Genomic DNA, 285,899 nt, shown 5'->3' with positions numbered 1-285,899 from the left:
CTTGTTAACTGTCTCCCTCTCATTAAGCTCCACAGGGTATCCTTTCACCACTATATCCCCAGTCTGATGATAGGCTTGGCACACAGCAGTGAAGACAAGAAGTCAATATTTGTGGAATAAGCAGGTGAATGCTGGCAGTTGAGTCCTCATCGGGAACATTAACCCAGTGCAACTGATACAATAAAGAGGAATATAGGTCTCCCGGGACCCCTTCCCCATCCTAGGTGCAGGGGCGCAGACTGCACACCTCTGGGTCCCAAAGCCTCCCATGGTTGAAAAACCAGACTCAGGGGGGCAGGTAGAGTAATGTACTAACATTTTTAATATAGTCTGATCAGATCAATTCACATCACGAGGTCAACCTGGGCTTGTTCACGTGTGACACAACCGAGGTACACAGTGTCCCCACCTACCAGCTCTCCTACCTTCCTGGTTCCCAATAGCACTGAAACCTCTACCTCCCTGACCAGACTGGCATTTTTAAAATTTTGCATAAAACTATTTCTTCCATAGACTTCAAACGATCAACTAGCCAAGTTAATTATGGTACATCTAAACAAAGTTTAATACTAACCCTAACTTGTGACTGCGGTTTACAGAGCTCTGTATCACCTGGGATAGCTTTCAGTAGCAATTCACTACAACTGGTCCTAAAAATAATAACAATAATAATAATAATTAGAGACTTAAAACCCAACAGCAAGTTGAATGGTTAAAATCACATAAGAACTGGAATTTGGGGTGGGCATGTCCTCAATAGCTAATCTTGTCCTAGTAGCAAAATGCTAGCCTCCAAGCAGGGCTCCAAAACATCTGGGGCTCTCTAGGTCAAGGGTTAAACTCAGGCAGCTCTTGGAGGACACTCACCCCATGGTCCATGGGATGCTGGACGCTTCCAGCTTCCTTAAAGACAGTGGGGCATCAGAGTTGTGTGAGTGGGTGGAACCCTCCTGTGGCTTCTTTTGAGGGATATGAGATGGGGAATCACTGAGGTCCCAGAATGCTAACAGGTATGGGTTTTGGTTGGGGGGGTCACTGAGAATTGAGCACCAGGAATTCCAGTTTCCACCCATTAGAGAAACTGGGACTGGTGTAGCCTTGGAGGCCTATGTAGTGTTTCCTGCCCTTGCCCCATACTGGGTCTCACAGATATTTCTGCAGAGTATCAGATGAGGATCTATTTCTAAAGACCATTGGGGGAATGGGTGGTAGAGAGGGATGGGATGATAAGAGGGAGGGGTTAAAAACGAATAAAAATCTCTCAGCTACAGAACCCAAAGACATCATTTTCCTCCGCATTCACAGCATTTCTCAGCAGTCCCCAGATGGCGGTTTCCATGGGGATGCAGCATCTGCCTCACTTCCCCTCAGCCCCCATGGGCTGCTGGTCAACCTCAGGATCTACTAAAGATGATGCAAATGCCGACTGAACAATCTGAAACCCAAAGGACTCTAGGAGAGACATGTTCTGCTGGGGAGAGAAAGGTGAGCCAAGGGCAGGGCCCAGGTCCCCCATGGGGCCCCCAAGGGCCCGGACATGAACCTTCTGGATGTGTTTGTTCAAGTATGACTTGGAGCGGAAAAAGCTCCCGCACTCAGGGCAGGGGTACTTCTTCTCTCCGTCAGACTCCATTTTGTTTTTAGGGACTGCCATGTCACAGGAAAAGGAGCCATTGGTGCTCTGCTTCTCCGGCGTCTTCAGATCGCTGGCATCCGAGAGGTCACCATAGGAGTCGGAGCTCTCAATCGGATCCTGATGTGAGCATTTCTGGCCTTCTAGGAGAAAACAAAACACAGAGGAGAGATGAGGCTAGGCTTTGGAGATGCCCCTCCTGGAGGGGTTGTGAGGGGCCAGCTCACAGGCCTCTGGAGGCAGCCGGTGGCCATCCACTGTCCTGGCAGAACCCACCGAGGTTTGGCTGGTCAGTGGAAGCCTGGCGTACCTATGGGGGTGAGACAGCAGGGCCCTAGGGCTGCCTGCCTCCCTTACTGAGGACTCTTCATGCAGGTGCACATGTATTGCTCACCATTGTCTCAGCCTGCCTCAAGGAAGGGGGTACAGAGAGGGGACCTATACTCCTGCCCAGCACAACTCAAAGACCCCAACTCCTAGGTGCTCTCTTGGATGCTTTTGAAGGTAGAACGGCCGTTCTGATGATGCCAAACATGTATGTCAATGGCCTTGCCTCTGCTCCAGACTAGCTGCACCCCAGCAAGGCAGAACCAGAGCAACAGGGTCCTCAGCAGACCCCACTGATGGCTGAGACAGAAGCTAGTTCTTTTCCCAATGCTGCAAACACAAGCCTTGCCCTTACCACCTTCCATCTGCCAAAACCTTTCCTGGGCCGGGTGGCCAAAGCACAGAGATTAAAAGCAACTTTGCACAACTCAGTTGGCTAACTGTCCCCACGCAGGGCCCAGGACAAGCTGGATCTCGAAACGACCCTCACTGCTCTGTCTTGCTCAGCCCACAATGGAGTCCGCCACCAATCAGAGCTCCTGCCTGGGTTCAAGAGAGCCATGCCGGGAAGGGAGGTCTGTGATGGGAGCATGGAGCATGCCATCTCTGCCATCCGCCAAGCCCCTGGCATCATCCCAAAGGCAACAACAATCTGAAATACCACAGAACAACCTGAATCAACAAGTGAAGGTGGGGCTTAGGGAATGCTATGCAAACCAACTTGGAGTAAGAGGCAGTCTGGTAGCTCATTTATCACCATGCATCTCACAAACACAGCCAGACACCCTCTGAAAAGGTTCACTTACAACAAACAGTCGCACCTATCAAGAAGGAAGCCCACCCTTGGCTCTGCCTGCTCTGCAGGGTCAAAGGAGAAGAAAGCATTTAGCCACAGCTCCACACCACCCTTTAAGGGCCATAGGCAACAGACAAGCCCAAAGTAATTGATCATGCAGGGATCCTCTTCCTGTCCTGGGCCTAGGACATCCCTGCAGGGCTCCAGACTGTGGTGCTGGCCAGGAGCAAGGGAGGAGGGCTGGGGAAGAGGAGGCGGGGGCTGGATCATGGATCATGGCAGTGCCCTAAAGCCTTACTCACTGCCCTGGAGTGAGATACCCGCTGTGACTTTTGTCCTGGAGGCCACTGCCACTCAGATCTCTGAGCCTCCTTGAGGCGGCCAGCAAGCCGGCAGCCTTCCCGCCTCCCCACACCCGGCCCAGCGCCCCCACAACACAGTCTGCGCAGAGAAGCAAAGTGCAGAGCAAGGGGTCGCTTGCCTTTGTTGCCATAGGTCCTGGCGCAGTGGAACGCTGCTCCCCCATTCGGTATGGGCTCCTGGTGCCTGGAGACCTGGGGAAGGGGAACACCGTGGTGGGTTTTAACATGGACCTTTAAGTAGGAGGCAGAGGAGAAACCTAAACAAGACAAAAGGAGATGAGATCCCACGGCCAGCACAGAGACACCTCTCTGCTTCCCCCAAGCCTCTCTGGCCGCTCTGGCTAGCGTTCCCAGGTCAGCTGCACCTAGAAGGGGCCCCTCCGTGGCACAAAAACAGCTGCAACCATGGGAGCCACCTGGCTCAAGATGAAGGGTAGCACTGTCCTCGAATCGGTTTCTCTGCAGAGCCCACTCTCCAAGGTTGTGGTTGAGGGCTCAGGCCGGCTTCCTGGACAGATGGGTGGTCTGAGATCCTGCTCCTGCCTGGGCCAGAGGCCAAATGCCTCTACGCTTGCTTGGCACCTCAGTAAGGAGTGGTTTGAGTGGAGGTCTTATAGTCCCAGGTCAGCTGCAGGGACCACGGCTAGAAATGTAGTTAGAAAAGTTTATGGGACTCCAGGGCAGCCATGGGCTGCCAGCAAGAAGAAGGTTTGCTAACACTCATAAAGGTAAACGGTACAACAAACCAGATGGAGGCAAGATGAAATCCCAAAGGAATGCCTCCAGGAGTACTCCTTCTTCTATTTATTAGAACATGTTTTTATTTTGCTAACTTTTTCACCTTCACAAAGGTGGATTTTCTAACTGTTTAGACCTTCTGAAGAACAAGAAAAATAGGAAGTTAACGTTAAAGGGGTGTAGTCATCTCTTTATTTATGGTGGTCTTTCTGGTTCAGTTTTGGAGTATCCATCAAGTTCACGTAAGGAAGAAATAGAGATAATTTGACTTTATTTTGGGAAAGGGGCAGTCCAGCCATCTTGAGGGTGCTCCAGCTCAACCCAGCTGCTCCAGTCAGTTTGAGCCTAGTGAGATCCCAGGCTGGGAAGAGTAGATGTTGGGCCAACTTCTACACCACCCACAAGTCTGAGGATATGGAACCAGGTAGGCCGGTCAAAGGATTTCGCTTTGGGTTTCACAGGAAGGAGCTGTGTCACCAAACTCCATTTGTGGTCAAGGATCAGAAAGTGCCTTCAGCAGGAAGTGAAGTTTTTTTTAGCATGAGGCCCACTTGGAGTGCCAGTGCCTTGATGACGTCCCTTTAATCCACTCCCAATATGGCTGACATATTCTCAGGTACTTTCATTCCCTTTTAAAATTACACTTACAGGATAATAGTATCCATTACTAACAGGTCAGAGGCTATAGAATACTGTGTAAAAAGAACTTGTCTGAACTGGCAAGGCCTTTGGAATGCTACTAGAACTATAGTAAAAGTTCACCTTCAGCAAATGGTGATGGTGTGCCAGGGCCCAACACATTGCATACATTATTCTGTAGTATTCCCCCAACTGCCCTATGAGCTGGGAATTATTATACTTGTTTTATAGATGAAAAAATAAAGAGACCTGGTGAGGATAAGGAACTTGTAGTCACATGTACATCTACTAAGTCGCAGAGCCTAGACACTCAACTCCAGGACCATGTGCCACATGTTGTCCTTAACCAGTGAGCAAACTCTTTGTAATAGTTCCTGTGTCTTAGCCCTGGCCCTGGAAATACCCCTAGGACTTTGCAATAGATTTCTTTCTCACCATTTACATTCGTGTTATTTCTCTTCTATTAGAATGGAATCCCTTGACAGACAGGGGCTGACCTGTGGGAAGCTTATTAAACAAACACTCCCCTGACAACAGTGTTTGGTGGTTCTGGAGGAAATGGGGGACTGAGTGAATTATCCTTCCTTTCCTGATGTAGCTACTTCACAGTCCCACTTGGGCCAAATGCTGGCATCCTGCCCTGGCTGGTAGAGTGAGTTGTCCTGTGCTGTGCCTGAGTGGTCTCTTTGGAGCTTACCACAGGGGACAGATTGGCTTAAGAGGGTCCCAGCCCTGACTGGATAGCTTGGTTGGTTACAGTATCATCCAATGCATAATGAATGAGGGTTCAATCCCCAGTCAGGGTACATATAAGAACAAACTGAGGTTTCTGTCTCTCTCTCTCTCTAAAAGCAATACACATTTTTTTTTAAGGAAAAAAAGAGAGTTCCCTATAAACATTCCTAAGAGGGAAGATGTAGTCAGGAATGAATAGACGAGACTAATGGGAAAGAAGATCTTAGCACCCTGCTCAGTGTTGTGGCCCTAACAACCAGCATAGATATCAGGACTTTCTGATGGTATAATGATACCACTTTAAAAGGGAATTTTTTTCTCTTTTTTAAAACCCTTGTGAGGCCCCTGCAGTGGTATGGTGTACCCAGTTAGGTCCACTGCAATCAAAGGGGATGGGAAAGAAGGGAAAGATCACCAGGAATTATTATATTTACTCCTTGTGGGAAGATTTCTACTAGGGGAATACAACAGATGCTCAATGAAAACTTCCTTCTTTTTCCTGAAAAACAGTCTGAGAAACACATGGCTGGGTCCTCTTGATTTTACCCAGCTGCAGATTGTACTATCTATAGCAAAACCACATGGCGGGGTGGTAGGAGTGGATCCACAGCTGCCACTTAAAGCCCAGAATTTAAACACAGAGCAACTCAGCTGCCAAGTGTTGGGCTAAACAGAAGCTGAGTTTCTGAGAAGAAAATATTTAGTTGGAATTCTGCATTCACCTGCCCATTTACCACTGATTAACCAAGACCCAAAGAGGCGGCTTGATCCAGGCACCAGAATGATGGAGACACTGAGCACTCATGTGACTCCACTAGAGCCAACAAGCCACTCTGCCTCACACTCTAGAGATGAAGGGTTTATTACCAAAAGGCTCCTGTTCTCCACTGCATTTTCTTGTCTGTTAAGTTACGTTTCACACTCCAGAGAAAATCTTTCTTTTGCAAGTTCCACATCCATACCGGGATCAGGGACTCCTTTCTCCTTGTTTAAACATTGGTGGGCCATGCCCAATTGAGCAGTGCTAGATGGGGACACTAAGTTGGTGTGTGTCAGCTCAGTCCAGGGGAATGGCAGGCTATCTGCGCCCATGACTGGCATTGGTGACTACCTGTACGTCCACCTCTGAGTGGGAAGAAGACTTCCTCTATTTTTTAAGCAGTGATGTTGGACACAAGATATTATCTGTCAAAGGCAGATTCCCAATAAGCTATCTCTTTCTCATACCAGTACATATGCATATATATATATACAAAGATTCTGCTGTAGAAATTTTAAAAGAAAGGAAGGAAATTATGGTGCCTGACCAGGCGCAGTAGATAGAGCATCAGCCTAGGACTCTTGACAACCCAGGTTCAAAATCCCAAGGTCACTGGCTTTAATGTGGGCTTATCTAGCTTGAGCACAGGCTCACCAGCTTGAGCGTAGGGTCACCAGTTTGAGTGTAGGATCATAGCATGGTCACTGGCTTGAAGCCCAAAGGTCAATGGCTTGAAGCCCAAGATCGCTAGCTTAAGCCCAAGGTCGCTGGCTTAGCCTGAGCCCCCCGGTCAAGGCACATATGAGAAAGCAATCAATGAACAACTAAGGTGCTGCAAATTTGAGTTGATGCTTCTCATCTTTCTTCCTTTCTGTCTCTGTCCCTATCTGTCTCTCTTTCTCACTATAAAAAAAAAATTATGGTGATCTATCAGGTCCTTTTCTACTTCTCACTGATCAACTTAACTGATATCCTCAACTTGAAAATGAGGAAACAAGCTTTTTTGATCATCATATTCTTTCCATTGCAAATTATCTTCCTCCACAGAAGGTATGACCCACATCCTGATACATCCCTAGGACAAAGACAAGATAATCTATTTTAGGTGTGGGGCTAAAGTGTCCAGGCTGCTTCTCACCTTTCCCATTCTTCATAGGCAAGAGCCGTTTGTGTGGCAAAGACCAAAAATGGCAGAAATATAGGTAGTTAGGTTGAATGCTTAAGAACTGTTGGGATTGAAGCATCTCAGAGGACCCTTAGAAATTCACTTGATCCAACCTCAACCATCTGACCAGCTGACTGACATCAGCCTTTGCTTAAACCCTTGTAGAGAAAAGAACATTCATTTATTTGTGCAGCTCCTCCTCCTGTATTCACAGCCTTGGTGATTGGCAGGGCAAAGGATGACCCAGAGCTCTCTGCATTCTAATTCCAGTGTCCCAATGTCTTTGATGTCCTTATTTTCTTCCTGGAAGAACTGCCTTCCTTTTTCCTTTTCCCAGGAGAAACCTCTTCCTATTTCTGCCCAAGAAGTGAGTCCAGAGGTAGAATCCTGCTCCTCTTCTGATACAAAATGAAATTGTTGTCCTTCTGAGTACCAAGTGGGTTGGACCAGAGCCGGCTTTTATCTTCTGGGAAGAATGGGGTTTCTTGCTCTGACTCTGAGAACCAAAGCTGTTTAGCCTGTGATCCAGATGTAGTCTCATCTTTTCTGAGATAAGGTGGCCTCTGCTTTTATTCTTCTGGTGTCTCCACCCCAGTCATGTAGCCTGTGGCTGCCCAAGTCCTCTTTACCAGCTCTAGGAGGAAGAAATCCTGACGTACAATAGTTGTTGGCTTTGCCACATCAGCTGTCTGGTAACTGGGTCAACTTGCCCTGCTCCCTGCTGCTCTGAGCTCTTCTTCCCTCCTGAGCTGAGCCCTCAGAGGCTTCCACCAGCTCTTGGCCCACTCACAATCTGGGGTAGGCTTTCTGGGTTTCCTCGTTAGCATCTTTCTCCACTCTCATTAGTTCCTGCTTCTGGGTTCTGACTCCAATTCTCAGACTGAGAACTTTAACCTTATATATTTGACAAAACACCTGAGGATGGCATGTTTGTAGTAGGTTTAGAGGTATTTCAGGGTGCTGTCGGGAAGCCAGGTTAAGATGAAGCAAGACAAGAAACTCTTTCTAAAGCTGGGGCAGCCAGTCAAGATGGTCAGCCACAGCCTGGTAACTCCATGTATGCACAACCCCAGGGCCTGCTACCTGGGTGAAGTTCCTACCAGAAAGGATTCTATGGACATGTCAGAAAATAGGACTGACGCTTAAGTACCTTTTATTACCACCTTCCTGCTTTCACAGCAGTTTTCTTGGTGATGCAAACAGCAACATCCAAGGCCTTCAAGGCAAACCCTCAGGTATGCAGTTGCAGGGAGGGGCACCAAGAACAGCCAGCTACTCAGCAGTCTCCCTCTACCAGCGACCTCAGGGCACATGGAGATGGCACAGGACCCCAAGATTCCAGCCAAGGACTGCAGGGATGTTTTGCCTGGGCTAAACCAGAGTGTCAGTGAGCAGTGTCTTTCCTAACACTGTTACGAAGTGTAAGAATGGGGCTTCCAAGTATAGCATTTTGTGGGGTTCAGTTAACTTCCATCTACCTATATGCCAGAATCCTCACAACAACCCTGTGAGGTGGGCAAGGGGAGGTGTTCTTAACCCCACTTAAGAGATGAAGAAACTGATGTTTAGAGAGGAGAAGGGAAAGCTCAAGGTCACATAATAGGATAAGGTGGGAGGGGCTGGGATTAAACCTTAGGCCCCTTGACTCCTGGTTTAGTACTCATCCATTAAGCCACATCCAAGATTTCCAAAAGCATTGGAACAAGCATGTCCCAAGAGACAAGACTTCTCAGCAATGTCCACACCTGGCCAAGCAAGCGCACCGTGCAGAAGCATCCTCATACCCTCTATAGACAGCTGCCACAACCTCCTTCAGCAGAGAGTGCAAGCTTCCTCCACTGACACTGCTTGCAAAACACAAACCTCAGCCCAACAGCCAACAAGCCCTGGCAGAAGCTCAGTTTCAGGACAAGCCTGATGTCATCCAACAGAACACCAGGGCCAAAGAGCCAGACACCACCTAGGCATACCTCGGCAGCAAGCACACTACCCTGCTCAGAATACCTTCCATTTTTCCTTCTTGTCAAGGCCACAATCTACCTGGGATTGGGCTCTTTTTTTATCATTTGTGCTAGAAAGTTTCTGACTCTTATCAATATCCAGACCCAACCTTCTTCCCTCACTGCTGAATTTCACATGCTAGTGAAAGAGCCAGCAAAAGCTCTCAAGCAGGAACCCTTTCCTCCCACCTCTTGGGGGCTAATGACTCTTCCACCAACATCCATAGTTCAGTAGTACCTACAAATGCATCCATCCATCTTGTTGCCTGAGCAGCAGATATTATAGGCCCACACTTAGGAACAATACTCTTCCTGTTCTCACTTGCTAATTGCCTGGGAACTCTCATTCCAAGCACCCTAAGTTTCTTGGGAAAGAAGGAGTGGCAAGCAGCTAGCTGAGCAATGAAGGTGTTTATCATTCAGTCTGAAGGGGAGGCCAGCCGGGCAAAGAATGGAGTCTCAGGCAGGGTGGTCAGGACACCCCCCCGGCCTCCCACACAAGCTCAGGACCATCTCTGGAAGTGAGGAAAGAGCAGGGAGATTACCTCGGTTACAGATGCTGCAGAAGTTGCTGGGCCCCTCACTGTGCTTCTTCAGGTGGTCTGCCATATACGCTGCCCGCAAATACTTCCCACACACCTGGCAGGGTACCTTGTCTTCGTGACAGGCCAGGTGGGAGCGCAGACGGTCTCGGGTGGCGAAAGAAGCATTGCAGGTCTGAGGGCAGAAAGGAAAACAGGATGAAGTGAAAGCTGGCATTCACAATTGACTCCTCACCAAGCACACAGTGAAACAAACCATTTCTGGCCGACACATCTGACTCCCTGTATAAAGAGAGTTTTAGAATGTGACCCATGCTTTCTCCCCAACATGCCAAGTAGCTGCTCTATTTCCCATGATGGCTTCTCATGGGACAGCCTGAGTTGGAATTCTTGGTTCCAGTGACTACCACAACATGGCATATTAAGTTCTATGTTCCTCTACAAAATGAAAATACGGTATTTGTTCATTTGTAAACATCGTACTACAGTATTTGTTCATTTGTAAACATTAAGAATTGACATCAGCCTGACCAGGTAGTGGCGCAGTGGATAGAGCATTGGACTGGGATGCAGAGGACCCAGGTTCGAGACCCCGAGGTTGCCAGCTTGAGTGCAGACTCATCTGGTTTGAGCAAGGCTCGCCAGCTTGAGCCCAAGGTCGCTGGCTTGAGCAAGAGGTCACTCAGTCTGCTGTACCCCCCAGTCAAGGCCCATATGAAAAAGCAATCAACGAACAACTAAGGTGCCGCAACGAAGAATTGATGCTTCTCATCTCTCTACCTTCCTGTCTGTCCCTCTCTCTGACTCTCTCTGTCTCTGTCACAAAATGAATGGACAAATAAATTAAAAAAATAAAAAGGACTGACATCAGTTGCATTGACTATAAGGGAATTGACAGAAGAGTTATTGGCATATAAACAGATCAGTCTTCCTGTTCTCCATCCTGGGTTTCCCTAGTTTCTTTATACAAAGAATTCAATTTATTCACTTTATTCAAAAGTGACGTTAGTCTTGGCCACAGGGGAATGGAAAGGCAGGACAAAGCACAGAGATTACTCTTCATATTTTTGTGAGTTTTTACTTGAAAAGCAGCCCATAAAATGGTTGTGTCAATTCTGCTAACGGGAGAATTAGCAGAGAAAGAGGGCCAGAGGCTTTGGGAGCATTTGTGAAATGTTAAGCCGGGGAAGTGCTGGTAATAACAAGAAGGGTATACTACCATGCATTGATGGAGCACTCGTTCTGTGCCAGGCAGGAACCCACTTAGCCTTTTAGAGGCACTTATCTCATACCGTCCATCCTTATAGCAGCCCTCCAAGGCAGTCTGTTAGCACCTTCCAAGAGTGTAGTCACAGAAAGTTGTGCTATGAGCACCAACTCACAGCCAGGTCCCAGGGGTAGATGACTCAAGCAATGAAGTTCAGCAGCAGCACCCTGGAAGGGCAGGCCCAGGGCCTAGGCCCCAGGCATTTCCTGTGCCTAGAACCTGGCTCGGTGTCAGTCCCTGATCTCCCAACATCCCTTTCTCAGCTGGGCCTTGCACAGGCACCCAGCCTTGAAGGGCACAAAATGTCAGAAAAGCTCTCAGCAGAGTTCAGTCTGGTGACTTTTATGCTATTTTGGTTCTATGAAGGTGTTTCAGGGGTTCTAGTCAAGTTTGACTCATTTCTCTCTGTGCATGTTTATTGTTTTAGAACTGCAAGAAAAAGCAACATTCACCTTTAAGTGCATTACAGATCCAATGTTAACCCACTGAAGACGTGCCACCCTGTTAACTTGCTAGAATGGAGTTGTTCCTACTGTGTCTGTTCAATAGAAGCGTATCCTGAGATCGCAAGACCTCAAGGTCAGTGTCTGGACATTGTCACCACGTACACTAATCTATCTCTTTACTGTACAATCAAAAGAAATAGGCCCTGGCTGGTTGGCTCAGTGGTTGAGCTTTGGCCCGGCATGTGGAAGTCCTAGGTTTGATTACCAGCCAGGGCACACAGGAGAAGGGCCCATCTGCTTCTCCATCCTTCCTCCTCTCCTTTTTCTCTATCTCCCTCTTCCCCTCCTGCAGCCAAGGCTCCATTGAGGCACTGAGGACAGCTCCATGGCCTCCACCTCAGGAGCTAGAATGGCTCCAGTTGCAGCAGAGCAATGCCCCATAGGGGCCTAGCATCGCCCCCTGGTGGGCATGCCAAGTGGATCCCAATCGGGCGCATGCGGGAGTCTGTCTGTCTGCCTCCCCACTTCTCACTTCAGAAAAAAATACAAAAAAAAAAAAAAGAGAAACAAATACATATGATACTGTGGAGGCAGAAGATGCCACTGTTGCTACCCCAATCCCATATGTCTGTGTGCATCAGGATAGGGCTTGCTGTCCTGTCATTATCTTTTAAGTGTTACAAATTTGAACAGAACAATTTAGACTAATAAAATACTGCATTTATTTATTTATTTATTTATTTATTTATTTATTTATTTATTTTGAAAGAGAAAAAGAGAGATGGGGGAAGGGAGAGAGATGCAAAGCATCAACTCATAGTTGCGGCACCTTAGTTGTTCATTGATTGCTTCTCATGTGTGCATTGACTAGGGGGCTCAAGCCAAGCCAGTGACCTTGGGCTTAAGCCAGCGACCGTGGGCTTCAAGCCAACAACCATGGGATCATGTCGATGATCCTATGCTCAACCTGGCAACTCTGTGCTCAAGCTGGCAACCTTGGGGTTTCCAAACTGGGTCCTCAGCATCCCAGGCCAATGGTCTATCCACTGCGCCAAAATCAGGCTGCTTTTATTTGTTTTATATATTGATTTTATTCATTTGACAAATGAGAAAGCTGAGTTTAGAAGTGATTTGCCCAAAGCACATGATTCAACTACTAGAGAAAACAGCAGTCTAAACATCTGCTATGCCATCACAGTACCCTACACATCCTTCCTGCTACCCTGTGGTTCCTGTCCTCCCTGACAGCTAGACAGATGGAGGCCCTGAGAGGATATGGGACAACGGCCTGGGAGCCTGCCCAAGCCTTTGCTCTTACCATCTCTAGGCTCAGCAGAGGTCACTTCTGGTGAAAGGTACTGATACTTTTTAACAGTGTACTTGGTAGCCAGGACTTCCCTGACAAGGAGAGGTGACAGGATTGTGCAGAGAATCTTAAACACTTAGGTGCCTCAGAAAGCATCATGAGTGCTTGGTCTCATGGCCACAGGTGGTGCCCTGCTCAGTCTGGGACCTCATGACTCAATTATAGGCCACAGTTTGGGGGGACCCTGAATTTTCCACTAGCCCTCCACCCTATGAACCAGAGCAAGGGCTGCCATAAACACCCTCAGGAGGGTGCACCTGTTGATTTACTCAGTCAAAAGCCAGCTTTGCCATCTAGTCACCTGACCACAACCCCTCCAATGATGAGAGGCAGTGTGGTCTATGCCTCAGAATTCAAAGGAATCAAACATGGACCAGGTGTGAGAAAATGCAGCTGAAAGCACACATTCAGGATTGTCTCCTGCGTTCCCTGGGAGAGGGTACCACTAGAGGAATATGAAAGAGATGCCTTGTTTCTCTTGCCAGCTTTCTTCTGGGATCTGTTCTTTAAAGCATTGCCTGTCATACTTTGCTACCTAAAGATAATGGACAGCCAAGCCTCAATTATCCACAAGTAGATTATCCATTTGAAGGATTACCTAAGCAAAATTTAAATCACAGACCAAGCCGACTTTCCCTATCCCATCTTCCATTGATATCTCTCAGGGAATGAAAGCTAACTTTAGCCTGAGCAAACATGATTAGGAATACAGTATAAATCTGCTGTTGGGGGGGAAAACAAACACAACAAAAACTTTCACTGTGTTACAAAGCCAAATTAAAGTGAATTAAAGTGACTTGTTGGCTTCTATGTGCCAGAACTGACCCTTCATAGCTGAGTCCCCAGAGTTTTCTGGGGGAATTGTGAAAGTGGATGAGTCTGAGTCTAGACCCACCAGAAGTTCAGAGAATACAGGACATAAAGAGGCTGGTCACACAACCCAGGAGAGAAGGGACATAGAAGAGTGCATGAGGGAGAAAAATGTCTAAGAAGGGGACACCTAGAACCTCCATGGTAGGGCCACGCAGGGGAAAGGTACTTCCCTTCCGGGAGACAGGGAGAAGACAGAGGGACCCTGATGGGACAACAGTGAGCTTGCAGTAGCATGATCTGATTGCTGGTGGTGCTTGGAATGGTGGTCCTGCCCACAGCCCTATGCTATTGTTAAGGACATATGTCAGTCAGGTCCAGCCCAGCCAACCTGAGCTTGGGTCACCTCTGGTCACCACCACTCAACACTGAGCTCCAGTCATGCTCCCTTCCCTCCCCCTGCCAGTTTCTCCCCATCCCAGAATTAAAGCTTTACTTCTCAAGAGCTGAGCAGCTCAGAAATGGGGCCCAAATGGTACCAGAGCCACTACTGCACACCCAACTTTTGGTGACCTCTGAAGTCTGCCAGACTCAGGGAGTGTTCTAAGCAGCCTTTTCCACAGCCCTGGAAAGTCTAAGGGAGGCTTAGCACCAGGGGCTTTGCTGGCACCCTTCTTGAGGCTGTCAGGTCCCTTACCCCCACCCTCCATTCATTCCTTCTCTAAGGAGCTTTCCCTCCAGCCCAATCTACCCCACTAGCCTCTGAGAAGTGGGGTTACTGGAAGCAATGGGAGAGGTCTCAGCTTCTCTAGCCTCTGAGCTCCACATGGGAGAAATGTCCTAGCCCACTGCACTCCTAAATCCAGCAGTACCTGGGCCGTCTGGGTCAGTTGAGGACACTCAATCAGGCCAAGCCCCAAGGAAACTTGTGTATCACTGCCAAGCCTGAGGGTTCATGCCCTGACATTCAGATGGCCTTTTCACTCAAACTGTGACACCAAGCTTGTCCCATTCTGTCCTCTGTGGCATCAGAAGAGGCTGAGAGGTACATGCCCAGCTTTGCCAGAAGCCCAAGAAACCAACTCCCAGAGAGCCATCTCTTTACCTCTGAGGCTTTCAGAATATATACCATGCAAAACAAATGCCCCTGCTGGTTAACCAAGCCCAGGCACACCCAGCTAGCCAGTTCAGCACATGAGATCCAGCATGTCTTTACCTGCTGGGTCATCATCTGAGGAGTCTGGCTATGGGGCTAGAGGGGGGCCCAGTAGGTCTGTGAGAGTGCTTATTGGAAGGGCAGGGCAGGAGTGGGCTCATACACCGAGGGACAATGATGTCAGTGTTATGACACAAACCAAGGACAAAACACACAAAGCCTCAAATGTTAGAATTAAAACTTTTATCATCACTCCTGTTATCCCCGCAGAGCCTGCAGGGACTAAAGGGCACACCACCGGGATCCGAGGGGATGGGGGATCTACATCTGCTTTATCAGCCCCCAAAACCATATACAGGGGTGACCCAATGTAAAGCTACTGGTTAGTCTAGTTCCTGAGCAGACCTGCTAATAAATCCCCAAAACACAAAAGTCTAATTCACTAGCCAGAAATGAAAGCAGGACCTGTCTGAGTGGGAAGAGGAGGGCAGCAGGGGTTGACCCAGTTGGAGTTGCACCAGAGTCTCCTCTGGAGGGGCATTCACTCCCAGGGTGGGGGAAGGGTGGCCAGGCCCCATTCTAGAAACCCTCCACCTTAGGGAAAGCGATGCCAGGAGAGGGGAAGCATAGAATCCAGTGGCATAATTCCCAGGAATGCACCAACTTCCAAAATCGGCCAGATACACAGGGGTACCTGGAGGCTGTGGGGAGACCAAGAAAGGAGCCTCTTGCTATCCCCATCTGGGGTCCCTGAGCTGGGAAAGGTTCCAAGTAACCCTGGAAGGAGCCAGGCATGGTGAGTGGGAACCACTCTACTGGCCTCTCCCGAAAGCTAGAGTCTCAGAGCAACCGCCACTCCCATTCCCTCCACAGAAAACCCTCTTGGGGAGGCCAGGCTAGCCTACAGGCCACTGGGGAAAGGCCCGGCTGCCCTCTGGGGCAGCCCAGCCCTGCCTCAGATATCCCGGAGGGGCCGGGCAGAAGAGAGTGTTGCTGGAATGTGCTGGGCCCAGGTTTTCAAGGGCTGGGAATGATTTTTTTAGAGAAAGGGAAAAGGCGGTGTCAGGAACCGAATGGGACGACCTCCACAAAGCAGGCTGGGCAAAGTCCCATGATGGCAGGTCGCTAGGAAGAGATTCCAGGGGCGGCAGGCCGCTGCTGCTCCCAACCCACACCTGGAAAAAGGGCAGAGAGTGCAGGTTACCCCCCCAAGCCATTGGGCACGCCCCCACTGCCCTCAGGGCTCCTCCTACTCTGCCAGGCCGCTCAGCACACTACCTAGGAGAGTCAGAATGTGCTCTGTGATGAGAAAATCAGAGACAGAGAGAAGGCAACAAGGCACAGATGGATCCCAGCAGCCCCACCCCCAGGTTATCATCCTCAAGAGACAACCTAGCAGGGCTTATGTGAACACTATCCATACCTGGCCCCTGGGGGCTCCTTGGCCTACCTACAAGAAGTCCATCCCTCCCTCAGGTCTCCCTGAACCCTCCCTCCTTGCCACCAAAGATAAAGAGAAGCAGGCTACCCTACCAGAGGTTATAGTAAGCATTCTACAACTCTGGCTCCCTCAGATTGTGGGAACTTGGCACAGAACAGGGGGAGGTAACCAAGAAGAGAGAGGCATGTTTTCCATCTACGCAGGAATGCTCAGTGGCCAGGAAAGGAAACTCAAGTCTCTGGGTGCCACAGGGCTCCCAGACACTGGTCAAGCAGACAAACCAAGGGTGAGAATCTTGCCCAGCCTTCCCTATCTACTGCTATACAAAGAGCTCACAGTGAGGAAAAACCACTTTGCTCTCCAGCCCCCAGAAGGGTTAAACAGGTGCCAGTGCTTGGAGATAAGACCCCTCACTCTCTCCACCCCCTGCTGCCTTGTGCTCTAACCTGAGGGGACCCAGAAAGAGCTCCTACTTCAGTCAGGCTGCCTGGCTAATAAGGGAAGGTGTGAGTTGCTAGACCACTGAGGAGCCCTTTACAAACCCTTCCCTCCCCATGGTGGCCCTTGCAAACTGCTGAGAACCAGAAGCCAGGCTCAGTGGGGTGCCAGTGCCCCCAGGACAACACTTGTGCAATGTGGCCCACCATCCAAGGAGCTGGCTAATACCAGGAGAGGAAAGCTAAGCAACACAGGAAAGATGGAGACAGAGTGGGAACCAGGACCCAAAAACCAAGAAGGAGGGGACATCAGCAGTGGGGGGGAGGAGACCAGGGGGAAGAACAAAGACGAACAGACGGAGGGTGGAGGGACAGAGGAGGAGGTGTGCAAAGCTGTGGTCAGTCAGCCGGCCCAGCACACACATCAGCTGGCTCCTGGCCGAGCTGTGAGAACAGCAGCATTCTCTCTCAGCCCAGCTCTGCCCTGGCCTGACCCCTACCTGACACTTGTGAGGCCGCTCAGAAGTGTGCACCTGCTTGATATGTCCGTTCAAGTGATCGGGCCTGGAAAAGAGAGAACCAAGGCAGACTTTAAGATGTCAAAAAATGGGGCCACTCTTGGACTAACCCCCTAACCCCTACCCCCACTGCTAGAGAGTACTCCCTCTCCCCCACCCCAGCATGACAAAGACAGTCACCACACAGCTCTGGTTCCATAGGCCCAGGCCTCTCTCTGGCCTGGTTTTCTCTAGAGGGAAGGGAAGTGAGCATTTGTCTCTGACCTTGCCTACCCACCTCCCCCCACCAGAAACTCAATGATTTCTAGGACCTGAGGAGGTGGCTTTAGAATGAGACAGGGATGCCTTGCTGCAGCCTTTCCGGGAGGGGATATGTGTGACTCATTGTCCAGACTAAAGCCCCTTAGAAACTCAGTGTTCCCCTCCCCCAGCCTCTCCAGCTATGGCAGCCAATGAATGCCACCCAGATGGAATTCAGTCCCCAGGGTCTAAGGGATGGAGCCTTAAGTCCCCAGCTGGACTGGTAAACCAGATGCCCGCCAGAGCAGGTGGGCAGGGGTTGCCTGACCGGTAAGACTGGTTCCTGATTGGGGCCCCTCTGAGGGAGTTCTCCATCCCTAGGTTCCACACACAAGGTCCTCAGTATCCAGGCAAGTTAAAACCAGCCTTTTATTCTGGATATTCTTAGGAGAAACAAAACAACCCTCCGCTCCCAGGCAAGTCCTCAATTCCCTATCAGGGTCACTAAAAAGTGAATCTAAAGACATCTTGCCTCCCTTCCTCTATATCTTGAGAACATAAAGGGGAACTGTGGGTTTAGTTAGGCTCTGGAGCCACCAGGTTAGAGCTGATCAAATATTTTGGTTAGGAAGAGGCTTGGAGTGCCAAGCTCTGTGCCCCGTGATCCCAAGGGGCTGTGAGTCGCAAAGCTGAAGTTCACTGATCTATGACTGCCAGTGCTGTGTGCTGGGGGATTTGGTGGCATAGGAGCGTAAGGAGTCTGAGATGCACTTGTTTCTGTTTCAGTGTCTCCCTCGGCAGCCATTCAAGCAGGGAAACTCGCTGGAGGAACCCAGCCTCCCGCCCCCAGAGGGGGCCCCACGCCTGGTGCAGGACACACAAAGGGAGCCCAGGGAGAAGAATAGTGAGGCCCGGTGGCTGTGGCCTGAGGAATCCAGGCCCCTTCCCACCAGGCCCCAAGGAAGAGACAGTAGGGCTCGCCTAGTGCCAGAGAACTTCCCTGCAGAAAGAGAAAGCAGCTTCTTGACCACACCAGCTCAAAAACAGGACTATTGAAACACTCCCCAGCCCACACATACCCCTAATATAAGGTCAAGTGACATCCCCACACTCCCAGATTTTGGCAAGGAGTTGTCCCATGAGCCAGGAATAGGACAAGTTGTGAAGAAGGGCACCATTTCTCACCTGGAGAAGCCTTTCCCACAGCTCTGGCAGATGTAGGGCTTGCCCACGGACCCGTCGTGGGACCGCACATGGTAGGACATGCGATCTTTTCTCTTGAACCTCAGCCCACACACGGGACAGGAATAGGGCTTCTCCCCAGAGTGGGAAAGCTTGTGCCGATTGAGATGGTACACATCACGGAAAATCTTGCCACAGATTTCACATGCCACCTGCTTCCTGGTTCGGCTCCTCTTTCTGGGGCCATCGGGGTCCTCAGAGATGGGTAGCCCATTCTCACCCAGCCTGGGAGGAGGAAGGTCGATGTAGCCCAACTGGAGGCTGGTGACACCATGCTGGGCCTCGTGCTGCCGGAGCCGGTTGGCATCAGTGAACACCTTTCCACACAGGCCACAGGGGAGGATGCCTGCCTCTCTCAGGCCCCCTGGGGACCCGAACATTGAGTCCAGCAGGTTGGCTTTCCTTGGGCGGCCCCGGCCTCGTTTACCGGTCAGGGGAGGGGCACTGGATGCCACATTAGGGAATGGGGAAGTCAGCAGTTGGGGGGACAGGGGTCCAGCCACCATGGGCAAGCGGTCCACCCCAGGTAACACAGGCAGGGAGGCTTGGCTGGCAATGGCTGCACCAGCTGCCCGAGCTGCCTCGTCCTCGGGCTGCATGCTGCCTGCGATGCCATTGCTGTTGGCTGCCAAGGCTGCCCCGTTGGTCATGTCCAAAGGGAAGCCTAAGTCCGAGGTCCCAGGGGGACGAAAGAGCATGATGTCAGCCCGGGCAGGAGGCACCAGGATCTGCACATTGGACTGTTTGATGACTTCCTGGCATATCTCAATGACCGACCTCATCAGCAGGAACTTGGCAGCTGTCATGAGCTCAGGGAAGCTCTCAAGGCGAACCACGATGCGAGAAGTGTAGGCGAAGTCCAAGATGTCCCCGAACACCTTAGAACTGATGGTGTGCATCTCCAGTTCACGGCTGCCCCCAACCCCGCCGCCCGGGGCCGCCGCTGCGCCCCCCACGTCAGTGGGACCCCCGTCCGCAGCTCCGCCATCGCCCAACTGGGCGCTGAACACCGACTCAAAGTACTCGCTGCAGGCGGCCAGCACGGCGCGGTGCGCTGGGAAGCTCTCGTCGCCCACCCGCAGGAGCACGTCGCAGAAGCGGCCGCCGTTCTTGCGCTGCTGGTTCAGGTTGTGCAGCATCTCGGTGCTGTGCCTGCTCACCTGGTAGGTGTAGCAGCCCGACGGGCCGCAGGAAGCGTCGTTCACCCGCTCCATGGCTGCCGCCCCCGCCCCACAAACCCGACCGCGACAGTTGCCCGCCCCCCTCCCTTCCCCTAGGCAGCGACAAGAGGGGCGCAGCGGACGTGTCTACACTCCTCACACGTGCGGGTCCCGGGCTCTGTAGTCTTGCAGGTGCGCGGAGCGCACACGCCCCCTGCCCGGATCCGACTGTTTAGACTGAAGGGCGCACTACCCCCCACATAGCGGCCCCTACCCGAGCTGGATTGCGCGCTTCACTCTCTCCGCCCGCCCGCCTTCCCTTCTCAGTCTACCTCCGGGGGTAACAGAGCAAAGAGGTGCGCCCCTCCTGCAAACGCGCCTGCCACCTCCCCTCCCGCCCGCCAGGCGGCGCCGGCGCGCAGCCAACAGTGGCGCGCGCGGGGAGGAGGAGGAGGAGGAGGAGGGGTCTGCCGCGCAGGCGCGTGCGCGCGCCGCGGCTTTTCCCGGGCCCGCTGGGGGCGCGCGCTGCGTCCCCTGCAAAGCGCGAGCCGGGGCGGGGGCGCCGGAGCAGAGGAAACAAAAGGCGAAGGCGGCGAAGGCGGCAGGGCGCGCACTGGGGCGGCAGCACGGGCCGGGTCCGGAAGCCTGGCGGACGGAAGAGGCGGCCAAGGCTGGAGCGGGCGGGCGGCGGCGGCGGCGGCAGGGTGGGCCCTTCCCCGGGCCGGGCGAAGGCGGCGGCGAGCTGCGGCCCCGGGCTCCGTGTGTTCGGAGCGGAGGAAAGATGGCAGCGGCTGCACTTCCTCTTGCACTTTCACCCCTGGGGGGAGGAGAAGGAGGGGGCGATACCAACAACACCCCCCCTTCTCGCTGGCAGGAAAAAAAAAAGAAACGGCGAGCTTGGTGTGGGGGGCCCCCGGCGCCCCCGTCCCTGCACGTGCGCACCCGAATCCCTGGCCCCGGCCGCCCCGCGCTGCAAACTTTCCACTTTCTTTGTGCCGAGCGCCCCCCCCTCGCCCAGCCGAGGATGCACGTCCCCCCTTCCCTATTTATACAACCCCCCCGCAGCTCCGCTCCCCCCGCTTCCTGCCCCCCCTCCCCATTCCCCAGCTCCGCCAATGCAAGCGCAGCTGAGCCCCCGTCCGGCCCCCACCTCCCCACCCCGCCCGCGGGTCCGGGGCTGCAGTCTCAGCCCCCCCGGACCAATGCAAACGAAGCGCCTAGCCAGCAAACCAGCTCCCACTGCCCCTCCCTCCCCGCCAAGAGTGACGGCGTGCGGACGGGGGAGGGGGACCGTGGGGTGCAGATCTGGGCCCCCAGCCCCAGCTTGTGATGTGCACCAGTAGTGGAGCGGGCTTCGGCTAACCCTTCAGAGCCCACCTTTGATGCACGAAATCCCCATAAGTCGCCTGCCGACTGCCTTCCCGCTCCCAACCCTAGAGAGAGCCCGGGGTCCTGGATGAGGGCAGGCCGAACCTCCGGAGCTGCTTCTGCACCCTGCGCGCGGACCGAACCGAAGGGGCTGCGCGTCCAAGAGAGCTGGGGAAAAGAGGCCATCGTCCAGCCTCTCCCCCAAACCACACACCGAGCCATGTACCCCGGGGAGCGGATAGTCAACAGCTCAGTGAGGCAACAACATAAGAGGCAAGGGCGATGGACAGAAGCCGGAATCTTGGCGCACCCCAGCAGCCCCCATTGGAAGTTAGGGTACTGGCGGGTCTGGGGAGCGCCCTTCGGCCTCTTGAGGCCGAGAGCATCCCCAGCGTCTGCTGAGTACTCAGGCCATAGGCCCCGCGGGCAGGCCTGGGCGCTTTGTCCCCGGCTGCCCCAAAGATGCTGCCGCGCGCGGGGTGGACATCGAGGTTCGCCTGCTGGGGAAGCTCTGGCGACCGCCGCTAGGCAGCCGGGCTTAGAGCTTCGGGTTGCAGGCACCGCGTGTGCGGGTAGGAAGTTACCACAGTTGCAAAGAGGGAGCGAAATATGTATTTCAAACTTTCCACGGTTCCAAACTGAGCGCTTCCATTAAGAAAAGCGGTGTGCTTGGGGGAGGTGGGGGGAAGCATTCTGGGTATTAGCATGCAAATGAACGGGTCTGGCTTCCAACTCCTCTCGGGATTCCCACCGCCGCGCGCCTTCCCAGCGCCAAGCCACTTGCTTCTTGGAGGCTTCCGCGCGTGGTGCCGCGGAAGGACCCAAACTCGAATTTCGAAAACTCAGTTCTTTGGTAGTGCGTTATGGTTCTAGTCATTTAGCCTCTCTGAGCCTCCCGGTTAAACAGTTTTCCTCGTATGTACACCGGGGAGAGCAGCACCTGTCTTAAGAAGTGATAAGTATTCGAAGGTCGTGACTGCGTAGCACTTAATTCTGGACTGGGTCTCTCCTTACACACCTCCGCCCTTCCCAGGCGTAGTAGGTTCCAAACGCCTGTTGGGAGAGAACAAATGAAGCTTAGAGACTTGAAAGTTCCTGGATGCGGCGCCAGGCTATTTGTGTTCTAAGCCAAAACTAGCTGTGTCACTTTGGAGCAACCTTCCTGAACTAGAGCTCAGAAATTCTTGAATGGATTCCAGAACCCACAATTTTTTTGTGTTCCAAAGTGGGAGCAGCCACAAAGAAAGATGCAAGGGATCTGATTATTGAGTGCCTGTGGTATGTGCACATTCTCTCTCCAAGGTAGACATAGCTATATTTTTATTCTACCGCTGAAGAAACAAGGAAATGAGTGACTTGCCTACGGCCACACATAGTGGGAGAGCCAGGAATCCAACTTAAAAATCTGAGTGTGCCCCTTCCTTACCAGTGGCTTCTGAACCCTCTTATTGATTCCAACTGAAACAGGAACTTTCATTTTGCTGTGCTTAGAAAACGATGCTGTGATTGCCTTCATCCTAGAGGGTTCATTCTATGAACATAGGTGTACAGAGCTCTCAAGGCCCTCTTCCACAGTGCTCTGTAGAAACCGGAAGATGCATCAGCCCCACTTTGCAGATAGGAAGCCAGAGGCTAAGGAAACGAATGAGTGGCTTCGGATGCCACCGTGGCAATATAGCCAGAAATATCCAGATTCTAGTTCTGACCCCAGCTGCTTGTCACTTTGGCAGTATAATTGTACCAGAAGCCTGTAATGATCTCTCAACTTTATAACTCAAATTTCAGTCTTGCTATCTCTTAGGCTCCCAGGATTCTGTTTTACAACTTCATTATATAAGGCATGCTTATAGGACACACTTTTGTTTTCATGTTTGTAATTGTGGTGAAATTCACATAAAATTTAATAATTTTAGTGTGTAATTCAGTAGCATGTGTTACATTTGCAATATGGTATACTCTAGATATTTAATATGAACGGAATCATATGTTTAACTTTCTTTGCCCTGGCTGGATAGCTTGGTTGGTTAGAATGTTGTCCTGATAGAGCATCATTCTGATATACAGAGGTTGCCAGTCTAATTCCCCCATCAGGGTGTGTACAGGAACAGATTGCTGTTCCTGACTCTCCCTTCTTCTCTCTAAAATCAATCAATAAAATTTAAAAATATGTATTTGAACTTTTGAATCTGGCTTCTTTTTGTGTAATTTTTCAAAGATTCAGTACTTCATTTCTTTTTAGGGTTAAATTCCATTGTATGGCAATACCACTTTTTTTTATTCATCCATTCATGGCCTTTTGGTTATTGTGAATAGTACTGTTATGAATATTTGAGTACAAATATTTGTTTAAGTGCCTGTTTTCAATTCTCATGCGTGTGCACCTACAAGTGGAATTTCTGGGTCATGATGATATGTTTAAGTTTTTTGAAGAGCCACCAAACTGTTGAAAACAGCAGCTGTACTGTTCTACATTCTTACCACACAGGTCTGTCTTTAATTTTATTTATTTACTTATTTTTTACAGAGACAGAGAGTGAGTCAGAGAGAGGGATAGACAGGGACAGACAGACAGGAACAGAAAGAGATGAGAAGTATCAATCATTAGTTTTTCATTGCGCGTTGCAACACCTTAGCTATTCATTGATTGCCCTCTCATATGCGCCTTGACCACGGGCCTTCCCAGCAGCCGCGCTCAAGCTGGTGAGCTCGGGGTCTCGAACCTGGGTCTTCCGCATCCCAGTCCAACGCTCTATCCACTGCGCCACCGCCTGGTCAGGCCAGGTCTGTCTTTTTATAAGTAATTTTACAGCTAGTTAAACTTCCCATTTTATAAATGAACATGTTGAGGCCCAGAGAAGTTAAGTAACTTGTCTAAGGTCACACAGCAGAGTCTAGACTAGAACCAAATTTTCCTGAGTTTCTGGCCTTCCAACCTCTAAGAGCATCTCCTCCTTCAAAGACCTGACTACCTGCCTGAGCATTCATTGATTGATTCGACAAACCTGTCCAGTGAGCAACTGAGTTAACATATTTATGAAGTTCATTTTTTTTCTCTTAGCATCTGCAGAAAGAACCCACTGCCACATTCCCAATTTCCAGGCTGCTCCTTGAAAAGATGCAGAGCTCACAATCCCTGTGTCTGTCCTGCTGCTGGCCTAGCTGGCCCTCTTCTGTTGTCATGGAAACCACACACCTCCATTTTGGCAGTGCACCAGCTGGACAACAAACTGAGAGCATCCTTGTCTCCCAGGCTAAGTGGAGCTGTCAAGGTTATTCAGTCACTAGATCTGTATTTATTGAACATGTACTAGGCAACAGGTTTTTTGTTTTAGATATTAGGAATACAGCAGTGAACATAGACCATGGACCATGCCTTAAAGGATCCCACAGCCTGGGGAAGGAGACAGACCAAAATAACACAGAAATAAAGGCTTCTCCTACCCTGGCAAGGTAGCTCAGTTGGTTAGAGCATCCTCCTGATACATCAGGGTTGCGGTTAGATTCCACACATACAGGAATCAACCAATGAATGCATAGATAAGTGCAACAGCAAATCGATGTTTCTCTCTCTTTCTCTCCCCCCCTTCCTCATGCTAATACTAATTAATGAATTTTTTTTAAAGGTTTCTCCTGGCTATTCTTCAAATTCTCCCATGGTTGACGGCCCTGCTGAAATCCCACTTCCCCTGGCAGTGGTTGGCAAACTCATTCGTCAACAGAGCCAAATATCAACAGTACAACGACTGAAATTTCTTTTGAGAGCCAAATTTTTTAAACTTAAACTATATAGGTAGGTATATTGTTATTAACTTAATTAGGGTACTCCTAGCTAACCAAAGAGCCGCACTCAAGGGGCCAAAGAGCTGCATGTGGCTCGGGAACCACAGTTTGCTGACCACTGCCCTGGGGCATCCTCTCCAGGAACCCAAGTCCAAGTGATACCTCCTCTCAACTCTCAGAGCTTTTATGTATTTACTTTTTTTTTATTGTAAAAGTGCTCTGCATTGCAGAAAATGTAGGAAATACATGAAAACACAAAAATAAAGATCCCTTATAAGTTTACCACCAACGGTTAAGCACTGCCAACATTTCCTTCTGGTCCTCCCTTTCTACATATGTATAATGTTTTTGTTTTTAACATAATTGCATCCTGTTTTCTATACTGCTTTATAATCTTGTCTCATAACAATGTATTTTCCTTCCAACATGATTCGAAGTTCACCGAGAACAGGAACAGGACATTGATAGTAAGCGAACATTTGTTGAACACCAACTGTGCCAGCCATGGTACTAAAAGCATCCTTGGTTTACCCTCTATAAACCTAGGAACATCCACCGTGGGATTCTCATTTTGCATATGAGGAAACTGAGGCATGGCCAGGTGAGGAAGGAAAAAGGATAGCCCAAAGCATGAGAAAGACAGAGTGGCACATGGACCTTGCCCTGTTCCTGCAGCCGCCAGGCACTGTCGAGCGATTGGCCATGAGTCAGGGGCCCAGCTGGAGGCAGTGATGGAGGGAAACATGGGAGAGGGGCACCCTCGTTTCTGCCAGGCAACAAGAAACACCCACTCACCTTTATCAGGCTTACTTAGAAGGCATGTGAAGCCAACCCACCTCCCTTCTGATTCTCAACAGTAGGCTATATTAGGCTTCCTAATAACAATAGTAACAAGCTCATTCATTGAGTAATATTGACACCTCATGCAGAAGCAGAGCTCAGGGTTTGAAGACATACAGACACGAGTTTGGGTTCCAGCTCTGCCCCTTGCTGATGGTGGAGCTGTGGGTGAACTGTGCCAGCAGTTAATTTAGTGCCCCCAACCTTCCTCAGAGGGTAGGATTATTGCCCCCTCCTTTTAATTCATTTTAGAGAGAGAAAAGGGTGGGGGGGAAGAGCATCAACTCCTGTATGTGCCTTGACCAGGCAAGCCCAGGGTTTTGAACCAGCGACCTCAGTGTTCCAGGTTGACACTTTATCCACTGTGCCACTATAGGTCAGGCTGCCCCCTTTTTATAGATCAGGTAACTGGGAAGTTAGCTGATTCATCCAACCCTGCACAGTAGAGGTGGAGGCAGGCATAGTCCTCCCTGACTCCAATAACCAGGCACTTTCCACTGACTCCTGTGCCTCTTTTCTTTCTTGAAATTGAGTGTCCTTTGTGTCTGGGAAGAGTGCAAATTAGTCCAGGCCATGCAGCCCTGTTGGTTAAAGTGTTGTCCTGATGCACCAAGATTGTGGGTTCACTCCCCCGTCAGGGCACATACAAGAATTAACCAGTGAATGCATAAATAAGCAAAACAACAAATCAATGCCCCCCCCCCTCTCTCTTCCACCACCCCTTCCTCTCTAAAAGAATAAAAAAGTGTGTAAATCATCTGCCTGTGCTGGAGGCCCAGCTCTTTGAGCTTCATCAAGGATCCTGCAAGAGGCAGAGGCTCAGGAGTTTCTTCCTTTTAACCGCAACCCCTTTATCTCCGCCAGTCTATGCTGTGGTCTTCAAGAGCTGACAGGGACGCTGTGGGCCATGGTTTATCATAGTCCATGTTTCCTGCTTCTGTGTCACCAGCAGGACCATAACTCTCTTTCAATTAGTCAGGAACAATAACAACAAAAAACTTTCTTGTGTGCAATTGTTTTGTATTTTCTACAAATCTATGAGGCTTTTCTTTTTGGTTCCTGATTAACTGAAGGAGAGTGAAGGTGCCACTGGTGGCATGGGGGCAGGAAACATGGAAAATGATAAACCGTGGCGTGCGTGCCCCCCCTCCACACACACACACAGAGGAAAGGCAAATGGCCAGCTGAGGGAAACTGGCTACATTTGACAGAGAAAAAGTCAACATCCTTAATATAAAAAGAATTCTTTTTTTATATTTTTATTTATTGATTTTGTTTATTTTTAAAATACTTTTTAATTTGTTAATTTGAAAGAGAGAGAGAGAGACAGACAGAGACAGAAGCCTCAATATTCCTGTATGTGCCCTGATGGGATGGAACCTGTAACCTCTGTGTATTGGAACAACACTCTAACCAACTGAGCTATCTTCCCAGGGCTATAAAAGGAATTCTTTTTTTAAATATTTAATTTAATTTATTTTTTTAAATTTATCATTTTAGAGAGAGGAGAGAGAGAAAGAGAAAGAAAGAGGGAGGAGCAGGAAACATCAACTCCTGTATGTGCCTTGACCAGGCAAGCCCAGGGTTTTGAACTGGCAACCCCAGCGTTCCAGGTCCATGCCCTATCTACTGCACTACCACAGGAAAAGGAATTCTTAAAGATTAATTTAAAAATAAACACCTCAAAAATTAGGGTATTGGTTTTACTGCTTTTAAAACATTTTGTGAATTTGAAAATTTTCAAAATAAATCAATTTTAAAAGAGATTCCTTTACTGTACAACATTGTGAATGTACTAAATGCCATGGAATTTTTTTTTTTTTTTTTTTTTTTTTTTGTATTTTTCTGAAGCTGGAAACGGGGAGCTCCCGCATGCGCCCGACCGGGATCCACCCGGCACGCCCACCAGGGGCGACGCTCTGCTGCACCAGAGCCACTCTAGCGCCTGGGGCAGAGGCCAAGGAGCCATCCCCAGCACCTGGGCCATCTTTGCTCCAATGGAGCCTCCGCTGCTGCGGGAGGGGAAGAGAGAGACAGAGAGGAGGGAGGGGGGGGGTGGAGAGGCAAATGGGCGCTTCTCCTATGTGCCCTGGCTGGGAATCGAACCCAGGTCCCCCGCACGCCAGGCCGACGCTCTACCGCTGAGCCAACCGGCCAGGGCCTAAATGCTATGGAATTTTACAGTTTCAAATGGTTAACAAAGTGAATTTTACCTCAATTTTTTTTTTTTTTTTTGGTATTTTTCCGAAGCTGGAAACGGGGAGAGACAGTCAGACAGACTCCCGCATGCGCCCTACCGGGATCCACCCGGCACACCCACCAGGGGGCGATGCACTGCCCCTCCGGGGCGTGGCTCTGTCGCGACCAGAGCCACTCTAGCGCCTGGGGCAGAGGCCAAGGAGCCATCCCCAGCGCTCGGGCCATCTTTGCTCCAATGGAGCCTCGCTGCGGGAGGGGAAGAGAGAGAGACAGAGAGGAAGGAGAGGGGGAGGGGTGGAGAAGCAGATGGGCGCCTCTCCTGTGTGCCCTGGCCGGGAATCGAACCCGGGACTTCTGCACGCCAGGTCGACACTCTTAACACTGAGCCAACCAGCCAGGGCCAATTTTACCTCAATTTTAAAAATACTTTTTTATTTTTCATTTTTGTATTTTTCCGAAGCTGGAAACGGGGAGAGACAGTCAGACAGACTCCCGCATGCGCCCGACCGGGATCCACCCGGCACGCCCACCAGGGGCGATGCTCTGCCCACCAGGGGGCGATGCTCTGCCCCTCCGGGGCGTCGCTCTGCCGAGACCAGAGCCACTCTAGCGCCTGGGGCAGAGGCTAAGGAGCCATCCCCAGCGCCTGGGCCATCTTTGCTCCAATGGAGCCTTGGCTGCGGGAGGGGAAGAGAGAGACAGAGAGGAAGGAGGGGGTTGGGGGTGGAGAAGCAAATGGGCGCCTCTCCTATGTGCCCTGGCCGGGAATCGAACCCGGGTCCCCCGCATGCCAGGCCGACGCTCTACCGCTGAGCCAACCGGCCAGGGCCTAAAAATACTTTTTTAAAGAATACGCTGGCCCTGGCTGGTTGGCTCAGTGGATAGAGCATCGGCCCAGCATATGGACATCCCGGATTCAATCCCTGGTCAGGGCACACAGGAAAAGTGACCATCTGCTTTTCTCACCCTCCCTCTCCCCTTCTCTCCTTCTCCTCCTCCCACAGCCAGTGAGTGGCTCAATTGGTTTGGGCCTGCCCCTGGACTGAGGATAGCTCCTTTGGTCCAAATGTCAGTCTCAGGCGCTAAAAATAGCTTAGTTGATTCCGCCCAAGGAAGGGGTTGCTGGGTAGAGTCCAGTTGGGGTGCAGGCGGCAGTCTGTCTCATTATCTCCCCTCCTCTCACTCCAAAAAAAAAGAAAGAAAGAATACCCTAAAGGAGGTGAGGGTCCTGGCCAGGTAGCTCAGTGGATAGAGCATTGTCCTGGCGTGCCAAGATGTGGGTTTGATTTCCTTGTCAGGGCACATATGAGAAGCAACCAATGATTGCACACTAAATGGAACAACTAAGTGAAATAATGAGTTGATGCTTCTCTCCCCCCCTTCTTTCCTCTCTCTATAAAAATCGATGGAAAAATGAGAAAAATAAAAAAAGAATACCCTAAAGGAAAAATGTGCAAAGGACATAAGCAAGCAACTCACAAAAGAGGATATGCAAAGAGCTGATAAAATCCAAATTCTATTTCCAAAGTACTAACTGGTCTCTGTTTAAACATGGTGTTTTTATTTTATTTTTTTATAATGAAAAGAGATTACTTTTGTAATTTGAAAATGAAGAGTTCTAATATCATGAATACTTTTCAAGTCATTACATAAATATTAAAAATAAAATAAGATAATATCATACTGTTTTTACTTCTGCAGAATTTACTACTAGGTGAATTGTATCTTGAGTCATTTTCTTTTTTTTCCTTTTTTTTAGCTAGAGAGAGGGACAGATAGGGACAGACAGGCAGTAAGGGGGAGAGATGAGAAGCATCAATTCTTCACTGGCACCTTGGTTGTTCATTGATTGCTTTCTCATACGTGCCTTGACCAAGTGGCTGCAGCAGAAGCAGTGGGGAGTTGCCTTAGGAAGGCGCCTCAAGGGGCTTGGACATGTCTTTGTAAATGTGGACTTTGAATTGAAAGCTTTTGCTTGTATCCTCACCTACTCCTCTCCATAAATGGCTCTGGAACACACCCCAACTTCCTGAGCCAGAGTGGAACCCAGGTTCATTTAGCTAATCTCCAGTAAATTATATAGTAACTTGTTTTTTTTGTTGTTTTTTTTTTAGAGAGGAGAGGGAGAGAGAGGAGAGACAGAGAGAGAGAGAAGGGGGGAGGAGCTGGAAGCATCAACTCCCATATGTGCCTTGACCAGGCAAGCCCAGGGTTTCGAACCGGCGACCTCAGCATTTCCAGGTCGACGCTTTATCCACTGCGCCACCACAGGTCAGGCTAGTAACTTGTTTTAAAATCTAAAATTTGTGACAGAGACAGAGAGAAGGACAGATAAGGACAGACAGACAGGAAGGGAAAGAGATGAGAAGCATCAATTCTTTGTTGTGGCACCTTAGTTGTTCACTGATTGCGTTCTCATATGTGCCTTGACCAGGGGGCTACAGCAGAGCGAGTGACCCCTTGCTCAAGCCATCAAACCAGATGAGCCCACGCTCAAGCTGGCAACCTTGGAAATTCGAACCTAGGTCCTCCGCATCCCAGTCTGGCCCTCTATCCACTGCACCACCACCTGGTCAGGCAGGCAATCTCGATTCTTTAATGGGTTTTCTGTGATGGGATTTTAGGTTGTGTTCTTTTACTGTTTGTTTGTTGTTGTTGTTTTCTTTTGGTGGTGGTGGTTGTTGTTTTTTGTAACTGGTTTTAGAGAGAGGAAGGGAAAGAGAGAAAGAGACAGAAACATTGATCTGTTTCTGTATGTGCCCTGACCAGGGGTCAAACTGGCAACCTCTGTGTATCAGGACGATGCTCCAACCAACTGAGCTATCAGCCAGGGCTTCTTTTACTTTTCTCTCAGTATTTTAGATTGCATTATTTTACTGTTACTATAGTCAGCACTGAGATAGGCATCTTTGCACATTAAATGTAACAGAAGTTTTAAGATGGTCAGCTGATTCTATACATGGGGCTAGAAATAGTGGGAGACAGTTAGTGGGGCCAGTGGTGTTTTTCATAAGTTTTCTACTGGGGGTGGTAGATACATGTAAATAGATTTTGGGCACGGGGCTTAAAACAACAGAAATTTATCCAGAAGTCCAAAATTTAGATTTTAAAACAAGTTACTATATAATTTACTGGAGATTAGCTAAGTGAACCTGGGCTCCACTCTGGCTCAGGAAGTTGGGGTGTGTTCCAGAGCCATTTATGGAGAGGAGTAGGTGAGGATACAAGCAAAAGCTTTCAATTCAAAGTCCACATTTACAAAGACATGTCCAAGCCCCTTGAGGTGCCTTCCTAAGGCAACTCCCCAGATTCCATCTGTGCACACCTGACATTACACGATTCATCTGGAGAACCTGACAAGTCCAGATAATGGACAAGGTAAACCCACATCCTCAGGACTTCAAGTCTCACTTGATTCTAAAAATCCATTTCTAGCAACTCAGGTACAGAAAATAGGAAGAGCATCAGCTTCTTGTCGATCAAAGTCTGACCCCACACCCAAACTTTGAGATTTGGGGGTGAATTTTACTTCTTATAGCCTAAGGGGTTCTTGTAGAGATTAGTGAATTTTTTTTAAAGAAATGCAATTCTTTTTTTTTTCTTTTTCTTTCTTTCTTTATTTTATTTTTTTCTTCTTTATTTATTTATTTATTTTCTTCTTTTTTTCTTTTTTCTCTTCTTTTTTTTCTTTTTCTTTTTTTTTTTTTTTACAGAGACAGAGAGTCTATCTCAGAGAGAGGATAGATAGGGACAGACAGGAACGAAGAGAGATGAGAAGCATCAATCATTAGTTTTTTTGGGTTTTTTGTTTGTTTTTGTATTTTTCTGACGTTGGAAACGGGGAGGCAGTCAGACAGACTCCCGCATGTGCCCCACCTGGATCCACCCGGCACGCCCACCAGAGGGCGATGCTCTGCCCATCCGGGTCGCTGCTCTGCTGCAACCAGAGCCACTCCAGCGCCTGAGGCAGAGGCCACAGAGCCATACTCAGCACTCAGGCCAACTTTGCTCCAATGGAGCCTTGGCTGCGGGAGGGGAAGAGAGAGACAGAGAGGAAGGAGAGGGGGAGGGCTGGAGAAGCAGATGGGCACTTCTCCTGTGTGCCCTGGCCGGGAATCGAACCCGGGACTCCTGTACGCCAGGCCAGTGCTCTACCACTGAGCCAACCGGCCAGGGCCAATCATTAGTTTTTTGTTGCAATACCTTAGTTGTTCATTGATTGCTTTTTCATATGTGCCTTGACTGTGGGGCTACAGCAGATCAAGTAATCCCTTGCTTGAGCCTGTGACCTTGGGTCCAAGCTGGTGAGCCTTGCTCAAACCAGATGAGCCCGCGCTCAAGCAGGCAACCTCCAGGGTCTCGAACCTGGGTCCTCTGCATACAGTCTGACGCTCTAGCCACTGCCTGGTCAGGCATAGTGAGAATATTTTTATGCACATTGACATGCTTAAGCAAATGGTAACTATTTTTTTTTTTTTTTTTTTTTTACAAAGGCAGAGATAGACAGGGACAGACAGACAGGAATGGAGAGAGATGAGAAGCATCAATCATCAGTTTCTCGTTGCGCTTTGCGACTTCTTAGTTGTTCATTGATTGCTTTCTCACATGTGCCTTGACCGTGGGCCTTCAGCAGACCGAGTAACCCCCTGCTGGAGCCAGCGACCATGGGTCCAAGCTGGTGAGCTCTTTGCTCAAGCCAGATGAGTCGGCGCTCAAGCTGGCGACCTCGGGGTCTCGAACCTGGGTCCTTCCGCATCCCAGTCTGACGCTCTATCCACTGCGCCACCACCTGGCCAGGCCAAATGGTAACTATTTTGTTGTTGTTTTTAATTCTGTGTTAAATGCTGTGATGAGAGAAGCCATCAGAATTAGATCCTACCATGGATGATGGGGAATTAGGACAGGCTTCCTACAAGAAGCCACAGCCAAATTCTGAGTGGTAAAGAAGAAAAGCCCCAGGGTATTTCTTTTCTAGCAGTTGGACCTTTCTTTGTAAGCATGTAGCATATTGCAGTGCCAGGTGATTCCCATACCCTTCAGGGCTGGGATGAGATAGGGAGGGGGAGGGGAAGAGTAGAATGGGAAGGAGAAGGGGAGGGAAGAAGTGGGTAGGGAGGGAGAGAGGAAGGGAAGGGTTGGGGTGGCAGATTACATGAGATTCTGGAGGCACCAGCCCACGGGGAACCGATGTTCCATTCTGTGAGATTCCTGGCATAAAGGAGGCCATCAACCTTCACCTTGAGTACAGGAGTCTTGGTTTTCTGTCCAGGGCTTGTGCTAATACATACTGGGACTTGGACCTTGGAAAAGAGCTGGAATCTCTAGTCTTTGTGACCCTCGTTAAATCCCTTCCTCTCTCTAAGACAAGGGTCCCCAAACTATGGCCCAGCCCGTGGGCTGCATGCGGCCCCCTGAGGCCATATCCGACCCTGCCGCACTTTCAGAAGGGGCACCTCTTTCATTGGTGGTCAGTGACAGGAGCACAGGATCCTGTGCTCCTGGAGTACTGTATGTGGTGGCGCCACAACGCGCTGGGTCGCTCACATACAGTACTACTTCCGGTGACGTGGGAGGCACGCGTCATGGCTCTGGAAGCGCATCACATCACTTGTTATAGCTAGCAGTGACAAATATGGAACTGGACATTGACCATCTCATTAGCCAAAAGCAGGCCCATAGTTCCCATTGAAATACTGGTCAGTTTGTTGGTTTAAATTTACTTGTTCTTTATTTTAAATATTGTATTTGTTCCCGTTTTGTTTTTTTTACTTTAAAATAAAATATGTGCAGTGTGCATAGGGATTTGTTTATAGTTTTTTTTATAGTCTGGCCCTCCAACGGTCTGAGGGACAGTGAACTGGCCCCCTGTGTAAAAAGTTTGGGGACCCCTACTCTAGGATTCAGTTTCTTCACTTGTGAAATTAGAGAGTTGACCTAGATCAAGGTCTCAAACTCAAGTGCCTCCATGGTCCAGGATAACTTAGTGAGGTGTATGGACCAAATGGGAACTCCAGGGCTGAGGAAGTCACCACAGGAAAGGGACAGCAGATTCCCAACTGTCAGGCCTCCTCATACAGTGTGTCCATAAAGTCATAGTGCACTTTTGACCGGTCACAGGAAAGCAATAAAAGACCACAGAAATGTGAAATCTGCACCAAATAAAAGAATAACTCTTCCAGTTTCATACCTATTCAGTGCAGTTTGATGTGGGCTCCCGCACAGATTTTTTTTTTTTTGTATTTTTCCGAAGTTGGAAATGGGGAGGCAGTCAGACAGACTGTCGAATGAGCCTGACCCGGATCCACCCGCATGCCCACCAGGGGGCGATGCTCTGCCCATCTGGGGCGTTGTCTGCCGCAACCAGAGCCATTTTAGCGCCTGAGGCAGAGGCCATGGAGCCATCCTCAGCGCCCGGGCCAACTTTGCTCCAATGGAGCCTTGGCTGCGGGAAGGGAAGAGAGAGACAGAGCGGAAGGAGAGGGGGAGGGGTGGAGAAGCAGATGGGTGCTTCTCCTGTGTGCCCTGGCCAGGAATTGAACCCGGGACTCTTGCACGCCAGGCCGATGCTCTACAACTGAGCCAACCGGCCAGGGCCTCACACACAGATTTTTTAGGGCTCCTTAGGTAGCTATCCCGTATAGCCTCTACAGACTCATCACTGACTGATAGCCTACCAGGACAGGGTTTCTCCACCAAACTGCCAGTTTCCTTCAACTGCTTATCCCTCCGAGTAATGTTATTTCTATGTGGTGGTGCTTCGTTATAAACACGCCGATATTCACGTTGCACTTTGGTCACAGATTCTAATTTAGCAAGCCACAGAACACACTGAACTTTCCTCTGTACCATCACATCTCGACTGGCACGGCCGTGGGCTGCTCCGCTGTATACACGGTGTTACATCATCATCTGCACATGCGCACATGCTGCCACATCATCCTACAGAAACTGGGAGGGTTCTCCTTTTATTTGGTGCAGATTTCACATTTCTATCGTCTTTTGTTGCTTTCCTTTGACTGGTCAAAAGTGCACCATGACTTTACAGACACACTGTATTTCATGAGCATCTAGAAATCTGGAAAATCTCCCATGATAACTAGTTCAAACTTTTCAATAAATGTTGTGCTGGTCAAATGGAACAAGCCAGTGGGCCCAGTTTATCATCCTTGTTTCTGTCTCTCATGGGGTTCTGAAATGAATGGGGAACAGTTGTAAGAAAGCATCATCCCACCTGACCTGTGGTGGCACAGTGGATAAAGTGTCGACCTGGAAAGCTAAGGTCGTCAGTTCAAAACCCTGGGCTTACCTGGTCAAGGCACATATGGGAGTTGATACTTCCTGCTCCTCCCCCTTTGTGTCTCCCTTCTCTCTCTCTCTCTCTCTCTCTCTCTCTCTCTCTCTCTCTGTCTCTTCTCTCAAATGAATAAATAAAATCTTTAAAAAAATAAAAAAATTAAGAGTTAAAAAAAAAGAGTTTTAAGAAAGCATCATTCTGATACACAAAGGTTATAGGATCATTCCTGTCAGGGCACATACAGGAATAGATTAATGTTTCTGTCTCTCATCCTTGGAATGGCTCCTCTCAGGCGTGCACTGACTCACATTTGCCCTTTTATGTGCCTAGAAATTGCTCCCAAGATTCCGGGGTGGGCCTTTCTCTGCCAATGGGATGTATAATATATGACCTTGGGCAGCAAGATCAAATGCTTTGAGCCTGCAGGCTGTACCTCCACCATGGAAGCACTCTGAGATGGGGCCTTCCCAAAACTCAGAGTTTTCATAGAAATTACTAGAAATCCCTGCAGAATTTCCCTGTTTTGGCAGGCTCATCTGACCTACTGACCTGTGGGTGGCCAACAAACATTTTGTGTTAAATTAGAACTTGGATTTGCAAGTAAGTCTGGATGGAACCTTAGTATCATCTAGTTCAATCCCTCCATAGAGTGGGGAGCAGTCTGCCTCAAACCTAGGGGGACCCAGATCTCTGCTAAATGGATGGTGGCTACTAGTGAGTACTTAAGAATCAGGCGGGCCTGCATTCAAATCCTGACTTTGCACTTGCCAGCTCCTGATGTTAGACCTTTTTCTAGATAAATAAATATGTTCCATAATCCACTCTTTTTTTTTTTTTTTTACAGAGACAGAGAGTGAGTCAGAAAGAGGGATAGACAGGGACAGACAGGAACAGAGAGAGATGAGAAGCATCAATCATTAGTTTTTCCTTGCATGTTGCGACACCTTAGTTGTTCATTGATTGCTTTCTCATATGTGCCTTGACCGCGGGCCTTCAGCAGACCAAGTAAGTCAGCGACCTTGGGTTCAAACTGGCGGGCTTTTTTTTAAAAACACTAATTTTTATTTATTTATTTATTTTTACAGAGGCAGAGATAGACAGGGACAGACAGACAGGAATGGAGAGAGATGAGAAGCATCAATTATTAGTTTTTCGTTGTGACTTCTTAGTTGTTCATTGATTGCTTTCTCATATGTGCCTTGACCACGGGCCTTCAGCAGACAGAGTAACCCCTTGCTGGAGCCAGCGACCTTGGGTCCAAGCTGGTGAGCTTTGGTCAAACCACATGAGCCATCGCTCAAGCTGGCGACCTCGGGGTCTCGAACCTGGGTCCTTCCGCATCCCAGTCCGATGCTCTATCCACTGCACCACCACCTGGTCAGGCGGTGGGCTTTTTTTTTGCTCGAACCAGATGAGCCCACGCTCAAGCTGGCGACCTCAGGGTCTCGAACCTGGGTCCTCTGCATCCCAGTCCAATGCTCTATCCACTGCGCCACTGTCTGGTCAGGCCATAATCCACTCTTGCTTTATGCCTCTATACCTTTGTTTTGTTTTGCTTCCTTTGTTAGGAGTTCCCCTTTCCCTACATTTTCTCTCCTAAAAAAATCTGTTTGTTTTCAGTAGTCAGCTCAGATTTCAACTCCTCTGAAGGTTTTCATCCATCTATTCATTTGAATAGGTAATATTATACATTCATGAACACAGTCAAAGTTCAAGTGGAATGAAATCTTTCTTGATCTCTATCTAGCCTTTATCCCAGTATCTTTGACCTCTCCATTAACTTGCCCCAATGTTCAGCATGGGGTCTTGGAATGAAAGGGGAATAGTTGTAAGAAAGCATCATCCTGATACACAAAGGTTATGGGATCATCCCTGTCAGGGCACATATAGGAATAGATTAATGTTTCTGTCTCTCTCTCACTCTCCTTTCTTCTCTCTCAAGTCAATAATAATAATAATAATAATAATAATAATAAAGTAGAGCTCCTACTTCATATAAAACAGTAGGGTCTCAATTTTGTCGGAAAAAGGAAAGTACATATAGAAAAAAATCTGAGGAAATGCAGTAAAATCTTACCAGTGGCATTTAGCGAGGGGCAAAATTACAGGTGAATTTTTCCTACTTCCCTTTTTTTTTTTTTGTATTTTTCCGAAGTTGGAAATAGGGAGGCAGTCAGACTCCCGCATGCGCCCGACGGAGATCCACCCGGCATGCCCACCAGGGGGCAATGCTCTGCCCATCCGGGGTGTCGCTTCTGTTGTGACTAGAACCACTCTAGCGCCTGAGGCAGAGGCCATGGAGCCATCCTCAGCGCCTGGGCCATCCTTGCTCCAATGGAGCCTCTGCTGTGGGAGGGGAAGAGAGAGACAGAGAGGAAAGAGAGGGGGAGAGGTGGAGAAGCAGATGGGCGCTTCTCCTGTGTGCCCTGGCCGGGAATCGAACCCGGGACTCCTGGGTGCCAAGCTGACGTTCTACCACTGAGCTAACCGGCCAAGGCCCCTACTTCCCTTCTTGTGTTATTCTTTATTTTTCTAATTTTCTATAAACCATCTATTCACTTTGTAGACCTTATAAAATAAGTTCTTTACACTCTTGAATCTCTTATACTCTTTGACTACTTAACAATTCTGGGTGATCAGGAAAATAAGGACTATTCTTCCCATTTCAGAGATGCATAGACTGAGGTTAAAGGAGGGTTTAGGACTTGCCCAGTCTAAAGCTTAAGCATAGAGCCAAGCCTGATAACCCAGATCCTCCCAAGTCCTGTTCTTCTTAGGGTAACTCCTTGTTACTTCCTATATTCTCTTAGCCACGCATGTGTGGCATCTAAAAATTGGCAAGGTGTGGAGAGGCCAGTAAAAACAGGCATGAAGTGATATCTTGAATAGGTAGGTCTGGGGGAGCTTTGTCCAATGTTGTCTTCCACAAAGATACAGGCATCTGTTGTTTTAGTCAAAGCTCTTTGCAAAGGTCTATTCAAACTAGCTTAAGTGAAGAGAATATGAATTTACCAGAAGGGCGCTGTAACATTTCACTGCACCCAAATGTAATGGAAGAGTCAGGAGTCCTGAGAATCAGAGCTTTTCTCTTTTGGATGCAAATAACAAAACCAACTCAAACTCTGTAAATAAAAAAGAACTTTATTTGAAAGACACAAGAGTGTCCTTTGGAAGCCACAAGCAGGAATGTCAGCAGGTCCAGAAGAAGGGAGAAGAGCACTTTGGGGACCAAGGAAATCCTTTCTCTCCACAGCTTGTCTTCGATGTGTTTTTCTCAGGCTGCAGACCAGCTTCTTTGCTTCTCTGGTCTGTATGGAGTGAAGACATTTTATTTCCCAGCTCTCCAATGTCACATGTGTAGTTCCAGCCACACAGAAAGACTGGCCCTCTCACCAAGTTTCTGGAGGAAGGACTAGAACTGGCCCGACTTGGATCCGCTGCTATGGAGGTCCAGTCAGTTATGGTCAAAGATAGGATCACATGGGGCCTGACCTGTGGTGGCGCAGTGGATAAAGCGTCGACCTGGAACTCTGAGGTTGCTGGTCCAAAACCCTGCACTTGTCTGGTCAAGGCACATATGGGAGTTGATGCTTCCTGAGCCTCCCCCCTTTCTCTCTCTCTCTCTCTCTCCCTACCACTCTCTCTCCTCTCTAAAATGAATAAATAAATTTAAAAATTTACTATTTATTTATTTATTTTTGTATTTTTCTGAAGTTGGAAACGGGGAGGCAGTCAGACAGACTCCTGCATCCACCCAGCATGCCCACCAGGGGGCGATGCTCTGCCCATCTGGGGCATCGCTCTGCCGCGACCAGAGCCACTCCAGCGCCTGGGGCAGAGGCCAGGGAGCCATCCCCAGCGCCCGGGCCATCTCCACTCCAGTGGAGCTTCCGCTGCGGGAGGGGAAGAGAGAGACAGAGAGGAAGGGGAGGGGGGTGGAGAAGCAAATGGGCGCTTCTCCCATGTGTCCTGGCCGGGAATCGAACCCAGGTCCCCCGCACGCCAGGCCGACGCTCTACCGCTGAGCCAACCGGCCAGGGCCTCCCCTGAGCAATCTTGCACTCTACAGATCGGCAGTTTCTATCTAACCAGGCACATGGCAGAATATAGATACACCGTGCATCCTAAATTTTGTCATGATCTTCATCCCAGGCACACTAGAACCCAGCTGGAACTGCTGAGCCCCAGTGCTGAATCTTTTGGAGAGAAAATTGGAAGAGCCCAACTCAGGTCCCTTATAAATCCTGATACCATCCCATGTGTCCAGGAGAAAGGGAGGGGTCCTGTCCTACCAAATGGCTGCCCTGGCCCACACTGTGGGGAGAGGGCAGTTTCTCAGAAAATGTGGATTGTTATGAACTGGGCAGATATCTCACAAGATGAGGGCTCTTCTTAATGCAACCGCATCATGTCATGACTGCTCAGCTTAAAACCTTCTTCATAAATGAAGGGCTGGCTTTCCTATCTCCCACTGAAGCCCCAGGAAAACGGGGTGTCTTTGCCTTTTAAGGACATCAGGATTAGAAACCTTTGTGCACAGTGGTTAATTCAATTTGGCCAGCATAATGAGCAATTACATTGAGCTGTGCCAGGCCCTGACTGTCCAGGGATGATCGGATATCATCTCTGCTCAATAGATCCCACCCACCCCTGTCCCCAGTATTGTGTTTCTGTCAGTCAAGTTCATTTAGAAATCTGTTGTTTCCGACACAGCCTGCTTTTGAAATCACATCTGACTGCATTAGGAGGCACTAAATTGCAGAAACTCATCTGAGAGTTGAGATCACAGGAACTAATAATATACTTGATATCTTTACTCCGAATCATCATTTTTTAAAACAAAAATATTATGAAGACCATTGACAGTGGTGAAATTGATATCCGGTTGGGATTTCCAAAGCAGCCTCCAAGGCCTGTCATTATGGGGTGGAATCCGGGCCAGACACACTCGTGATGCTCTCCAGCGTCTGCCTTGGCTTGTCGTGTTATTATTAATGGTTCTGCTGAAGATATGAAGGGAACACTTGGTGAAGTCCAAGTTCTAATTCTTCCATTTGCTAGCTGGGTGATGGTGGATGGTGCACCTCCCCTCTCTGAGCCTCAGTTATTGCCTCCTTAGGAAAGGACACAGAACCTCAAACTAGCTGCTCTTACTTCTGGGAGGAATAGAGGATTTCAGTGAGTAGCAAAAGGAAATTTTCATATATTACTTTATTAGATATGGTTTTTTTTAATTTTATTATTATTATTATTTTGTATTTTTCTGAAGTTGAAAATGGGGAGGCAGTCAGACAGACTCCTGCATGCGCCCGACCGGGATCCAACCGGCATGCCCACCAGGGGACGATGCTCTGCCCATCTGGAGTGTTGCTCTATTGCAACCACAGCCATTCTAGCATCTGAGGCAGAGGCCATAGAGCCATCCTCAGCGCCCGGGCCAACTTTGCTCCAATGGAGCCTTGGCTGCAGGAGGGGAAGAGAGAGACAGAGAGGAAGGAGAGGGGGAGGGGTGGAGAAGCAGATGGGCACCTCTCCTGTGTGCCCTGGCCGGGAATCGAATCTGGGACTCCTGCATGCCAGGCCGACGCTCCACCACTGAGCCAACCGGCCAAGGCCACTTTACTAGATATTTTGAATTAACTACCAAGAGCTTATGTTTCTCTTGATTATTAAAACAAAGTTAAAACACTCAGAGTAGAAAGGAGAAAGGCAAATTGAGAAAGAACATTGGGGGCCCTGGCTGGTTGGCTCAGTGGTAGAACGTCGGCCTGGCATGCAAGAGTCCCGGGTTCGGTTCTGGCCAGGGCACACAGGAGAAGCGCCCATCTGCTTCTCCACCCCTCCCCCTCTCTTTTCTGTCTCTCTCTTCTCCTCCCACAGCCAAGGCTACATTGGAGCAAAGTTGCCCCGGGCACTGAGAATGGCTCTATGGCCTCTGCCTCAGGCGCTAGAATGGCTCTGGTTGCAACAGAGCAACATGCCAGATGGGCAGAGCATCGCCCCCTGGTGGGCATGCCGGGTGGATCCGGGTCGGGCTCATATGGGAATCTGTCTGCCTGCCTCCCCGTTTTCAACTTCAGAGAAATAAAAAAAATTTTAAAAAAAGAAAGAACATTGGGTGTCAGCTTCTAACAGGTCCAGGCACGCGTTGCTGCTAATACCATCCTGTACAAAGCTAAATAAATGGTGCTGCTGTCTCAACTGGGTTTTTTCTCTTCTTTGACCTGGAGTCCCTACTCAGAAGCAAAGATCCTAAGATATTTTTCTCTTGGCTGACCCCAGGGCAAGCTGTATAATTTGTGGGATCCAGTGCAAAATAAAAATGTGGGGCCCCTTAGCCCTGGCCGGTTGGCTCAGCGGTAGAGCGTCGGCCTAGCGTGCGGAGGACCCAGGTTCGATTCCCGGCCAGGGCACACAGGAGAAGCGCCTATTTGCTTCTCCACCCCTCCGCCGCGCTTTCCTCTCTGTCTCTCTCTTCCCCTCCCGCAGCCAAGGCTCCATTGGAGCAAAGATGGCCCGGGCGCTGGGGATGGCTCTGTGGCCTCTGCCCCAGGCGCTAGAGTGGCTCTGGTTGCAACATGGCGACGCCCAGGATGGGCAGATTATCGCCCCCTGGTGGGCAGAGCGTTGCCCCTGGTGGGCGTGCCGGGTGGATCCCGGTCGGGCGCATGCGGGAGTCTGTCTGACTGTCTCTCCCCATTTCCAGCTTCAGAAAAAATGAAAAAAAAAAAAAAATGTGGGGCCCCTTATACAAAAAAGCAGGGAAAAAAGGTTATTAAAAGTAATTATCCAGGTTGATGCTTTATCCACTGTGCCACCACAGGTCAGGCCAGGAGACATTTTTTAAAATGTTTTTTATTTTTATTTTTTCTACTGATTTGAGAGAAAGAGCGAGAGAGAGAAAGAGAGAGAAGCATCAACTTATTTCACTTAGTTGTGCACTCATTGATTGCTTCTTGTTCATGCCCTGACTGGGAGTTGAACCCACCACCTCTGGTTCTCTAGGTGGACATTTTATCTACTGAGCCACCTGACCAGGGCAAGACTTTTGTGTGTGTGTGTGACAGAGACAGAAAGAGTCAGAGAGAGGGACAGTTGGGGACAGACAGATAGGAAGGGCGAGAGATGAGATGCATTATTTCTCTGTTGTGGCACCTCAGTTGTTCATTGATTGCTTTCTCATATATGCCTTGACCGAGGGGCTACAGCAGAGTGAGTGACCCCTTGCTCAAGCCAGAGACCTTGGGCTCAAGCTGGTGAGCCTTGCTCAAACCAGATGAGCCCACGCTCAAGCTGGCGAACTGATGGTCTCGAACCTGGGTCCTCTGCATCCCAGTTCGACACTCTATCTACTGCGCCACCACCTGGTCAGGCAAGACATTTTTAATAATAGCAATCTAAATATAAGTTAAACAACTATAAGTAAAATAAAATATTAAAAAGCAAACAGGCCCTTGCCTGGTAGCTCAGTTGGTTCAAATATCACCTGGAAATACAAAGTTTGCAGTGTTTGATCTCCAGTCAGGGCACATACAAGAATAAACCAATGAATGCATAAACAAGTGGAACAACAAATCGATGTTTCTCTTTCTAAAATCAATAATAAATTTTAAAAAAGCAAACAAAGGACTAAAGAAGTCTATCTTTACCAGAGATGACTTCCCTTTCATGGCTCTTAGCTCAATGAAGTATTGTGTTCAAATTGAGATAGATTTGGGAAAGAGAATGCGGAGTTGACAGTCATGTGATTTCACACTCATCTCAAAAGGGCAAGCTGGAACCATTATAGAGACATCAAGTGAAAGTCTCTCTCATTTTGACTGACTCCTTAAGGCATGCGCGCTTATAAAGAAAGGAGAGAGGGCCCTGGCCGGTTGGCTCAGCGGTAGAGCATCGGCCTGGCGTGCAGGAGTCCCGGGTTCGATTCCTGGCCAGGGCACACAGGAGAGGCACCCATTTGCTTCTCCACCCCTCCCCCTCTCCTTCCTCTCTGTCTCTCTCTTCCCCTCCCGCAGCGAGGCTCCATTGGAGCAAAGATGGCCTGGGCTCTGGGGATGGCTCTGTGGCCTCTGCCTCAGGCGCTAGAATGGCTCTGGACGCAACAGAGCGATGCCCCAGAGGGGCAAAGCATGCCCGGTGGGCATGCCGGGTGGATCCCGGTCAGGCGCATGCGGGAGTCTGTCTGACTGCTTCCCCGTTTCCAGCTTCGGGGGGGAAAAAAAAGAAAGAAAAAAAATAAAAGAAAAAAAGAAAGGAGAGAGAAAAACATTGATCTTTTCCTGTATGTGCCCTGACTGGGGATTGAACCTGCAACCTTACATATCTAGTGGATATTCCAACTAACCCAGCTACCTGGCCAAGGCTGCCATAAGCATTCTTCTACTTATATAGGAATTATATACTGCTCACAAAATTTAGGGGACATTTCAAAATAAATATGAAGTGATAAAAAAAAAGCACTTGATTTTTTTTATTAAATAAGAACATCAGAAAAGCAAATGGCAAGTCAAAAGAAGTTGTTTGATTATGCAAGTGAGATGCAAAACCAAGTTTTATTTCATTGGTGAAAATGCACTATACAAAAGGTTGAAAGTACTGGAGTATCTGCATGTTCCCTGATCCCCTAGTTTTTGTGAGCAGTGTAGAATAGATTCCCCAAAGTGGCATATTTATTTATTTATTTATTTTTTAAAATTATTTTTATTTATTCATTTTATTTATTTATTTATTTATTTTTTGCATTTTTCTGAAGCTGGAAACAGGGAGAGACAGTCAGACAGACTCCCGCATGCGCCCGACCGGGATCCACCCGGCACGCCCACCAGGGGCTACGCTCTGCTCACCAGGGGGCGATGCTCTGCCCGTCCTGGGCGTCGCCATGTTGCGACCCTCCTGGGTGTCGCCATGTTGCAACCAGAGCCACTCTAGCGCCTGGGGCAGAGGCCACAGAGCCATCCCCAGCGCCCGGGCCATCTTTGCTCCAATGGAGCCTTGGCTGCGGGAGGGGAAGAGAGAGACAGAGAGGAAGGCGCGGCGGAGGGGTGGAGAAGCAAATGGGCGCTTCTCCTATGTGCCCTGGCCGGGAATCGAACCCGGGTCCTCCGCACGCTAGGCCGACGCTCTACCGCTGAGCCAACCGGCCAGGGCTTATTTATTCATTTTAGAGGAGAGAGAGAAAGAGAGAGAGAGAGAGAGAAGGGGGAGGAGCAGGAAGCATCAACTCCCGTATGTGCCTTGACCAGGCAAGCCCAGGGTTTCGAAGTGGCGACCTCAGCATTCCAGGTTGATGCTTTATCCACTGCGCCACCACAGGTCAGGCTATGTTTTAAATTTTAGCAGGTATTACCATCTTATTTCCCAAAAGAATTGTCACAATTCACCTTTTCTATTAGCAAGGAATGAGAGTGCCCCCCTTTGCCACATTCTTATTAGCACTGCGTGTCACGTCTCTATTTTTATCAATAAGAATAGGACAAAAAAAAGAGAAAGGAACAAAATGCTATCTTATTGTGTCTCTTATTGGAATTTTCCTGGTCAGTATACTTGATAAGCAGTCTTTGATATGCTTATAGACTTTCTGGGATTCCTTTTCTTGGAATTGCCTGTTCATATTCTTTGCTCACTTCTCTGTTGAATTGTTTATCTTTTTTGCACGTAATTTGTACAGGCTTTTATGCATAGTAGGAATTGTAAACCTTTGTCTTTCATATGCGTTGTAAATATTTTTACCAATTGTTCATTATTCCTTACTTTGTTTTTGGTGTCTTCTTCACTCCAAAACTATGTTGTTTTTTTTTTTAAATGTATTTTTTTTTGTAAGTTAAAATTGCCAGTCATTTCCTTTAAGGCCTGGGTTTGTCTTACTTTGGAAGGCTTCTATCACCCAAGGTTTTATAAATGTTTTTCTAATACTTTTAATTGTGGCCATTTAAAAGGATTATTTATTGCACAATTTCATTTAAAATGTACAACTCTTACAATATAATTCCATTTACATCCCCAATATTTTCCTTTGTGCTGTTATAGGCTTATATTTTATATGTATATCCAAACCTCATAATAAAATATTACTGTTTTTGCTTTAAACAGTTGTCTTTTAAAGAAAATAAGAATATATACAAGACAACTTTTCCAATCATATTAATATATAATTGACATATAATATTGTATTTAAAAGATAACTTAAAAAATATTCTAGCCTGACCAGGAGGTGGTGCAGTGGATAGAGCATTGGACTGGAACATGGAGGACCCAGGTCCGAAATCTCGAGGTTGCCGGCTTGAGTGCGGGCTCACCAGCATGAGCAGGGGTCACTGGCTTGAACGTGGGACCATGGACATGACCCCATGGTCACTGACTTGAGCCCAAAGATCACTAGCTTGAAGCCCAAGGTTGCTGGCTTGAACCCAAGGTCACTAGCTTGAGCAATGGGTCACTAGCTCTGTAGTAGCCCACTGGTCAAGACAGATATGAGAAAACAATCACTGAACAACTAAGGAGCTGCAACAAAGAATTGATGCTTCTCATCTCTCTCCCTTCCTGTCTGTCTGTCCCTACCTGTCTCTCTCTCCGACTCTCTCTCTCTGTCTCTGTAAAAAAAATTATCTACATATTTATCATTTTCAGTGTTCCTCATTTCTTACTTCAGACCTGAGTTCCCTCTGGTATCATTTCCTTTCAGCCAGTAGAATTTCCTTTTAGTGTTTTTTTGTGGCTGGCAATGAATTCTCTTTAACTTTCACTTTTTATGAACATGTCTTTATTTCACTCTCATATTTTAAAGATATTTTTACTGGATAGAATTCTGGATTGACACTGTATTTCAGCACTTTCCAGATCTTGCTCCTGGCATCTGATCCTGAGAAGTGAGTTGTCATTGTATCTTTCCCCCCTCTGTATGTAAATGCCTTATTTTTCTTTGGTTAAAAAATTTTTTTTAGCCTGACCAGGTGGTAGTGCAGTGGATAGAGCATCGAACTGGGATGTGGAGGACCCATGTTCAAGACCTCGAGGTCGTCAGCTTGAGCACGGGCTCATCTGGCTTGAGCAAGGCTCACCAGCATAAGCCCAAGGTCGCTGGCTTGAGCAAGGGGTCACTCACTCTGCTGTAGCCCCACGGTCAAGGCACATATGAGAAAGCAATCAATGAACAACTAAGGTGCCACAACAGAGAAATGATGCATCTCATCTCTCACCCTTCCTGTCTGTCTGTCCCCAACTGTCCATCTCTCTGATTCTCTCTGTCTCTGCCACAAAAAGAAAAAAAAATAATTTTAGAGAGAGAGGAAGGGAAAGAGAGAGAGACAGGAACATTAATCTGTTCTTGTATGTGCCCTGACTGGGGAGCGAACCCATAACCTCTGTGCTTCAGTATGATGCTCTAAACAACTGAGCTATCTGGCCAGGGCAGGTTATTTCTACATTTACCTATTATAAATAATACTGCTTTCTTATTGTTTTCATTTATCTGGCATAATTTGACCATTTCCATTCTTTTATTTTTAACCTTTCTTTTTCGTGTGTGTATGTGACAGAGACAGATAAACAGAGAGAGGGACAGATAGGGAAGACAGACAGGAAGGGAGAGAGATAAGAAGCATCAATTCTTCGTTGCGGCACCTTAGTTGTTCATTGATTGCTTTCTCATATGTGCCTTGACCGTGGAACTACAGCAGAGCGACTGACTCCTTGCTCAAGCCAGTGACCTTGGGCTCAAGCTGGTGAGCTTTGCTCAAACCAGATGAGCCCGAGCTCAAGCCAGCGACCTCGGGGTCTCGAACCTGGGTCCTCTGCTTCCCAGTCCGACGCTCTATTCACCATGCCACTGCCTGGTCAGGCAAATATATATTTCTTAACACAATTAAATTTTAATTAGAGTTATTTATTTATTCATTTTAGAGAGGAGAGAGAAAAAAGGGGGGAGGAGCAGGAAGCATCAACTCCCATATGTGTCTTGACCAGGCAAGCACAAGGTTTTGAACCTGTGACCTCAACGTTCCAGGTTGGAGCTTTATCCACTGCACCAGCACAGGCCAGGCTAATTAGGGTTTTGATTAGACTTCTTTTTGGTTCATTCTTCTGTTTTGAGCATACTTAGAACAAACAATACAAGTTTTTGGACATTTTTACAACTTTCTCAGAAGAATGCTTAGGAAGGAAAGTGAATTATCTTTTAGCAAAGTACTGTTTTGCTTTTTAACCAAAAAAATGACTGGTCATGCCTGACCTGTGGTGGCGCAGTGGATAAAGCGTCCACTTGGAAATGCTGAGGTTGCCGGTTCGAAGCCCTGGGCTTGCCTGGTCAAGGCACATATGGGAGTTGATGCTTCCAGCTCCTCCCCTCATCTCTCTCTGTCTCTCCCTCTCCTCTCTAAAATGAATAAATAAAAAATAAAAAAAAAAAAGACTGGTCATGCTGACCATATTCATAATCTGAGGTGAGCAGGATGTGTGTTGATAATCAAGAATAATTTTCTGGCCCTGGCCGGTTGGCTTAGTGGTAGAGCATCGGCCTGGGGTGCAGGAGTCCCGGGTTTGATTCCCAGCCAGGGCACACAGGAGAAGCACCCATCTGTTTCTCCACCCCTCCCCCTCTCCTTCCTCTCTGTCTCTCTCTTCCCCTCCTGCAGCCAAGGCTCCATTGGAGCAAAGTTGGCCCGGGCGCTGAGGATGGCTCCATGGCCTCTGCCTCAGGCACTAGAATGGCTCTGGTTGCAACAAAGCAACGCCCCAGATGGGCAGAGCATCACCCCTTGGTGGGCATGCCAGGTGGATCCCGGTTGGGCGCATGCTGGAGTCTGTCCGACTGCGTCCCCGTTTCCAACTTCAGAAAAATACAAGGGAAAAAAGGAAAAAAAAAAGAATAATTTTCTGTATTGGGCTGTCCTTAACATATACTGTACACCAGGGGTCTCTCAAACTCAACTCAGCATGTGGGCCGCAGAGCAAGATCACAGTTCGGTGGGCCGCACTAGGTCTACAAAAGGCAACTGTTATGCAACACTTTTCTCACTGCAGTTGAAAACAAAAAAAAGTCAGTACAACAAGCACAATCGTACATGCAGTTTACTCAGTGTCACAAAACAACCAGAAACTGTAGTTCGCATCACAACTGCTGTTAACTAAGCTAATATCTGGCTAGGATGCTAGAGAAATGAAAAATACAAGTAGATCCCTAGGCTTACTTAATTTTATCCAAAATATTTTGAACTTCGTGGATTAGTCTGCGGGCCGCACAAAATTGTTCAGCGGGCCGCATGCGGCCCGCAGGCCGCGAGTTTGAGACCCCTGCTGTACACTCTCACTCCATCCACTGGCATGTATGGAGACTACAGATGTGTGATATGCTTCCCTCTACTCTGCTTTTGCTTACCTGCCTGAACTGGTTTCTCTCTTCCATCTCCATCTTCCAGGCCCAAGGCTTCCAGAAACTTTTTCTGCCCCAAACCAAATGTAAAAACTTCTTCCTTTGAACCCCACAAGCTACCTTGTTTATATCTCTTCAGACACCTCCTTGGACTTTGTATTACTGAGGTTTGGCTCTTTATATATCTTCACCCCTCTCCACTTTTCTTGGGGTGGAGGGAAGTATCTTGTCTTTGTATCCTCAATGCCTTATGCAGTTCCTGATACTTAATACATACCGAGATGAAAGGACTAGAACTATTTAGGTCAAGGAATTACTCACCTGAATGAAAAAAGAAGCAGACTTTGATTTAGTGAAGTTTTGTGCTTTATTTTTTGCATCTATGAGACAAAGTATTCATAGAGAACTGTCTTCATCATACCCTAGATATGCACTTTTTTTGTGTGTGTGACAGAGAAAGAGAGAGAAAGAGAGAGGGACAGATAGGGACAGACAGGAAAGGAAAGAAATGAGAAGCATCAACTCTTTGTTGCAGCACCTTAGTTGTTCATTGATTGCTTTTTCATATGTGCCTTGACGGGGTGGGGTGTGGGGGTGGGCTACAGCAGACCGAGTGATACCTTGCTCAAGCCAGTGACCCTGGGCTAAAGCTGGTAAGCCTTGCTCAAACCAGATGAGCCTGCGCTAAAGTGGGTGACCTCAGGGTTTTGAACCTTTGTCCTCCGTATCCCAGTATCCCAGTCTGATGCTCTATCCACTGTGCCACTGCTTATGTCATGCTGCACATTCTTGAGAATTTAATTTCTTTTTATTTTTTATTAAAAAAAAATTTTTTTTACAGAGACAGAGAGAAAGTCAGAGAGAGGGATAGATAGGGACATTCAGGAACAAAGAGAGATGAGAAGCATCAATCATCAGTTTTTCATTGCAACACTTTAGTTGCTCATTGATTGCTTTCTCATATGTGCCTCGACTGTGGGCCTTCAGCCAACCGAGTAACCCCTTGCTCAAGCCAGCGACCTTGGGTCCAAGCTGGTGAGTTTTGCTCAAACCAGATGAGCCTGTGCTCAAGCTGGCGACCTCGGGGTCTCCACATCCCAATCTGACACTCTATCCACTGCGCCACCGCCTGGTCAGGTGAGAATTTAATTTCTGAAAGCAAAACACTTATCACTCACTGATGGTACTAATAACTGTTTTTTATCTAGGGCTTCCCACTCTCTGCTAATACAGTAGCCTGAGAATTTTGATCTGTTTAGAAGCTAAACTTTAAAAAGTGGTAATGTGCCCTGGCCTGGTAGCTCAGCTGGTTGGCGTATCATCCCGATGTGCCAAGGTTTTGGGCAGTCAAGGCACATAAAAGAATCAATGAATGAATGTATGAAAGAGCGAAATAGCAAATTGATGTTCCCTGTCTTTCTCAAATCAATAAAAAAATTTTAAAGTGGTAGTGCATAAATAAGTGTAACAACAAATCAATTCTCTCTCTTCCTTTCTTTTTCTCTCAATAACATCAACAATTTTAAAACATGCTTTAAAAACATTCCCTAGCCTGACCTGTGGTGGCGCAGTGGATAGAGTGTCAACCTGGAAATGCTGAGGTCGCTGGTTCGAAGCCCTGGGCTTGCCTGGTCAAGGCACATATGGGAGTTGATGCTTCCAGCTCCTCCCCCCTTCTCTCTCTCTGTCTCTCCTCTCTCTCTGTCTCTCCCTCTCCTCTCTAAAATGAATAAATAATAAAAAAAAAATTAAAAAAAAATAAAAACATTCCCTATATCTCTCATCCTGGCCAGTTGGCTCAGTTGGTTAGAGCATCCTCCTGATGCACCAAGGTTTCACCAAGGTCAGGGTACATACAAGAATCAAGCAATGAATATATAAATAAGTGGAACAACTAAGTGATGTTTTTTTCTCTCTCTCCCTTCCTCTCTCTCTTAAAAAAAATGATAACATGGGTTAAAAATTTTTTTCCAGTCTGATGGGAGGTAGCACAGTGGATAGATCATCATACTGGGATGCTGAGGTCCCAGGTTTGAAATTCAGAGGTCGCTGGCTTGAGCACAGGCTCACCAGTTTGAAGATGGAGTTGTAGACTTGAGCATGGGTTCATCTATACCAGTTGCAGTCAACCTGGTCCCTACCGCCCACTAGTGGGCATTCTAGCTTTCATGGTGGGTGATAGCGGAGCAACCAAAGTATAAATAAAAAGATAGATTTAAGTATAGTAAGTTGTTTTATAAAGATTTATTCTGCCAAACTTAGCAAAAATCCAACATAAAGTACTTGGTAAGTAATTATTATTATATGCTTTAACTTGCTGTAACTCTGCTTTATAAATTTTATAAAGTAAAGTTACTTCCCTACTTTATAAATCACCATTACTGTGGAACTGGTGGGTGGTTAGAAAATTTTACTACTTCCTGACCTGTGGTGGAGCAATGGGATAAAGCGTCAACTTGGAATGCTGAGGTTGCTGGTTCGGTACCTTGGGCTTGCCTGTTCAAGGCACACATGGGAGTTGATGCTTCCTGCTCCTCCTCTCTGTCCTCTCTAAAAATGGAATAATAAAGTCTTTTAAAAAATAAAAGAAAATTTTACTACTAAAAGAGATACAAAAGTGGGTGGTAGGTATAAAAAGGTTGACTACCCCTGATCTATACGATCCCATGGTCGTTGGCTTGAAGTCCAAGGTTGTTGGTTTGAGCCCAAGGTTGCTAGCTTGAGCAAGGGGTCATTGGCTTGGCTAGACCCTCTCACCTCCTGTCAAAGCACATATGAGAAGCAATCAACAATGAACAATTACAGTCACGCAATTTTTTCCCATTGGTAAGGAAAGAAACATCAACTCATTGTTCCACTTAGTTGTGCCCTCATTGGTTGCTTCTCATATGTGTCTTGGCTGGGGATGGAAATTGTGAACTTGGTGTGCCAGAGCAACGCTCTATCCACTGAGCAAACTGGCCTGTAATAATGGATTTTTCACGTATCATATTCTGCTACTAGACCAGGTAAACACTCTCAGTTTCTGTAGTGTTTGTAAGAAAGTATAAATGCTCATTTAGGAAAAAAAGATGAAATGTTTTTTCTGCTTCTTTAATTTTTTTCAGTCTCCTTGGTTTTATTTCCATTTGTTTAATAAATATGTTTCAAGAGCTTGCTGTAGCTGCCCTTATACTGGTGCTGGAAATATATCCTGCTCCTCTCTCATGGGCTCAGAGGTCAGTGGTGAGTCAGACAAGTCAACAAGGATCATGATTGCACTCTGGTGGGGGGAGAACCTGTGAGTGGGCAAGCCAGAGGTGGGTCCCTATCCAGAAAAGGAATGCTTCTATATAGATCAGAAAACTATGAAGATGAGGGAGATTTAACCAGAGATGGGTGGTGGAGGAATAGTACTGAGCAGAAAAAACAAGTGCTGGAAAAGAACACACACATTTGAAGAAGTATAATTACCATACTTCAAAGCAGTTGGAGTGTCCCGGCAAGAGATGAAGCTTTTGTCTTTCCTCCCTTTATTTATTAATTTTTTAAAAGAAATTTAATGCCAAGGCACTAGGAGTTAGCCATAATGCAAAATATGCCCTCTGCTGTGGTTAGTACCAAGCAGACCTGTGCTAGTTATAGCTCTTAGGAGCTTCAAGTTTGAAAGCCTGGCCTTAGCATCCCAACCTAGATACTTAATTCAAGGACAGTGTCTGATTCACTCTCTGCTCTGTCCCCAGCCCTGGTACAGTGCCAGACAGAAGCTGGAACGCAGTAAATATTCGTTAAATGAATAAAATGGCCACCCAGGACCCTGAGGGAGATGGTATTACCCTCTGACACACTCTTGACAGTTTGGGGCCCCGAAGGTGGGTCCTGAGATGTCTTTGAGCAATGAAGTAGTTACCTTAGCTGCAGGTCTTCTATGGCAGATTTGGTAAGGAGAACCCAGAGCAGTGTGATGCCCTTGATCTTGTCAGCCAATTAATTCCTTAAGTACTCCAAGTTAGGGAAAGCCCGATGATTTGATTTTATCTGTCTTTTAAGATTGATCTTTGATCATATCCCCTTCCAGCTGGACTTCCTCTCCTCTTCTTCCCTCCTCCATTACTGATAGTGTGGGGATCTAATTACCTCATCAACCTTTAATTTATTTATGAAAGGGCTGAAGTTAAATTATAGAAGAACAAAACTCCTGGACCCTTTGGGAACCTTGTATAAAAGCTTTCCTTTCTTCATACCCTCCTTTATGCCCAATAAAACTTCGTTTCTGCCTCTGGCAAGTTGGAATTGTTCTTACATGCAAATTGAAATAAACTTCCCTCCCAGGGCTGAATGGAAGCCAGCCATGTGGGTTATGCCTTGCCTGCCACTCCCAATGGATCAATCAATCTATCAACAAGAATTCATTGATCTCACAGGAAGCAGATTTCAAAACCAGCACACAGCTCCTGAATATCCTGGCTTCTTCTTCACAAGACACTTGGGGAAGAGGAGTGTTTTGAAAATTTTTATTTTGTTATTCAGAAATATTACATGGATACATTCAGCTTTTAAAATATTCCGGTGACACAAATATGTGGCTATTCCTCTTTCCTTGCATCCCATTCCACTGTAAGAGGTTAAAAGTTTATCCTTTTATTCAGCCCTTTAAACAATGCACTTTCATACATGTATATCTATATAAACTGTAATTTTAAATAGAAATATCACAGATGGGATCAAACATAGATGCAGTTCACTTTTTAAAACACGTCCTGGACATCTGTTCAGTCAGACCACACAAATGTTCATTTTAAAGGCTTAAATAGTATTTCCTAGCACAGAGGGACCATTATTTTGTCTCCCTACTGATGGGCGTTAACAGTTTCAAATTTTGCAGTATTAAAAGCTATGTTGCAAGCACCGATTCTCTGGCAATTACCCATTTAATCATGTATTTATTGTGGGCTCATCATGTGCCCTGCACTCACTTCAGGGTTGGAGGTAAACAAAACAGATACAGGTTGAAGATCCTACTCTGCATCAACCCAGGAGGCCTAGGAGTCCACCGAGGTGTCTCCCTAGCATGAAAAGGGGCTCCAGGACCCGTAAAGTGCTGGTGAGGAGGGCGGATGGAGGGTTTGAGTGCACTTTTTGCCAGCGGCTCAGGGCTTGAGGGGTTGCAGGCCTTGGGGCTTTAGCGAAGAGCGCGGCTTACACACACCATGCGCCAGCTCCGGGCGCAGGTCCGGCGGAGCGGGGCGGGGCCGAGCGGCGCGCGACCCTCAGCGCGCTCGGGAGGTAGGGACTGGGGCGGCCTCTCTGGCCCCAGCTCCCGCGGGCTCTATGACACTGCGCTGGCTCGCGGGACGGGGCGGGGTTGGCTGACGGGGAGTAGGTTACTCAACTGTACATCTCGCGGTGAACCTCGCGCCGGTTTTCTCGCGAAAACAAGGAAGTACCGCGCTTGCGCACTTCAAGTAGTGCTTGGTTCCTGAGGCAGGTCTGCCGTAGGGCGTGGGAAGGGACTTGGAAGACGCCGCTTCTCCCCCGGACTCGCCACCATGAGCAGCACCCTAGCCAAGATTGCGGAGATCGAAGCCGAGGTAATGGACGTAACTGGCGCTTCACTCTTGGTCCGAGCGTTCTTTTTTTGGCGGTGTCTCTCCCGTACGAACTCCCTTCAGCGGCGTCAGGACCGAACCCTCTTTCCCCGACTCCCCTCAGCCGGAACACGCGTTCTCCGACCCCTCAGGCCAGACCCGCGCTCCCCGATTCCCCTCAGGCCGGACCCGCGCTCCCCGACTCCCCTCAGACCGGACCCCCTTCCCCGACTCCCTCAGGCCGGACCCCCTTTCCCCCCGACTCCCCCAGGCCGGCCCCCTTTCCCCCCGACTCCCCCAGGCCGGGCCCTCGCGTTCCGCACTCCTGTACCTTGGTCGGTACCTCCTTCCAGTATCCAGCTCCTCTTCGAACATTGTTTCTCTCAGTTCTTGCTTCCTTTTTTTGGCGAGCAATAGTGAATCCTTTCCCTTTCTCCACCCCTGACTGCTGAAGTACGTCAGTGTCTTTCCTTGTTCCTCGAAATCCCACCTTCCTCGCTCTCTACTTCGTTGACTCGGTTTCCTGGGAATAGGATCTGGAAGTAGATTCACCTCTGTGGTAACTGTTGATTTCTCCTGGATGATTGTGTGATTCTATTGCCTGTAGTGCTCAGAGCTCCTTTTTTTTTTTTTTTTTTTTTCTTTCATTTTTCTGAAGCTGGAAACAGGGAGAGACAGTCAGACAGACTCCCGCATGCGCCCGACTGGGATCCTCCCGGCACGCCCACCAGGGGCTACGCTCTGCCCACCAGGGGGCGATGCTCTGCCCATCCTGGGCGTCGCCATGTTGCGACCAGAGCCACTCTAGCGCCTGGGGCAGAGGCCGAGGAGCCATCCCCAGCGCCCGGGCCATCTTTGCTCCAATGGAGCCTTGGCTGCGGGAGGGGAAGAGAGAGACAGAGAGGGAAAGCGCGGCGGAGGGGTGGAGAAGCAAATGGGCGCTTCTCCTGTGTGCCCTGGCCGGGAATCGAACCCGGGTCCTCCGCCGGGAATCGAACCCGGGTCCTCCGCACGCTAGGCCGACGCTCTACCGCTGAGCCAACCGGCCAGGGCTCAGAGCTCTTTAAACTTGGGAAAGTGATGACCTGTGTTATATGGGGCATGCCAGGTACAAGCAGTTAGAAAAGGAATCAGCAGATGAATTTTAGTCTGATCTGTGGAGCTAATTGTAATGACCTTAGTAACGTCTCTTTTCTGTGGACCTCAGTTGTTTTCTCTCTAATGAGGGGAATGGGCTGGGTAGGTGATGGAGAGAATGCATTTTTACCCTTTTTGACATCTGACTAAAATGGGTATGGATATACTGACTTTAGAGGGACCTAGTAAAAAAAAAAAACACTTCTCAGAGCTGGGGGACCATTCATTCTGGACATTTTACCCTGTAGGAATTACTCCTGATTTATGGCTGTGATTTTTCCCTTATAGATGGCTCGGACTCAGAAGAACAAGGCCACTGCACACCACCTAGGGCTGCTTAAGGCTCGCCTCGCTAAGCTTCGCAGAGAACTCATTACTCCAAAAGGTGGTGGTGGTGGTGGGCCAGGAGAAGGTTTGTGTTTTTCTTAAACACTTTTTTCCTCTGGTGTAATTTCTACCAAAATAATAGAGGCATGTGGTTTAAAAATAATTTAAAATTTTCAAAGATTTGTATTTTTTAGCCTGAATTCTTGAATTGAATTTATGTTATTCTGTTGATTTCAAAGGCAAGTGATTATTATCTAAGTGAACTAGCATTTTTTTCCCCTTTTTTCATTTTTCTGAAGCTGGAAACAGGGAGAGACAGTCAGACAGACTCCCGCATGCGCCCGACGGGGATCCACCCGGCACTCCCACCAGGGGTGATGCTCTGCCCACCAGGGGGCGATGCTCTGCCCATCCTGGGCGTCGCCATGTTGCGACCAGAGCCACTCTAGCGCCTGAGGCAGAGGCCACAGAGCCATCTTTGCTCCAATGGAGCCTTGGCTGCGGGAGGGGAAGAGAGAGACAGAGAGGAAGGGGGAGGTGGAGAAGCAAATGGGCGCTTCTCCTGTGTGCCCTGGCCGGGAATCGAACCCGGGTCCTCCGCACGCTAGGCCGACGCTCTACCGTTGAGCCAACCGGCCAGGGCTAAACTAGCACTTTTTTTTAGAGAAGGGCCACAAATTTGGCTTTGAACCTGTTTGCAACCATTGTAAAACAAACAAACCCCAGTCAGTCATACATACAGTTTACAGGGTTTGTAAGACAAAAAGAAGCCCAATTTTTAGACCAATTATTACATATTTGGGTCTTAAACACTGTGAGTACTAGACAGGTTTATAACAGTTTAAATGGTCGAGGAATAAAGTTTTTATATCAAACAGTCCATCAAACATTGTGAATTGTAGGAGGATTTTGCGTGCTTAAGTTCTGCCAGAGGTAAGCTGTAAAAAATAAATTGTAGAAATAGGTCCTAGAGAGGTAGCCAGAATATGAAAAGAATTGTGTGAGTCTCCACACTCAGGGATAACTTTCTTCCTCTTTTTGATATTTATTGATGTTTTAGGTTTTGATGTGGCCAAGACAGGTGATGCTCGAATTGGGTTTGTGGGTTTTCCATCTGTGGGGAAGTCAACACTGCTCAGTAACCTGGCAGGGGTATATTCTGAGGTGGCAGCCTATGAGTTTACTACTCTGACCACTGTGCCTGGCGTCATCAGATACAAAGGTGCCAAGATCCAGGTGAGTCATTTCTGTAGATCAAAGAAGGGAAGAAATCCTTGCAGTGATATAAAAATAACTTATTGGGAGCACTTTATATACCAGACCTTATCTTTGATCTACCAGGCCCTCACTATCTAGCAGGGGAGATGGAGCAATAAAAACAATACCATACCAGTGGTGGTACAGTGGATAGAGCATCAACCTGGGATGCTGACGTCCCAGATTAGAAAACTCCAAGGTCTCAAGCTTGGGATCATAGATATGATTCCATGGTTGCTGGTTGAGCCCAGGTTTACTGGCTTGAGAAAGGGATCATTACTTGGGCTGAGACCCCTGGTCAAAGCATGTATGAGAAGCAATCCGTGAACAACTGAAATTATGCAACTACGAATTGATGCTTCTTATCTCTTTCTTCCTGCCTGTTTCTCTCTAAACCCCCCCCCCCCCCCAAAACAAAACCAAATATCTATGAAACACAGAGAAAAATTGACAGAATTCCTGCATGCACCCAACCGGGATCCACCTGGCATGCCCACCAGGGGACCATGCTCTGCCTATCTGGGGCTTTGTTCCACTGCAACCAGAGCCACTCCACACCTGAGGTGGAGACCAAGGAGCCATCGTCATCACCTGGGCCAACTTTGCTCTAATGGAGCCTTGGCTGCGCAAGGGGAAGAGAGAGAGAGAAAGAAAGAAAGGAGAGGGTGAAGGGTGGATAAGCAGATGGGTGCTTCTCCTGTGTGCCCTGGCCGGGAATCGATCCGGACTTCCACACGCCAGGCCAATGCTCTGCTGCTGAGCCAACTAGCCAGGGCAGGGCTACTTTTTCATCTGAGAATTGGGGGTATGCACCTTGTCCTGTCCCTCCTTGTCCCCTTCATCTCCAAGCAATCACTTACTTGCTTTTTTTCACTATAGTTTACATGTTAAGAGTTTATCTAAATAAGGACATGTATAAATATAAACAGACTTTTTTGGAGGAGGTTGGCTCCTTTCATTCAACATAATTTTGAGGTTCTCTTCTGTTATCCTGCTACCTCAAATGTTAATATTTTATATAGCTGGAGAGTAATTATCAGGGATGGGTTAACATTGGTATTGGTGTAATAACAGTCTCTAAACTGCAGACCTTGCTCGAATTCTACTAATTTCCCCCATTGTTTATTTTTTCTTTTCCAAGATTCTGTCTAGTATCATCCCATGTTTATTTAGTTATTTGTCCTTATTCTACTGCTATCTGTAATAGTCCCTCAGTCCTGTTCTTTGACCTTTACACCCTTAAAGAGTAGTGATCAACTGTTTTGTAGAATGTTCCTCAATTTGGGTTTGTCTGATATTTTCTCATGATTAGACTGAAATGTTATGTATTTTTGGCAAGAATACCAGAGAAATAGTTGGTGAGTTTACCTTTATCAGTTGGTTAAAATGGTGTCTGCTGGGTTTCCCTTTGTTTTTGTAGTTAATAAATATCTTGGGGGATATACTTTGAGGTCCTGTTTCTCAAACTTGCCCACTAATTTTAGCATCCATTTTTTGATCTTATCTGCAACAGTTATTATTGTGCTTCTTGCCTAATGATGACTCTTTATTTTTCTTTTTCCTAATGTATTTATTAATTGCAGTTCTTCTATCCATATGAAAAAGCTATTCTTTCTCCCCATTTATATATATATATATATATATATATATATATATTCAATAACTTGTATTATTGTGGGCTCATGGATGTTTATTTTATGGGGTATAATCTATTTCTTTTTTTTTAATTTTTTTTTTATTTATTTTTTATTTTTTATAATTTTATTTTTTTAATGGGGTGACATCAATAAATCAGGATACATATATTCAAAGATAACAAGTCCAGGTTATCTTGTCGTTCAATTATGTTGCATACCCACCACCCAAATATGGGGTATAATCTAGTACTCCATTTATTTTATTACAGAAAATTATCCCAGCTTGGATCCTTAGGAAGTACTTGAGATTGGCTTCTGGTTTTTTTTTTTTGTATTTCTCCGAAGCCGGAAACGGGGAGAGACAGTCAGACAGACTCCAGCATGCGCCCGACCCGGATCCACCCGGCATGCCCACCAGGGGGCGACGCTCTGCCCACCAGGGGGCGATGCTCTGCCCCTCTGGGGCGTCGCTTCTGTTGCGACCAGAGCCACTCTAGCGCCTGGGGCAGAGGCCAAGGAGCCATCCCCAGTGCCCAGGCCATCCTTGCTCCAATGGAGCCTCGCTGTGGGAGGGGAAGAGAGAGACAGAGAGGAAGGAGAGGGGTAGGGGTGGAGAAGCAGATGGGTGCTTCTCCTGTGTGCCCTGGCCGGGAATCGAACCTGGAACTTCTGCACTACCCGGGACTTCTGCATGCCAGGCCGACGCTCTACCACTGAGCCAACCGACCAGGGCCGAGATTGGCTTCTGTTTTATTTCTATAAGCCTCCGTTTGTTTTTTTTTAACAGAGACAGAGAGAGAGAGAGAGGGATAGATAGGGACAGACAGACAGGAACGGAGAGAGATGAGAAGCATCAATCATCAGTATTTCATTGCGACACTTTAGTTGTTCATTGATTGCTTTCTCATATGTGCTTTGACCACGGACTTTTAGCAGACCAAGTAACTCCTTGCTCAAATCAGCGACCTTGTGTCCAAGCTGGTGAGCCTTGCTCAAACCAGATGAGCCCGCGCTCAAGCTGGTGACCTTGGGGTCTCAAACCTGGATCCTCCGCATCCTAGTCCGACGCTCTATCCACTGTGCCACCACCTGGTTAGGTCCCCATCTGTTTTTGAGTATTTTTTTATTTTCAGGCACCACATGATGGTCCATGCTAATCTTAGATTTTTCTTTCCCCAGCCCTGGAATCAAACACGTCTAAAAGAGTTCTAGTTTGTTTTATTGGAGAGGATAGAAGTCAAGATCTGGTGTGCTCATTACTTCCCATGTGGCGTTTTAAATCAATATAACTGAAGTTTCCCAGTCAGGGCAGGTGCATTGAATATATTATCCTTTTTGAAAGTGATAGAAAAGGTTGCTCACTTTGACCAGTGTGTTCTATCAGTCTTGAAGAGGTAATGCTACTAATTGGTAGTAAGGAATAGGGAGGAGCTTTGGAGTAGGTTCATGAATGGAAAAGGTGAACTACCTACCTCCTGAATTTTTTTTTTTTTGTATTTTTTTGAAGTTGGAAACGGGGAGGCAGTCAGACAGACTCCTGCATCCACCCAGCATGCCCACCAGGGGGCGATGCTCTGCCCATCTGGGGCGTTGCTCCGCTGCAGCCAGAACCATTCTAGTGCCTGAGGTAGAGGCCATAGAGCCATCCTCAGCGCCCGGGCCAACTTTGCTCCAGTGGAGCTTCGGCTACGGGAGGGGAAGAGAGAGACAGAGAGGAAGGGGGGGGTGGTGGATAAGCAGATTGGCACCTCTCCTGTGTGCCCTGGCTGGGAATCAAACCCGGGACTCCTGCACGCCAGGCCGATGCTCTACCACTGAGCCAACCAGCCAGGGCTTTTTTTTTTGTGTGTGTGTGTGTGTGTGACAGAGAGGGACAGATAAGGACCGACAGACAGGAAGGCAGAGAGATGAGAAGCATTGTTCTTGATTTTGGCACCTTAGTTTTTCATTGATTGCTTTCTCATATGATCCTTGATGGTGGGGCAGGGCTGTAGCAGAACGAGTGACCCCTTGCTCAAGCAAGAGACCTTGGGCTCAAGTCGGCAACCACGGGGTCATGTCTATGATCCCACGCTCAAGCCAGTGTCCCCTGTTCAAGCTGGTGAGCCCATGCTCAAGCTGGTGACCTTGGGGTTTTGACCTTGGGTCCTCTCTGTCCCAGTCCGACACAGTGCTCTATCCACTGCACCACTGCCTGGTCTGAATTACTTTTTTATTGTTTATTTAAACGGCGTATATTCCTATAATGTAAAATATGCTTCTAGCAAAAAGGTTGTTTTTTTTTTTTTTCTTTAGCCAAGTGAGAGTGGCAGAGATAGACTCCTCTATGCACAGTTACTGGGATCTACTTGGCAACCCCTGTCTTGGGCCAATGCTCTGCCCATGCTCACAAACGAGCTATATTTAGCACCTGAGGTAGAGGCTCTACAGAGCCATCCTTAGCACCCGGGGCCAACATGCTTAAACCAGTGGAGCCATGGCTGTGGGAGGAGAAGAGAGATAAAGAGAAAGGGGAAGGAGAGGGGTGGAGAAGCAGATGATCACTTCTCCTGTGTGCCCTGACTGGGAATTGAATTTGGGACATCACACTCTTGGCTGATGCTCTAACAATGAGCCAGTTGGCCAGGGCCAAAAGTTAGTTTTAAACAATATTTTTGTAAGTGCAAATCTGTTCCCAGTTCATTCATGTGGATAATTTAGTATTGGCCATAAAGTAGATAAGTGATATTTTCAGATTTTACAAATGCTATTTTTTTTTTTTTTTAAGTGAGAGGAAGAGAGATAGACACTCCTGCATATACCCCAACTGGATCCACCCAGCAACCCTTGTCTGGGGCTAATGCTTGAATCAACCAAGCTATTTTTAGCACCTGAGGCTGATATACCAACCTATCCTCAGTGCCTGGGCCAGTGCTCAAAGCATTTGAGCCACTGGCTGTGGGAGGGGAAGAGGGAAGGAAGGGGGAGAGAAGCATATGGTTGCTTCTTTTGTGTGCCCTGACTGGGAATCGAACACGGTACATCCATATGCTGGGCCGACACTCTATCCACTGAGCCAACTGGCCAGTGTTTGTTTTTTTAAAATGCTTATTGTATTGATTTTAGAGAGAGAGGAAGAGAGAGAGAGATAGGAACATTGATCTCCTGTATGTGCCCTGACCAGGATTGAACCGGCAACCTCTGTTCTTTGGGACAATGCTCTAGTCAACAGTCATTTTCAATTGGGGACACACATCAGAGTCACTCATGGAGCCTTTTGAATTACAAATCAGTACCTGAACCTTATTTTGGCCCTTCCAAATCAGAATCTGCAGGGATGGGACTCACCTGCTCATTTTTTTTTCACCTGCTCATTTTTAATGGTTCTACAGGTGATTCTTATGTGCTTGCCTCTTTAAGAATTGTTGCAGAATATTTTGTCCATTGGGGAATTAGGGGGATTTGCAGAGGTCTCAGTATTATCTAATATAGCTCTTATCCAGCTGTTAGGACTGTGACTTTGTGTAAACCACAGGTTCTATGAATCTCAACTAATAGCCTTATCTCACAGAGTTGTTAGGCCTTTAAAAAATTCATTCATTTATTTATTTATTTTAAGATTTTATGTATTCATTTTAGAGAGGTGAGAGAGAGAGAAGGGGGGGAGGAGCAGGAAGCATCAACTCCCTTATGTGCCTTGAACAGGCAAGCCCAGGATCTTGAACCGGTGACCTCAGTGTTCCAGGTCAGCGCTTTTATCTGCTGCACCATCACAGGTTAGGCTTAAAGATTTATTTTTGTTTGTTTTTTTAATTGATTCTAGAGAGGGGATGGGGGAGAGGGGAAACATCAACCTGCTGTTCCACCCATCCATGCACTCATTGGTTGATTCCTGTATGGGCCCTGGCTGGGGATTGAACCTGTAAACCCTGGCACAAGGAGATGATGCTCTAACCAGCTGAGCTGCCCAGCCAGGGCAGTTGTTTGGCATTTTAAACTAACGTATATAAAAAGCCCATAGCTGACATTTAAAACATGCTTAGTTAAAGTAATATTCACATACTTTTTTTTTTTTTAAGACTATGTATTGATTTTAGAGAGAAGAAAGAAAGGGGGAGGAGAAGCAGGAAGAATCAACTGGTAATAGTTATTTCTAATACGTGCCTTGACTGGGCAAGACTGGGGTTTAGAACCAGTGACCTCAGCATTCCAGGTTGATGCTTTATCCATTGTGCTACCACAGTTTAGGAAATATTCACATACTCTTAAGGAAGATTGGACTTAGCTCTACTAAATGTTGGATACTTGAGAAATCATTCTGTTTTATCTGCTCAGATTTATAACCAGTTTTTTTCTTTTCTTCTTTCCCCTGTTCTTAATCTTGCAGCTCCTGGATCTCCCAGGTATCATTGAGGGTGCCAAGGATGGGAAAGGTAGAGGCCGTCAAGTCATTGCAGGTGAGTGGTCCTGGGCCACCATCCTGAAGTATTATTTCTTTACCAGGTGTTGTTCCTTAGGATGGGAACTGTGGGCTTGGAGATGATACTGTAGTGAAGGGCCTAGTTTTTCCTAACTTCTTTCTGGAATAGAATGTCATAATGTGAAGGGACCTCAGATCCCCATTTAAGGAGAAACACTAAGGACTAGAGAAGTGAAGTGCTTCAGTTCAGTGTTGCAGTGTTTATGGCACATTTAGAATTAGAGCTCAGGTTTCCCAGCCATGCTTTTAAAAAAAATTTATTTAAAGCAAGATCTTATAAAAGGTTAATCATAAATTACAACAATCTGCTACTTCACCTTCTCACCTCAATGTCACTTCCCATTGCCAACTATACTGTTGTCTTTAACTGTTTCTTTTCCTACTTGCCTTTAAAAATTATGCTTTTATTGCTATTTCATGATTAATTTTAGGTATTATCAATTTTTTTATGGTAAGGAGTAAATTCCTTTTTTTTTTTTTTTACAGGGACAAAGAGTAAGAGAGAGGGATAGATAGGGACAGACAGGAATGGAGAGAGATGAGAAGCATCAATCATCAGTTTCTTGTGGCGAGACCTTAGTTGTTCATTGATTGCTTTCTCATATGTGCCTTGACCGCGGCCCTTCAGCAGACCGAGTGACCCCTTGCTCAAGCCAGTGACCTTGGGTCCAAGCTGGTGAGCTTTTTTTGCTCAACTCAGATGAGCTCGCACTCAAGTTGGCAACCTCGGGATCTCGAACCTGGGTCTTCCGCATCCCAGTCCAACGCTCTATCCACTGTGCCACTGCCTGGTCAGGCAGGAGTGAACCCTTTTACTCCATACCTCTTCCCATTTTTTCAAAAAAGTTGTATCACAATTTTTAGTTAAGTCATTAATCATGGTTTATATGATTATGTATTGTCTATGTAACTTTTGTTTAGTGCTGAGATAGTATATTATGACATTTTTTCTTGTGAAATGTGCTTTTAAAATTTGTTTTCTATGTAATAAATAATTAGTTATGTTTGGTTTTGTGTACTTTTCTGTGTTTGCTAATATTTTCTAAATGTTACAACAGATCAAATGCCAATCAGTCAACATTTTTTTAGATACATAAATACAGTTCCAAAAATAATCTTACTGATTTCATTCTCTCTCCCTAGCCCTGGTACTATCCTTCTCTACCCTTTGTCTTTTTGGTTCAATCTGGATTGGTTGCTTTCTAGATCAGCACTGTCCAGTAATGGAAATGTTCTTCAGTAATGGATATGTTCTGAATCTGTGCTAATTTGGTAGCCCCTAAGCATGTGTGTCCATTGAACACTTTAGATATGCCTAGTGTATGAGGAATTGAATTTACACTTTGATTTTAATGAATTTAAATTTAAATAGCCATAGGTGGCTAGCAGAGTCTGTATTGGGCAGTGCAGTTGTAGACTTTTTGGCTGGCTTTTATCCTGAGATTTCCTTCTGTGTGGGATCCATTTCCTAGAGTCATTGTTTTACTGTTTTTATATTATGTTTTACTGAAGCATATTCTTTTTTTAATTGAATTTATTGGGTGACACTTGTTTTTTTTTTGGTTTTTTTTTTAAGATTTTATTTTTATTTATTCATTATAGAGAGGGCAGAGAGAGAGAGAGAAGGGGAGAGGAGCAGAAAGCATCAACTCCCATATGTGCCTTGACCAGGCAAGCTCAGGGTTTTGAACCGGCAACCTCAGTGTTTCCAGGTTGACACTTTATCCACTGCGCCACCACAGGTCAGGCGGGTGACGCTTGTTAATACATTATACAGGTTTCAGGTGCCCATGAAGCATATTCTTTAGTAACCTTCCAAGGAAGGGTAAATGATAGGTATATACATATATATATTTCCCCCCATGTTTGAAAGTTGTTTTTTTTTCCCACAGAGACAGAGAGAGAATCAGAGAGAGGGACAGACAGACAGGAAGGGAGAGAGATGAGTAGCATCAATTCTTCGTTGCAGGTCCTTAGTTGTTCATTTACTGCTTTCTCATATATACTTTGACTGGAGGGCTATAGCAGAGCTAGTGACCCCTTGCTCAAGCCAGTGACCTTGGGCTCAAGCCAGAGACTATGGGGTCATGTCAATAATCCCGTGCTCAAGCCAGCAACCCCAGCTCATGCTGGCGAGCCCGCACTCAAGCCAGCAACCTCGGGGTTTTGAACCTGGGTCTTCTGCATCCCAGTCTGATGCTCTATCCACTGTACCACTGCCTAGTCAGGCTGTTTGAAAGTATTTTTATTCCACCCTTATATTAAATTATTAATTTAGCTATTTTATAGAATTATAGGTTAGAAGTCATTCATGGATGAATATCAGAAACATTATGCTAAATTAAAAGAGCGAGGTACAAATCACATTTTGCTTGAGTTCATTTATATGAAATTCTGAGACCTTGGCTGGTTGACTCTGGTAGAGCATCAGCCTGGCGTGTGGATGTCCCAGGTTCGATTCCTGATTAAAAGGCACACGGGGCTCCTCCATCCCTCCCTCTCTCCCTTCTCTCTTTCTCTCTCTCTCTCTCTGTTGCCCTCCTCCCTCTTTCTGCAGCCATGGCTCTGTTGGAGCAAGTTGGCCCCGGGCACTGAGGATGGCTCCATGGCCTTGCTTCAGACACTAAAATAGCTTCATTGTTCAGCAATGGAGCAACAGCCCCAGATGGGCAGATCATCACCCCATAGGGGGCTTGCCTGGTGGATCCCAGTTGGGCACATGCCTTCCTGCTTCTCACTTAAGAAAAAAATAAAATTCTGAAAAATGCAAACTAAACCATGGTGACAGAAAGATCAGTGGTTGACGAAGAACTGATTGATTGCATTAGGGGAATATTGATTGCATTAGGGGTACAAGGGAACTTTCAGAGGTGATGGAAATCTTGATTGCAATAGTCATTAGATAAGTATATATATTTTTCATCAAACTGTATGCTTAACTTGGGCATGATTTAGTTTTGGTAAGTTATACCTCAATAAAGTTAACTAAAATATACTAACCAGATAACCTTATTTTTTTAGAATTCTTTTTTTTTTTTTTTTTTTGTATTTTTCTGAAGCTGGAAACGTGGAAATGGGGAGAGACAGACAGACAGACTTCCGCATGCGCCCGACCTGGATCCACCCGGCACGCCCACCAGGGGCGTCGCTCTGTTGTGACCAGAGCCACTCTAGCGCCTGGGGCAGAGGCCAAGGAGCCATCCCCAGCACCCAGGCCATCTTTGCTTCAATGGAGCCTTGGCTGCGGGAGGGGAAGAGAGAAACAGAGAGAAAGGAGAGGGGGAGGGGTGGAGAAGCAGATGGGCGCTTCTCCTGTGTGCCCTGGCCGGGAATCAAACCCGGGACTTCTGCATGCCAGGCCGATGCTCTACCACTGAGCCAACTGGCCAGGGCCTTTATTTTTTGTATTCTGAAGCTTGAAACGGGAGAGACAGTCAGACAGACTCCCGCATTCGCCCGACCTGGATCCACCCAGCACGCCCACTAGGGGCGATGCTCTGCCCTTCCGGGGCGTCTCTCTGTTGCAACCAGAGCCATTCTAGCGCCTGGGACAGAGGCCAAGGAGCCATCCCCAGCTCCTGGGCCATCTCTGCTTCAGTGGAGCGTCGCTGTGGGCGGGGAAGAGAGAGACAGAGAGGAAGGAGAGGGGGAGGGGTGGAGAGGCAGATGGGTGCCTCTCCTGTGTGCCCTGGCCGGGAATTGAACCTGGGACTTCTGCATGCCAGGCCAGTGTTCTACCACTGAGCCAACCGGCCAGGGCCTAGAATTCTTAACTGTTAAATTTTTTAAAGCTCTTTCATGGATTTAGGTTATTGCTTGGTTTGTAGCTTCATTATGACTTTTTAAAAAAATTGATTTTAGTTAGGAACAAAGGGATGGAGGAAGGAAGAGAGAAAGAGAAAGAGAAACATCAATCTGTTTCTATTGTGCTCTGGGATCGAACCAGCAAACTACATGTTTCCAGACGAAGCTCTAATTAGCTGATCTATTCGGCCAGGACATGACTTGTTTTTGTATTAGTGAATATAGAAGTTGACACATCTTCTAGATACACTAGTAGAAAGCAAAGCATACATTACAAATTGACTTCTGGCTTAAATTTTTGTTAACCTTAAGAACTTCATGCGTGTCTGTGTATTTACAAGAACATTCTTTGTCTCCTCTCTCCCCCCCCCCCCAGCCCATTGATTTGAGATAGAGAGGAAGAGGGGAGAGAAAGAGAAGCGTCAACTCGCTTTGCTTAGTTCTTTCATTTAGTTATGTACTCATTGATTGCTTCTCGTATTGCCCTGTCTGGGGTTGAACTCATGACCTCTGGAGCACTGGGTGGATGTTTATTCACTGAGTCACCTGGCCAGGGACAAAAAAACATCCTTTGTCTTTTAAGTGCAGGAACTACCCCTTTGCCTTACTTTTGAGTATTTGGATTAGTTGAATCTTTTTTTTTTTTTTTTTTTTTTTTCAGACACAGAGAGAGAGTCAGAGACAGGGACAGACAGGAAAAGAGATATGAGAAGCATCAATCATTAGTTTTTCGTTGCACATTGTGACACATTAGTTGTTCATTGATCACTTTCTCATATGTGCCTTGACCGTGAGCCTTCAGCAGACCGAGTGACCCCTTGCTCGAGCCAGCGACCTTGGGTCCAAGGTAGTGAGCTTTTGCTCAAACCAGATGAACCTGTGCTCAAGCTGGCGACCTCGAGGTCTCGAACCTGGGTCCTCGGCATCCCAGTCCAACGCTCTATCCACTGCACCACCACCTGGTCTGGCGGATTAGTTGAATCTTTAATGAACTTTACTTGGGTAAAAATTTTTATTCTTTCAATTCTTTAGTGGCCCGAACGTGTAACTTGATCCTGATTGTTCTGGATGTCCTGAAACCCTTGGGACATAAGAAGATAATTGAAAATGAATTGGAAGGCTTTGGCATTCGCTTGAACAGCAAACCTCCCAACATTGGCTTTAAGAAGAAGGATAAGGGAGGCATTAATCTTACAGCCACTGTAAGTGGAGAAGGTGATATGGAGCAGGCTGCTAAAAACACTGGGTGGAATGGGTTGAACTACAGAAACAGTGACATTTGGAAATTACCTCACTTCTAGCACTAAAGTGACATAATGACCTTGCAATGACAGACAAGAATCAAGAGTAGGATAAGAGTCACACTTATGTTTTCAGTGTCATTTCCTCTTTTGGGTGGTATAGGAATATAGACCAATCTGATGCTTGCATTAAGTAGGTTGCTGCCAATGTCATGTTTTTATTCATTCAACACAGATTAATAAGATTGTCTGCTATAGGCCAAGCATTGTTTTAGGAACTGGGTAGTGGATGGAAGAGGGAGCAAACTAGTCAAAAATCCTTGCCCTTACATCCTAATGGGAAAGTAGCAAACAAAATTGAATAAATATGGTATATTAGATGATGATGCATCTGAGGACAAAAGTAATGTAGGGAAAGAGGGTAGAGAGTTATAGTTGGGAGGGTTGCAGTTTTAAGTAGTTTGATCAGAAAAAGTCTTCATTAAGGTGACATGAAGGAGTAAACCAAATGGATATGTTGGTGAAGAGTATTCACAGCTTGGGTAGAGTATGTCTTTGCATGTTCGAGTAACAGCAGAGTGAGCAAGAAGAGTAGTAAGAGATGAAGTCATGAAATAGGGCCATGCCTGACCTGCGGTGGTGCAGTGGGTAAAAGCATCGACCTGGAACACTGAGGTCACCGGTTCGAAACCCAGGGCTTCCCTGGTCAAGGCACATATGGAAGTTGATGCTTTCTGCTCCTCCCTCCCTTCTCTCTCTAAAATGAATAAATTAAAAAAAAAAAAAAAAAAAAAAGAGGGCCAAATATGCTTTTACTTTGCAGGAGTTGGGTAACTACTGGTTGGCTTCCAATCTGTGGAGCAAACATGAATTTAGAGAGAAGAAGGGAGAGAAAGAGAGACATTGATTTCTTGTTCCAATTATTTGTGCATTCATTGGTTGATCCTTATATGTGCCTTGACCAGGGATGGAACCTGCAACCATGCATATTGAGACGATGCTCTAACCAACTGAGCTACGTGGCCAGGACTGATTAAGTTTTAATGGACTTAATTATTATTATTATTTTTAATGGACTCAATTATTATAGTAATCTGGCTGTTTATTGAGAGAAGAAGCTGAGAAACCATTTAAGAGGTTATTGTAAAAATCCAGTGGAAGTGATAGCTTCTTAAACCGGGGTTGTAATAGTGGATGAGATGAAAAGTGGTTGATTGTGGAAAGGTTTTGAAAATAGCTAATAGGAAATAGCCTGGATTGGATATAAGTCATGAGAGAAAGAGATGACTCTGTGTTTTTTGTCCTAAGTTAGAAAAATCTACTCATTACTAAAATGGTAGGACTTTGGATAAGAATAGGTTTGTAAAGGAGGGGAAAGTCAGGATGTTCAGTTCGATATGCTAACTAGACATCTAAGTGTTCCTGTCAATCATGTGAGGAATGATCTAGGCTGGAGGTATGAAGTTGGGGGGTTTTCAATTTAAAGCCTTAGCTGAGATCACTAGGAAGTGAGTATAAAAAAGGTTCAAGGATTAAGCTTTTTGGCCCTCCTCAATGATTAGAGGGAAGAATTAGTGAATAAGACTTCTCAGACAAAAGAGAAGAAAACCTAGTAGAGTTTGGAATCTTAGAAGCCAAGAAAGAATTTCAGATTGGAGGAGTGATCAAATACTGTCAAATGCTGCTTCTAAGTCGTATAATCCAGGACTGAGAATTTCCTAGAACATTTAACATCCTAGAGGTCCAGACAATTTAACTGGCGCAAGTTTAAGATGTCCTGCTCAAAAGAGCCTTCCCATTATCCTTTCACAATGTTTGAATTTGAGCAATAGTATTCTTTTTTATTGAGTTTGCTAAGACTGCCATAATAAACTACCACACACTGGGTAGGCTTAACACAAATTTATTTTCTGTTAATTGTAGAAGCTTGATATCTTAGATCAAGGTGTGAGAAGGATTGGTTTCTTCTGAGCCTTCTCTCCTTGGCTTCTAGATGACCGTCTTCTCTCTGTCTCTTTACGTGGTCTTCCCTTTGTGTGTCTGTTTCCTAATCTCCTTTTCTTAATAGGGACATCAGTCACATTGGATTAGGGCCCACCAATATAACTTTATTTTAACCTAATTAACTTTTTTTTTTTGTGACAGAGAGGGACAGACAGACAGGAAGGGAGAGAGATGAGAAGCATCAATTCTTCGTTGCAGCACCTTAGTTATTCATTGACTGCTTTCTCATATGTGTCTTGACTGGTGGTGGAGGGTTAGGGGGACCACAGCAGAGTGAGTGACCCCTTGCTCAAGTCAGTGACCATGGGCTTCAAGCCAATGACCATGGGGTCATGTCTCTGATCCCATGCTCAAGCCGATGAGCCCACGCAGGAGTCTACGCTCAAGCCGGAGACCCTAGGGATTTGGACCTGGGTCTTCTGTGTCCCAGTCCAACACTATCCACTGTGCCACCTCCGGGTCAGACTACCTCTTTAATCCCTTATCTCTAAACAGTAATATTCTGAGGTTCTAAGACTTCAACGTACACATTTGGGTGGCAGCTATGGGGGCACAGTTTAGCCCATAACACCTTCCTTACAGTTTGGAAAGATTTTCAGTTTTTAAGTATTTTTTAAAAAAACTTTTATATATTCATTTTAGAAAGGAGAGAGAGAGAGAGAAGAGGGAGAAGAAGCAGGAAGCATCAATTTCCATATGTGCATTGACTGGGCAAGCCCAGGGTTTTGAACCAGCGACCTCAGCGTCCCAGGTCGACTCTTTTTTTTATATTTTTAAATTTTTATTTATTCATTTTAGAGGAGAGAGAGAGAGAGAGAAAGAAAGAGAAGGGGGGAGGAGCAGGAAGCATCAACTCCCATATGTGCCTTGGCTGGACATGCCCAGGGTTTTGAATCGGTGACCTCAGCATTTCCAGGTTGATGCTTGATTCTCTGCGCCACCCCAGGTCAGGCAACCGGGTCGACTCTTGATCCTATGCACCACCACAGGTCAGGCAGTTTTTAAGTATTTCCTGCTAAAAGTCAGTTACTTTGATCCAGGATAGCAGTCTTTAGAAATGAGTTTGCAGCTTAGCCAGGTTTTCCAGATTAGATTCATCAGTAGGTACTCTTGGGAGATTTTTTTTTTGGGGGGGAATTAGGACCATTTATTGGGTGGTGTCAACAGAGAACACAGGAGATGGGAACAAGTATTAGGGGCCAGAGAGTGGGCTCAGAGTAGAGGAGCCCATCCAGAATGATCAAGTCTCAGGCCTGTGCAAAAGTTCTCGGGGTAACCAGGGGTATGGTGAAGGAGAGGTAGTCCCCAAAGGTGCCCCAACGGGGCTGGTAGATCTGGAACATGGTGATCCAGGTGGTGAGTATAATCACCCAAAAGAGGAAGCCCACAGTTGAGTGCCACACATCCAGGTAGTACTTACAGCACAGGTTCAACTTCTCCTCATTGGATACCTGTTCCAAGTTCATAGTTGCCTGGGGCCGGGTTGTCCCATGGGTCTGAAGGGCAAGACCCAACCTTTAACACTGTGAGCTACAGGATCACGAAAATCTCCCGATTTTTTTTTTTGGCTTTCTGACTAGTCATTGTCTTCTATGCTCATTCAGTGCCCTCAGAGTGAGCTGGATACTGAAACTGTGAAGAGCATTCTGGCTGAATACAAAATTCATAATGCTGATGTGACTCTGCGTAGTGATGCCACAGCGGACGACCTCATTGATGTGGTAGAAGGAAACAGGTATGGTCTGACGGTGCAGTAAGGTGCCTGAATTTGAATTTGAAGCCTTGTAATGGAAATTGTATCATGAATCCAGAAGACATTGATTCTAAGTCCACTTGTGGACCTTGGTTGTTTTTTTTGTTTTTGTTTTTTGTTTTTAGCAAGAGAGAGAGAGAAAGAAAGGGGCAGACAGGAAGGGAAATGAGAAGCATCAACTTATAGTTGCAGCACTTTAGTTGTTCATTGATTTATTGCTCATACATGCCTTGACTGGGGGGCTCTAGCAGAGCCAGTAACCCCTTGCTCAAGCCAGTGACCTTGGTCTTTAAGCCATGGACCATGGGATCATGTCTATGATCCCATGTTCAAGCAAGTGAGCCCGAGCTCAAGCTGGAGGAGCCCGGCTCAAGCTGGTGACCTCGGGGTTTTGGACCTGGATCCTCAGTGCCCCAGGACAACACTATCCACTGCGACCCTACTTGGTCAGGCAACCTTGGTTTCTTTAGCTGTAAAATCAAGGGTTGGTCTTGATTTCTAACATCTTTCTTTGCTCTGAAATTCGATTATGATGGTCAAATTTCCCACTTCAGTTACTTGCTGCGAACTAGGATGTTTCCTAAGCTCTGTGTCGTATAATGATTGAAGAGAGTAGGTTCTCAGTTTTTGCTCCCAGAATTAATCTATTTTAAAAATCCACCCCTGGCTTTGTGGCTCAGTGGATAAAACTTTGACCTGGTGCTCCAGAGGTCATGGGTTCGATCCCCGGTTAGGGCACATATGAGAAGCAATCTGTGAGTACACAACTAAATGGAACAATTAAGTGAAACAAGAAGTTGATGGTTCTCTCTTTCTCCCCCTCCCTCCTTCCCCTCTTCCTTCCCCCTTGTCCCCTCCCCCTCTTACTCCCCACTTCAAATTAATAGAAAAAAAAAATCCCATAAGCTATCCTACAGGACTCAGAGAAGGCCTGGGTGTATGTACTCTCTCTAACCCAAGGGTACATAGCTGAAACCCTATTTCATGAAACATTGCTATTATTAATTGAGTAATAATTGGAACTACTGTTAAAATTATTCCTGGCATTTGGATGTAATATTTTCTAGTTGCTTTCCTGTTCATTTGTTCCTGTTTGTTTGATGAATTTATTTGATTCTCATTTGAAAACAAAGCCAGTGTTTTGAGTTAGACATTTTATAAGTGAGTCATTAAAAGCCTGAGAATTTGTGGCCTACTTAATTATTATTGACTCTAGCTGCCACACTGATTTGACATTGGGATTGTGACATTGCCAGATATTGTGTTTAAAATTTTTTTCTTTTTTTCTTGTGGCAGAGACAGAGAGTCAGAGAAAGGGACAGATAGGAACAGACAAACAGGAAGGAGAGAGATGAGAAACATCAATTCTTCGTTGTGGCTCTTTAGTTGTTCATTGATTGATTTCTCATATGTGCCTTGACCGTGGGCCTTCAGCAGATCAGTAATCCCTTGCTCGAGCCAGCGACCTTGGGTCTAAGCTGGTGAGCTTTGCTCAAACCAGATGAGCCTGCACTCAAGCTGGTTCAGAGTCTCAAACCCGGGTCCTCCGCATCCCAGTTCAACGCTCTATCCACTGCTCCACCGCCTCGTTAGGCTGTGTTTTTAAATTAAAAAAAAATTATTATGAAATATGTAATTAGAAATATACTTACATTCTTATAAGGTTTTTTTTTTTGTATTTTTTCTGAAGTTGGAAACGGGGAGGCAGTCAGACAGACTCCCGCATGCGCCCGACTGGGATCCATCCAGCATACCCACCAGGGTGCGATGCTCTGCCCATCTGGGGCGTTGCTCTGTTGCAACCTGGGCCATTCTAGTGGCTGAGGCAGAGGCCATGGAGCCATCCTCAGCGCCTGGGCCAACTTTACTCCAGTGGAGCCTTGGCTGCAGGAGGGGAAGAAAGAGACAGAGAGGAAGGAGAGGGGGAGGGGTGGAGAAACAGATGGGCGCTTCTCCTGTGTGCCCTGGCCGGGAATCGAACCTGGGACTCCTGCACGCCAGGCTGACACTCTACCACTGAGCCAACCGGCCAGGGCCTACATTCTTTTTTTTTTTTTTTTGTATTTTTCTGAAGCTGGAAACGGGGAGAGACAGTCAGACAGACTCTCGCATGCGCCCGACCGGGATCCACCCAGCACGCCCACCAGGGGCGCTCTGCCCACCAGGGGGCAATGCTCTGCCCCTCCGGGGCGTCGCTCTGCCACGACCAGAGCCACTCTAGTGCCTGGGGCAGAGGCCAAGGAGCCATCCCCAGTGCCCAGGCCATCTTTGCTCCAATGGAGCCTTGGCTGCAGGAAGGGAAGAGAGAGACAGAGAGGAAGGAGGGGGGTGGGGGTGGAGAAGCAAATGGGCGCTTCTCCTATGTGCCCTGGCCGGGAATCGAACCTGGGTCCCCTGCACGCCAGGCTGACGCTCTACCGCTGAGCCAACCGGCCAGGGCCAGGGCCTACATTCTTGTAAGTTTTAAAACAACCTTCTGGAAATTGACTCTGAGCTTGCCCAGGGCACGTATTTAGAAAGTGACAGAGCTATAAGTAGATTCAGTTTGTGTAACTCCGAAGCTTGTGTTCTTTTCACTGTAGCATGCTCTTTTAGTAGTTGGCTGCATGGCTGGAACTAGGGCCTGGGTTTTGTTACTTCTCAACCCATACTTTACTTTTTCTTTTTTTTTGTATTTTTCTGAAGCTGGAAACGGGGAGAGACAGACAGACTCCCGCATGCGCCTGACCAGGATCCACCCGGCATGCCCACCAGGGGCGATGCTCTGCCCATCTGGGGCGATGCTCTGCCCATCTGGGGCATCGCTCTGCCGCTACCAGAGCCACTATAGCACCGGGGCAGAGGCCAAGGAGCTATCCCCAGCGCCCAGGCCATTTTTGCTCCAATGGAGCCTTGGCTGCGGGAGGGGAAGAGAGAGACAGAGAGGAAGGGGGGGGGTGGAGAAGCAAATGAGCGCTTCTCCTATGTGCCCTGGCTGGGAATCGAACCCGGGTCCCCCGTACGCCAGGCCAACGCTCTAGCGCTGAGCCAACCGGCCAGGGCAACCCATACTTTACTTTTTAGATGTACTTTATTTTGGTAGGAAGTTATTTTTGTGTGGGGTTGAGGGTTGCTATGCCTCTGTTATCCTTTTGAGAGTCTGATTTGGAGTTCTGGGTTAGGGGATGCTGATAATCAAACTGACAGTCTTGTTCACAGCTCCATATTAATGTCTTATTTTTCTTTATAGAGTTTATATCCCCTGTATCTATGTGCTAAACAAGATTGATCAGATCTCCATTGAGGAGTTGGATATCATTTATAAAGTACCTCACTGTGTACCTATCTCTGCCCATCACCGCTGGAATTTTGATGACCTCTTGGAAAAGATCTGGGACTATCTGAAACTTGTGAGGATGTAAGTCTTAGTGGATAGAGTAGTAGTATTGTGAAAATTAAACCAGACTCCTAAAATGATATCCTCTGGGCTCATTAACTATTTCTTTTAGAGATATAAAAACATTTTTTTTTTTTTTTTTTTTTGTATTTTTCTGAAGCTGGAAACGGGGTGGCAGTCAGACAGACTCCCGCATGCGCCCTACCGGGATCCACCCAGCACGCCCACCAGGGGGCGATGCTCTGCCCCTCCGGGGCGTCGCTCTGTCGTGACCAGAGCTACTCTAGCGCCTGGGGCAGAAGCCAAGGAGCCATCCCCAGTGTCCGGGCCATCTTTTGCTCCAATGGAACCTTGGCTGCGGGAGGGGAAGAGAGAGACAGAGAGGAAGGAGAGGGGGAGGGGTGGAGAAGCAGATGGGCGCCTCTCCTATGTGCCCTGGCTGGGAATCGAACCCGGGACTTCTGCATGCCAGGCTGACACTCTACCACTGAGCCAACCTGCCAGGGGAGATATAAATACATTAATTCCTATCTGCTCGACCATTTTGAGGGCACTTTTTCCTCAGGTTGGAAGTTATCTGTACCTGTTCTTCTTGGGTGATGGAGGGTTGAATTGCATGCAGTACATGAAACATTCCATGAATTGGGCAACCTTTGCTCCCTTTCTGTTCTAGTTACACCAAACCCAAAGGCCAGTTGCCAGATTACACATCCCCAGTGGTGCTGCCTTACTCCAGGACCACAGTGGAGGATTTTTGTATGAAGATTCACAAAAATCTTATTAAAGAATTTAAATAGTAAGTATGATGGACATGTATGTGGTACCTTTTACCTGTGAGCTACTGATTCCACTAATAAGAAATTCTTAGGCTAACATTAAAGAAATTGGTTATCAGGGAGGCTGCTAAAATACTTGTTTGGTTAGAACTCTGCTGTCATCTTAAAACCATGTGAGCTGTGGCCAGGTAGTAGTTGGTTAGAATGTCATCCCAATATGCCAAAGTTGCAGGTTTGATCTCTGGTCAGAGCACATACAAGAATCAACCCAAGCCTGACCAGACAGTGGTACAGTGGGTAGAGCGTCGGACTGGGATGTAGAGGACCCAGGTTCAAGATCCTGAGGTCGCAAGCATGAACCCAAGGTCACTGGCTCAAGCAAGGGGTCACTCAGTCTGCTGTAGCCTCCCCAACCCTGGTCAAGGCACGTATGAGAAAGCAATCAATGAACTAAGGTGCCACAATGAAGAATTGATGCTTCTCATCTCTCTCCCTTCCTGGCTGTCTATACCTGTCTGTCCCCCTCTCTGACTCTCTGGATCTGTCACAAAAAAAAAAAAAATCAACCCAGTGAATCCATAAATAAGTGGAGCAACAAGTCAATATTTTCTCCCTCTGTCTCTCTAAAAATCAATAAATAAGAAAAACCCAACCAAACAAAAACAACCATATGAAGTTGGAACAGGAAGAACGGCACTAGAAGCTTCTTATGGTTAGTAATACTGGCAGTACAAAGGGCTCTAACTTTTTCTTGTTAGTTCATCTTTCTCTTGGTAAACACAAGTGTTAATTCTTCCTGCTAGCATCGTGCTGGCTTCCATTGGGTGCAGTCCCCCTCTAAACCTTTTTTTTATTGAGAGAGAAAGGGATAGATAAAGACAGTAAGGGAAAGAGATGAGAAGCATCAATTCTTCATTGCAGCACTTTAGTTATTCATCAACTGATTTCTCAAGTGTGCCTTGACCCAGGGTGGGGGTGCTCCAGCCGAGCCAGTGACCCCTTGCCCAAGTCAGTGACTGTAGGGTCATGTCTATGATCTCATGTGAAAGCCAGCGACCCAGTGCTCAAACTGATGAGTCTATGCTCAAGTCGACAACTTTGGGGTTTCGAACCTGGTTCCTGTGCATCCCAGGCTGACACTCTATACACTGCGCCACCACCTGGTTGGGCCTGTAAACCTTAAATAACGGTAAATCCTCCTCCCCCAATTTCTTTCTCATTCTTTTCACTGCTGAGAGGGCCTACAAGCAATTATAACCCACTAACAATGAGCATCTAATTTTTTATTTGTTATTTTTAACATTTTTTGAACCAATATTAGATTTGCAAAAATATGTTTTCTTATCTCCCTCACCCTACTTCTCTTAACATTATCAATTCCTATAACCATAGTATGGTTACCAAGAACAGAAATTAGCATTGCCTGACCAGGCGGTGGCACAGTGGATAGAGTGTCAGACTGGGATGCGGAGGACCCAGGTTCGAGACCCCGAGGTCACCAGCTTGAGCGTGGGCTCATCTGGTTTGAGCAGAACTCACCAGCTTGAGCCCAAGGTTGCTGGCTTGAGCAAGGGGTTACTTGGTCTGCTGAAAGCCCACAGTCAAGGCACATATGAGAAAGCAATCAATGAACAACTAAGGTGTGGCAACGAAAAACTGATGATTGATGCTTCTCATCTCTCTCCGTTCCTGTCTGTCCCTGTCTATCCCTCTCTCTGACTCTCTCTCCGTTCCTATAAAAAAAAAAAAAAAAAAAAGAAATTAGCATTAATATATTACTTGGAATTTTTTTTTTCTTTTTGAGAGAGGCAGGGAGAAAGAGACAGGAAAATCGAGCTGTTCCTGTATGTGCTCTAATCTGGGAATCGAAGTGGCAACCTCTGCACATTGGGATGACGCTCTAACCAACCAGGGTTTATTTTTTTTAGACAGAGGAAGGGAGAAGCGAGGGGAGAAGGGAAGCATTCATTTGTTGTTCCATTTAGTTGTGCATTAATTGGTTGCTTCCTGTATGTGCCTGACCAGGGATCAAACCCACAACCTTGGTGTACTGGTACAACGCTCTAACCAGCTGAACTATCTGGCCAGGGCAAAACTAGTATTCATTTCTTTGAGAGAGAGAAGAGAAGCATCAACTCATAGTTGCAGCATTTTAGTTGCTCATTGCCTCTCATACGTGCTTTGACCGGGGGGCTCAAGCTGAGCCAGTGACCCCTTGCTGAAGCACTGACCTTGGTCTCAAGCCAGTGACCATGGGATCATGTCGATGATCCTACACTTAAGCCGACAACCTTGGGGTTTTGAACCTGGGACCTCAGTGTCCCAGGTCAATGCTCTATCCATTGTGCCACCATTGTTCAGGCTTTGTTTGGTTTCTTAAACTGGCTCTGGAACAAGAGGAACTATACAACTTCTGTAAGTCTTTGCTACTCTGTGCAGGCTCCAGTGTGCCAGGGTACTGGGGAAGCTAAAGCCTCTCAATTTTGAGTGATTTTTGACTGGCGAGAAGGGACCTTGGCTGTTGCAGGACTGTGGCTGTTAAGAGCTGGAAGGTTAAACAGAAGCAGAAAGGTGGCACCCAGGTAATTAGGGAAGAAGCTTTGTGATTAATTATACTGACTGTTCTTTTTTCTCTTTCATACAGTGCTCTGGTCTGGGGTCTCTCTGTGAAACACAATCCTCAAAAAGTGGGTAAAGACCATACGTTGGAGGACGAGGATGTCATTCAGATCGTGAAGAAGTGAAACCTTCCCCTTTCTCCATCTGCTGGGCCAACCAGTTCAGCTTTCCCCATGACCAAACACCCCACCCCAGCCCCTTCTGGCTTTGGCAGCCACTGGATCAGGATTCAGGGGAGGGAGATGGAGGTACTCAAAAGTGGAACTTCACTTGTCTTAACTTGCTGTATCTCCTTGTATGTTGAGCTGCATAAAGGACCTGGTAGGCCTGCTTGCTATATGCAGTTCAAGTGTCATTGTCAGAATTTGTTTTGGGGACTGAATGAGGATGGGTATGTACAGTGAGTCAGCTGCAGGAGGAGTACTTGGGAGCTTGGTCATGATTGTGAAATGGATAAAAATGACTGCAACATCTTATTTATGTTTTAGTCATGGGAAACCCAAATGGATGTGGACTTCAGTCCTTTCAAGTGGTCTTTCCCAGGTGATGCTGAGAGAGGAAAGATTTGATGTAAGTTAACTGATTATTCCTGCAGGGCTAGCCCATTTGGGAGATGATACAGTGGCAATTGAGTAAAATACTTTGACCAGGCACTTTGGAGTTTGAATTGCAGGTTCACCTCTAATTAGCTGTGGAACCTGCATAAATTACTCAACCTCTGTAAACCTCAGTTTCCACATTTAACATAGAGGTAGTAATAGTACTTACCTTCTAGGGTGGAGATTGTTAGTATTAAGGGATATGGTACTTGTGAAATGCTTAGCACAGTAACTGGCATATTAAGAACTTGGTGAATGTTGGCTCTTATTGTCACTGGCCCCTTTCCTTTACCTGGCCTCCCTGCCTGCCGTAGTCAGAGAATAGCTATCAGTGTTGGGCTGAATGTTGAGCGGAACCATGCTGCCAGGTGGGCCACCAAGTGTCTCCTTTCCTGTTGCCCAGCCTTTTCTCTTGAATTCTCATGGCAGTCCAGACCTCAACCACATAACCTGGGTGAAAGCAAGGATGCAGAACATTGCAAGTGAGGTAACCAGTGTGATCAGAGCATGTTTGTATACACATATGTATGTGTATGTATGGTGTTAGGTTAGGAGGGGTAGGGGTCAGGGACTACTTGAGAGAATACTAAGGGCATAATCAGGTTTTAGGCTAGAAATAAGGGAATTTGAAGGGATTGCTCTGATAATGGGAAATTGGTAAAAATCCTTGGTGGACTGGGCTAGTGAAAATATGGACAGAGTGAGGGTATGGACATATAGGTACAGAGGGTAAATTTAAACACAGTGACTGACTTGTTCTAGAGGAAGCAAAGTCAAAGATGATTTCATAGGGATGATAGAGAAGGGTAATCCCTAAGAAAATCAGTGAGGGAAACAGATTTGCAAACTCTAAGGAAGGTAGAGTTTGAATATAGATGAAGTGAGCTGGAGCTAGCAGGTTGTAAGGGATGGAGGTATGGGATTAAACAACCTTTTTCTTTTTTGGGACAGAGACAGAGCGGGACAGATAGGGACAGACAGGAAGGGAGAGAGATGAGAAACATCAATTCTTCATTACGGCACCTTAGTTGTTCATCGATTGATTTCTCATATGTGCCTTGACCAGGGGGCTACAGCAGAGTGAGTGACCCCTTGCTCAATCCAATGACCCATCAAACAAATAGCCTTTTCTAGTGCTTGGTTCTCATGCTGTCTTTGTGACAGTTGTTTCCCTCTGATAGTCTTCTTGGAACTTGGGTTTAGCACTGTCCTGACCCAGAAGGTAAGCCCCTTTGGCCTGGTGTCCTAGTTACTTTTCAGGATATAGACAGACCCTGATATCACTGGCGCATTCACGATGGAGGCCATAGCTTAGCCGTGGTCAGCAAACTGTGGCTTGCAAGCCACTTGTGGCTCTTTGGCCCCTTGAGTGTGGCTCTTCCACAAAACACCACATGCGGGCGCTACCTCGATAAGGAATGTACCTACCTATATAGTTTTAAGTTTAAAAAATTTGGCTCTCAAAAGAAATTTCAATCGTACAGTTGATATTTGGCTCTGTTGACTAATGAGTTTGTTGACCACTGAGAGCCTAACTCTTCAGAGAAACATTGGTTTTCTGAGCTATGGGATTTTCAGCAAGGTTTGCTCTTTAGCCAGAGCATTTATAGGGTTTTGGGGTATCGTCATGCCCAATTTACTTTCATTGAGCAAGAATTAGTACTGCTAGGATGTTGGGGAGAGGTTGCTGAAATACCATTTATCCAAGGCCTCAGGATGTGTTTTGATTAGGTCTTGCTTCCATCATTCAGTACCATCTCTTCATCCCAGCGGTAGCGCCCTGGTGCTTGAGCCTTATTATTTCCTTTCCCTTTTGGGCTTACAGTTTTGTGTCAGGAATGTTGCCTGGGGTAAGGCTACCAAAGCCATTCCTACAAGTAAAGTCTTTCATAGTGGTTTGGCTGTGACAAACGAATTTCCTGTACTGTTACATATTGTTTTTTTCCTGGTCTTTATTATTTGTTATTTCCTGGTCTTATTGAGCATACTCAATGTCCTGTGCCATTAATTTGTTAGAATGCTTTTAGCTGTATTTTAACAACCATTCAACTGAAATGGAAGGAAACTTGGTCTCTCAAGTAAGTTGTCTGGAGCTCAGATGGGCTCATGGCAGCTGTTGTCATTGAGGATCTCAATTCTTTCCATCAAACTACTCTGTTCACTGCAGTTTGTTTCCTATGCTGGGCAGTTGGCTCCCCTAACAGTCATGGAACATCCCCTGCAGTCCTTGGCTTTCCATGAGCACCCAGAAGGCAATAAGAAGGGCTGAGTCTTATCATTTTGGGAAGCCATTTCCCAGAAGCTGCCCAGCCATGTTGTCCATATGTCTCCCGGCCTAAATTGGGTCACATACTCATTCTTGAATCAGTTGTTGGTAAAGCAAATAGAATTACTAAAGAATCAGTTTACTCCTATATTATCTTTGTTTCTGGATTGCATTTGTACTTGTTTCTTCCATTTACAAGGAAGGGCCAGTGGACCTGACTTCCTTTCTATCTTAATAGAGCCTGGCTTATAAAACATAGCTAACTTCTGAGAGAAGGCTTACCTAGACTCTCCATTTTCTCCCACTTCTTATTACCACCGACTTCCCAAGTACTGGCTGCTCAACTGCTTCCTTTGGGAGGTACTAGTTTTTTCATTTCTTGTCTGACCACCTTCCTTAAAGGCAGGTCTTCCATGAGGTTCTCTGTGGCCCTCTGCTGTTTTACTTTGAAGAGGCCTTCCACATCCTTAAATTCTCTTAAACTGGTTTTTATTTTGCATTCTTCCAGCCCTGATTGCTTCTAAACTTGTTTCATGCCTGCTAACTTTCCAGAGTTGCTCCACGTAAGACACCTCTTATTAGCTGAGACATCACTTCCTGCTGTTCTTACCCTATATCAGGCTTTAGCTCCTGGAAGGCTGCATTAGCTTCTTCCTTCTACTCTCCCATACACCAAGAGTTTTGTTACAATCTGTACATCTGGGTTCTATTGTGCTATTCCTAGCAATACTCTTACTTGCTTCTGGCTCCATCTCACCAATCAGTGGCTAATAGCTTTGTCTTTTACTTTGTGCCGACATGTTCTTTTCTGTCCTACCAGTTTTTAGTCCAAAAAGGAAACCCTTATTGGCAGCTTCAACCAATCCTCCCCAACCCTAACCCTCAGTGTTGATTCAACAGGAAGAGGGAAGAAGCAAAAGGAAAGGTGGAACTGGCATTTGTCCTGTGGTTGTTACGAGACTGCTTTCTAGCTTCTACCTGTGGAAACAAAGTATTTGCAAGACTTCTAAATGTAGGGTCTGTTTTCTGAAGCTGAGGGCTCACATTGAGAGAAAATTTTATTGAGGGTGAGGCAGGATAATAAATACCAGGAAGAGACAGACTTCATGCTAAATCCACAAAGCCAAGTTTTGTTGAAAGGTGACCTGCTTCTGTTCCCAGAAGTTTAGGGCCAGTAGGTAGCTCCAGGTTTATAGGCAGCATCTCTCACACTCAAGACTCGGGTTGTTTTTTCCCCTTTACAGTCAAAATTCAACCACCTTGTCCTTCACCTGTAAATCACAAAATGGCATTATTTGATCTACTAGCATTACATTAAAGTAGCTTTGATAGCCCCAAATGGGCAAGTGTGGAGAACTTGGGAAAATTTATTTGAAGAGCTTGGAAAGTTGAAAACTAAGTATCGTTTCAGGTAAATAGGACTGAAAAAAAGGAAAGGGGACCCAAGACTAGAGCTATATAGTATAGTATTCTGGTAGAATCCTTTTCAGTGCTGTGCATGAAATGATGGTAAATAAAACTGAGCTGACAGATAAGCTACAAAACAATCAGTTAACACGGACATCAGAGTCCCATGGGAAGTTCTGTATAGAAAAAAATTAGACTTTAATGGAATCAATTCTGAGGTGGTTTTCTCCTATAGGGGACTTTGAGCTGAACAAGATGCCAACAAACTCATTTACTTTTGCCTCCAGTAAACATGGATTTATTTGGGAGAAACTATCATATGCATGATTACCTAGTAAACAAATTGTTTTCACTAGGTGGGTTTAATCTTAGAAATTGCTCATATAATCTGGCATCAGCCATAAGGCTACCTACCTGTAGGGTCAAGCCTTGCCTAAACTTAACTCATTGGTGTCGATTCCTCTTCTTAAATGAGGTCAAGTTCATTGCCATAAGTTTTAAAGAAAAAACTTCAGAATCATTTCCCATAAGGAACCAATTTAGCCTAATGGGTCAGCTAGTTGGAAACAAGGAGGGAGGGGGGGATTCAGGAAGAAATAAACACAATAATGCCTTTTACTTCATTCTCACACAGCATATTCAGCTTTAATCAATCAAAAAAAGGTCCCAAATGTACAAGTGAAAAAAATCCAAACTGTTGACACACGCTTAACTAATACCAGCTAGTTTTATGTACAGCTGTATAAGTTCAAAAAAGCTATTCTATATGTATATACAAAAGTTGTTTATACACAGATCTGTACATAAAGGTCTATACATTTATTTCCTCATAACCCTTAGGTGCCACCTTTTGGTGAAGGCACCAACACTTCATTCATATATTTTACAAAAAAGAAAAAACTATTTCCAGGATCGACAACTCTGTGCATCCTGTATTCAGACCATGTAGGTAGGCTCCACTCAAATGGTTAAGTCTTCCATCATGCAGACCACACCAGACACCTAGGCCCCCTAAACAGATTTTCCCAGAGAGCTCCGAAGTAAAAGCCTGTAAACCAAGCAAAGTCCTGACCAGGGTGCCACCATAGGTCCAGAGTTAGGTGAGCCTGTCTGTCCTGCTCACTGTCGATATTCTAATTCATCTACACTGATGACTTTGGCAGGCATGGAGGGCAGGGGCTGCTGTAGCACATCTGAGCCAAACCATTTGGCAAGGCCCACTGGGGAGCTGCTCCTCTGGCTGGGGCGGTGTTCCAGCTGGGAGTGCATGTGGGGCAGGCCCGATCGGTTGGGCACATTCTGTGGGGTTTGAACACTGACAGCTGCTGCCTGGGAACCAGAGCCTGGAGGATGAAGAACTGTGGGGATAAAAGAAAGGATTAGCCAGAGTAGGAGGGGAAAGTAGTGCTATATCAGGCCCTGTTTCACTTAACCTTACTCATAAAACTCCAGACAGAATTCTTTACCAGATTTTAGAAAATTTCTTTGCAGAATTCCAGCAGACAGAAACTCTGGAAAGCTGAACTATTCAGAAGTCACCCACACCGAGAACCCATCCTAGATGACATGTCTACTACTTCCCACAGTAAGCACTAACATTTAACTAGTGAAAAGGCATCTACTCTGGGTAGTCCCTTTGCCGAACCTCTGTTGGATTTTCAGCCTCCTTTCCTAAGAGGCAAAGGATAAAAAATATCACAGCACACTTGACTCTCCTATCATTTTCTAGGAACAGGAATTCCAAATTCCATAGAGATTGCTTTATATCGTGCTTGTCTCTGGTTGTACTCAGTCTTGCAGGATGTTAAAAGAATGAATTGTCAGTGTCAATTCCTCCCCTTTCCTGGAACTTGTCTAAAGCTTGGACCCTATTCATCCCACTCAGCTCACCGGCCCCATTCCTGAACCTACCTGAGCGCTGTAGCTGCTGTTGCATCATTGCCAGATGCAGAGGTGTCCCAGGACGAGGGTTTAAGAGAGGATGACTAGCAGCAGGTAAAGGGTAAAAGGGCTGACCCAGGATTGGGCCAGATATTCCCTGTAAATGAGTCAGATCCATCCCAGGAGGAAGCACACCTGTTAGACAGAAAGAAGAAGCTTGTGGGAAGTAATATTAACCTACCTGGGAATTTTCAAGCTTGACTATGCAGTTTTGCTGAAGTGAAAAGTTTATCAAGAGTGAAAACTGCTCCAGCTAAGTTCCTGATCTTTTAATGGATTAAGGGGTAGACTGCATTGGACCAACTGCCAACCTGTTAGAAAAATCTAGTACTGTCTTTCTAAGGATGAATATCTCCCACAGCACAGCACTTTTATTGGTTCTAGCAACTGTTATGCCAGGTCAAACTCACCAGCTTGGAGCAAACTTGGAAGATGCTGTGGATGTACTCCCTGGGCCAGCATCCTCTGGACCAACCCTGGGTGAAGCTGGTGAGCAGGCCGAACAATTGGGACATGGGGGACAAGGGGAACTTGGTGGACAGGACGGAGAAAAGTTGTTCCTGGAACTGGGGATGCCAAAGTGGGTGTTTTTCTCCCAGCTGCTTTAGGTCGATAATCTTGTTCTTTGGTGTAACGGTTGGTCTGGGAGAGTGGGGTGGAACATGAAGATCGCTGCAATGTTGACAGTTTGGGATTTGTGGTAGGAGAATAGTCTCGATCAGCACTGGGCACAGAGTTGGATGACAAGAGGTTCTCTGTAAAAATCCACAGAATATTTTGGTGTTGGCAAACTTTTCCCAAAACACTGTCTTCCCAATGATCCAGTAAATCTCATTTCTTAGAAAGCCCAGAATCCTTATTTGATTCCCTCAACAAATTTGGAGGACTGCATCATAAGAAATATCAGTTTGCCTTATGAATAGGCCCACTCAAGGTCACAGGGGTAGTCAGGGACAGAGCTGGGACTAGACTCCAAGTTTTACAGTCTTCAACACTTTATGAGAAAAGAATTTATCTTTGCTATACTCTAAAAACCCAAAACCGAGTTAAAAAGCAACCTAACTCTTAAGCCCCAGTATTTATTATAATCCTTCCAATCCAGGAATAACTATGGACAAGTGAGCTGGGTGTATCAGGTGTAACTCAGTTGGGCACCTTGCTTGTCTATGGTGGTGGTCTGGATCTATGTGGGAGCTAGACCTATCCTGGTCAACTGCTTGGGATTAACATGCTTTTTAAAAGCCTTAGTGGAGCCTGACCAGGCAGTGGTGCAGTGGATAGAGCATCGGACTTGGATGCGGAAGACCCAGGTTTGAGACCCCGAGCTCGCCACTTGAGCGTGGGCTCATCTGGTTTGAGCAAAAGCTCACCAGCTTGGACCCAAGGTCGCTGGCTGGAGCAAGGGGTTACTTGGTCTGCTGAAGGCCCGCGGTCAAGGCACATATGAGAAAGCAATCAATGAACTAAGGTGTTACAATGTGCAACGAAAAACTAATGATTGATGCTTCTCATCTCTCCGTTCCTGTCTGTCTGTCTGTCTCTGTTTATCCCTCTCTCTGACTCTGTCTCTGTAAAAAAAAAAAAAAAAGTAAAACTGGTTTAACTATATTTGCCAAGTAAATTACTAATAATTCAACTCTGAAGCCAAAGTAATGATCTGAAACTAAGGCTCATTCCTTCCTGTCCAATACTAGCATTCATACCACTCTTAGATTGGTCAGAATTTCAAGTGTCTCAGTGACAATGAGCTGGTCCACCCTTTGCACTGTCAAACACAGAAATGTGGTCCAGAGCAGCCAGGAGCCTTGCCCAACACTTTGCAGCATATCAGGTCAGGCTGGTCAGCACTCAAGCCCATGTTCCCCCTGTGACATACTTTCTTGGGTAGTAGACCTTCACTTTGTAGTACCTTCACTGGCCTTCTGAGTGTCTTCTTTACTGTCACCAAGAGCTGCTTTTCCAGATGCTGGCTCCTCCTTGCTTTTCTCTTTGCTCTCATACATCTTACGAATCACTGAGGTAGGGGTGAAGGAAGGAGAAAGCTGCAGAGAACAACGATTAGTATAAGCACATTCTCTAAATGCCTTTCCTAATCTGGCCAAGATTAACTGGCCAAACTACTCAGCAAGTTGGAGAGGTCCCTTATTGGCTACATGTAATAGATGCCAACTCCCATGTTCTGATCTCTAGCTACTAGAGACAAAGAAACAGAATGGGCCAATAGGCATTGGCCCTGTGTATCATCCCTTGCTTATAGCTCACTTTCTTGAAAACCTAGACTTAGGCCCTGGCAGGTTGGCTCAGCGCAGTGTTGGCCTGGCATGTGAAAGTCCCAGGTTCAATTCCCAGTCAGGGCACACAGGAGAAGCAACCATCTGCTTCTCCCCCTCCCCCTCCTCTTTCTCGTCTTCTCCTGCAGCCAAATCTCAAATGGTTTGAGCAAGCTGGCCCCAGGCACTGAGGATGGCTCCATGGCCTTACCTAAGGCGCTAAAATAGCTCAGTTGCCCAAGCAACTGAGCATTGGTCCCAGATGAGCAGAGCATTGCCCAGTAGGGGGCTTGCCAGGTGTATGCAGGCATCTGCATCTGCCTCCCTGCCTCTCAGTTATTAAAAAAAAAGTTATGACCCCGCCCAAAAAACCTAGACTTGGTTGAAACATAAAAGTGGTTAAAGCACAAAGCTTCAACCTATCTGTATCTGTGGTGATGGGGACAGCCTAAGCAGCTGCCACTTCCCCAGCCAGGGCATTAGTATGGGCAGAGGAAAAGAACATGGCTAAAAGTACACCCTGGAGCAATAGCACTTCCAACCAGGAAAGGACATTTCAGAGACAACCTCAGGACCTAAAATTCTCTATAGAGAATGTTAAATTCTCACTTAACATTATTGATAGGTTCTATGACTTGAAGCAAAACAACGAATAATGAAACTAATTTTACCACAAGATAACTGATACATACAAGAGTTATATCTGTGGCATCTCATCAATGTTATAACCAAATGACATTGAACGAAATGTTATTTGAGGACTTGCAGTACTCCTGATATTTCCCATCTTCACTTGGCTACCAGAAAATTCAAAATCCTCTCAGTATGTCTTCAGCCACTAGGACTCATCATTTGGGGTCATTTGTTCCCATCTCTTCACTGCTGATTTCTACTTTGATGATTCTATTATGCATGCAACTTCTCTCATTGACTAACCCCAAGTCCTTGATAGCAGAAGAAAGGCCATGAATTATGAACAGAAAAGCTCCTTTGGTAAAGGTGCTTAGTGCAAAGACCTACTTGGGGTTCTGAACACAGTAACAGTTCTCCCCACATGTCTGTCAGCTCTAACTAGGTAATAAAAATCTGTGGGGAAGGAAACAAACAAACAAAAAACAATGCTGGTAAATGAGTCAGTTGTAAAACTAAACAAATAAGCAAACCTCTCAGTCTAGTCTTAATTCATTATCAGAGACCTAAACCTGAATTTGTGGACTTACCATGTTTCACTGGACTCCACATGATCTGACCCTAGTCACACCATTCCACCTCACTACCCTTTCCTCCCTACTAAAATTGTTTACTTGTTTGAACATACTACATATCACCTGTGTGCTCCAGCCCATACTTGTTTCTCTGCTGGAATACACTTTCCCCACTGTAGGGGCTTTAACTAGAATCCTAACAGCATCTTAAAAGGGGAAAACCCAATAAACAGGTATGAAAGACTAATAAATTGGATATTCCTATGGAAGGTGCTCATGGATATTTGGGCTCTAGTGGTGATACAACATAGGCACAACCAACCGGAAAAATCAGAAGTCATTCACAAAGGCAAAGGTCACTGACCATGCTTGTGATGGAGGCAGCAGGGGCAGGGGAAGAAGAATTCCCTCTGTGCACAGGTGCTGGTGACTTGGTCACTCGCTGTTGCCTGTGAATAAAACAAGTATCAGTGTGAGCCCCAAGCTGCTCAAACTCGAAGTCCTAAAACCACAAAATACTCAACAGCAGCCTGGGACTTTAACATTCCATTTCCCTTAGCCACTTCAACTTCCCAAACATTTAATAAGTGTCTAAATATGCAAAACCACATACTAAGTTCTCAAGGAAACCAAAAGCTTAGTGAAACATGGTCCTGGGCCTTGCAAGGACTCATCTATTCGGAAAGACACTTCCTAATCTAGGACAAACCAAGGCATTCAGATATTAGATACTGACAAGGTATAATGGAAAAATGAGGAGTAGAAGGAAAGATAGGACACTTCTAAAGGGTCTCTGGGAAAGCTTCACTGGTAAGGAGCTGTATTAAACTGGGTGTGACCAATGAGAAGCTACAAGATGGAGAACAATGATTTAGGTAGAAGGAACAGTTATAGGAACTTGGGAATGTAGGGTTATCCAGAGCTGGCGTATAATTTATTTGTAGACTATACCAGTAAGGTAGGCTAGGGAAGGCTTTCATTTTGGGGGCCAAACTATGCTCCAGAAGGTAGGGAGCATCACTGATTAGTACAGTGCCTGGCATGGAACTGATGCTCTGTGAGACACTGGTTCAACTCAAATACAGTACCAACAGTTTTAGCTATTTTAAGACCTAGTTACATGTAGCATTCCCCAACACTCCTGGTCTACACATAAGGCTGATCCCAGGCTTCCCATATAAAGTTTAAAAGAACAAACTTGGCCTGACCAGGCGGTGGCACAGTGGATAGAGCGTCAGACTGGGATGTGGAAGACCCAGGTTTGAGACCACAAGGTTGCCAGCTTGAGCGTGGGCTCATCTGGCTTGAGCAAAAAGCTCACCAGCTTGGACCCAAGGTCACTGGCTCGAGCAAAGGGTCTGCTGAAGGCCCGTGGTCAAGGCACATATGAGAAAGAAATCAATGAACTAAGGTGTCACAATGAAAACTGATGATTGATGCTTCTCTCTCCGTTCGTCCCTATCTACCTCTCTCTCTGACTCTGTCCCTGTAAAAAAAAAAAAAGGTGTTTGAAAGTCAACAAATCATGTCAATGAATACTAGATAACTACATTATAATCTACAGAGAAATCTAGTGATGGGGGCTTAGCAGATGAGTCCTTAGCTCTATGTTTAGGCTGAGGGCTACTACAAATAGGATGCATTTATGTAAGGGTACAGGATACTTAATGTCCTCAATGTTTTCTAAGAATGTCAGCATATAAAATCAACTGAAGCAAGACAGACACACAGATATGGCAAATTTTAAGAATCACATCAAGCCTGACTAGACGGTGGTGCAGTGGATAAAGCGTCAGCCTGGGATGCTGAGGACCCAGATTTGAAACCCTGAGGTCGCCAGCTTGAGCCCAAAGGTCACTGGTTGGGACTCTCCCACCAAGGCATGTATGAGGAAACAATGAACAGCTAAGGTGTCACAACTATGAGTTGGTGTCTCTCATTACTCTCCCTTCCTGTCGGTCTGTCCCTCTTGCTAAGAAAAAAAATTTCACGTCAAAACATAAATACTTCTTAATTACTAAGTACTGTATGGGCAGGACTAAGCTTTAAAGACTAGACAGTGGTCACTCTTGGGGGTAAAAAGGGGGTATTACTGGGACAGAGCACATGGAGGGCTTCTAGGTAGCTAACAAAGGAGTTTGCCATATATATATATAATGCAATTTTCTGTTTTATTTTACAATAAAAAAGAACAATATTGCTACTCCCCCACCTTATGATTCATTTAATTTTACTACTTGTTGCAACTAGCAGAAAGGAGAGTAAAGTCAGTAATCATTTGTTAATGGTTTTAATCAACAAACCCATCATCTCTAACAGATTCTTTTTTCTTTTTGGGGTGGGGGACAGGAAGGGAGAGAGATGAGAAGCATCAACTCAAAAGAGTTGTAGCATCTTAGTTGTTCATTGATTGCTTTCTCATACGTGCCTTGACTGGGGGCTACAGCAGAGCCAGTGACCCCTTACTCATGTCTATGATCCCACACTCAAGCTGGTGACCCCGTGTTCAAGCTGGCGAGCCCATGGCTTAAGCCGGAGACCTCAGGGTTTCGAACCTGGGTCTTCAGCATCCCAGGCCAATGCAATAGCCACTGTGCAACTGCCTGGTCAGGCAAGATTAACAGATTCTTTTGTTGTTTTTTTTTTGTATTTTTCTGAGATTGGAAACGGAGAGGCAGTCAGACAGACTCCCGAATGAGCCCGACCGGGATCCATCATCTGGGGGGTCGCTCTGTTGCAACCAGAGCCATTCTAGCGCCTGAGGCAGAGGCCACAGAGCCATCTTCAGCGCCTGGGCCAACTTTGCTCCAATGGAGCCTTGGCTGTGGGAGGGGAAGAGAGAGACAGAGAGGAAGGAGAGGGGGAGGGGTGGAGAAGCAGATGGGTGCTTCTCCTGTGTGCCCTGGCCGGGAATCGAACCCGGGACTCCTGCACGCCAGGCCGACGCTCTACTACTGAACCAACCGGCCAGGGCAAGACTAACAGATTCTTGATCAACAAATTTACATCAAGGGACACTTTGGTAACTTGACAAGGAATCTATGGGGGAGTAATCTAGGTAAAATTTTACTTTTCATCATCTCATAAACATAATTGCAAATAAGGCGCGATGCCAGCTACATTCTTTATATCAAGAATATAAGTGAAATTATACAGGATAAAAAGCCTACGCGTGTTAGAATTCAATCATTTCATTTACTGAACATCTGAAGATGGAATTCTCACATGTTGTACAACATATCAGTGTTTACCACAGAAATACACTGCATAACTAATTTGCTAATCTGAGAAAAATTAACATTCAAATTTCTACAAGGGTAGGATTAGCAACTTACCTGTTTCTGAATCCATCTCTAGTTCTGTCCCCCTGGGGTTTGCCAAAACCAGGCTGATAGAAGTTTGCTGCCTGTACTGCAAGGTCATGTGGCAAGGCAAGCCCTTCTAAAGCTGCCTGTTGCAATTCTAGCTGGCTCATCTGCTGAAGAGAAGTGGCAGAGGAGGATCAGAAGAATGGAAACAGTCAATGAACTTTATACAAAGGTCTCTCTTAACTCTCTTTAAGCAGCAGCTAAGAGAAATTAGATGCTGCAACCTAAGTTGTGCTATCCACTGTACAAGAGGACTTGAACTATTTAAATATGACTTTGTTTACCAATTTTCTAGCCTTCACTTGAATTACAGTTGAGCTTGAATTATAGTTCAAAGCCACTTCCAAGAACTGTAGTAATATAATTCTCCATCCCACAAACAACAATAAAGGTGAAAAGCAAGTGATAGCTTGCATTTGAGAAAGCTCAGCCGGACCTGGGCCGTGACAGGGCTCACGGGCTTGCGCATGCCTTGGAATGGATCCCCAAGTAGCTGCTGTGGTCCTGGTGTGAAACCTGTTGGAAAAGTTTTAGTATCAGTGAATGTCAAGATAGCACATGTCCATCAGAGAGGCATTATCGCCAATGCATGCTGTTCCTGAACACCATTTCTTTTGGGAAGTATTGACTTCCCAGGCTGATGTCCTTTTTCTTGTGTGCCCCCACAGTGAGTTATATGGACCTCAGCATTTACCGACCAGAATTGCTGCTGTATGCATCTTCCCCACTAAGCTGCCAGCTATGACCTGTATCTGTGAGAGAAGAACTATTCTAGCCGTGTTTGGCCCATATCGCTAAGCCAGCTGATACCAAAGCAGACACCAGTGCTGAGGATCATACTCTATTCATTCTATCTCCTTAATTGTGGAGGGAAAGTTACAAAAAAACCCAAAAAAACCTTCCTCTCAAGATATGACTTGGGAGGGGCCAGAGTAGCTTGCAGCCTACTAAGTAGTCAAAGGTGGTAGGAGCACCATGAGATTTTGCACAATACTTTGCTAGGAGGGCATTCTTCCATTCATATTCTGAATTAGCCACAAGACCTCACAGCTGATTGTGTACCAACTTCACTAGGTTGGTAAAGAGCCACTATGATATAGTATTGACAAGAAAATAACCTAGGATCTGACCAGTGGTGGCAGAATGGATGCAGCATCAACCTGGAATGCCAAGGTCCTCCATTCAAAACCCTGAGGTTGCTGGTTTGAGCATGGTCACTAGCTCTGCTTAAGCCCTCCAGTCAAGGCATGTATGAGAAGCAATCAATGAACTAACGTGAGGCAACTATGAGTTGACGCTTCTCACTCTTTCCTCCCTCCCTCTTTCTCCCTTCCTGCCTCTCTAAAAAAACCCTTGGGAAATCAAATGAACTTTTCTGGATTGTATTCCCAAAATAAGATAGAAGACTAAAGAGTGGGATCCAATTTAAATCAATCTCAAGAGAAAAAAGCTATAACATGAAGAGATCTAGGGGGCAGCTAGAAATTAGACTGCGTTCAACATTTGAATCCCCACCCCTGGAAAAAAATGTATAATAAATTTTAAAGTATAATAAATCCACACATTTATTTTAAAAGTCTTCAAGGATGCTCATTAAAAGACTTTGCCAGTTCTAGGGACAAGTATAACCCTTGTCCTGGGAGTTGGGGATGGGAGAAAATGTGCATGGCATGACAGGATTGGAGGGATAGACTGCTACACAAAAGTATTTACCAATTGGCGATGGTATTCTAGGACGAAGGTAGTCTGCTGAAGCTGCTCGTGTTTGAAACACCTGTGACAAGGGAGGGGAGGGTGCTCTTTGGCCCAGTAAAGATGTTGTAGGCTCCAAGCTCCCCATAAGGCCACTCAGAAGATTTGAAGAAGCAGGTCTCTGAACTGGTGGACCCAGAAGTTCCTAAAGGCAAAAAAGTCAAATCCTTGTGAACAAACCTAGTTCTTCCTCGTATTCAGATGCTATGGGTTAGGGATTAACTTTCAGAAATCATGATGAATCAGCCTCATGCTCCACTGACGGACTTGGCACATGTACATGCACTTGGAACATCTTTGAATGTTCAGTAACACTACTATAAGTTAGGGCTATATGTATGTACAGGTTAGACACTTTAAATTTCCAAAGAAATTGCAAATCTTCAAACTGGAAATGAATAGCTTACTTTATGACCATTTTTAGCCATCTTCCCACCCCAAACTGAAATAGTGACACAGGCAGTGACATATCCTCAATTGTGAGGCAACATGGATCATTCTCTAATGCCCAAAGTTGGACTACAAAAAACCAGTTCAGAGGATTACTGCTCAGGACTCCAAGGCCTTGGTATAAGATTGTGAAATACCTGCAGGATGTTCTTAGGGACAGGCTGGCCTGGAATCTCAGCAGGGGACATCAAATGGCTTTCAAGGTTTCGCTAAAAAAAGTCAAAGGAACACTGGTTTTAACCTTATACACTTAAAGATTAATTTGGGACAAGAAAGTATTAAAAATTCTTCAGTGAGTCAATGCGTAACAGCAGAACGATGTCAAAGTCACAAGAAACTAACTTAAATCAACCTGTTCCAATCTCTAACCATATAGGTCCCGAAGATCTGGGAACAGAATCTTGACATGTACATAGAGAGTCCACTGAGAGACCCTCAGACAAGATCTTTTCTCCCTGTGGTAATCCTAGTCCATTTCACTGTTTCTAACACTATAACCAAAAGAAGGAAAAAATGGTGAAATAGGGGAGCACTTATTTAGCAAGAAGCCACACGCAGAAAATTTTGATAATTTATAGAATTTAGTTTTCAAGGCAACCTTTGCTACACTTTAACAAGATTAATAAACCACAGGTGATACTAAAAATCTAGTAAACGAAATGCAGGTTTCGCCAGAATTGTTATCTTTCAGTTTCATATTTCAGAAAATTTACTTTTTTATAAGCCAGTTATTTTATAAATAATGGTTTTCATTTATAGGGTGAAATTCAAATCCTCCATTTTTTGTTCTTTTAAGGTAGCAGAAGTTACGTTTTGTGTTCAACTTACTACCTCCTGCACTTCAGCACATCCTTATGCCCAAGTGCTTTCTCTAGTAGTTTCTATTCCACTAGGTGGAGGAGATACTAAGGTCTACAGCAGTGTCCTCAGGCATGGCAAACAGTCCAAATATATCCAAATGTTTTATTGTTGGTTTTGGAATTGGGACTGACTGCAGATGATTTTATTTATTTAATCATTCTTTTAGAGAGGAGAGGGAGAGAGAGAGAGAAGGGAGGGAGGAGCAGGAAGCATCAACTCCGGTATGTGCCTTGACCAGGCAAGCCCAGGGTTTCGAACCGGCGACCTCAGCATTTCCAGGTCGATGCTTTATCCACTGTGCCACCACAGGTCAGGCCTGCAGATGATTTTAATAAGAGACAGCCTCAAGAGTCATTTAATTCTAACAAAAAACAGGCAACTTTATACTACATGGTTTACTGTATTTAGGAGGATGGGGTCTACAATCCAATTTGAAATGGAGGTGAGATTAAAACAACGTCCTATTTGCGTGATAAGATGTGATTGAACCTAAACAGATGTAGGCAAATCAGAAATCATATACATAACACACACGGCCAGAGTAATTAAAGACGATTTTAGATATAGATGATGACTCAATAACATGCAAATCAAACAGATTTTGGAGATAATGCCTGGTGTGTGCTTATTATATTACTTTTCTTGTTGCTTTCCTTTCTAGGTTATGCAGAGTTTGTGTTACTCTTTGCCTAGCAATTTGAATATCATCCATCCCTTTACATAGGTGTTCGAGGCTCATTCCCTCAGCTAAAATCAGATATATTTCAGAGCACTAAAACACAAACACTGTAATAGTTACCCTCACAACTCAAGGTCAACTGTGTTACTACCAAACTCCAGAATCATATCCATATCTGAAACAAACGTGGTCAAAAGCATCAGATTAACTGTTGAAATTTCTGGCTCCCATTTCTTTACTCACACTAAAAGTACTTACAAGATATGACCCAGTCAGCAAGACGCAAAGGTAACAAGAAAGGAGAACAGAATAGTTTGCAATCTTTTGATGTGGTCCTTGTTTGAAATAATTTGTACCTAGTAATTCTTTGTATAGAAAAAAACTAAAGCAATTTATAAGAAACATTCCTCTAAAGTAGCATGGTGTAGTCAGATACACAGGAATAAATCTATCTACTTGAGATGCCACTTTTCAGAGGTGGATAGTCCTGACAGAAAGGCCAGGAACCATGGCACCTCTGTTGGAATCTCAGTTGCTAGCTGCTGTTCCTGTAAGAAACACCAGAATCAGTTCTTTTCCATAGTACAAGGCACAGTGAATCAAATTAACTATGGCTGCCACAGCTCATTTGTAGTTCCCAGACAAGATGTAAGGAGAAAACAAGTGGTAAATTTTCTGTAACTTAGTAAATGGAATAAGTCTGTTTTTATTACTCACATTTACCCTGCTTCCTTAATCACCTGGTATCATAAAAGGATAGCAATACTGACACATAGGCCATGGCTGAAAACCACCCTCTAATGCAGGGGTCGGGAACCTTTTTGGCTGAGACAGCCATGAACGCCACATATTTTAAAATGTAATTCTGTGAGAGCCATACAATGACCCGTTTACATTATGCATTATCCAATAAAAATTTGGTGTTATCCTGGAGGACAGCTGTGATTGGCTCCAGCCACCTGCAACCATAAACATGAGCAGTAAGAAATGAATGGATTATAATACATGAGAATGTTTTATATTTTTAACATATTTTTTATTAAAGATTTGTTGCCTGACCAGGCGGTGGCACAATGGATAGAGTGTCGGACTGGGATGCAGAGGACCCAGGTTTGAGACCTGAGGTCGCAAGCTTGAGCACGGGCTCATCTGGTTTGAGCAAAAGCTCACCAGCTTGGACCCAAGGTTGCTGGCTCGAGCAAGGGGTTACTTGGTCTGCTGAAGGCCCATGGTCAAGGCATATTTGAGAAAGCAATCAATGAACAACTAAGGGTCGCAATGCGCAACTAAAACTAATGATTGATGATTCTCATCTCCCCGTTCCTGTCTGTCTGTCCCTATCTATCCCTGACTCTGTAAAAAAAAAAAAAAGATTTGTCTGCGAGCCAGATGCAGCCATCAACATAGCCACATCTGGCTCGGGAGCCATAGGTTCCCGACCCCTGCTCTAATGTGTTATAACAAAGACACACCTGCATTTACTGATATGCAGTCATTTTGTAACCCAATATCATGCCTAAAGATGTTTTACAAGTTTGGAATCATAGCTTTTCCTATTACTAAATTAACAGAATACAATTGTCTTGAAAAACCCATGCTACTTTACAAATGATCCATGTAACTGCCAACAGTTGCTTAATCAAGAAAGGTAATCCTAGGTATAATGGACTGATAAGAAAGATCTGAGTATAAAAATAGTTATTTTACCAATAAGCTAAATAAACAAAACTTTGGAGCTCATCCAAAACAAAATTTTTCCTTTTTTCCCCCAACAGTGACTTAAGAAAGTTATATCTCTGAATATTTCAATCTTCATACTGTTATCCACAATACGTATAGATCAACCACAAATCTGCTTTGTCTAGTAACAAATAGCATCGTGATAATTAAAGGACGCACAAAAGTATCAAGGACCAAATGACTACTAAAGAATTTCCAACTTACTCAGAATACCTTTTTTAAAATCCATTTATTGTGGGAAGTGGAACAGAAAGAGGGAAAAGGAAAAAAGGCTGGGGTTTGTGCCAAATACTTACGTTGACTTTGGGCTGAGAAGGCAAAGTCCCACTTGCCTTCATGGTGCTCACAAGCTTGTTGAACGCAGTCATATCTCCATCTTTTTTGAGCTGTCGATTGCTGGTTACAGCACTCAGGGTCTCCTCTAAGTGTTCTGCCATGAAGGGAGTTGAATTCTTCAGTTGCTGGTCCACCTTCAAGCCCTTAAGTCCTGCTTCTACCTCTTCCACTGAAAGCACAACCCCTGAATGCGCTGAAAGGTTTAGAAAGTCTAGGTTAAGCCCTGTAAAGGAATATGTGGTAGGAATTCTCTATAGCTACCATCATGGTTAAGGTGAAAATAAAAAAGGCTGACACCAAAAGTAGACCGAATACACTTTTAAAATCATTGTTGCAGCCCTGGCCGGTTGGCTCAGCGGTAGAGCATCGGCCTGGCGTGCAGGGGACCTGGGTTCGATTCCCGGCCAGGGCACATAGGAGAAGCGCCCATTTGCTTCTCCACCCCCCCACCTCCTTCCTCTCTGTCTCTCTCTTTCCCTCCCGCAGCCAAGGCTCCATTGGAGCAGAGATGGCCCGGGTGCTGGGGATGGCTCCTTGGCCTCTTCCCCAGGCGCTAGAGTGGCTCTGGTCTCGGCAGAGCGACGCTCCAGAGGGGCAGAGCATCACTCCCTGGTGGGAAGAGCGTCGCCGTGCCGGGTGGATCCAGGTTGGGCGCATGCGGGAGTCTGTCTGACTGTCTCTCCCCGTTTCCAGCTTCAGATAAATACAAAAATACAAAAAAAAAAAATAATAAATAAATAAATAAAATCATTGTTGCTCAGTGGAAACCAGGCCATAATTCCGTACCTATTAAGATATGGTGTAAACCAGGGGTAGTCAACCTTTTTATATCTACCGCCCACTTTTGTATCTCTGTTAGTAGTAAAATTTTCTAACCACCCACCGGTTCCACAGTAATGGTGATTTATAAAGTAGAGAAGTAACTTTACTTTATAAAATTTATAAAGCAGAGTTACAGCAAGTTAAAGCATATAATAATAATTACTTACCAAGTACTTTATGTCGGATTTTCCAAAGTTTGGCAGAATAAATCTTTATAAAACAACTTACCATAGTTAAATCTATTTTTTAATTTATACTTTGGCTGCTCTGCTACCACCCACCATGAAAGCTGGAATGCCCACTAGTGGGCAGTAGGACCAGGTTGACTACCACTGGTGTAAACTAACCCTAAAATGCTTTAGTCCTAGAAACGGGGATTACAACCATGAAGTGCTTAAAAGTTGGTAAGATCCTGCTGCGCATCCTGCAGGTAGACCTCTATAATGAGTCTTCTGGAGACTTGTTGCCAGGGATAGGAATCCCAAATAGCCCAACATCAGCAAGACACCCACCAGTACTATGGTTATATATCAATAAGGTTTTATTTTGAAGTCTTATCACCTAAGCAAGAACATGGCAGATTGGGGCACGATATGAGGAGCTGCTAAATTACGTTCAAGAGGACAACATTCACTAGTGTTCTAAGTTGGCTCCAGGGAAGTCAGAGGACTTGGTGAAAAAGGTATTAAAAAGCCCAGGACTGCCCTGGCCGGTTGGCTTAGTGTAGAGCGTCAGCCTGGCGTGCAGGAGTCCTGGGTTCAATTCCCGGCCAGGGCACACAGTAGAAGCGCCCATCTGCTTCTCCACCCCTCCCCCTCTCCTTCCTCTCTGTCTCTCTCTTCCCCTCCCACAGCCAAGGCTCCATTGGAGCAAAGTTGGCTCGGGCGCTGAGGGTGGCTCTGTGGCCTCTGCCTCAGGTGCTAGAATGACCCTGGTTCCAACAGAGCAATGTCCCAGATTGGCAAAGCATCACCCTCTGTTGGGCATGCTGGGTGGATCCTGGTCGGGTGCATGTGGGAGTCTGACTGCCTCCCTGTTTCCAACTTCAGAAAAATACAAAAAAAAAAAAAAAAAAAAGCCCAGGACCCACTGACCACCAGGTTCTCAAAGAGGTGGTATTGTTTGATAACAAGTTTTTTTGAATAGTAAACAGAATTTACTATATATTTGACATTTGATGAAATAGCAGTATGTTAGCATTACTGCCTTAAGACTAAGCATTCAAGCTTTTTCAGATACCTAAAGCAGAATCTAATAAACACTTACAGCTCTCTTTAAGTTTTTCTTTATTTGCAGAAAGGCTGGAAAGAAGAGGTTTTAAATCCACTTTGGCTTTCTGTAGCATTTCTAAAATATCCACTTTATTTTCAGCATGGTCTTCCAATGGGATAGGAGCAAAATAATTCCCTGAGTTCTGTCCAGGAGAGAGGATAGCTTGCTCCAGACCTAATATTGCAGGTAAATATAATCAAAGTTAATTTGTTCCAATAAAGCACAGAAACATACTTTCAATTGTATTAAAAGGACACCAATTAAAGGCTTTTCTTTCAATATCCAGAGACTATTTAACCCTAATGAAACCCTGACTAATGAAGACAATGTCAGAGAAAGCTCTAGTTTTATGCCCAAGACCAGAATCTGAAGCCATTTTACCTGCAAGTCTCTCCAGTTCTTCATGTGGTGTTGACCCAAGACTGCTGGATCTGCTTCCTGATTGGCTCGGGTTAGAAAACCACCTACTAAACCGACTGGCAGAGACTGACCCTTCTCCCAAAACATCTTCTATCATCTAAAGGTAAAGACAAAAGGAGCCAAGATAATAGTTTCTAGGTGAAACAGACAAGAAGTTCAATTTTTTTTTTTTTAAGAAGGTTCAAATTTTAAGGGTCACTTACTTTGAAACTTTCTTTGAAGCCACTGACTTGAAGATAAACCCCCTCAGAACTTAGAATTTTGAACATCTTTCATTTTTCTTCCCTTCCTAGGTCATTTCTGAGTAATCCAAACTTGGGCGTAACCAACCCTGTACTTTCTAAGCATATAAAGCAAAACCTCTGTGCCACAAAAAGTGTTTTGGTTTTCTATCCTTTGCATCATTAGAAAATCCATGAAGTACTGAATGTTCTCAGAGGACATAGTTTCAAAAGCAAAATCAGCACCAGGAGCAAAGCATTCTATTACCAAGCTGATGAGTGGCCTTCAACTAAACATCAGGTATGGAGAGCTGATGAAAAGAAAATCTTTGCTTCAAACATTCTCATGGTTGTAATAAACATCATAAAATTCAATGCCGATAATTTCAGAATCTGAAAGCTAAAATGTAGAGCTCAAAAGATCCTAATTCCAAATCAAAGTTTAGAAAGTATCAGAAAATGAGAGATGAACTTTTAACTGGTCTCTAATATCTGTTTGATCTTAAATGGGGAGTTTTCAGGTGTTTTAAATCCGACTTTGATGGTTTTGGCTTAATAATAAAGCCAACTAAATGATATGCTACGATCACAATTTCTTCAACACTATTTCATAATAGTAATTTCTATTACCGATCCTTCTTAAAAACTAGATTTAGGCCCTGGCCCGTTTGCTCAGTGGTAGAGCGTCGGCCTGGCGTGTGGAAATCCCGGGTTCAATTCCCGGCCGAGCACACAGGAGAAGCGCCTGTCTGCTTCTCCACCCTTCCTCCTCTTCTTTCTAACTCTCTCTTCCCGTCCTACAGCCAAGACTCCACTGGAGCAAAGTTGGCCCGGGCGCTGAAAATGGCTCCATGGCCTCTGCCTCAGGCGCTGGAATGGCTCAGATTGCAGTGGAGCAATGCCCCAGAGGGGCTGAGCATCATCCTCTGGTGGGCATGCCAGGTGGATCCCCGTCAGTCGCATGCGGGAGTCTGTCTGCCTCCCCACCGCTTCTCACTTCAGAAAAATACCAAAAAAACCACAAAAAAAATAGATTTAAACTTTCAAAAAATAAGTTTTCCTTTTCCTTTTTCTTTTTTTTTGTATTTTTCTGAAGCTGGAAACGGGGAGAGACAGACAGACTCCCGCATGCACCCGACTGGGATCCACCCGGCACGCCCACCAGGGGCGACGCTCTGCCCACCAGGGGGCGATGCTCTGCCTCTCCTGGGGGTCGCTCTGCCACGACCAGAGCCACTCTAGCGCCTGGGCAGAGGCCAAGGAGCCATCCCCAGCGCCCGGGCTATCTTTGCTCCAATGGAGCCTCGGCTGCGGGAGGGGAAGAGAGAGACAGAAAGGAAGGGGGGGGGTGGAGAAGCAAATGGGTGCTTCTCCTATGTGCCCTGGCCGAGAATCGAACCTGGGTCCCCCGCATGCCAGGCCGACGCTCTACCGCTGAGCCAACCGGCCAGGGCCTTATGAAGTATTCTTATTGATATTTAGAATAGACAAGCTAAAGCAAATTATCAATCCAAAAGTGAGGCACATCCTTGAAAATAAGTCATAAACTTTTACTCCTATACCAATAATAAACAGAAAATACATTTTCCCCCAAACTGGTACATGGATGACAGAGTGAGTGACTATTTTATCTGAAGTCTGAAACTCAACAGTTTCTAAAGTTCAGCAGTGGAAGGTGAGATTTATTCTTTTATTAAGAAATCTCTCTTAACACATACCCAAACTAAGCCACAAAATATTTCTTTTACACAAGAAAAGTGATTTTAAATTAAGACATAAATTTCCCTGGCCAGTTGGCTCAGTGGTAGAGCATCAGCCCAGTGTGTGGATGTCACAGGTTTGATTCCTATTAGGGGGCACAGGAGAAGTGACCATCTGCTTCTCTACCCCTTCCCCTTCCTCTCTTTCTCTTCTTTTCCCACAGCCATGGCTTGATTGGTTCAAGCAAGCTGGTCTAAGGCGTGAGGATGGCTCCTTGGCCTCCACCTCAGGCGCTAGAAAAATGGCTCAGTTGCTGAGCAATGAAGCAATGGCCCCAGATGGGCAGAGCAGCGCCCTCTAGTGGGCTTGCCAGATGGATCCCAGTAGGATTTTATATATGGTACTTCTATTTTCTGATATTATTCAGATAGTTTCAATCTCATTCCATTTATAGACTCACATACCTTAAATAACACTAAATTTTAAGTGCATTTGCAATAAAGTATAAAAGAAACATTATAAATGATGTGGCCCTGTGAAAAATTAGGAATTGTACCCAAGATGTAATCACCTTAGTGATAAATTGAAATTATTTTTTTTACAGTGACAGAAAGAGTCAGAGAGAGGGATAGATAGGGACAGACAGACAGGAACAGAGGGAGATGAGAAGCATCAATCATTAGTTTTTTGTTGCGATACCTTAGTTGTTCACTGATTGCTTTCTCATATGTGCCTTGACTGTGGAGCTGAAGCAGACTGAGTAACCCCTTGCTCAAGCCAGCGACCTTGGGTCCAAACTGGTGAGCTTTGCTCAAACCAGATGAGCCCACACTCAAGCTGGTGACCTCGGGGTCTCGAACCTGGGTCCTCCACATCCAGTCCGATGCTTTATCCACTGTGCTACCGCCTGGTCAGGCAAATTGAAATTATTTTAAAAGTAGCTATGCCTAGGCCTTGGTCCGTTGGCTCAGTGGTAGAGCGTCGGCCTGGCGTGCAAGGGGTCCCGGCCAGGGCACACAGGAGAAGCGCCCATCTGCTTCTCCACCCCTCCCCCTCTCCTTCCTCTCTGTCTCTCTCTTCCCCTCCCACAGCGAGGCTCCATTGGAGCAAAGATGGCCCTGGCGCTGGGGATGGCTCCTTGGCCTCTGCCCCAAGTGCTAGAGTGGCTCTGGTTGCGACAGAGCGATGCCCCGGAGGGGCAGAGCATTGCCCCCTGGTGGGCAGAGCGTCGCCGCCTGGTGTGCGTGCCGGGTGGATCCCGGTCGGTCGGGCGCATGCGGGAGTCTGTCTGACTGTCTCTCCCCGTTTCCAGCTTCGGAAAAATAAAAAAAAAAAAAAAAAAAAAGTAGCTATGCCTGACCAGGAGGTAGCACAGTGGATAGAGCAGCAGATGGGGATGTGGAGGACCCAGGTTCGAAACCCTGAGGTTGCTGGGTTGATTGTGGGCTCATCCAGCTTGAGCACAGGCTCACCAGCTTGAGCACAGGATCATAGACATGACCCCATAGGTCACTGGCTTGAAGCCCAAGGTCGCTTGCTTGAGCAAGGGGTCTCTCACTCTGCTGTAGCCCTCTGGTCAAGGTGCATATGAGAAAGCAAGTGATGGACAACTAAGGTGCTGCAACAAAGACCTGATGCTTTTCATCTTTCTCCCTTCCTGTCACTATCTGTCCCTCTCTCTGACTCCATTTCTGTAAAAAAATTAAATAAAAATAAAAGCTACAGCATAAAAAGTATTTTAATGTTATGAGTTTGAAATTTTACAAACAGCAAAAATAGCTTTCCATTTTAATCTATGTACTTCTTCTGATCATACAGTATAGGAAAAAAGCCAGAAGATACACAGAAGGAACACAAAAAAGTAAAGGACTTGAATATATAAAGTACCTAGACATTTTCTAAAGATATGACAGTAAGTTCTGAGGTAATCATTTCCATATTTTGATTAGCTAACTACTTTGTTTTGCTTAGAGAAGCTGTTTTATTATGGCTAAAACATAAAAAGAAGGAACAAAGTTACTTTTATACAAATTTACTGGAAATTCTGATTTTAAGAAACTAAAGCATTTTAAACCTGAAAAGAATTGTTAAGAGTTATCTAGTCAAGTCATTTTCACCACAAAGCAAGCTGGGATGCTGTAACAGTAGTATCTCCCCTGCAGCTCCCTGGCACAGGAAATGGGAGACCTGGACCCATAACTCTGACTTCTTGATCAAGATCCACTGCTACAGTTTTATCAGTCATCAGATGGTCGTGAAGTGAAGCCTGTGAATTGTATTCTGATGTTTCCGCTGCTCTTTCTATACTAGGTTTAAAAAATATATATGTGTGTGAATATATATATATTTTTTATTTATTGATTTATTTTAGAGAGACAGAGAGAGGAAGGTGGGGGGGGGAGAAGCATTAATTTGTTGTTCCACTTAGCTATGCATTCACTGGCTGGTTCCCATATGTACCCTAATTAGGAATCAAACCTGCAACCTTGGCATTTCTGGACAATGCTCAGATTGAGCTAACTGGGCAGAGCCTAGACTAGATTTTTAATAGCATTTTTAAGGTAACCTATTAGTCCGGTTTCTCAAACAAAGGTCATCGAGACAAATCATATCCTGAGATTCATATTTTGATCATCAAACATATTATGAAATATTTTTGCTCTTTGACAATTCTTAGGTTTTACTGATTTTCTTTACTTTCCACTTTTATGGAAATTTCCAAATTTATGTATTTGTATCATTGTAGCTTGATTTTTTGGAGATTCTAATAAATGTATTTAAAGCTATAATACATTTTCCTCTAAGCATACTTTTAACTATACCATCAACAGTTTTCTGTCATGTTCCTGTTCATCACTCTAAGCAGTTTAGGATTTTTGTTTGTATTTCCTTTTTTCTTCATTCAATATACTTCAGCACCTAGTATTATGTGTTAGGTACTGTAGTAAGAGTGCATATCTAAAATAAACTTACTTTTAATTATTTAACTGAAATTATTTACATGTGGTCCAAATTTTCAGTTTGTGTTTGTGGCTCTCAACTTATAATGTATTATAATGCCAGCAAATATAAATATAATTCTGTTTATAGCTATCAATACTCAACATCTGTGGAGCTTATTATATCCCAGATACTATTTCAGACACTTTATATAACATTTGTTAAATGCTATTCAATTCCAATGTAGCATTTCTTATGTTTTCCAAATGGTCATTTTCTGAACACTGTATCATAGTCCTACTGGTTATAGAGCAGAATCAGAGCATTAGTTTTTACTGATGCCAGTTTTGCCTTTTCTTTTTAAGGTTCTTTACATTTTAAATATTTATTTATTTTTATGACAGAGAGTGAGAGACAGAGGGACAGACAGACAGGAAGGGAAAGAGAGGAGAAGCATCAATTCTTTGTTGTGGCACCTTAGTTGTTCATTGGTTGCTTTCTCATGTGCCTTGACCGGGGGGGGGGGGGGGGGGGGACTACAACACACCAAGTGACCCCTTGCTCAAGCTAGCAATCTTGGGCTGAAGCCAGATGAGCCCAAGCTCAAGCTGGCGACCTCAGGGTTTCAAACCTGGGTCCCTCCTGTGTCCCAGTCTGACGCTTTATCCACTGCACCACTGCCTGGTCAGGCCCAGTTTTGCTTTTAAATGAATCTGTTATACTAGTATATATATGTTAATGAGCAGTACTTCCACAAAAAGCATGGAGTACCTACTGCTCAGTATTAGCCAAGTCTTGGTTGAGGTTGAGGGCCAAAGATAAGATGGTGTTGAGTTCCTATTCCTCCCTTTTATGATTTAGAGGCAGTATAATTGTGGAAATCAAGAGCAAAGGCTATTAGCTGAAACTGTATAAGCTAGAATTCAGTTTCCTCTACTTATTAGTTGTGTGACTTTGGGCAAAATACCTAAACTTATCTGTGCCTATTTACTCACCTATAAAATGACAACAGTAGTAAGCTACTTTATAATGGTTTTGTGAGGATTAAATGACTTATTGTATGTAAAGCCTGAAATAGCACTATGTATGTTACCTGTTACTAAGTTTAATTTTGAATTCTCCCTATCCCTGTGTACACAGGTTAAGTTTTATAGATGCTCACATTTAGAGCCAAGTATAGGCCTCTAAATCTTGACCTTTTGCTATGAAAACTTTTTACAATAAGATTTTCATGGCCTGACCAGGTGGTGGTGCAGTGGATAGAGCATCGGACTGGGATGCGGAGGACCAGGTTGGAGACCTCGATGTCGACAGCTTGAGTGCAGGCTCATCTGGTTTGAGCAAAGCTCACCAGCTTGGACCCAAGGTCACTGGCTTGAGCAAGGGGTTACTCGGTTTGCTGAAGGCCCATGGTCAAGGCACATATGAGAAAGAAATCAATGAACAACTAAGGTGTCGCAATGAAAAACTGATGATTGATGCTTCTCATCTCTCTCTGTTCCTGTCTGTCTGTCCCTATCTATCCCTCTCTCTGTGTTTAAAAAAAAAAAAAAAAAAAAAAAGAGTAAGATTTTCAATCTAAGAGAATGCAAAAAAAAAAAGTCACTAAACACAACTAATGTAAAATAAAAAATTACTGTCCCCTCAAAAGCTAAGAATTTGAGAGGACCATTTAATTTAGCTTTACATCAAGAAATTAAGCTCACATCTGGATGCAACCCTTCTGCTATAGTGAGCCAAAGGACTGTTGCCTAGCTAGTAAGGTATCTGGTTAGGAAACAGTTAAAATTGCTGCGCCTGACCTGTGGTTGGCACAGTGGATAAAGTATTGACCTGGAATGCTGAGGTTGCTGGTTTGAAGCCCTGGGCTTGCCCAGTCAAGGCACATATGAGAAGCTACTATACTAGTTGAAGCTTCCTGCGCATCCTCCACCCCTTTCTCTCTCTCCTCTCTCTAAAAAAAACAATAAATAAAATCTTTAAAAAAAACAAACAAACTGCTGCTCCAACTTGGTCTTGGTCCATGTTGGTCCACATAGATATAAGTTCATAAATGCTTAGAAAATTTTATAGTAGTTTGTCATTGCTGTGACATTTGTATTTTCTTACTAAAATATTTCCAATGGATTGGAAATAAAACCATAGAGAATTTAAGAAGTACTGACCTAGCCCTGGCTGAATAGCTCAGTTGGTTAGTGTTGTCCTGATATGTAAAGGTTGCTGGTTAGATCCCAGGTCAGGGCACATACGTACAGAAATAGATCGATGTTTCTGTCTCTCTCTCCCACTTCCTCTCTCAAACTTCTTCTCTCTAAAATCAAGCAAGCAATTAAAAAAAAAAAGTTGTGCTGACCTAGAACGAACTCATCTGTAGCCCTAAACTTAAAAGGCTATGTAGTATCTGCTCACCTATTCTGGGTGGCCATCTTTGGGGTTCAGGGATTAGAGTGGGGCAGACAAATGACAAAGGAGATAAGCCCATGTTGGCTGCTATGTTGTGCCCAGTTTTGTCTGCTCACCTACTAATCAAACAAAGAGTAGTTATAATTAAACAGTAGAGTCATTTAAATTAAATTGTATGAAGCACCAATTCTGAAGGACTGGTTAAACTTACTATATTGAGTTGAGGTGGTGAACACATAATGCAATATACAGATAATGTATTGTTAAGTTGTGCATCTGAAACTTGTATAATTTCATTAACCAATGTCTCCCCAATAAATTCAATAAAATTTTAAAAAAGAATAAAATTTAAAAGCAAAACAAACTTACTTGCTGTATTTGGTGTTGCAAATGGGACATCTTGAATGTACAGATGCTTTTGGTTACATGATTTTTAAATTCTATTTCATCAGAGTTCTAGGCATTTTTTAACAACCACAGAAAACCTAATTTCTGTTTATGTAGGCCACAGTTATGTTTTCTCCAAAAATTCGAGGCTATACTCATCCCTAAATAGCTGAAGGGGATAGGAGCAAGGGCAGGTAGCAAATAAAGATTTGGGATGTCTTATTGTTTCTACTTTAAAAGTCAAAAAAGACTAGACTCAATAGTTTAACAGCAACACTGATTGTATCCCATGTTCCTTTTCACTAAAGGTTTTCAGAACCACCACCTAACCAGCCATCCATACCCAAGTAATGCAGATCAGCGTGATATTAAGCACTAGTTATAAAATTCAACTTCAGCAGTAAGTCTTTATAACAAACACTGAAAAGCAGATGATTCTTAGCTCAATGCTATCTGCCTGGAAAAAGTTAACAAGTGTAGAATTCTTAGTCATTTCCACTAAGCTTCTCAAAACAAAGCCAACAAAGACTCAAAGGAGTTACCTGAATTAAAAAATTAAAAGTTTATTCTTAAAAATTAAGACCTGGCCAGTTGGCTCAGTGGTAGAGCATCGGCCTGGTGTGTGAATGTCCTGGGTTTGATTCCCGTTTGGGGCACACAGGAGAAGCAACCCATCTGCTTCTCCACCCCTCCCCCACTCCCTCTTCCTTCCCTCTCTCTCTGTCTCTCTCTTCCCCTCCCAAAGCCATGGCTCAATTGGTTCGAGTGCATGGGCCCTGAGCACTGAGGATGGCTCTATGGAGCCTCCGCCTCATGCGCTAAAAATGGGCAGAACATTAGCCCCAGTCGGGGCACATGCGGGAGTCTGTCTCTCATCCTATCACTTGGAAAGAAGAAAAAAGTGAAGAATAAGGGCACTGGCTGGTCTGCTCAGTGGATAGAGCACCAGCCTGGCATGCAGATGTCCTGGGTTCAATCCATGGTTAGGGCACACATGAGAAGCAACCCTCTGTTTCTCTTCCCAACCCCTCTACCCCTTTTCTCTTTCTCTTCCTCTCTCACAGCCAGTGGCTCAACTGGTTTGAGCATCAGCCCCGGGCACTGAGGATAGCTCAGTTGGTCCAAATGTCAGCCTCAGGCACTGAGGATAGCTCAGGTGATTTGTGCATCGGCCCAGACAGGAGTTACCGGGTGGATGCTGATCAAGGTGCGTTCAGGAATCTATCTCCCCCCCTCACTTAAAAAATAAGACAGGAAAAAAAAATTAATAAAAGCAAAAACACCCCGAAGTATCTAGCAAAAGAATACTTTAAAGAGACGTATTTTCAAGACTCAAGCCAAATTTAAACATATAGTTGCTCCATCCATTTTATAAGTATACTGCTACACTCACCGAGGCCAAGCATGGCACCTTATCAAGGTTAAAGAACTCATTAAAGTCAAATTCTCCTGGAGACTGCTCAGGTAAGATGGCATCTCTTGGCACTTCCTGATCAGCAGCAGGCTCCTGTGCGAGGATGACCTCCACCTCATCCTCTTCGGCCACTCCACCATTGCATTCGACTATGCCTGAAAACAAAACCAGAACAAAAACAGTCTAAGCAAGTCAACTGCTACAGACTTATTCTTTGCTATCTGTCATCACCACACATGCAGAAGAGCCACAGATAACATTAAAAGCAGACTTCTTGTGCTGGTACAGCATTTGCAATAGTAAAACAGTTCTCTTTTTACTGGAGCTAGGTGAGAAAAAAAGCCAACTGAGCTAGCTGGCCAAAGCAAAAGCCTTAATAACAAGCCAGAACACGATCCCGATGAGAGAGGATTAGGGCCCCTCCTCTGCCCATTCTTCAAGTTTTCCAGAGCATACTGCAGTGTGTCACAAGAATTTTTTTTTTCTTTTTCTTTTTTTCTTTTTCTGAAGCTGGAAATGGGGAGAGACAGCCAGAAAGACTCCTGCATGCGCCTGACCGGGATCCACCCGGCACGCCCACCAGGGGCGAAGCTCTGCCCACCAGGGGGCGATGCGCTGCCCCTCTGGGGCGTCGCTCTGCCGCGACCAGAGCCACTCTAGCGCCTGGGGCAGAGGCAAAGGAGCCATCCCCAGCGCCCGGGCCATCTTTGCTCCAATGGAGCCTTGGCTGTGGGAGGGGAAGAGAGAGAGAGGAAGGAGGGGGTGGGGGTGGAGAAGCAAATGGGCGCTTCTCCTATGTGCCCTGGCCGGGAATCGAACCCGGGTCCCCTGCACGCCAGGCCGACGCTCTACCGCTGAGCCAACCGGCCAGGGCCTCACAAGAATTTTTAAAACATACCAAGACACTGACCTCTTTCCTTTTAGAATGTTTAAAAAAAAAATTATAACAGCTAATACAATAGCTGTACAGTATGAGTGCCCTGTCTTGAACTGTAAATATATAGGTCATATAATAGAGTTGCATCTTCTTGGTCATGTTGCATAATAAGGTTGTGTCTGACTAATTCTTGGTAACAGAAATCCTTATATATAAGTATAGGCACCTGATTTTTTTTAAAAAGTCACTTTGACCTGACCAGGCAGTGGCGCAGTGGATAGAGCGTCGGACTAGGATGTGGAAGACCTAGGTTCGAGACCCCGAGGTCACCAGCTTGAGCGCGGGCTCATCTGGTTTGAGCAAAAAGCCCACCAGCTTGAACCCAAGGTTGCTGGCTCCAGCAAGGGGTTACTCGGTCTGCTGAAGGCCCACAGTCAAGGCACATATGAGAAAGCAATCAATGAACAATTAAGGTGTTGCAACATGCAATGAAAAATTAATGATTGATGCTTCTCATCTCTCTCTGTTCCTGTCTGTCTGTCCCTGTCTATCCCTCTCTCTGACTCACTCTCTGTTTCTGTAAAACAAACAAACAAAAAGTCACTTTGGAGTAAAATAGGGTAGGTAGGTAATTACTCTTATCAATCAAAATTATACCTATTTTTCTGTCAGATTGGCAAAAAATATATTTTTTGGTGTGCTGCAGAATTTTATTAATTAGTGTATATGTGCCAAGAAAAAGGCTGAAAACTGCTGGTGTAGTGAATTATTTTCTGAATGCAGCTTTTTTTAAGAGAGAGGAAGGGGGCAGAGAGAGTGAATGGATGAGGATGAGAGAGAGAAATAGCTATATAAAGGGAGTGGGAGGGAGAAGGAGGGAGCAGGAAAAAGAGAAGCATCAACTTGTTCCACTTAGTTGTGCACCCACTGATTGCTTCTAGTATGTGCTCTGACCGAGCCTCAAACTGGCGACCTTGGAGTTAAGCCAGTACCCTCAGGATCGAGCCCTGACCAGGCTCAAACTAGTGCTCTCGGGGTTGAACTGGAGCCCTTGGGATCGAGCTGGCAACCTTGTTGCTATGGGACAATGCTCTATCAACTGAGCCACTTGCCAGGACTTTTTTTTTTTTTTAAAGCAAGAGTCTTTCCAAGTCTTTTACTGCTTAAAAACAGAACCAATTAATTTGGCTCTGTCTTTACACATGCATTTGTACCACCACTTTTAGTTAGGGTTCAGTAACCTAAAGATATTTATGTGAAACCTAGCATGTAGGCATTTTCACTTGCCTACAGTTTGGTTGTAGTTCCTCCTTCAAAGCAAAGCTCAAATGTTACCCCTTCTGGGAAGCCTGCCTGGCCTACCCATTTTTATCTTACCCCCCCAAAATTGATCACTGCCTTCTCTATACTCATTGTATTATTTTTCAAAGTACTTATCACATTGTATTATAGTAACTATCTGGTGAGGCTGAGTTCTCTGAGGGGAAGGTAACTTTCTGTAATCAGCTTTACTCTGATCTCTGTAGCACCTGGCACATTTAAAACTCAGTAATGTTTGGATGTTCGGATGGAAAGATTAGGTCTAAGTGAAGCTACCAAAATGAATGTTTAAGGAATCAAACACCTTAGGTTTAGCCACAGTATGGGCAGAAAGCAAAACCTTTAGGATTTAAAAAAAAATAAATCTTTTTTCCTCTTTAAATAAGTATACTGAGAAATACAAGACCTTCAACTTTTTAATTTGAAGAACAGAATTCCCAAAGCCCCACTCTGCAAAAGCACCTATTTAAGAGCTGCTTTTAGTTTCAAGATCATAACAGACAGGAAGTCCTCCTAGAAATAAAAGTTACAAAGCCTAGACCCATTCCTTCTTAAGAGTCCCTAACAATCACCACAGTCTTGAGATTAATCAGCCAGGATATTATAGACCAAGAAAGAGATGCTATCATCTGTACTGTCATTCCAATAATGCTTCTGAGAGTAAAGCAGAGGACTATAATAACTGAAAGGTTAAGTGGCTTGCTTACCCAAGGTCTCAATACTAGCAAGTGGCAGAAGCTTCTACCCTAGGACATCCACCAATGCTCTTCCACAGCACAGAGGTGCCTGCCACCTACGAACCTTGAGCCTTCTGAGGGCCTAAGGCAAGCAGTAAGAGGTCCTCTGTGTGCCACAGATAAGGTAATGGGCGGTCTCTCCAGTGGTGAGAGCGTTTACTGCCAACCACCAGAGACAAATGCTATTTTTTTTTTTTGTATTTTTCTGAAGCTGGAAACGGGGAGAGACAGACAGACTCCCGCATGCGCCCAACTGGGATCCACCCGGCACGCCCACCAGGGGGCGATGTTCTGCCCCTCTGGGGTGTCACTCTGTTGAGACCAGAGCCACTCTAGCGCCTGGGGCAGTGGCCAAGGAGCTATCCCCAGAGCCCGGGCCATCTTTGCTCCAATGGAGCCTCGGCTGCGGGAGGGGAAGAGAGAGAGACGGAGAGGGGGAGGGGTGGAGAAGCAGATGGGCACTTCTCCTGTGTGCCCTGGCCGGGAATCGAACCCGGGACCTCCACACGCCAGGCCGATGCTCTACCACTGAGCCAACCGGCCAGGGCCAACAAATGGTATTTCTTGAAGACTGACATTTAAACTAAAATGACTGCTTTGGTGGAGGTATTATCCTTACTTTACAAAGAAACTGAGGGCTAGAAAAAGTAAACAATTCAATAGCCTAACAAATGCCAATTTTGTGTCCTTTCCACTAGAGCAGTGCTTCTTCCTGACCCAATTTGTCCACCAGAACCTGCCTGCCCATTTCAGGACTGACAAGCAACATACATTTTGCTGCAGTTGTGTGTCTAAACTTAAGGATAGGAGCCAGGAGAGAGAGTCTATGAATGGCTCATACGTTTACAAAAGAAACTTTAATACCTCTCCTACTCTATTTTAAAGATTTTATTTATTGATTGTAGAGAGAAGAGAAAGAGAGAGCGGCAGGGTGCAGGGGGGAAAAAATGGGAAGCATCAACTCACAGTTGCTTCTCATATGTGCCTTGACCAGGCAAGCCCAGGGTTTCGAACTAGCGAGCTCAGTGTTCCAGGTCGACACTTTATCCACTATGCCACTACAGCCAGGGTCTCTTATTCGCTTTAATTTTGTGTTGAGATGGAGACACTTCTTAACATTAGAATGGCTTCTGCAAATAGCAAGAGTGCCCCACATGCAACTTTAAGCTCTCTGCAGCTTCAGCAGTTTTTTGTGTTTTTTTTTGTATTTTTCTGAAGCTGGAAATGGGGAGACAGTCAGACAGACTCCCGCATGCCCCCGACCGGGATCCACCCGGAACGCCCACCAGGGGCAACGCTCTGCCCACCAGGGGATGATGCTCTGCCCATCCGAGGGGGTCGTCCTGCTGCAAACCAGAGCCACTCTAGCGCCTGGGGCAGAGGCCAAGGAGCCATCCCAAGTGCCCGAGCCATCTTTGCTCCAATGGAGCCTTGGCTGCAGGAGGGGAAGAGAGAGACAGAGAGGAAGGAGGGGAAGGTGGAGAAGCAAATGGGCGCTTCTCCTATGTGCCCTGGCCGGGAATCGAACCCAGGTCCCCCGCATGCCAGGCCGACGCTCTACCACTGAGCCAACCGGCCAGGGCCGCTTTAAGCAGCTTTAAGCTCTCTGGAGAGCAAACTGTGCCTTACACCTGACAGTGGTAAGGGTAGGAATATGCACTTGTAGACAAACACAGCTGGCCACTTTATTAGGTCAGACTCAAAAGCCAGTGACCCAGGAAAGATAACTAAGAACAAGTTTTATCATATTTCAGAATGGGCATATACATACTTTCATTAGAGAGAATGCAAATTAAAATTTTCTTTTCTATCAATGGAAAGTTTTAAAAACTTCCCCCTTCTATGTAACTTTTATTTCTGGTTATAAGTGTCAGACATATTCAAATTGTCTCATTCATTACCATATATACGTCACTTAGCACTGAACCCTGTATACAGTGGGTGCTCAATACATATCTGTTTTACAGTCATACAGGCAAGGGACATATTTGTCTTAACTGTTATACTCCCAGCCTCCCAGCCTGCAGAGTATGTGTCTGCAGAGAACTGTTATGCCAGCTCAGTGGAAAGCTGGAATACAGACAGAAAAACAGACTAAAAGGCAGTCATCTCTTACCCCTTCTTTCATTCTTTTTTTTTTTTTTTCACAGAGAGAGAGAGATAGAAGTCAGAGAGAGGGATAGACAGGGACAGACAGACAGGAACAGAGAGATGAGAAGCATCAATCATTAGTTTTTCGTTGCGCATTGAGACACCTTAGTTGTTCATTGATTGCTTTCTCATATGTGCCTTGACTGCGGGCCTTCAGCAGACTGAATAACCCCTTGCTTGAGCCAGCGACCTTGGGTCCAAGCTGGTGAGCTTTTGCTCAAACTAAATGAACCCGCGCTCAAGCTGGCGACCTCGGGGTCTCGAACCTGGGTCCTCGACATCCCCGTCCGACTCTCTATCCACTGCGCCACCACCTGGTCAGGCCCGTTCTTTCATTCTTGCAGCCAAGATGAAACTACAGGGTGCTCTCTCTCTCTTCTCTTTAAAATCTATCTATCTAGCCTGACCAGGCGGTGGCACAGTGGATAGAGCGTTGGACTGGGATGCAGAGGACCCAGGTTCAAGACCATGAGGTCGCCAACTTGAGCGCGGGCTCATCTGGGTTGAGCAAAAAAAGCTCACCAGCTTGGACTCAAGGTTGCTGGCTTGAGCAAGGGGTTACTCGGTCTGCTGAAGGCCCACGGTCAAGGCACATATGAGAAAGCAATCAATGAACTAAGGTGTCGTAAGAAAAAAGTTCTCATCTCTCTCCGTTCCTGTTTGTCCCTATCAATCCCTCTCTCTGACTCTGTGTCCCTGTAAAAAAAAAAAGAAAGAAAGAAAAAAAACTACAGGGTGCTAGTTTATCTTAAATACAGTAGCTAGGACAGCCTAGAGACCTTTTGCAATTAATTGATGGAGTGAGTGAGCCAGGACCACTGGATTCTACTTGAATCTAATGTGACAGGGTCTTGGGTGTTATCCCCTCTTTCCAAGCTGGTCTCTTTTTGCATGTAAGGTAAGGAGGTGACACTAGATATATCTTGTTCCTTTCAGCTCCTCTACTTGTTGATACAAGAATGGTTGAAATTCAAAGTTCATCTCAGCAAGGAAAATGTGCTTTTCTGACCAGAAGCCTGATCTTTATCATTAGGAAAAAAGACTATACTTGCTGGTGCTGCTTTAATTAAAAATAAGAGAAAGGAATATCTCAAAGGCAATTTAATAGCCAAATCTCCTACCGTACCCATCAATTTTCTGCATCACCCTAAGGAAGAAAATGTAATAGTATAAGATAATGGTAATTTCCACTGTATTCTAAAGATTGGGCCAAAAAAAAAAGTGTTTTCTCCCTTTTCTTTCTTCTGAATAAATTCCATTAGCTCATTTCTGTTTTAGTATGTTTTAGCCTTATAATTTTAAGGTGGCACTGATTAAACACTCATGTATTAAACTAGCTTTCCCCTTTGGCTGCCTAGTATCTGCCAGAAAGTTTTTTCCCAACTATAACTAAAGGCTGGAAGAAACTATAATTTAAATGTTCCTAAGAAGCTGAGCTCTAATGTATGTATTTGATCTTGGATGCTAAAAGTAACCTTGCCTGACCAGGTGGTGGCGCAGTGGATAGAACATCAGACTGGGACGCTGAGGACCCAGGTTAGAAACTCCAAGGTCGCCTGACCAGGTGGTGGCACAGAGGATAGAGCATCGGACTGGGACCTGGAAGACCCAGGTTTGAGACCCCGAGGTCACTGCTTGAGTACAGGCTCATCTGGTTTGAGCAAGGCTCACCAACTTGAGCCCAAGGTCGCTGGCTTGAGCAAGGAGTCACTCGGTCTGCTGTAGCCCTCCCCCTTCAAGGCACAAATGAGAAAACAATCAATGAACAACTAAGGTGCCACAACGAAGAATTGATACTTCTCATCTCTCTCCCTTTCTGTCTGTCTGTTGCTCTCTGTCCCTCTCACTGTCACAAAAAACAAAAAACCCAAACCCCAAGGTCACTGGCCTGAGCGCAGGTTCGTTGGATTTGAGCATGGGGTCGCCAGCTTGAGTGTGGGATCACAGACATGACCCTATGGTCGCTGGCTTGAGGAAGGGGTCACTGGCTCGGCTGGAGCCCCCCAGTCAAGGCACATATAAAAAAGCAATCAATGAACAAGTAAGGTGCCGCTACTATGAGTTGATGCTTCTCATCTTTCTCCTTTCCTGTCTGTCATTCTCTCTTTCTCTCGCTAAAAACAAACAAAAAACACATAACCCTTAAAGTTATGAGGTAGCCATTGTCTTCACCTTATAAAAAACAGGCATACCAGTTAAAGAGTTTTATGAAAGAATATCCTTCTAGGCAGTACCTTCAGAACTCAAAACCCAGGCTAGTCCACCTGGCTCTTTACTTCTTCCCAACCATCAGCCAAGGGCTAGCTATGTAGAGCCAGGTTACTGCCCTAAAAACCACTAATGGGGCCCCCACTCTGCACCTGGAATCTCTAACCCATTAGCTCTGTCATCCTCAGTTTAACAAGGGAAACACCTAACCTTATCTCATAGCTGAGAAACAGTTTGGGAAAAGCCAAGTCACAATCAATAGATCTAGGAAGGTCTCACACCATGTTGAAAAAGGTTGAATAAAGGCATTTTGTTCAACTCCCAGCTTCACTACTTACTTCCTTAATGTCCACAGACAAGTCATTTAAGTCCCCTGTGCCCCTAACTACTCGTCTATAAGATGGGCGAAAAGCACCTATCTCACAGGGTTGTTAGAAGTAGGATTATAAAAACAAAATGCTTACCACTCTGTCTAGTATATAAAGTGTGCTCAATAAACAGGAGAACTCTCATTATTTGTACCATGTTTCTTATCTCTGTGGAACCTATACAGTGCTCTTAACAGGGTAATGTGAGACTTTTCTGTTTAGCATTGCAGGCAGAACAAGTTAAGGAGACAGTATAACACCCCTTGTAAATTCACATTTAGAAAGCAGTTTCAAAATCAGCCTGCAACTTTAAAAAGTTGCTACCACCTAATAACTGGTGCCCATTCCTAAGTGTACAATTAAGTCAATTATAAGCACATCTCATTATAAAACGGTGAGCTTCCCTCCCAAAGTTTTTGCTGACCTTCCTTCACAGAGGCTGTCCGTCGCCTTGTTCTTTTTCTCCCTTTGTGATCTTCTTCCAGTATCTTTTCATCAAAGCCAGTCAGCTCAATGGTTTCAGACTGACTAGTGGGTCCAGCTGAGAACCATTCTGGTTCTTCTTCTGTGTAGGAATCATTTCTTCTACGCTCACCAAAGACACGCTTACTATCCCCAAACTCCCTCTAGAAAAGTACATAATGCAAGATAAAAAATAAGATTCTAGTTAAGGCATTTCTAATCTCAATCAAGGCTTTGATGAATTAAGTAATGCTCAATAGTGCAATGAAGATATTATGCTGCAGACCTGAAGCCCCTCTCTGCCCCCATCCAGCTCTCCTTGTTCCTATCTGGCTTAAGAATGGGCTACGTTCATCCAGGATCTCAAAGTTACCCGGAACAAATGAAGTGACTAATGAGGCCCTGAGTACAGTGTGCCAAAAACCCTAGAAGACCAACCCTGAAACGCTTGTCCTTGTAGTCCCTCTCTCGGTCTCGGTCTCTCAAGTCCCGCAGGTCCTTATCACTAAGACGGTGATCTTTCTCAAAGGTCCTAGCAGAGATGATCCTCCCACTGCCAATTCTTCGTCCTCCAATCAGGCGAAGCCCATCATTGTCTTTCTCCAATGGGCTTCCTGAGCGCCGGGAGCTAACAGCAGCTGTCACGTGGCAGCCCCCTCCAAAGCTTCGTCTCTGTGGGCTGAGAACAACATCTAAGTCATCTTCTTTCACGCGCTCTCGTGGATCTGGAAGGATGCCAGAAATAGAAACTTTAGCAAACTAGCAAGGGCATTTTTTCTCTCTATGGTATGTCCATGACTGGTGGTGGTGGGGTTACTGAAAAAGAGTCACCACTAAAATAGCTACATAATACATGTACATCATATATTTAAATAAGACTGGGACCTTTTGCTTTTTTTCTCTCTGCAGCAGCAATAAATGTACTTTGTAATAAATGATTTTCCATGATTAGTTTCCACAATCCCTTTTAACTATATCTTTATGTAATTATTAGCAATTGCTTATCAACTAATAAACTACAGGTGTCAGGATTTGAAAAAAATAAACACAAAACTCTGGTCATATAGCTTGGTTGGTTAGAGCATTGTCTTGATGTGCAGAAATTGGTTTGATCCCCAGTTAGGCCACACACAGGAACAGATCAATGTTCCCCTCCCCTCTCTCTCACTCTCTCTTTCTCTATCTCTCTCAAGTCAATACATAAACATTAATTTTTAAAAAAAATAATTAAAAGAGGAATATAGATGTAAATGTAAATACAGAAAGAAATCTTTGTGACAATGGGATGAGCAAAGTTTTCTTAGGCGTGATACCAAGAGCACATTCCCTTTTTAAAAATAATCTGATGGCATTAGCGGTTGGCTCAGTGGATAGAGCATCAGCCAGGCATACAGACGTCCTGGGTCCAATCCCCAGTCAGGGCACACATGAGAAGTGACTATATACTTCTTTTCCCTGCCCTGTCCCCTACTTGCAGCCAGTGGCTCAGTTGGTTCTAGCAAGGGCCCCGGGCAATGAGGACAGCTCGAATGACTCAAGCATCAGCCCCAGATGGGGCTTGCAGGTAAATCATGGTTGGGGTGCATGCGGCAGTCTGTGTCCCTATCTCCCCTTCTTTCACATAAAATAAAATAAGCAAGCTGGGTTCAATCAAGCTTTTTTTTTTTTTTTTTTTTTTTTCCATTTTTCTGAAGCTGGAAACAGGGAGAGACAGTCAGACAGACTCCCGCATGCGCCCGACCGGGATCCACCCGGCATGCCCACCAGGGGCAACGCTCTGCCCACCAGGGGGTGATGCTCTGCCCATCCTGGGCGTCGCCATGTTGCGACCAGAGCCACTCTAGCGCCTGAGGCAGAGGCCAAGGAGCCATCCCCAGCGCCCGGGCCATCTTTGCTCCAATGGAGCCTTGGCTGCGAGAGGGGAAGAGAGAGACAGAGAGAAAAGCGCGGCGAAGGGGTGGAGAAGCAAATGGGTGCTTCTCCTGTGTGCCCTGGCCGGGAATCGAACCCGGGTCCTCCGCACGCTAGGCCGACACTTTACCGCTGAGCCAACCGGCCAGGGCCAATCAAGCTTTTAAATTTCTACTTTCTGATAGATCCAGTAAGTCCTTTCTTAATGTCATTCTGCAATTTTAAGTGAAAAATCATACAATGAAACCAATTTACCAGAGGATAATTGTTATAAACAAGAGTTAAGTTCCTATGGCATTTCATCAATGTTATAATGAAACAACAATGAACAAAATGATGTTATTTGAGAACCTGGCGTATTAGTCAAAGAATGTAAAAACAAGCCACAGACTGGGCGACAATATTTCAAGGCATGTAGTTGATAAAAGACCTGTAACCAGTACATATAGACTTAAAAACTCAAAAAAAAAAATTAAAAAATGGACAAATGGTTTGAACAGACACTTCACCAAAGATGATATATGGATGGCAAGTATGAAAAGATATTCAACATTATTAGTCATTAGGGAAGTGCAAATTAAACCATAATGTGATTCCACTACACATGTATTAGAATGGTTAAAATAAAAAATACTGACCATTCCAAGTGCTGACGAGGATGTGGAGCAAGTAGAATTTTCATACAGTGCTGTAAAATGGTATAACCACTTCGAAAAACAGCTTGGCAGTTTCTCAAAATGTTAAACACACATCTACTATAAGACTCAGTCATTCTACTACTTTAAGCTATTTACCCAAGAGACAAGAAAGCAGATATTCACATAGAGACTTGTACATGAAATGTTTATAGCTTTGGTTAATAGTCAAAAACTAGAAACAACCCAAATGTCCATCAATAGATAAATGAACTGTGGCAAATTCATACAATGAAATAATGGACAATAAAAAGAAATTAATTATATACACAACAACATGAATAAATCCTAAGACAACTATCTGAGTAAAGAAGCTACCCAAAGAGAGCACGCTGTGTAATTCCATTTATATTAAATTCTAGGAAATGTAAATGAAATACAGTAACAGAAAAGGGATCAGTGCCTGTCTGGGGGAAACTGTAAAGGAGAGGTCTCATAGAAATATGAGGAAACTTTGGGGGTGATAAAAATGAAATGCTCCCTGGTGGGCAGAGCATTGCCCCTGGTGGGTGTGCCGGGTGGATCCCGGTTGGGCGCATGCGGGTGTCTGTCTGACTGTCTCTCCCCGTTTCCAGCTTCAGAAAGATAAAAAAAAAAAAATTAAAAAAAAATGAAATGCTTATTTCTCTGATTGTGGTAACGGTTTCACAGGTGTATACACATTAAAACGTCAAATGGTACACTTCATGCCCAGTCTATTGTATGTCAATTATATCTCAAAGGTGTAAAAAAACTAACATGTCAACACACACAGAGTAATTCTTTCTAGGAAAAATAGAACCCTGAAGATAAGTCCAAGTGAGGAAAACCTCTTTTGGCCTAACCAGGCATTGGCGCAGTGGATACAGCATCAGCTTGGGATGCAGCGGACCCATGTTTGAGGCCCCAAGGTTGCTGGCTTGAGCATAGGCTCACCAGCTTGAGTGCAAGGTTGCTGGCTTAGCGTGGGATCATAGATATGACCTCATGGTCACTGGCTTGAGCACAAGGTCGCTGCCTTGAGCAAGGGGTCGTAACTGGCTCAGCTGCTGGCCCCCTCCCCCTGTCAGGACACATATAAGAAAGTAATCAATGAACAACTAAGGTGTCACAACAAAGACTGATGCATGCTTCTCATCTCTCTCCCTTCCTGTGTGTCTGTCCCTGTCTGTCTCTCTTGCTAAAAACAGACAAACAAAAAAACTCTTTTAATCCTCTCAGCAAAAACAGTCCTTAAAACATTTTAAAATGTATTCTTCCAGTACTTCCATGAAGTATTTCAGTTTTTTAAACACACGATATAATATGGGCAGTTTTATGTAACTTGGTAACTACATTTCCAACATGTTAACACCTAAACAATGTAATATTCATACATATTCCACCCATTTCTACTGTGGGACATTTGGGTTGCTTCTATGTTTTTATCATTTAAGTAAGTCTGTGGCAAATCTTTAATGATTTTGTTAGAATAAATTCTTTGTTTGAGGAACATTACTGCAGTAGGTGTACTGATAGATTCTGTGTTAGAAGGGTCTTATAGCTCAAACTAGAGTCACCCCTATTATCTTTGCTCAGTTCCAAATTTGTTTTTTTAAAATATTTTATTTATTGATTTTTGAGAGAGAGAGAGAGAAGGAGAGAGAGAGAGAGAGAAGGGGGAGGAGCAGGAAGCATCAACTCCCATATGTGCCTTGACCAGGCAAGCCCAAGGTTTCGAAACGGCAACCTCAGTGTTCCAGGTCGACACTTTATCCCACTGCACCACCACAGGTCAGGCCCAAATTTGTTTTATGATGGGCCTTCTCATCTCAAAATGAGTTCCTCTCGCAACAAGTTCCTTGACCAGTTTTTATATTGCTAGGTCTCCATTTTACTCTTTAATATCTTTCTTAGCTTAAAGAGGTAAAAGTATGGAAGATCAAACTTTAGTCTCGAACCATATCTAAACCCTTTTTTAGATTATGAATCTAAGCAGTGCCAGAATTTATTTATATCTGAGGACTAGTCTCAACTATGAGACTAAGCATAACCAGATTTCTAGCACAGCTTTATGATCCCTACCACACCTAACTCAGTTATCCATGTCAATGAAAGACATCGGTACTTTTCATTCAAAAGCACTTGCCACTGCTCTACAGGAGGCCATGATTTCACTCTGCTAATTAGGAAAAAATCTAACTGGTAAATCAGTTTCCTGATAATGACACTTCCCCTCAGTGCATAAAACTCTTATAGCTAAGAATGAAGCTGGCAGCAAAGAGCATTGTCTCCAAAATTGCTGCCCCCACTTCTGAGTAACGGTGTGCTCACCTACTATCCTGCGCACCAGGGAAGGCCGGTCTGTATCCAACTCTTTCTTCACATTTTCCACTGGTGAGCTCCTCCCTGAAGCTGGGTAAAGAGAGGCATGCCACTTCTCAGGGTCCCAGACGCCATCACTACAAGTCAAAAGGTACCAACAGTTAGCACTTATACTATATATATAGTCTAGTTTCTGAACTTCCTCCAGTAATCAGTTATGAAAATTCTTTTCCAATATAAAGCTTCATGGATGCCATCAGAATGGTTATTTAAGATAAAAACAAAGACAACTATTAATTCAGTAATACTTTGTTGTTGTTCAGGTAACTCTAGTAGTCACTTGAAAACCAGTGGTCTGTGCATAAATGAAACATTCAGATCACAAACTTTGGGGTGCATATGGCTTACAGTAACCATGCCTGTCATACACAAAGAACACGGCTCCATAAATAAGACTAAAGATTACTACAAGAGGAAAACCCTTTAATTCTCTCACTAGAAGTAGCATCTAGAATGCTTGATATTTATTTTTCCAGAATTTCTATGCCTAGTCTCAGTTTTTCCCACAAGCTCTTAAGACTTTGAACCATCTACCTTGATATATTGCTCACAAAAATTAGGAGATATTTCAAAATGAATATGAAGCGATAAAATATCCCCTAATTTTTCTGAGTAGTGTATTTAAGAAGTGACCCTAAAATCTTAAGGTGACCTAAAAGGTGTAAACTAAAGGTTATTATAAGACCATTTTAAGTTAGAGTTGTGTCAAACCAAAGCCGTCTACTTCTTAGGAAAGTGCCCAAGATGCCTATGAATGACTCTTACTTAGCTGAGTTGTTGCTGGTGGCGATGGTAATGATGGTGGCAGTATAAAGGTGGCTGCTGGTGGTGTGTTCAGATGAAAGGCTCAGAGTCCTCCTGATAAGCCTACCTCAGGTAGGCCCTTGAAAGACCGTCAAAGCACAGTGCAAAAGCCACTGGTAAAGAGAAAATACCCTGCTGTGGTAAGTCTTAATTGTGCTTTCTGACCATGTGCCTTTGACTGAGTCATTTTTTAGTTTTAGCTTCATCACCAGTTAGTTGAAAGAGACTGGTGTAGTTGTCCTTAGACTTTCTTGCAGCTCAAATCTTTGAATTATGGTTCAAAGCTTAATTAATAATGAAACTGATGAAGACAATGCAGTGAGATGCTCCTCATGTTCATGGCTTATCTGTAATGTATTTGTACTGAAGCCCGATGTCAAAACTCCTGATATCTCCCCTACTCATAATTCTACCACAGAGCTCTCCAAAACAATATACTTTTTAATTTACCAGCTTTGATATAACAAGTTGACTAGAAGAAGCAATGCCCCCTCCCCACTGCAATACCTGTCATATTTTTCAGAGAGGCATGAAGGCCTTTGTTTGGAATGAGGACGTTCTTTTATATCCAAGAGCTCCTCCTACAAAAAGAAATCAAGTGATGATTTGAATTACATACTTTTGACTTATTTTTTGTCAGTAATTGAGTTTTACCTTAAGCATTTCATACAGGTCCTATTTATTTATACTTTGACTTACAACGGAAAGGACCGGAATCAGTTCAAGGTTCATATAAGAAACTCATGCTAGCCTGACCAGGTGGTGGTGCAGTGGATAAAGCGTCGGACTGGGATGCAGAAGACCCAGGTTCAAAACCACGAGGTCGCCAGCTTGAACACGGGCTCATCTGGTGTGAGCAGAGCTCACCAGCTTGGACTCAAGGTCGCTGGCTTGAGCAAGGGGTTACTCGGTCTGCTTAAGGTCCACGGTCAAGGCACATATGAGAAAGCAATCAATGAACTAAGGTGTTGCAACAAAAAACTGATGATTGATGCTTCTCATCTCTCTCCGTTCCTGTCTGTCTGTCCCTACCTATCCCTCTGACTCTCTCTCTCTGTAAAAAAACAAAACAAAAAAAACTCATGTGTGGCCTGACCAGGTGGAGGCACAGTGGGTAGAGCGTCAGACTGGGAAGCAGAGGACCCAGGTTCAAGACCCTGACGTTGCCAGCTTGAGCGCAGGCTCATCTGGTTTGAGCAAGGCTCACCAGCTTGAGCCCAAGGTCGCTGGCTTGAGCAAGGGGTCATTTGGTCTGCTATAGCCCCCTCGTCAAGGTACATATGAGAAAGTAGTCAATGAACAACTAAGGTGCTGCAACGAAGAATTGATGCTTTTCATCTCTCCCTTCCTGTCTGTCCGTCTGTCCCTATCTGTCCCTCTCTCTGTCTCTCTCACAAAATAAATAAACTTATGTAAAACTGGAAAATAACTTAATAGTGATCAGTTTATTGCTAAGACACATTCTCTCATAAACTGCTGTCCAATAAATACATTCCACAACAATGAATGCTCATCAAGGCATGAAAGCATCAGACTTACATACTCTCCTACTAATGTTAGTTCTCTTAAATGCATTAGATGCCATTTATAAGGAAATTTTAAAGAAAATGTATATTAAAGTTGTAAGGGGGGAAAAGGACCATAAACCATTAATCTGATTTGCATATTAACATTCTTCCCTATTTGCTTTAGCATTTGGACTCTCTCTATATAACTTTTTTTTTGAACCATTTAAGGGAAATTGCATGAAGTCATGTTCCTTTACCTTTTTAAATGCTTCAGTGTCTATTTCCTAATAATGAGGATATTCTTTCACAGCATCTTATCCAGTTCCAATAGAGAAGTAAGCCCTACAGATAATGATTTGAATGACTACTTTTCTACTGTCCCAAAGATTACACTTGGCCAGTATCATTTTAGATGCACAGGAGAGAAAAATTACATATAATGAATGCCTTACGGTATTAGGGCTTATTTCTTCAGAACCTTGTTGAGAAGAGCTATTAGTTTTATTATTTTTAATTGATTATTTTAGAGAGAGAGGAGAGGAGAGCAAGAGAGGAAACACATCAACTTATTGTTTCACTTATTATTTATGCATTTCTTGGTTGATTCTTGTATGTGCCCTGACCAGGGATCAAACCTGCAACCTTGGCATATTGGGATGATGCTCTAACCAACTGAGCTACCTGGCCAGGGCCAAGAAGAGCTGTCAGCTTTATATAATCAGTTATTAATAATATATATATATATATTTTTTTTCTTTCTGAAGTTGGAAACAGGGAGAGACAGTCAGACAGACTCCCGCATGCGCCCGACCGGGGTCTACCCGGCACGCCCACCAGGGGCGAAGCTCTGCCCACCAGGGGGTGATGCTCTGCCCATCCTGGGCGTCGCCATGTTGCGACCAGAGCCACTCTAGCGCCTGAGGCAGAGGCCAAGGAGCCATCCCCAGCACCCGGGCCATCTTTGCTCCAATGGAGCCTTGGCTGCGGGAGGGGAAGAGAGAGACAGAGAGGAAAGCGCGGCGGAGGGGTGGAGAAGCAAATGGGCGCTTCTCCTGTGTGCCCTGGCCGGGAATTGAACCCAGGTCCTCCGCACGCTAGGCCGACGCTCTACCGCTGAGCCAACTGGCCAGGGCTTATTAATAATATTTTTATTAAACACCCCTCCAGATCCCAATTTTGTCAACTGACCCAATAATATTCTTTATATTACTTTTTTTTGGCTTCCAACATAGGATCCAGTCTAGAATCAGATAGATATTGGTTGTTGCATCTCTTCAGTCTTTAATCTGTAATGTTTTTACCATTACTTTTGTCTTTTATGGCAGCTTACCTTTTATTTCTTTAAAGAGAACTTTACTCATTGTAGGTTTGTCTCAGGTTTCCTTGTGATCAGACTGAAACTGAGCATCCCTGGAGCAAAATACTAACCTAAAAGATGTTTTGTCCATGATGTCCATTTGCCCCTCACCAATGATATGGTAATTTTGACCATTTGGTCAGGGTGTTCTCCAGTTTCTCTACTGTTCAGTTACTACTTTCCCCATGCAATTAGTATGCAATCTATGGGGAGACACTTTAAAATCATCCAAATATCTGGTCTTCATCAAAATTTCCCAAGTTTAGCATATATTGACGATTCTTGCCCAAACCAATCTTGATTTACCGACTCTAGGACCCTCTCCACATTTAACAGTCAACACGTGGCATTTTACTCTAAAACACAAACACTCCTCCTTCCCCTCTTTATTTATCTACTTAATGGCACGGGCTCACAGATTCCTAGTTTTTCCAACAGTTTATAATTTGCTAATGTCCTTAATTTTGTGGTTCTCAAATTGGGAGCCTCTTTAATGATTCTTGTGTTCTTCTGACATATGCCATTATTTTTTTAAAAAACATTTCCTTATTTTCTATCTTATCTTTTACCCATTCTGTCCTAGTCCTAGAATCAACCATTTTCTGAGAGATCCTAGTTCCTTTAAGTGTAGTATATGTAAAAAACCAACGTCTGAGAACTGGGTGTCCTTGTTTGCTTCTTGACCCTTTCAGTAGAACTAGGAAATATGTATTATTTACATATGCACATATACACACACTAATGTACACACATCTGCTCATATACATGCATGTACACAAAAACCATTGTCTTTTTATATATGTTTAAACATGTTCATAAAAAGTAAAAAAATCAATTCCCAAATTCTCAGTACCAGTAAAATGTTACAACGGTCTTGCAAAAAAAACCCATATACAACTGTGCTATAACCTCTGCAATACCCCCATCACAAGCCCCACTGCTTTTTTTTATCACTGCTTCTCATATCTGGGGGTAAATATAGAGGGACAGATTTGCTCTCTCCGTCTATAGGAATTACTGCACTTAAAGCATGCCATGAATTCACCAGTGTCTCAAGACACTTGAAGCATCTAAATCAGGGGTCCCCAAACTTTTTACACAGGGGGCCAGTTCACTGTCCCTCAGACCACTGGAGAGCCGGACTATAAAAAAACTATGAACAAATCCCTATGCACACTGCACATATCTTATTTTAAAGTAAAAAAACAAAACGAGAACAAATACAATATTTAAAATAAAGAACAAGTAAATTTAAATCAACAAACTGACCAGTATTTCAATGGGAACTATGCTCCTCTCACTGACCACCAATGAAAGAGGTGCCCCTTCCGGAAGTGCGGTGGGGGCCGGATAAATGGCCTCAGGGGGCCACATGCGGCCCGCAGCCCGTAGTTTGGGGACCCCTGATCTAAATGTTTTCTCTATGACAACAAAATGCACTAGGAACAGGTGCCATTTTAATTATTTTTATTTTTTATTTTTCTAAGTGAGAATGAAGTGAGATAGACAGACTCTGGCATGTGCCCTGGCAACCCATCTAGGGCTGATGCTGGAATCACCTGAGCTATCCTCAACACCTGAGGCCGACGCTTGGACCAACCAAGCCACTGGCTACAAGAGGGGAAGAAAGAGAGAAGTAGGAGAGGGAGGGGAAGAGAAGCAGATGGTTGCTTCTCATCTGTGCCCTGACCAGGGATTGAACCCAGACATCTGCACGCTCTATCCACTGAACCAAGAGGCCAGGGCCCATTTTAATTTTAAATCTGAATATCAGGCATTTGCATTTAAGTATGATTTATTTATGAGTTGTCTTATTCTTTGCATAGAAATAGTATTGAAAAACTGAGAAGTCTGAGGCAAACTGAGTTCCAAATGTAAGAATATGTCTAGATACTGCTCAAAATTCTGAAAAAACAAAAAAACAAAACAAAACAGTCAAAGCACTGACATACCACTTGCAAATCATCAGTAAAGAATGGAGTCTGGCCTGACCAGGCGGTGGCACAGTGGATAGAGCGTCGACAGGGATGCAGAGGACCCAGGCTCGAGATCCCAAGGTCACCAGCTTGAGCGCGGGCTCATCTGGTTTGAGCAAAAACTCACCAGCTTGTACCCAAGGTCGCTGGCTTGAGCAAGGGGTTACTCAGTCTGCTGAAGGCCCGCGGTCAAGGCACATGAGAAAGCAATCAATGAACAACTAAGATGTCACAACAAAAAACTGATGATTGATGTTTCTCATCTCTCTCTGTTCCTGTCTGTCTGTTCCTATCTATCCCTCTCTCTGACTCTCTCTCTGTCTCTGTAAAAATAAAATAAAATAAAATAAAAAAAAAGAATGGAGTCTGGCCTGACTGGTGGTGATACAGTAGATAAAGTGTTGACCTGGGAAGCTGAGGTCCCATGTTCAAGCCCCAAGGTTGTTGGCTTGAGCGCGGGCTCATCGGCATGAGTGTGGGATATAGACATGACCCTATGGTCAATGGCTTGAGCCCAAGGTTGCTGGCTTGAGCAAGGGACCTTGCTCTGCTGGAGCCCTCCATGAAGGCACATATGAGAAAGCAATCAATGAATTAAGGTGCCGCAATGGTGAGCTGAAGCTTCTTATCTCTCTCCCTTCCTGTCTATCTGTCCCCACCCACTCTCTCTCTCAAAAAAAAAGCTAGGCCTGACCTGTGGTGGCGCAGTGGATAAAGCATCGACCTGGAAATGCTGAGGTCGCCGGTTCAAAACCCTGGGCTTGCCTGGTCAAGGCACATATGGGAGTTGATGCTTTCAGCTCCTCCCCCCTTCTCTCTCTCCCCTCTCTGTCTCTCTCTATCTCCCTCTCTCTCTCCTCTCTAAAATGAATAAATAAAATAAAAAAAAAAAAAAAAGCTAAAAAAATTTTTATTGTAGAGGAGATTGGGAGAGAAAGGCGGGGGGGGGGAGAGGGAGGGAGGGACATGGAGAGAAAGAGAAAGAAAAAGAGAGAGAGAGAGAGGTAGATGTGCAGGAAGCATCAACTTGTAGTAGTTGCTTTTTGTTATGTGTATTGACTAGACAAGCCTTCGGTTTCAAACTGGCAACCTCAACATTCCAGGTTGATGCTTTTTCCACTGTCCTACCACAGGTCAGGAATTGGTTGATTCTTGTATGTGTTGTGGGGATCAAACTCGCAACCTTGGCCTAGCAAAATGATGCTCTAACCAAGTGAGCTACCAGTACAAGGCTAAGCACACATTTAAATACTACTAAAACAGCCTGACCTGTGGTGGCGCAGTGGATAAAGCATCGACCTGGAGCCTGACCAGGCGGTGGCGCAGTGGATAGAGCGTCGGACTGTGATGCAGAGGACCTGGGTTCGAGACCCCGAGGTCACCAGCTTGAGTGCGGGCTCATCTGGTTTGAGGAAAAGCCCACCAGCTTGAACCCAAGGTCGCTGGCTCCAGCAAGGGGTTACTCAGTCTGCTGAAGGCCCGCAGTCAAGGCACATATGAGAAAGCAATCAATGAACTACTAAGGTGTTGCAACGTGCAATGAAAAACTAATGATTGATGCTTCTCATCTCTCTCCGTTCCTGTCTGTCTGTCCCTGTCTATCCCTTTCTCTGGCTCACTCTCTGTCTCTATAAAAAAAAAAATAAATAAATAAAAAATTAAAAAAAAAAAAAGCATCGACCTGGAAATGCTGAGGTCGCTGGTTCGAAAACCTGGGCTTGCCTGGTCAAGGCACATATGGAAGTTGATGCTTCCAGCTCCTCCCCCCCTTCTCTGTCTCTCCTTCCTCTCTCTCTCTCTCTCTCTCTCTGTCTCTCCCTCTCCTCTTTAAAATGAATAAAAAAAATTTTTAAATAATAAATACTACCAAAACAGCCTGACCTGTGGTGGCGCAGTGGATAAAGTATCAACCTACAACGCTGAGGTTGCCAGGTCGAAACCCTGGGCTTGCCTGGTCAAGGCACATATGGGAGTTGATGCTTCCTGATTCTTCCCCCTTCTCTCTCTTTCCTCTCTAAAATAAATAAATTAAAAAACAGATAAATACTACCAAAACAGGCCTGGCTGGTTTGCTCAGTGGTAGGAGTGTTGGCCTGACGTGTGGATGTCCTGGGTTCGATTCCCAGTCAGGGCACATAGGAGAAGCTACTACCTACTTCTACACCCCTCCCCCTCACCCACAGCCATGGCTCAAATGGTTTGAGCACATCGACTCCTGGCACTGAGGATGGCTCTGTGGAGCCTCTGCCTCAGGCACTAAAAATAGCTTGGTTGCAAGCATGGCTCTAGATGGGCAGAGCATCAGCCTTAGATAGGGGTTGCTGGCTGGATTCCGGTTGGGGCACATGTGGGAATCTGTCTCTCTCTGTCTCTCTTCCTCTCTCGGCAAAGAAGAAAAACTAATAAATAAGTACTGCCAAAATATATATTTATACAATGGAATACTATGTAGCCATGAAAAAGAAAACCTAGGTGCTCTCCTTCCTGGAAGCATGCCTGCACCTTTCCCTACCGTCCTTCCCCCAGAGGCATGTGTATCTCCTAAATTCTAAGGGTCCCCATGAGACTTGAAGCCGGGGGGAGCAATGGGCAGTGGCAGCTTGTCCCGGGCTAGCCCCCTGAACCTGTCTCCAAGGCCCCCTTGTCTCTGACTTCCCAGTGAGCCAAAGTAGTCCTATCCAGGCTCTCCTGTTGCTTCTTTTCTCCTAAGCTCTTCCTTGTTTCACTGTCCCTAGCTTTATTAAACTTACTCTAAAAAAAAAAAAAAATTTTGTGATAGCATGGATGGACCCAGAGAGCATTATGCTAAGTGAATAAGCCACTCAGAGAAAGACAAGCACCATATAATATCACTCATATATGGAATCTAATGAACAAAATGAGCTAACAAGCAAACTAGAATCATACACAGAGAGCAGAACTGAAAGCTGTCAGGGGGAGATGGGGGTGCTGGGTGAGGAGGGTGCAGGGACTGAGCAAAAAAGAAAAAACCTCATGAACATGTCTACAGTGTGGTGACTGGGGGTGGGGGCACGGCTAGGTGGACCACACAATATGATATATAAAGATGTGCTGTAGAATTGGGCACCTGAAACTTACATGAACAATTATGTTAACCAGTGTCACCCCAATAAATTCACTTAAAAATAATACTACCAACACAGCTTTTTTGACCTTAGGAATCTGACTTGGCAAAATGGACCTCAGTGAAGTTTATAAATTAAGGCCTTAAACTCCTCAGGACAACAGATGCAGTTGATAAATCCACTTATAACTATCCTCATTAGTCATTACTGAGATTTAGGGAGTAGGCCTCAAAATACCCAGTGTGAGTCTAACTTGAGTTCCTGAGATATTGACGGAAGCACAATGGCACCAACAGAAATTGGAGGAGTAACTATGCATCCGAGTTGCCTGAAAACACTGACACCACATTATCAGGTTCTTCAAGGAAAGCCTGGCATCTACCTAAAGTATGGTCGGTGGACCGGCACTATGGGCACCACCTGTGTTAACAAACTGACTTTTCAAGCCCATCCCCGACCTAACAATCAGAATTCACACTTTATTAAGGTTCACAGGTGATGCCCAGACACATTGTTTTAGAAGCAAGCTGGGCTATGGATGTCCTAACATACAGGAAAACTCTGGTATGTTACCCTGAAAAGCATTTAGACAAACATCTGGACTCCTCCACCTTCATGGAAAAAACCTTCAAATTCTGAACAGACTATTAATGTTATCCCATAAAATAACTCAATGATAAACTAAGAAGGTTCAAAGATTAAAAAGCCTCTCACTTAACTAATGTGTGGGGTTTTTTTGACCGTGTAGTATACTTCTCACATTTACAGAAGTTTTCACAAAATGTATCACTTATGAAAATCATTGAGGACAGTTTCCTTCTACTACTTTTAAACTTTCTAGCCCACAAACTTGAAGTGGCAGAAATATTACTGATTGCTTTACCTATTTCAATTGTTTGATCTCAGTATGTAGATTAAGAATAGGCAGGCTCAACCTGACCAGGCGGTGGTGCAGTGGATAAGAGTATTGGACCAGGATGCAAAGGAGCCAGGTTCGAAACCCCAAGGTCGCTGGTTTGAGTGAAGGCTTACCAGCTTGAGTGTGGAGTGTGGGATCATAGACATGACCTCATAGCCACTGGCTTGAAGCCCAAGATCGCTGGCTTGAGCAAGGGGTCACCACTGGCTTGGCTGGAGCCCCCCTCCCCCCGTCAAGGCACATATGAGAAAGTAATCAATGAATAACTAAGGTGCTGCAATGAAGAATTTATGCTTCTCATCTCTCTCTCTTTCCGTTTGTCCCTATCTGTCCCTTTTTCTCTCTGTCTCTGCCCCCTCCCCCCAATAGGTGGGCTCAACCCTGGCTGGTTAGCTCAGTTGGTCAGAGTATCATTCCATGCTCCAAGGTTTTGGGCTCAATCCCTGTCAGGGCACATGCAGGAATCAACTAATAAATGCATAAATGGGTGAAACAACAAACTGATGTTTCTTTCTCTCTCTCTCTCTCTCTCTCTCTCTCTTTCTCCCGAAAATAAATAAAAATATTTTAATTTTAATTTTATTTTTATTAAAGGAGGCAGAGACAGACTCCCACTAGTGCCCCAAACCAGAATCTACCTGTCAAGCCCCATAGGGGACGATGCTCTGCCCATCTGGGGTGTTGCTCCCTTGCTCAGCAACCAAGCTTTTATTAGTTAGTGCCTGAGGCAGAGGCCACAGAGACATCTTCAGAACCCGGGGCCAATTTGCTCCAATTGAACCATGGCTGTGGTAGGAGGAAAAGAGAGAGAGAAGCCAGAGGGGGAAGGGTGGAGAAGCAGATGGCTGCTTCTCCTGTGTGCCCAGACCAGGAATTGAACCCAGGACACCTACACACCAGGCCAACGCTTTACCACTGAGCCAACCGGCCAGGACCAAAATATTTTTTAGATTAAAAAAAATAGATAGGCTCAAATATTATTCCAGTTATAGAACAAACCATTTATTTTATTTTATTTTTAAAAAAATTCATTCTAGAGAAGACAAAGAGAGAGAAAGGGGGAGAAGCAGAAAGTATCAACTCCCATAGGTGCCTTGACTAGGCAAGCCTGGGGTTCTGAACCAGTGACCTCAGCAATCCAGGTCGATGCTTTACCCATTGCGCCACCAAAGGTCAGGCTAGAACTAACAAATCATTTATTATAGTACTCAGGATTGTTTCAAGCTTTCTTAAAAAGAAGACTGCCTGATCTGTGGTGGCACAGTAGATAAAGCATTGACCTGCAACACTGAGGTTACGGGTTCGAAACCTTAGGCTTGCCCAGTCAATGCACATACAGGAAGCAACTACTATGAGTTGATGTACCCTGCTTCTCCCCCCTTTTTCTCTCTCTCTCATCTCTCTAAAAATCAATAAATAATAAAAAGAACTTAGTTTGCCTGAAGTCTCACATAAAATTACTGTTGTTGTGTAGCCCACATATATCAAAACAATACCTAACATCGCCTAAACACAATCCTGTCATTAAATCCTCTTGGCCTGACCCATGGTGGCTCAGTGGATAAAGTGACAACCTGGAACACTGAGGTCACCAGTTCAAAACTCTGGGCTTACCTGGTGAAGGCACATATGAGAGTTGATGTTTCCTGTTCCTCCCCCCCTTCTCTCTCTCTCTCCCCTCTCTAAAATAAAGAAATAAAATAGATTAAAAAAAATCCTTTTGAGCCCTGGCTGGATAGCTTGCCAGTTCAATTTCCAGTCAGGGCATATACAGGAACAGCTTGATGTTCCTCTCTGTCTCTCTCTCTCCCTCTTTCTATCTTGCTGAAACAAACAAACAAAAAATTAGCCTGACTTGTGCAGGCACAGCGGATAAAGGGTCAATCTGGAATGCTGAGGTCACTGGTTTGAAACCCTGGGCTTGCTCAGTCAAAGCACATACAGGAAGCAACTACTACGAGTTGATGCTTCCCGCTTCTCTTCCCCTTTCTCTTTCTCTCTCTCTCTCTCTAAAAATCGGTACATAAATTTTAAAAACTTCTTTTTAATCCTCATGAATGGAGTGGAAATTAAGCCTACTTCCAACTAAATTTGGTAGACTACTAAATCTATGCTCCACTGTCATTAACCTAAAAAAACCCTTTTCTTAACCATTTTATACACAGTTATCCAATTATGACAGAATTCTGAAGTTGGACTAACAAAAATGGGCAATATTGAGTTTCTTAATCTTTACTGTAGATATACATACATTGAGAAACCAACATCTTTCTAAAAGTGACTTAACCCTTAAGATGGTGACCACGCAATATATAGATGATGTTACAGAATTGTACACCTGAAACCTATATGATTTTATTAACAAACATAACCCCAATAAATTCAATAAAAAAAGGAAAAACAAGAATTAAAATTTGGCCCTGGCTCAGTAGCTCTGTTGGTTAGAGCGTTGTCCTGATATGCAAGGGTTCTGTGTTCAATCCCTGGTAAGGGCACATAGAACAATCAATCATAATAAAACAAGATATCAATGTTTGTCTCGAAGATTATTAAAAAAAAATTCAAATTTTATTATGAAAAGCTGAAAGAAATTACTTCACCATAAAGATGGATATTAAGATGAAATATACATGCCACCCTCAGATCAGCCTGTGAAAGTGATTCAAAAGCTTCTCTGCCAGTACTCTAGGTAGAGTCCAGTCAGAACTTTATACAAAAAGTTTTGGCAGAGTTGAAATCACATAAGCTTATAAAAGTAGTTCAAATCAGTTTCTCTTCTTTTAATAAGGCTTTCTCCATTCCAAATTCACCTGTCAACATTTTAGGTAATGAATTTAAGTTGTGAAATAATACTCAGCGCTCTCAGGTATGAGAGGAACTACACTAGGGAAGAAAAAACCTGAATGCAGAAGTAAAATGCTTTCTATCAACTCACAGTTTAATGCCAAAACAGACTGTTAAGACAGAAATTAACCAAGAACCCTTTTACACCTGAAAACAATCTCCTTGCCTCTCTATTTTTTTTACATGCTAAAAATGAATATCACTTTAACAGCACTTGATACTTTATCTAGTAGGTAACAGTAATGGCATCAGTACACAAAAATGGCCTGACTTTAAAATATTAACCAATCAGTATCCTGGGAAGCCAGGGGCAATAACCGTATCAGAATCCCTGACTGGGTCCACACCAAGAAAATATAGATAGGGGCCAAGTAGGACACAATCCTTCCTGTCTACAGTCCCAAACACATTTTATGTACTCCAGCCCAATACATTTCAGAAAACCAGAAATGAATTCACAGCTCACTGAGTCCTGGCAGCCTCTTTAAAAACATTCAATAGCTAACAAGATACTAAAGCAACAGCATCAATAAATAAATAACAGCCTGACCAGGTGGTGGTGGTGCAGTGGATAGAGCGTTGGACTGGGATGCTGAGGACCCAGGTTCGAGACCCCGAGGTGGCCAGCTTGAGCACAGGCTCGTCTGGTTTGAGCAAGGCTCACCAGCTTGGACCCAAGGTCGCTGGCTCGAGCAAGGGGTTACTCAGTCTACTGAAGGCCTGTAGTCAGGGCACATATGAGAAAGCAATCAATGAACAACTAAGGTGTCGCAATGTGCAACGAAAAGCTAATGATTGATGCTTCTCATCTCTCGGTTCCTGTCTGTCTGTCCCTGTCTATCCCTCTGACTCTCTTTCTGTCTCTAAGGAAAAAAAAAAAAAAAAAGAATGTCCTTGATGAAACAGTAAAAATTATTGATTAAAAAAAAATAAAATAAACAACATTGTGATGATTTGCACTTCCCTGGAAAAACCAGATGTCTAGATGAGCAATATAAAATCACAAGTTTTTAGCTAAAAGAAACATAATTGAAGACTTACTTTTGCGAGTCTATTTCCAATTTGTAACAGGAAAAAAAAACAATTGAAAATATGGTTATCCTAGCCAAGCACCTAAAATGCACCAAAGAATGCATTTCTTTGGGGTATTCACTGGTTTTGGGAGGCACCTCAGAGCTAGAATCCTTACTCAATAGCATGTAAGTCAACACGATACCACCTGTTACAGAATCTGTGTGTCAACATATACTGATCCGCAAATTCATCCAGAATTTAGCCAATATTCCTTTCACCTGAAAGCTTAGAAGCAAATTCTAAGCTCTGGGTATTCACACTTTCAGAAAAACAAAAAAAGTTCAAAGCAACGCTTTATGAACTTTAACATTTAATCTACATAGTGAATCAGAACAAGACTACCACTTCAGATAACACTAATGAAGTACCTATACAATGTTACCAATTTCCCCACCTTTATAGAGAAACACTATTTCACTAGTAACAAAGCCTACTTTTGTGTAGCGATGGGGGGATTTGGAGGCCAGCTGCTTCTTCATGTCAAGGAAAGCATCTCCATTTTCTGTTTCACCAACATTTCTATCCATGGCTCCTTGGTCTACAATTCTTTGCACCTGTAAGATAAATCAGAACATAACTGTCACGGAAAACAAGAAATTTTCAGGAGGCTTGGCTGTTCAAGAAACTGAAATTCTTTTTTCTTAAAATGACTACCATTAAAAAACAAACCTTCCCAGTCAGGGAACATACAAAAGTCAACTAATAAATGCATACATAAATGGAATAACAAATCAATGTTTAAAAACAAACAAAACCAACCTCCACTCAACAATTATACATAAACCAGAACCTAGCTGGAAACAGAACCACTAGCACTTAGTTCTCTCTTCCAGTAAGTAAAATGCTCTAAACATCAAAAGGGTAACGAAAGCAGAAATGGAAGGTGCCCAAATCAAGGTACAGCCTTTAAGCAGCTTTACTACAAAAATAAACCAAGATTAGTGGCTGCTACCCATGAGAAGCGTTCAAGCAGTAGCGGGGAAGTTTCCCGGAATGGGGGCAGGTAGGAGGCTGGTTGGGGCCGGAGATCCGTAAAGTAGGGCTGAAGTAAAGTGCCTGTCACTTGCCAATGGACGGCGCCAGCTGCCCCTTGTTATCCGGGGACCAGGGAGTGGGGACGGAGCCCGAGCGCCCCTTGCCCAGCCGGCCGCACCTGTGGCCATGTCAGGGGCGCCTGCGGTAAGAAAGAGGCGGCGCCGGCTTCAGCACCGAAACTCGATTTCCCCCAGCCACGACCCCAACCCCCAGCCTCTCGTGCAGGCCTCGGCCCTGCGGCCTCTTTCGGAGGAAGGGCGGGGACAGCATTCACGAGGGGAGGCGGGCCGGAGGGAGCGGGGAGACCGAATCTCCCGGCCCGGGCGCTCCGAGCTGGAGCCGGCTCGGGCCCGCCGCCCGGGCCCAGCCAGCCCGCCCGCCCGCCACCGCCACCACCGCTGCCGCCGCCGCCCGCCGGCAGCCCCTCGGGCTTCGCGTCCCTGCCCGCCCCCCGCGCGCGCCCCGGCGTTCGCGCCCCCGCCCCTTCTCCGCGGATTCTGGAAAACGGCGCCTGGGACACCTCCGCCTCTGCCACCGGGCCCTTACTCGGTGCCTCCGCCGCTCGGCGGCCCTTCCCCTCGCCGCGGCACCCCTTTCCGCCGCCCGCGCTGGTCCAAGGGCTTCTCCGCGCGGCCTTCTATCTCGTCCCCCCCCCACCCGTTCGAGCTGTCTCTTTTCAGCCGCCGTAACCGCGGCCCAGCCTTCCGTCCCTCCTTCTGCCCCCCTCCCCCTAAATAACTCCCTCCACGCACCCGGGCCCCAGCACCGCCCTCGCCGCCGCGAGCCCGGATGTGAGGTGGCCGCGGCGGTGCCGGGTGGAAAAGAGAAACAACGCGACGCCCTCCCGGGGCCACGGTTCCTGCGAGCGCTTGGTGGCGGGTAGACGGAGACGGGGGAAGATGGCGACGGAGGGGAGGAGGCCGGGCGGGGGTCGTTGTAAACCCTCACAGGTGCGAGCAGGCGGTTGTCGTGGGCAGCCCCTGGGAGAACGCCGCGTTCCCACGCGCGCTCAGGGGCGGGGCGGGCCGGGACAAGCGGTGCTTGGAGCCCGTAACCCTCTCTGGTTTGTTCTCCTTGGAAGGAGGTGGTATCCGCGGAGTGGGCACGGGTCCGCCCTTGCGGGATGTGGAAACGCGTGGTTCGCTGCATTTGCACTGTTCGCGACCGCGGAGAATCATGGGCTTAGGCAGTGAGAATCTGAGGCGAATCCGGACGCTTTTGAGCCTTCCGGGTGTGGACTCGAACGTCAGCTCTTTTATACTAGTATGTAATCTTGGGCTAAATTCTGACTTCTTTCAGTTCCGCTCTTCTTTCTAAAATGGTCTCTGTATAAATCTCTGAGGAATAAACGAGAGTACGCCTTACTGTATTACTAGGCAAACTTGCCACGACTGTTTTCGATTGAGCAAAATGAGACTGACAGATTCATTAAAATGTTCATTCCCGCCCATAATCTGAAGTCTGTCCAGGAAGGGGAAGTGCGAGTGTGTTTGGGTGGAAATAAGACGGCGAACAGCCAAGCGCGTAGTACCCAGTGCTGAGACTGAAGGGAACACAGGAATGCAAATATTATTTCCCTACTGTGTGAACAAAGACTGTAACTGCTGGGCCAGGGAGGAGCGGTCTGGAAAATCAAATCTGAGATCCTCTGTGAGCCTTTTCTCCAGGATTAAAACAAGCGCCTGTTTCTGTCCCAGGGTTTGTGGGAAATGTTACACAGGTGTGGAGGGAATCGTAATTTTTCTCCGAAAGTGTATCGACCAAGTCTTACATTTCTTTTTAAAAAAATTCATTTTAGAGAGGAGAGAGAAAGAGAAAGGGGAGGAGCAGGAAGCATCAACTCTCGTATGGGCCTTGACCAGACAAGTGCATGGTTTCAAACCTGCGACCTCAGAGTTCCAGGTTGACGCTTTATCCAGTGCACCACCACAGGTCAGGCAAGTCTCCCATTTCTTGAAGGGGCCTTTCTTTGAGCTTAACTTTCTTTATTTGTGCTATCGAGATTGGACACTGAATGATCACTAAGTTTCCTTCCTATGAATCTTCACAACAGAGAAAGCAATTTTGAAAACGTTTTTCTTTCCCTCTGTAATGCTGAATAAAATGTTTTTACAAACTGTATTTTCTCTGTGAGAACAGGCAGAGGGGAGTATTTGTAAATGGGCCGAGTTTGCATTCCAGCCCCACCACACCCTACAGGCTGTGGAGAATTAGGCCATTTATTTATTCTTAGCCTTGGTTTTCTTATCTGTAAAATTGGGAGAATGATAACCCACCGTTGTCAAGATTAAATAGGATAAGGTTGGTTAAAGGCCTCATACAACCTCCATAAAGCTGGTGGGTTTTTTTTTAAAGCCTATACAGAGACACATTGTAGGTGATCAAATAATGTTATTCATATTATTATTCTAAAAAACAAACTGCTTTTGGAATCTAGGTTTTTCCTAATGGTGGAGAAATGGTCTAATCCACTGGCCATAATGAAGTAGTGAAGATGGCCTATTTTTTGAAGTTCTTAAATCCTGATTTCTGTTACTAAGTGAGAATCCTGAGCCAGTCATTTCACCTTTCTGGACCTGTTTACTTATTTGTCAAAAAGGGATATCAGTTCCTGACCAGGCAGTGGCGCAGTGGATAGAGCGTCGTACTAGGATTCGGAGGGACCCAGGTTCCAGACCCAGAGGTCGCCAGCTTGAACGCAGGCTCATCTGGCTTGAGCAAAAAAACTCACCAGCTTGGACCCAAGGTCGCTGCATCGAGCAAGGGGTTACTTCGTCTGCTGAAGGCCCGCGGTCAAGGCACATATGAGAAATCAATGAACAATTAAAGTGTCGCAAGGAAAAACTGAAAAACTGATGATTGATGCTTCTCATCTTTCTCTATTCCTGGTTCCTGTCTGTCTGTTCCTATCTATCTCTCTCTCTGTTCCTGTAAAAAAAAAAAAAAAAAAGATAGCAGTATCTACTTCTTAGGCTTGTAGTGGGAATTAGAAATATACACGCACACATATTTCCCATTGATTTGAGATAGAGAGAGAGGAAGGGAGAAAAGCATCTACTAGCTCATTGTTTCACTTAGTTGTGCACTCACTGGTTGCTTTTTTTTTTTTTTTTTTTTTATTGATTTTTTAATTGATTTTTAAAGAGAGGGGAGAGAGAGAGAAGGGGGAGGAGCAGGAAGCATCAACTCCCATATGTGCCTTGACCAGGCAAGCCCAGGGTTTCGAACCGGCAACCTCAGTGTTCCAGGTCGACGCTTTATCCCACTGCGCCACCACAGGTCAGGCTCACTGGTTGCTTTTCATATGTGCCCCTACCAGGGATCTAACCAGTGAAGTGACCTTGTCATGCCTGGAGGGCGCTACAGCCAGGGCTGGAATTAAATATATATTAAAAACAGTGTTTGTGCCTGTGGTGGTGCAGTGGATAAAACATCAACCTGGAATGCTGAGGTTGCCAGTTCAAATCCCTGGGCTTGCCGGGCAAGGCACGCACGAGCAGCAACTACTATGAGCTGATGCTTCCTTCCCTTGCTCTCTCTCTTGCTCTCTCTCAAAATCAATAAATAAAATCTTAAAAAAAATAACACTGTTCGTGTTACACCCTCAAACTCAGTGACTTAACATTTATTTTGCACCCAAATCTACAATTTGAGTTGGTTTTAACTGGGACAGCTGTTCTCTGCTCCCTGCTCCATTCAGAGTCGGCTGAATCTAGGCAAATCTAGAGAGAACAAGAGTCACACAGTTGCTGAAATTTGTTTTCTAACCTAGCTTCGAGATCACTGTCTATTCTGCTACATGCCACATTCTGTTCTTTCGATAAGAGTCACTAAGACTGGTCCATGTTCAAGGTGAGGAGACTTGGAGTCCACCTTTATATGAGAGGAGTATGAAAAGGATTTGGGAGTGCTTGACCAGGTAGTGGCTCAGTGGATAGAGCATTGGCCTGGGATGCTGAGGACTCAAGTTTGAAACCCCAAGGTTGCCAGATTGAGCGTGGGCTCATCCATCTTGAGAACAGGCTTACCAGCTTGAGTGAGGGGTCACCGGCTTGAGTGTGTGATCATAGATATGACCTTGGCTTGATGCCCAAGGTCGCTGGCTTGGCTGGAACCCCCCCTGGTCCCCAGTCAAGGCACATAGGAGAAAGCAATCAGTGAATAACTAAGGTGCTGCACCTATGAGTTGATGCTTCTCGCCTCTCTCCCTTTCTGTCTTTTTTTTTTCTTATTGATTTTTAGAGAGAGGGGAGAGAGAGAGAGAGAAGGGGGAGGAGCAGGAAGCATCAACTCCCATATGTGCCTTGACCAGGCAAGCCCAAGATTTCGAACTGGCAACCTCAGTGTTCCAGGTCGACGCTTTATCCACTGCGCCACCACAGGTCAGGCCTTTGTGTCTCTTAAAAAAAAAATTTGTGGCCTGACCATGCAGTGGCGCTTTGGATAGAGCGTCGGACTGGGATGTGGAAGACCCAGGTTCGAGACCCCAAGGTCGCCAGCTTGAGCGCAGGCTCATCTGGTTTGAGCAAAAATTCACCAGCTTGGACCCAAGGTCGCTGGCTCAAGCAAGGGGTTGCTCGGTCTGCTGAAGGCCCGTGGTCAAGGCACATATGAGAAAGCAATCAATGAACAACTAAAGTGTCGCAATGCACAACGAAAAACTAATGATTGATGCTTCTCATCTCTCCGTTCCTGTCTATCCCTCACTCTGACTCTCTGTCTCTGTAAAAAAAAAAAAAAAATGTGAGCATATTTTAAAATTACCACAAGCCACATGTGAAATCCACTCAAGGAAATTTACTATCGTGATATTGGCCTGGCTTGGAGCTTGTTTCCTAAGTCCTGTGGTATATCCTAGCTAGGATGTACTCTGCCACTAGGCGCTTCTTCTTTTTTTAATTTTTATTTATTGATTTTTAGAGAGAAATGAAGAGAGAAAGAAACATACAGAAACATTCTGTTCCTATATGTGCCCTGCTTGGGGATGGAATCCTCAACCTCTGTTACTGTCTCTCTCCTTTAAAAAGAAACAAAACCACCTGACCTCTGGTGGCTCAGTGGATAAAATATTGACCTGGAACGCTGAGGTTGCTGGTTCAAATCCCTGGGCTTGCCTGGTCAAGGCACATACAGGAAGCAACTACTATAAGTTAATGCTTCCTGTCTTCTCTCTCTCTCTCTCTCTCTCTCTCCCCCCCTTTAAAAAGTTAATAAAATTAAAAAAAAAGTGTATTAAAAAGAAACAAAACCAGTGTGGGGAAATTCCTTGAGAGATAAATGATTTATTTATTCTAGTTGCTTACTAAATATTTGAAAGTAGGGATTATACCTAAGTTGCCCTTGCACCAATCTAAATGCATATGTGTGTTTTTTTTCCAGTCAGGGTTTTTTTTCGTTTTTGTTTCAAGGGTATTCCTCCTCCTCCTCCTCCTCTTCTTCTTCTTCCTTTTTTTCGTGAGGTTTTAAAAAAATTATAGATTTTAGAGAAAGAGGAAAGGAGAGAAACATGGAGTTGTTGTTCCACTTACTTATGTATCCATTGGTTGATTCTTGTGTGTGCCCTTACCAGGGGTTGAACCCTCAGCCTTGGCTATGGTGAGGACACTCTAACCAACTGAGCTACTGGGCCAGGGCTCCAAGGATAATTCCTAGTTCTAAGAAAATAGGATATAAAGCTTCACAGTTGTGCCATCCTGTACTTGGGTTAAGGACTATTAAAAATTGCTAAGGATCTTCCCAAAGACCACACAGCAAATTATTTGTAGAGCCTAGACCCCCTTCTGGCACTTTATATTTTTTATTTTATATACAGGAAGTACTTAAAATAGAACCTAACACCATGTAAATGATGCCCTAGCTATTATTGTATACTGTTATGTTCTAATCTTTCATTATAACTCCAGTGGAAGAGCCTTTCATCCCTTCCTAAATTAGAGCTGATGGTGGTAAATACACATGACATAAAGCACCAGCAAGTCATTTAAAAAGCATGTTTATTGATTGATTATCTGGGATATGTCATAATTTTTAAAAATTGGTTTTAGAGTGATAGGAAGGGAGACAGCAAGCGAGAGATAGAAACTGATCTGTTTCTGTATGTGTCCTGACCAGGAATTGAACCAGCAACCTCTGTGCTTCAAGACAATGCTCTGAGCTATCCAGCCAGGGCAGATATGTCATAATTTATATACAGTACTTCTAAGACTGATTTTTAGAGTAAGTAGATATTACAGTGTTAAGTAGGCCTTTGAAAATCACTATTTTAAAATTGTTTGGCTGCATTGCTTCAGATAAGGATCCTCCCCAAAAGATTGGCTCCTGTGTCCTGCTGGAACTTCTTCTTTTAAACACTTTTTAAATAATAGGCATGCTCTTCTGGAGCACACAGGAGCCTTTCCCTTCCCCTTTTTCCCTCACAGGCATGAATCTCCTAAACTCTAAAGGACCCCATGAGACTTACAACCAGGGAGCAATGGGCAGCAGCAGCTCCTCCAGGATAACCCCCTGAATCCCTTTTCTCTGACTCTCCAGTGAGTTGACAGCAGCCCCTCCTTGGCTCACTTCTTTCCCATAATGCCAAAGCAGCCCTGCCTAGTCCCTCTCCTGTTTCTTCTTCTATGCCCTTCCTTGTTTCACTATCCCCATCTTTAATGAATGTACTCTCACAAGCAAAGAATAGCCTGACCAGGCGGTGGCGCAGTGGATAGAGCGTTGGACTGGGACACAGAGGACCCAGGTTCAAAACCCTATAATTGCCAGTTTGAGCACAGGGTTTCTGGCTTGAGGGTGGGATTATAGCCATGACCCCATGGTCTCTGGCTTGAGTCCAAAGGTTGCTGGCTTAAGAAAGGGGTCACTTTCTCTACTGTTGCCTCTCAGTCAAGGCACATATGAGAAAGCAAATAATGAAAAACTAAGGAGCTGCAACGAAGAATCGATGCTTTTTATTTCTCTCCCTTCCTGCCTGTCTGTCCCTATCTGTCCCTCTCTCTGTTTCTATCACACACAAAAAAAGCAAGGAAAAAGGAAAAAAAAAATTAATGTATGTAGATAATAGATAAAAAATGCAAATACCTATTATTCCAGTAGTTCTCAAAGTGTGCGCCAGGCCCTAGAAGATTTCCAGGTGTGCCCTATGATATTCCAGAGAAATATGTGCCTGTTGGGGACCAAAAAACCAACAGGGTTTTTGGAGTTTAGATCTTTGGGGGATTGAGGTGTGGGGAATTGGCTGTAAACTGACAGTCTGCCCAACCCCCCATCTCACTTGCCTGATTAGGTTGCAAAAGGCTGTTAAGCTGTGGTGCTGGATTGTTTACATTACCCTTCATGTTCCCCAGAAAGACTGGAGGCAAGTTTGTTCTATCCTTTGGTGTAAAGTTAAGATGATATGTATGGTGGGGGTTTTCTGCATTCAACACAATGAAGAGTAAAAAGAGCCTGACCTGTGGTGGCGCAGTGGGGTAAAGCGTCCACCTGGAACACTGAGGTTGCCGGTTCAAAACCTTGGGCTTGCCTGGTCAAGGCACATATGGGAGTTGATGCTTCCTGCTCCTCCCCCTTCTCTCTCTCTCTCCCCTCTCTCTAAAAATCAATAAATAAAATATTTTTTAAAAAAGAGTAAAAAGAGAGGAATTCTTCCATGTATTGATGAGGAAATGAGAGTTTGCCTTTCAAATATATGCCCAAACATTGAAGAAATCGCTAGGACACATCAGGCTCATGTTTCTCATAAACACAAGAATGAAAAACTTAACACATTCTTTTTTATGAATTCTAAAAAGCTTAACTCAAAAAATGTAACGATTTTTTTTTTTTTTTTTTTTTTTTTTTTTTACAGGGACAGAGAGAGAGTCTGAGAAAGGGATAGATAGGGACAGACAGGAATGGAGAGAGGTGAGAAGCATCAATCATCAGTTTTTTGTTGCGAGACCTTAGTTGTTCATTGATTGCTTTCTCATATGTGCCTTGACTGGGGGCCTTCAGTAGACCAAGTAACTCCTTGCTGGAGCCAGCGACCTTGGGTCCAAGCTGGTGAGTTTTTTGCTCAAGTTAGATGAGCCCACACTCAAGCTGGCGACCTCGGGGTCTCGAACCTCGGTCCTCTGCATCCCAGTCCAACACTCTATCCACTGCGCCACCGCCTGGTCAGGCGTAACAATGTTTTTTAATGTCAGAATAAATTTAATTTTGTCGTATTTATTTCGTTTAATTACCATAAAAGCACGCTTGGACTTTATTTTTTTCTTTAATATTTGACTTAATTATTCTAACATATTTCTTAGAAATTTGTATACAGTGCGCCTGCAATTATTTGTAGGATTTTAAATGCGCCCGGACTTCAAAAAGTTTGAGAACCACTGTATTATTCTAATCCTGACACCCAACAAATTATTTTTCCTGATGTTTTTAACGTAAAAATTTTCAGACATTTACATGCACAATACTAGTCTTTCTTCTCTCCATCAGACACAAAACACAGGAAAAACAGCATATAAAAATGCCTCACCTAACCTCATCCCCTGCTATTTTTCAAAGATGACCAGAGTGGCCCCCAAATTTAAAAATAAGTAACTATTTACTAACAACTATTGCTTGTTATTTACATTTGAAAGTAATAAGATATAAACCTGGGATAATTTTAATTAGGAGGCTGCAGAACGACGCGCCCCCACCCCCTAGTCCAGATTGACAGTCTCCTGGTTCACGCAGGCACGCGCCCTATTTCTTGGGGGCCACCTCGCACTCCCTAAAAGTTATAGAGAACCAACAGCCAGAGGATGGAGATGGGGAAACTCAGGCAGGAGTTTGGAGATGGGGGAAAGATCTTTGCCTTGGCCTCCAGACGGAAACCTTATCACTAAGTGCTTTCCGCGCGAAGCGTAACTCTGGGATCCACTCTGAAACAGCTCCCATTCCTTTTTTCCAAGAGCAGCAGTAGGAAGCTGAGCTCAGAAAAATAGCAAGCCAGGGAGGCAGAGAACCCTCCGTGGGGCTGCCCAGACTCAGCGTTTACCCGGCCTCTCCAGGCTAACTCCCTTTGCGGGAGCTCCAGGCCTGCCAGAGTGAGGCGTGTCACCTGCCGGACTGAGGCTGCGCGAACTCGAGTGTGCCTGGCGGGGCGTCCCTCACGCACGCCGCGTCGCCGTGGAGATGTGGGTGGGGCCGGCGCGAGACTTGCGAGCGAAGGCGCGGGAAGCGCTGAGCGGGTGTGTGGGGCACACGGGTTCAGGTCGGTCGGCGTGTGCAGGCTCCCGCTGAGACTTCCCTGAAGCCCGAGTCCGGAGGGCTTAACTTCCCCAGGTATGAAGCCGGGTCTTACTGTCCCCAGACTCTTAAGGCTCAGCTTCTCCGGCCTGGAGCCCAGCAGCGAGCACTTGCACGTTCCTCAGAGCTTGGCTGGATGACCCTCTTGTGGCAACCTTTGCTTCCTCCTCCTTTAGAAGTGCAGGTGATTCCGCCCTCCCCCGGGGTTGGGTGAGGAGTGGGGCCTGTCCTTTGCCGGCGCGGCGCTCTCGTCGTTTCGCCGTGTGCTGCTTCCCGTTAGTGTCTGTCGCCCCGGGGCGTCGCATCCTCCCGCACGTGCGGTGTACTGCAGGGGCTGCCAGTGCCAGCGTCCTTGCAAGGTTCATTAGCGTGCGCGGATCCGATTCGAGGGTTTCTGGGGCCCTGCTGCGTAGCCCGGCGAGAGGCTAGTATAAACAGAGCTTAAGGGCCCTGTCTGAGCCCCCAAGGGACCAACTGGGCAAACGTGATGAAGCTTACCCCTGTGGGAGATTAGTGCTTCCTTTTATTTGCGGGGAGGTCGTTCAGATTTCTTGTTAACCTCTGTGTAGCTGTATAATAAATATTTGTTGATGAATGATGTTAGGGACCTGAGTATCAATCCCAGCTGTGTACCACTTAGCTGGTGACCTTGGGCACTTGGTCTGTAAAAGGTAATGGCCACCCCTTTTGGGGTAGTTATATTAACAAGCAGGTAATTAATGAAAAGTGCTTAGTACTATACCTGGCACAAAGTTCCCACTCTTTCAATGTTATATATATATTTGAAGATAAAGCATTTAATTGCAGCCACTATTATTCTGTCTATAATCCACCAGAAACATTTTTTGTTTTGCTATGTGGACGACCTGCACAAATGAGTTATTCCAGGAGAGAGAACAGCAAAATAAGACATTGATAATGAGGAGAAAAATGTAAAGGAAACATTTGATTCTCCTTACATTTTATATCCAATTGATCCACATAATTTTATTATATAAACATTTTATATTTTACAGTTTCAGTTTATTACTATTAAAACCTTTAAAATTTACTGTGACTAAGAATTGTTTATAACCTTAGGTCCACTGAACTGCTACTAGAATTTCTGCTGATCCAATTGCCAATATAAATTTAAGTTATATATAGGGGTGGGCAAAAGTAGACTTACAGTTTATTCTTGTATTATATATTATTGTATCTTATTTGTATTATAACTGCAAACCTAATTTTGCCCTCCCCTGTATAACCCCAAATAGTTTTAAAAATGAAAAACCAAGAGGAATTCACCACTTCGGCAAGTTAAAAACGTTTCTAGGCTACAGTTGAAAAAGTTGGAACAGATAAGAGTGAAGTTTTTTGAATGAATTCTTCTTGTAAGTATAATTTTAAGATGAACTGGTAATACATGTGGTTTCTCATGATAAATAAACAAGGCTAATGTAATTATATGAAAAGAAAATTTAGAGCTCTTAGGAAATATGAAAAAATTAGGAAGGATGATTTCAAAATTTCTTATGATTGAATATGGGAAAGAAAATAGCATTTGTAAATGAAAACAAACCCAAAAGGTATAAAATTGGCTGCTGTATTCTCTCTCCCTTGTTCCACTTCTCAGTCTTTAGCATCTTCAGGCAGGTTTACTGCTCAAGCATCCAATCTCCTTACTGGCTTCCTGCTGCTGGCTTTCCTTTACAAGTTGTCAGATGATTTCCACGTTACTTTGAATGTAATCTCTACGTTTTAGGTCGCATGGTACTTGCCTAAGTGCTGTGAAAATATGAGGTTTGAAGGTGTCAGGGAAGGCTTTCTGGTAGTAGTTGAAACTTGTTCTGGGGCCTAAGATATAAATTTAGGTACTGGATTTCCTTACCTTTTTTTTTTTTCAGTAGGATCATTCATTTCTCAAACATTGTTAGAAGCTGCAAAATACTGTAGCTTCGGATCTGCACATGCTAATGAGCCTTTTTTCCCAGCTGATTTTAAGTGTGTATATTAAAGCTCTGGACAGTGAAACAAGGTGTCAGGTGATCTCAACATTACTTTGAAGGTAATCTCTACATTTTTAGATTGCATGGTACCTGCCTAAGTGCTATAAAAGTACGAGGTTTGGAGGTGTCAGGGAAGCCTTTCTGGAAGTAGTTGAAACTTATTCTGGGGCCTAAGATATAAATTTAGGTACTGTATTTCCTTGCTTTTTTTCAGTAGGATCATTCATTTCTCAAACATTGTTAGAAGCTGCAAAATACTTTATCTTCGGATCCATGCATGCTAATGAGCCTTCTTTTCCCCAGCTGATTTTAAGTGTGTATATTAAAGTTCTGGACAGTGAAACAAGGAAGGACTTAGGATAGAAGAAGCTGCAGGAGATAGCCTAGATGGGGCTGCTTTGGCTCACTGGAAAATCAGAGAAAAGGAGCCTTGAAGACAGGTTCAAGGGGTTAGTCCCAGACAAGTTGCAGCTGCCTCTTGCTTTCTTGGTTGCAAGTCTCCTGGAGACCCTTAGAGTTTATAAGCTGCATACCTGAGGGGGAAGAAAGGCATGGGCATGATCACAAGGAGAGTTCATTATAGAAACTTTTTTTTTTTTTACTGTGACAGAGAGAGACAGACAGACAAGAACAGAGAGATGAAAAGCATCAATCATCAGTTTTTCATTGCAACACCTTAGTTCATTGATTGTTTTCTCATATGTGCCTTGACTGTGGGTCTGCAGCAGAACAAGTAATACCTTGCTCAAGCCAGCAACCTTGGATCCAAGCTGGTGAGCTTTGCTCAAGCCAGATGAACCCGCGCTCAAGCTGGCGACCTCAGGGTCTCGGACCTGGGTCCTCCGCATCCCAGTCCAAAGCTCTATCTACTGTGCCACCGCCCAGTCAGGCCATTATAGAAACTTTTAAAGATACTTTTCCTTTATATTTTTCAAATTTACATATATAATTTAAAAAGTAATGTTAAAGAGTTATCATAGAAAATAGCCCCCACACCCTAGTTCTAATTTCCATTCTTCATTTTCTCCTGATGTTATTTATAAATTGGAAGTTAGTATCCTTATAGGTGATACTGCTTTCACTTGTATTTCACTTGTGGCATGTTAATTTTACATATTGTATTGACTGTTATTCATTGGGAGATAATCACTTAGCTTTCCTTTCCTCATATCACCAATGGGATTATGTGGTAACTTGTTATTAAACTAATAGTCTGTTAGAGGACTCAAATAAATAAAATTAGAAATGAAAGTGGAGAAGTAACAACTGACACTTTAGAAATACAAAGGATTGTATGAAAATTCTATGAAGATCTGTATGCCAAAAAATTGGACAACATAGGCAAAATGGATAAATTCCTAGAGACATGCAATATTCCAAAACTCAATCTGGAAGAATCAGAAAACCTAAACAAACTGATTACAACAAATGAAATCGAAACAATTATCAAAAAATTCCCAGCAAACAAAAGTCCTGGACAAGATGGCTTCACAGGTGAATTTTATCAAACATTCAAAGAAGAACTAATACCTATCCTTCTCAAGCTATTTCAAAAAATTCAAGAGGAGAGAAGACTTCCAAACTTTTTCTGAGGCAAGCATTATGCTCATTCCAAAACCAAGTAAAGACACTACAAAGAAAGAAAACTATAGGCCAATATCCTTGATGAACTTAGATGCTATAATTCTCAACAAAATATTAGCAAGCTGGATCCAGCAATACATCAAAAAGATCATACAACATGATCAAGTGGGATTCATTCTGGAGAGGTAAGATTGGTACAACATTCGCAAGTCAATAAGTGTGTTCATCGCATAAACAAAATGAAGGATAAAAATTACATGATTATATCAATAGATGCAGAAAAAGCATTTGATAAAATACAGCACCCATTTATGATCAAAACTCTCAGCAAAGTGGGAATATGGGGAATATACTTCAACATAATAAAGGCCATCTATGACAAACCCACAGCCAACATTATACTTAATGAGCAAAAATTAAGAGCAATCCCTTTAAGATCAGGAACAAGGCAGGGGTCCCCCTTTTCACCACTCTTATTCAACATAGTTCTGGAAATCTTAGCCACAGCAATCAGACAAGAAGAAGAAATGAAAGGCATCCAAATTGGAAAAGAAGAAGTAAAACTCATTATTTGCTGATGACATGATACTGTACATAGAAAACCCTAAAGTCTCAGTCAAAAAAACTGCTAGACCTGATAAATGAATTTGGCAAGGTGGCAGGGTATAAAATTAATATTCAGAAATCAGTGGCATTTTTATACACCAACAATAAACTGAAAGAGAAATTAAGGAAACAATCCTCTTCACTATTGCAATAAAAAGAATAAAGTACCTAGGAGTAAATTTAACCAAGGAGGTAAAAGACTTGTACTCAGACATTGAATAAAGAAATCAAGGAAAGTAGAAGCATATACTATGTTCATGGATAGGAAGAATAAACATCATTAAAATGTCTGTACTACCCAAAGTAATCTGTAAATTCAGTGCAATTCCTATTAAAATACCAATGGCATACTTCAAAGATATAGAACATATATTCCAAAAATTTATATGGAACCAAAAAAGAACATGAATAGCCTCAGCAATCTTGAAAATGAAGAATAAAGTGGGAGGTATCACACTTCCTGATATCAAGTTATACTACAAGGCCATTGTACTCAGAACAGCTTGATACTGGCATAAGAACAGGCATACAGATCGATGGAACAGAACAGAGAACCCAGAAATAAACCTACATCTTTATAGACAACTGATATTTGACAAAGATAGTAAGAGCGTACAATGGAGTAAAGACATGCTCTTTAATAAATAGTGTTGGGAAAATTGGACAGGTACATGCAAAAAAATGAAACTAGAACATCAACTTACACCATTCACAAAAATAATTCAAAATGAATAAAAGACTGAAATGTAAGTTGTGAAACCATAAACATCTTGGAAGAAAACATAGGCAGTAACTCTGATATCTCTCGTAGCAATATTTTTGCCAATTTATCGACACGGGCAAGTGAAATAAAGGACAAGATAAACAAATGGGACTATATCAAAATAAAAAGCTTTTGCACAGCAAAAGACAACCCACACAATGAGAGAACATATTTGCCAATATGTCTGATAAGGGGTTAATAACCAAACTTTGTAAAGAACTAAAACTCAACACCAGGAAGGTAAACAACCCAATTAAAAAATGGGCAAAAGAACTGAATAGACACTTCTCCAGAGGACATATAGGTGGCCAATAGGCATATGAAAAAATGTTCAACATCACTAATCATCAGAGAAATGCAAATTGAAACCACAATGAGATCCCACCTCACACCTGTCAGAATGATGCTCATTAACAAATCAACACACAATAAGTGCTGGCAAGGGTGTAGAGAAAAGGGAACCCTCCTGCACTACTGGTGGGAATGCAGACTTGTGTAGCCACTGTGGAAAACAGTATGGCGTTTCCTCAAAAAGTTAAAAATGGAACTGCCTTTTGACTCAGCTATCCCACTTTTAGAAATACAGCCTAAGAATGCCAAATCACTGATTCAAAAGAAGATATGCACTCCCATGTTTATTGCAGTATTATTTACAATAGCCAAGCTCTGGAAACAGCCCAAGTGTTCATCAGTGGACGAGTGGATTAAAAAGCTGTGATATATACACAATGGAATACTACATGGCCATGAAAAGAAGGAAATCTTACCTTTTGCAATGGCACGGATGGACCCGGAGATCATTATGCTAATAAGCAAGGCAGAGAAAGAAAAATATCATATGATCTCACTTATATGTGGAATTTAATAAAGTAAACTGAGGAACAGAATAGAAGCAGAGGTGGGGGTCACAGGGAGCAGAGGGACAGCTGTCAGAGGGAAGGGGGATGAAGGGATGGGATTAGAGAAGGTGAAGGGATTAGTGAAATTATATATACATAACACATAAAGACAGATAACAGGACAGGAAAACCCAGAAGGAAAGGGGTTGAGGAAGTTGGGAGGGGGCAAAAAGGGTGTAATGGGGGACACAGGGGTTTGGGTTGAGGGTGTTACATTGAGTGAGACACTAGAATCTATGTTAACACAATAAATTAAAATTAATAAAAATGAAAGAAATAGTGTTTACATTATATAATAAATATTCACTGCTAAACTGAGCAATGAAACTATTCCTTCCTTTACACCCCATCACTGTTCCTGATAATTAATAATTGTCTTATTTTCTAATTTGTCTGGTATTCCATGCACAGACTATGAAATTATTTCTTCTGAATGCTTCCATGTTTTTCATGTGGCTGTCAGTAATTTTTTGCTTAATCTCAAAACTATCAGATTCATCTTTTTTCAGGAGACCTTCCTCCCCTGCTCTAATCTGGTCTGGTGGCTTTGTGCCTGCTGTACCCAGTTCTAATCCAGGGACTTAATTTCACATTTTATCCTGCAATTTGCTTCTTTTTGCTGTTCTCTTATGTTGAATATGCTGTTGCCCTGAACCCCTTGATTTGCATCCATGGCTTTTTAAGCACATTCTCCTGTAATTGCGACTACTTCAACTTCTGGCTCCACCTTCTCTTCCTCCTCTTTTTCTTCTAACAGTTTTATTGAGATATAAATCACATGCCTATTTAAAATATTCACCCATTTCAAGTGTCCAATGGTTGTTACACATGAATATAGCATATATTTTTTTTATCTACCCATGAATTGGTGGACATTTGGGCTTTCACTTTTTACTATTACAAATAATGCTGCTCTATACATTTGTTGGGTTTTCTTTGTTTTGTTTTGCTTTTTTTACAGAGAGAGAGTCAGAGAGAGGGGTAGATAGGGACAGACAGACAGGAATGGAGAGAGATGAGAAACATCAGTCATCAGTTTTTCATTGCAACACCTTAGTTCATTGATTGCTTTCTCATATATGCCTTGACCGCGGGCCTTTAGCAGACTGAGTAACCCCTTGTTTGAGCCAGCAACCTTGGGTCTAACCTGGTGAGCTTTGCTCAAACCAGATGAGCCCGCGCTCAAGCTGGCGACCTCGGGGTTTCTAACCTGGGTCCTCCGCATCCCAGTCCGACGCTCTATTCACTGCGCCACCGCCTGGTCAGGTTAGACATTTGTTTTTAATTCTCTTGGATGAATGGATTTACTGGATAAAATGGTAACTGTTTCTCTTTTTGAGTAATCTGTCAACCTGTTATTCAAGGTGGCTGCATCATATATATTACCACCAGCTATGTATGAGGGTTTCCATTTCTCTATGTCTTCATCAACACTTATCTGTTTTTTACTATAGCCATCCTAATGGGTATCTCGTTGTGATTTGATTTGCATTTCCCTGATGGATGATGTTGAGCATCTTGTAATGTGCTTATTCACCGTTTACTTATCTTCTTTGGAGAAATTTCTTTGTGTGTGTGTGACAGAGACAGTGAGAGAGACAGAGGAACAAATAGAGACAGAGAGACAGGAAGGGAGAGGGATGAGAAGCATCAATTCTTCGTTGTGGCTAATTAGTTGTTCATTGACTGCTTTCTCATATGTGCCTTGACCAAGAGGCTACAGCAGAGCAAGTGACCCCTTGTTCAAGCCAGTGACCTTGGACTCAAGCCATTGACCTTGGGCTTCAAGCCAGCGACCTCAGGGTTTCGAACCTGGGTCCTCTGCGTCCCAATCTGACGCTCTATCCATGTGCTACCACCTGGTCAGGCTGGCGAAATGATTTTTTATATACCTTGTTAAATTTTAAAATTGGGTTATTTGCCTTTTTATTACTTTGTAGGAATCTTTAAAAATATAATCTAGATATAGGTCCCTTAGCACAGTGGTCCCCAACTCCCGGGCCGCAGACCGGTACCAGTCCGTGGGCCATTTGGTACCGGTCCGCAGAGAAAGAATAAATAACTTACATTATTTCCGTTTTATTTATATTTAAGTCTGAACGATGTTTTATTTTTAAAAAATGACCATGCCTGACCTGTGGTGGTGCAGTGGATAAAGCGTTGACCTGGAAATGCTGAGGTTGCCGGTTTGAAACCCTGGGCTTGCCTGGTCAGGGCACATATGGGAGTTGATGCTTCCAGCTCCTCCCCCCTGTCTCTCTCCTCTCTCTCTCTCTCTCTCTCTCTCTCTCTCTCTCCCCTCTCTAAAATGAATAAGTAAAATAAAAATTAAAAAAAAAAAGATTTGTTTAAAAAAAAATAAAATGACCAGATTCCCTCTGTTACATCTGTCTAAGACTCACTCTTGATGCTTGTCTCGGTCACGTGATACATTTATCTGTCCTACCCTAAAGGCGGGTCTGTGAATATATTTTCTGACATTAAACCGGTCCGGTCCGTGGCCCAAAAAAGGTTGGGGACCACTGCCTTAGCATATTTGCAGGTATTTTCTCCCATTCAGTGAGTTGTCTTTGCACTTTCTTGATAGTGTCTTGGAAGCACAAGTGTTTTTAATTTTGCCAATGTCCAATTATACTTTAACATTTCTTTCTTTATTCTTGGCTTTTTCTTTTAAAAATATTTTTCTTGTCTTTTAAATTATATTTATTTATTTACATTGTTTATTCTACCTTCCCAAGTGATAGATTACACTTTTTTTCTTGCTTGTTGGAAAACATGTTTTATCTACCCTGACATTTGGTCTTGATGCAGAACCTCTCATGTGAGGATTTGCATCCTTTAGTTTTGAGAAACTTTCTTCCTATTTCTCTGATAATTTTTTCTTCTTTCTCTCTTATCTCTTTCCCTGGAATTCCTGCTAGTTGTATATCTATCTGATCCACTTGAGTGAGCCTCTGATTTTCTGATTTTTAAAAAATATTGTTTTTGTTACCTCCAGACATTTCTTCAACTTTATTAGCCACCTTTAAATGTTTCAGATCTCCTTTTCTTGTTCCTCTTTTAAGTAATATTTTCATTTTAGTGTATAGGTAGATACTGTCTTATCTATGTGAAGATATTAGGTATAGGTTTTTTTTCCTGTTCACCACATTATCTTTGTTTCCTCCAGAATTTTTATTATGAAAAATTACAAGCATATAGAATATGTACTTATCACCCTCTTTAAAAAACTAGCATGTCTAAGCATACACTTGAAACTAATACAAAATAGTACTGAAATTAAACTGTAATTGAAAAATAAAAATAAAGAATTTAAAATTAAAAATATTTTTAACAATTTATTGATTTTACCGAAAGAGAGAGAGACAGAGAGAGAAATAGAAACATCAATTTGTTATTCCACTTAGTCATGTATTTACTGGTTGATTCTTGTATGTGCCCTGACTGGGGATTGAGCCTGCTACTTTGTCGAATTGGGAGAATACTCTAACCAACTGAGCTAACTGGTGAGGGCCGAAAATGAAAAAAAAAAACCCAAAAAAACCAACCTACCTTCGAAAACCTATCACCTGACTGGAGGTGGTGCAGTGGATAGAGTGTCAACCTGGGACACTCTGAACTACCTGACAAGGGCGGTCTTTTTTTTGTTAAAGGTCATTTTCAAATGTCTTGTGATTGTTTGTTTTTCTTTTTCTATTGATTGACTTGAGAGAGAAAGAAGCATTAATTTTGTTGTTCCACTTAGTTGTGCATTCATTGGTTGGTTCCCGTATGTGCCCTGACTGAAAATCGAACCTGCAACCTTTGTGTTTTGGAACGATGCTCTAACTGACTGACCTAACTGGCCAGCATCATATCTTGTGATTCTTGACTGTCCATTCATGAAGTGTCAGCAACTGAGATCTAGGAATTGGAAACTCCTAGTGTCTGAGCAGGAGATATTTTTTGTGAACTTCTCTGGGGGCAAGCCTGCCTTTTCATTGATGGAGGTGGGGCACAGATGTTAGAATCTAGAGGTCTGTTCATTCTTAGCTTCTGAAGCTCTTCCAGTCTCCTACTGGGAAGTACCAGTCTAGCAGCCAAAATTCTGCAATCAGGGTAGGAGGAGGGAGCTGGTATACTGCCTAGCCAGGTTGGAAAAAGACCAGGGGCCCCAAATGCTCAACATACAGACTTTTATTTTTATTTTATTTTATTTTTTTTTACAGGGACAGAGAGAGTCAGAGAGAGGGATAGGTAGGGACAGACAGACAGGAACAGAGAGAGATGAGAAGCATCAATCATCAGTTTTTCGTTGCAACACCTTAATTGTTCATTGATTGTTCTCTCATATGTACCTTGACAGCAGGCCTTCAGCAGACCGAGTAACCCCTTGCTTGAGCCAGTGACCTTGGGTCCAAGCTGGTGAGCTTTTTCTGCTCAAGCCAGATAAGCCTGCGCTCAAGTTGGCGACCTCAGGGTCTCGAACCTGGGTCCTCTGCATCCCAGTCCAACACTCTATCCACTGCGCCACCACCTGGTCAGGCAACATACAGACTTTTAATTCTCTCCTCTCATTTTTGGCTGTGGCTTCAATTCTGGGAGCCTTTTTTTGTTCCTTCTAGTTCTGAGCTCTTCTAGGATTCTTTTGGCCTGCTTCTCTTTGGTATCTCATGGTGTCAGTTTTTAATTTCTCAAATCTATTAGGTCAGTTAACTTCCTCTTTCCACTTTCTTGTTGCAAAAATTTGTGGAAGTCTTTCATTTCCTATGATCTCTTCTCCCCTGTCTTGTACCCTTTTGTTCTTTACTGTCATCTTAGGGGGGCAATCTATACATTTAACTGAAAGTCCACACCTAATAATCTTTGTTTTTCTTGGGCTATCTGTTAATTTGGTTATCATTAATGTGTGTTCCAACTTAGAAGGTAGTTTACATTCACATTCTTACTGAGATCAAATTGGTGTCCTGATCTTTCCAGTATTTATCTATCTTACCTATCCAGTACCAGGCATTGTTTTAGATACTGGAGATATGGTGATAAGAAAGTCAGATATATATGGCTTCTGTTTTCATGGAATTTATACTCTTATGGGGGAGGCATGTATGTACAAATAGGATGTTGGCACAGAGTATGTAACAAAAGGGAGTCTTTGACCACAGATAACATTCCGTAGAATCATTATAACAACATAAACCCAAGGCAATGACCCATTTATTACGGAAGTATTTTTACCAAAAATCTCTATTTGAATCATTCTTCAATTTAATTTATTTGCAGAAATAGTCACTAATAGTGACCTTTGTCAGTTAGAATGTGATACCGGAAAGACTAGGATATAGGTTTGATCTCAGTGAGAACTATTGATTTTGTATGGATAAACTTTCTTTTCTGGCTAACTCCTCTCTGGTTGTCATTGAAATATGTGACCTTGATTATAAAGGATGATTTCATTCTTTTAGAATGAATGTCTCATTATGAATACATCACAGTTACTCAGTGCGTCCTCTGTCTACCCTGTTAGCTTTCTTTCACCATGTACTTAAATCTTACTCCTTTGTGCCTGACCAGGCGGTGGCGCAGTGGATAGAGCATTGGACTGGGATGCGGAGGACCCAGGTCCGAGACTCCGAGGTCACCAGCTTGAGAACGGGCTCATCTGGTTTGAGCAATGCTCACCAGCTTGGACCCAAAGTCGCTGGCTCGAGCAAGGGATTACTCGATCTGCTGAAGGCCCGCGGTCAAGGCACATATGAGAAAGCAATCAATGAACAACTAAGGTGTTACAACATGCAACAAAAAACTAATGATTGATGCTTCTCATCTCTTCGTTCCTGTCTGTCTGTCCCTGTCTATCCCTCTCTCTGATTCTCTCTCTGTCTCTGTTAAAAAAAAAAAAAGAAAGAAAATCTTACTCCTTTGACTTACCACTTGTGTTAGTTTCCAAAGGCTGCAGTAACAAGATACCACAAACTAGATGGCTTAAAGCAGCAGAAATTTATGTTATTCTGGAGGCTAGAAGTCTGAAATCAAGATGTTGACAACGTTGTCCTCTTACTAAAAGGATCTGTTGGAAGATCTGTTCCTTGCCTTTCTCTGAGCTCCTGGTGTTGCCAGCAGTCCTTGGTGTGCTTGGCTTGTAGACACATCATCACTCCAGTCTCTCCTTTCATCATCACATGCAGTTCTTCCTCTGTGTCTGTGTCTTCACCTGACACTTTTCTCTCTGTGTGTATCTGTCCCTGTGTCTCTTCTCTTTTTGTGAAGATGACAATCATATTGAATTAAGAGCCCACCTTATTCCAGTATGACCTCATCTAACTTACATCTTAATTACTTTTGCAAAGACTGTATTTTCAGGGATCATTTCTATTGTACGTTAATTAATTTTGCAAAAGACTCTTATTTCCAAATAAGATCACATTTATAGGTACTAGGGGTTAGGACTTAACCGTATCTTTTTAGGAGACACAATTCAGCCTTCATACTCTTTTCACTAAGAAATAAATAAAAACCATGTTATTTGTTCAGTTCATAATGAATATTGGTAGAAAGAATCACCAAATAAAAATAAAAGCTGTACACAGTACTCTACTACTGATCAAGAACTAACTACCTGAAAATGCTTGTAAGTAACATTGACAACCAATTAATCTTTGGGGAAAAAGAAATTCTGGTCTCTACTGGTTGATTTTTTTAAAAGAATTTTATAGAGGAGTGAGGGCGGGAAGGGGGAAGGAACCAGATGTGTCAACTCATAGAAGTACCTTCTCATACGTGGCTTGACAGGGCAAACCCAGGGTTTCGAACTTACAACCACAGCATTCCAGGTTGATGCTTTAACCACTGTCACCAGAGTTCAGGCTCTACTTGGGGGGGGGGAGTTGAAGGTCTTGCAGCAATATCTGGAGAAGAATGAGCCATTCATAACCTTTTTTTTTTTCATTCATAACCTTTTGAGTGTGGCTCACTCTCCTAGTTTTCTTTCTTAGAAAATAATTTTTTTTTTTTTTGGTATGTCTTTATTTTTTTATTTATTTATTTATTTATTTTTTTAGATTTTATTTATTCATTATAGAGAGGAGAGAGAGAGAGAGAGAAGGGGGGAGGAGCAGGAAGCATCAACTCCCATATGCGCCTTGACCAGGCAAGCCCAGGGTTTTGAACCGGCAACCTCAGTGTTTCCAGGTTAACGCTTTATCCACTGCGCCACCACAGGTCAGGCAGAAAATAATTTTTTAAAAATATTGGCTCTGGCCGGTTGACTCAGCGGTAGAGCATCAGCCTGGCGTGGAGTCCCGGGTTCGATTCCCGGCCAGGGCACACAGGAGAAGTGCCCATCTGCTTCTCCACCCCTCCCCCTCTCCTTCCTCTCTGTCTCTCTCTTCCCCTCCCGCAGCCAAGGCTCCATTGGAGCAAAGATGGCCCAGGCGCTGGGGATGGCTCTGTGGCCTCTGCCTCAGGTGCTGGAATGGCTCTGGATGCAACAGAGCGACGCCCCAGAGGGGCAGAACATCGTCCCCTGGTGGGCATGCCGGGTGGATCCCGGTCAGGCGCATGTGGGAGTCTGTCTGACTGCCTCCCCGATTCCAGCTTCGGAAAAATGAAAAAAAAAAGAAAAAATATATATATATAGTTAGTCCTGGCTGGATATCTCAGTTGGGAGCATCGTCCTCATACACCAAAGTTGTGGGTTTGATCCCTGGTCAGAGCACATACAAGAATTAATCAATGCCTGACCAGGCGGTAGTACAGTGATAGAGCATTGGACTGTGACACAGAACACCCAGGTTTGAAACCCCGAGGTCGCCACTTGAGCTCGGGCTCATCCGGCTTGAGTGCGGGCTCACTAGCTTGAGCATGGGGTTGCTGGCTTGAGCAAGGGGTCCCCTGCTTTGCTGTAGCCCCCCTGGTCAAGGCACAAATGAGAAAGCAATCAGTGAACAACTAAGGTGCTGCAACGAAGAATTGATGCTTCTCATCTGTCTCCCTTCCTGTCTGTCTGTCCCCATCTGTCCCTCTCTCTGTCTCTTTCTCTCTGTCACACACACAAAAAATCAACCAATGAATGCATAAATAAGGGAATAACAAATCAATGTTTCTCTCCCTCTCCCTTTCTCACTCTCTAAACCCAATTAATCAGTGTACCAACCAATTAATCAGTCATTAAAAATAGTTAAAAATATTTTTTTTAAAGAAGCAATTTTATTTACTTATTTATTTTTTAAATTTTTTTACAGAGACAGAGAGTCAGAGAGAGGGATAGATAGGGACAGACAGACAGGAATGGAGAGAGATGAGAAGCATCAATCATCAGTTTTTCGTTGTGACATCTTAGTTGTTCATTAATTGCTTTCTCATATGTGCCTTGACCATGGGCCTTCAGTAGACTGAGTAACCCCTTGCTCGAGCCAGAGACCTTGGGTCCAAGCTGGTGAGCTTTGCTCAAACCAGATGAGCCTGTTCTCAAGCTGGCGACCTCGGGGTCTCGAACCTGGGTCCTCCGCATCCCAGTCCAATGCTCTATTCACTGTGCCACCGCCTGGTCAGGCAGTTAAAAATATTTTAAATTAGAGACCTTGCATGTTCATTTAGTGTTGAATTAAGAGGGGTAGGACAGTAGGAGCTGGCATGTAGCTGTTTAGAAATGTGCATCCTCAGAGACTTTAGATAATTTACTCTCTTTTATTCCCCTTTTTCTTATTTTTAGAAGGGAAGATACAAGGCTTTGATTCATGAAGAATCTGCTCACTAAGAAGTGTATATCAAACCATTGGTTGAATTTCCATCAAAAACAGATTAAGCAGAGAATGGAGAGGAAGGTCGACTCCAGGTGAGTAATGGGACTTGACAAAAAAGATAACTGAAATTATGGCTCATTTGAAAGCCTGTAAATATTTTGTGTGTGAAAATAGTACTTAATAAAAACAAGTTTTTTCCTGAATAATGAGTGGTGAGAGAGAAAGCTTGGGCAAGAATTTCTTGTTGTTGATTGTTTGGTTTCTCATCCAAAGTATAAAGTATAATGCACATTTTATACCTTATATTACACTCAACTATTTTGCATGTGTGGAATATTCATCGTTAAAATTTGGATTTTGCCTGACCTGTGGTGGTGCAGTGGATAAAGCGTCGACCTGGAATGCTGAGGTTGCCGGTTCAAAACCCTGGCCTTGCCCGGTCAAGACACATATGGGAGTTGAGGCTTCCTGCTCCTCCCCCCCTTCTCTCTCTCCCCTCTAAAATGAATAAATAAATAAAAATAATTAAAAAAAAATTGGATTTTGATTCATTTATTGAGCCAGGCCCTGCACTAGGTGCTGGGGCTACCCCAGTGAATAAGACTAGACCAGTGGTTGGCAAACTCATTAGTCAACAGAGCCAAATATTAACAGTACAACGATTGAAATTTCTTTCAAGAGCCAAATTTTTTAAACTTAAACTATATAGGTAGGTACATTCCTTATCGAGGTAGCACCCGCACGTGGTATTTGTGAAAGAGCCACACTCAAAGGGCCAAAGAGCTGACCACTGGACTAGACCATCTTCTCTTAGAGCCCACAGTGCACAGGGAGGTGCTGAAGTGTGACGGGTATTTATGCCTTATGGAGAGTCCTGAAGAAACAACCTAACCCCCTGGCAGCAAGGTGGCGGGTTGGTGATGATTACCTTGAATGATTTCTTGTAGGGGATGAATGACATTAGGCCAGTGCCATAAAGGAGGATGCAGTTGATGTTCCAATTGTATCCTTGTCAAACATAACAGGACTGGAATATATCAAACCCAAATTAAAACATGCTGTGGAATGGCCTTTGAAATATCCAGTCTTTTACCTGAAAGGGTGTTCAGCCACTTATAGGAGTTCTTATGGGACACCTCTATGCTCTAAAATAATGATTGCAAAGGCTTTGGCCAATGAGAATTGACTGAATTTTTTAGACATAAAGGGACCTGAATTAATGAATAAATATGTTTGTGAATCTGAAAGAGTAGTTAGATCTTCTAAAAAGCAAGAGTGATGCCTTCTTCTATTATTATTATTATTATTTTAAATGAGAGGAGGGAAAATAGAGAGACAGACTCCTACACACACCCTGACTGGGACGCACCGGCAACCCCTGTCTGGGGCCAATACCTGAATCAACCGAGCTGTCATCAGTGCCTGAGGGTGACACTCTGACTAACAGAGCTATCCTCAGCACCTGGGGCTGCTGCTCAAATCAATCAAGCCACTGGCTGTGAGAGAGAAGGGGAAGAGGGAGGAGAAGAGAAGCAGATGGTCCCTTCTTGTGTGTGCTTTGACCAGGGATGAAATTTAGAATGTCCATATGCCGGGCCACCGCTGTATCCACTGAACCAACTTCTAGCTTTTTCATTTTGGACCTGGTTCCTACATCCCATGAAATACATTTCTTACTCCAAAATCCACTTCTATACATTATTGTCAAAGCTGTGAGCATCAATTTTATACAGGAACAGAGATAATATATGTAGATGAATGCGTGGTAGAAGATATTTACAAACTTTATTTTTGAAGGCCAGAACAATAAAATAGCCAAATAAATGCCAGGCTTTTATGGCCTTGATCCAAATATATATTTGTTCTCATTAAAATTCATACCTGCTTTTTTTGTTTTAGCCTTCTTAACCTTTACTTATGGCAAATAAAAAAACTAAGAGTTATTTCATATGCTCTAATGCCCTTGGAAATTTAAAAAAATTGGAAATATAAGCCAAATCCAGGTGTAAAACAAAAGAATTAGGGTTTTTTTTCCCCTCATAAAATGCTATAAGTAAATCATATAAAGTATTGATATTTTAACTTGTACACGTTTTCAGGTCATTAATACATTTTTCAGTTAAAAGATAAAAATATTTTTGATTTTGAGCAGGAAGGAGGAAAGTTATCCTGAGGTTAGAAGTTATAGCGAGAAGCTGCCAGGCTGTTGTATCTCTCCTCTACTTTTGATCATGGCTGCTTTCGGCTTGCATTAAGGTGCTCAGTGAACGTCCACTAAATGAATAAAAAGTGTGTGTGTGTGTGTGTATATATTAATGTCTGAAGCCTTTGTGGATCTGTTGTTTCTGTTTCTGTAATCATGGGGTCTAACTTCTTTGTGCACTAGGCATTATATATTAAAAATTATGTATAGGAATGTCTTTAAGCTTATGATGTAGGTGCCTTCCTCCAGAAATGATTTACATTTTCCTCTCTTAGTCTCCTTGGTACATTACTGGTCTGGAATGACCTTAAACTAGTCTTAAGGCTCATAATTCCCTAACCCTGGTAAAGCCCAGACTGGAAATTCCCACCAGACTGCAATAGTTTCATTTCATCCACACCCTCAATTTTGTATATGGCACCTGTGTATTTTGGAAATGGATTGGTGTTTACTAAATTGATATAGAAACTAGAACAGTGATTACTTAGATCATTCCAGTGTATCAAGTATGAGTCAGTTTATATTGAGATATGTAATTGCCAGGGAAACCAGCAAGGATGCCACCCTTTTCTCCCAGTAAGGTACTTGATGCAGGAAGCCATGCTATGTTCAGTTTTCTTTTTTGTGTATGTGACAGAGATAGAGAGACAAAGAGAGTGACAGATAAGGACAGACAGAAAGGGACAGAGTTGAGAAGCATTTCTTCATTGTGGCACCTTAGTTCATTGATTGCTTTCTCATATGTGCCTTGACCAGGGGGCTACAGCAGAATGAGTGACCCCTTGCTCAAGCCAGTGACCTTGGGCTCAAGCCAGCGACCTTTGGGCTCAAGCTGGATGAGCCTGCACTCAAGTCGGTGACCTTGGGGTTTCAAATCTGGGTCCTTTGCGTCCCAGTCTAACACTCTATCCGCTGTGCCACCGCCTGGTCAGGCTGACCTAAACAGTTTTGAAGAATTTAAAACACTTCACCGTTTATGAATACTTCTCAACTTGGGTTTGTTCAGTGTTTCTTCATGATTGAATTCAGGTTATACATTTTTAGCAGGAGTATCACAGAAGTGATGCTGGAGACACATTAGATGGACTTGGTCCCATTATCACTGAAGTTAACCTTTATCTTGATTAAGAGGATATCTGCCAGGTTTCTCCACTATAAATTAATGAATAAATATTTTGTGAGGAGATACTTTCTGAAACTATGTTAAATACCACAATCCCCAAATGGGGATTTGAATTTTTTTTTTCACTTACAGTAGGATTATATTAAATAAAATGTGTATTCATTTAAATACACATCTCTTCTAGTTTTCAAAAATATTTTTTGTTTCAATGTTGCCTAACCTGTAAAAGTATTAGACATATAAATTTAAAACCTATGCGGCAAAATGATGTTTCCATTGTTTTGTAGTGAAGTTTTTGTTCGTATTTTTTTGCTTTTTTTGGCAGATTCGTGTGTGAGACTACTAACATCCTTTTAGTTGATAGCACAATAATATGTAAGTTTATATAATACTTATAAAAAATACACTATAAAATATATTGATCCCCACTTGGGGCTCATGAAATGTGCTATGTTAAAGTGGATACTATTTAAATATTTTAGTAACTAGAAAGCCCGGCGGTCATACGAAATGACCGCTGTTCTAGATATTATAAATTGTAATTAAAATGATTTGTGCAAAGGTGTCTGCTAATTCAAACTGAATTACCCAGGGCAGGTGGCGAGGACGCCCCTTTGCTTAGTGCCCCACAGGGTTTCCCCCTTCTACTTGCTTAATTGCTTAAAGTAGAGTGCAATGAAGGAAACCACTGGCGGTACATTTCTTAAGAGCCACCGCTAGCTCAATAAATAAAGGTGATTTAAATAATAAAATGTTAATTCACATGTCAAAGATCTCTTTGTATACAACATTTCTTGTGTAGATCTTTCCATCATTTTTTAAGCTCGCCTTGCAGAGGACCATCAATTATTATTATTATTTTTTTTTTCTTTTTCATTTTTCTGAAGCTGGAAACAGGAAGAGACAGACAGACTCCCGCATGCGCCCGACCGGGATCCACCCGGCACGCCCACCATGGGGTGACGCTCTGCCCACCAGGGGGCGATGCTCTGCCCATCCTGGGCGTCGCCATGTTGCGACCAGAGCCACTCTAGCGTCTGAGGCAAAGGCCACAGAGCCATCCCCAGCGCCCGGGCCATCTTTGCTCCAATGGAGCCTTGGCTGCGGGAGGGGAAGAGAGAGACAGAAAGGAAAGCGCGGCGGAGGGGTGGAGAAGCAAATGGGCGCTTCTCCTGTGTGCCCTGGCCGGAAATTGAACCCGGGTCCTCCACACGCTAGGCCGACGCTCTACCACTGAGACAACCGTCCAGGGCCAATTATTTTTAATTTTATGTCCGTTCTTTCACGAACTCTTGAACAGGCAACATAAAGTTGACCGTGTCCAAATGCAGGCTCAGGTAAAAAAATGCCAACACGCTTAAGCGTTTGGCCCTGAGACTTATTGATGGTCATAGCAAAGGCAAGTTTTACAGGAAATTGTCTACGTCTCAATTGAAACGGCAACCCTGTTTGAGATGGAGCCAAATCAATTCTTGGAATGACATGTATTTCACCTTTAGAGGAGCCAAAGACATAGCTATTATGACATAATTTTTCAATTGGAGAACCTCTAGTCTTGTACCATTGCAAAGACCCCTTCTGGTGTTAAGATTTCTTAACAGCATAATAATTGCTCCAATCTTTAACCTCAATTTGTGAGGTGGCATGCCAGAAGGCGGGATTATTTGAATGCCGTGGCAACTTTACCCCATTGGCTAGTACAGTTACGCAAGCAACCAATAAGCTATCGGCGACAAACAGACACTTAAGCCGCATATAATAAAGATGCATAGTTTTTTTTACTTTTGCAGTTTTCGGGGCAGTATGGCTACTCTGAACCTGGGTATTGTTTTCATATGGATATTTACGAAGAAAAATGTGAAGAAGAACAAGTTGTGAGTGGTATAGGAGCCTCTGTAATAATGAAGATGACTTCTTTTCTGAGATATCCATGAGAATATGAAATATTTTTTGACAACTTCTTTACCCGCTTTGAATTATTATTAAAATTGATAACGTAATATCAAGGTGACTGGAACAACACCGTTATTGTTATGATGAAAGTAATAAAATTTTTGCATTGATTCTTTATGTTAGGCTGTTATATTGCCCTACAATGTCTATCCACTCGACAGTCTTTTCTTTCTTAGAATGTCTTTTCACTTTTCCTAAAGGTTGTAGTCCTAAATAATTTGAGAGACCTTTTTTTTTTTGTATTTTTTTTTTCTGAAGTGAGAAGCAGGGAGGCAGTCAGACAGACTCCCGCATGCGCCCGACCAGGATCCACCTGGCACGCCCACCAGGGGGTGATCCTCTGCCCATCCGGGGCGTTGCTCTGCTGCGACCAGAGCCACTCTAGCGCCCGAGGCAGAGGCCATGGAGCCATCCCCAGTGCCTGGGCCAACTTTGCTCCAGTGGAGCCTTGGCTGCAGGAGGGGAAGAGAGGGACAGAGAGGAAGGAGAGGGGAAGGGGTGGAGAAGCTGATAGCCGCTTCTCCTGTGTGCCCTGGCTGGGAATCGAACCCGGTACTTCCACACACCAGGCCGACGCTCTACCACTGAGCCAACCGGGCAGGGCCAATTTGACAGAACTTTGACACAGTTTTTGTCATTTCATCATAACAATAATGGTATGTTCCACGTCCTTTTTTTTCCATTATATTATCAGATTTCAAGGGACGCTTATTCATTCTACTATACTGTGCTGTTCCAGTCACCTTGATATTATGTTATCAATTTTTTTTTTTTTTGTATTTTTCTGAAGCTGGAAATGGGGAGAGACAGTCAGACAGACTCCCGCATGCGCCCCACCGGGATCCACCCGGCATGCCCACCAGGGGGCGACGCTCTGCCCACCAGGGGGTGATGCTCTGCCCCTCCGGGGCGTCGCTCTGTTGCGACCAGAGCCACTCTAGCGCCTGGGGCAGAGGCCAAGGAGCCATCCCCAGCGCCCGGGCCATCTTTGCTCCAATGGAGCCTCGCTGTGGGAGGGGAAGAGAGAGACAGAGAAGAAGGAGAGGGGGAGGGGTGGAGAAGCAGATGGGCGCTTCTCCTGTGTGCCCTGGCTGGGAATTGAACCCGGGACTTCTGCACGCCAGGCCGACGCTCTACCACTGAGCCAACCGGCCAGGGCCTATGTTATCAATTTCAATAATAATTCAGAGCGGGTAAAGAAGTTGTCAAAAAATATTTCATATTCTCATGGATACTTCAGAAAAGAAGTTATCTTCATTATTACAGAGGCTCCTACACCACTCACAACTTGTTCTTCACATTTTTCTTCATAAATATCCATATGAAAACAATACCCAGATTCGGAGTAGTCATACTGCCCCGAAAACTGCAAAAGTAAAAAACTGTGAATTACTAAAATACTTAAATAGTATCCACTTTAACATAGCACATTCCATGAGCCCCAAGTGGGGATCAGTAAAAAATGTTTAAAAATAACTTTTTTAAAAATACACCAGTAAAGTAACCTAAATTCCATTATCTAATTCTATTTTCAACCCTAATACCCCCAAAATATCAAAAATAAAAATTTGGCATTTTTAATGTCCAGTTCCTCTTCAAACTAGTACCCACTAGTTTTTACATCCATCGATGATATTTTTTTAAAGGTTTTATTGATTTTACAGAGGGGAAGAAGCAAGAAGTATCAACTCATAGTTGCTTCACTTTCGTTGTTCATTGATTGCTTATCCTATGTGCCTTCACCAGGCAAGCCCAAGGTTTCAAACCAGTGACCTCAGCACTCCAGGTCAACACTTTATCTACTGTGCCACCACAGGCCACGCCATCGATGATTCTTATCTGAATGAATTATTACAATGATGGTTTTTAAATGATGCTTTTCTACATTTCTTCTAAGTTTATTAGTTGACATTCTATTGCAAAGTAGAGCTTTCCATTCTCCCACATTTATTTATTATTTATTATATCAGTATGGATTTATGGATTTCTGTTTTTTTATTCAGTGGGTTTTCATGTATTACTGTTCAGATTGTCCCAGATTTGGCCAGTGGGAGCCCTATCAAACTGGCTTCTGTGTCTTTCTGACATGACCCCATCATTCTTTGAACACTTACTTCTTTATTAGCTGATGTAAAAAGATATTTCAGGCTCATGTTGTATTTTCCTTGTCCCAGACCTGAAAAATTGTATCTTGAAGGAGCCCTGACTCCTTTTAGAAGGGGTGGTACTTTATAAACAATATGCAAGCTCTAGGTATGCTCATTGCTAATGGAATGTCATTGCTTCTAGGTATTTTCTGCAGACAGAGCTCTGCCTTACATTTCTTAAAAATCATGAGTTCATCCCAATACTTAATCTTTTAAAAATGGGGTTAAAGGTCAGAAATTTAGTGTTTAGTAAAATTATGTGAGGTCCTGGCTGGTTTGCTCAGTGGTAGAGCGTCTGCTCGCTGTGTAAAAGTCCTGGGTTCGATTCCAGGTCAGGGCACACAGAAGAAGCAACCATCTGCTTCTCCACCTCGCCCTTTCCTCCTCCTCCTCTTTCTCTCTCTTTCTTCTCCTCCCACAGCCATGGATTCAATGGTTTGAGCAAGTTGGCCCCAGGTGCTGAGGATAGCTCCATGGCCTCTCCTCAGGCACTAAAACAACTCTGTTGACAAGCAACAGAGCAGCAGCCCCAGAAATGCAGAGCATAAACCCTGTAGGGGGCTTGCCAAGCGGATCCTGGTCGGGGTACATGCAGGAAAGGAGGCTGTCTCTCAACCCACCTGCCTCTCACTTAATTAGAAAAAAAAGTATGTGTTTTGTTATGGATATAAAAGTCACATTATCTGAAAGTTATTTCGTTCTTTTTTTTTTTTTTTTTTTTTTTTTTTACAGAGACAGAGAGTCAGAGAGAGGGATAGACAGGGACAGACAGGAATGGAGAGATGAGAAGCATCAGTCATTAGTTTTTCATTGCGTGTTGCAACACCTTAGCTGTTCATTGATTGCTTTCTCATATATGCCTTGACCGCAGGCCTTCAGCAGACCGAGTAACCCCTTGCTTGAGCAACCGACCTTGGGCTCAAGCCAGTGAGCTTTTTGCTCCAACCAGATGAGCCTGTGCTCAAATTGGAGACCTCAGGGTCTCGAACTTGGGTCTCCACATCCCAGTCCGACGCTCTATCCACTGCACCACCGCCTGGTCAGGCTGAAAGTTATTTCTAATTGTTTTGTATATAAAAGTGTTTCTGATTTGTAAATTAATACCTTTAAAATGACACATTAAAATGTTAGGACTAATGACTCCAATGTACCCTCTACCTCTGTAGTTTCTGCCTGGAACTGGCTCAGCAGTACCCACCTCCTATGGCTGGCAGGTATTTCTGTCAGAGACTGGGCTGCTTATTTTCCTTGAAGCATAGTTATTATCATCTGTCTCAATGGATTTATTTAATTTCACTTCTATGTTAAAAAGTATTTGCATGCCCTGGCCGGTTGGCTCAGTGGTAGAGCGTCGGCCTGGTGTGCAGAAGTCCCAGGTTCGAATCCCGGCCAGGGCACACAGGAGAAGCGCCCATCTGCTTCTCCACCCCTCCCCCTCTCCTTCCTCTCTGTCTCTCTCTTCCCCTCCAGCAGCAATGCTCCATTGGAGCAAAGATGACCCGGGCGCTGGGGATGGCTCCTTGGCCTCTGCCCCAGGCGCTAAAGTGGCTCTGGTCCCAACAGAGCGACGCCCCGGAAGGGCAGAGCATCGCCCCTTGGTGGGCAGAGCGATGTCCCCTGGTGGGCGTGCTGGGTGGATCCCGGTCGGGCGCATGCGGGAGTCTGTCTGACTGTCTATCCCCGTTTCCAGCTTCAGAAAAATACAAAAAAAAAAAAAAAAAGTATTTGCATCACATACAGAGATAATTTGATTCTGTCCTTTCCCTGTTACTCCTCAAATTTAAGGTCTTTTAAGGATGGTGCAGTTAAGAAAGTTTATTCTCCAAAGATACTGTCCAAGAAGAAGTCTTCTGCCTTCTCTGGGATCCGGAGTGAGATACCTCGTTCCATTCGTCCAGTTCATTGTCACACTCGGACCCAAAGGGGTCAGTTAAAAGAATTGCGCATCAGGTGAGCATGTGAGTGGTCACCTGCCTGCAGTGACTTTTCCACTATTCTCCCTTCTTGGTTAAAAGGAAGGGGTGATTCTTATTCTCCTCTCTCAATTAGCTGGACATGTTGATACCTGCTGTGCATGGCAGAATGGTCAGAAGAGAAGGAAATTCTTAGGACTCTGCAGACCTAAAGTCTGTAATTGAGCATTTTCATTCACATTCTCTAGTTGTACCCCACAATGTGTAAGCTATAGACTCTTCCCGAAGAAATCTAGACATGGATTTAGAAAAATGATCATTTTCTGTTTCTCTTGATTAGGTCCATTAAAGGTATCCATTTATGCATTCAGTAAAATATTTCAGGTGCCTACTTGGCCAGGTGTTGTGCTAGATGCTGAACATACAAGGTGAATAAGACATTTCTGGTCCTTGACTTCATGAAAGCTTAAAATCAGGTATGCTTGACAAACTTTTAAACAGTCATAACAAGTGCGATCAGTGAAATGAAAGGAAAGGATATGATGCCATAAGTTCATGTGGCAAAAGTGACCATGCCAGTGTAGCCAGCAGTGACTTCCTGCAGTCTAAGCCAAGTCCTGAAGGATGATGTAACAATAAACCAGATAAAGGACAGGAGGAAGAAGAGCATTGACTGGCCAAGACACATAAACTTTTGATATGTGTCTGAGGACCTTGCTGGTTACTAGGGATACTGTAAGACACAGTCTCTATTCTCAGGGGCTCACAGCACAGAGGGAACAATGGGGACCCTGCAAGCCAATCCCTGTGATTTTGGTGTCATAATATTACATACTGGAACAGAGTGCCAAGAGTACAAAGCTGTTCTCTCTGTCTGGGTTGAGGAAGGTCCAGGAAGGCTTCGCGTAGGAGCAAGCCTTCAAGATGAGTCTTGATGGGTAAATGGCATTTGCTAGGCATTTAAGGCAGGAAGAATAATACAAATGAAAAGCATTATCCTGTACTTCCTTTTTCTCAACTCTGAAATCTTCATTGACAAAATACTTTATATGGAAAGTATTTTTTAAAAAACGTTTAATTTTAGCTTTATAAATATGCCCCATCCTGCCTGACCAGGTGGTGGCGCAGTGGATAGAGCGTCAGACTGGGATGCGGAAGGACCCAGGTTCGAGACCCCGAGGTCACCAGCTTGAGTGCGGGCTCATCTGGCTTGAGCAAAAAAGCTCACCAGCTTGGACCCAAGGTCTCTGGCTCCAGCAAGGGGTTACTCGGTCTGCTGAAGGCCCACGGTCAAGGCACATATGAGAAAGCAATCAATGAACAACTAAGAAGTCACAACGCACAACGAGAAACTAATGATTGATGCTTCTCATCTCTCTCTCCGTTCCTGTCTGTCTGTCCCTGTCTATCTCTGCCTCTGTAAAAAAAAAAAATAAATAAAAAATAAATAAATAAATAAATATGCCCCATCCTATGCTCTGTATGATGCAAGGTTAGCTATGATTTACCTTTGACTCATACTAGCATCCCTTCCCCCCCAAGACCTTAAAGTTTCCTTTTCCTTTCCAGAAAAGTGGTGAAATAAGGCAAATGGAGTTTTAAAATATGTATATTCTTTCTTTTCTTCTTTCAGATGTGTGGCCAGGAAGTTCTTGTATTTGTGGATTCGAAAAACTTTTGGAAGAGTATTTCCCTCTAAAGCCAGGTAGTATTGGCTCAGAACACCAAAATTCTGCTGAGTCCATTTGGGTTTTTACTTATATTAAAGCCCATATGTAACCATTGTTATGGCATGTGTAACGTTCCTTCTTTGCCCCTCCTCCAGCCTTTACAAGGCATGTAATAAAATGGTGATTTAACACATATTAATTTGACCAAATGAGTATATGAATGAATCATAAAGTAAGCCAGTAGAGCTGATAGCTTCTGGAAAAAAAAGTATTTGCCCAGAAGTTAATGCTCTTAAAGGGCACTGACAAGATAGACAGATTGATTTTAGGGGAAAAGTTAGCACCAATTGGAATGAAATTTTAATTGAGGGAAAGTCCCTCTTCCATAGCTTCACTATATAAGCTACCACTCACTGCTTTGGCTTTCGGTTAAGGCGGTGTTAACTGCAGTGCCAAGAATGGACCACCAGGGGGAGCCACAGTGGTCATGGACACAGAGCAGGGCCTTCCTGTGCTGATTGCCTTTGTGTCCAGTGAAGCCCATCTCAGTTGCAGGTGTACTTAATTCACCTGTGCTTTCCCTTCTAATCCTGCACCTAGTCCTAGTCCTTGTCCTTCACTGTGTTGGCAGCTCTTTAATACCCTCAAATAATTTATTTATTTTTGTCCTGCTTTTCAGAGAATTGATCTGAATTACCTAGTTTGACATTATTAGAAGTCTCTTGTTTTTGTTATTTTTATATTCAGTTGAGTATTATTATGTTTATTTTTTCTCCTGTTAGCTTAGAAGTTATATACTTTTTTTTTTCTTTAGCGAGAGAGGTGGGGGGGACAGACAGACAGAGACAAAGACAGGAAGGGAGAGAGATGAGAAGCATCAACTTGTACTTGCGGCACTTTTAGTTAATTGGTTGCTTCTCAAACGTCCCTTGACCATGGATGGGGCTCTAGCTGAGCCAGTGACCCCTTGTTCAAACCAGCGACCTTGGGCTTTAAGCCAGTGATCTTTGGGCTCAAGCCAGTGACCATGCTGTCACGTCTGTGATCCTGCACTCAAGCTGGCTACCCTACGCTCAAGCTGCTAACCCTGTGCTCAAGCTGGTGAGCCTGCATTCAAGCTGGTAACCTCAGGGTTTTGAACCTGGGTCCTTAATGTCCCAGTTGATGCTGTATCCACTATGCCACTACCTGGTCAGAACTTTTTCATTTTTTTTAAAAAAGTTTATTTATTGATTTTACAGAGAGAGGAGAGGGGGTGGAGTAAAAAGTATCTACTCATAGTTACTTTACTTTAGTTGTTCATTACTTGCTCGTTGCACGTACCTTGATGGGGCAAGCCCAGGGTTTCAAAATGGTGACCTCAGAGTTCTAGGCCAGTGCTCTATCCACTGCGCCACTACAGGCCTGACTCTTTCACTTTTCTTTTAAGGACCTCCCTAAAGAATATAATATATAGTAGCCCCCCTAATCTGTGGTTTCACTTTCTGCAGTTTCAGTTACCTGTAGTCAACCTCAATCCAAAAATATTAAATGGAAAATTCCAGAGATACATAATATATAAATTTTAATTTGCACTCCATTCTGAGTAGCGTGATGAAACCTCTCACTTTCCCACCCTGTCCCCCCAGAAAGTGAATCATCCCTTTTCCTAGAGTATCCATGTGATATACGTTGTCAGTCACTCAGTGACCATCTCAATGATCAGATCAACTGTTGTGGTATCACAGTGCTAGTGTTCAGGTAACCCTTATTTTACTTAAATAATGGCCTCAAAGTGTAAGGGTAGTGATGCTGGCAATTTGGATAAGACAAACAGAAGCCATAAAGTGCTTCCTTTAAGTGAAAAGGTGAATTATCTAGACTTAAAGGGAAAAAAAGTATGCTTAGGTTGCTGAGATGTACAGTAAGAATGAATCTTCTAACCATGAACTTGTGAGAAGAAGAAATTTGCACTGGTTTACTGAGAGTTAGAGACCACATTCCCATAACTTTTGTGACATTCCTTACATGCCACCTTCATTGCTCCTTTTTTTCTGTACAAATGTTAATCCTGTGCAGGTCTTTTGGCCGTGGGTGGTTTGTCCACACCTGCTTGCATTCTGGATTCATGGGGATATCCTGTCACCTAGTTTTGTTATAATTGATACGAGTTTTTGGTTTTGCTACACGGCTGCTCTCTGTGTGTTTCATGGGGATTCGGATATTGAAAAACATTGCCTCCTCCATCATCTTCAAGTCTTTTTCCTACTTAATTTTATTTCACTTGACCCATATTTAACTGAAAATCTCTTTTAGAATAATAGTTATTTATATTCCAAGTGTTTGGGAAATGCAGATTTTATCAGTTGGGAATGCATTTGACTCTTAAGAAAGTCTGGCAGTGGTTTAAACAAATTGGGATTTGCTTTTTTTTCAGAAGCGTTGTGGAGGTTGGTGTTGGTTCAGCAGTTTAGTGATGCCATCAAAGACAGGCTTCTAGTACCTTTCTAGTTCATCATCCTTAGCATATTAGTCTTTGTGCTCAGAGATGACGCTGCATAATTGCAAGATGACTGTTCTAGCTTTACATGGAAAGGAGGGGGAAGAGGATATCAGTCCCATCTGTCTCTTTATCGGGAAAGCGGAACATTCCTAGAAACCGCCAGCTGTATTCTGTTTCTGCCTCTGCCTCATTGGCCAGAGCTACGTCACTGGCCACCTTTTGATACAGAGGAGGCTGGGAAAAACCTTTCCAACCTCTGTATTGGATGCCCATGAGGAAGCAGAGTCTTGGCAGTGGTTGTTGGGTTAGCCATTGACTGATGTTTGCCACACTGCTTTACTTTCTCTTTTTACTTTTTTTATTCTTCAGTGGTGGCCAGGTATAGGAGAAAGAATACTGGACTAGGGTTTAGGAGACTTGTGTTTTGGTTCTAACCCAGAAAGCTAATTCTTTGATTTGGGGATAATTTGTGACTCTGGACCTCAGTTTCTCAAATTATAAAATGTGAGAGTGAGCACTGACTAGGCAGTGGCACAGTGGATAGAGCATCGGACTGGGATGTGGAGGACCCAGGTTCGAAACCTCAAGGTCACCAGCTTGAGCGCAGGTTCATCCAGCTTGAGCGTGAGTTCACCAGCTTGAGTGTGGAGTCGCTGGCTTGAACGTGGGATCATAGACATGACCCCATGATCGCTGGCTTGAGCCCCCCCAAAAAGTCATTGGCTTGAAGCGCAAGGTCACTGGCATGAGCACAAGGTTGCTAGCTTGAGCAGTGGGTCACTTGCTCTGCTGCAGCCCCCCGGTCAAGGCACATATGAGAAAGCAATCAATAAACAACTAAGGTGCTGCAGTAAAGAATTGATGCTTCTCATCTCTCTTCCTTCCTGTCTGCTGTCTGTCCCTATGTGTCCCTCTCTCTATCTCTCTTTCTGTCTCTGTCACAGCACACACAGAAAAATAAAAATGAAATGTGAGAGTGAGCATATTTGTTCTTTAACCATTTACCAGAATTAGAGAGTTCTGATACTGTTTCCATTGATAGAAATTTGTGATGGGATAGTGGTTCTCAACTTGATTTCTTTTTCTTTTTTTAATTAAAAGGGTTGTTTGTTACTTTTCAGGAAAGTTGGACATACTGATTTTACTTTTTAAATTACTTATCTTTTACTTTTAGGATTGTTATAGGAAATAACATCAGAAACTGTAGAATATTGTCTTTATGTGTTTGGAGAATGTTTTAACTTTTATAAATTGGAATTGTTTTATCATTAATAAACTAAACCAAAGTGGCCACTAAGTTAGTAGGGCAAAAATAATACAGTGTATGTCCATGTACAAGGCAGTCTTTTTATGAGGTAGTCACCTATTTTTTCTGAAGAGAAGATCTGAACAAAAATTTTTGGACTTATTTGGGAAATAGATAAAGCAGTCTTGTCTGTTTATTATTAATTCGTCAATATTTCTTCCTCATTCTTAGCAAATGACCATATTTCCTGTTTTAGAAGCAGCAAAACAGACCTTTACAAGCTCCCTCCACTGCCAGCATCTGTTTACTACTTCAAGTCCCAGATTTTGTAAATTACATGTTAACTTACAGGTTTTTGTCCAGTATAGATGCAAGTAATTTCTGCCTAATAAAAAAGATAAGTTCAGGGCCTGACCTTTGGTGGCGCAGTGGGTAAAAGCGTCAACCTGGAATGCTGAGGTCGCCAGTTCGAAACCCCGGGCTTGCCTGGTCAAGGCACATATGGGAGTTGATGCTTTCTACTCCTCCTCCCCTTCTCTCTCTCTGTTTCCTCTCTCTAAAAAATGAATAAATCTAAAAAAAAAGATAAGTTCAAATGGTATAATGGCATATTGTTGTGGTATATTGTCCTATATGACATTAACCAAACAATACTACCAAATTTTTTCTAATATTCCTTTATTAAATTGCCTGTAAATACTTAGTTCCTCAAATGCTCTTTGGACCAGACTTACCACCTTACTGGTTCTCTCATTAATTAATAACTAGAATAAAATATTTGATACATTTTTTTTTCTTTTGTATTTTTCTGAAGCTGGAAACGAGGAGAGACAGACTCCCGCATGCGCCCGACCGGGATCCACCCGGCATGCCCACCAGGGGGCGACGCTCTGCCCACCCGGGGGCGATGCTCTGCCCCTCCAGGGCGTCGCTCTGTTGCGACCAGAGCCACTCTAGCACCTGGGGCAGAGGCCAAGGAGCCATCCCCAGCGCCCAGGCCATCTTTGCTCCAATGGAGCCTCGCTGCAGGAGGGGAAGAGAGAAACAGAGAGGAAGGAGAGGGGGAAGGGTGGAGAGGCAGATGGGCACCTCTCCTGTGTGCCCTGGCCAGGAATCAAACCCAGGACTTCTGCACGCCAGGCCGACGCTCTACCACTGAGCCAACCGGCCAGGGTTTGATACATTTTTATCTTTATACAACAGTGGCATTTTTATTTTTGTAAATAATTTAATAAAGTAAAATTAAAAAAATATGACTACATGGCATTGATTAATCTTACCTGCCTTCTTTTAATGGATATTTGAAGTATTTCTTTTTATTTATGATGGTGACTAATAGTAGGGTGAATTTCCCTATGTAGATCTTTGTGGGCCAGTTTTTTGACACTGTGAGTGGGTGAGGAAGAGGTACATGTTAGTAACCTGTAGAACCATGAAAAGAAATTTAAAGTGATTGATAGGACCAGAGTTCCTGAGCTCTGAATCACTTTGACAGGGTCTTGTTAGCTGCAACACAATGTCGCTGCTCTTCTGTTTTCTGTGTTATTACAATTTTCCCCTTTTCATTTTATCTTACTTAGCTTTGTTGTTGTAACTCCCCTGGCCAGATCCTGTTAAGTACTAGAAATACCATTAGATGTTGAGTTATTTTGTAACTTTCACTCACTTGTGTATATAAATGAGAAGTGAACTACAACTTTTTACTAATCAAAAATATTTTTTAGTCTGGTGAATGAAAAATTGAGAATAATTCTCAACTCACTTATGGTATTTGAAAAGTCAGATTTTTCCATTAACATCTTTAGTTGGTAAGAGCTATAATATAAAAATGTAAGCCTCATATCTAGTTTAAGTAGCTCTTTGGTTTTTATCTGAAAAATTTAAGTATGTCTATTTTTCAGCTATTTTGGCGTTATTAAATAACGAGCCACACTTGACTATGAGGAAGCTATCGCAGTATGAAACTGATTTGGGAATAGATATCAGCTCCAGTATCACCATGTATCTCTAATTTGTTTCCTTGTCCTAGGTTTTACTATAAGCAAAGAATACTGCGGAAGGTCTTTGAGGAATGGAAAGAAAAGTGGTGGGTTTTCCATCGGGAATGGAAACTCTGTATTCGAGCCGACTGTCACTACAGGTCAGATTTCATTTATGGTACTTCTGGTTTACCAAAACACATTATCAAATAATTACTTGGCATGTTTATGGTCAAGGAGAGAAAAGTAATGAATCATTTTCTGTTTTTCTTCCAATTCTTTTAGAAGAAGCAAGATCAAAACCCTAAATTAAACCCAAGCACATGTGCACGTGAGCAAGCACACACATGGAGACATTCCTCTAATTCCAGTCACCATATGTGTTGGTCATGCTAGTGATTAGTATAGGTTTTTCCCCTTGATTTTCTTTCATTTTTTATTTTTTATATTTTTTATTTTTACAGAGACAGAGAGAGGGATAGATAGGGACAGACAGACAGGAATGGAGAGAGATGAGAAGCATCAATCATCAGTTTTTCATTGTGGCACTTTAGTTGTGCATTGATTGCTTTCACATATGTGCCTTGACCGCAGGCCTTCAGCAGACCGAGTAACCCCTTGCTCAAGCCAACGACCTTGGGTCCAAGCTGGTGAGCTTTGCTCAAACCAGATGATCCCGTGCTCAAGCGAGCGACCGTGAGGTCTCGAACCTGGGTCCTCCGCATCCCAGTTCGACGCTCTATCCACTGCGCCACCTCCTGGTCAGGGCTCCTTGATTTTCACTACTATATAATTTATAATTCTGAGACTATTCTGTTTTTTAACATGTTGTTTTAATTTATATTGATTATATGGGAAAACATATGCCCAGTAAATCTAACACATTGTTTGTTTAAAATGGTGTTCACTCTCATTATAATCACTTTTTTTTTTTTTTTTTTCTGAAGCTGGAATCGGGGAGAGACAGACAGACTCCCGCATGCACCCGACTGGGATCCACCAGCACGCCCACCAGGGGCGATGCTCTGCCCACCAGGGGGCGATGCTCTGCCCACCAGGGGGCGATGCTCTGCCCCTCCGGGGGTCGCTCTGCCGCGACCAGAGCCACTCTAGTGCCTGGGGCAGAGGCCAAGGAGCCATCCCCAGCGCCCGGGCCATCTTTGCTCCAATGGAGCCTCGGCTGCAGGAGGGGAAGAGAGAGACAGAGGAAGGAGGGAGGGGGTGAAGAAGCAAATGGGCGCTTCTTCTATGTGCCCTGGCCGGGAATTGAACCCGGGTCCCCCGCATGCCAGGCCGACGCTCTACCGCTGAGCCAACCGGCCAGGGCCAATCTCTTTTTTTATTGATTTTTTTTTGAGATAAAGAGGAAGAGAGGGAGAGAGAAGTAGGGAGAGAACGGGCGAGAGAGAAACACTGATTTGTTGTTCCACTTAATTATGCATTCATTGGTTGGTTCTTGTATGTGCCCTGACTGGGGATCAAACCCACAACCTTGGCATATCGGGGCAATGCTCTAACCAACTAAGCTACCCAGGGAGGGCTATAATCACTTCTTTATTTAGGTTCTTTGGGGTAGGGGTTCTGATTTATATATTTCAGATAAAATAGATATGTTGAATAGTTCTGATAAGCTGGTAGAGTATGAAATCAAATCTTAGGAAATGGAATAGTGAAAATATGGAGGGACCGATGGTCTGAATGTGTCTAGTGTATGTATTGAGAAGAAAAAAGAAAGAAAAATGTCATTGACTATGTTTTAGTGCAAAGGAGAAGTAATGTTTTATATACTATGGATATTAAGATGATTAAGATACGACTGTCATTCCAAACATGGCTTTGTGGATGCTGAAGATGAACTTATTCTCGGGAAACTCAAGCCTGCCTTTCTTCAGTGACACTAGAAGGTGTGGAGAACAACACTCCATCAACAACAGTAGGTTTTACTGTGATTGTAGGAAATGAAATTTTAGCTTAGCATGTAGATAAGGCTTTTTTAAATATCAGAAATATCCATGGAAATTTCTCCTGAGTACAGACCAGGTACCTCAGATTAGGAATTGTTTTGTTTTAAAGAAATGCCATTTGCTATTTTGGCTCCTCAGATACTATTTGTACAACCTGATGTTCCAGACCTGGATGACCTACGTACATCAGCAGCAGGACTTGAGGAACAAGTATGTAAGAGCCAAGGATCATGGTAAGGAACGTACATGCATGTTTAAAGAAAATGCCCAGATTGACTTTTCTTTTTCTTATTAATCAAACCTTCCCTTTTTTCTAAGATAAGTAGTTACTGCTATAAAGTTTCCTATAAGCACTGATTTAACTGCATTTCACAAATTTTAATATTTTGTGATTCTGATTTCATTCAGTAAGAAAATGTTTTCTAATTTACCTTAAGATTTCCTTTTTGACCTAAAGATTTTTTAAAAGTGTGTTTAGTCCTAATATTTTGGATTTTCCAGTATCTTTCTAGTGTTGATTTTCTAGTTTATTTCATTTTGATCAGAGAACAAGACTTAGTATGATTTCAGATCTTTAGATTTGTTAAGGTTTGTTTTATGGGCCAGATAAAACTCTCTTGAGGAATGTGTGTTCTGCTGTCTTCCACTGTTATTTACAGTTATAATAAATACAGTTATGTTACAGAGTATAAGGAAAAGTTGCTCGGATTTTTAAGATAAAGAGTGGTTTCTGACGTCTGACATTATTTCAGGCTGTGTCCACAGACTCCAAGGAACACCCATTCACTTTTTTTTTTTTTTCTTCCCCTGAAGCTGGAAACGGGGAGGCAGTCAGACAGACTCCCGCATGCGCCTGACCGGGATCCACCCAGCACGCCCACCAGAGGGCGATGCTCTGCCCATCCAGAGCGTCGCTCTGTCGTGACCAGAGCCACTCTAGTGCCTGAGGCAGAGGCCAAGGAGCCATCCCCAGCGCCCGGGCCATGGGCCATCCGTTGCTCCAGTGGAGCCTCGGTTGCGGAAGGGGAAGAGAGACAGAGAGGAAGGAGAGGGGGAGGGGTGGAGAAGCAGATGGGCGCCTCTCCTGTGTGCCCTGGCCGGGAATCGAACCTGGGACTTCCGCATGCCAGGCCGATGCTCTACCACCGAGCCAACTGGCCAGGGCCCACCCATTCACTTTCGCACTGTTAAATAAAAAGTCTGCAACTACCTCAAGCCTTAGGGAGGAATGGTTCTCAGCATCTTGGTAGAGATGATTAATGCCGATTTCTGGGTTCCATGCTAAGAGAATAACAGTTTGCATTTATTGGAGACACTTTTTATAGATAATCTTATTTACTCTTTGGAAACATACCTTTAAAGGAGGCACCGTTTTACAGATAAGGAACTTGTACAAGGTTACTTAGCTAATAAATGATGAGATCAGTATTCAAACCTGGCTTGTCTTATTTGGGAGCTCAAACTAAATCATAGCACCATACTAGTCATTGCTGCCTGGGATGTATTGATTCTTGAGGTCAGGATGGGCTCAAGGAAGCTACATGTCACATTTTTCTTCTTTTTTTGGTGATAGAGACAGAGAGAGGGGGACAGATAGGAACAGACGGACAGGAAGGGAGAGAGATGAGAAGCATCAATTCTACGTTGTGACACCTTAGTTGTTCATTGATTGCTTTCTCATACATGCTTTGTCCAAGGGTCTACAGCAGAGTGAGGGACCCCTTGCTCAAGCTAGTGACTTTGGGTTTCAAGCCAGTAACCTTTGGGTTCAAGCCAGTGACCATGGGTTCATGTCTATTATCTCATGCTCAAGCCTAATGAGCCCGTGCTCAAGCTGGTGACCTTGGGGTTTCGAACCTGGGTCCTTTGCATCCCAGTGTGACACTCGATCCACTGTACCACTGCCTGGTCAGGCTATTAAGTTTTTCTTTATATTTTTTTAAGTGAGAGGAGGGGACATAGTGAGACAGACTCCCACATGTGCCCTGACCAGGATCCACCTTGTAGCCCTCGTCTGGGGCCGATGTTCAAATCAACCAAGCTATTTTTAGTGCCTGAGGCTGATGTGCTAACCAATGCAGCCACTGGCAGTGGGAGAGGTAGAGGGAGAATAGGGGGAGGGTGGGACACAAGCAGATGGTTGCTTCTCTTATGTGTTTAACTGGGAATTGAAATCAGGACATCTGTACGCCAGGCTGATGCTTTGTCTGCTGAGCCAACTGGACAGGGTCTTTCTTCATATTTTGAGTTGACTTGTCAACAACTATAAAAAGACAAAGTATAGCTTCAGTCCTACTGACCACAAGTTGGAAAATGTTCTGAAAATGGTTTATTTAATTCTGTTTTCTCCTTTGTATGTTAAAAAGAAAAGAAATTTACTTTACTTTAATAAGTGTCTACGGCTATACCACCCTGAACGCGCCCGATCTCGTCTGATCTCAGAGGCTAAGCAGGGTCGGGCCTGGTTAGTACTTGGATCGGAGAAATTTACTTTATTAATGATGACTTTCATAATGAAAATGGAGTTTACCACAGAGGGAAACCTGTTGACCTTTGCACCTTCATATCAAGTAGATTCTCTTTCCTCTAGGATTATTACTGGTCTTTTTCATTCTATTTCCCAAATAGATATAGATAGTATCCTTATCTTTTGTCTTGCTTATGCTACTTTACAATCTTTTCCCCCTTACTTTCCTTTCTTTCAAGTGAGAGGAGAGGAGGCAGAAACAGACTTATACAGGTACCTCAACTGGGATCCACCCAGCAAGCCCCCTATCAGGCGATGCTCTGCCCATCTGGGCCACTGCTCTGTTGCTTGGCAGCCAAGCTATTTTAGTGCCTGAGGCAAGGCCATGGAACCATCCTCAGCACCCGGGGCCAACTTTGCTCAAACCATTCGAGCCATGGCTGCGGGGGTGGGGGAGAGAGAGAGGGATAGGAAGGGGAAGACGTAGATGGTCCCTTCTCCTGTGTGCCCTGACCAGGAATCAAACCTGGGACAGCTACAAGCCAGGCTGACGCTCTGCCATTAAGCCAACTGGCCAGGGCCACAATTATTGTTTCAAACAACAAACTTTATGACGCTTTTTTATTCTTTAAACTTCATATTATGAAAAATTTTAAATCTCTACAAAATTGAAAGATGGAATAATGAATCTCCATATACAGATAACCACCCAGCTTCAACAATTATCAACTCACATCAGTCTCTCTTCTCTGCTTCCTGTGTTATTCACATCACTTCATCTGTAAATGTTGCATAATAAATCTCTAAAAAATAAAGGATTTCCAAATAGTGCAGCATATTGATTTTCCTTTAAATGTTTTGTAAATGTCCCTGGCCAGATAGCTCGGTTGATTAGAGCATTATCCCGAAGCACAAAGGTTGCCAGTTTGCTCCCTTGTCAGGGCACACACAGGAACAGATTGATGTTCCTGTCTCTCTATCCCTACCTCTACCTCCCCTCCACCCCCCCTAAAATAAATAAACATTTTTAAAACTTAAAATAAAATGTTTTATAAATATTATCATTTATATAACCATTCTTCACATGCACTTGCATCTGTATTCATTTTGTAGAGCTTCACAACTTTTCCATTAGGGGGCACTTGAAGGCTGGAAGAATTTAGAAAGTCAAAGAAGGGATAATACTGATCACAAAAACTAGGGGATATTTTATAGCTTCAAATTCACTTGGAAATATCCTCTAATTTTTGTGAGCAGTGTAAGTACAGAGAGCCCATGAGTTTTTGTCATAACCCATCTCTTTGGTGCTTCTAGATGCAAAGCAAAAGATGCGACAGGTCTGGAAGTCCTGGTTGATCTATGTGGTTTTCCGAAGGACCAAACTTGAGATGCAGACCACCGCCCTGGAGTTTAGGCGGCGGAGTATTTTGTGGTGAGTGCACTCAGATGCCCTGCAGTTCAGCAACTATCATTTTATCTCAGCCTTGGTTTATGTTGCTGGTAAGCAGCATAAAAACCTACCTCAAGACAGTTTTGAACATAATTGGTACCTAATAAATATTTATTGACAACTTGTTCAACTGTAAGATCAGGCTTTTACGTAATCATAGGTAACACAAATTTACTCAACTGTGTTCTAAACATTGTTTGAGTATATGTGTATATCAGTTTTTTAAATATAAAGTGTCTCATTTAATTTTCACCATAAACTGTAAAAATGAGTATCCTTTTTTTTTTGTATTTTTCTGACGTTGGAAACGGGGAGGCAGTCAGACAGACGCCCGCATGCGCCCGATCGGGATCCACTCAGCATACCCACCAGGGGGTGATGCTCTGCCCATCTGGGGCGTTGCTCTACCACAATCAGCCATTCTAGCGCCTGAGGCAGAGGCCACAGAGCCATCCTCAGCGCCTGGGCCAACATTGCTCCAATGGAGCCTTGGCTGCGAGAGGGGAAGAGAGAGACAGAGAGGAAGGAGAGGGGGAGGGGTGGAGAAGCAGATGGGTGCTTCTCCTGTGTGCCCTGGCCGGGAATCGAACCTGGGACTCCCGCACGCCAGGCTGACGCTCTGCCACTGAACTAACCGGCCAGGGCAAAAATGAGTATTCTTATTGTACAGATTAAGAGATACAGCCCTGGGTGGGTGGTTCAGTTGGTTAGAGTGCCATTCTGATACACAAAGGTTGTGAATTTGATCTCCATTCAGGGCACATACAGGAACAGATCGGTGTTTTTGTCTCTCTCTCTTCCTTCCTCTCTCTAAAAATCAATAAATAGGCTCTGGCTGGTTGGCTAAGTGGTAGAGTGTCGGCCTGGCGTGCAGGAGTCCCGGGTTCGACTCCCAGCCAGGGCACACAGGAGAAGCACCCATCTGCTTCTCCACCCCTCCCCCTCTCCTTCCTCTCTGTTTCTCTCTTCCCCTCTCGCAGCCAAGGCTCCATTGGAGCAAAGTTTGCCCGGGCGCTGGGGAAGGCTCTGTGGCCTCTGCCTCAGGCGCTAGAATGGCCCTGGTTATGGCAGAGCGATGCCCCAAGATGGGCAGAGCATCGCCCCCTGGTGGGCATGCCGGGTGGATCCTGGTCGGGCGCATGCAGGAGTCTGACTGCCTCCCTGTTTCCAACTTCGGAAAAAATACCAAAAAAAAAAATAATAATAATAATAAAAATCAATAAATAAAATTTAAAAAAAGAGAGAAAGTTTTAGAAAGGTTGAGTAACTTGCCCAAGGTCATATAAGTTGTAATTGTCAAAGCTAGGGCTCACCTATATATTTTTCTGATGCCAGATCCCATGCTCCTAACTGCATCTCATCAGCATTGTCCACACACTGGAAGGAAATGAAGCCAGATGTGTATAATGACAAGCTGCTTTATGAAGAGACTGATTCCACTGTACATTGTTTCTAGCAGTCGTCTAGTGTTCTGAATGAAAACTTAGTTCATATTAAAAACTTAGTTCCTGCCTAAAAGAGCCCAGCTCTGGGCCTGACCTGTGGTGGTGCAGTGGATAAAAAGCCTTGACCTGGAAATGCTGAGGTCGCCGGTTCAAAACCCTGGGCTTGCCTGGTCAAGGCACATATGGGAGTTGATGCTTCCAGCTCCTCCCCCCTTCTCTCTCTTTGTCTCTCTCTCCTCTCTTCTCCCTCTCTGTCTCTCTTTCCTCTCTAAAAATGAATAAATAAAATAAAATTTAAAAAAGAGCCCAGCTCTGTATATAATATGGATAAGACCACAGGCTTCGCAGCTAGACTGAGTTGGGTTCAAATCCCTTGTTCCAACATGTGTTATTGGGTCATTTCATCTCTCTAAGTCTCACTTTTTTTCATCTGTGAAATGGGTATACCATTAAGTATTTTTCAAGGTTGTCACAGAAAATAAGTAAGATAATATCTGTAAGTATTTAGCATAGTATTCAGAACATCAGTGGACATAAAGAATTTATTTAAAATGTATTCAGCACCCTTTCAGTTTGGGCTTCTGGAGAGATGGCTATGGTGTGGAGCCCTTAGGTGAATATGGATGGCAGTAAGCTGAAACTAAGGCAAAAACGAGCTGAAGAGATGCCTGACAGCTGAGAGGGAAGTAGTGGAGAAGGAGGCAAAGAGAAGGAGCTCAGTGAGAAACCACTACACCCGGCCAGTGCTGCTGCCACCACCCACAGCACCGACAGTGATGTGGCTGCTGAGGAGGAAAGCCTGGACCCAAGCCAGGGCTACACGATCTGCAGCCAACCAGTCCACCAAGTAAAGGTCAGTGGGGAAGGTCATACGCCACTTCCCTTCCATGTAGAAGTCTCGCTCACTCACTTCATCCAAGAGTACAGTCACCCACAGCCTGGGGACCCCTGAGTGACATCACCTTAAGAGTAGTAGGATCCATACCACAAGAGCTTCTAGGGGAAAGCTCATCTATGACCTTTATGGAGAGGGAGTCACATTGCAAGTCATGGCCAATTCCAGGAATTATAAATCAGAAGAAGAATTTACTTATATCAATAACAGACCACGTTGGGGAGACATAATTGTAATTCAGGGGAATCCTGGGAAAACCAAGAAGGGTGAGCTGAACATCATTCCTTGTGAGATCACACTGCCCTGCCTGCATATGTTACCTCATCTTCTTCACTTTGGCCTCAAAGACAAGGAAACATGATATCAGAGATACTTGGACTTAATCCTGAATGACTTTGTAAGACAGAAATTTATCATTCGCTCTAAGATTATATCACATATATAAGAAGTCTCTTGGATGAGTTGAGTTTCCAAGAGATTGAAACATCCATGGGGAACATTATGCTAGGGGAGCTGTGGCCAGCCTTTTATTACCTGCCACAATGAGCTGGACATCAATTTGTATGTGAAAATTGCTCCAGAACTCGACCATCAGATGCTGGTGTTTGGTGACATTGACTGGCTTTATGAAATTGGACAGCAGTTCTGGATGAAGGAATTATTTGACTCACAATCCTGAGTTCACCATCTGTGAGTTCTACATGGCTTAGGCAGACTATCACGATCTCATAGAATTACAGAGAAGGTGATTTCAGGGATAGTAAAGCACATTATGGGTGGTTACATGGTCACCTACTGTCCAGATGGCCCAGAAAGCCAACCCTAGGAGAAAATTTAACCCTACTCTTCTAGAAAATCAGTATGGTAGGAGAGCTTGAGAAAGCCCTCGGGGTGAAGCTGCCAGAAATGAACCTCTTAGAAATGAAAGAAACTCGCAGAATTCTCGATGATATCTGTGTGGAAAAGCTGTTGAATGCCCTCCTTCATGGACCACAGCCAGGCTCCTTGTTTAAAAGCTTGTTGGGGAGTTCCTGGAAGTGACCTTCATCAATCCTAATTCATCTGTGATCATCCACAGATAATGAAACTTTTGGCAACATGGCACTGTTCTAAAGAGGCTCTGTCTGAACACTTTGAGCTTTTTGTCACAAAGAAGGAAATATGCAATGCCTACACCAAGCTGAACGACCCTGTGAAGCAGCGGCAGCTTTTAAAGAAACAGGCCAAGGCCAAGGCTGCTGGTGACGATGAGCCCACGTTCATAGACTAAAACTTATGCACTGCTCTGGAATGCGGGTTGCCCCCCGTAGCTGGCCGGGGCATGGGCATCGACCAAGTCACGGTGTTTCTCACAGACTCCAGTAACATCAAGGAAGTACTTCTGTTCCTGCCATGAAACTTTAAGACAAGGAGGAAAATGTAGCAACTGCTGATAAACTGTAGAGCCCAACAGCAGGCCCTTCTGTCTGTAAAATAATAATTGCAAGTCATGTAACTCACGTATCTTTGCACTTATGCAAAGATCAAGGACTGCACGGGAATTCTTGTATGTTGCTCTCCATTTGACTAGCACAGTTCAGTCACCAGAGAGAGAAAGGAATTAGGAACTCCTCTTTTACTCCTTGTTACCTAATAAACCATTTATCTCTTTAAAAGAGTAATAAAATTTATTCAGAAAATATTTTAAAATTCTTAATAAGTATGCAATTCTACTAGAGACTATTGGGGATAGTTTTATATATTTTTGTTTACTCAATGTGTATTTATTGAAGGCTTAAGAAAATATTCTTGGTAAACTGTTGGGTGCTGGGGCTGCATTCAGGGAACTTATAATTCCCTAAATGCTTAAAAAGATAATGCAAGATAGCTTGGGATTTTGAAGTGAGTGGTGCAGCTAGCGTGGCCTAAGGTAGGAGGAGGAGATTTTGGTGGATTAGAGCGACCAGGCAAATTGAGTGTTTCTGTAAGGCAGAGGTTGTCAACCCTCATATCCTCGTGATTGTTTTCTTACAACAAATTAGAAAATAAGCAGAAAAGCAACTAAGACTGGAGTGGAACCTGGCCAGGACAGTAGGAAAGGAAGGGGTCCATCAGGACTGGAATCTAAAAGCTGCTTCTTTTGCAAGTTATTCTGTGAACCTTCCTGATTTTTTAAATGTTGACAATAATTTATATATTATAAAAATTCGTGTAGGCCATACAGAGCATGTCTGTAGTGACTAGGCTGGATCTGACCTTAGGAACCATCAGTTTCCAACCCTTAATTGGAAGCTTTAGGACTGTTTCTTTCTTTTTTTTTTTTAATTTAATTTTATTTATTCATTTTAGAGAAGAGAGAGAGGGGGGGGAGAGAGAGAGAGGGAGAGAGAGAGAGAGAGAGATGGGGGAGGAGCTGGAAGCATCAGCTCCCATATATGCCTTGACCGTGGAAGCCCAGGGTTTCGAACCGGCGACCTCAGCATTTCCAGGTCGACGCTTTATCCACTGCGCCACCACAGGTCAGGCAGGACTGTTTTTTGATTGAGTTTTTTAGCAGTGGCTCTAACAAGTACCAATCTAGAGATGACACCATGAAGGAGAAGAAGTAGGGCTGAGAGTCTGAGGTCCAGTCCTCACTACCCTTCTCTTTTCTGTGTTTTTTTCTGACTGGTTCCATCTTAAATTTGCTCTTTGACAGGGTGTGGTGGCGTGAGTGGACGCAGAAGCTGGGACAGGTCCGTGTGGGACGTGCTCTCTATGCCTCAGCTGTGAAGCACAGGGCCCTGAGCCTCCAGCTACAGGTGAGTCCAGCAGACTTTAGTTTTGTGTCCTCTGTCCATGTTGTGAGACCCACAGCATAAAGGGTGTGTCATCATGCTGCTGCCTCTCTGATGGGCTCTTCTCACAGCTCAGGGGACTGAGGGAAGGAGGCAGGCAGAAGCAACATGGAGGGCTGAGTTCTCCAACAGACAGAGTTTGCTGTTAGGAATATGCTAGACATGATTACCAGTGGTTTTCAGAAAGTGCCTGCTAATTGTGGAACTGGAAAGGGATTTGTGAATCAGCTATAAATATGTTAAAGAAACAGCGGTATGATTTTATTTCCTAATTACTGTTTTCTTATGTTAAATTAAAAAATAATGAGGGCAGAAAAGAAACTAAGCCTGACCGGGCGGTGGCTCAGTGGATAGAGCGTTGGACTGGGATGCAGAGGACCCAGGTTCGAGACCCGAGGTCTCCAGCTTGAGCACGGGCTCATCTGGTTTGAGCAAAGCTCACCAGCTTGGACTCAAAGTCACTGGCTTGAGCAAGGGGTTACTCAGTCTGCTGAAGGCCCGCGGTCAAGGCACATATGAGAAAGCAATCAATGAACAACTAAACCAGCGGTTCTCAACCTGTGGGTCTAAAGCCATCGGAAAATACATAATGCATATCAGGTAATTACATTCCGAATCATAACTGTAGCAAAATTACCGTTATGAAGTAGCCACCAAAATTATTTTTTTGGTTTGGGGTCACCGCAACATGAGGAACTGTATTGCGGGGTCACGGCATTAGAAAGGTTGAGAACCACTGAACTAAACTAAAGTGTCGCAACGAAAAACTGATTATTGATGCTTCTCATCTCTCTCTGTTCCTGTCTGTCCCTATCTATCCCTCTCTCTGTCTCTGTAAAAAAAAAAAAAAAGAAAAAGAAAAAAAAAGAAAAAGAAAAGAAACTAAGACTGAAACATGGCTTCTTTTTTCATAAACTTTTGCTTATCTTAGAGGTTTCTTCTGGGAACGTCACTAGCTTTTAGTCAGTATAAAGGCCTAACATCTGTATCAAAACTATGCTGTGGTGAAGCTTTCTTATGGCTTTTGATAGACTTTCTGAATTTTGGTCACTTTTTTGTGTCTGTAGGACCACCAAGTCATTTATCGAGAAAGAACAGGGAAGAGAAAAAAAGACATTTCTACTACTACACGTAGAAGTAATATCTTTCTAATCTGACATTTTGCATCGTCCATGCAAATATATGTGGTATATAGAGATCATATGCGAATAGCACATACATTCATATATACCAGGAGTCAGGAAACTGGCCCACAGGTTATATTTGGCCTGCTGCCTATTGTTGTAAATAAAGGTATATTGGGGCACAGTTAACACCTATTCATTCATTCATGTATTGTCTAAGGCTGCTTCAGGCTACAGAGGCCAAGTTGAGTAGTTGTACATGTGGCCTGCAAAACCCAAACTGTTTATTATCTGACCCTTTAAGAAAAAGTTTACTGATCTTTCAACTCACAAGGCCTTTTGAGGTAATAGCAAGGATCCAGGGATCTTGCCAGTAATAATAACAGTACCAACCACAGTAGCTGCAGCAGCAATAACACTCATTGTGGTCGTACTTGTGTTAGATGCTAAGTGCTTTACAAGCATTATCTCAGTTAATTTTCTTTTTTAAAAATATAACTATCACTCTCAGTTGATAGCTCAGTTGGTTAGATATGCAAAGGTTGCCAGTTTGATCTCTGGTCAGGGCACATACAGAAACAGATCATTGTTTCTGTCTCCCTCTTTTTCTAAAATCAGTGTGTGTGTGTGTGTGTGTGTGTGTGTGTGTGTGTGTGTATTTATTTATTTAAATTTTATTATTTTTATTCAGTGAGAGGAGGGGAGGCAGAGACAGACTCCCACATGTGCCCTGACTGGGATCCACCAGGCAAGCCCACTATGGGGCAACGCTCTGCCCATCTGAGGTATTGCTCTGTTGCTCCGTTACTCAGCAACCGAGCACTTCTTAGTGCCTGAGGCGGAGGCCATGGAGCCATCCTCAGTGCCTGGGGCCAACTCGCATTGTAGTTTTTTGTTTGTTTTTTTACAGAGACAGAGAGAGAGAGTCAGAGAGAGGGATAGACAGGGACAGACAGACAGGAACGGAGAGAGATGAGAAGCATCAATCATTAGTTTTTCGTTGCGACACCTTAGTAGTTCATTGACTGCTTTCTCATATGTGCCCTGACCGTAGGCCTTTAGCAGACCGAGTAACCCCTTGCTCGAGCCAGTGACCTTGGGTCCAACCTGGTGAGCTTTTTGCTCAAACCAGATGAGCCTGTGCTCAAGCTGGCGGCCTTGGGGTCTCGGAACCTGGGTCCTCTGCATCCCAGTCTGACGCTGTCAACACTGTGCCACCGCCTGGTCAGGCCGCATTGTAGATATTGACAACTATGTTGGATCTTGCAGTTTAGCCATCTTGGTTCTGAATTAAGTAAAGAAAGAATTCAGAGCAGGAACTCTAGCACAAGAAGTTTATTTAACATGCAAAATAAAGTACATTCAAAGAGAAGATTCAAGTGGGCTGCTCAGGGAACTGCCTTGGCCTTTTAGAGAGAAAGTCTCAAAGGCAGAAGAAGTGAGCTAGCTGGGCTTTGTGGGCTCAGGAAACAAGTTACAGAGGCAACAGAAGGGCTCTTAGAGCTTAGGAGAAAGAGAGCAAAGAGCCATTCCTGAAGAAAGAAGTCGCGGGTATGCGCTGGAGAGAGAGTATGTGTGTCCGGGGTCCTTTGTCTTAAGGGTTTTTATTTTTTTTCAAAAGGCAGGGATTTTAAGGAGACTCGGGATGATCTCAACAGAATATTTAGCGCTTTCCAGATATGTCCTTTAATATGCTGATGCATCAAAATGAATGTATTGGGTCATGGTGGTGGTCTCTTCTGGTGGTCTCTTCTGATTGGTTGGTGTTAGGGTAGGGGATCATTGGTCATTGCACCTGGTCCTGATGCCAGCCATGGCATTGCTTCGTCTGGTTTTTCTGCTTTCTGGGCCTGGAACGATCTCTCTGGTCAGTAGACCTAAGGCTTTGTTCCTAAGATTATTATTATTATTTTTTTAATATTTTATTTATTGATTTTTTAGAGAGAAAGGAGTGAGAGAGAGAGAGAGAAGGGGGAGGAGCAGGAAGCTTCGACTCCCATATGTGCCTTGACCAGGCAAGCCCAAGGTTTCGAACCGGCAACCTCAGTGTTCCAGGTCGACACTTTATCCCACTGCGCCACCACAGGTCAGGCTGTTCCTAAGATTATTTGATGCTGATCAGAATCTCATTGTCTTGAGGGCTTAATGATTAAAGGGAGGGGTCATACAAGGGAGAAGGAGGCAGGTGAGTTAGGGTGCTAGATGAGGCCAGTATAAAACAGCTTTCTGTCTCCCTTTCCCCATTCCATTTGCCAAGGAATTTTCCTAGCTTCTTACTATCCTGCCTCGTAATCACCATATTATATATCTTTTTTTTTTTTTTTTTTGCATTTTTCTGAAGCTGGAAACAGGGAGAGACAGACAGACTCCCGCATGCGCCCGACCGGGATCCACCCGGCACGCCCACCAGGGGGCGACGCTCTGCCCATCCTGGGCATCGCCATGTTGCGACCCTCCTGGGTGTTGCCATGTTGCGACCAGAGCCACTCTAGCGCCTGGGGCAGAGGCCAAGAAGCCATCCCCAGCGCCCGGGCCATCTTTGCTCCAATGGAGCCTTGGCTGCGGGAGGGGAAGAGAGAGACAGAGAGGAAGGTGCGGCGGAGGGGTGGAGAAGCAAATGGGCGCTTCTCCTATGTGCCCTGGCCGGGAATCGAACCCCGGTCCTCCGCACGCTAGGCCGACGCTCTACCGCTGAGCCAACCGGCCAGGGCCCATATTATATATCTTGAATAAACAAGCTTGTAATAAATGCCTATACATAATTTGAGTCAGTATATGAATAGGCTTTGCACAATACCTGGCAACCAGTAAGTACTAAAAAAATTAGCAACTAGGAGTATATTCAAGTTCTATATTGCCAGCTAGAGAAAAACGAAAGAGGTTTGTGCAGAGGCTGTGGATGTGTGAGGAGGAACACAGAAAAGGGCTTGAAAGACTCAGAGTCGCTGTGAGACTCAGAGGAACACTGACGTTGGTAGAGCAGGGATCAGCAAATGTTTTCAATAAAAATATTGTCTATTTTTATTTACTCTTTTTTATTAGAATCAACTTGCCAAGTTCCACAATGAAGTATACTAGGATTGTTTTATAATACACTGACTTTTACATTAGATTAGGGAAAACTGTCATATATATGAAGTATGTGGGGGTAGGGGTGAGGTGAGGATGGGGCAAATGAGTCTTGTGGGACTGGACCCTTAACCTGTAGAATCTTTTTTTTATTTTTTTTTATTTTTTATTTTTATTTTTTTACAGAGACAGAGAGAGAGAGAGTCAGAGTGAGGAATAGACAGGGACAGACAGACAGGAACGGAGAGATGAGAAGCATCAATCATTAGTTTTTCATTGCGCATTGCGACACCTTAGTTGTTCATTGATTGCTTTCTCATATGTGCCTTGACCGTGGGCCTTCAGCAGACCGAATAACCCCTTGCTCGAGCCAGCGACCTTGGATCCAAGCTGGCGAGCTTTTTGCTCAAGCCAGATGAGCCCGCACTCAAACTGGCAACCTCGGGGTCTCGAACCTGGGTCCTCCGCATCCCAGTCTGACGCTCCATCCACTGCGCCACCGCCTGGTCAGGCTTAACCTGTAGAATCTGATAGTGTCTTTGGGTAGATACTGTCAGAATTGAGTTGAAGGAGGTAGAGTGTAGGGCTTTGCAGGCTGTGCCCATTAAAGACTTTAGCTCTTATTCCAGGGGAGGTGGGAAGCTGTTGGCTTTGAGCAGAGTGATGTGGTCATACTACCTCTTAATAGGATCCCTCTGGTTCATTATGTGCTGCTTTTTGAGTAAGGAAGAGAGGGAGACATATTAGTGTGTATTTGCTTATATTTTCAAGAAAAATAATGAAAAAAAACCCCCAAAACTAAGAGAAAGTGGTTGTTTATAGAGGGAGGGAAGAAGGGAGGGAACAATGGTGCAACAAAGTACTTTTGTGACTTACTTTGTTATATATATGTGTATATTTTTTTGTGACAGAGACAGAGAAGGACAGACAGGAGGGGAGAGAGATGAGAAGCATCAGTTCTTCGCTGCAGCTCCTTAGTTGCTCATTGATTGCTTTCTCATATGTGCTATGACGGGGGGTGGGGTTACAGCAGAGTGAATGATTCCTTGCTTAAGCCAGTGACCTTTGGGCTCAAGCCAGCTACCTTTGGGCTCAAGGCAGCAATCATGAGGTCATGTCTATTATCCCACACTCAAGCCAGCAACCCTGTGCTCAAGCTGGTGAACCTGCACTCAAGCAGGATGAGCCCGTTCTTAAGCTGCCGACCTTGGGGTTTTGACCCTGGGTTCCTCTGTGTCCCAGTCCAAAGCTCTATCCGCTGCAGCACCGCCTGGTCAAGGCCATTTTTAACTTTGAAACCATGTAGATATTTTATAATTTAAAAAAAAAAGTAAATGAAAAAGGAGGAAAATCCCTAGGGTTTTAAAATACACTAAAGCAAACATATCAACTTTGTAGCAGTGACTACACAGAGAAAATAATTACTTCAAGTAACTTTAAAATACAGTATTTTGCTAGTTCTTCCCTAGTAGGATATAATTTAAGGATACAGAGAACTGCCTAGAAATCTAAAACTGTATTCAGTTGTCTTATTGTTAGTAGCATGTTTGGAATTATGTTGAAATAATTATAGCTGGCTTATAAGATAAAGCAAATAACTATGGCAGTATCATTAGGAATCACAATATTCAGGGTAAAGAAAAAGATTACAGTTATAAAATCAAAGAAATTAAATGCACTATAATCTGAAACTGGAAATGTAAATATTAATAGGACTCAAAATACTATTTTTTTTACCTAAAAAACTATTTCTTTCTTTCTTTTTTTTTTTTGTATTTTTCTGAAGTGAGAAGCAGGGAGGCAGAGAGACAGACTGCTGCATGCGCCCGACCAGGATCCAACTGGAAAGCCCACTAGGGGGCGATGCTCTGCCTATCTGGTGTAGCTTTGTTGCAGCCAGAGCCATTCTAGCCCCTGAGGTGAAAGCCATGGATCCGTTCTCAGCACCCGGGCCAACTTTGCTCCAGTGGAGCCTTGGCTGCAGGAGGGGAAGAGAGAGACAGAGAGAAAGTAGAGGGGGCAGAGTGGAGAAGCAGATTGAACCTGGGACTTCCACATACAGGGCCAATGCTCTACCACCGAGCCAACCAGCCAGGGCCTAAAAAATCTGTTTCTGACTCTATTTGCTGGTAACACTTAGAAGGAGTGGCAATAATACAGTATTTGGCATCTCCAGAGCCCAAGTTATGGTCTCTGCTATTTCCCACTAAAAGGAACTGAGGGGTTTTTTTTTGGAATTTTTTTGAAGTGAGAAGCAGGGAGACAGACAGACAGACTCTTGCATGCGCCCAACTGAGATTCACCCGGTATGCCCACCAGGGGGCATTGCTTTGTTGCAGCCAGAGCCATTCTAGCACCTGAGGTGAAGGCCATAGAGCCATCCTCAGCGCCCGGGCCAACTCTGCTCCAATGGAGCCTTGGCTGCAGGAGGGGAAGAGAGAGATAGAGATAAAGGGGGGGAAAAGGTAGAGATGTAGATGGGCGCCTCCCCTATGTGCCCCGGCCGGGAATCGAACCCGGGACTTCCACATGCTGGGCCGATGCTCTTACTGCTCAGCCAACCGGCTAGGGCCAGAACTGAGTTTTTTTTGTTTGTTTGTTTTAAGAAATGGCTGAGCCTGACCTGTGGTGGTGCAGTGGATAAAGCATCAACCTGGAAATGCTGAGGTCGCCGGTTTGAAACCCTGGGCTTGCCTGGTCAAGGCACATATGGGAGTTGATGCTTCCAGCACCTCCCCCCTTCTCTCTCTCCTCTCTCTCTCTCTTTGTCTCTCACCCTCTCTCTCTCCTCTCTAAAAAATGAATAAATTAAAAAAAAAAAAAGGAAATGGCTGATTCACCTGACCAGGCGGTGGCGCAGTGGATGGAGCATTGGACTGGGATACGGAGGACCCAGGTTCGAGACCCCGAGGTTGCCAGCTTGAGCTCGGGCTCATATGGTTTGAGCAAAAGCTCACCAGCTTGGACCCAAGGTCGTTGGCTCGAGGAAGGGGTTACTTGGTTTGCTGTAGCCCCACAGTCAAGGCCCATATGAGAAAACATTCAATGAACAACTAAGGTGTCACAACGAAAAACTAATGATTGATGCTTCTCGTCTCTCTCCATTCCTGTCTGTCTGTCCCTGTCTATCCCTCCCTCTGACTCTCTCTCTGTCTCTGTAAAAAAAAAAAAAAGAAATGGCTGATTCCAGGTCTGGAGCTGGAAATAAACATCCCAAGCCTAGAGCAGTGATTTTCAACCTTTTCCATCTCATGGCACCCATAAACTAATTACTAAAATTCTATGGCACACCGAAAAATATATTTTTGCTGATCTGATGAAAGAAATAGGTATAATTTTGGTTGATTTACAAAAAAATACTTGTAATAGTAATTACCTACCTGTTTTAACCCCAGAGTGACTTGTATATAAGGATTTCTGGTACCAAAAATTAACTAATCAGATGCAACTTTATTATGCAATGTTACCAATAAGATGCAACTCTGTTATATGACATATGTTTATGGTTCAAGACAGGGCATTCACACTGGATCGCTATTGTTGTGTTGGCTGTTGTCATTTTTTAAAAATCTGACGGTCTAGGCCCTGGTCAGGTGGCTCAGTGGTAGAGCATCGGCCCAGTGTGTGGAAGTACCGGGTTTGATTTCTGGCCAGGGCACATAGGAGAAGCACTCATCCTTCTCCACCCTTCCCTCTCTACTTTCTCTCTAGCTCTCTCGTCCCCTCTCGCAGCCAAGGCCCCATTGGAGCAGAGTTGGCCTGGGTACTGAGGATGACTCCATGGCCTCTGCCTCAGGCACAAGAATAGCTCCAGTTATAATGAAACAATGCCCCATATGGGCAGAGCTTCACCCCCCTCGTGGGCTTGTCAGGTGGATCCCAATCGGGCGCATGCAGGAGTCTCTCTGCCTCCCTGCTTCTCACTTCAGAAAAATACCAAAAAAAAAAAAATCTTTTTTAACTATCTAAGGGGAAAGAGGTGAGTGTCCTTGAGTAAATAGTTAGGTATTGCATGTATTAAAAATTCTTGCAGGCCCTGGCCAGTTGACTCAGCGGTAGAGCATCGGCCCAGCGTGTGGAAGTCCTGGGTTCGATTCCCTGCTAAGGCACACAGTAGAAGCGCCCATCTGCTTCTCCACCCTTCCTCCTCTCCTTTTTCTCTAATTCTCTTCTCCTTCCGCAGCCAAGGCGCCATTGGAGCAAAGTTGGCCCAGGTGCTGAGGACAGCTCCATGGCCTCCACCTCAGGCGCTAAAATGGCTCCCGTTGCAATGGAGCAATACCCTAGATGGGCAGAGTATCGCCCCCTGGTGGGCAAGCCGGGTGGATCCCGGTTGGGCGCATGCGGGAGTCTGTCTGACTGCCTCCCTGCTTCTAACTTTGGAAAAAAACAAACAAAAAAAGATAAAAAAATAATTCTTCTTGCAGCACACTCATTGAAAAACACTGGCCTGGGATAATGTGCTGGAAACTGAGGAAATTAATGAAAGTTAATGGGATTGTGTCAGGACCTCATAGACTTAAGTCAGAACAATTTGAGCATCAAAAAGAATGTCTTCCATGGATTAAAAACACATCAAATGTATAAAAACTCATGCCATTCATAATGAGAAATAAACAGGAACTCAGTGGTCATAATTTGAGTTGTAGAGTATTAACTCAATTCTTTGAAAATTAATGAAGGTAAAAATCAAGCATTTATCTTGCCTTTCTGGTACAAACTAATCTCTGAGAAAACAAGTTTAATGAGAGAGTAGTCTTCTTTATATTGATACATAGAATTCCAGTTAATAAATGCAGGAGCACTAGAATTAGAAAATCGTTGTTGCCATGCATAATGAGAAAATGGACTAGGCAGCAGTCACCTGGTGAAAGGACGATGGGGAAATGTAATTGAGGGATTGGATTGATGTCATCTGAAGCCACTGAACAACCTTTGTGCTGGTAAAGGTATGACAGCCAGGCATGATGTGTCTCATGATACTGTGCAATGGGAAATACCAAGCACCACCTGAGAATTTTTCTTGTCTGAAAGTTTTTTTGTTTTTTTTTAAGCCAGAAAAGGGAAGATAGTGAGACAGCCTCCTGCATGTGCCCCGACCGGGACTCACCAGCAACCCCTGTCTGGGGCTGATGCTCAAATCAACTGAGCTATCCTCAGCGCCTGAGGCCATCCGAGCCACTGGTTGTGAGAGGAAAAAAGAGAGAGAAGGGGAAGAGAAGCAGGTGGTCACTTCTCATGTGATCCCTGACTAGGGATCAAACCTGGAACATCCACATGCTGGGCCGACACTCTTATCTACTGAGCCAACTGGCCAGGGCCTTTGTCTGCAAGTTTGAACATGACTCCAACCAAGCCTAATCTGAATCTTAATGATCGGTTCATGGGAAATACAGGGACCAGAGGAATGAGTTTAAAGGTACCCTGAGGAGATAGCCAAATCTAAAATGCAAACATTTTATAGGGTAAATGACCTGGTTTCTCTAACAGTTGGTGGCATGAAAGAGAAAAAAAAGGCAGGGAGGGAAATTGTCATATAAAATGAAGAGATTGGCCCTGGCCGGTTGGCTCAGTGGTAGAGCGTCGGCCTGGTGTGCAGAAGTCCCGGGTTCGATTCCCAGCCAGGGCACACAGGAGAAGCGCCCATCTGCTTCTCCACCCCTCCCCCTCTCCTTCCTCTCTTTCTCTCTCTTCCCCTCCCGCAGCGAGGCTCCATTGGAGCAAAGATGGCCCGGGCACTGGGGATGGCTTCTTGGCCTCTGCTCCAGGTGCTAGAGTGGATCTGGTCGCGACAGAGCGATGCCCCGGAGGGGCAGAGCATCGCCCCCTGGTGGGCGTGCCGGGTGGATCCCGGTCGGGTGCATGCGGGAGTCTGTCTGATTGTCTATACCTGTTTCCAGCTTCAGAAAAAAATAAAAATAAATAAAAATAAAAATAAAATGAAGAGATTTAAGTGACATTAGCAACCAGAACAAATGACAAGGGACCACTGTGGCTGTTGTATTAAAAATAGACCAGCCTGACCAGGTGGTGGCGCAGTGGATAGAGCGTCGGACTGGGATGCGGAAAGACCCAGGTTCGAGACCCCCGGGTCGCCAGCTTGAGCGCCGGCTCATCTGGTTTGAGCAAAAAGCCCACCAGCTTGGACCCAAGGTTGCTGGCTCCAGCAAGGGGTTACTCAGTCTGCTGAAGGCCCGCGGTCAAGGCACATATGAGAAAGCAATCAATGAACAACTAAGAAGTTGCAACACGCAACGAAAAACTAATGATTGATGCTTCTCATCTCTCTCTCCGTTCCTGTCTGTCTGTCCCTGTCTATCTCTGCCTCTGTAAAAAAACAAAAAAACAACAACAACAACAAAAAATAGACCAAAGAGGATCAATGATAAAAGCAGGGAAAACAAGCTATTATCAAATTCCAGATGAGAGTTTTGAACAAAGATGATATCAAGTTGGTATTAGATTCTGGATATGTTTTGAAGGTATTGCCAACAGGATTTGTTAGGGGGTAGAAAAGATGTGAACTTTCGGAGAGTCCAAGATGACTCTCAGGTTTTTTTTATTTATTTTTATTCATTTTTAGAGAGGAGAGAGAGAAACAGAGAGGAGAGAGAGACACAGAGAGAGAGAGAGGAGAGAGAGACGGGGGGGGGGGAGCTGGAAGCATCAACTCCCATATGTGCCTTGACCAGGCAAGCCCAGGGTTTTGAACCAGCGACCTCAGCATTTCCAGGTTAACGCTTTATCGACTGCGCCACCACAGGTCAGGCCACTCTCAGGTTTTTGGCCTAAGTAACTGAACAGTAGAGTTGTCGTTTATTGAAATGGTGCAGATGGAAGGGGGAAGCAGGTTTGTGGGGAAAGATTAGGAAGAGCAACGTTCTCAGCTCCATGTCTTCAGCCTGGTAGACCTTTTGAATATCCTCTAGAGATGAATGTCAGGAGGGCAGTTGGATATATATATGGAGTACTGAGGTCCAGACCTGAGGTGCACATTTGGGAGTTCTAGGCACACACGTGGTACTTAAAGGTACGAGAGACTGGGTGAAAGCACAAAGGGAGTGAGTAGCTGGTGGAGAGGTTCTAGGACTGAGCTTGTGAGGGGGGTCAGCAACAGGAACAGAGAGACCTGAGAGGTCCTGGGAGCTGAGTGAGGGAAGGTGTGCTTGGCTATGTCAGAGGCTTCTGGAAGTTCAAGGAAGGTAAGAACTGAGATTTGACCCTTGGGTTGAGAAACTTAGAGGTCATTCATTGATTTGATGCACTTGATAAGAGCAGTTGCAGTAAGCCTGATGGGAAGGAGTTCAAGGAAGCCTGCCTGGGAGAAGAGAGATTAGAAAATAGGCAGATTTTTTGAAGAGTTTGAAAAGGAAGGGAAAGAAATCAAGTGTTAGCTGGGTGGCAGAGTGTGGTCTGGAGAGGGGTATTGGTTGGTTTGAGAACTACTGATTTATTCCTTGTAAGTAGTATTTTTGTGAAGTATGCCCCTCCCTTTTATTTTTTGGCAAATACCGAGTCACAGAAAAGGTAGATACTGTATATTGCTCTAGTTTAACCATTGTTTACATCGGCCACATTTGCTTTCTCTAAATACAGCAGTGTATTTTCTGAGCCACTTTAAAATTGCAGATATAAAATTTACACTAAATACTTTAGCTTATTTCCTAAAAATAAGAATGTTTTTCTACATAACCACCATATCGAGTGTCAGGTCCAGGTCCAATGAAGGGTTACCCGTTGCTTTTGGTTGTCATATCCCTAAAGGGATATATTTTTTTTTGTAGGATGGGAGAAATAATAATACACTCATGCTAATTTTAAAAATCTAGTAGAGAGTGAAAATTGATGATGCAGAAATAGGGAAACCGCCAGAGTGATGAACTTGAGAAGGTAAGAGAAGATAGGATGTGACTTTAGTGGGAGGAGTGACCTTTGATGGGAGCACAGTTTCCAGAGTAACAGGAGAGAAGGTGGAGCCTGTGGGCAGGTGGGTGGGAAGAGTAGGGAGCTTGAGAAAAGTCTTCTCTTTTTTATTAAATTTTTAAAATATTTTATTGATTTCAGAGAGAGAGGAAGGGATAGAGAGAGAGACAGGAACATCAAGCTGTTCCTGTATGTGCCCTAACTGGGAATCGAACTGGCTACCTCTGTGCTTCAGGACAGTTCTCTAACCAACTGAACTATCTGGCCGGGGCAAGAAAATTCTTTTTTGATTGCTTTTATTTTCTTGGTGAATAGGAAGAATGGTATTTAGCTGAGAGGAAAGAAAGGTGAAGAGGTGTTACAGGTTTAAGAAGGTATGAAATTGCTGTCTGAGATGGTCATCCTCAATGTAGGACATGCATATTGCTGAGCACACATGAAGACTTTCCTAAGCTGCGCATTGATGGATAGTCTTAAGGGAAACCTTTTGTAGACCTCAACCTCTGTAGGTATGCTTTGGAGAAACTAGCATGTCTGAGAAAGAAAGAGCCTCTCGGCCTGACCTGTGGTGGCGCAGTGGGATAAAGCGTCGACCTGGAACACTGAGGTCGCCGGTTCGAAACCTTGGGCTTGCCTGGTCAAGGCACATATGGGAGTTGATGCTTCCTGCTCCTCCCCCTTCTCTCTCTCTCTCTCTCTCTCTCTCTCACTCCTCTCTCTCTAAAAAAAATCAATAAATAAAATATTAAAAAAAAAAAAAAAAAAAAAAAGAAAGAGCCTCTTGACTATAGGCTTCCTCCCACTTTGGTAAAAAAGGCAGGCTCTGACCTATCCCAAATCTGAATTAATTATATCACCCCTTGGATTATACCTGGTTTTTGTCTGCTCATTGATTTTATTATTTCTCTTTATTTTTGTCCTTAATTCAGAATAAAACTTACTTTCTGGAAGCACAATGCTTTTCTTTCTTTTTTTTTCTTTTTTAATAGAGACAGAGTCAGAGAGAGGGATAGATAGGGACAGACAGACAGGAACGGAGAGAAATGAGAAGCATCAATCATCAGTTTTTCATTGTGGCACTTTAGTTGTTTATTGATTGCTTTCTCATATGTGCCTTGACCGTGGGGCTACAGCAGACCGAGTAACCCCTTGCTTGAGCCAGCGACCTTGGGTCCAAGCTGGTGAGCTTTTGCTCAAACCAGATGAGCCCGCGCTCAAGCTGGCAACCTCGGGGTCTAGAACCTGGGTCCTCCGCATCCCAGTCCAATGTTCTATCCACTGCGCCACCGCCTGGTCAGGCCACAATGCTTTTCTTTTTTTTTTTTTTTTTTTTTCCAAAATGCTTTTCTTGAAGATCTTTTTGCTCCAAATTCCCAGTTTCTGATTCTGCATAGGGATTGCCATTTCCTTGTGTTTAATTTTTGCCTTTCCAGCATGTGTGTGTGTGTGTCTGTTTCTGTTTCCCTCACCTGTACCTCACCTCTGCTCTCCTGCCTCTCCTTTGATTGTTGTCTTTGCTCTGATTTTCAGGCGTGGTCACGGTGGCAGGACCAGCTCCTGCATGTCCAGAGGGAGAGACAGAAGATGGCCTCTGCAGTGAAGCACCATCAGCACCGGCAGAAGTGGAGATCCCTGAAGGCCTGGCTTGAATACCTGCAGGTCCAGAGGGTAAAGAGACAGCGGAACGGTGAGCAGGAGGTCCCGGGCTCAAGAAATATCAGCTCACAATTTCCACTCTCCTTCTGCCAGTGGTGCTCATTTACTAAGGAAAAATAGAACCATTATTATACCACAAATTTTGGTAAAAGGAGATCAAGGAGGAAAATACATTCTTAATTCACATTTATTTTCTTCTGACCTTTTCTACTCTGCATATATTTTATTCACTAGGGTTTTAATTATGTTATATAACTACTGTGTTATAATTAATATGATATCGTACAATTTTGTATATTGCTTTTTTCCCCATACAACTAACCAATACTTTCCTATATCTTTAAGTATTCCTCATAAGTATTACGGTATATTTGTTTAGTTGTTGTATTTAGTAGGATGGCTTACATTAATCTACTTAGCCTCTTTGTTGGTAGCTATTATTTCTGCATTCCCCAGTTATGCGAGTTGAGATTTTTTTTTTTTTTTTTTTTTGTATTTTTCTGAAGCTGGAAATGGGGAGAGACAGTCAGACAGACTCCCGCATGCGCCCGACCGGGATCCACCCGGCACACCCACCAGGGGCGATGCTCTGCCCCTCTGGGGCATCGCTCTGCTGTGACCAGAGCCACTCTAGCACCTGGGGCAGAGGCCAAGGAGCCATCCCCAGCGCCCGGGCCATCTTTGCTCCAATGGAGCCTTGGCTGCAGGAGGGGAAGAGAGAGACAGAGAGGAAGGAGGGAGGGGGGTGGAGAAGCAAATGGGCACTTCTCCTATGTGCCCTGGCCTGGAATCGAACCCGGGTTCCCCACACACCAGGCTGACGCTCTACCTCTGAGCCAACCGGCCAGGGCCGAGATTTTTTTTTGTTGTTGTTCTCCCATCCCCCAAGTGAGAAGGGGTGGGGGGGTGGCAGACAGACTCCCACATGTGCCGGGCCAGGATCCACCTGGCATACCCACCAGGGGGCGATGCTCAGCCCATCTGAGGCATTGCTCCGTTGCAACCGGAGCCATTCTAGCGCCTGAGGTGGAGGCCATGGAGCCACCCTTATCACCTGGGCCAACTTTGCTTCAATGGAGCCTTGGCTGCAGGAGGGGAAGAGAGATATAGAGAGAAAGGAGAGGGGGGAGGGGGAGAAGCAGATGGGTGCTTCTTCTGTGTGCCCTGACAGGGAATTGAACCTGGGACTTCCACATGCTGGGTCGACACTGTACCACTGAGCCAACTGGTTAGGGCCTGTTGTTGAGTGTTTTAAACACTGTTCAAATGGTTTGTTTCCCAGAGAGAGTTCAGAAGTAATAATACAAAGGTCATGATCATTGATACTTTTTGTACTTTTGTTCTTTTAGCCTACAGAAGAGTGCCAGGTGCTGGGTTGGGCTCTTCCGCTCCCATCTAGATTTCTCTTCAGAAATCTCTAGGCTGTCAACACTGTCTTTTGGGAAAGTTTGAATGTGTTCGTTTGAGAATATTGACAGGGGACCATTGCCTGGTTGCCCAAGCCCAGAACGTGAAGGCATGAAGCTATTGGGAGCGATGAGCTGCAGACTAACGTTCCTCTAATCACAGCATTTGAATTTCAGTACCAACTCCCTTCCACCTCCTGGACTTCAGCTCATCAGACCATTAGCTAATTAGTGTTAAAAGGAGATGAAGCTGGCAGCCTGCATCAGCCTGACTGAGAGCTCAAATAAGCCCTTGCCAGCATGTTGACCAGACTGTGAGTCATTGACTCTGTCCCGAAAGTCCTATCTGGGAGACATTAGTAAAGAGACAAAAATAAAATGGAGTCTTTGAAAGCAGCAGTCACTGTTCTTAATCATCAGTCGTAACTAGGGGCCTCAGCTCTTTGATTTTATAGTACCCTCTTCCCTAAATTACATTTTCTCTTTCCTTGGAAAGAAGAGATGTAGCTAAGGGATTCCTAATACCCCTCCCATGTATAGAAAACATTTATTCTAGTATTCTTTGTGAGAGTAGCCTTGAATCCCTGCTGTCTGCCAATAGTAGGGATCAGCTTATCTTAAAGATGCTTCCAGCACTTTGCCCAGTGGAGGTCAGCATTTAAGTTGTTTACTGTGTTTCAGAGATGGCTGAGCGCTTCCACCACATCACTGTGCTGCAGACACGCTTCTGTGATTGGCAGTGGGCCTGGCAACAGAGGGAGAGCATGCATGCTCACCATATGCAGGTGGAGGCACTAGCCAGAAGAATGGTGCTACGAAGGGCCTTCACTCACTGGACACACTGTATCCTTTTTAGTCTCTAGTCCTGTTCAGGTCTCAGCCAGGACAACATGAGCTCAGTGCCCTGTAGACAAGAGTTAGGGAATACATGGGAAACAATTACTGAACCGTTTAATAGTCTGGATCTCTGTTGACTTCTTTTAAAACTGTTTGTTTACTTGGGAATACTCATACAGAATAGTTTATATAACCTACATTTACAATTTAAAGGATCATAATAAAATGAATACCTATGTGCCCACCACTCAGCTTAAAAGATAGAACATTGCTAACACCCCTGTCTGCTCCTCCCTGATTGCTTCCCTTTCCTCCTCCTCAGACGTAATCCTACTATCCTGAATTTTATGTTATTTCATAGCCTTTCTCTACCCACTAGGTGGTGGAAACAGCCACAGCCATTTCTGTATCATAAATTTATTTTGTTTCATTTCTGTTTCAGGTAGCCATCTGTTCTTGGCGGACCTGCCATTATGGTCATAGCTTCCATTTATTGAGCTTTTACTATATGCAAGTATTATGCATTATCTCCTTAGTCGTCATAGCAACCGCATGGAGTGGGTGTTACTATACCCATTTTATAGAGGAGGAAACAGAGATCTAAGGGAGCTAAGTAACTCTCAAACTCACAACAGGTCATTGGCAGAGCCAGGATTTTTTAAGCCCTGGCCTTTGACTCTTGTGCACACTGCCCCTACCACAGTATGTGCCCAGGTGTTAGGATTCAGGCTGCCTGTGATGTGCATCCACACATTTGTGTGTTCATCAAACTCTTGCTTTGTTTGAAACTCCTGCCTTAGTTCTGGAATATGGGGAAACTCAAAAACTAATAGTCATTCATTGTCTGATGGGAAAAACAGACATGAAAATGGGTCTTTACAATATGGTGTGATAGGTGCTATGATAAAGATTTGCTTAGGGGTTGGGGAGGTAGAAGAGGTATGGGAGAATAAATGGTGATGCAAGGAGACTTGACTTGGGGTGGTGAACACACCGTGTACAGATGATGTGTTATAGAATTGCATACCTAAAACCTATACAGTTGTGTTTTTTTTAATATTTTATTTATTGATTTTTAGAGAGGGGGGGGGAGAGAGAGAGAGAGAGAGAGAGAGAGAGAGAGAGAAAGAGAAAGAAGGGGGAGGAGCAGGAAGCATCAACTCCCATATGTGCCTTGACCAGGCAAGCCCACGGTTTCAAACCAGCAACCTCAGTGTTCCAGGTTGACGCTTTATCCCACTGCGCCACCACAGGTCAGGCCCCTACAAGTTTTTTAAAAAAGGTTTGTATCAAGTCTTGCAAGAGCCACTGTGGTGATTCAGCCAAGGAGATGTTTGAGCCAAATTGCATTAGGGGCCTACAAGTTTGCCCAGCAGAGAAATCAGGAAGGGTGTTTCAGGTGGGAGGAATGGTACTTGCACAGGCATAGATGAGGAAAAGCATCCAAAGATGGTGTCAGGTCTGTGGTGAATTGTGGGGTGTGGGTGCAGTGGGGTAGTGCAGGTAAATGCTGACTGGGGGACCCTTGTGAGCAGTGGTCCCCAATCTTTTCCTGGCAGCACTGGGGACCCTCTGGAAGTCTTTGAGAAGTAATACAGCAGCTTTGTACTTTAGAAAGGACAAATCTAGATTAGAGGAGCAAAGCTAGCACAGGGAGACCCATTATATGAGGTGGCTCTCTTACCAGTCTTATGTGACGGACAAGTCAGATGAACTGCAGGGTTCTGGAGGTGGGGATGGAAGAACAGGAAAGATTTAGGAGGCGAGCCGATGGGCTTGGAGACTGAGTAGATAGAAGGAATGGGAGGAGAAAAGTTTTGGAAAGAACTCCAAGCTTTTTAGCTCAAACATCTGACTGAAATTATGATGCTAAACAGAATTCGGGAGAAAGAGTAGGTTCTGCTTTAGATATGGCGAGTTTGAAATGTTTACTGCAGTTGTTGGCAGTTTGTCTCAATCAGTTTTAAACTCTTACGAAACGGGCATCAGAAGGGAGAAAGGTAAGGCTGGCTATTTGATAAGTAACTCACATGGCTCCCTTTGCCCATTCTTTCTTGGGTCATCAGGAAGAGACAGGTAGATGTCAGTCCATCTGCATATCCCATGATCCCCTGCAACCAGAAACCTTCAGATGGTTCACTAGGATTGTACTATGTAGGAGTGGGAACCTTGTTGAGACAAGAGGCCTTAACTCCGAGCAGATGTGCTGTTGTGTGCAGAAGAAGCTGCCCAGTGGGAGGTGGCAGAAGAGCACTGGAGGCGCAGCTTGCTGGTAAGCTTGTCAGCCTTGCTCAGGCAGCCACTCTATATTTTTTATTTTATTTTATTTATTCATTTTTAGAGAGAGAGAGTAGAGAGAGAGAGAAGAACGGGAGGAGCAGGAAGCATCAGCTCCCATATGTGCCTTGACCAGGCAAGCCCAGGGTTGTGAACCGGCAACCTCAGCATTCCAGGTCGATGCTTTATCCACTGCACCACCACAGGTCAGGCCAGGCAGCCACTCTTTTTTTTTTTTTAAACATTTTTTTAAAATTATTTTTATTTATTCATTTTTTAGAGAAGAGAGAGAGAAAGAGAAGGGAGGGAGGAGCAGGAAGCATCAACTCCCATATGTGCCTTGACCAGGCAAGCCCAGGGTTTTGAACCGGCGACCTCAGCATTCCAGGTTGATGCTTTATCCACTGTGCCACCACAGGTCAGGCCAGGCAGCCACTCTTGAGGAGCCTGGACCCACATGCTCTTTCTGGTCATGTGAGTTCAATCATGAAGCCCTCCTTTATTGCTGGTGTCCTGTTTTCATTTTGGATCAGAGATGGTGCTGGTGTGGGGTCAGAGGGGTTTGGAGCTATAAAGGAATCTTAGAGATGATCTAGTCCTGGGATTTTTTACATGACGGGCCCCCTTTTTAATGGTGGGAGCCTAGTATGTGAAATTGATCAAAACGGAAATGCTGCAGATGAAGCAAGGTCTGGGGAATAGTACTTGTGTTCGCCCACACCCTCACCAACGCTTGGTATCCTGTGGTGTTCCACAGAGCTCAATATGAGAACCCCTGGTCGTTTCACTCTGTCTCGGAGAACTGAAGGCCAGGCTGTGGGGGAATGGGCTTTGCTTGGGTCACATGTGCGGCACTGATGGAGCAGGAGCCAGGCCCGCACGCAGATCCTGCCCCTACCCCAGCCCCTGCTCACTGAGGATTCCTTCTCTTCCTTCCATTCCTCTCTTGCAAATGCATTTATAATATTGTGCAAGTATACATGTTGACCACATGGTTTAAAAAAGAAAGAAAGAAAAAACATCATTCGCTAAAAGTCTCTCCTTTCTGAGAGGCAGAGTTGATGTCTTTAACCTTTGTCTGTAATATTCCCATATGGGTCATGGGGATCTCTCCTGGGCAGAGGTGAGGGCCTCTCTGTACATGTGCATTTCTGTGGACAGCAGGACGTGGTTTGACAGCTGTTTATTAAGCACCTGCTGTGCAGTCTGGCTTGTATCAGGCTCCCAGCTGAAACTCAAAGCAGAGAAACACTCTCAGGGACATGGGAGCAGCTGTGGCAGCTTCTTGCTACCTGATCCAGGCACTGCTGTTATTATTTTTTTTTTTTCATTTTTCTGAAGCTGGAAACAGGGAGAGACAGTCAGACAGACTCCCGCATGCGCCCGACCGGGATCCACCCGGCACGCCCACCAGGGGCGACGCTCTGCCCACCAGGGGGCGATGCTCTGCCCATCCTGGGCGTCGCCATGTTGCGACCAGAGCCACTCTAGCGCCTGGGGCAGAGGCCACAGAGCCATCCCCAGCACCCGGGCCATCTTTGCTCCAATGGAGCCTTGGCTGCGGGAGGGGAAGAGAGAGACAGAGAGGAAAGCGCGGCGGAGGGGTGGAGAAGCAAATGGGCGCTTCTCCTGTGTGCCCTGGCCGGGAATCGAACCCGGGTCCTCCGCATGCTAGGCCGACGCTTTACCGCTGAGCCAACCAGCCAGGGCCACTGCTGTTATTTTTACAGACGCTTTTAATTTGTGACCTGTTGTGTCCTTTTTTTCTTATCACAGCTCTTTTGCTTTAGAGCCCTAAGAGACAATGTGACCCGTGCCCACTTCCAACGAATAAGAAGGAATCTCGCTCACCAGCAGCATGGCGTCATGGTGAGGGTCTTCTTCTGTATCAAGGGACCTCTTCTGATGGCCATTCTCTTTGTGCTTATGGATTTGTTCCCAGACCTTTAGACTCTGAAACCTTGGTGTTTATTTTCTTTTTATTTTTTAAATTAATTTTACTAGGGTGACATCAATAAATCAGAGTACATATATTCAAAGAAAACATGTCCAGGTTATCTTGTCAATCAATTATGTTGCATACCCATCACCCAAAAGTCAGATTGTCCTCTGTCACCTTCTATCTCGTTTTCTTTGTGCCCCTCCCCTCCCCCTTTTCCTCCCCCCCTTAACCACCACACTCTTACCAATGTCTCTTATTCTCGTTTTTATGCCCCACCTACATATGGAATAATACAGTTCTTAGTTTTTTCTGATTTACTTATTTCACTTTGTATAATGTTATCAAGATCCCACCATTTTGTTGTAAATGATCCGATGTCATCATTTCTTATGGCTGAGTAATATTCCATAGTGTATATGTGCCACATCTTCTTTATCCAGTCATCTGTTGAAGGATTTTTTGGTTGTTTCCATGTCTTGGCCACTGTGAACAATGCTGCATTGAACATGGGGCTGCATGTGTCTTTACGTATCAATGTTTCTGAGTTTTGGGGGTATATACCCAGTAGAGGGATTGCTGGGTCATAAAGTAGTTCTATTTTCAGTTTTTTGAGGAACCACCGTACTTTCTTCCATAATGGTTGTACTACTTTACCTTCCCACTAACAGTGAATGAGGGTTCCTTTTTCTCCACAGGCTCTCCAACATTTGCTGTTACCTGTCTTGTTAATAATAGCTAATCTAACAGGTGTGAGGTGGCATCTCTAATGTGAGGATTTGCATTTCTCTAATAACTAATGAAGATGAGCATCTTTTCATATATCTGTTGGCCATTTGTATTTCTTCCTGAGAGAAGTGTCTGTTCATGTCCTCTTCCCATTTTTTTTATTGGATTGTTTGTTTGTTGTTGAGTTTTATGAGTTCTTTTTATATTTTGGATATTAGGCCCTTATCTGAGCTGTTGTTTGAAAATATAATTTCCCAGCCCTGGCCGGTTGGCTCAGCGGTGGAACGTCGGCCTGGCGTGCAGGAGTCCGGGGTTCGATTCCCGGACAGGGCACACAGGAGAAGCGCCCATCTGCTTCTCCACCCCTCCCCCTCTCTTTCCTCTCTGTCTCTCTCTTCCCCTACCGCAGCTGAGGCTTTATTGGAGCAAAGATGGCTCGGGCTCTGAGAATGGCTCTGTGGCCTCTGCCTCAGGCACTAGAATGGCTCTGGATGCAACAGAGCGATGCCCCAGAGGGGCAGAGCATCGCCCCCTGGTGGGCATGCCGGGTGGATCCCGGTCAGGCGCATGTGGGAGTCTGTCTGACTGCCTCCTCGTTTCCAGCTTCGGAAAAATGAAAAAAAAAAAAAAGAAAATATCATTTCCCATTTAGTTGGCTGTCTGTTTATTTTGTTGTCAGTTTCTCTTGCTGAGCAAAAACTTCTTAGTCTGATGTAGTCCCATTCACTTATTTTTGCCTTCACTTCCCTTGCCTTTGGAGTCAAATTCATAAAATGCTCTTTAAAACCAAGGTCCATGAGTTTAGAACCTATGTCTTCTTCTATGTACTTTATTGTTTCAGGTCTTATATTTAGGTCTTTGATCCATTTTGAATTAATTTTAGTACAAAGGACAAACTGTAGTCAAGTTTCATTCTTTTGCATGTGGCTTTCCAGTTTTCCTAGCACCATTTGTTTTTTTTTTAAATTTATTTATTAAATTTAATGCAGTGACATTGATAAATCAGGGTACATATGTTGAGAGAAAACATCTCTAGATTATTTTGACATTTGATTGCGCTGTATACCCCTCACCCAAAGTTAAATTGTCTTCTGTCACTTTCTATCTGGTTTTCTTTGTGCCCCTCCCCTCCCCCAACCCCTCACTCCTTCTTTGCCCCCTCCCCCCTCCCCCCATCCCCCCACCCCCCACCCCTGTTGCCATCACATTCTTGTTCATGTCTCTGAGTCTCTTCCCAGCACCATTTGTTGAAGAGGCTTTCTTTTCTCCATTGTGTGTTGTTGGCCCCTTTATCAAAAATTATTTGACCATATATATGTGGTTTTATTTCTGGCCTTTCTATTCTGTTCCATTGGTCTGAGTGTCTATTTTTCTGCCAATACCATGCTGTTTGATTGTCGTGGCTTTATAATATAGTTTGAAGTCAGGTATTGTAATGCCCCCAGCTTTGTTCTTTTTCTTTAGGATTGCTTTGGCTATTCAGGGTTTTTTATAGTTCCATATAAATCTGATGATTTTTTGTTCCATTTCTTTAAAAAATGTCATTGGAATTTTGATGGGAATTGCATTAAATTTGTATATTGCTTTGGGTAATATGGCCATCTTGATTATATTTATTCTTCCTATCCAAGAGCAAGGAATATTCTTCCATCTCATTGTATCTTTTTCGATTTCCTTTAACAATGGTTTGTAGTTTTCATTATATAAGTCCTTTACATTCTTTGTTATGTTTATTCCTAGGTATTTTATTTTTTTTGTTGCAATCGTGAAGGGGATTATTTTTTTGAGTTCGTTCTCAAATGTTTTATTGTTGGCATATAGAAAGGCTATGGACTTTTGTATGTTAATTTTGTATCCTGCAACCTTACTGTGTTGGCTTATTGTTTCTAGTAGTCTTTCTGTAGATTCTTTGGGGTTTTTGATGTATAGGATCATATCATCTGCAAAAAGTGATACCTTTACTTCTTCTTTTCCGATATGGATGCCTTTTATTTCTTTGTCTGTCTGATTGCTCTGGCTAGAACCTCTAGCACCACATTAAATAAGAGTAGAGAGAGTGGACAACCCTGTCTTGTTCCTGATTTAAGGGCAAAAGCCTTCAGTTTTGTGCCATTTAATATGATGTTAGCTGATGCTTTATCATATATGGCCTTTATCATGTTGAGATATTTTCCTCCTATACCCATTTTGTTGAGAGTCTTAAACATAAAATTGTGTTGTATTTTATCAAATGCCTTTTCCGTATCTATTGATAAGATCATGTGGTTTTTGTTCTTTGTTTTGTTGATGTGGTGTATTACGTTAACTGTTTTAAGTATGTTGAACCATCCTTGAGATTCTGGGATGAATCCCACTTGATCATGATGTATTATTTTTTTAATATGTTGTTGTATTCGATTTGCTAGTATTTTGTTTAGTATTTTAGCATCTGTATTCATTAGAGATATTGGTCAGTAGTTTTCTTTTTTTGTGCTGTCCTTGCCCCGTTTCGGTATGAGGGTTATGTTGGCCTCATAAAATGTGTTTGGAAGTATTGCTTCTTCTTCAGTTTTTTGGAAGACTTTGAGTAGAATAGGAACCAAGTCTTCTTTGAATGTTTGATAGAATTCACTAGTATAACCGTCTGGGCCTGGACTTTTATTTTTGGGGAGGTTTTTAATAGTTTTTTCTATTTTTTCCCTGCTAATTGGTCTGTTTAGGCTTTCTGCTTCTTGACTCGGTCTAGGAAAGTTGTATTGTTCTAGGAATTTATCCATTTCTTCTAGATTGTTGAATTTAGTGGCATAAAGTTTTTCATAGTATTCTACAATAATTCTTTGTATATCTATGATATCCATGGTGATTTCTCCTCTTTCATTTTGGATTTTGTTTATATGAGTTCTTTCTCTTTTTTCCTTGGTAAGTCTTGCCAAGGGTTTGTCAATTTTGTTGATCTTTTCAAAGAACCAGCTCCTTGTTCTATTGATTTTTTCTATAGTTTTTCGTTCTCTATTTCATTTACTTCTGCTCTGATTTTTATTATCTCCTTTCTTCTGCTGGTTTTGGGTTGTCTTTGTTCTTCTTTTTCCAGTTCCTTAAGTTGTGAAGTTAAGTGTTTCACTTGGGCTCTCTCTTGTTTGTTCATATAGGCCTGAAGTGATATGAACTTCCCTCTTATTACTGATTTTGCTGCATCCCATAGATTCTGATATGTCATATTGTCATTTTCATTTGTCTGTATATATCTTTTGATCTCTGCACTTATTTCTTTTTTTTTTTTAATAGAGACAGAGAGAGGGATAGATACGGACAGACAGACAGGAACGGAAAGAGATGAGAAGCATCAATCATCAGTTTCTCATTGCGACACCCTAGTTGTTCATTGACTGTTTTCTCATATGTGCCTTGACCATGGGCCTTCAGCAAACTGAGTAACCACTTGCTAGAGCCAGCGACCCTGGGTCCAAGCTGGTGAGCTTTTGCTCAAACCAGATGAGCCTGTGCTCAAACTGGCAATCTCGGGGTCTCAAACCTGGGTCCTCGGCATCCCAGTCCGACACTCTATCCACTGCGCAACCGCCCGGTCAGGCTGCACTTATTTCTTCTTTGACCCATTCATTTTTTAAAAGTATGTTGTTTAGTTTCCACATTTTTGTAGAGTTATTTTCCTCTTTTTTGCAGTTGAATTCTAGTTTCAAGGCTTTATGATCAGAAAATATGCTTGGTACAACTTCAGTTTTTCTGAATTTGCTGATATTGTTTTTGTGGCTCAATATATGGTCAATTCTTGAGAATGATCCATGTACACTGGAAAAAAATGTATACTCTTGTCACTTTGGGATGAAATGTCCTGTATATGTCTATCATATCCAGGTGCTCTAGTGTTTTGTTTAAGGCCAATATATCTTTATTGATTCTCTGTTTGGATGACCGATCTAGAGCCGTCAGCGGTATATTGAGGTCTCCAAGTATGATTGTATTTTTGTCAGTTTTTGTTTTAAGGTCAGTAAGTAGCTGACTTATATATTTTGGTGCTCTTTGGTTTGGTGCATATATATTAAGGATTGTTATGTCTTCTTGATTCAGCGTCCCCTTAATCATTATGAAATGACCATTTTTGTCTTTGAGTACTTTTGCTGTCTTGTAGTCAGCATTGTCAGATATGAATGAGTGTTGCTAGGCCTGCTTTTTTTTGGATGTTATTTGCTTGGAGTATTGTTTTCTAGCCTTTCACTTTGAATTTGGTGTTTTTTTTGTATTTTTCTGAAGCTGGCAACGGGGATAGACAGTCAGACAGACTCCCGCATGCGCCCGACCGAGATCCATCCGGCACGCCCACCAGGGGGCGATGCTCTGCCCCTCTGGGGCGTCGCTCTCTCGTGACCAGAGCCACTCTAGCACCTGGGGCAGAGGCCAAGGAGCCATCCCCAGCGCCCGGGCCATCTTTGCTCCAATGGAGCCTCGCTGCAGGAGAGGAAGAGAGAGAGAGGAAGGAGAGGCGGAGGGGTGGAGAAGCAGATGGGTGCTTCTCCTGTGTACCCTGGCCGGGAATCGAACCCGGGACTTCTGCACACCAGGCCGACGCTCTACCACTGAGCCAACCGGCCAGGGCTGAATTTGTTTTTATTCTTGTTACTTAGATGAGTTTCTTGTAGGCAGCATACAGTTGGATATTTTTTTTATCCATTCTGCTACTCTGTGTCTTTTTATTGGTGAGTTTAATCCATTTACATTTAGTGTAATTATTGACCCTTGTGAGTTCCCTATTGCCATTTTATACATTGCTTTCTGTTAGTTTTGTGTCTTGTTTGATTCTTCTCTTTCGTTTTTCTATATTTTGTTTTTGTTTGGTTGTATTCCATACGTCTTTCCTCTGTTGCTATCTTTTTTAAATCATGTGCTTCTGTGGTGGTTTTTTCAATGGTGGTTACCATTAAGTAATGAAAAGGGTTCCTACCCTGTTCATTGTAGTGCACTATCTTGTGAGTACTTTTGCACTGCATCGTCCTTTGCTACTGTTAATCTCTGTCCTCTCCCCCCCCTTTTTTTTGTTGTCACAGTTTAAATTTGGTTTTATTGTGTTCTTGGTGGAGCTTTTACTTGTGGTTTAGTTTTGTTTTGTTCTTTTTTTATCTGGTTGGAAAACCCCCTTTAGTAATTTCTGGAGTGGGGGTTTTCTGATGATAAATTCACTCATCTTTTCTGTGTCTGTGAATGTTTTTATTTCTCCTTCATATTTGAAGGATAGCTTTGATGGGTATAGTATTCGTGGCTGAAAGTTCCTCTCTTTCAGGACTTTAAATATTGGGGTCCACTCTCTTCTAGCTTGTAGAGTTTCTGTTGAGAAATCTGATGATAATCTAATGGGCCTTCCTTTATATGTTGTATTCTTCTTTTCCCTGGCTGCCTTGAGAATTTTTTCTTTGTCGTTGGTTTGTGCCAGTTTCATTATGATGTGCCTTGGAGTAGGTTTGTTGGGGTTAAGAAAACTCGGAGTTCTGTTTGCTTCTTGAATTTGAGTCTTTAGTTCTTTCCACAGGCTTGGGAAGTTCTCATCTATTATTTGTTTGAATATGTTCTCCATTCCATTTTCTCTCTCTTCTCCCTCTGATATACCTATTATTCTTATGTTATTCTTTTTGATGGAGTCAGATGATTCCTGTAGGACTTTCTAATTTTTTAAAATTTTTGAGTCTCTTTCTTCTCTCTGTTGTGCCTCAAGTTGCTTGTCTTCTGTTTCACTAATCCTACCTTCTATCTGGCCTGTTCTATTAGCTAAACTTGTTACCTCGTTTTTCAGCTCATGAATTGAGTTTTTCATCTCTGTTTGATTTGTTTTTATAGTTTCAATTTCCTTGGTAATATATTCTTTGTGTTCATTGAGTTGTTTTCTGAGCTCCCTAAATTGCCTTTCTGTGTTTTCTTGTATATCTCTGAGTATTTTTAGGATTTCTATTTTAAATTCTCTGTCATTTAGCTCCAAGGTTTCCAATATATTAAATTTTTTCTCCATAGATTTTTCCTCATCTATCTATGCTATCTCTCTGTCTTTTGTATCCATGATATTCGATTTCATTTTCCTTAATGGCATCTGAGTGTGGTTTTGTTGATAGTATTAATGAGAATTAATAAAGAATAAAAAGTTAAAAAAATAGAATAAAAAAATTATTATTCCCCCCCCTTTTTTTTCCTCTCCTCTCCTCTCCTCTTCCCTCCTTCTTGAGAAAATCTTGTGGTGAACTATGAATTATATTGTGCTAAATAGAACAAAAACTACCTATAATGGAGGGCCTGAGTTGGAGAAAAGTGATAAAGGGGCAAAAAAGGGGGTATGGACCCACAAAATGGAAAAAGGAAAAAATTTAGGTTAAGAATAAAATGATTTGCTTTTAGGGGATGGTTGACTAAGAGATATGATGAGAGGAATAAGAGGGAAACAGGAAAAAGGGGAAAAATTTAAAAAATTACTATTGTATTTAGTGGAGCAAGAACTAGGTAAAATGGAGAGCCAGGGTTGGGAGCACTGCTAGTGAGTTATAAAAGCGAAGTAAAAAAAACTCCAAAGCACCACAAAGAAAAATTTGAGTCCCAGATAAAATAATTTGTTCATGACTGAGGACTGAATGAGAGGAAAAGTAAAGGAGAAAAGAAGAAACTAATATAGAGGGAGAAAAACAAAGAAGAAAACACAAAAAGAAGAAAACAGTATAAAAGGAGAGAGAGAGAGAGAGTTAAGGGTTTTGGAGTGCAGCCCTCATAGAGAGAAAGGAAGAAGAAAGGAAAGAAAATGGGAGATGTAACACTTATGGGTAGTGTAGTTCAAGGAGAGGAGAGAGTAAGACCGGCAGAGAATTAAAATGACCAAATTGGAAGAGGAGGAAAATAATCAAGATAAGAAGATAAGAGAAACAAACGAACAAATATAATAAAATGGGATAGGTTATAAAGTCTGTGGATTATTCTTGATTTTGAGAGGTTATCATCTTACCTTTTCTTTTCTCTCCCTCTTCCTGGTCGGTGACTCTTTACCCCGGGTTCTGCCCCTGTGGCACGCTTAGGTAGAGGTTTGCAGTTGATAAATCTCTATGGCGATGTCATATATTGGGCTTCAGTCTCGTTGGCAGTCGAGGCTCATTAGCATTTGCAGGCTCTGCCAATGAGAGAGTCTGTGTTCCCGGAGCCTCTCTCCTAGTCTTTCCTTCCTGAATTAGTAGCCTGATGATCCAGCTATGGGGTTGCTGCTGCCTCTGCCTTCGTGTTTAGTGTGGAACTTCTGGAGGCTCCAAGGATAGATTTTTCTGTTTCTGGTTGAAGATCTTGTTGAATTTTTAGGGCTACTTATTGGTATCACTCCTTACGGTGCCATTTCTCTGACGTCACTCCCGGTGTTTATTTTCTTTAATATGTCAGCCAATAGAGAAACCCTTGTGTTTTGTCTTATTTAATCCCACTCTTTTTATCTGTTTGTTAAGGAAATTGGTGTTTGAATCGGAGGTCAGGGACTGTGAATTCCAACCTAACCTGGGGAATGTGGTTGAAGCCGGACTCCAGGAGGCTTTGGTTGTGTTCACACTGTAATCTGCTGTCTTCGGGGTTGACTTACCCAAGGGCAGCAGGTGTTCTCTGTCTACATACAGATTGTGTTTCTGGTTGGAGAAGGATGGGGTTTTCTTGTTTTTATTATGAAAATGTTCAAATGTATAGAAAATATAAAGAATAGTGTAATAAGTAGCTGTCTATCTAAATTCAGCAATTGGTAATATTTGCTATATTTGTCTCCTTTTTCTCTGAATCATTTCAAAGTAAATTACAGACATCTTGACACTTCTAAACATTTCAGCACACATCACCCAAAAAGAACACTTTCTTATGTAACATAATATCATTATGCTCCCTAAAAATATGAACAGCCAATTCAGTATTATCCAGTACCCAGCCTGTATGAAAGTTTCCACTATTGTCTTCAAAACGTCTTTATAGCTATTCTTTTTCAAACCAGGATTCAGTTAAGGATAGATTACTCATTACATTTGGTTGTGTCTCTTAAGGCTCTTAATTAATAACAACCCCTCCACTCTTGTTTAACATGTTTATTTTTTAGTTGTGGTAAAATACTCTAATACAGTCTTTCGTCTTAACCATTTTTAAATGTATAGTCAGTGGCATTAGTACATTCATGTTATTGTGCAACCATCACCACCATCCATCTCCAGAACTCTGTTCATCTTGCAAAACTGAAACTGGACAATCCTTCTTTTTGCTTTTTATGTTGGCCCAGAATAGCTCCATTTAGTTTCTCTATAATCATTTCACAAGCCTGTTATATGTTGGGTGCTCTGACTTGAGGTGACTCCTGCTTTGGGGGACCGTATAGTCTTTTGAAATAGGGACTTGCTAGCTGATGTGTTAAGCGGGATTCGTTTGCCTTACTTTCCATTTCCCTCCTGTTTTTTTTCAGCTGCTACGTAGGTTTTGGGACCTCTGGCAGTCTCGGGTTGAGCAGAGGAAGGAAAGCGAGCAGCTGCCCGTACTGCATGCTGCCCAGGACCATTACAGGTAGGGACTCCAGCCTTCTCCTTGGGCTCTCCAGGGACCTGTTGTGACCAACAAACTGTCCTCCAGGAGCGATCACTGACCCTTCCATCTTTACTGCAGCAGGTTCAGTAAGGCCCTGCTGTGAACCGTTGGTTCCTGAGCTTGTGTTTTCCTTTTGGCTGATCAGAGGAGAGGCAGAAGGAGGATGTTTGCACTGGTTCTTGACCCCCATGGTTGGGAATATATGCCTGCTAACTCACTGCCTAAGTCTTTCATGTGTTAGTGACATTCATGTCGTAAATTCATGCACTGATACTGTTAAAAAGAAGGCTCAGGCCAGGTGAATATTTGTGGTTTAGTCTTAAAGTGTGCAGAGAGTGTCCTCAATTTTTTAGGGTGAATCCTTCAGTTAAAATAAATATATGAATGTACCGCCTGTCCACAAGGAAAACTCAATGGATAGGAAAGATGATTGAGAGTTAAATAAAAGCTACCTGGGTCCCTCCCTCCAACTCCTTTGTCTTACTCTTTAGAAGTAACCACTGCTGCCTGGCCTGTGGTGGCGCAGTGAAGAAAAGCGTGGACCTGTAAGGCTGAGGTCGCTGGTTTGAAACCCCCAGTTTGCCCAGTCAAGGCACATATGGGAGTTGATGCTTCCTGCTCCTCCCCCTTCTCTTTCTCTCTCTCTCTCTCTCTCTCTCTCTCTCTCTGTTCTCTGAGAAATGAATAAAATCTTAAAAAAATTATTTTAAAAAACTGATAAAATAATCATAACCACTCTATACTTTTTTGCTGCCAGAAGTATTCAATATACCCCTGCTCTTAAAAAAGTCAGTTTAAGCCTGACCAGGCGGTGGTACAGGGGATACAGTGTCGGACTGGGACACAGAGGAACCAGGTTCAAAACCCTGAGGTCATCAGCTTGAGCACAGGCTTATCCTGCTAGAGCACAGGCTCACCAGCTTGAGCCCAGAGGTCGCTGGCTTGAAGCATAGGTCAGTGGCCTGAGCCCAAGGTTGCTGGCTCGAGCAAGGAGTCACTCCCTCTGCTGGAGCCCTCTGGTCAAGGCGCATATGAGAAAGCAGTCAATGAACAACTAAGGAGCCGCAACAAAGAATTGATGCTTCTCATCTCCCTTCCTGTCTGTCCCTAGTTTCTCTCTTCTGTCTCTGTCACCAAAAAAGTCAATTTAATCCACTTAATTTGCATAGTTCTAGGTCTAATTTTGGAGCATTTTTTATAAGTCAGTGAGAATCCAATGTTTCACTGACTCAGTTTGGAGTTACCAGGGCATGCCATTACTCTAAATCCTGGTTTACAAAACCGAATGCGGTCTCATTCTCAGAATCACTGCAGACAAGGGGCATGGTGGTCGTAAACAAGTCCCAGAGTTTGTCCATAAAACAAGAATGATATTTGGAGGATTTCATGCATATTACCTAGATTCCAGAGATGCTGTACTTGGTGCTCTAGTTTACAAGAAAGCTGTCAACATTTTGGGCAAGCCACAGTCCAGAATCAGGGTTGATGGATTTCATGCTAGGTGCCAGGTTCTTCCCTCTCTCCTGGAATGAAACCCATGGTGTGCCTTCAACACTGAAGATGTAGCTACACCTACACTTACCCACCTCAAAAACAAAACAAATATTTAAAAACCTGAAACCTGGAAGTGGGATGGACAGTACCTTGTGTTCTGTGTTTTATTGCAGAATAACATTGCTACGCAAGTGTATCAAGTGGTGGTTACAGCGTACTCAGAAGAGACGATACAAGCAGGTATGGAGTCCTTCATAGCAGACAGCTCTGCTGGCTTCCATTCTTGGACTCGTTTGCTTTGGAAAGATTCGTGGGAAAGGCTTATGCCAAGAGGTCTTGGTGTTCAGATTTGGAAGAGAGGGTGCTGTAAAGAATTCAAAGTTATTTCCGCCAGTTCCCTCTAGTAATGTCAGAAAGTCTGCCTAACTCTCATTCCTTCATCTGCTGTGAAAATGCAGGTGTTCTCTGAAAGTGATGAGCTCTTAACAGCTATGTACATCTTTACTCAGATTCATTTATTGTATTAGCTAGCTAGCCCGTCAACCAGTGGGACCTTCAGAAGATACTGGAAAAGGTGCGGAGCAGAAGTGCCGTATCTCGTGCTAAACAGTGTGAGACCCGGGTACCCACAGTGGGTGGGAGGAGGTGGGGGTCAGGGTCATGAATTAGTGAGGACAGAGTGAGACAGATGGGCTCAGTTCCTTTGAGGAAAGACTTGTTGAGCAGCTTGCTATGCCTCAAGACAGTGTGCTAAGCACTGAGGATACAGCTGTGTTACAAAGCAGACAAAGCTCCTGCTCTCACAGGGTGGCAAGTGTGATCTTGCAGGCCAGCTCCAATGATGGGTAGCTGTCTGGAGCACTGAGCCAAGAAGGATTTTGAGTCTCCGTTCAGGCTCAGGGGAATGTGATGATGTCTGCATGGGCAGTGCAGCGGGAGGTGGCGTTACACATGCCTCTTTGTGGCCATGCCGGGCAGTGCAATGGGGCAAGACACAGACCAAGCCCGTCCCTGTTATTTGTACTGGCCTCTCCATCCCCACCTCCATCCCCATCTGCTGCTAGCATCATGTGAATCTAAAGATTGAGGCTGATTCTCATAGTTTGGGGATAGATCCCAAACTTTCTAGTGAGGCATACAAACTTCTTTGAGAGCTGGTCCCCGTCTGTTTCTTTACCCTTTCCTGTTACCACACTCGCTGTCCCTCACAACTACACCCTGACCAAGTAAGCGGCCACTGGTTCCCTGAATATACTCTGTCCCCCTGCTTCTCACTGTCCCTGCATGTCTGTTCCTCGCTACCCTTTCAGCTCAGGTGTCACCTCTTCCACCCCACCCAGGTGTGTCATCATAAGAATATTCATTGTATTGTTTTTTTTCCTGGCCTCTCTCCCTGTCAGTTGTGTGGTCTTTGAGGGTACAGCCTGGCTCTTTCTTCTTAGCCTAGCACAGTGCTGGCATAGGGTAGGAGCTGACTGTTATTTGGGCAAATGAATGAGCAAACGAGTTTTTTTTAAAAAAAAAAAGTGAACTGCCGTTGATTGCTTCGGGTTTTTTTCAAGGTTTGACTCAGTTCTTGGAGTGTGGATAGTTAACCCAGGGCATGGCTTGTTTTGTTACCTTGCCTTCCATATCCTAGAAAATGCTTAGAATTGCTGCATTCTTTGATGTCCCTCAGGTTATGTGTTTGTTTCTGAAAGGATATTGGTCCCTTGATCTCTTAAGCTCATTTAATACAAACACAACAGAATGTAGAGAGACCTTTTAGGACAAGAATGTGAGGGCCGGCCTGACCTGTGGTGGCGCAGTGGATAAAGCGTCGACCTGGAAATGCTGAGGTCGCCAGTTCGAAACCCTGGGCTTGCCTGGTCAAGGCACATATGGGAGTTGATGCTTCCAGCTCCTCCCTCCTTCTCTCTCTCTGCCTCTCCTCTCTCTCTCTGTCTCTCCCTCTCCTCTCTAAAATGAATACATTAAAAAAAAAAAAAAGAATGTGAGGGCCGGAGTTGAAAGGTTGTGTTTATTCAAGGTGGAAAGGAAGCAGAGATCTCTTTTAGTTCCGTCCTGGCAAAGAGAGACTCGGGACCCAGCCCTGGTAGAAGATCAGGGGTCAGTGCTGTTATCTGTCACACTGCGCCAGCCTGGCCAACGTAGCAGGTCTCGAAAATTAGTAAGAGCCCCACTTAGTTTTGTTGTTGACCTTAAAAAATCTTCAGCTAACAATCTGACTTTGATCTTTTGGTTTAGATATCCAAGGAGCACATCAGTTCTATTTCAGGAACAGATAAAAATATTAATTTTGTGGGTTTTTTCTTTTTTTTTTTCTTTTTTTTTTTTTTTAATTTATTCATTTTAGAGAGGAGAGGGAGAGACAGAGAGAGAGAGAGGAGAGACAGAGATAGAGAATGGGGGGAGGAGCTGGAAGCATCAACTCCCATATGTGCCTTGACCAGGCAAGCCCAGGGTTTCGAACTGTCGATCTCAGCACTTCCAGGTCGATGCTTTATCCCACTGCGCCACCACAGGTCAGGCGGTTTTTTCTTTTTAAAACCTAATATATAAAGAGTGGTAAAATATTTGCTAATTGTTGAGCTGGATGATAAATTCATGGTGATTCATTTATACAGGGGTGGGCAAAAGTAGTTTACATTTGTCAGTATATAAAACACAGAGTATATTTTTGTATTATTTATTATTGTATTACTTTCTATATTAACAACAGTAAACTTATTTTAAACTCTATACTATTGCTTCTACTTTTGTTTACATTTGAAAATGCCCCTAATGAAAAGTAAAAAGAAAAGGATGTAGAGACATTATTGAAAATTTGGGAGTGTAGACAGACATAGGAAGGAAAAATTGTAAACACCCATAATCTTGCCTCTGATGGTGAGTAAACCTCATATCTTTTTTCCTTCGTGTAGGTAGGAATGTGTGCCCATATATTCACATACACACACACACCTATATGCATACTGTTGCCTATTGCTATGCAAAAAAATCACCCCAATTCTGTGGCTTAAAACAATAACCATTCTGTTATGCTTAAGGACTCTGTGGGTCAGAAATTGGAACAGAACATAGCAAGGATGTCTAGTCTCTGCTGCATGATTATTGGGGCCACAGCTGGGAAGATTCTCATGGCAAGGGGTTGGAATCATCTAGAAAATTCTTCACTCACATGTCTGGGTCATTGACTGGAATGACTTGAAGACAGGGCTCAACTGGGACTGTTAATCAAAGCGCCTACAACTAGCCTGTTCACAGCATGGCGGCCGCAGGGTACTGAGACTTTCTATGTTGCAGCTCAGGGCTCAAGAAGTAAATAAGATAGAAGCTGAATAGCCCTTTATGACCTAGATTTAGAAGTTACAGTGTCGCCTGACCAGGTGGTGGTGCAGTGGATAGAGCATCAGACTGGGATGTGGAGGACCCAGGTTCAAGACCCCAAGCTTGCCAGCTTGAGCGTGGGCTCATAGGGTTTGAGCAAGGCTCAGCAGCTTGAACTCAAGGTCGCTGGCTCGAGGTAATGTTTCTCATCTTCTTTCCTGTCTGTCTCTATCCGTCCTCTCTGACTCTCTCTGTCTCTGCCACACACACAAAAAAAAGTTACAGTGTCACTTTCACCATACTCTATTGGTCAAAGCAGTCACTGTTCCACCCAGATTCAGGAGGAGGGGACATAACTTCCCAGTGAAGGAAAGTCAAAGAATTTGCAGTCCTGTTTTAAAAACTAGCCCCACATGCAGTGGATAGAGCATCAACCTGGAATCCTGAGGTTGGTTTGAAACCCTGGGCTTACCAGGTCAAGGCACATGTGAGGAGCAGCTACTATGAGTTGATGCTTCCTGCTCCTCGCCCACTCCTCTCTCTCTTTCTCTCTCCAATCAATAAATAAAATAAAAACTAAATTAAAACAAAATAACAACAAAAAACTGCCACACGTATATATGTTTCTCCCTTGCCAAGGTTTTTTTTTTTTTTTTCATTTTAGAGAGGAGAAAGAGAGAGAGAGAGGGAGGGAGAGAGAGAGAGAGAGAGAGAGAGACGGGGGGGGGGGGGGGGGAGGAGCTGGAAGCATCAACTCCCATATGTGCCTTGACCAGGCAAGCCCAGGGTTTCGAACCGGCGACCTCAGTGTTTCCAGGTCGACACTTTATCCACTGCGCCACCACAGGTCAGGCCCTTGCCAAGATTTTTGATCATGGAGTTATATATATTCTTATGTCAGTTATCTGTCTTCCTACTGATATATCAGTGAAATAGTAGTAGCCTTTTATAATTACATACAAATTTAAAGAATCTACATGCAAATATACATTATAAACAAAATAAAAAGCTATATTACAGGCTGGTAATAATATTGATAACATGACAAAGGACTGATAAATTTCTTAAGGTTTGAAAAGCCCATATATATCACTGAGTTAAATGCTGACAGGGAAGTGGACAATGGGTATGACCACTTAGGCCACAGGAAAAATATTTAGATAAATATATATATATATATACACACACACATATATAATATATATGAAGAGATGCTTAACTCACCTTTAATTAAAGCAAACAGTTTTCCCTTATCATATTTCCCCTATCTGGTTAGCAGAGGTTAAAAATGATTTCATCTTTTATTAATTTTGTGTAGGAAGCAAACCTCCCTCAAGAGCGTGATTGAAAGGTCATTTTCTCTTTTAATGTAAAGTACAAATGAAGATCATTTGCTGTTTTACTTCAGCTGTTACAGGCCAGAGCAGACAGTCACTTCCAGCAGAGAGCCCTGCCCGCAGCCTTCCAGGCGTGGAGAAGACTCTGGCAATGGAACCAGCAAGAAAGTGTCCTTCATGCAAGAGCAGTGCGCTTTCACAGGTATGCAGCGGGGCCGGCGTTTGGAGTCTCATTCGGCCACTGACACAGCGGTGTGCTTTGCTTTTCAGCCTCCCCGCCTCTAGGCCCAGGTTCTTCCTGGTTTTCCACTAATGTGCCCTCATTGATTTCATCTAGCAGGAAGACAGTCAGTATTTTCCCCTAGGAAAACTTTTGTTCATCTTTATTGTAAATGCTTTCTAAACAGTCTGGGTCTTGCGCCCCTGGCCTCATTACAAGCCCTAGTGAGCTCCATTAAAGGTGCCCATTAGCTTTCCGGATCAGAGTGTGGTTGGACCTTGCAGTGCTTTAGCAGGAATTCTTGAGTGTGACTTCCCTGAAATGTTTGGTCCCTGTTCTGCTAGACCTGGCTTTTTGAAGTCTTAAAATTAGGACAGACAAGGAGCAGAGCTATATCTTTTTATCTGCTTCGGGGGAAAATTTGCCAATTAGCAAGTCCTTACAACATGTTGGTGGAATGTAATGAAATTGGCAGTTGCTAACTGGTGTCTGCCACTGTGGTAGGCATGGTATGATGGGAGAAAGGAAACCAATAGATAGACTCATTTGCCTATGACATCATCTTCATTAATAATTTCCTTCTCCCAGCAGTCCTGAGAGATCAGGTTCAAAATGATAAGTGACTCACCCATGTAACACAAACAGTAGTAATTAGCAGAGCCAGGGTTTAAATTCAGAGCTCTCGGATTCCAAAGTCCAAGGAGGAAAAGCATCCTTTTAATGACTTTATAGGAGATAAGACTTACGCAAAAAACAACTGAAGAAGAGTTTGAGAGAACAGATCCTTATGTCCTCGTTTATGTCAGCCACAAGTTCTAGAGCTCAGAGCCGGTGCTGAGGGTAGAGCCTGGGGAGACTTGGCTGTAAGCGGGAGGGCTGAGGTGGATGGCGGGAGTGGGCAGGATGAGGAGGATCAGATTGACGGGATTGCCTAACCCTATAGACAGGTAATAGACAGATGTTTGAGCAGGTGCATGCAGCTAGGAAAGTGACAGTTCTGGAGATTGCCCTGAGTGTGGTGTATATCAACTTAGGACAGAGACGAGAGGGAAGGACATGCATCAGGAGGAGTTCCAGTGACCTCGACTGAGGGGATGTTCATTCTGAGGGGATCAGCCAAAACTCCAGGGCTCCTCAGCACAAAGTCCAAGGTCATGTTTTTAGGGAGTGGTCATAGGGAATAGTGTCTGATGAAGGGATAGCACTTACCTTTGCCCTGTCTCCTGAAGGGAGTGGCTTTGCCTTTACCTAGTCTCTGTTTTGAGATCTGGTATAAGATTCATTCAAAAAATGCTTCATTACTTAAACACACACAGCCTTTTGTTTCCTTTACAAATGAAGTCATGATTGATTCTGTTGCTTTTTTGCATTTTGGCATCCTGCAGGGACCCAAAATTGAGGATACCTACAAAATTGCCTATAGGAGCCTCTAAAAGGGTTTTTGGTGGGGAGCATTCTTGGGTGAATTTACAGCTACCCTCCTAAGGCAATAGGGTGAAGGGTGAATTGGAGACAGGAGGCTTGAAGGATAGCAAAGGAGTGTATCTTGTTTTGGTTGAGTTGGATCTTTGCAGAAAAGTTAGTTTTTTAGATTCCTGTCCTCCTGTTTCAGAAGTTCAGGCCTTTGTTCCATTGCTTGCCAGTCTGTGACCCTGGCCTGTCTATCAGTACCTCAGATAAGTGAAATCATCCAATATTTGTCCTTTCTGCCTGACCAGGCGGTGACGCAGTGGATAGAGCTTCGGACTGGGATGCGGAGGACCCAGGTTCGAGACCCCGAGGTTGCCAACTTGAGCACAGGCTCATCTGGTTTGAGTAAAGCTCACCAGCTTGGACCCAAGGTCACTGGCTTGAGCAAGGGGTTACTCGGTCTGCTGAAGGCCCACGATCAGGGCATATATGAGAAAGCAATCAATAAACAACTAGGTGTCACAACGAAAAACTGATGATTGATGCTTCTCATCTCTCTCTGTTCCTGTCTGTCTCTCTCTCTCTCTGTTTCTGTAAAAACAAAAACAAAACAAAACAAAATATTTGTCCTTTCTTGTCTGACTTCTTTCACTTAGCATGATGTTTACAAAGTTTATGTTATAGATAACATGTATAAGAATTTCATTTCTTTTTGTGACTGAATAATATTCCACTGTATGGATACACCACAAGTTGTTTATCCATCCATGTGTTGATGGACACCTGGGTTGTTTCTACCTTTGAGCTGTTGTGGATAATGCTGTTGAAACATTGGTATACACGCATCTGTTTGAGACTGCTTGTAATTGTTTGGGGTAATACCGAGGAGTGGAGTTACTGGGTCATAGGGTAATGCTATGTTTAACTTTTTGAGGAACCCCCAAACCATATTTTGTAGTTTTTATTTTTCTGCTGAGATTTCCTCTTGGGTAACTAATTTTGTTTATCTTTTTACTTATATACTCAAACTTATTTATTAGAGCTGTTTCTAGGTGTTTGCTGATTCCATCATTTAGGTTTGTGTTGACAGCTGGCTTTTCTTTAAAGGGTGTTGCATTTTGTTCTGGCAGGTGATGGTTCCTGTGGGTCCTGTCAAGTCTGGTTTTATTCTTTCTTGTGTGGGTTGTTTTTTATTGTGTCTTCAGTGTTAGGGAGTGGCTGCTACTCCTGAGGCTTCTCAGTGAGGTCTTTCCACGATGAATGGGCTGGGACTTCGTCTCCCAACCCTGTCCAACCTCTGGTGTCTCTGCTTAGCTCCTAGGCCTACTGCTGCTGCCTGTGCAGCCTCAGCTGAGGACCTGGGGCTGCTCATAGAGAATTCTGAGTATTTCCCTGGGGCATTGTACAGGGTGTCTGGGAGTGTGCCTGTAGGTGAGGGGTGGGCCTCCCTAGGCCACAGCCACTCAGGCACTGTGGCAACCTTGAGGTGTAGATGGGTGGGGTGAAGTCTCCACATGCCCAGGCTTAGGAGGACCACACCGAGTCCACACAGTTCTTCCCCTGGAGCCTTGAACTCGAGCCTTCTGCTTCGGCTCAGTAAGACTGTCAGGCTCTGCTTTGATGCCCTCCTCCTTCCCTCGCTGTCCATAGAGTGCCCCAGACAAAAAGCCTGGGCAGCCAAGGGGCTCACCTAGCCTGTTTCCCACTTGCAAGAGTCACAGTCTGCATTGCTTATTGTCCAGGGTCTGAAAACATTTGCCTCGTATATATTGCCCCATGGCTTTGCCAGTGCAACTGCATGGTTCCCGGTGGCTATTGACCAGTTGTGCCAGCACTGCTTCAGCAGGCTTTGACACCGTATTCTGAGCAGGTGGGCTGAGCAGAGGTGACAGCAGTGGTTCCCAAACCTGTCTCCCTGCCTACCTTACTTGAAGCACTTGTTTTAAATACCACTTCCTGGGGTGGCCTCAGACCTGCTCAGTCAGCCTTGGGGGCCGGGGATCTGTTTTTAACTACTTCCCCCAAGGATCTGTGTCCTGGCTGGTCAGCATGGACTGGAACAGCCTTCACTTAAAATTGTTGAGCATTGTTGGTAATTCTACATGGAGTTAAGAACCAGAGTCTCAGTCTGAGTCTTTCCATACTGTGTGAGTGCTTGTCTGACCCCAGAAATACTTGCACAATATTGGGTTGTTTATGAATTTCTTTGGCTATTGTTTTCTGCTTTCCTTTTTCCCCCTTTTCATTCTCCCTTTCTAAGCTTATTTGCCTTTTAATAGCTCCGCATAAGAGGAAAAATCCATTTGGAACTTTTTATTCTTTTTTTTTTTTTAAATAGGGAGACAATAGAGAAGCAAGTATTTGCTATTTGGTGGCGGAAGATGTTTCGGCATCAAGAAAACCGCTTGGCAGAGAGACTAGTAAGTGGCTTTCTCTGAGAGGGACTTGGTATGGGCGGGACTGGTTTCCAGCCTTTGCTCGCTGCCCCCTCTCCTCAGGACAGCACCTGGAACCCTGGCCCCTGCTGAAGGACGTCCTGCAGGTGATCAGGACACACAAGGCAGGGCCAGGGTCTCAGGCATCTGTGTTCTTCTGGGCCAGGGCAGCTAGCTCTTGAATGTCCATATCTTTTGCCATGGTCATTATTTGTGACTTCTAGATTCTTCCTGGCTTTTGTGCCTGCTCCTGCCTGACTCATTCTGTTGTCTCCCTGTCATCCTGCCGCAGGCCATCCTCCATGCAGAGCGCCAGCTTCTGCAAAGGTCCTGGTCCATGTGGCAGCAGCAGGCGGCAGCCCATTGCTGGGAGCGGCAGTGGCAAGCAGTGGCCTGTGCCCACCACCGCCAGTGGAGGCTCCAGAAGGCTTTCTCCACTTGGAGGGAAAGAGCCCGACAGCTTAGATCAGAGTGAGTGGACACTTCTGCCTCAGAGGCTTTTCCTATCTCAGACCAGCTTTGATCATAGTAGCGGCTTTGTCAAGTCCGAGTGTGGAGCCACAGGGTCCTGGTTTTAAATTCCAGAAATTCAATCTGAAACAGTCTCTAAGCAAAACCAGGGCTGTAGTGAGAGGATCCTGGAACTCTGCTGGGGACAGATGTGCCTATGGACCTGAGGTCCTGCCCATGAGCTACATCCTGCTTACTGGTTGGGCCCATTCAAAGTGACTGTGGCCAAGGAATAAACTAATGGACTATTTTGTGGATAATTGAATCCCCCCCCCCCCCCAAGGAGCAGCAGCTGTGGCCAGGGGGCAAGATGTGGCAGGGTTTTTTTTGTGTTTTTTTTATTATTATTATTATTTTTGTACTTTTCCAAAGCCAGAAACGAGGAAGCAGACAGACTCCCACATGTGCCCAACTGGGATCCACCCGGCACGTCCACCAGGGGGCGATGCTCTGCCCATCCGGGGGTTTCTCTATTGAGACCAGAGCCATTCTAGCGCCTGAGGCAGAGGCCACAGAGCCATCCTCAGCGCCCGGCAAACTTTGCTCCAATGGAGCCTTGGCTGCGGGAGGGGAAGAGAGAGACAGAGAGGAAGGAGAGGGGGAGGGGTGGAGAAGCAGATGGGCGCCTCTCCTGTGTGCCCTGGCCGGGAATCGAACCTGGGACTCCTGCACGCCAGGCTGACGCTCTACCACTGAGCCAACCAGCCAGGGTAGATGTGGCAGTTTTTACCACGCCACGTGGTCAACCCTGGCCACATTGCACCTCTGGTACAGGCACTGGCACATAAATAGGCTTCATAATACTTGAAGCCCTGTGAGCTGGTCTGCAAAAACTTGGTTATATGTATACTTCCTGGGTGCAGAGCCCAAATTTGGCGGCTCTTCAGTGGATCTTGACTTGCCCCCAAATTTAGGGACCAGTAGGTGGAGCCAGGAACCGTGAAGGGTCAGCACTGAGAGGGCCCTGGGTCTGGGCTGCAGCACTGAGCCCTGACTCTCCCCACAGGAAGATGGGCAGGGTGCTGGCTGCAGAGTTCCACACAGCACAGCTCCTCCACTGGGCCTGGAACAGGTGGAGGGAGGTAAGGCTTTGGCACGGGTGCCACCCATGTTATGCTCGTGGACAGGTGGAGCTGTGTCAGTGTGACTCAGCAGCCATATGGGCTCCTCCTCAGTCCCTCTGAAACCACCTGTCTCTGAGCGTAGGGAAGAGACTGGGCAGCAGAGGAAGAATGTTAACCTGATTTTATGAGATCATTGACTCAAAATTCTTTGGTGATTTTTTTGTTTGTTTGTTTTGTTTTGTTTTTTTTTTTGTATTTTTCTGAAGCTGGAAACGGGGAGAGACAGTCAGACAGACTCCCGCATGCGCCCGACTGGGATCCACCCGGCACGCCCACCAGGGGGCAATGCTTTGCCCCTCTGGGGTGTCGCTCTGTTGCGACCAGAGCCACTCTAGCGCCTGGGGCAGAGGCCACGGAGCCATCCCCAGCGCCCGGGCCATCTTTTGCTCCAATGGAGCCTCAGCTGCAGGAGGGGAAGAGATAGACAGAGAGGAAGGAGAGGGGGAGGGGTGGAGAAGGGATGGGCGCTTCTCCTGTGTACCCTGGCCGGGAATCGAACCCGGGACTTCTGCACGCCAGGCCGACGCTCTACCACTGAGCCAACCGGCCAGGGCCTTCCTTGTTCTTTTACATGCGAGGCTGTTTTTATCTGAATTCACTGAGTCTGAAATCCCTGGTCTAACTGTTGATAGGCATCCTGCTCTGGGCAAAAATGCTTACACAAACATTGCTGGAGCATCTGCCCTAAGTCAGGCCCTGGCCCACAAACCCCTGAAGGTACCTACTCATAGATGAGGAAGCTCGGGCTCCCCGGTTTTGTATCTTACCTGGGCTCACCCAGCCTGCATGTAAAATGGAGGCAGAGCTGAGCCTCCTCTGCCCCTCCGTGGCCGGCTTTCTCTTGCCCGCAGTGCCTGGCCCTGCGGGGTGCTGAGCAACAGAAGCTGATGCGAGCAGACCTACATCGCCAGCACAGCTTGCTACACAGGGCGCTGCAGACCTGGGAGGTAGGAGCTGCTGCTTTCCTCCACGGCTCCTTGCTTTTGGGGGATGGGAATCCTGGGGACTTTGTTTTCCTTCCTGGTTCTTCCTGCCCCTCTCAGAACAGTAACTCCACCAGCCTCAAACAGAGCAAGCACCCTGGACAGGGGATCTTACTCCCCAGGGCTAAGTTCTTCTGTCCTTGCTCAGCAAATGCAAACAAGAAAAGTAAAAAGTGCTGTCTGAGGGCACCAGCCTTCCCATCAATGTGGCCCCTGGGTCAGGGAGTCCAGTGGTTTGACTTATTAGGTGAGGGCTTAATGAGACACCCTGCTGTCGAGGCGGTCTCCTAGCCTGGGGCCTGAGCCTTTCGGCCTCTCCCTGCCCTCTGCTGGTGTACTGGGCATCGAGGTCCCTGCTGAGAGCCTCTGAGGCACGGGGATAGGGAGAGCTGGGGCCCAGGGGCGGCCTCCAGTCCTGGTCTCCTACAGACTTACCAGAGCCAGGTGCGGAGCATCCTGCAGGAGGTGGCGGCCAGGGAGAGCCAGCACAGAAGGCAGCTGCTGCGGTGAGTCTCCTGGCATCTCTGGGCCCAGCCCAGGGGTCAGGGAATGGACTCCAGACCCAGTCAGGTTGGGGAGTTTTGTCCAGGGCCAGGCATAGGACAGGCCTGGCCACCTCATGCTGCTCATAGCATAGCTTTGGCTTTTCCACAGCAAGCACTCCATTCATTGGTTCACCTCTTACGAGCCCATGCTGTGTGCAGAGCGGAGCCTCTGGGAAGCAGCCCTCTCCTGGATGTCTGTGGCCTCCCGCTTGTATTGCTCCTCTGCGCCCTTTCCTCCCCATTTTAGACCTGAAAGATTTAGCCTCTCGAGGCACTGGTTTAGCACCTTGATGAACTAGAAACTCCCTTTGCCTCTCAGTCAGTTGTCTCCCGTGTGGCTCTCCAGACCTTCCCTGACTCGCCAGAGTCATCTGTCCACCTCTAGGACCTTCTACATCTGTGACACCTTTGGAGGTTGCCTACACTGCCTCAGCTCCAGCTCCCTCTTGAGGCTCCTGAGCTCCAAACTCGCTCCTCCCTGCAGGCCTCCCTCATTCCACTCTTTCCTTCCTCTCTTTCTTTCCTCTGTGTTCAGCATACACTGTTCGGATTTTAAACACCACTGCCCCTCTGTCAGAGTTTTGTAATATGTTCATTCAGCCCCTCAAACAGCACTCATAGAAAGAAGGCATCCCCAAACTGACTCCACACTAGGCAAAGGCGCTGGGCTTCTGCTGCCCTTCCTGCAGCTCCTGTCTCTGTAGCTCCCTCATCACAGCGTGAGTCACCGGCCTGTCATTGCCTGGTTACGGCTCTGTGTTCCCCCCAGCATGTAATGTGTGAGGATGTGGTGTTTGATCTTGGTCACCCTGTCCCCACTGCTTCCCCAGTGCCTGGCACAGGGCAGGTGCTCAGCAACCTTGTGTCGTGTGTCCACATCAGTGTAAACATGCTGTCAGTGACACAGATGCTCTTAGGCAGAGGGCGTTCTTGGCTCAGCAGTGGGATGAGGAACCAGGAATGATTCACAGAAACCTCGCCCTGTCTCCCCACACTGGTCTTGCCCTATCCTGGCCTATGCACCTGCAGGGATGTGTTACATCGCTGGAGAGAGAACACTGTTGCCCGTATGGATGAAGCAAAGAAAACCTCTCAAGCACGTGCTCACTACAGAAGGACCCTGTGCCTGAAGGTGAGGCATGAGGAGGCCAGCTGGTCCCTCAGGAGGGTTTGAGTCCGTGTTCCTACAAGGTGGTGGCATGGCAGGTGGTGCCAGGGATTTGAACTGAACAAGGGAACCAAAAAAAGCAGTTGCTTTCCTCCCTGCCATGGGAGCAGTTTTATTTACTGAATTATGAACCAATATTCACTAAAACAGAACACAGCTCGCAGTGAGTGAACTGGTTTGTATTAGAACCAGTATTTTCCACACATGTGGGCTTTTCCACCGGGACAAACCATCTAAAGTCACCACGCCTCCAGCTCTGCACCTCTCAGGAGAGGATGCTCACGCCTCCACATCAGCCGTGCAGGTTTTGTGGCCACAGAACTTTCTGGAAAAACATGGAGCATCCCAGTAATGTGGGGCCACTGGTCATCGTCAGTGGGAAGTGGCCCCAAAATGCCATGGTGGGGTCTAGTCTCATGCACTGGAGGAGGGGGGCCAGATATGACTGTGGGAAGAAGACCTGTTACAAGACAGAGGGGACTCAAAACGGGTGAAATGACAGGTGGTTCTTGGGCTCAGGTGCCTTAAAAGAAAGTAGCCTTTGGGGAGCCCTGCTTCTAGGCTGGGTAGGAGCTGCGTCCACAGACAGGGAACGATTGCATGTGGCCAAGGCCCAGTCTGTTCTTAGGAAGGCCCCGAGGCCAGCGTGTGGTTCCCCTTCCCCGGAAGGAGAGTCAGGACTCTGTTTGGCTGCAGGGCTTGAAGGGAGGCCTTTTTGGGGTGAATGAAGTTTGTGGTAGTTTGGGGAGCAGGCACCAGGTATCCCTGGCTGCCTGACTTCTTTGTAAAGTGCTCAGTTACTATGATGTCATGTCTCACATGAGAGCATACACACAGTGTACAGTTTCTGTTCAGCAAGTATAATAGAATGAAAGCTCAGTCATGTCTTTAAGGCATGGTGTGATGTTGACCTCCAGGTAGAGAAATCCCATCACCTGAGGGACTGGGCTTCTTGTGTAGGGACGAGGGACTCTGCCTGCCGCCTGTGGTCTGTGTGGATGGCACATGGCTCCTGGAATAGGTGTCAGCGCCATGTGTCCACTGCTTGGCTTCTTTCCACAAGTTGTTGCCCGCAGAGCTGGGGTGTCCCCAGGAAGTCAGGATGCGCTGTGATCACCTCTTTGTTCTCCATCGGTCCTTTAGGTCTTGGACCAGTGGCAGGAGGTCGCGTCAGTGCAGATATACTACCGACAGCAGGAGGACTGTGCTGTCAGGGAGGCCCAGAAGGTTCTGGACAGGGGTAAGTGGGACCCAGGACCATGAAGGACCCAGAACTGTTGCACTATACCATTTGCTTCCCTTTAGTCTTTGTTTCCTTTTCATGTGTATTAGTTTAAGCCTCCACAGACTGGGAGGTTTAAAACAATAGAAAATTGTTCTCTCAGAGTTCTGGAGGCCAAGTCCAGAGTCAGGTTGTTGGGGGGTCCATGCTCTTTCCGAAGGCTTAGGGAGGATCCTTCCTTGCCTCTTCCAGCTCCTGGGGGCTCCCAGCAGTCCTTGCTGTTCCTTGGCTTCTAGACACTCTAGCCTTCACCTTTGTCATCATGTGGCTGTCTCCCCTGTGTGTTCATGTTCTTCTTAGAAGTCAAGTCACACTGTAGAAAGGACCCACCCCATTCCAGTATGATGTTAGTTATTATTACACTGCACTGACCCTCTTACCAAATAACATCAGTTCTGAGGTACCAGGGTGGACGTGAATTTGGGAGGCCTGCCTATTTAGTACATCACAGCATTCTCTTCCCAGCTGATTACCAATTGGTTTATGTTAACATGAGAAGCCAAGGCTTGAGATCTACAGAGAAATAAGGGAATGAAGCTGGAATCAAAGAGTTTGAGGGATTGGGGGGATGGTTTTGATGGGAAGTCCTTCCAGTGGCTGCTGCTTGTCCGTTCAGCCCATCATGAGAGGATCCGGCTTCCCTGTGTACTGGGCCCGTGTGTGTTTAGGGATCAAGGACTTGCTTAATCGGCTCAGGTAGCTCCACTGCCTGCTAAGCAGACAGCCTGAGAAAGACAGTCCAGATGAGAGCCTCTGCTCGTGACACGCATGGAAACAGTGGCCCTACAGCGGGAATCCGACACTGAGGGGACAGCTTATAGTTAGAATAAATGAGAATACAAATGGAAATGGTTTAAATCAAACCATAGAGAAAACAGGTCAAGTTGTCATGCTGGCTTGTTGGAGTTAGCTCCAAGAAAGGAATTCAGCTTTGGTTTGGCTGACTGGTGTTGCTGTTGATGAACACACATCCTGCTTTTTTCTGGACACAACCCTGGGGTTAAACGTACTTCTGTGTGTCCTCAAGCTGTTCTTCACCCCACAAACCAGCGCTATTTCTAGTTTACTCCCAAGAGAAGCCAGGAGGGGGGCTTAGTCCAGCCCTGGTCTCTGTTTGGACAGGGCTCTGGCACCTGGTGCTGCAAAGGCCCTGGCAGTTTGGGTCAGGTGCCCACCCCTGGCCTGGGTGGCCACTTTGGGGAATAAGCACGGAACTCTGGGGAGCAAAATTGCCCGGTCCACTGATGATGGTACAGGGACTTGGGAGACCAGCGACAAGAGACTGCTGTCACCACTTAGTAGGTGTGCACTCAGTACCTGTGGGACCATTTCCTGGCTTAATTAAGGCAGGCCTTTGCGTCCTAGGCACACCTTGGTAGTCCAAGGCTGGGGTGGCGCTAGAAGAGGAGGAACTGGGAGCACAGTGTCATTGCTTAAGCAGTGCTTAAGTGCAAGCAGGAGTCAGATGCTGGCTGTGTGACCTGGGGCAAGTCCTCTCTGAGCCTCAGCTTCTCCATCTGTAAAATGGGGATACCAGTCTGTTGGAGTTGTCATGACGGTCCAGTGAGACTAATATCTATGAGCTCACAGTAGGGCTCAGAAGTGTCAGCATTTAGCACTAACGCTTGGCCTCCAAACTTGTGAATACCGCCCTCCCTTCCCCTCTGGCAGGTGCTGGAAGGCAAGGCGTCTTGGCATCAGTGCCCTGGTATCAACATTCTTCTGTTGTCTGAAAGGAACATCTCTCAGGGCCTAAGAAAAAGAAAAAAAAAATCCAAAGTAAAACAAATCAGCAGAAGAAAGTGCTTCCTTAGGAGAGAATCTGGTGACACAAACAAAGCACAGGATGTGGCCCTGCCCGGCTCGGCTGCCCAGACTTCTCTGAGCCTTGGTTTTCACTCTCGCAAAACAGGGCTGCCACTTCTCACTCTGTCAGGCCGAGGGGTCTTTGGGGTCACCCTGAGTGGGCCCTGGCACACCTGCTGTCACTGTGGCTCTGGTGTGCCCTTAAGGTCACAACAGCAAACAGCAGGTCTGGTTTTGGTACCCAGGTGTTCACAGTTGCTAAAAGTGGCCAGAGCTGTCCTCGGAAAGGTCCACATATGGTGATCCACCGAGTGTGGGCTGACACCCCAGCTCTGTCCATTCTCTACTCTCTAAACTTAGCCCTAGCCCGTGACATGGTCATTCACACAGATCCTACACAAGAACAAATTGGTTGGCTCTGCTGTAGGTCGTCTCAGGACGTGGTTTCGGCGCTGGCGGTACTGCGGCCGGAGGGCAGCCCAGCAGAGAGCCCAGCTGGAGAGGGCGGCACAGCATTACCGTCGGCAGCTGCTGCTGCGGGGCCTGGCCCGGTGGATGGGGCACCATCTGAGCTGCGTCAGGAAGCGGGTGAGGCAGGCGCAGCTCCCCTAGTGCCCTTGTACAGCACAGCTGCCCTGGCCAGGGAGGAAGAGGTCCTTCCTGCAGAACTCAACGCAGCCCGCTCCGTGCTGGGTGGTCTGGGTCCTGTGGGCACAAGGCTGCAGGAGCCTTTCTGGGATGGCTGGGGGCAGGGGTGCCAGCCTTGGACCTGGTCTCCCAGCTGGAAGAGGGTTTAGCAAGAAACCTAGTTCACTCTGAATCAAGCTTGTCGGAGCTGGGGGACCTGCTTGATGCAGGAGGTCCCTGGCTTCACGCTGGATACCTGGTGACAGGAGGACCATTCACTTGGGCGGGAGCCTCTCACCCAGCAGTGGGGCACCAGGTGACACCCACAGGCAGCTCCCCATGCGCCCTCTCTCCCCAGCACCTGCAGAGGCAGGGCGCCTGCCTCCTGGCCCAGACACTCAGCCGGTCCTGCTTCCGCCAGTGGAGACAACAGGTGGGAGCTGTTGAGAAGCCCCTTCCCCCAGGGTTTGTCCCCTACCTCCCAACGTTTCTGGGCATTGCTGCCTTCCTTCCACCTGTGACTGTTTTAAGACCAAGTCACCTCAGGGCCCTGTTTCTGTGTCACATTAAAAACACCAGGGTAGGCCCTGGCCGGTTGGCTCAGCAGTAGAGCGTCGGCCTGGCGTGCGGGGGACCCGGGTTCGATTCCCGGCCAGGGCACATAGGAGAAGCGCCCATTTGCTTCTCCACCCCCCCCTTCCTCTCTGTCTCTCTCTTCCCCTCCTGCAGCCAAGGCTCCATTGCAAAGATGGCCCGGGCGCTGGGGATGGCTCCTTGGCCTCTGCCCCAGGCGCTAGAGTGGCTCTGGTCCCGGCAGAGCGACGCCCCAGAGGGGCAGAGCATCGCCCCCTGGTGGGCAGAGCTTCGCCCCTGGTGGGCGTGCAGGGTGGATCCCGGTTGGGCGCATGCGGGAGTCTGTCTGACTGTCTCTCCCCATTTCCAGCTTCAAAAAAGAAGCAAAAAAAAAAAAAAAACCCCAAAAAAACAAAAACAAAACACCAGGGTAGTATCCAAAAATTAGTATGAGATGCACTGTCAGTCTTTGCCGAGGGCTTGATAAAGTGCTGGTGGGACAGCATCCTGCTCAGCAAGGCTTCGTGTGTCCCTCTTGGTTCCTGGGTTGGATATGGAGATGTCCCCCGCTTTTCTCCTGCCAGCCCAGCAGGCTGCCCCCATGTGTTTCCTCCCCAAAGGGAGCTCTTTGCCTTTGTTCTTTCCAGGGGATCATCCCGATCCACTCCCTTGGGACTTGGCAGAGGGGTGTCAGGGTGACAGGGCTGTGTGGTCAGGGTGGCCTCCCTGCAGGTGTTGTTGCAGTGATCTTTTCTTTCTGCCTGTAGCTGGTGAGCAGGAGGCGGGAGCATCAGGGCACAGCGCGGGCCCTGTGGTTCTGGGCCCTCTCGCTACAGGCCAAGGTAACAGGGCTCTGCACCCTGCTGCCCCTGCCCCTCCCAGGAGAGGACTGTGCCTGGAGGGCAGGTGGGCTGTGGGCACAGCCCCTGGGGGAGTCTAAGCAGGGAGAGCTGGGCTTCACCTCCTCTTCCCCCTCCCCTCTTCCCCCTGGAGGTATGGGCCGCCTGGCTGGGCTTTGTGCTGGAGAGGAGGAGGAAGAAGGCACGGCTGGAGCAGGCGGTGCAGGCCCACCACCAGCAGCTTCTCCAGGAGGGCATCACCCGCCTCCTGCGGTTCGCAGCGGGCATGAAGGCCCTCCGGCAGCAGCTGCATGCCCAGCAGCAGGTGCAGGTAGCGCCCAGGGTCCCTCCTGCCCTTCTTGTGGGGAGCGGGCAAGACACAGCATGATCTGATAGAGGCTGTTGCAGGCGGCCCACAGTCTGCACCAGGTTGTCCGTCGCTGTGCTATCCTCTGGAAACACAAGGTTCTGGGCCCAGGCAGGGAGCCTCGGCCCCCCACATCCACCATGCCTAGCAGGAGAGTGACATTCAGGGGTCCCCTTCCTGACCACGTTGCTGCTGGCGCTGGAGATGCCGCCCTGGAGACCAAGAGGCCACCAGCTCCTCGTGGGCCACAGGGAGCTCTGGGCAGCTTGGCTCTGGATGCTAGGGACCCCCAATTCCTGGAGCTGTGAGTAGCCATACCTCACCTCTTCCTCTTCACTCCCACCTGGGGCAAAACTTGGACTGGACCAGAGGGAGGACTGGGCCTTGATGGTCACGGCTGAGCCGCTGGGATCCCACTCACCATCAGGACTATCCCCCCATTTGGGTGCAGACTGTCCTTCCTGAGCTGAGAGAGAGAACACAGCACGAGGAGTAGCTGTGGGGCAGCCTCGCCCTCCTGCCCCAGACCTGCCAGCATCCTGCTTTCCCCCTTCCAGCCAGGAAACAGGGCTTTCTTTCAGAAACCCCTCTTGATGCTCTGACCCCTGCCCCGTCCCCACCCGTGGTGCTGATGTCACTGTTGCTCAGTGCTGCCTGAGCCTGGGAGAGGTTCCTGGTGGGGAGGGGCATCGGCCTGGGACTTGGTCCTGCCCTGCCTGCCTCGTTTCCCCTCGCCTTAGCTCACCTGCTGACCTTGGCCAAGAGCCCCTCCTTCTCTGGCCTCAGTTCCCCTGTAAGATTGGAGGGGTTGGACAGGATGACCCTTGCCCCACTGAGGACTGAGTGCCCCTGGAAGCCCCTGGGCAGCCTGGAAGAACAGGCCCACGTTTCTTCCCAGCAATGCCATCCGCTCGGCAAGGAAGCAGCCACGACGCCCAAACTTCTTGCTAGAGCCCTTGCACAGTCAGAGGCCCCTAGGGTGTGGTACCCTTGGGGGGAAGGGGTAAGTCATATGGTCCTGTGTCCCCAAAAGCAAGATGGTATCTCCATTCAGGGCCTGAGGGTGGGTGGCCCCCATTCCTCCCTGCTCCTCAGGAGAATATAGAGGCCTGACCAGCTTCTGCCCTCCCTCTTGTCAGGCCTGAGGCACTGAGGAAGCAAAGCCTAGGTGTGGCCCAGCCCACAGGTCCTTCCCTGACGAGGCCCTTCCAGAAAAAGGCCAAGACAGTACTCCTCCCGAGCAGCTCCCTGTCCCCTGGGGCCCTGTCAACTGCTCCTGGCCTGAAGCTGTCCCCCACTGCGAATACAGGCCCAGGGCTGCTGCCTCCTGCATCCTTCATGCCCCGTGGGGAGGCTGTACCCACTATGGTAAGTCCTCCCTGGTCATCTGGGGTCCCCTTCTTTGGTCTGGCCTTCAGTGCTCTTTCTCATGTACTTGGTGCTGTAGTCACAGGTGTACTTAGTGCTTGTGGAACATCCCTACCTCAGGAAGATGCAGTGAGGCCACACCTTCATTTATCAACTGTAGGTGCCACTGTCCTGGGGACACTGTAGTGAACAGCCCACCGAGGCCCCTGCTCCTGAGGTTATATGTATCCCATGGAGGAGAAAAGACCAGCAGACACATAGAGACTGCTAATCATGGAGGGTTGTGTAGGCTCTGGTGAAAGTGGGATTTAAGGAGAGTAGGAAGTGGCAGAGGACGGTTGGCCGTGACCAGCCAGCCCTGCAGGCATGGGCCAGTACTGTGGTGGGAGGCTGACTGGGCAGGACTTGCTCTGATGGGTCTGACGGGAGAGAAGAAAGGGATGTGGCCTGCGTAACTTCAAGAATGAATTTTTACTCAAAGGAGTTATACTGGGGGGCCCATTTGGGGTGAGGGATTAAGTATTTTGAACCTGTCAAATTTGAGATCAAGCAACAGGATTGTGAGTCTGGCCTTTAGGGAAGCTCAGGTCTGGAGAGCAAAGCCAAGAATCAGAATCACAGAGTCTGGGCAGGGAGGAGAGAAGCAGGCATACTGGGTAACTAAGGGGGAAGCAGTGGGCCGCCCCAAGGAGCTGGTGCTAAGTGGTGAGGGGTGGGGGTCCCAGGAGCAAGGACATTGTTCTCACCAGGGTGGAACAATGGTGAGACAAGGTTGGACAAGGAGAGCAATTGCCTCTGATCACTTTCTCACTGAAAGACAAGGTCACACTTCAGTGACCTTGTACACAGGCACCAATGAAAGATCAGAAAGGGGCCTGACCTGTGGTGGCGCAGCGGGATAAAGCGTTGACCTGGAACACTGAGGTCGCCGGTTCGAAACCTTGGCCTTGCCTGGTCAAGGCACATATGGGAGTTGATGCTTCCTGCTCCTCCCCCTTCTCTCTCTCTCTCTCTCACTCCTCTCTTAAAAAAAAAAAAAATCAATAAATAAAGTATTAAAAAAAAAAATCAGAAAGGTTGCCAACAGCTGCTTGGAGTGTTGCTGAGCCAGGCCCTGGAGAAGGTGTGGGGTCTCCTTGGGATGCCCGATGTCTGGTCCTAAAGGAAGGCTAGGGCCCGGACTCTGAGTGAGCTGTTGGAGAGAAAGCTGCAGTGGACGGCCTTGGCACCCTGCCCCAGGCCTTCTTCCAGCTTCCCTGCTCAGTGTCCGCCCTTCCTTTACAGGCATCAGTGTGGCTGACTTCCACTGGCCCTATGCCCCAGGCCCCTCAATCCCTAGCCAGTGTCCCTGACCACCGCCTGCTCCTTCCTGGGGACTTCACAGGCACCGGGCCTGGCTCTGAGGCTGCAGGTTTGTACCTGACATCCCTCAGCACAGTGAGGACTCGGGCCACTCCCAGCACCTGGGCTTGCTCCATTCAGCCTGGGCCCAGCCAGGAGAGTGATCAAGAGCAAGCTTATTCCCATGGTGCAACGGACCCCATGGACCTGGAGGCTGAGCTAGAGGACATCCAGCAGCAGCTGCAGGACTACCAGAGCATGAAGCAGAATCTCCGGTAAGACCCACAACTCCCTGCCCATGGGGGACAGCTGGGAGTGGGCTGCTAAGGCCCTAGGGGTGACTCACCTACACTGTGCACTGCTCCCCCCCACCCCCAGGTGGCACCTTTACCCCTCAGTCCTGCTCAGAAAGGCCAGGTTGGCCTTCCCTGTGGGATGGAACAACAAAGCTGAGCAAATCTTGACTGGGTGATGCGAAAGCCAGGCCAGTGGTCTGCCCAGTGATTGTGAGCCATAGAATGTAAGGGTGTGGAAACAGGCCTGGGCTGTCTCATCTTGCCTGTGATCTGGCTCGAGCCCACGGTTCTCAAGCCCAGGTCGGGGCCCTCATCATGAGCAGCAGCCCCTGGGTCTAAGTTGCTGTCTGCTGGATAGTGTGGAGGTGGGGAGAGGAGCAGGACAAGCTGCCCCCTTCCCCCCAAGCCTGGGCCTCTCCCCTGGGCCCAGCCAGGCACACAGCAGGTGTCTCTGCCTCAGGTCCTACCAGCGCCAAGCCAGGAGCCTGCGCCAGTGGCTGGAGCTGAGCCAGGAGGAGCCCAGGCCTGAGGACCGGGAAGCGGAGCAGCAGGTGCAGGAAGAACTGCAGGAGGTGAGGTCCCAGGCGGTCCTGGGGCGTGCTCTGGCTGTGCTTGCTCTGAGCTCGGCCTGTCCTTTCCTGGCCCTCAGGTAGAAACGCAGATCCAGCAGCTGGCTGCGGAGCTCCAGGCCCAACGCCAGCCCATTAGCGCCTGCATCTCCCGTGTCCAGGCCCTGCGGCGTGCTCTGTGCTAGAGCCATTGCCCCAGGGAAGCTTTCACCCGCCTCCAGGAACAGAATGCAAAACTAAAATGAATTTTATTTTATTTAAAACATTGCAATTAAATGAATTATACTGTTCAGAAGTCTCCCACTTTTCATACAAAAATACTGTGCTACTGATACAGTTGAAAAAGTTCAAATGGCTTCTCCTGCAGGAGAAATTCAGAGTCCCCTGGAGACATGAAACCTGTCCTCGTCCCCATAATCAGTGGCTCCTTAAGGACTGCATACCTATTACCTGGGGACCGGTTTTCTAGGCACTGACCCTGACCCCCAACCCCAATACATCAAGGCTCCTCTGCCTTCACTGTAAGCCCCTGAAACAATAGCAGCAACTTTCTCACATTTAATGGAGGTCTGGATCTGGAGAAAGGACACAGCTCTCCCTTAGCCCCAGTGCAGCCACCACTATCTGCCTGCCCCATTCACGTGGGGCACTAGTAAGGTGGGTTCAGTGATGGGTCTGGACAGATCTGGAAGAGAACTCATCGAGGTCTGCAAAGCACTTCAACATCAGTCACCATCCTCAGAAGACGCCAGGAGAGTCAGGGGATGCTTTCAGCCTCAAGTGTGAAGAAGAAAGCTTTTCCAGATGAGCAGGGCAGGGCGATTTTGGAAACAGAAAGCAGTTGCATTAAAGGCTGTGTGGCCCTGCTTGGGGGCAGGCGGACCCACAGGAGGCATCTCACCTGTGCAGGGGACTCCAAAAGCAGTGATGGGAGGAGCAGCAAAGATACATTACCACTTACCATCTTAGAAACCAAGACCAACTGAATGCTTAGCCAGGAGACTCAGGGTCTCTGGTTTATACATTAGGGGTTAAAACCTCTTCAAAGGGGAATCTGACATCACCCCGGCACCTTCTCTCTAGGGTAGGAAGAGAGGACCCTCTGACCTCATCTGTACCTTTGGGACAACAGGAAAAGATGTCAGCCAGGTCCTGCCTGGTCAGACCCTTTGGATCTGAGAGAGTCCCCTGAAAGACTCTCCCATTTCTGTTTAGAAAAGATCCCTCAGCAGCCGCAGCCAGGAAAGAGGCTCTAGAGGGAGCCCAGAGCCTCCCCAAATCGGATTTTCTGTCCTGCTTCCAGCTTGAAGTTGAAGTCCTTGGGGGCCTCGAAGATGAGCACAATGGTGGAACCCAGGTTGAACTCGCCCAAGCGCTCGCCCTTGCGCATGGGGATGCCCTCCTTGTTGGCATGCGTCACGAAGCTGAAGTCATTGTAGGAGCCCTTGCTGTACCGTGGGCTGTTTGTATGCAGGTCCTGGGAGAGACCAGGGGCAGAACATGTGGAGACCTGCTCCCTGGCCCTTAAACACCCTCCACTGCCTGTCCCCAACCCAGCTTGGAAAGGGAGGTGGGGACGACAACTCTGGTTAGGCATGGGCTGCGTGCCTAACCAGACACAGTTCCTAACACCGCTATGAACTGGGTCACTGAGGGACACAAAGAAATCAGACCCAACTTGGTTCTCCAGTACAGATGGCACTACAAGACCAGCACCCAGGGAAGGGGCAGTCTTAAAACGACAGCAAGAAGGCAGTGCCTTGGGCAGGGTGGGCACTGGCCACCCCTTCATACACGTGGCCTCCAATCAGCAAGTTCTATACAAGATCAATATTCCCCTGTGGTCCCACCGGAAGCAAAGTGCCAGGCAGGGTGGTGGACTCCCTCCCTCTGCAGCCCCTTCAGAGACGGGAGAGGGGTCAGAATTTGTAGTTCTGACAGATCTGGCTGCATAGCATAGGGCAGGGGGACCCGGACCCCAAGTAGCCCAGTGCTTGGGCTTCAGCAGGGCCTGTGCTCTGCTTACCTGGTCAAAGTAGATGCGGATAGAGCCCACGTTGGTGGCTCCCACAGCTGTTAGAGAAAAGAATCCGTGTTTCCAGTCCCCAGTGAGAACTACCCGCTCATTGTGGCAGAAGAGCTCTTTGATCCAGCGGGCCATTCCAGGGTTCACAGACATCAGGGAGCCTGTAGAAGCAAGAAAACTGCTATTCCCCACCCAGTGGGAAGACCAGCCTCCCAGAGCCCAATGTCACTACTATGTCATTCCAAATACAGAGTGGGCTGGACCCCAGCCTGCCCCTTGCTGCCTATGCCCAGCTGACTAAAGCAGTCAACTCCTGGCCTCAGCACTCCATATCTGCAGCTTGGCTCCCCTGAAACCTAGAAGCTGAGAGCACCTATCTGGGGCTCAGAGAGGTAGCTCCCAGACGTGTGCCAGCCTGGCCTACCTGGGAAGTGGCGCCGGTGGGACACGGTCCAGTCAGTGGGAGAGTGGAAGCAGTGGTAGTCCCCAGGGGCCAGGTAGATGACGCAGTGGTAGAGCTCATTCCCTTCTCGGGTGACCAGCTGGTTCCTAAAGGAGGTGCAGGAGGTGGCTGTGGGGGGAAGACACAAGGGCCAGGCCATTAGACAAACACGCAGTGCCACCGGCATGGGACTGGCGTGCAGTCTGGAAATGGGCTCCAGGGAGGGCCTGAGCCCAGGGGCCAGTCCGCAGTTCCTACAGCCTTCCCAGTGTCCCTTCTCCCCAGTTCACTCCCAACCTTCACCCTTTGACCTCCAGCCCAGCCACACTGCAGGAGGGCAACCAGGACCCACCTGGTGGTAAGGGCAGGTCCTCTGCAGAGGTACGTGGACCCAGGAATGACTCCAGCGAGTAGGTAATGCCCTTCACCTGCTCCACCTCACAGTTCTTCACCTGCCCAAAGTTAAGGATCTTCCCATCGGAAGGACTGATCTGGAAGGGCCAGAAGAGTCTTACTGCCAGGGATGGGAGGGGAAGGCACAGAGGAAGAGAGGGAACGCAGGGCAGGACTTCCCACCAGGCCACCTGTGGACGCTGTTGGGACTATTTCCAAAAGCACAGGCAAGAATCCCATTTCTGGAGGGAGGAGTGGAAAGCAGGGTCCAGCCTCACCACGCTGTGCAGGCCACTGACGGGCCGGGCCTGCGGCTTCAGCTTGCGCCGGAAGAACTCGCTGAGGTTGCGGTAGTGGTGCAGGTCCTCCACGGCGGCCTCCTTCATGTTCACCCCGAAGGTCCAGATGTACAGGCTGTAGACAGGCCTGCGCAGCCACTGCGGCAGCTCCACCTGGTTAAGACGGCCCCAGGCCCGCGACAGCAAGCGCGTCGGCACCGACTTGTACAAGGCCACCTGCAAGCCACAGGCAGGCGGGGTCAGTGGGCCACACTTTAAGCCCCCTCCACAATCAGCTGCCCCCCCACCAAGGGGCCGGCCACTTCGGAGGTTTTGTGATGTGGTTGTTTCTCACTAGGAACCAGACTGTCTCCCAAACATGACTGGCTGAGACTGTGACACAGTGACTTAAAACTTGGTTGTCATTTTATGCAGGCTGAACAACAGCTGTCCTAGTCCCTGGGGAGAGACTGACCAGCACAGTCTTGTTTCTTGAAGAGGAGAGGGAGCATAAATGTAACTGAGACTGGCACAGACAGGCTGTGGCAGGAGGCCCCAGGTGGACAGGAAAGTCTATGACCCAAAGTTCACATCCCTGTTCTAACAGAAAACCACCCTCCCCCTCACCAAGGTCAGGGACTTAGACATCATGCAGATGCGCTGTAACACTGTCACCAGGGCCTGGCACTCAGTGACATTCTCTGGTGATGGGCAGGCAACAAAGCTGTTTGCACCTGGGGCTTCTCACAGGAGGAACCAGCAGCTCAGCCCCACCAGCCAACTGTTCTACGTGCCACTGACATAATAGGACCTGCCTCTTACTGGCACCTGTTGCTTGTCTGAACCGAGACATCAAATCCCCAAGGTGTAAAAGTAATTTCACCCCAACTTGAAACACCTCTAGGAGGCAGCAAGGCAGTGGCTCCCAGGACTCTTTCCAGCCAGAGCCTGTACATTGGAGTGGCCATGGCTGCCATGGTGCCTCAGGTCTACTGGCCAGAGCTCCTTAGCTTCAAGTCCTTACGACACCCCACCTGCATTGTCCCAAGGCCCAGGAGCAGGGTCTCCTCCTTGGGTCAGCCTGCCTTCCAGAGAATGGCCCAGGGCTGCCAGGTCCTCAAAGACATCCCTCCCTTCCTTAAGGAGCCCAAACAGGCTTCAATCTTCCTGGACCACCCTCTGGCATGCAAAAACTAATTTGGGTTGTTTACAAAATCACCTAAGCTCACTTCTGCTTGAACACAAGAAATCATTCTGAATGCCCAGTATGAGTTCCATCCAGAAGCAGAACCCCCCAAAGGCACAAATGCAGACAAAGCAGGCAGGGGACAGCAAGCTAACCCTCGCTTACCACTCTGCAGGCCCACACAGCCACTGAACAGCACCCTCCTGGAGGGCTCAGCCCCAGAGTCATCACCTCTAATCTGACAACTGTCTCCTTCTGGCTCTCCTAGGTCACTGGATCAGGCTGGGGGGGGGGGGGGGTCAGGCCAGCAGCCTGCACACACTTACCCTGCTCACGGGCCTCCATCCCACCCGGCTGAGTGGCCTGAGGGCACCAAAGGGCAGGAGGTAGTAGAGGACCGTCAGAGGCCAAGAGCGCAGTTTTAGGGCAGGTCTGGACATACAGCTCAGCTGTCCCAGCCTCCGTCTCAGGGCCAGCTGGGGGAAGTGCAACCTGCAGGGCACATGTCCACGCATGACTGGGATCAGCAGCATCTGGAAGGGACTGGCAGCCCCCACCTCACCCTCAGCAAGCGTGCTTCTCAGTGAAGTCTAGCAGCACTGGCTGTGCCCCTCATCCCAACCCCATTCTGAGTGGGGGGCCTGGCTGCTTCTGGTTGGCAGACGCACTTGCCAGTCCCTCACACCTGCCTGCCAGCTGGAAGAACTGGGGATATTGGCAGCTGAGACACAGAGGGTGAGATCCAGCTCCTAACCTTGCAGAGGGAGCAGTGTCTGAGCATGGGAAGGACCCCAGTGGGATCCTTCAGGGCTAACTACCACTGCCCCCACCCTCCCGGGGCACCAGGAGATAGGCTAATCTACTAGAGCCCCTCAGTGTAGCCACACAGGGTGGTAGGAGAGCTACTGGTGCCTTGTTTCCTCATCTGCTAAAATAAGGAATTGGGCCTGACAAGATCACAAAAGAACGAACACACATACATATACACACACACAGATTGGGCCTGACACAATCACAAAGGAATGAATGAACACACAGAGAGAGGGACTGGGCCTGAGAAGATCACAAAGGAACACACACACACACACACACACACAGTCCCCTCCCCACAGCTATCTGCATGCTCATTCTATATCAGGTCAGGTTCTCCAAAACTGACCCACCTTAGGCCACCTCCCAGGTACGCTGGACCACACACCTGACCCCCTTTTCAGCAACAGTGATAGGCCTTTGCCAAGTCCCACACCAGTCCAAACCCAGTGCATTCAACACAGGCTCAGCCTCTCCACAAGAACCCTGGCCTCCTGAGGCATATCGGTGAGGCCCAAGTCCCCTTGTCACACACCTAAGCTGCAGAAAATGCTCTTGAGGCCCCAGTATAGCCATCAGGAGACTATACTGCCACCCCAGGCCTCAGTTGCCTCATCTGCAAAAAGACTGCATTCCACTGGATAATCTAAGGTTCCCATCTGTGCCTGTACACTCTCAGAGAACCTGTGTTCTCTGCCCCCACCTGCCGAACAAATCAAAGAACAAAGAGGCATCACATCTGATACTAAAAGAAGAAAAAATGGAGAACCTAGCCATTGGGCAGGCCTAGTTCAGTGATGACAATGAGGGAGCCGTATCTCCACGGTTACCCAGACTCCTTGTGATTATTCTCTCCCATCCACCCCATTGGGTTTTCACAAGGTCTGGTTAGTGGTGGGGGCCTGATCAAAGCCAGGTAAACCACTGCTCCCCCCTCCCACTGCCCCCACCCGCCCTGCTCACTGCAGAAGCACAGGGACCAATCCCCGAAGAGCTGCTCCTGAATGGGGTGGGGGTGCCTGGGGGTGGGGAGCAGCAGTTTAGGTGCAGCACAGACACTGGTCCACCAGCCCGTTCCGCCTCCCCGGTACCTGAAGTGGGCTCTCCGACTCAGGCCCCCAGGGCTGGGCCCCTCCAACCTTGGGGGCTGATCCCCCAGGCCCCTGCTGCCACCTCCACTGCGGGGCCGCTGGACATGAACTCTGACCTTGTGGAGGTTGTGGCGGGGCACAGAGGGGTTAGGAGGCCGCCAGCAGCATCTCACCATTTCGCTGTGCTGAGCTCTGGTCCTCGCCTCGCCTCTGACTGACACATGGTGGGCGGGCAGGGAGGGCGGCGCCAGCACGATCGCCTTTGTTCCTCCTCCTTCCTCCCTTCCCCCCACGGAGCTCCTGCACTGTCACAGTTCCGCGGCAGCTGGTGGGCCCCTTCCTTGGCTCAGAGACCACGGCGTAGAGCTGGGCAAAGATAGGCACTGGTCACACACCTGCTCGGGCCGGCAGCACCAGCCCTGAGCTCAGCCCACTCTAGCCCCAGGCTTGGCCACCTGCCTGCTCCAGTGAGCTGATGGACAGCCGATGGCAGGAAGGGGACCAGGACCCTCTGGGCTCCAGGAGCACAAGTGGGAATCTGAGCCCTGCGCTCCAGGCAGATACCCAGCGTCGCCCTGTCTTCGCCCTGTCTGCGGTCAGGGCGGCCCCTCCCTTGCCAGGACCTGACCCATTTTCCATTCAGGTGACAAAGTTGCATCTGAGGAATAAGGGAGGGGAGGTGGGGGAGGTGGGGCTGGTGAGACCCTGGAAATCTGACCAACTCCAGCTCTTCCTCACTGCCTGTGCTGCTTGCTTCAGAGCTCCCTATGCTGGGTGCTAGGCCCTCAGGGCCTCCTCACAAGTCGGGCACCCAGGTGATACAAGGGAAAACTGACGTGGAGCTGTGAGCAGGCCAGGCCTGAAGCCCACACCTGAGCCCTCTCCATCCTCCCTGTCTTTACTAGGTAACAGGGACAGCACTCTGGCCAGGGGCCAACAAGGCTATGGGGAGGACACACTGCCTTCACAAAGCCCTTCTGGACACCTCACAGATAACAGGGAAGGGCAGCAAACATTCCATGGTTGTTGCTGTCTCAGCCCACGAAGTCAAGGCCCCAGACCATCTTTACGTGAAGAAATTCGGCTCCAGAGCAACTCTGAGGGCAGAGAACTGACCCAACCCAGGACCCCACATGGCCAATGTGCTGTGACCCAGCAAGGGGCTCCAACTCAGACATGGCTTCATCACACAAGGGGGACCATTTGACAGCCAGCAAACCTACTTCAGGCCACAGAGGCACCTATCAGGGGAGTCAATGAGACTCCAGGTGTGCAGGGGCCCACAGGAGCCAGGACAAGGCCATCTAAGGTCTGGACATGAGCATGGACTTCTGCCCAGACCAAGTAGGTAGTAAGGCCTGGCCCATACCAGGTCCAGACCCCTTCAGCAATATTCATCTCCCCAGGCCACACCCTGAAGCAGACAAAAACACAAGCATCCTCCAGCCCTGAGGGAAAGGCTCACAGCCCCATAGACACCCCTGCTTCAGGCTCTGGTGACCTCCAGCTTACAGTCCTATCATGACGGTCAGGTCGCCTCACCCACACCGCCCACATGCTGATGGGCAGTCAGGGTTGGGTCTGGTGCTTGGCTTCCAGGATGGAGTTCTTTCCCAGCCTCTAGAAACTAGAAAGTTCAGACTGAGTGCACACCCATGATTCAGGTCGGGGGCCAGTGAGGCCTTGTGGGACAGGATGACAATCCCAGCCTCCTCCTGCCAGTTTTCCTCACTGTCCTACCACACTGGACAGTGACCACTGCAGCATGCTGCCAGAAAGGCACATTCAAGAGCCCACAGCCAAACAGAGCTTGTCGGGAAACTCAGAATCTCAAAGCAGATGCACGTGCTTGGACTTGGACTTCATTGTCCCCCAGGGCCTCCAGTCCAGGGGCCTGCCCCAGCTCGCCAGGGCAAGGCAGACACACTCACCGCCCCTCCCATAGTGGAGGGAGCTCAAGGGGGATCAGACCGAGGCACTGCTGCCCTGGAGAGACTGGAAACTGCCCTGAGGGGTCAGGCACGAGGTCCTTACTTTCTCAACCCCTCTTCTACTCCGCTACCTCTTCTAAACGAGAAACAGACCAGGGTGTTAGGCTTCTGCTAAATCACCATGTGTGGCGGTGGCTCCCACAGAATCCCTAGGAAGCCAATGTGAATACATCTATCCCCCAGGAAACGAGCCTGGCGCCCTGTCCAGCTTAAAGCTAAGGGATGGAGACAAGGGGGTCCTAAAGGCCACTCCTCACTCCCCAAGGGCAGAGCCACTTCTACAGCCAGCATGCTCCAGGCCTCCCCTCTCCACACCTCAGAGCCCCACTTCCCTCCACACCTGTGACAGCCTTGGTGCCTGAGCCAGAGCTTCTCCCGCTCAGGCCCAGATGAGAAACCTGCAAGGAGGGTGCTCTGAAGTGGGGAAGGGCGGACACTTTCCCTTGATCCTGAGATTCTCAAGGACACTCTGTGGAGGTGGAGTTTTGGGCTGTGACCAGGTTTCAGGTGCCCAGTTCTACAACACAACTCTGTATACCAGGGGTCCCCAAACGTTTTACACAGGGGGCCAGTTCACCGTCCCTCAGACCATTGGAGGGCCGGACTATAAAAAAAACTATGAACAAATCCCTATGCACACTGCACATATCTTATTTTAAAGTAAAAAAAACAAAACAGGAAGAAATACAATATTTAAAATAACAAACAAGTAAATTTAAATCAACAAACTGACCAGTACTTCAATGGGAACTATGCTCCTCTCACTGACCACCTATGAAAGAGGTGCCCCTTCCAGAAGTGCGGCAGGGGCCAGATAAATGGCCTCAGGGGGCTGCATGTGGCCCGCAGGTCGTAGTTTGGGGACCCCTGCTGTATACTATATTGTTTGTTCACTGCCCAATCCCACTGGACTTTAAAGTCATTACAAGGCCTAACGGCCAGCTACATGAAACATGGTGGGGGAAGGCCTTGCATGTCGCAGGTGCTCTCTGAACGGTCATTCCTTCCACTCACCCCCTGGAGGCTCAGATCATAGGGTGACCACACAGCCCAGAACAACCATGCCTCCCTTCCACCCAGAAGCTCCGTGCGGCCTCATCTCCTAGACCTGGCTCCCAACGTCTCTCACCTCCTCTTCCAAAACTACATTCTAGCAACCAGGCTTCCTCCACCGGGAGGTTGTAAGGACAGCGCAGAGGCTGCCCTGTGAGCAGGAAACAGTGACCCAACAGGACACTTGAGGAGGGGGTCACCTTTGTCGGGACTTGCTGTTCTGGGGGCTCACTCTGAGCAACACTGCAATGTCCCCATCCACCCCACTAATCAGGATAAAGGGAACAATCCCTCCTCTGTGGGATGGAATGTTCCAACTGAAGTAGGATGGTCTGACCCAGGCCAGTTACCAGTTACCACAGGTGGGGGTGAGTGTGCGCTCTTGCCTGATCCCCTAGGACCCTGGTAGATCCAGGTTTGAGTTTCAGCAAGGACAGGAAGGCAGTGAGGAGTCAGGACCATCCACCTCCGACCACCCCTCTCCATGAGGCTTTTGCTGAGCATGCAGGGCCTGGTATCCCTGCTCATGTCCAGCCTGAGACCACCTGAGAATGTGCTCCTGCTCTGAGAGGAAATCTCACTTCACCAGGGTCACTCCTCTTGAAGCCTCAGCAACCCTGTGCCCCCAAAACATGTCCACCGGCCTTTCTGTGCGCCCCACCATGGACAGCTGGGCCGCTTCCTCCCTCAGCTCCCCAAAGGCCCAGCCGCCAACACTTTCTCCTGTGTTCCAGGGCAGAAAGCAGAAAAAACTTTACAAGTAGGGAATGGGAAATGGACCTCCCGGGTGAAACGGGTAAGCCATCTTGGGGAAGCCCTGGGCAAGAGGAGGGGAAGCCAAGGCGGGCCCAAGAGCGCCTCCTTCAAGCCAGCAGGAGGAGGGAGGCCCAGGGAAGGATGGGCGGGGGTGGGGACAGAACTCTCTCAAAGGAAAGAAACCTCCTCTCAGGCAATCCCTGGTGTCAGGGCTCGAAGAAAGGTAGCAGGTCACCCCCCCACCCCGCCCCTCGGGTGGTGACAGGGTGACAAGTACCTACACTTCTTGGTCCCACTGAGGAAGAGTGCAGCACACCTCCCCTTCTGACTCCTGCCTCAGGTCCTCTCGGAGAAATCAGCCTGAGCTCTCAGCTCTCAGCACTGGCGGGGGACTCCGAGCCCCCTGCAAAGCCAGCACTTCCCTTTTCCGGGCCCTACGGCTAGGAGATGCTACAGGATGTGGAGGAAGTGAGCTCAGCTAGCCAACCCCATGACTGCCATGAGGGGTTGGGGAAGCCCACAGCTAGGTCTAGACTATGGGGCGGGCTCCTTGGCCCCAGGCCTTCAGCCTCACAGCGGTAAGGGTGTGCCCCGGACCACAGCGGGGTGGACGGCTCTCCCCGGGTCTGAAAGTGGCCTCTCAGCCAGCGCCCTGGAGGAGAGGAGGCTGACTCACTCACCGGCAGGTGGTCCCGTCCCACTCGGCTTCCGGGCTGCGCCTGACTCTGGGGAGGTGCTGCTCTGCCAAGAAAGCCTTGGGTTGGCGGGCGGGGGCTCCGGCTCCAGCCACTCAGACTGTCGGGGCGGGGGCAGGAGGGCGGACACCAGACACTGGGAGCTGCGCTCCGCCCCCGGCCCAGCCACACCCGCCCAGGGGCCCCTTTAAGGGAGAAGAGGGGACCAGCCCACTGCGGTTCAGTCAAAGGATTTCCCCAGTGACACTATCAGGGTTGGGAGAGCCATCTGTCCTTAGCAGGGGCTCATCTCCGGGGGCAGCTACCTTCCTGATTTCCCCTTCACAACCTCCCCCCTACACCTGCCCCTCTGGGCAGGCTGGGCCTTCAGGTACTGGCCTGCTTCACTGGACCAAGGAGATGTGTCTAGTGCCCTCCAAGTGAAAAGGTGAGACAGAAAGTATCTTAAGTCTTTGCTCCTTCCCACACCCTATCCTGAAGACACAGGCTGTCCCACTTCCTCTCCTCCATGCAGACACACTTCTGACGCACAAAATCCCATTTAGACCAGCAAACAAGACCCAGGGGGCAAGGTCTGCACCTGGGCTGTACAAACAAGATGAAGAACCTGTGGGGTGATTATGTGCTGGCTTTTTACATTTTTTTTTTTAAATTACAGTAGACATTCAATATTAGTTTACATTCATTTCAGGTGTATAGTACAGTGGTTAGACAATATAATTTACAAAGTGATCCCTCTATGCCCTGTCTTTCTACCCCACTAGACGGCAGAGCCCTGGCCTGTGGGTCAGCACTCTCCCGCATGCCCATGACATCAAGATGGGATGGAATAAAGCAGCTTAGCATTTTTTTTTACTAGGAGGAAGGTCTAATACAGACAACTATTCAACCAGAGAAAAGGTATGGAATTCAGGAGCCTGGTTACTGTCTGTGCAGGTCATACCCCAGGGCAGTGCGCCACCCACTGGTCACACAGCCTCAGAGCCTCAGTCCTCTTGCTCAGGCTACTGAACAAAAACCCAACCCCAGCTTCTTCCAATGAGAATTTAGTTTTTCAAGTAATGTTTAGAACTGGTAGAGCCGACAGAGCTTGTAAGAAGATGGGTGGCCAGGCCAGGGCAGCCTAGCGCAGGACACAATGGCATGTAGACACAGCCCACATATCTGTCTTCATTTGGATCCAGCCCATGCAACTTCTCCATGACAACACACAGACCTGGGCTGCCAGAGTGGGGAAGTGGGGAGCCAGTGAGGAGAGTCCTACCTCAAGGACTTCTGCACTATTTCATACCACAGTGCACCAGCAGGAGTAGAGGCAGGGTGGAAAAAATAAAGTTCCAGCCCTGTAGGTTCACAACATTCTCTGAGCTCGGTGAGACCTCAACCCCCTTCTCACCCCAAAGCTCCCAGCAAACACCACGTGAGACGGGATCCAAGCAGTTAAAGCACAAGATACCGAAATGGAACCCTAGCTGCCCTGAAAGGCTAGAACCAGAAAGACCCTGGAAGATCATGGGACTGCCCCAGAGCTGCCAGCACTTCCAGGCCAGACCCAGCCGCGCCAGACCAGAGGGAAAACAAAAGTCTGTGGGTCAAAAGCCTGGCTTCTCATTTGCTGAGCAGCCTCTGGAACCAACACTCTCCTCTGTAAATGACCAATCAGGTGGCTCCACACCATTGCCAGAGTTCCTTATGACCACTCAAAGCCCCTCAGGTGATGAATGTTTAGAAAAGTCATAAACCAGCTCAAGGTCTGCCCTGCGATCAACCCTCCCTGCCTTCTAACCTGACCTCCACCACCTATGTTTTAGTAGGAAAATGCCTTCCAAATTCCATACAATCACCGACAAATCATTTCTGGGAAAAACAAAGACCCTTTGGTAAGTTTACTTTCCCACCCTGAATGAGACCCTCTGGCCACACTGGGTCCTTAATTTCTAGTCCTCCTACCTTATTTGGACTCCATGGGTAAAAGTGCCACCTAACACCACTGTGAGGCTCTTCAGGGCCCAGACCACTTGGTCACCAACACCTATGGACAGATCTTCCCCTCCAGGTCAACCCACTGCAGCTCCCTACAGAGTGCTAGGGGACATGAGATGGCAGGTGTTCTCTGCTAATTTTCATTCCCTGGGCCAGCTGGGGTCCCCTGAGGAAGGCCAGTGTTTGCACATGTTTCTTAGCAGCCCTGCCACCCCCCCCCCAATGCAGAGCCCCTCAAGCAGCTCAGAGGAAGGGTGGCCCGCAGCAGGATAGAAACAATAAGGTGTATATGTACAAAATAAACTAAAAATGCATTAAAGGCCTAAAGGTAAGACCTGAAACCATAAGACTCCTAGAAGAAAACATAGGCAGTAAACTCTCTGACATCACTCTTAGTAATATATTTTTTGGATATGTCTCCTCCAACAAGAAAAATAAAAAATAAATAGGACTACAGCAAAGGAAATCACCAACAGAAAATGACAATCTACTGTATGCGAGGAGATATTTTCTAATGATACATCCAATAAGGAGTTAATATCCAAAATATATAAGGAACTCATACAACTTTAACACACAACAAACAATCTGATTAAAAGACTGGCAGAGGACCTAAATAGACATTTTTCAAAAGAGGACAAAGAGATGGCCAAAAGACATATAAAAAGATGCTCAAGGCCTGATCTGTGGTGGTGCAGTGGATAAAGTGTCGACCTGGAAACACTGAGGTCGCCAGTTCAAAACCCTGGACCTGCCTGGTCAAGGCACATATGGGAGTTGATGCTTCCTGCTCTTCCCCCCTTCTCTCTCTCCTTCTCTCTCTCCTCTCTAAAATGAATAAAAATATTTTTAAAAAAGATGCTCAATGTTACTAATCAGAAAAATGCAAATTAAAACCACAATAAGCTATTATCTCCCACAATCAGAATGTCTATCATTAACAAATCAACAAATGAGTGCTGGTAAGGCTGTAAAGAAAAAAAAAACCCTAGTGCACTGCTGGGGGAACTGCAAACTGGTACAACCACTATGGAAAACAGTATGGAGGGGGCCCTGGCCGGTTGGCTCAGTGGTAGAGCGTCGGCCTGGCGTGTGGGGAACCCGGGTTCAATTCCCGGCCAGGGCACATAGGAGAAGCGCCCATTTGCTTCTCCAACCCCCCCCCCCTCCTCTCTGTCTCTCTCTTCCCCTCCCGCAGCCAAGGCTCCATTGGAGCAAAGATGGCCCGGGCGCTGGGGATGGCTCCTTAGCCTCTGCCCCAGGCGCTAGGGTGGCTCTGGTCTCGGCAGAGCGACACCCCTGAGGTGCAGAGCATCGCCCCCTGGTGGGCAGAGCATCGCCCCCTGGTGGGCGTGCTCTGTCTCTCCCCATTTCCAACTTCAGAAAAATACAAAAATAAACAACAAAAAACAAAAAACCAGTATGGAGGGTCCTCAAAAAATTACAAATAGAACTACCATATTCCGCTTCTGGTTATTTACCCAAAGCAATCCAAAACAGTAATTTTCAAAGATACATGCACCCCTATGTTCACTGCAGCATTATTTACAATAGGCAAGATATGGAAGCAACTAAGTGTTCATCAACAGACAACTGGATAAAGATAAAGAATATACATACAACGAAATATTTGATCATAAAAAAGAATGAAACCTTACCATTTCTGACAACATGGATGTACCTAAAGGGTATTATGCTCACGGAAAAAAGACAGATAAAAGACAAATTCTATATGATTTCACTTATATGTGGAATCTAAAAATCAAAATAAACAGATTACAACAAATAAAATAGTTATTAAAAAACTCCCAACAAACACAAGTCCTGGACCAATGGCTTCCCAGGTGAATTTTATCAGGCATTCAAAGAACTAACATCTATCCTTCTCAAGCTATTCCAAAAATATTCAAGAAGGAAGCCTTTCAAGCTCATTTTACAAGGCAAGTACTGTATTATCCTAATTCTAAAACCAGGTAAAGACACTATAAAGAAATAAAAAAATAAAATTATAAAGGCCAATGTCCCTGAACATGGATGCTAAAATTCTCAACAAAATATTAGCAAACTGATGGATCCAGCAATACATTAAAAAGATACATCATGATCAAGTGGGATTTATTCCAAGGAGGCAAGGCTAGTACAATATTCACAAATCAATAAATGTGATTCATCACATAAATAAAATGAAGGCTAAAAATCACATGATCATATACAGTATATAGGTGCAGAAAAAGAATTGATAAAATCCAATAGCCATTTACAATAAAAACTTTTAGCAATATGGAATACAAGATACATACTTCAATATAATAAAAGCCATATATGACTAACAGCCAACATCACACTCAATGGGCAAAAATTAAAAGCAATCCTTTTTTTGTATTAATATGTACAATTTATTTTATTTTACTTATTTTTGTGACAGAAAGAGAGAGATACATAGGGACAGACAGACAGAAAAGGAGAGAGATGAGAAGCATCAATTCTTTGTTGCGGCACCTTAGTTGTTCATTGATTGCCTTCTCATATGTGCCTTGACCAGGGGGCTACAGAAGACCAAGTGACCCCTTGTTCAAGCCAGCGACCTTGGGCTCAAGTTGATGAGCTTTGTTCAAACCAGATAAGCCCGTGCTCAAGCTGGTGACCTCAGAGTCTCGAACCTGGGTACTCCGTGTCCCAGTCCGACACTCTATCCACTGCGCCACTGCCTGGTCAGGCAAAAAAGCAATCCTCTTAAGATCAGGGACAAGACAGGGGTGTCCCCTTTTACCACTCTTATTCAATATCATACTAGAAGTCCTAGCCACAGCACTCAGATGAGAAGTAAAAGGCACCCAAGTTGGAAAAGAAGTAGTAAAACTGTTAATATTTGCTGACATGACACTGCACATAGATACCTTAAAGTCAAGTCTCAACCATAAAACTATTATACCTGATATGACCTAATAAATGAATTTGGCTAAGTGGCAGGATATAAAAGTAATATTCAGAAATTTGTGGCACTTTTATACACCAACAATAAACTGTCAGAAAGAGAAATTAAGAAAACAATTCCATTCGCTACTGCAACAAAAAAAAAATAAAGTGCCTAGGAATAAATTTAACCAAGGAGGTAAGAGATTTGTACTCGGGGGAAAATTTAAGACATTGAAAAAAAAAAGAAACTGAGGAAGATACAAATGAGTGGAAGCATATACCATGTTCATGGATAGATAATCATTAAAATGTCCATACTACCCAAAGTAATCTATAGATTCAATGCAATTCCTATTAAAATACCAAACTCATACTTCACAAATCTAGAACCAATATTCCAAAAATTTATATGGAACCTAAGAAGAACCCAAAGAGCCTCAGCAATCGTAAAAATAAAGAATAAATGAAGGTGTCACACTTTCTGATATCAAGTTATACTACAAGGCCACTGTAATCAAAACAGCATGGTACTGGCATAAGAACAGGCATCCAGATCAATGGAACAGAACAGAGAACCCAGAAATAAAACCACGCCTTTATGGTCAATTGATATCTGACAAAGGAAGTAAGAGCATACAATGGAGTAAAGATAGTCTCTTTAATAAATGGTGCTGGGGCTTGACCTGTGGTGGCGCAATGGATAAAGCATCCACCTGGAACACTGAGGTCACCGGTTTGAAACCCTGGGCCTGCCTGGTCAAGGCACATATGGGAGTTGATGCTTCCTGCTCCTCCCCCCCTCTCTCTTGCTCTCTATTCCTCTTTCCCTCTCTCTCTCTCTCCTCTCTGAAAAATAAAGTCTTAAAAAAAAAAAGATTTCTAAATAAATAAATAAATGGTGCTAGGAAACCTGAATGTCCACATACAGAAGAATGGAATCAGGCCCTAATTCTATATCATACAAAAAATTTAACTCAAAATGAATCAAAGATATACACATAAAAAAGTATAAAACTCTTGCCCTGACCAGGTAGCTCAATTGGTTAGAGCACTGTCCCAACACACCAAGGTTGTGGGTTTTATCCCTGGTCACGGCACATATAAGAATCAACCAATAGCCCTGGCCGGTTGGCTCAGCGGTAGAGCATCGGCCTAGCGTGCGGAGGACCCGGGTTCGATTCCCGGCCAGGGCACACAGGAGAAGCGCCCATTTGCTTCTCCACCCCTCCGCCGCGCTTTCCTCTCTGTCTCTCTCTTCCCCTCCCGCAGCCAAGGCTCCATTGGAGCAAAGATGGCCCGGGCGCTGGGGATGGCTCTGTGGCCTCTGCCTCAGGCGCTAGAGTGGCTCTGGTCGCAATATGGCGACGCCCAGGATGGGCAGAGCATCGCCCCCTGGTGGGCAGAGCGTCGCCCCTGGTGGGCGTGCCGGGTGGATCCCGGTCGGGCGCATGCGGGAGTCTGTCTGACTGTCTCTCCCTGTTTCCAGCTTCAGAAAAATGGAAAAAAAAAAAAAAAAAAAAAAAAAAAGAATCAACCAATAAATGCACAAATGAATGGAACAATAAACTGATATTTCTCTCTCTAAAATCAATAAATAAAATTTTTAAAAAAATGAACTCCCAGCCTGGCAGGTTGGCTCAATGGTAGAGCGTCAGCCTGGCGTGCAGAAGTCCCGGGTTTGATTCCCGGCCAGGGCACACAGGAGAAGCGCCCATCTGCTTCTCCACCCCTCCCCCTCTCCTTCCTCTCTGTCTCTCTCTTCCCCTCCCGCAGCAGAGGATCCATTGGAGCAAAGATGGCCCAGGCGCTGGGGATGGCTCCTTGGCTTCTGCCCCAGGCGCTAGAGTGGCTCTGGTCACAACAGAGCGACACCACCCCCCCCCCCGAGGGGCAGAGCATCGCCCCCTGGTGGGCATGCTGGGTGGATCCTGGTCGGGTGCATGCGGGAGCCTGTCTGACTGTCCCCCCCCCCCCCCCCCCCCCCCCGTTTCCAGGTTCGGAAAAATACAAAAAAAAAAAAAAAAAGAACTCCCAATATATGCGATAACATGGATGGATCTCAATATTACACTCAGTGAGATAAACCACACATAACAAAGTATATTCCATTTACATAAAATTTCATATAAGACATATCTAATTGCCTGACCAGGGAGTGGCGCAGTGGATAGAGCATCGGACTGGGATGCTGGCTCGAGCAAGGGGTTACTCAGTCTGCTGAAGGCCCGCGGTCAAGGCACATATGAGAAAGCAATAAATGAACTAAGGTCTCGCAATGAAAAAGTGATGATTGATTCTTCTCATCTCTCTCCGTTCCTGTCTGTCTGTCCCTGTCTATCCCTCTCTCTGATTCATTTTCTGTCCCTGTAAAAAAAAAAAAAAAAAAAAAAAAAAAAAGATATCTAACCTATGCTGACAGAAGGCAGATCAGCAATTGCATGCAACCATGGGGGCACTGACCCCACAGGAACACATACATGTTCTCCACCTTGAGTGTGACAGTTATCACACAGGTGTATATGTCTATTAAGAACCAAAGAACTGGCCCTGGCTGGTTGGCTCAGCGGTAGAGCGTCGGCCTAGCATGCGGAGGACCCAGGTTCGATTCCCGGCCAGGGCACACGGGAGAGGCGCCCATTTGCTTCTCCACCTCTCCGCTGCGCTTTCCTCTCTGTCTCTCTCTTCCCCTCCTGCAGCCAAGGCTCCATTGGAGCAAGGATGGCCCGGGCGCTGGGGATGGCTCTGTGGCCTTTGCCTCAGGCGCTAGAGTGGCTCTGGTCGCAACATGGCGATGCCCAGGATGGGCAGAGCATCGCCCCCTGGTGGGCAGAGCGTCGCCCCATGGTGGGTGTGCTGGGTGGATCCCGGTCAGGTCCATGCGGGAGTCTGACTGTTTCACCCTGTTTCCAGCTTCAGAAAAATGAAAAAAAAAAAAGAACCAATGAACTAGCCTGACCTGTGGTGGCGCAGCAGATAAAGCATTGATCTGGAACACTGAGGTCACAGGCTCGAAACCCTGGGCTTGCCTGGTCAAGGCACGTATGGGAGTTGATACTTCCTGCTCCTCTCCCCTTTTCTCTCTCTCCCCCCTCACTAAAGTGAATAAAAATGAAATTTTAAAAACAAACAAAAACAATGAACTGCCCTAGCCAGATGGCTCGAATTGCCAGTTCGATTACTGCTCAGGGCACATACAAGAACAGACAGAGGCCCTGGCCGATTGGCTCAGTGGTAGAGCGTCGGCCTGGCGTGCAAGGGGTCCCGGATTCGATTCCCGGCCAGGGCACACAGATGGGTGCTTCTCCACCCCTCCCCCTCTCCTTCCTCTCTGTCTCTTTCTTCCCCTCCTGCAGCGAGGCTCCATTGGAGCGGGGATGGCCCGGGCGCTGGGGATGGCTCCTTGGCCTCTGCCCCAGGCGCTAGAGTGGCTCTGGTCGCAATAGAGTGACGCCCCGGAGGGGCAGAGCATCGCCCCCTGGTGGGCGTGCCGGGTGGATCCCGGTCGGGCGCATGTGGGAGTCTGTCTGACTGTCTCTCCCCATTTCCAGCTCTGGAAAAATACAAAAAAAAAAAAAAAAAAAAACAAAAAAAAAAAAGGACAGATGTTCCTCTCTCTCTCTCTCCCTCTTCCTCTCTAAAAACAGTAAAATAAACATTAAACATTTTTTTTAATTTATATAAATAAAAATGAAACTAACAATATATATTCCTAAACACAGCCAAAAGCCTGGAAGGGCTATGTTCACCAAGTGATTACGTTTACACATACACACACACTGCATAGTCAGGTACCACATAGTGACATTTTATTCAATGATGAATGGCATTTACCATGGTTGTACACCACACAGCCTAGATAGATGTGAGGTAGGCTATACCGTCTAGATCTGTGTAGTTATGCATACTCTGTGATGTTTGCACAACAAAACCATCCAACGATACATTCCTCAGATTGTACATGATTCCAGACTTCAGACATGCTCCATAGGAAGTTACTTTGTTGTTAGTTACAGAATTCCCATAAACCCACAGCAGTAAACATTGGTTTCATTTTACTCAGCCAACTGCAATGGCTTTAAGATACCATAAAAAGAAGTTGAACCGCCTGACCAGGTGGTGCAGAGGATAGAGCGTCGGACTGGGATGCCGAGGACCCAGGTTCAAGATCCCGAGGTTGCCAGCTTGAGCGCGGACTCATCTAATTTGAGCAAAGCTCACCAGCTTAGACTCAAGGTCGCTGGCTTAAGCAAGGGGTCACTCGGTATGCTGAAGGCCCGCAGTCAAGGCACATATGAGAAAGCAATCAATGAACAACTAAGGTGTAGCAATGCTCAACAAGAAACTAATGATTGATGCTTTTCGTCTCTCTGTTCCTGTCTGTCCCTGTCTATCCCTCTCACTGACTCTCTGTAAAAAAAAAAAAAGAAAAAAAAAAAAAAAAGAACTTGAACCTTAGAGTAGGCAAAGATCTTAATGTGTAAAAAGAAAACTCGGAAAGGTGAGACAGCTTGCCCAAGGTCACACAGCTGATGGCGCCCAGAGCCCAAGTACCCGTTGACCCTGTCCAACCCTTACTCCTCGCCGCCCCTCTGCAAGAGCCGTGCCCTCTCCACCACCCCAGAGTACCAGTTGCAGAGAATGAGGTGGCATAGATTTTGGATTTAAGGTTTCTTTGGTACTGTCACCAAAAAAAAAAAAAATATATTTCTTTCTTTTTCTTTTTTTCATTTTTCTGAAGCTGGAAACAGGGAGAGACAGTCAGACAGACTCCCGCATGCGCCCGACCGGGATCCACCCGGCACGCCCACCATGGGGCGACGCTCTGCCCACCAGGGGGTGATGCTCTGCCCATCCTGGGTGCCGGGGTCCAGCCCCGGGGGGGATCCAGGGGTCCCACAGGAGGAGACGGCATCGGCGAAATCGAGTGAGAGAGCTGAATTCTTTTCTTTCTCTTTATTCTCTAGTTAGCATTTACTGCCAGGCATCTCTACCAAATGCTAGTACAGCTCCTTTTTTATACACACACACCAAGTTACAATTACATGGTATTAATCATTGCTTCTGTTTCACTATGTTTACATGTTTCCAGATAACAGTTAATTTAAATCTATAAACTACAAATCAGGTGGCAAATCATTCAAAGTACAATTAAAAAATAACTTGAATAGCGATAACATCGGTAAAAGCTTTTAAAGGATTAGTACTAACTAATAACTCAACTTTACTGTTGTTGTGAGTCAAGGGGCAGAGAGAGATTAACAGACAAAATCATTAAGGACTAGCAAAGGACCACCGCTTGCTCAGGCAAATGGCCTTGAGTTTATGCAGTGTCCTAACTTTTCTCACAAGACTTCAAAAGGCTTGTTTATTAAGAAATTGTCATAACATCAAGAGTAACTTTTGCTTAAAGATATATAGAGTGCACCTGCAAGATAGCTTAGTAGCAACATAATATCAGAAGGCATTAATTGCTATTGCTTCTATGGATTCTTCCATATTCCTCTTTATTATCTGAACGAAAAACCTTGGGAAAGTATATAAATCTCAAAAGAATGTCTCACTGAGAAAGCCCAGCAACTGCCTTCAGTCATAAAACAATTCTCTTAGCAAAACATTCTTTTCTTGCTGACTGCATTCCCATCCCAAGCCACGCAACAGGCCATTCTATTACTCCTTTCCTAAGATTCTATTGTCTAGTCAAATTTTATTTATTTACTATATTCACACACTAATTAAATTCTAACTATATTCTTCTTAGAGTGTTCCACCATCTGCAGATCAAATAAGCAAGAAGAAAGGAAAGTTTCTCTACTCTATTACATGAAAAGGCTAGGGAGGAAAAATGATGAATTAAGTGAAGGCCAAAAGGTGCTCTGTGCACAGCCACTGCCTTCTACCCATTCACAAGTCACAATCTATTCTTTCTAACATGATTAAGAAGAAATTCTCCTACAAACTTAACCCTTTACGAGGGATATCATAGCCAGCCTCTTATGTTTACGAGCCCAGATCAAGGGGCTTACAGGCTTTTCTGTGGAACTTACACCTTCTGTCTCATTTCCAAAGAAATTACTACAAATCTACAGGGAAAGCACGGTACTATTATCCCTGTGCCACAAATAATAGCACACACCCAGAAAAAGGGGGGATATAAGGCCAGATTAATTCAAAAGATTAAAGGGGGAGGTATCGTTGTGCCTTTCCTTGTGGTGACTTTGTCAATCCGCAGCTGTTGGTCTTTACTGCGGTGACTCTATCTTCTTTTGCTGTGACTTTGTCAACCAGCAGTTGTGGATCTTCTTCTGCTGTGACCTAGTTAGCCAGCATTAGTGGATCGGCTCCCGACACCTGGGTGTCGCCATGTTGCGACCAGAGCCACTCTAGCGCCTGAGGCAGAGGCCACAGAGCCATCCCCAGCGCCCGGGCCATCTTTGCTCCAATGGAGCCTTGGCTGCAGGAGGGGAAGAGAGAGACAGAGAGGAAGGCGCGGCGGAGGGGTGGAGAAGCAAATGGGCGCTTCTCCTGTGTGCCCTGGCCGGGAATCGAACCTGGGTCCTCCACACGCTAGGCCGACGCTCTACCGCTGAGCCAACCGGCCAGGGCAATAATATTTCAATAAAGGAAAGCTACTGGTATAAATTCAAGAGCTCTACATTGTGGGAAGAAGGCCAAACGCGAATGCTTGTCTGCGTTATCACAGACTTTCAAGTCAAGAACACTCAAATTCCCCTCCCATCTAACCAGTCAGAGCCTTCAGAGCACGGAGGCAACGAGTACACAAACTCTGGTGGGCAAGTAGTTCACCTCCACCTCCTGCTGCCACTACATAACTTCAGTACTAAGAACTCTTCCTAGTAACGTGGTATCGTTCAAAGAGCGTGGGATTTGGTGTGACCAGGTATCTATTCTGGTACACACTCTGCTATCAAACTAGTCTTTCCAGTTATTGTAAAATGGCTCTAACATTTGCCCTGCCCACCTCGGTAAGCAGTTGTAACTAAAAAAAGGTTCAGAAATATTGTGAGGTGCTCTTCAATATTACAACTATGTTTTGATACAGGCCTGACCAGGCAGTGGCACAGTGGATAGAGCAGGGGTCGGGAACCTTTTTGGCTGAGAGAGCCATGAACACTACATATTTTAAAATGTAATTCCATGAGAGCCATACAACGACCCATATACGTTATGCATTATCCAATAAAAATTTGGTGTTGTCCCGGAGGACAGCTGTGATTGGCTCCAGCCACCCGCAACCATGAACATGAGCGGTAGGAAATGAATGGAGTGTAATACCTGAGAATGTTTTATATTTTTAACGTTATTTTTTTTTATTAAAGATTTGTCTGCGAGCCAGATGTAGCCATCAAAAGAGCCACATCTGGCTCACTAGCCATAGGTTCTTGACTCCTGAGATAGAGCATCAGACTGGGATGCAGAGGACCCATGTTCAAAACCCCAAGGTCGCCGACTTAAGCGCGGGCTGACCAGCTTGAGCGCGGGATCGCTGGCTTGAGCATGGGATCATAGACATGACCCCATGGGTCACTGGCTTGAGCCCAAGGTCGCTGGCTTAAGCAAGGGGTCACTCACTCTGCTGTAGCCCCCTGGTCAAGGCACATATGAGAAAGCAAACAATGAACAAAGGTGCTGCAACGAACTGATGCTTCTCATCTCTCTCTCTTCCTGTCTGTCCCTATCTGTCCCTCTCTCTGTCACACACAAAAAAATGTTTTGATACAAGGGGATAACCAGCTGTTTTTCCGACACAAGAGACATCTATTTATGAATGGCAAAGAGGAACAAAGGCCTCCTGCTGACATCTGAACAATGGGGGCTAACAGGAATGCTGTGTGTGTGAGGGGAAGGTTATACCACCCCTCAACCCATATCTACCTCCTGGTAATCCAGGAAATGCTATTCGGTAAAAAATCCAATCACCGCCTCTACTGTGCCACTAATCCCAAGTGCTCACCCTCAGCAGTAACTACCACCCTGTCTTCTCTCTCAGCTCTAGAAATGCCAGACTTGATCTGGCAATATGAAGGGATTATATTCCAGCAAAAATCACAAGAAATTGTCATGCGCCACTTAAAAAATGGAGCCCTGAAGGGAATCTTGCAGCTCATCTGCCATGGTTCCTAAATCTGGCTGGTCATTATTAGAAAAAGCCCAGTGGGGCTTTTTATTTTTATAATTTTTATTCATTGATCTGAGGGAGAGAAGGAGAGAGAGAGAAACATCAATCTGTTCCTGTATGTGCCTGGATTGGGGATTGAACCCACAACCTCTGAGCCTTGGGATGATGCTCTAACCAAGTGAGCTTTCAGGCCAGGGATAGGGGGCTTCTTCTTTTTAATTAATTAATTCATTCATTTTTAGAGAGAGAGAGAGAGAGAAAGGGAGAGAGAAGGAAGGAGGAGCAGGAAGCATCAACTCCCATATGTGCCTTGACCAGGCAAGCCTAGGGTTTTGAACTGAAGACCTCAGCATTCCAGGTCGACGCTTTATCCACTGCGCCACCACAGGCCAGGCTAGGTTTTTTTTTTAAAAACAAAGGTCTCAGGACTTGCTCAAATCTCTGGATGAGACCAAAGAATCCATGTTTAAAGTTCCCCAACAACTGTAATGATCAGCCAGGTTGGCATACGCTCTCATTCTTCATGAGATGACAGTGATTAGAAGACACCAGGGGTGGGACTAAGACCCAGCTCCTCACTGCCAGTTTCAAAATCACCCTCTCAAAATCTGCTGTCTGGCCTGAAATCTTCCAGTGTCTATTCTGAGTCCAGACCATTTTCCCTTCATAAAGTGAAATGTTGCAGCCCTGTTTTAAAATTCAGGAGCAATTCTGTGGCCATTTTATTCAACCCAAAAAATGGTATCTAACAAGTCCAGTTGCTCTTTTTTAAATATTTTACTTAACGACTTTAGAGAGAAGAAAGAGAGACAGAGAGAGAGAGAGAGAGAGAGAAGGGGGTGAGGAGGAGCAGGAGCATGAACTCATAACAGTTACTTCTCATATGTGCCTTGACCGGGCAAGCCTGGGGTTTTGAACTGGGGACCTCAGCATTCTAGGTTGATGCTTGATCCACTGCGCCACCACAGGTCAGGCTGAAGCCCAGTTCCTTACCAACAGGGGCTTCAGATCTCACACTGTACTAAGCCACTCAACTCGCATAGCCCGTCCCTGCCTAGGCCCTAGAACTGAGTGCGAATCAGCTGTGCCCTCCTTATAAACAATTGTTTTTTAGGTCCTGACTCTTACATGGCAGCAATCCCAATTATACAAACAGCTTAAAAAACTACTGGTATTGGTCTTTTACGATTTTGGAGGTAGTAAATTTCTTCCAAATGAAAAGTCTCTTGGAAGCCTTTGAAGTGGGTGGGGATTTCCTGAAAGCATTCAGGCTCACGGCAGGGTGAGTCAGCTTGACAAATACCTGGGGTCAGAGACAAGCCAGTTTGGGTCTGACACCTGAGTGGAGTTCATAAGAGCAGTCTCACAAATACTTCACTAGTCTAAAGGAAAAAAAACATCTTTACAGAGGAAACCACTAATATCATGGAAAGAAAAAGAGTACAGTATACTTTGAAAGTTTGCTTCATATACAACACAATTACCCTTCACCAAAGGATTTTGTGGAATAATACCAGAAACAGAAAACCTTTCGTTTTTCTTGGTCTGAGGTAGGTTATTATAAAGTCCAAGGCATGTGAACAGACCAAATGGAGAACACATAAGCAAGCACACAGGCAAATACCTCTTAGGGTAAAGACCACATCTAGATCTGCATGGCCAGTTGACTAAGTCACACTTTTACAGGACTATTGGAAATCAAGCAAAATTCTTTTTTATTTTTATTTATTTTTGTATTATTTCTGAAGTTGGAAATGGGGAGGCAGTCAGATGCCTCCCGCATGCGCCCGAACAGGATCCACCCGGCATGAGAATATAAAACATTCTCATGTATTACAATCCATTCATTTCCTACCACTCATGTTCATGGTTGTGGGTGGCTGGAGCCAATCACAGCTATCATCCGGGACAACACCAAATTTTTATTGGATAATGCATAACGTACATGGGTCGTTGTATGGCTTTCATGGAATTACATTTTAAAATATGTAGTGTTCATGGCTCTCTCAGCCAAAAAGGTTCCCGAACCCTGCCCTAGTATCTCCAAATACTACCTTAGTTGGATACAGGGTCTCCACAGAAGTAATCAAGTTAAAAGGGGCATTGCTCTGTTGCAACCAGGGCCATTCTAGCGCCTGAGGCAGAGGCCATGGAGCCATCCTCAGCGCCCGGGCCAACTTCTGCTCCAATGGAGCCTTAGCTGCGGGAGGGGAAGAAAGAGACAGAGAGGAAGGAGAGGGGGAGGGATGGAGAAGCAGATGGGCGCTTCTCCTGTGTGCCCTGGCCGGGAATCGAACCTGGAACTCCTGCACGCCAGGCCGAGGCTCTACCACTGAGCCAACCAGCCAGGGCTATTTTCATTTTTTTTACAGAAAGAGGGATATACAGGGACAGACAGGAATGGAGAGAGATGAGAAGCATCAATTATCAGTTTTTCATTGCAACATCTTAGTTGTTCATTGATTCCTTTCTCATATGTGCCTTGATCGCGGGACTTCAGCAGACCGAGTAACCCCTTGCTTGAGGCAGTGACTTTGGGTCCAAGCTGGTGAGTTTTGCTCAAACCAGATGAGCCCGCACTCAAGCTGGGTCCTCCGCATCCCAGTCCAACTCTCTATCCACTGTGCCACCCCCTGGTCAGGCATCAAGCAAAATTCTTAAACTGGATTCTGTTGGAGGAAGAGGGCTGAAACCAGAAAACAAAAACAAAAACAGGATTTTGGGAGGAAGTCTAGATAAACTACGTTAGAGCTGGAAGGACTCTCAGAATCATGTTCCAAACTAACCCACTGTTTCACTGTTGAACGCACAAAGGGCCAAACAGGAAGTGACATATCCTAGTTCACACAGCCCTGAGGACCATGCTGGGACTCACCTTCAGGAGCCAGAGGCCCTGCCACTGAATTCAACTGAGCTGGATTACCAATGTGGAACAGCTCATGAGGAAACCCAATGCATCATCCCAAATATCGTAATGCCTTACCTTCACCCCCTCTTTTGCCCAGGTCACCAAGATCTACTGATATTTCAGATTTTTCATTTGTTAAATTACAGCTGCAAAAAAGGCATTTTTAGTTTCCAATGTGAGTGAGAGACAGAGAGAAGAAGGGAGGGAGATGAGAAGCATCAGCTCATAGTTGTGTCACTTTAGTTGTTCACTGATTGCTTCTCATATGTCCCTTGACTGGGGGGCTCAAGCCGAGCCAGTGACCTTGGGCTTCAAGCCAGTGAGTGACCTTTGAGCTCAAGCCGGCAACCCCACGCTTAAGACTGTGACCCCGCGTTTAAGCTGGAGACCTCAGGGTTTCAAACCTGGGACCTCAGTGTCCTAGGATGACGCCAAAGAAGGCAATTTTTAAACGTATACAATTTCAATATTTACTGAATGTCTGCTCTGAGTCAGGTATCATCCTGGGCCACAGGAAGCACAGATGAATAAGATAGTTCATAATGCATCATATATGGTTCAACATCAAAGCTCCCCCCCCCCCCCCTCCACGGCCCTATTGTGGCAGGAGAATTTTGAGCAATCATTATTGGAATTTAACTATTCCATAAAGGAATTTAACTATTTTAGTCTGGTTCCTGGTGAGAATATATCCACATCCCAGAAGTCCAACCGTTTCAGCTCATCCTCTGAGAAGGGAGTGAGTGGACAGGATCCAGTCCCAATATAAGGCATGAACTCTGAGAATTTCAACAGCAGAAAATTCTACTCAGAGCCCTTGGGTAGACCAGGGGTAGGTCTGGAGACAGAGGGAAGCCTGGCATGACACTTCAGATATAACTTCTGTATCTGGCCAAAAAAAGCCCATTAGAGAAATGAGCTCCAAGAAAGCACAGTCCATTTTTTCAAACATCCCAACTTTGGGGCATTTAGAGAGTGCCAGGCGAGACATCAGGTTATTCCTACCTCCCAGTGACTAGCGAGTTTGGGTGGAATCTCCAATCCCAGCTTCTCCAGCTCTTGCTCCCTATACTTCTCATACTGCCGGTAACCTGCATAACCGCCGCCGGTCGCAAACAGAAGGGGCAGGGGGCGCAACAGGAACAAGGTTCGAGCAGGGGTCGTGTGGAATTTTCTGGTATCTGTAACAACAACAGGAAAATGTTGAGCCTAGGAAAAGGGACAGGAATGAGTCATGCAAACAGTACCAATGGGAGGGCCAAGAAAAGTCAATGCATCATAGTACTTTAGTAAAGGTAACTGGACCCTGAAGGGACCTTGTGGGCTGGTGCAACTCTGATTCACTACTGAGACCTTCTGTCTCCAAATTCTATCAATTAGCAAGGGACAAGTATCTTCCCTATGAAACTACAATGCACCTCAATTGCCACCACAGTCACAGAATTTAAGAAAATGCTGAATAGCAAAGAGGTCCAGAAACTAGTCAAGGTTGTCCAACCAGGCACCAACAGGTCCAGAACTGGCAGCCAGGTACCAATTCTTACCCAGGGCTCTTTGATCTTACTTTACCAATGCAGGTCCAGTTCTGACTAGACACTACTATTCTCAATGCAAAAATCTCATAAACTCTTATAGTTTAACAATAAAGGACAATCTAATTTTTAAATGTAGAAAGGATTTGAATAGATATATCTTCAAAAAAGATATATGAATAGCCCATTAGCACATGAAAAGATGCCCAACATCTGTTATAGGTTGAATTGTGTTGCCCGAAAATTCTTAGAGAGTATTGAAATTCTAACCCCTAATACAGGGGTCAGGAACCTATGGCTTGTGAGCTAGCTGTGGCTCTTTTGATGGCTGCATCTGGCTCGCAGACAAATCTTTAATAAAAAAATAATAATGTTAAAAATATAAAACATTGTCATGTATTACAATCCATTCATTTCCTACCACTCATGTTCATGGTTGTGGGTGGCTGGAGCCAATCACAGCTATCATCCGGGACAACACCAAATTTTTATTGGATAATGCATAACACGTACATGGGTCGTTGTATGGCTTTCATGGAATTACATTTTAAAATATGTAGTGTTCATGGCTCTCTCAGCCAAAAAGGTTCCCGAACCCTGCCCTAGTATCTCCAAATACTACCTTAGTTGGATACAGGGTCTCCACAGAAGTAATCAAGTTAAAAGAAAGTCATGATAGTGAGTCCTAATCCAATGACTGGAGTCATTATAAAAAAGGGAAATTTGGGTCCTGGCCAGGTGGCTCAGTGGATAAAGTATCAACCTGGCATGCTAGAGTTCGTGAGTTTGACACCCAATCAGGCATCTATAAGAAGCAATCAGTGAGTGCACAAATAAATAAAACAACAAGTAGATGCTTCTCTCTATCCTATCCTCTCTCTCTCTTTCTCAAATCAATTTAAAAAAATTTCAAGGGGGAAGTATAGACACAGACATGCACACAGGGAGAATGCTATATGAAGATGGAGGCAGAGATTGGGGTGATGCTTCTATAAGCCAAGGAAGCCAGAGATGTCCAGCAAACCATTAGAAGCTGGACATGTGGCATGGAACAGATTCTCCCTCACAGCTCTCAGAAGGAAACAACCCTGTGACACCCTGATCTCAGACCTCTAGTCTCCAGATCTGTGAAAAAATAAACTTCTATTGTTTAAGTCACTTGGTGTGTGAGACTTTGTATTGCCACATAACCCAGCAAGATATACACCTAAAAGAAGTGAAAGACATTATCTACACAAAAGCTTGTACAAGAATGTTCAATAGAAGCATTATTTATAACAGACAAAAAATGGAAACACTCCAAATTCCATCAACTGGTGACTGAATAAAAAAAATGTGGTCCATCCATAAGTAGAATATTATTTGATAACAAAAAGGAATGAAGCATTGACACATGCTACATTATGAACCCTGAAAACAGTATGTAAAAGCAGCCAGCCACAAAAGGCTGCACACTGTGTGACTCCATTTACATGAAGAGTCCAGTATAGGAAACATACCATAGAACATAAAGCACATTACTGGTTTCCTGGAGCTGGAGAAAGGGATAAACAGGGATGATAGTTTAATGGGTCAAGTACTGCTAATGGGAAGGGGGAGAAAATGTTCTAAAATTGGATAGTGGTGACAGTTGCATAACTCTGAATTTTATGGTATGCAAATTATATCTCAATAAAACTGTTAAACTATCTCAAAGAGCTGAATTCTCAGTAGCATGTGCAAAACCAAAGAGCATACCTTTCATACTGCCTTTGACTTCCAATGGAAGGAGATTATCCTGCTCCCTATTGTCCCTCTATCATGTTTTAGTTACGGCTGTTTTTTTTTAATGAGCGAGTGAGGATGTTATTAATCTCTTCCGTCTTCTAATTATTCCTAATGTACCCTTACTATTTAATAACTAAATATTCTACCTCTGACCAAAAAGCAAGAAAAGGCTTGATCTGTGGTGGCACAATAGATAAAGTGTTGACCTGGAACACTGAGGTTGTCGGTTTGAAACCCTGGCCTTGCCTGGTCAAGGCATATATAGGAAGCAACTATGTATGGATGCTTCCTGCTTCTATCCCCTTGGCTCTGTCTCTCTCCTCGATCTAAAATCAATAAATAAAATATCGTAAAAAAGAAAAAGACAGCCTGATCAGGCGGTGGCGCAGTGGATAGAGCGTCAGACTGGGATACAGAGGACCCAGGTTCGAGACCCCGAGGTCGCCAGCTTCAGCGTGGGCTCATCTGGTTTGAGCAAAAGCTCACCAGCTTGGACCCAAGGTCGCTGGCTCAAGCAAGGGGTTACTCGGTCTGCTGAAGGCCCGCGGTCAAGGCACATATGAGAAAGAAATCAATGAACAACTAAGGTGTAGCAATGCGCAACGAAAAACTAATAATTGATGCTTCTCATCTCTCCGTTCCCGTCTGTCCCTGTCTATCCCTCTGACTCTCTCTGTCTCTGGAAAAAAAAGAAAAAGACAATACACATTTCCAAAGGGTTCATAACAGTGTGGGATGTGGGGAACTAATGTACTCATGATCACTTCCTGCTTGTATGAGGGCAAACTGGAATAAGCTCTTTGAAGAGCAATTTGGCTTTAATATCAAAATGTAAAATATATAAACCTTTTGATTAATTCTACACCTTTTTAAATATATCCTGAAAATGCACAAAGAGATGTTACTACAGATTCACCTATAGCAATGGTCAGCAAACCACAGCTCGTGAGCCACATGCGGCTCAATCAGACTGAGGATGTTTTTAGCAAAGGCCAGCTTAGGAGTACCCTAATTAAATTAATAACAATGTACCTACCTATTTAGTTTAAGTTTAAAAAATTTGGCTCTCAAAAGAAATTTCAATCGTTGTACTTTGATGTTTGACTCTGATGACTAATGAGTTTGCCGACCACTGACCTATAGTAAAAAAAAAAAAAGACTGGAAATAATGCCTAGCACTAAGTGGTAGTCAGACAACAGATCACCATGCAGTCAGTAAAAACAATGAGAAAATAATGGCTAATGCCTCAGGACTAACTACATGCCAGGCACTGTGAGCCTTCCAGGTACAATTTCATTTCCTTCTAACAACTCCATGGAATAGGCACCGTTTACCCCAATTTACTGCTGAGCAAGCTGAACCAGAGAGGCCAACACCACCTCTAACTGCCACTTACTTGCGGAAAAGGTTCGGAGAGGCAGCTTCCCTAGGGACTGCAGGACACGGCTCAGGGCAGTGTTTTCACAGTGATGGAGGCTAGAATCAAGCAAAAATAAACCATTAAACACTTTTCTTTCTTTCTTTTTTTTTTTGATAGAGAAAGAGAGAAAGTCAGATCAGAGAGGGACAGACAGGGACAAATTGGGACAGAGAAATAGGAAGGGAGGGAGATGAGAAGCATCAATTCTTCGTTGTGGCTCCTTAGTTGTTTATTAATTACTTTCTCATATGTGCCTTGACCAGGAGGCTACAGCAGAGCAAGTGACCCCTTTCTCAAGCCAGTGACCTTGGGCTTCAAGCCAGAGACCTTTGGGCTCAAGTCAGCGACCACCGGGGTCATGTCTATGATCCCACAATCAAGCTAGCAACCCTGTGCCCACGCTCAAGCCGGCAACCATTGGGTTTCGAACCTGGCTCCTCTGAGTCCCAGTCTGATGCTCTATCTACTGTGCCACTGTCTGGTCAGGCAAACATTTTTCTTAAAATTAAAAAAAAAAAATAGATCAGTTGGCAAAATTTGAATACAGTCTATAGATTGAATAACAGTACTGTATCCATGTCAGTTCACTGGTTTTGACCATTGTACTGTGGTTACATAAGAAAATATCCTGGTAGGATAAAGGCAGAAATAGGTGAGGGGTAAGTTAAAGGTAAGTTACATCAAATCTGTAACTTACTCTTAAGTGTTTCAGGAAAAACACACACACACAGAGGAGAATAAAGCAAACACAGCTAATATCTGGGGAATCTGGCTAAAGGGTATTTGGGAATTCTATGTATTATTTTTATAACTTTTCTGTAAGTTTGAAACTACTTAATAAAAAATGACTTTTTCTTAAGCACGAGAGCATAATAGGCAGTAAAACCAGCAGTCTTCCACAAGCCACGTTTCTGTGCCACAGAACAGCTACATGCAACCTTGTAAACGTCTAACCCCTACTCGTTGAAGAATATAATATTGCAGGTAGCTGAAATTTTTAATTTTAAATGGTTGTCCTGGAAAAAAGGCCACAAACAAACCACGCTGAACTATTCCAATCTACTTCATGTCTGGAAGGCCCAATTGGTTTAGATTTTTTTCCCTCCACCACCCCTTTGGTTTAGAATTTTTGACATCTTTTGTGGCTCCTTTGCCACAAAACCTACTTTGACAGAATGAATAGATTTCAATGATCTAAGAAAAATGATCTGAGAAAAATTTCAGCAAGTAAGAAAGAAAGAGACAAGACAGACAGACAGGAAGGGAGAGAGGTGAGAAACATCAACTCATAGTTCCCTCACTTTAGTTGTTCATTGATTGCCTCTCATCTGTGCCTTGACCACAGGGCTCAAGCCAAGCCAGTGTGACCGCTTGCTCAAACCAACAACCTTGGGATCATGTCAATGATCCTATGCTCAAACAGGGTACCCCGTGCTCAAGCTGGTGAGCCTGTACTCAAGTCAGGGACCTTGGAGTCTCGAACTTGGATCCTCAGCATCCCAGATCAATGCTCTATCCGTTGCACCACCACTGGTTAGGCAGCACGAATGAGCTGTAATTCACAACTGGATCTCCCCTTAAAGAGCATAAATTCCACTCTCAATTCAGAAAGCAGTTAGTTCAGTTTCCCCAAATACTGATTCAAATTCTAAAGTAAGGAAACTATGGTCTTGTCAGTGTTTCTTTCTTCCTTGGAGTCCTTTATGATAAAAGTAATCATTATAGCCTGACCCGTGGTGTCGCAGTGGATAAAGTGTTGACCCGGAATGCTGAGGTTTCCGGTTCAAAACCCCGGGCTTGCCCAGTCAAGGCACATATGAGTTGATGCTTCCTGCTCCTCCCCCTGTTATATCTCTTTCCTCTCTCTCTCCTCTCTATTTCTCTAATAAAAATGAATAAATTTTTAAAAAATTTCTTAAAAAAAATAATCATTATAAATGTCTAAATTGCTATTTTTGTAGAAAATGGAATCAATGATTTTCATAAAATAATATCTATTTTCATGGATATTTAGTGGTTATGTCTTATCTAAATATCCTGTACACATTATCAGATTAGACACCTTTATTTATTTATTTATTTTTTATTTTTTTTTTTTTTGGTATTTTTCCGAAGCTGGAAACAGGGATAGACAGTCAGACAGACTCCCGCATGTGCCCGACCGGGATCCACCCGGCACGCCCACCAGGGGGTGACGCTCTGCCCACCAGGGGGCGATGCTCTGCCCCTGGGGGGGGTCGCTCTGTTGCGACCAGAGCCACTCTAGCGCCTGGTGCAGAGGCCAAGGAGCCATCCCCAGCGCCCGGGCCATCCTTGCTCCAATGGAGCCTCACTGCGGGAGGGGAAGAGAGAGACAGAGAGGAAGGAGAGGGGGAGGGGTGGAGAAGCAGATGGGCGCTTCTCCTGTGTGCCCTGGCCGGGAATCAAACCCGGGACTTCTGCACGCCAGGCCGACGCTCTACCACTGAACCAACCAGCCAGGGCCACACCTTTATTTTTTTCATGTGAAATTTCCTTAAAAACACCCTTACAAGCATGGTGCAAATATGGCTAATGTGATGAATCTGATCCTCCCATAAGGCAAATAGGTTTGTGTGGAGAAAAAGTTGGGACCATGATAATCACCACCCCTAAGGCCAGAAAGATGTACAGCTATGAACACAGAGAAGGGTGTGTTCCAATATATGAACATTCATCTCTCAGACTGGATACTCCCACCACTAGAGCTAAAAGCCTAAAATCGTGCTCTCCAAACAGAATTAGAAGAAGTGTAAAATCTGACTAAAGGCTACACTGTTGTGTTCTGTACAATATTGTTCATTCTAGAATTAATGCCGAACCCCTGAACTAAAAAAAGAACGTTTGCAGACTGTTGTAAGGCTTTTTGGGGGGCTGTGGGAGGTATGAATGGGAGATAATCTGTTATCCACCATAACCGGGTGCACCACACTCAGGTGGTCTGAGTGTGGTCTTCCACCTCAGCAGCCCCAAGGGGAACACACAAAACTCACCTCTCCTATACTGCTGCAGCCCCAGCTTCTGGGACAGGTGCCTGGCAAATGCCCCATTACATCAGTATGTCTTTTATTAAGAGATCATTCCCTGGTGCATTGATAAAGCTTTGATCTGGAACGCTGAGGTCGCTGGTTCGAAGCTCTGGGTGTGCCTTGACCAGGCACATACAGGAAGCAACGACGAGTTGATGCTTCCAACTCCTCTCCCCTGCCTTTCTCTCCTCTCTCTAAAATCAGTAATAAAATCTTTAAAAAAAAAAAAAAGAGATCATTCCCGCCTGACCAGGCGGTGGCGCAGTGGATAGAGCGTCGGACTGGGATGCAGAGGACCCAGATTCGAGACTCCAAGGTCGCCAGCTTCAGCGCGGGCTCATCTGGTTCAAGCAAAGCTCACCAGCTTGGACCCAAGGTCACTGGTTCAAGCAAGGGGTTACTCGGTCTGCTGAAGGCCCGCAGTCAAGGCACATATGAGAAAGCAATCAATGAACAACTAAGGTCTTGCAACGAAAAACTGATGATCGATACTTCTCTCTCTCTCCATTCCTGTCTGTCTGTCCCTATCTATCCCTCTCTCTGTCCCTGTAAAAAAAAAAAAAAAAAAAAAAAGAGCTCATTCCCGTCCTCACATAAATGCTGTACTTTTCCCAATCTTACATAAATACTGTCCATTGTCTTTCTCTGTTTCAACCCACTTTTTGCTCTTTTGTAACAAGCTCTTAAAAAAGAGCTATGTTCACTGTCACCATGTCCTCACCTCCCACCCTCTCTTAATCCTACTCAACTAGGCTTTTGTTCCTATCCTGTTCATCTCGTCAAGGTCACTGACCTCCATGTTGCCAACAACAATGTACATTTCTTGGGCCTCATGTTATCTGACCTCTCAGCAGCACTTGCCACAGCTGATCTCTTTCTCCTCTTTTATTTTTTTATGAGATTTTTAAAAAGATTTTATTCACTTTCGAGAGAAGAGAGAGATAGAGAAAAGGGGAAGGAGCAGGAAGCATCAGCTACCATATGTGCCTCAACTAGGCAAGCCCGGGGTTTCAAACTGGTGACCTCAGCATTCCAAGTCAATGCTTTATTCACTGCACTACCACAGGTCAGGCTCCTCCTTTATCTTTTTTAAATCCAGGTGTAACTGAAATATAACATATCAATTTCAAGTGCAGAACATAATTTCATATTTGTATATATTGCAAAATGATCACCATAAGTCTAGTTAACATTTGTTACTATACATAGTTAAAAAATCTTTTTTCTTCTGATGAGAACTTTAAGATTTACTTTTAGCAACTTTCAAATATGCACACAATACAGTATTAGGTGTAGGCACCATGCTGTACATTACATCCCATGACTTATTTATTTCATAACTGGAAGTTTGAACCTTTGACCTCCTTCACTCTTTCCTTGAAATACTTTCATCGCTTGACTCCTAGAACCCTGGCTTTCCTCCAACCTCTCTGGTCTCTCCCTAACCTCAAACTGATGCCATGCCAGGGTTACATATTCTCAGAGATGCTCATCCTGTCCAATCTTCAATAGCTAGATACTGATGATTCCCTCACTGCTTCTTCCGAGGCCTCCAGATCCCTATTTCCATCTGGCTATCCGGCATCTGCACTTTGAGTCATCTCAAACTGAGTTTAGAGGAATTCTTGACCCTCCCTAACTCTTCTTCAACCTGTTCCTCCCTCAGAGATATTAACCTACAGCAGCCACTAGCCAGATGTCGACCAAATCCACTTCTTCTTCCCACTTCTTCTTCTTCCTGGGCACCCAGGAGACTACATTTCCCAGCCTCCCTTGCAGTAGAGTGACTACAGAATTGAGTTCTAACCACTGTGTGGACCATTCAGGATTCCCAGGTATCTAACTCTAGGCTTTCCCCTTTCAGCCTGCTTGATGCTGACAAATATGCAGACCTTGAGAAGCCATGTGTTAAAGATGGCATAAGGCCTGACCTGTGGTGGTGCAGTGGATAAAGCGTTGACCTGGAATGCTGAGGTTGCTGGTTCAAAACCCTGGGCTTGCCCGGTCAAGGCACATATGAGAGTTGAAGCTTCCTGCTCTTCCCCTCTTCTCTCTCTCTCTCTCCTCTAAAATGAATAAATAAATAAAAATAATTAAAAAGCATAATAATGGAAGATGAACATAGATATATAACTTAAAAAAAGATGGCATAAGACTGGGTCTTCAAATCACTACTACCCCACACCTATCAAGAGCACCCACTTGGGACTTCACAAGATTGAGAGAAACTTTTACTGTGTTAAATTAGTGAGATGCTGGGGTTTACCTGTGACCATAGCAGCATTACTATAGGTATAATTAGTACCCTATGTCAAAAAGAGGCACTTCCATTCACCCAGCTACACAGGTCAAAACCCTAGGACCCATTCTTAAGTCCTCTCTTTCTCACTATCCACATTCAATCCACTGATAAGGAATGAATACTGTACCTTCAAAATATACCACTCACAAAAATTAGAGGGTATTTTCAAAATGAATATGAAGCGATAAAACATCCTTTAATTTTTGTGAGCAGTATATACCCTTATCTGCCTATTTTTAACCCCCTAACTATAGGCATAGGCATACCTCAGAGATACTGCGGTTTTAGTTTCAGACCATCACAATTAAAAGCAAGTACGCAATAATGCAAGTTGTAATCTTTCTGTTGGTTCAGAGTCCTACCTTCAATTTGTAAAAACATGCACCAGTGAAGTGCAATCAAACAAGTATGCCTGTACTCTAACCCTAGCCCAAGCCACCTGATCTCTTACCCATGACTGCAATAACCTGCTCTCCCTGCTTCCACTTGTGGCCCTCCATTTCCTGTTCACCACAAAACAGCCAGAGTGACCTTTTCAAAACAGAAAATAAGACCAGACCCTACGTAACTGGTCATTGCTGAACTCCCAGATCTTCTACTGCTTTCTCTCTTCTCCCAGCTCACTCCTTTTGCCACTCCTTCACACCTTTGCCCCTTTCTACACCTTTGCGTTTGCTCTACCAGGCACACTCCTCTACGTGGCTCACTCCTGTATCAGTTCTCTGCTCAAATGCTTCCTCTTCAGTTGGTTTTTCCTGACCACCTTGTGCCCAAGAGCCGCCCCTCTTGAGTACTCTCTAATCCCTTATTTATCTTCCTTTATTTTTCTTCCTAGCACTTCTCACTACCTGAAATTAACAGATTCTACCTCTAGTCACCTATCTGTTAACTGTCTGTATGCCTATGTGAATGCAGGGGTTTGTCTGTCCTCTCACTGGACTACAACCTCAACAATGAGATTCAGCCCCAGGGCAGTGAATGAATAAAATCAATCAGCTATCTCTTCCATGTGGTGAACTGACAGTGGGCATCCTGCAAGCAGGTGATTACAGCCCATAATTAAGCACTCAAGTCTGACTGAGTGCCTCAAATCTCAGTCCTGCCACTTTTTAGCTTTGTGACCTTAGAAAATTTCTTAATTCCAAGCCTCATTTTCTCCACCTGTAAAAACAGGACCTACAGCTCATGAACAGTATGTAAAACCATCAGCTGAGGGCCTGGCACCTAGTTATATATTATACCACGCACGTGTGTTAACTCAATTAATTATATTAAATTTATATATTACTACATAGAAGTTATACATTACTATATATAATAAAAGTAATAGAGTTGTTATTCATCTGACACACACTGGGATAGCCATGTCAATAGTCTATGACCAGTGCCCATATTGTCACTGTTATAAAAATATTCTTAACATCACCTCTGGTGGTAGCATTTTAACTATGTGGTAATATCTTGTTTTCTAAAGCTGTGAAAGTTCTTCTAAAAATGAATTGGCAGGCCTCTTTTTTATTTTCTTTTTTTCTTAAGTGAGAATCAGGGAGACAGAGAGACAGACTCCCACATGCACCCTACTGGGATCCACCTGGCAAGCCCACTAGGGAGCAATGCTCTGCCCATCTGGGGCCATTGCTTAGTTGCAACTGGAGCCATTTCAGCGCCTGAGGCAAGTCCATGGTGCCATCATCAGCGCCCGGGCTAACTTGCTCCAATGGAGCCATGGCTGCGGGAGGGGAAGAGAGAGATAGAAGGGAGAAGGGTGGAGAAGGAGAAGGGTGGAAAAGGGAGGGGTGGAGAAGGAGACAGGTGGAGAGGGAAGGATGGAGAAGGGGAAGGGCGGAGAAGGGGAAGGGCGGAGAAGCAGGTGGTCACTTCATCTCTGTGCCCTGACGGGAAATCGAACCTGGGACATCAACATGACAGCCGATGCTCTACCACTGAGCCAACTGGCAAGGGCCATTTGGCAGGCCTCTTGATGGCCTTATTTCACATCCTATCTTATGTTATTTAGTAGAGTGTTTCCTCTTTCTCCTATTAAACTGTAAAATTCTTTAAGCACTTGTTTACCCTACCCCTACTGAATCTGGATTTGGCAGCACGGTTGGAATATATCTGAGAATCTATTTCCAATAAATATCCACCCCATTCTTTTATCACACAAGTGTGGGAAACATGGCCCTAAAGTATCACCCAAAATGTTGCTCTGTTTGCTCACCTGTCCCATATCACCCAGTTACTGAAAAACTTACCAATATCCTACCCCTCCCAATCACCACATCGAAATCTAGTCTTATTACGTACATTGGTACTAGAGTGTGACGTCCCCCTTTTTCAATGACAGTGAGTACATCTTCCTCATAATCACTAAAAAAAATATTTTAGAAGTGCCATTTTTTAGTCTTTCCAACTCATGACACAGTTTAGAAGAATATATGGCTGACTTAAGCAGCACACCTGGTAGTAACACTGAAACCACAGAAACCCACCTGTCCAAATCTTAAGTTACCACAGCCTCTTCCTGAGAGACCTACACTATCTTTGAATAGTTTATAATGGGAGAGTTAAGCTTTCATGTTAAGGCCAATGACAGTTTTTGTCCCCTCTCAGTCCAAAATCAGTGTCCTTTTACTTCCCCAAATTACAATGCTAGGTCATCTTAGGTCACAGAGCAAGCTTCAATCAATACCTATAAAATGAACCCTGCTTGTAAACACAAAAGTACCATGGGTCTCTAACCTTCCTTCTTTGAAATGATGCCAAGCGGCTGACTCTGAGTCACAGCTACCAACATTTTAATACATTTTTCGAGAGTCCAACTGCTCCCAAGCTATTTGGGATAATAGTAATAAATGCTCAGACGGTAGGCAGCCTGAAGAAAAAGTTCTCACATGAGAAAGAGAGATACCCAGCCTGACCTGTGCTGGTGCAGTGGATCAAGTGGCGACTTGGAACGCTGAGGTTGCCAGTTCAAAACCCTGGGCTTGCCTGGTCAAGGCACATACGGGAGTTGATGCTTCCTACTCCTCCCCCTTCCCTCTCTCTCTCTTCTCAAAAATAAATAAATGATTTAAAAAAAAAGAGAGAGAGATACTCAGCTGGTTCTGCTAACTGACTGGATGAAACTGAGCAAAGCCCTTCCTCAGGGCCTCAATTACACCAACTCCAAAAAAGAGCTGGATTTACACGACTCCTCAGGTCTCTTCTTCCAGCTCTGAAATCCTAAGAGTTCGGAGTCCTCTGGGTAACCAAGCCCTCAATTCCACAACAGACTACTCTGTAATACGGAATCCAACCCCCTCACTTCAAAGAACAAGAATCCCACGTGAAAGCCGCCCGACTCCCAGTCCAGTGCTCTCCCCACACTGCACCCGCGTTCAGGGGGAACACGCACCCCCGAGAACAGCGTCCAGTCCTGCCTCGACTCTAGTGGAAGGCACACAGCTTATCTCATCTTTCTTTCTCTTTTTCTTGTCCTTTGTGCACTTCTACCTAGCTGGAAAGGGCAAAGCGAGAGCACTTAAACCAGATACTAAACCCAGACAGCTCTTTGCCGCGGCAAGCCTCACCGGTTCCCGAGCTCGAGGAAAGGCGGGGCTCGGTCTCCATCGGCGCTCTCCTCAGGGCGAGCGGGCGAAAAAGAAACGACTCCTTTTTCCCAACCCGGGTTTGGTCCAAGCCGCCCCCCTCCCTGAGACGGCTCCCCAAGCACTGTACCTGCTCCGCCACGGCGTAACTCCGCGCAGCAACCTCGGCCAACCGTTCACCACGGTAGCTGCCATCTTGTCTCCACCTACTCAGTAGGCCACGCCCACCTTTTTACACACGAGGCGCACCACGTGGCGTCACGAGCCTAGAGCTCTTAAGGCCAATGAGGAACGCTGATGCTTGTGGGCGGAGTCTATTGAGGTCCTGCCCCCAGCTGCTCCCCATCCCACAGCCTGAAGCTTGGGGCACCTCCAAAGCCAGGTTGGGTAGGTGTGGGAGATTCTTTATCCTGCTGTGCCAAACCTGGGCCCGGGCGCAGCGTTGCCAGTACAGGGTTATGTTCGTATCTCCAACTGTAATATGTGTTTGTGTATTTTTTCTTTTGGTTTTGACAATTTTTATTTAACATATCTTAATGTTTATGCAAATTATAGATTGTTACATCTTCCTGCTGGATTTGCCCATTTTACCGTGATGACTATCTCTATTCACCTCTAATAGCTATTTGCCTTAATGTTTAGCCATATCTGATATTAGTACAGCTATGCTATGTTTTTTGTTTAGTGTTTGTATGTCTTTTACTAATAAGTATGTTTTCAAATTCTATGTGTCCTTATATTGACAGCATATCTTTTTGTAATATTACTGGGACTTGTTTCTAAATTTAGTCTGATAATATTTATCTTTTAATTGAATCTTTTAGTCTGTCAGTAAGTTACCAGTAGATTTAGATTTAAATCTACTTACATTTATTTTCTATTTGACCAAATTGTTCTATATTCCCTTTTCTGTCCTTTCTCACCTATATTTGAACTTCTCAAGTTTCTTTTCTTTAAACTTTTTTATTGAACCTGTGGTGGTGCAGTGGATAAAGTATCGACCCGGAATGCTGAGGTTGCAGGTTCAAACCCCTGGGCTTGTCTGGTCAAGGCACATATGGGAGTTGATACTTCCTGCTCCTCCCCTATTCTCATTCTCTTTCCCCCCTCTCTAAAATGAATAAATAAAATGTTTTTTAAAAAAGTTAAAAAAATTGTTTTTATTGATTTTAGAGAGAGAAAGGAAGGGAGAGAGAAAGAAAAGTATCAATTTGTTCTATTTAATTGTGCGTTCACTGGTTGCTTCTGGTATATGCCCTGACCTGGAATTGACCCAGCAACCTTGGCCTATCAGGATGAACCTCCAATCACCTGAGCTACCTGGTCAGGGATATCAAGTTTCTTTTGATTTTATTTATTGATTTTATGTCAGGGGGACTGTCACCTCATAGTTGCTTCAGTTTTTGTTGTTGTTCATTGCTTGCTTTTACTTGTATGTGCCTTGACCAGGCAAGCCCAAAGTTTCGAACTGGTGACCTCAGCATTCCAGGTCAATGCTCTATCCACTGCGCCACCACAGGGCAAGGCAAGTTTCTTTTTTTTTTTTTTTTTTTCTTTTTTGTATTTTTCTGAAGCTGGAAACGGGGAGAGTCAGTCAGACTCCAGCATGCACCCGACCGGGATCCACCCGGCACGCCCACCAGGGGCGATGCTCTGCCCACCAGGGGGCGATGCTCTGCCCCTCCGGGGCGTCGCTCTGCCGCTACCAGAGCCACTCTAGCGCCTGGTGCAGAGGCCAAGGAGCCATCCCCAGCACCCGGGCCATCTTTGCTCCAATGGAGCCTTGGCTGCGGGAGGGGAAGAGAGAGACAGAGAGGAAGGGGGGGGGGTGGAGAAGCAAATGGGCGCTTCTCCTATGTGCCCTGGCCGGGAATCGAACCGGGTCCCCCCGCCCGCCAGGCTGACGCTCTACCGCTGAGCCAACCGGCCAGGGCCAACGCAAGTTTCTTAATTATTGCATTCTTTCCCATCTGTTAACTGATTAGTTATACCTTCTGTATTAGTCTTTTAATGGTTACTCTATAGAGATTAAAACATGTATGTTGTTTTATTTAGGTAAAATTTACATAGAAGAGAGGGTATTGAGAATTGTCGACTCATAGTTGCTTTCATTTTAGTTTTTTATTGATTGCTTGTCATACATGCCTTGACCAGGCAAGCCCAGGGTTTTGAACCAGTGACCTCAGCATTCCAGGTCGATGCTTTATCCACTACGCCACCACAGGTCAGGCAATAAATAAAATCTTAATAAAATAAATACAGACAGCATGAAAGGTTCTGCTTTATCTTCAAATCGGAAAATGTGGAGCGTTAAGTTGTCTCATCTGCCTGAGGATCCAAACTCAACAGTGGGAAAATCCAGATTAACAGGATTCCCTGTAGACCTGGGCTGGACTTGCAACCAACTCTCCACTAAGTAGTTAAGTGACCCTGATTAAATGACTAAACTACCCTGATCCTCAGTGACTTATCTGGACATTGGATGTCACTTACCTCATGGAACTGTGAGGATATAACCATGCAGTACAATTTCAAAGTACTGTACTCTGGTAGGTGCGAATTATCCAACAGGCACTAGACATTAATTTCTTCTGAAATTTCCCTACTGCCACTAGGGGGCAGATTTAGCCTAGGATTTAAGAACCAGCATGCTATCCCCTGGGATTCAACTTTGAGTTCCATAGCAGTTCTACAAATTATGAATGGTGGTGGCTGAGTTGTATTATGGCTTCTGTGGTCCTATGCATGTTTGCCTTAATGAACCCCTTTCTCCATAAAAAAAAATTGAAAATTGTATTTTACAACAGTGTTGATATAAAGATAATAGATTCCAGACCTGGTTCATTATTATATTAATTTTCTTTTTTTGTGTGTGTGAGAGAGAGACAAAGAGAAGGACAGATAGGGGCAGACAGGAAGGGAGAAAGATGAGAAGCATCAGTTCTTTGTTTTGGCTCCTTAGTTGTTCACGAATTGCTTTTTCATGTACCTTGACCAGGGAGGGGGCTACAGCAGTTAGTGACCCCTTGCTCAAGCCAGCGATCATGGGGTCATGTCTGTGATTCCACACTCAAGCCAGTGACTTCGTGCTCAAGATGGTGAGCTTGTGTTCAAGCCAGAATAGCCCGCCCTCAAGCCAGATGAATTCACGCTCAAGCCTGCAACCTTGGGGCTTCAAACCTAGGTCCTCCGCGTCCAAGTCCACTGTGTTCTATCCACTGTGCCACTGCCTGGTCAGACTTATTGTCTTACTTGAAATACATTAAAATTAAAATGATGCTGTGCTCTAGCATTTTTCCTACTGAGCCTCCTGGTCAAGGTGGCCATGGGTGGTGATGGGAGCGTATGCCAACACTTGTGACACAATGAGAGAAGCTTGCGCATTGGGAGTATGTGAGTCTTAGCTGTGCCTCTTTTAAGTTGTATTAGTCTGCTAGGGCTGCCATAACAGAATACTGCAAACTGGTGTCTTAGACATCAGAAATTTATTTCTGAGTTCTGGAGGCCAGATGTTGAAGGTCAAGTTGTCAGCGGGTTTGGTTTCTTCTGCAGCCTCTCTCCTTGGCTTAATATGGCTTTCTCACTGTGTCCTCACAATTCTTTCCTCTGTGTGCACACTTCTGGTGTCTTTTTGTGTCCCAATTTCCTGTCTCATTGCCATGTAGAATTGGTTTAGGGGAGAACAAGAGTGGCTATGGATTGATCACTCTTGTTCAAACCTTTCATTTTAAAAGTAATGAGAGGTCATGACTTTCTGAGGTTCACAAGGTCAGCAAGTGAAATGGTTGGGCTGGATACTCCAAGCCGACTCCCAGGCTACTCCATTTCATCCAGATTGTCCAAAGGTTTTCAGGATGACTTTATGACACCGATGCCTTCCAAAGTGTACTGGGACAATGTGAGTACTGAAAAGTAACAGCAGGACTCTGTTGCTGTAACTGAATCCAGGGCTAAGGTGGAGAGGGCCTGATAGGAATGCCAAAAGCATTTAACCCCACTCAGCAAATACACGTTTTCTTCATTTTTGCAAGAAAGTGATTCAGGAGCTTTAATATCTGAGTGATTTGACTGACCTGTGGTGGCGCAGTGCATAAAGCGTCAACCTGGAACACGGAGGTCGGTGGTTCAAAGCCCTGGGCTTT

At 45.4% G+C, this 285,899-nt stretch overlaps 5 protein-coding genes and 2 pseudogenes across 32 annotated transcripts; 3 read left to right on the top strand and 4 right to left on the bottom strand.

Annotated features, from left to right (window-relative positions):
* Nucleotides 1-299: 299 nt before the first annotated feature.
* Nucleotides 300-20,812, bottom strand: PATZ1 (POZ/BTB and AT hook containing zinc finger 1). 5 transcript variants are annotated; one of them, XM_066260108.1, is made up of 5 exons: nt 18,564-20,812; nt 17,121-17,184; nt 9,701-9,872; nt 3,238-3,375; nt 300-1,776 (listed from the first exon to the last, which is right to left on the bottom strand). In XM_066260108.1, the coding sequence occupies exons 1-5, from the start codon at nt 19,832-19,834 to the stop codon at nt 1,358-1,360; spliced, it is 2,064 nt and encodes a 687-aa protein (XP_066116205.1). In that variant the 5' UTR covers nt 19,835-20,812; the 3' UTR covers nt 300-1,357. The 5 variants fall into 5 exon arrangements, with proteins under 5 accessions (XP_066116205.1, XP_066116206.1, XP_066116207.1 ...); XM_066260109.1 differs by having other exon boundaries at nt 300-1,773; XM_066260111.1 differs by having other exon boundaries at nt 1,597-1,776; nt 3,238-3,310.
* A 33,233-nt stretch (nt 20,813-54,045) lies between these two features.
* DRG1 (developmentally regulated GTP binding protein 1) lies at nt 54,046-78,928 on the top strand. Its single transcript, XM_066260106.1, has 9 exons — nt 54,046-54,197; nt 55,620-55,743; nt 56,719-56,894; nt 62,919-62,988; nt 67,848-68,017; nt 71,665-71,795; nt 75,043-75,210; nt 75,863-75,985; nt 78,610-78,928. Exons 1-9 carry the CDS (start codon nt 54,156-54,158, stop codon nt 78,707-78,709), a joined length of 1,104 nt encoding a protein of 367 aa, XP_066116203.1. The 5' UTR covers nt 54,046-54,155; the 3' UTR covers nt 78,710-78,928.
* LOC136324132 (gamma-secretase subunit PEN-2 pseudogene) lies at nt 71,308-71,569 on the bottom strand (annotated as a pseudogene).
* Nucleotides 78,929-83,478: 4,550 nt separating the features above from the next.
* Nucleotides 83,479-137,461, bottom strand: EIF4ENIF1 (eukaryotic translation initiation factor 4E nuclear import factor 1). 4 transcript variants are annotated; one of them, XM_066260096.1, is made up of 19 exons: nt 136,746-137,125; nt 136,113-136,232; nt 123,422-123,495; nt 122,060-122,187; nt 117,600-117,886; nt 117,124-117,325; nt 109,018-109,193; nt 99,934-100,069; nt 99,547-99,726; nt 97,419-97,651; nt 93,980-94,051; nt 93,354-93,537; nt 92,077-92,156; nt 91,608-91,750; nt 88,637-88,721; nt 86,707-86,839; nt 85,208-85,552; nt 84,768-84,932; nt 83,479-84,214 (listed from the first exon to the last, which is right to left on the bottom strand). In XM_066260096.1, the coding sequence occupies exons 1-19, from the start codon at nt 136,839-136,841 to the stop codon at nt 83,976-83,978; spliced, it is 3,078 nt and encodes a 1,025-aa protein (XP_066116193.1). In that variant the 5' UTR covers nt 136,842-137,125; the 3' UTR covers nt 83,479-83,975. The 4 variants fall into 4 exon arrangements, with proteins under 4 accessions (XP_066116193.1, XP_066116194.1, XP_066116191.1 ...); XM_066260097.1 differs by having other exon boundaries at nt 136,832-137,125; XM_066260094.1 differs by lacking the exon at nt 136,746-137,125 and adding an exon at nt 137,260-137,461 and having other exon boundaries at nt 83,480-84,214.
* Nucleotides 136,751-241,649, top strand: SFI1 (SFI1 centrin binding protein). 15 transcript variants are annotated; one of them, XM_066260085.1, is made up of 34 exons: nt 137,845-137,976; nt 144,554-144,747; nt 160,510-160,632; nt 169,752-169,916; nt 171,513-171,584; nt 177,307-177,417; nt 179,359-179,453; nt 183,002-183,119; nt 188,155-188,257; nt 201,940-202,096; nt 204,153-204,314; nt 206,510-206,580; nt 208,362-208,454; nt 217,691-217,788; nt 219,477-219,543; nt 224,042-224,172; nt 227,939-228,020; nt 228,328-228,506; nt 229,552-229,627; nt 230,521-230,616; nt 231,082-231,158; nt 232,227-232,329; nt 233,509-233,605; nt 235,881-236,041; nt 236,439-236,513; nt 237,421-237,495; nt 237,647-237,817; nt 237,901-238,163; nt 238,758-238,862; nt 238,999-239,227; nt 240,512-240,843; nt 240,947-240,985; nt 241,325-241,436; nt 241,514-241,649. In XM_066260085.1, exons 3-34 carry the CDS (start codon nt 160,535-160,537, stop codon nt 241,616-241,618), a joined length of 3,918 nt encoding a protein of 1,305 aa, XP_066116182.1. In that variant the 5' UTR covers nt 137,845-137,976; nt 144,554-144,747; nt 160,510-160,534; the 3' UTR covers nt 241,619-241,649. The 15 variants fall into 15 exon arrangements, with proteins under 15 accessions (XP_066116178.1, XP_066116177.1, XP_066116182.1 ...); XM_066260078.1 differs by having other exon boundaries at nt 237,647-237,823; XM_066260081.1 differs by lacking the exons at nt 137,845-137,976; nt 144,554-144,747 and adding an exon at nt 136,751-136,857 and having other exon boundaries at nt 237,647-237,823.
* LOC136324128 (lysine--tRNA ligase-like) lies at nt 185,020-186,873 on the top strand (annotated as a pseudogene).
* Nucleotides 241,650-241,670: 21 nt separating the features above from the next.
* PISD (phosphatidylserine decarboxylase) lies at nt 241,671-281,985 on the bottom strand. Of its 7 annotated transcripts, XM_066260101.1 has the most exons (10): nt 281,888-281,961; nt 277,797-277,931; nt 272,795-272,874; nt 269,104-269,279; nt 246,085-246,250; nt 244,573-244,809; nt 244,254-244,392; nt 243,884-244,030; nt 243,460-243,620; nt 241,671-242,910 (listed from the first exon to the last, which is right to left on the bottom strand). In XM_066260101.1, exons 4-10 carry the CDS (start codon nt 269,193-269,195, stop codon nt 242,686-242,688), a joined length of 1,167 nt encoding a protein of 388 aa, XP_066116198.1. In that variant the 5' UTR covers nt 269,196-269,279; nt 272,795-272,874; nt 277,797-277,931; nt 281,888-281,961; the 3' UTR covers nt 241,671-242,685. The 7 variants fall into 7 exon arrangements, with proteins under 7 accessions (XP_066116198.1, XP_066116202.1, XP_066116197.1 ...); XM_066260105.1 differs by lacking the exon at nt 269,104-269,279; XM_066260100.1 differs by lacking the exons at nt 246,085-246,250; nt 277,797-277,931 and having other exon boundaries at nt 281,888-281,985.
* Nucleotides 281,986-285,899: the final 3,914 nt, after the last annotated feature.

This window comes from Saccopteryx bilineata, chromosome 2 (genome assembly GCF_036850765.1).
Source record: "Saccopteryx bilineata isolate mSacBil1 chromosome 2, mSacBil1_pri_phased_curated, whole genome shotgun sequence".
Classification (NCBI taxonomy): Eukaryota; Metazoa; Chordata; class Mammalia; order Chiroptera; family Emballonuridae; genus Saccopteryx; species Saccopteryx bilineata.
This window is presented reverse-complemented; position numbering and strand designations above follow the sequence as displayed.

Bases quoted from the DNA above. Each gene is read 5' to 3' on its own strand.
- EIF4ENIF1 (XM_066260096.1), bottom strand. From the start codon at position 136,841: ATGGCCACAGGTGCGGCCGGCTGGGCAAGGGGCGCTCGGGCTCCGTCC. The intron at 91,751-92,076 runs GTCCGGCTGAGC...ACTTCTCTTCAG, and splicing joins TGAGCCCTGTCACGGCCCAG to CAGATGAGCCAGCTAGAATT. The intron at 88,722-91,607 runs GTAAGTTGCTAA...TTTTATTCACAG, and splicing joins AGAGATGGATTCAGAAACAG to GCAACAGCGAGTGACCAAGT.
- PATZ1 (XM_066260108.1), bottom strand. From the start codon at position 19,834: ATGGAGCGGGTGAACGACGCTTCCTGCGGCCCGTCGGGCTGCTACACC. The intron at 9,873-17,120 runs GTAGGGGTCAGG...TTCTGCCCTCAG, and splicing joins AGCGGCCTCACAAGTGTCAG to ACCTGCAATGCTTCTTTCGC. The intron at 1,777-3,237 runs GCAAGCGACCCC...GTTTTCTCCTAG, and splicing joins CAGGACCTATGGCAACAAAG to AAGGCCAGAAATGCTCACAT.
- PISD (XM_066260099.1), bottom strand. From the start codon at position 247,835: ATGGTGAGATGCTGCTGGCGGCCTCCTAACCCCTCTGTGCCCCGCCAC. The intron at 244,393-244,572 runs GTGAGGCTGGAC...TGGCCCTTCCAG, and splicing joins TCAGTGGCCTGCACAGCGTG to ATCAGTCCTTCCGATGGGAA. The intron at 243,621-243,883 runs GTAGGCCAGGCT...TTGCTTCTACAG, and splicing joins CCACCGGCGCCACTTCCCAG to GCTCCCTGATGTCTGTGAAC.
- SFI1 (XM_066260081.1), top strand. From the start codon at position 160,535: ATGAAGAATCTGCTCACTAAGAAGTGTATATCAAACCATTGGTTGAAT. The intron at 219,544-224,041 runs GTATGGAGTCCT...GTTTTACTTCAG, and splicing joins AGAAGAGACGATACAAGCAG to CTGTTACAGGCCAGAGCAGA. The intron at 228,021-228,327 runs GTAAGTGGCTTT...ATCCTGCCGCAG, and splicing joins ACCGCTTGGCAGAGAGACTA to GCCATCCTCCATGCAGAGCG.
- DRG1 (XM_066260106.1), top strand. From the start codon at position 54,156: ATGAGCAGCACCCTAGCCAAGATTGCGGAGATCGAAGCCGAG. The intron at 54,198-55,619 runs GTAATGGACGTA...TTTCCCTTATAG, and splicing joins TTGCGGAGATCGAAGCCGAG to ATGGCTCGGACTCAGAAGAA. The intron at 62,989-67,847 runs GTGAGTGGTCCT...TCAATTCTTTAG, and splicing joins AGGCCGTCAAGTCATTGCAG to TGGCCCGAACGTGTAACTTG.